General features: G+C 43.4%; 1 protein-coding gene across 1 annotated transcript; it reads right to left on the bottom strand.

The window, feature by feature from the left end:
* Positions 1-3,647: 3,647 nt before the first annotated feature.
* ANOS1 (anosmin 1) lies at positions 3,648-184,442 on the bottom strand (the record flags this gene model as incomplete). The annotated part of the gene is made up of 14 exons (XM_082681202.1): positions 3,648-3,814; positions 4,946-5,087; positions 6,163-6,383; positions 7,125-7,296; positions 8,549-8,643; positions 19,620-19,766; positions 28,817-28,961; positions 32,068-32,273; positions 44,308-44,437; positions 46,838-47,022; positions 56,008-56,230; positions 80,103-80,165; positions 153,554-153,601; positions 184,350-184,442. 14 exons carry the CDS (start codon positions 184,440-184,442, stop codon positions 3,756-3,758), a joined length of 1,929 nt encoding a protein of 642 aa, XP_082537328.1. The 3' UTR covers positions 3,648-3,755.
* Positions 184,443-288,358: the final 103,916 nt, after the last annotated feature.

A 288,358-nucleotide genomic window follows, 5' to 3' on the forward strand; every position in this document is an offset into this window, starting at 1 on the left:
TAACTTGCTAAAATGTTCAGTAGAGGTAAGCAGCTCAGTCTGGCCATGCAAAACCGTAGATAAGAGTCGCCATCTTTATGCATTTATATTTTAAATGAATCTTAAAGTACATGCAACAGATGTTTAGCCTTTGTGTTCTGGTCACGAGTCAAAGTTTGCGTAACAAGATTGAGATATTTGCAATCGTAGGAATGAGTAAGCTTGAGGAACTCCACAGCACACGGTGTAAGAAAGGGCATTAAGTAGATAAGCCGTTATCACAAATGACACTGACCGATTCGTAGGACAAAATGAATATTTGTACTCACGTGATACAGACACAAGTCCGAATTCAGCCTTTTAATCGGATTTTTCAGTGTTGATAAAAGATACAATCAAGGGCTTTGTAGTCCAGTGTAATCACTTCCCAGCCGTTCCTACCCCTGCGAATTACTGGGTTCCTCATACAGGGCAAATTCTCATCTGTTCAGTAAACATTACGAAGCAGTGATTCTCAGCTGGGGGTGACCTTACCCCCCAGAGGGCGCGGGCCATGACTAGAGAGCTTGTGGCTGTCACCCCCTGGGGGAGGTGCTCGTGACAACTGCTGGGTGGAGACCTGCGTTGAGCGCCCAGGGGGTGGGCCCCTCGAACAGGGAAACGTGCAGCCCCAAATCTCAACAGCGCTGCGGTGGAGAAACCCTGCTCTATAGATGGGGTATAGGTTCTTTCAGCTTTCTAGGACATAGATCTGTTTTTCAACTTTGAATTTTGTTTAGTAAACATTTCAGAAAATTACCTGTCATAAATATATCATATTAAAACACTAGATGACGTGAAGGGCACACATTCGTTTATAAAAATTGCTCCATAGAGGCCACTTAGAATAAGGGGTAGCACAGATAAATCCATGACTGAGGACTGAATGTTCTAAGTAAAAAGAGCACGTGTAGCCTCGATATACATGGAATTAGCCACCTGTCTTTGATGACATCATGTTTGACGAGCTCAGTTTTTTAAAGAGTAAATACTATCAGTTAATATACTTTTTCTCACGTGAGAGAAATGCATCTAATTTCCATAAAACGTATCAGAGAGTCAGCCACTAAAACTGTGTTTTAAAATAAGAAACAGATCTTTTTAGCCCTTTATTAGGGCACTCAAATGTTAAAAATTCAAAAAGTAGTAATTATATTTTTGTTCATTTGACTATTATTGAAGATTACTGAAATTCGTAAAAGAAACTCAGGTTTCTCTCATTGCCTAATTAATAGAATTTTCTTCCAATAACACTAATAAAATTTAAATTATTGAATATTATAGCAGAATGAAATGCTCGTAAGAGCTGCTTCAGATTATTTTAAGGGAGGTGTAAGCTACAGAACCTTTATCTGAACTGAAAATATATTTGCTCAATGTCTCTTACCCAGACAAAAGAAACATAATTAAATTTTATAAAATTAAGCTTATTTAATAATTTAATAATATCGTGTATCTATGTATATACGCCTGCATTTTAAACTATACAACAGTACAGAAACTTGCTGGCACGAATACTTGGTGGATTTCTTCATGACAAATTAAGGTAAAAGATAACCTTGTAGCCAATCACGTGAAGTTTTCATTTTTGAAGTTTTAAGAATTTGAAATTCAGAGGCTGGGAATGGCACTAGAATAGCTCATAGTTTCGGAGAAGGTCTCTGTGTGTGCTCAAGCTCAAGGGCGTTTGAAAGGAAGGCTGTTCCTGTTCTCTCCATTCAAAATTTGGAACTCTTGGAACCAGGTGACTTCAGGACAGCCTGTGGTAAAGTCCATCCCAGGCCACGTTAGGAGCTGCAGAAAAACAGCCGGAAGCGCCGTGAACTTCCGTTCTGAGATTTCCCACGGAGCCGCGTGTCCAAAGTTGCAGAATACTGTCTGCCTTATCGACTTTTAAACAATTTTAATGCACGGGAAGCAGTTTTCAGTATCCTCTTTCAGGGATCCATGCCTACAGACTGTGTTCCCTAAGGCTAGGCATCGATTTGGTAACAGAGTCTGTCTGCGTTCTGCATGGCTTCCGCTCTTAGAGTGGGAAGCCTCACAAAAGCCAACACGTTCTCTCTCCTCTTCACCCCACCAGGAGCAGTCAGGGCGCCCGCAGGCTCTCAGGAAACGTAACAAAACGACCAGTTCCAAGTCCCACCGTGAAAACCCAAGGAAAGTGTACTGAAAATTTCCTTGTTTTACTTGTGTAGGTCATGAAACGAGGAGGCCTAGCCTTTAAAATGTTCAATTTTTTAAGTTGCTCTTTTCTCATAGTGTCAATACTGACGGGGAAAATAGATGACCCTAATGATCTGTAGGAGAACTGTGTCTTTATCCACCATTGCTGAGCTGGAAAAACAGTTTCTTCAGAGATGCGTCCTCAAGGTGTACGTGTGTGTACGTGTGAGTCTATGAGTGTGTGTATGTGTGCTTGCGCCTATGTGTATATGTATACACACGGAAGCACACAGACGCACATACATACGTGCCTGTTTCAAAACGTACATATGGGTATTCCCTCGAGGAAAAAACTATATTAAACTAAACATTTCTGGTTTAAGGCTGCCGCGACATACCCTGCATACTGTATACTGACAACGTGTTTGACTTGCATTCATGCTCTGAGGGCTTAGCGTGGAACCTGGGAAATTTTTCAAATAAGGTATAATAATACATCTGTAGGAGTAAAGGAAGGTTAGTCAAAGGCAAGTAGCTGTCCTTCTCCACCAACCAAAGCCCTTCCGCCTTTTCTACATTACGGACAGTATTCTACCACGTCAAGAGCTTGCTTTCGTTAAGAAAAGGCAAATCTCAGTGAAGATTTGAAAATATTCAATCGTTGGGATTCCTTCATTTCAAGCAAGAGGTTTTGCAAAGTCTTAGGTACATGAAAGCTGCAAAGCAAAGCACGTCAGCAGCCGTTTCCCACATTAAGGAAAAGCATAAATAGCGTATCAGGGAAATCTCTCACAGTACAGGATGAAATGTTAAAAAGCATCCCCAGAAAAGACTTTTAGTTTCTCCAAGGCAGACTCTGGATAGCAGCGTAAGGCACTGACTCCTTTCTGCTGTGGATGTCTTCCCTAAACCCTCATTGACAGGCTGCGCTCTTCTTTGCCTTTGTAGGAAATGAAGCTTAGGTGCTGGAAGTGGGAACATTTTAAGTCTAAATTAATTGGCATATTTCAGGTCACAAGTTTTCAGCTAAAAAATCACGTGATAAAAAATCATCTTAAGAAGTATTTGAATAAATAGGGCCAAAAAACCGTATAGTCTTCAGTCGATTTTGCAAACCAAACCAATAATTTAATTTTAAAATGTTTATTGAGTACCGTGACGCTTACTATGTGTACGCTTAGCATGCTTATTACGTGTATAAACTGTGTATTTGTTACGCCGGTGTCTCTTGAGAATTTGCCGCTCTAAATTCAGGGAAGTCTCAGGTCTGCAGTAATTCACTTGAGATCATAGCTAAACCATGTATGGAAACAGATTTTGCAGTGAAACAGGCCTGGCCTTCGTGTTCTCTCCATTCTCACAGGAAACTGTGTCCACGTCCACCGTCTCACCACTTGTCCCTGGTGTCCAGGCGCGTCCGAGACAGACAGAAGCGTTTAGTGCAGTAAAGTTAGATGGGGTGGGAGGTCCTATGGGAAAGGCCTGGTGCCCCCCGTAAGCGGGCGCGGCCGGTCCTCGAAGCTCTGCGAGCTTACACGCTCGCTCGGGGTTCAGACATCTCCGGGAACAGGTCAGTATCTTTCTGGAGGAGGCCTGTAATGGTGTGAGTGACGGTGTTTCAGGTGGGGTCCTAGGGAGACAGAACAGACACATCAGTCGGTCGTGGTGCTTTCCCCGGCTGGCTGAACGGACAGTAGGAACGCGCTGACTGCGGTGAACGCCTTGGCCCCGGGCCCGCGCTCCCTCCCGTCCAGGTCCCTCCTCTCCCGGCTCTGAACGTGCAGAGAGACAGACATTCACTCTCCCTCTCTTCTCTCTGCCTTCCCCCCGCGCTTTGGTTCCCTCCCTAACGCCAAAAAATCACCAGAGAAAGAAGACAAGCCCCTTTCTTTAGGCTCACAATTATATAAGGCAGAATCCTTCGCCCTTCCTCAAGAAAGTTGAAAACTTAACCCCTGCTCTCACTACACAGAATGTCAGTGGAGGCACATGGGGGCCACATTCACCCTCATAAGCGTAAGGGGCCATCGAGCTCTTCCACGTGATGGTTTTTTCCTTTAAATTCAAAGTGCAGAAAGCTATTGGGGGGCAAATTTGATCCATCATTTTTTAAAAAAACAAGTAAAACTAGAACGACTTCTCAGTTTTCTTAACACATAAACTTAAAAAGCCATGTCAAAGGTTTAAGCTAGAAAAGCAAGGTGCGTAATTTAAAAACCAACAAGAGGCTCACTGTTTTGAAACAATACATGACAATTATTTTTAACGTAGCAGTAAGTCAAGTAGATTGATTTGGGTCATGTTATGAAAAAAATTCATGTAATAGATTATAGTAACAATATACGTAATAAGAAAAGCTCCGTATTGCTATTTTGTCATATTTGAACATCTTAGTTTAAAAAACAAAAATTCAGATTGATATGAGATGATAGATTTTTTTCCCTCCCATGTGTATCTTGGTTAAAAGACAAGGAGAAAGCATGCATCATGTAGGGAAAAAAATGGAAGTATGGAAAAGGAAGTAACAGAAAGGAAGGCAGGGAGGGAGGGGGGAGGAAGGAGGGAGCAGGGCCAGGAAACGTGTAAGGTGGGCTGCGGGCAGCAGGCGTGGCCGCCAGGAAAAGCACATACAAAGGCCTGGAAGAAGTTCAGGTTCAGAGAATTCCCTATCCGTAGGAATCTGCAGTGATCTGTTGATTTTCGTTTTTTCAGCAAGACTTTCTCTGTGTCCCCAAAGCTGGCGGGGGCCCCCGGCACTCACTGTGCACAGCCGAGGGTGGGAGGTCGGGGGTCCGGAAGGTCCTGATGGTGGCGGGTCCCTCCCCGCCCGCGGTCAGCACCTGCACCTCCAGACGGTAGAGGGTGGCCGGCCGCAGACCTGGCACCGTGAGCACGGAGCGATCCTGAGGGGGGACAGGAGAGGACGCGCCCGTTAGGCACCTCTTGACCACAAAGCCACACGACGGACTCTCATTCTCTGCCCATTTCCTCCCGCCCGCACGCCCGCGATCACCGTGTAAACGCAGGTGCAGTTGCTTTGACACCCCAGCGTGGTCGGTCGAACGTCTGTCCCTGTTTGCTAGAGTCCTGCCCTGCCGGGCAGCCTCGGCAGTGAGAGCCCAGCTCTTGGCAGCCGGGGCCAGTCTCAGGGCTCACCCCTGGGACCGCATTTTGTATTCCTCAGCCCAAGACTTTCCCATGGTTTGAAGTTTGCATCTGCACATCTTGTGGTGTGAATTCTTCATAATCCACATTTCCGTAAGCGAGCCAACTGTGTTCCTTAAGATGCAGTATCTATCTATCTATCTGTCAATGCCCATAGCCAACAGTGTTTATTTTTATGCCAACACATTTTTCTCAAAACTCAATAAAACCTAATATATACACACATAGAAAAATTACTTTCCAATTCCATGGAATTTTTCCTTCCAGGATTTCAGGGTTTTTTTGTTTGCTTTTTCTTTTTCTTTTTGGAGCAGGAGTTGGATATTCTAAGGGCATTTTTAGAGCTGGTAGAAGCCTGTACATGGGTTTTTTTTTCAAGCCAAGGAATTAGTGGCCTGGAAGACAGGCCAACTCATTACGGGCTCTGGCCAGATTTGAAGTGGGGAAACGGAGAGAAAGAAGAAGGTTCTCTTGGCCATTTTTCCCCAAATTTAACCCTTCAAATAGGGCTTGTCCACTTGGGCCAGAAGGACACAGGCTTCACAAAGGAGAATAAAGTGGTTACACCGCGGGCATCCCGTGTCGACAGGAGACGTGGGTTGAAGAGGGGCTCCAGTAATCACAGTTCATCTAGACGACTGTTCACGGCAACAGTTGTGTGGTGTCTTTCAGTACCTGCGAAATAATACGCTCGGGAGAAGACAACGCACACACGCAGCTCAACAACTGGCCCCAGCGTGATGGGACGTGGGCGCCGACAGTGAGTAACCCCCCTGCGGGGCGGGTACCGGCCCGGGAGGGAGGGGCACTCACCGCCGGGAGGATCTGGGACTGCAGGATGAGGCTGTTGGGAAGGCCGTTCTGCCTGCTCTCGGTCGTGACCTCGGCCCACGTCACATGGAAGCCAGTCACGGGCCGCTGGACGGTGGCCTTGCTCAGCTGCCAGGAGAAGCGCCCCGTGACGTTCGTGTCCTGGACCACAAAGGAGGCCGACAGGTTCTCGGGTTTGGCTTGCACTTTGGAATGAACGTGACCTGGAGCAGCGGGAAGAGGAAGGCCGGGTCAAGGGAGGGAGAGCGCGAGAGGGGCCCTAGGCGGCAGGTACGTCCCGTGGGGTTCGGCCGGCCGCCTCGGGAGCGCGGGGTCAGAGAGTCGCCCCGGCGAGCTGTGCAGAGGCAGCCTCAGCCCTGCACCTTCGTGCCATGTGCTTCTGCTCCCTTGGGCACTACGTGGAGAGTCCTGCTTTGGGGGTGGAAGACAGAGGAAGAATGTTGGGATCTGGCGGGACCTGGCCACTTAGAGAACAGGAGAGACTGCAGTGAGACGGGTGAATATTCAAGGTACTACAAGAGTCGTCGGAAGTTACTAGAAGGCGCCCAGGGGTCTGCGTCTGAGAATAGCTGCCCCCGTTTTAGGAGAGGCTTGGGAAGGTAAAGACGGGGCGTTCAGAAAGCGTGTCGAGGTGACGCCCACGGCAGAGGGCCGGGATAAAAGTGAAATCATTTACATAAAGTGCGCCAAAGCAGAAGCAGTACACAGACCCTCGGCTTCACTTCTAAAGGGCTGACACGCCAGCAAAGGCTGTCCGCCAGAGCTGCTGCAATGAGGATGTAATGCGTGCCTTCACACGTATGTCACCTCCCAACTGGGCCGGCACGCTGCCGTTTAGAAAGGGGGTACTTCGGGTTTGTAGGCTCTTGTGAAATGCGGTCTGGAAATGTGTACAGAGTTGCCGACATCACAGCCGCAACCTTGGACGTTCGCGTGAACCGTACCTGCGTCGCGGGGGCAGCTGACGTGCTTGTGGCTTTTGCCCTTCAGAGCGGAGCACGGTGGGGTCGTAAAGAAAACGGTTTCTGCTTTCAGGCGGCCCTTTGGCCGTGTGGGTTGGACGGTCACCTTGTATTTGCAGGAAAATGCCAGATCTTGAAGAATCATGTAATTTTCCTAGAGAGAGAGAGAGAATACGCTAACGGTAAATCTCAGGAGGGTACGAAATGGGCAGGAGAGGAAATCCTGCCTCCACCAAGGCTGTCTTCCTATATATGGGACGTGTGCACCACGGCTTCCATAAAAAGTGCAAAGGAGACAGGGGCCCTGCTTTCATTTATTACAACTGTGAGAGGCTCCCATGGGGTGGGACACAGCCTCCAGAACCCGACAGGACGGCAGCGCTTCCACGTCAAAGCAGCCGGCTTGCAGCCCTCACGAGCAGCCTTGGGGAGCTGGCAGCAGCGGGGCGAGGTGGGAGGCCGCGCGGTGGGTAACGCTGTAGACAGACACCTAAGTTGTCAATACAAAAAAAGCCAACTCGGGCTTCTCTGAGACATAGGCGTGCTTTAGCTGCGAGTGTTTCCTTACGGAAAGGAAGACATTCTCGAGCTGTGTATTGCCTCCCCTGCTGGGAGGGCTGTGATTGCCGCCGGCCGGAACTTTGCGATGAAACAGGATTACGAAAACCAGACTCAGCTGCGGGCGGAGAGGCTGAGGGTATAACCTTACGCTAACGGGAGAGCTGACACTGACGGGCCTAACGAGCTTGTGCGAGGATTCTTCGCCTTTGGGTGTTGGGTGTGCGTGCCCATTCTAGGGTGTGCGTGCCCTTTGGGTGTTGGGTGTGCGTGCCCATTCTAGGGTATAGTTGTCAGGGCTTCGTGTACATGTACGAGAGCTGCAGCAGGAGCATCTCTGGGACCCTTAAAGGCAGAACATCACAGGATGGGCCGTATCCTTCATTACCTGGACGAGTTGGTGGAAGTTAGGGGTGCAGCAAAGGAGATGCTGAATGATAGTGTCGTATAGAAATTCCCTGGGGGAAATGAGGCCTTTTAGGTCATTGTGCCGAGTCAAAATCCAGAAAACAATTCAGAGCTTTCGTGCCATTAAGATGAGACGCCCAGAGGCTGGCAGCGTTTCCCCTGTGTCCTGGGAGCTCCCCGCAAGCTGTGTCCTGAATGTCTGCATCTCAGGGCCCGCCCTGTGCTGACCGATGACGTGTGAGGTGGTGAAGGGCCGAGAGATGAGTGAACAGGTGACCCTGTGTCTCCCGCTCCCACCTGGTCATGGGTCCCTTAGGGAGCCCCGTGAGGATGAGTTACCCACTGGACACACGGCCTGCACCTCTCTCTGTCCAGCTTTGTCCCCCGATCAGGTGAGTCTAGAAGCCGTTCAGAATCCGGCATTTCGGCCACCTCCTCACCTGGGTCACGCCCGAGGATGCCTCCGCCCCGGTGGATTCGTTGTGGGCACAGACTTCCGGAAACCACTGCACATGATACCGAGTGACTCCGGGATCTGTAAGGTCAACACCAATCAGCAAAAGAGAACAGTCTGCAAGTCACAGTGCACGCAGCCCCAAGTCCTGAAAGCACGACAGACCAGGAAGGAAGGACAGAGTCCTGCAGGTGATCCAGAATTGCGTACACCAGCCAGAGGAGGTGGGTCTCCCAAAATTCTGACTAGAGTCAGGGGGAAAAAGTAATAAGCCATCAAAGGAAAAGGGAATTGCAATACGAGAACCACACAGAAAAAAATAATTAGAAAAGTCATAGCAAAACGACTCCACAGAGGTCTTGAGAATAACCTCGCCACGGTGTCCACAGTCATAAATCCCCCAACGAAGGGTAGTACTCAGCAGCCGTTCTCCTATTTCCTAGGCTCTAAGAGAGACTCGTCTCAAGTCTCTGAATCCTACATTTTTCTGACGAGGCTGATGGAGAGGCTGTCAAGCCCAGGCAGGAACAAAAGCCTTTCCCTCAACTTGAAGACCTGGCCCTTCAGAGGTGCTCCATCTCGAGCCTTGCTGTGACAGGGCCCCCTCATCAGAGGATACAGGGTGAACAGCCTCCCGGTGCCTTAACAGTAAGTGCATCCTTGCAGTGAGTGTGTGCGATCGCTACGGAAACGAGGCCTGCTCTCAAAGCCAGCCCAGCATACGGGCTCCTTAATCGTTTCCACTTCCAGCTGGAGCAGCGCGTTTTCTGCACGTGTCTTTACTTTGGCCGACCGAGTGGAAAAAAAGACACCGTGATGAGAAGCCGGTCACTGAGTGTGGGAAAGGAGGTCCGGGCCATCCTGGGCTTAATAATCACCCCAGTGTGTCCCCGGGTGTGAAAGGCACCGCTTCCCTGGGTGATTAGCATCTCGTCCGAATGCTCACGCCAAGTGTTTGATGGAGGTTTTTCGAGGGGAAAACTCTTGGATGAAATCGGGTGGTTCTGGTGGGAACTTGCTCTGAGCACTTTGGAACGAGAAAAGAACTTTCAATCTGAGAAAATAAACAGCAAGTGGGCACCAATGGTGTTTAGCTAAAAGGGGAACCCTCTGACTAGAGGTTTTTAACTCTTTACATGGCAGACATCAGGGGCTTTTTTTTAAGAAAAGAATTGCACGTTATACATTAAGGCTGAAGTCAGTCATTGAGTGAATTCAAATCCTTTCTTTCAACAAGTGGTGCTGCTCTAGGCATCGCAGTGAAATAACATCCCAGGAGCAGCTGCTCTCATGCCTCTTAACTCCTAAGGGGGCTGGACAAGTAATAAAGTACATGAGTCAGGTCTCAGGTCGGAGGGAGATGAGCCTACAGCTGAACACGGAGGGCGAGAGAGGTACGGCGTCCCGACAGAGGGTTGCGACTGTCACTGAAACGCTGGCGCAGCTCACAGAGGAGCTGACCTCGCAGGGGAACCTGGAAGGAGGTTGGCACTGGGCCTGCTCGGTGTGGATAACGGGGCAGGGCACCGTCCCACACAACTGTCTGCCACAACGAAAGCTTCTGTATGTGGTGACCCCTCGTCACCACAGTGCTGCTGCAGCTGAGGAATCAAATTCTTAAGTCACTGAAATCAATTTAAAATTCAGCGGCTCCACGGGGCTCGTGGCTCCCACATCGGACGGAGTAGCAAGTTCCAAAGTCGGGCACACGGCAGGGCTGACATTCCCTGGTCCGGAGCAGCCGGGGCTGGACTCCAGTTTGCTGCACTCCAGTGCTAGGACATGTGATTGATACCCGTGGCTCCAGGTCTCCTAAGAACCCCACACACATCTGACAGCATAACTGTGTTTCCATAAGAGGACGCGCCGAGCGACACGTCGGAGCCCTCAGCTCTCAGCTCCGCCCTGCCCGAGTCCACGCCTACTCTGGATCTGCCACCTCCGTGAAGAATTTCACCCAAGCCCAAGGCTTTCCAAGACAGCTCTGCGTTTCTACCTCCACCTGAGCTGTTCCCTGGAGGAGCTGGTGTTCCCAGCTTCCTGTCCCATGTAGATGCTTTTCAAACTCAGCGCTTCTAAAACCACACCCTTGATCCCTGCCCTCAATTGCCCTTGCGTTCAGCTTGCCTCTTATTTAATCACGCCTTTTTGTTTTCTGTATCTGTGACATCTTGCAGCCTTGCAGACCCTGCCGGGACCGCCCTCGCAGGGTGGCCGCTGCCCCGTGCAGACCAGCTGACCCAGAGCCCCTCCCCAGCACCTCCTCTGTGGGGCCCTCACACTCTGGGCCACCACCCTCGTCACCCCAGGGCCAGGTAGGTGGGGACAGCGCCTGAGCCAGAGCCAATCCTGACTAGCCAATCCTGAGACCATCTTGCCTTTCCTACTCGCCAGAGGAAAGGCTTCTGAGCACAGTTTCCTGCTTCCTGACTGACCCTGGTGCCTCCCCACGTGGCCCAAGTGGTGGGAGGGTCCACCTCCTGGGAGCCGTGAGTAACAAACTACCTTCTCAGTGGCCGTTGTCTCTGTTGCCTTCACCAGACCCGAATAAAACCCACTCCTTTAAGACATGATTAAAATGAACAGGCTGTCTTTTAAGCAGTCCTTCATGGCACTTTTTCAGACACATACACAGCAGTCCACACTCTTCCAAGCTTAATCAAAAACTGGCATGCGTTTCTCATGCAGGTCTACACAATCGGTTCTCGTTATTCACACAAGTGAGGGTTTAGAAAATCACTGTGAATGCAGAATTAGCAAAGCCGGGATGGCTGTTTCTTGGAGAAATACAGTGTTAGTTTCCCCATGAGCTTCTGGTCACCACATTTTTGCCAGCCAGTCAATACATAATCTTATTTTATGTGTGTTTTTCTTTTTTAAAAACTTATTTAATAAAGTCATAATTAACTGTAATATTTCTTTACTTAAAAAACTCTAGTTGAAATTATTTTCATGATCCTGGGTAGCAGGACAGTAAACTTCTTTTGCTTTCAGCCTCACAATAACGCCTCCACTGTACTTTTTTTTTAATCCATCACCATCTCAAAAACGACAAATTTAGACACCTCTTTTACCTTTTCGGAACTTCATCACACACTACCAAGGTGACTAGCACCTCCCAGGCAGCCTCATGCATCAATCAGCAAAGGCAGCACTCCACCACTATGCTCGGGGCCACTTTAACCAGGACAAATCTCCAACAAAAAGCAAGGAAATGCAACACAACAGACCAGAAACCCACGGCGCTAGACAGACGGGGCAGAGGATGTGTCGCCAGCGTGAGAGTGGAAACGAGAGGGCGGCGTCCCCTCAGCTTCAGGTGGGAACGTGTACGTGGGACGACTCAAGCCCACAGCCACTCCCTGCACGAGCACCCCCACAAAGGACCACACAAGCGCCCCCCGGGACTGGTTAGGGGTTACAAATAAACCTTAGTGACCACACGAGTCTTCAAATACACACTCTGTGAGCATCCACTGTGTCTCCTTTCATTTTAAAATCAGTAGCATAAGGTAGCGTTTTTTTTTTCTTTCGGTACGCGGGCCTCTCACTGCTGTGGCCTCTCCCGTTGCGGAGCACAGGCTCCGGACGCGCAGGCGCAGCGGCCATGGCTCACGGGCCCAGCCGCTCCGCGGCACGTGGGATCTTCCCGGACCGGGGCACGAACCCGCGTCCCCTGCCTCGGCAGGTGGACTCTCAACCACTGCGCCACCACGGAAGCCCCCTCCCTCTTCCTAAACCCCTTGCCCGCCTCGGCTTCTGTCTCAAATCTCCCCGTGTTCTCCAGCTCCTCTGGGCACTCACTTGCACCGTCCTCTGCTGCATCGCCCCTCTTTGTGCTGAAACTGGAGTTCCTTCACGCCGGTCCTGGTCCCGCTTCTCTCTAGGGGATCCCACCCTTATTTAAGGACTTATTCTGAAAGTCTCTGTCATTCTGGTCCAAGTGCTACGTTACAACTGTACGGTGTTTTACCTACAATAGTTGCTTCCAGACACCTGCTTGCAGTGACTTTGCTTAGTTGTAAACAATACTGTTAGCTTGTTTCCATATACATATTCTGGTGAATTACTAGTAAATAAGCAAGCCAGGGAGAAAAGTGCTTCTGACTAATCCTTATTTTGAATAAGTGCTTCTGACTAATCCTTATTTTGAATAAACAGACTAAAAAAATAATAGAAAAGATCAAAGAAACTAAAAAGCTGGTTCTTTGAAAAGATAAACAAAGTTGATAAACCTTTAGCCAGACTCATCAAGAAGAAAAAGGGAGAAGGCTCAAATCAATAAAATTAGAAATGAAAAAGGAGACGTTATAACCAACACCAGAGAAATAGAATCCTAAGAGACTACTACAAGCAACTGTATGCCAATAAAACAGACAACCTAGAAGAAATGGACACTCTTAGAGAGGTACAATCTCCCGAGACTGAACCAGGAAGAAATAGGAAATATGAACAGACCAATTACCAGTACTGAAATTGAAACTGTGATTAAAAAACTCCCAACGACCAGAGTCCAGGACCAGATGGCTTCACAGGCAAATTCTGTCAAACATTTAGAGAAGAGTTAATACCTGTGCTTCTGAAACCGTTCCAAAAAACTGCAGAGGAAGGAGCACATCCGAATTAATTCTGTGAGGCCACCATCACCCTGATACCAAAACCGGCCAAAGATACCACAAAAAAAGAAAATTATAGGCCAGTGCCTTTGATGAACATAGATGCAAAAATCCTCAACAAAATACTAGCGAACCAAATCCAACAGTATATTAAATGGATCATACACCATGATCAAGTGGGATTTACCCAGGGATGCAAGGATTTTTCAATATCCTCAAATCAATCAGTGTGATATACCATATTAACAAACTGAAGAGTAAAAACCATATGATCATCTCAATAGATGCAGAAAAAGCTTTTGATAAAATTCAACATCAATTTCTGATGAAAACTCTCCAGAAAGTGGGCATAGAGGGAACCTACCTCAACATAATGAAGACCATATATGACAAAACCACAGCTAACATCATACTCAACGGTGAAAAGCTGAAAGCATTTCCTCCAAGGTCAGGAACAGGACAAGGATGGCCACTCTTGCCACTTTTATTCAACATAGTTTTGGAAGTCCTAGCAACGACAATCAGAGAAGAAAGGGAATCCAGATTGGAAAGGAAGATGTAAAACTGTCACTGCTTGCATATGACATGATACCATACATAAAAAAAGCCCTTAAGATACTACCAGAATACTACTAGAGCTCATCGGTGAGTTCAGTAAAGTTGCAGGATACAAACAATATACAGAAATCTGTTGCATTTCTACACACTACAACAAACTATCAGAAAGAGAAATTAAGGAAACAATCCCATTTACCACTGCATCAAAAAGAATAAAATACCATTCATACTCTGGTTTCTCTTCAGATCATATAAATCTTTTGCCTTTTACTAAAGATTTCTTGGAGAGGGGGAAAGAAAAATAAGAATAAGATACCTAGGAATAAACCTACCTGAAGAGGCAAAAGACCTGTACTCCAAAAGCTATAGGATGCTGACGAAAGAAACTGAAGCTGACAGAGATGGACAGTTATATCATATTGTTGGACTGGAATAATCAATATTGTTATAATAACCATACTACCCAAGGCAATCTACAGATTCAATGCAATCCCTATCAAATTACCAATGGAATTTTTCAAAGAACTAGACCAAAACATTTTAAAATGTCTGTGAAACACAAAAGACCTCAAAATAGCCACAACAATCTTGAGAAAGAAGAACAGAGCTGGAGAAATCACAGCTCCCTGACTTCAGATTATACTACAAAGCTACAGTAAATACTAAGGTACTGGCAGAAAAACAGAAATATAGATCAATGGAACAGGATAGAAAGTCCAGAAATAAACCCACACGCTTATGGTCAATTAATCTATGACAAAGGAGGCAAGAATATACACTGGAGAAAAGACAGCCTCTTCAATAAGTGGTGCTGGGAAAACTGAGCGGCTACATGTAAAAGAAGGAAATTAGAACATTCTCTAACACGATACACAAAAATAAACTCAAAATGGCTTAAAGACTAAAATATAAGTCATGACACCATAAAACTCCTAGGATAGAGTATTGGCAAAATATTCCCTTACATAAATCGTACAAACGTTTTCTTACGTCAGTCTCCCAAGGCAATAGAAATAAAAGCAAAAATAAACAAATGGGACCTATTCAAAATTACAAGCTTTTGCACAGAAAGGAAACCATAAACAAAATAAAAAGATACCCTATGCAATGGGAGAAAATATTTGCAAATGATGCAATCAACAAGGGTTTAATTTCCAAAATATACAAACAGCTCGTAGAGTTTAATAACAAGAAAACAATCCAATCCAAAAATGGGCAGAAGACCTAAATAGACATTTCTCCAAAGAAGACATACAGATGGTCAATAGGCACATGAAAAGATGCTCATTATCGCTAATTATTAGAGAAACGCAAATCAAAACTACAGTGACGTACCACCTCACACCAGTCAGAATGGCGATCATTAAAAAGTCTACAAATAATAAATGCTGGAGAGGATGTGGAGAAAAGTGAATCCTCCTACACTGTTGGTGGGAATGTAAACTGGTGCAGCCACTATGGAGAACAGTATGGCGTTTCCTCAAAAAACTAAAAATAGCACTACCATATGATCCAGCAATCCCAGTCCTGGGCATATATCCAGACAAAACTATAATTTAAAAAGATACATGCACCCCTGTGTTCGTAGCAGCACTACTTACACTAGCCAAGACATGACAGCAACCTAAGTGTCCATCAACAGATGAATGGATAAAGAAGATGTGGTACAAATAAACAATGGAATATTACTCAGCCATAAAAAAGAATGAAGTAATGCCATTTGCAGCAACATGGATGGACCTAGAGATTGTCATACTAAGTGAAGTAGGTCAGACAGAGAAAGACAAATATCATGATGTCACTTATATGTGAATGTAAAAAAAATTATAAAAATAAAATTACTTACAAAAAGAAACAGACTCCCAGACTTAGAAAAGAAACTTATGATTACCAGAGGGCAAAGGGGGTGGGGGAGGGATAAATTAGGAGTTTGGGATTAGCAGATACAAATGACTGTATATAAAGTAGATAAACAACAACGGCCTACTGTACAGCACAGGGAACTATATTCAATATATTCTAATAACCTATAATGGAAAAGGATGTGAAAAAGAATAGACATACATATATGTAATACTGAATCACTTTGCTGTATACGTGAAACTAACACAACATTGTAAATCAACTAATACTTCAATAAAAAGTTCTTTTTTTGGGGGGAAAAAAGAGGGAAAGAAAAATGAAAGGACATTGATGCCCTACACTAGCTGCTTACAACAATAACCAAATCTGGGTAAAAGGTAGAGAAAGATGAAACAGTATAACTCCTAGGAGATAAGGAGAGTATCTTTGTGACCCTGGCATAAGCAAAGATTTCTTAAACAAAGAGCGGTAAGCCTCAAGGAAACAAAATGATGAACTGATAATCTCTAAAAGTAAGAACTATTAAGAATGTGAAAAAAATAAAAGTAGAAAATACTAAGATGAAACCAGCAGATGACTCATATACTCCACCTATAAAGGACTCTTGCAGGACAGGCTGGCTAAACAGTTGAAAAGTGCTTTGAAAAACAGGAGCTCCATTGCCAGTAAACTTATGAAAAGGTGTTCAACGCCTGGATGACCAGAAGAATGCAAATTCAAACGGCACTGAGCCATCACGTCACACGTACCGGAAAGGCTCAACTGAGAAAGACAGAACATGCCTCATGGGGGAAAGCATGTGGGGCAGTGGGGACCATCTTACCCTCCTGGTGGGAATGTGCACTGGTCCAGCCACTTCGGAAATTCTCAGCATCTTCTAAAGGTCATCATCCTCTATGACCTAAGAATCCCACCCTCTGTGGGGGAATAGGTACACATGTGCATCAACAGACATGTATTCATAGGCTCTTCACAGCAGGGCCATTCTGAATAGCCCATCCCTGGAACAAACCAAATCTCCATCAACTGCTGAAAAGATCTGGACAAACCAAATCTCCATCAACTGCTGTACCAGGGACGACTATGCAGTGATATAAATGGATGAATCACGGCTTCCTGCAACAGGATGGACGGGTTTCCCACATGCAGTGTTCACTGTGAGAAGACTGATGCAAACTGTATGATTCCATCTGTATACATTCAAATACACGTAAAACAAATCTTCAATTTTAGAAGTCAGGAAATGGTGGTTACTATTCTGTGCTTAAGCTGTTTGCACCTCCCGTGTGTGTACATTCTCATTTCCTTACATGAGATGTGTACATTTCCAGTATTATATTAATATGTTGTTTTATTAATATGTCACATGGACATACAATTCTAATTTGAAATTGATAAATACAGTCATCCTTTGGTACCCACTGGAGAGTGGGGATTGGATCCACACCCTGGATACCAAATTCCAGGCTGCTCGAGTCCCACAGTTAGCCCTTCGTATCTGGGGGTTCTGCACGCTTGGATTCAACCAACTGCCAATCTTAAACATTGCACAAAATCCACATTTGGTTGAATTCACAGATACAGAACCCACTGATGTGGAGGGCTTGACTGTACAATAGATCAAATAAATTTTATAATTTAATACTAACTTAAAACTATCATTAAATGTCATAATATGACTATATTAACATATAATTTTAATTTAATAATATTCAATAAATAAAATTTAAATTAACATATGATAGTAATAAAACATTAACATGATTGGTAATGTTATTTTAGCTAGAGAATGAATTTCAGCAGCTTGGAAGAAAATTCTGGAACAAGAAGAGCTCCAACACCAATATCCCCAATGGCTCGTGAGCCGATACCCTAAGTGAAATAGCACTTCAGAAAAATAAGAAGAATTTTAAAAACAATTCTTGAAACAATCTATTGCTTTTTGCTTAAAATAGAGTTTATGTCTTAAAATGCACAGAAGTGATAAATATAAAAATGTATGTCAAGTAACTCTAAAAATACTAAGAGTACAGAAAACAAGGAAACAAAAGGAATTTATCCCAAAGATAAAGAGAAAAAAGAATCTATTCTAAGGGTGACTGTTCATTGCAGTATTGACTATAAGATGGAAATTCTGAAGGCAGCTAAATGTGTGACGATAGTGGAATCATTATGGCATAATATCTATCAAGGCAGCCATTTAAAAATGTTATTAAAAATACCAACAATATAGAATGCAAATTAGTATTTTATGAAAATGTGCTTTACAAACACACACATATACATATAAAACAACTGAGTGAGAAACAGGTATAGGAGACTGCTGAAAGAAAATCCAGTAAAATGCTATTTCTATGAAATGATACTGAGAAGAGAATCGGCTCTTTTATTCTATTTTCCAAATTATTTGCATTATAGGTCTTCTAATTTAGAACAAGAATTTACAGTGCAAAATAATGACTGCCTCAAGTGTTTGGGACACAAGATCAACCTTCTTAGGAAAGACATGAAGACAGGTTAATATCCCTGAAATGATCAAATGTAAGCAGCAGATTTCAGTATGGGATACAGATTCCTGGGAATCAGAGGCAACCCATTCAGACTTCAGAAGAGCAAGGCATTTAATAATAATTTTTTAAAAAGAATGTGTTTTGTTCAGCTACCGTTTCCTTAATATCAATAGTGTAGCTCGACGGTGACGTTTGCACAAGCACCCTTACATCACAGCGCTCTTCAATGCAAACAACAAATATAAAACTCTTAGAGGAAAACATAGGCAGAACACTCTCTGACATAAATCCCAGCAAAATCATTTTGATCCACCTCCTAGATTAATGAAAATAAAAACAAAAATAAACAAATGGGACCTAATGAAACTTAAAAGCTTTTGCACAGTAAAGGAAACCATAAACAAAATGAAAAGACAACCTACGGAATGGAAGAAAATATTTGCAAACAATGTGACTGACAAGGCATTAATCTCTAAAATATACAGACAATTCACACAGCTCAATATCATGAAAACAAACAACCCAGTGAAAAAAATGGGCAGAAAACCTAAATAGACAGTTCTCCAAAGACATACAGATGGCCAAGAGGCACATGAAAAGATGCTCAACATTGCTAATTATCAGAGAAATGCAAATCAAAACTACAATGAGGTATCACCGCACCCCAGTCAGAATGGCCATCATCAAAAAGTCTACAAACAATACATGCTGGAGAGGATGTGGAGAAAAGGGAACCCTCTTGCACTGCTGGTGGGAATGTAAATTGATACAGCCACTATGGAGAACAGTGTGGAGGTTCCTTAAAAAACTAAAAATAGAACTACCATACGACCCAGCAATCCCACTCCTGGGCATATACCCTGAGAAAACCATAATTCAAAAAGAGTCATGTACCACAATGTTCACTGCAGCTCTATTTACAATAGCCAGGACATGGAAGCAACCTAACTGTCCACCAACAGATGAATGGCTATAGAAGATGTGGTACATATATACAATGGAATATTACTCAGTGATAAAAAAGAATGAAATAATGCCATTTGCAGCAACGTGAATGGACCTGGAGATGATCATACTAAGTGAAGTCAGACAGAGAAAGACAAATATCATATGACGTCACTTATGTGCAGAATCTTAAAAAAAATGACACAAATGAACTTATTTACAAGGCAAAAACAGACTCACAGACTCAGAAAACAAACTTATGGTTACCAAAGGGGAAGGGTGGCCGGGAGGGATACATTGGGAGATTGGGATTGACATATACACACTACTGTATATAAAATCGATAACTAATAAGGACCTACTGTGTAGCACAGGGAACTCTGCTCAGTATTCTGTAATAACCTAAATGGGAAAAGAATTTGAAAAAGAATACTCGAGTGTATGTGTAAAACTGAATCACTTTGCTGTACACCTGAAACTAACAGAACACTGTTAATCAACTCGACTCCAATAGAAACTAAAACTTAGCAAGAACAACAACAAGTAAACAGAAGCATCTGCCCACCTTCGGTCTTCTTCCAGTACACCTTCACTTGCAGCTGGCTGTCTTGATAGAACGGAGCTCCGATTTCCAGGAGGCGAGTGGGCCGTCGTCGTTGGAACGGAGGCTGTATTTGCATCACACTTTTCCTAGTTTTCCCAAGTTGTGCTTCTACAACAAAGCACAACATTCTGATTTACTTGTTAAAAATAAGTCTGTAACCTGATAGTAATCCCAGTGTATTTCATTTCACTCTGCTAGTCATCCATATTTATTGCCTGATTTCTAAAGTAAGATGTAATGTGACTACACGTTCCTTCCAGCTCAAGTTGACGACACCTCCCCCTTCATCACACGCGCGAATGCATACCTAAAAGGAGACTGTGTACATTACACGGGATCCCCCGAACTTAAATTGGGAATCAACATACATTCACCAGCCCGGAAAGATGCTCTGATGTCAGTAACAGGTGGAAGTAGTATTTCTCACAATAGCTAGACTTTTGTGCGGTTATGAAGTAAATGAAGTCGTATTAAAATACCATTTCATGAAAACAGTATAGGTAGCTTTTCAGAGAAGTACCAGCATGTCATGTTCCTCCATCTTTAGAGAGCCAGGTGAGAATTTATACGGCTTAGCAGGACGTATACCAAAAATCCCTGCCCTCAGATCTCTCCTTTACCAGTTCACTGATTTTAGAAGTTGTACGTTTAGAAATGCCGTCCTTGGAGGCAAGACTTTTCTGCTTTCAGAATTCCAAGCAGCCCTTTGAGAGAGAACAGCTTAAGCTGTATTGATTATAAAGCAGTCAGAAATGTGTTATCAAAACTTTTCCAGTAGAGCTGTGAGGTCTGCATTCTTGAGAAGGTGGGAGGAAGAGGGAGAGATGAGGATGAATGCAGAGAAATGCTGACCTGCAGTGAATCAGGAGAAGGAAAGGAAAACTGAGGACCCAGAAGAAAAAGTACATCGACTGTGTACTTCTCCTTACCGGGGTGTGCCTGTCAAACCATCCATGCAATGGATCTGACTCAAAGGAATGGGATAGTTACATTAGTTGGTAGTTACATTTTAGTTTAAATAATTCAAATGAATGTTTGGATAACTCTGACATTTATTAGGTTAAGGATTCTGCACCCAATAGCACTGTGTGTATGAGGGGTTCCCCATACCACCGATTCTCAGACCCCAGCGGGGTGTCCTACAGTTCAACTCAGTTGTGACAGTTTCTACCTGCAGACAGCATCAGATCCCACAGGGTAAGGGCTCAGTGCTGCAAGACTGCGCCCCCCGCCCGCTTCAGATGCGAGTCACGAGTCCAGGTTGGCAGCAGTGCTTCTGATGACCTGCTGTAGATGGGGGGGTTCCAGAGACCCCTTCCTCAGATTCAAATAACTTGCAAGAGCAATTCACAGAACTCAGAGAAAAATTTTACTTGATAGATTACCCGTTTATAATAAAAGGATATAACTCAGCAACCTAAGTGTCCATCGACAGAGGAATGGATAAAGATGCAGTACATATATACAGTGGAATACTACTCAGCCATCAAAAAGAATGAAATAATGCCATTTACAGCCACATGGATGCCCCTAGAGATGATCATACTGAGTGAAGTAAGTCAGACGGAGAAAGATAAATATCATATGGTATCACTTAGATGTGGCATCTAAAATACGACAGAAATGAACTTATCTACAAAACAGAAACATACTCACAGACATAGAGAACAAACTTATGGTTACCACAGGGGAAAGGGGGGAAGCAGAAGGATAAATTAGGAGTTTGAGATTAAAATATACACACTACTCTATATAGAAGAGATAACCGACAAGCACCTGGTGTATAGCAGAGGGAAATATACTCAATATTTTGTAATAACCTATAATGGAAAATAATCTGAACAAGAATAGGTGCATGTGTATAACTGAATCACTGTGCTGTATACCTGAAACTAACACAACACTGTAAATCAACTATACTTCAATTTAAAAAAAGAAACAACACAAAACCACAGACAACAGTAACAAAAAAGACTGTTCTAGGGATGAGGATCTATAACGTAGAAAAACTTGTATAGAAATGTTCACATCAGTATTGCTTGTCATGTAAGCCCATATTTAGCTCACGTAAACAAGAACATCTGTCTTCAAAGTTTATCATGCCTAAGCATAAAATTTGATTTGGATATATGAAAAGTGAGTGGGAAAAGAAGGATCTAAGTCAGGAAGAGGCAGATGGAAGCGATGCACACGGCAGGGTGTGGGGAAAGGGGGCGGAGCTTCCACGTCTGAGGGTCTAAGGGAGCCCCTCCCCCAGCATGCGTTCACCACCACGGAAGCTCTCTGAACCCCGTCTTTCTGAATTTTTACAGAGGCGTCATCACACAGGCGTGCTGATTAAATTACTAGCCGCTGATGGCAAACCTCCGTCCTCAGCTCGCAGGTGGAGGTGGGCGTTCTGGGGGCCAGGAATGTGCCGAGACCGGATAGCAAGAGGCGCTGCTTCCCAGCCTGCAGACGCCAGCGCAGCGAGCCTGGAGCCCAGAGGAGGGCCTGGGACGCGGAGCCCTCAGAAGGCTCCGCCCCCAAACGCATCCCTTTCTTGACACCACCCGGCGGTTAAAGAATCCTGCTGCTTACACCTAAAGCATGTTTCTTTTAAAGAATTAAAGGCTTCAGATTTTCACAAGCCCGTTTATGCTTCTAATTCCTTGAAGAACCTGTGATGGGAAGAAGTCGCCAGCAGACTACCAAGACAGTTTAGAAAACCGTGTTTAATCTCTCTGTAAATTGTCTTCCTGCTGTCTTTTATATGCCATGGAAACATTCATTTCTCATTACAGACGTAAGGACGTGTGAATATATATATATATATATATATATACACACACACACACACACACATATGTATATATCTCAAGACTGAATCTTTCCTGCTTTATTGAATATTTCCAGCACAGACACGCATGGACATGCCCCATCCCCCATGTAGGGACAGACGTGACAGTTCAGTCCTGGGAGGACGTCCTTGACTCGGAGTGTGTCCTCCACTTTCAGCAGGAAACAAAAATGGAATAAAATTCATTCCTTCACATTCTGAAGAGGTATGAGGTCTGATTTATTTATACTCTTTAATACTCCTGAAAGTTAAAAGAATTGAGTGACTATGCTATTTCTCCAGATGTCAAAACTCTGATTACCTTTTCAGATTGAGAGATTCAGAGTATTTTCTCTCCACTCCATTTTTATTTTGGAGAGCTGGAAGCATATTCCAGTTGCATGAGGCAACTATAAAAAACATTTGGAATCTGTCAACCCTGGAAATACTCCTCCTACCTCCAAAAAAGCAAGTTACATTTCCATTAAAGATAGTATTATGTCTTTCCTCCTTCAAGGGACCCTTTTATAAAACTATGAACATTCAGGCTTTGCTTGCATCGAAATATTTATCATTAATACACCTGGCACCCCGCAGACCTGGAAAAATATAATTCAAAAAATAATTTATATGCTGACATTTACTACACTCATTCCTATAAAATATAATTTCCCTTGTTTATACTATAAAGTTGTAGTTATTCCTTACTTCTAGTTGCTTCATGATGAAATATAGTGTTCTTGTAAAAGTCATATACTAGTGTTTACGAGATGATAGATCAACATTGGGTTATAAAGAACATCCTGACACGTATTCAGCTATATCCTGCCTCATCCTTTGTAAAACAGTCTCTTCTGTCGGCTACGCTGACACCCAAATAACATGTATCATGACAGGTACTTTGCACTATCACTTCTTATTTTATTTTTCTGAATCCGCAGGACAGGCATCAGTTAATCCTAGCATAAAGTGGCCTTTGGTAGGTTAACTGTCACGTCTCTTTATTGGTCAGGTAAAACGTTACCTCATTGTACAAGATGATTAGAAAGTGACCGTAACACTCGGCACCAGCGTCTTGCGGGAACAGGAGTTGGTTGCATGCGCAGGTAAGAGCGGGAACAACTGACTGGTTTGCTTTCACAGGAGTTCCTGAAGCAGTGCTACAGGCCACGCCTAGGCTTCTGGAGCACTTGGGCTCTGACGGCTGCCGTGGGCACACAGGCGGACAGTCCCTTTTCTCTGACCTAGATGAGACCTTAGTTGAGCGGATGTACTTTCCAAGGGATAGGTCTAGACCCCACAGACTGGAATCTGTCGTGTGCAAAAGGAAGGACGCTTCCACCGGAGATTCCAGAGGACAGGGGAAGACACTCAGGGGTGAAGGACAGATGTGTTTGTATCTGGGGGGATCTGAGTGGCTCACTGAGAGGGAAGAATTCAGTCTATGTGATGCCTAATGGCTTAAAGTGAGAGAGAAGGGTTTGTAATCATACCCGAGAGGAAGGGAGAGGGAGCTAATTAAAGAGGATCTCACCAGGTGTGTGTGGGGAGATGCCCCAGGAAGAAGGAGAAAGCCCTAGATGTGCTCTGGAGACCCAGAGTCTGTAACAGTTGTGTCTGTGGGCTGGACCATGAAGAGATTCTCGATGACATGACTTCAACAATGGCAAGCCAAGGCTGGGTTTTCCTCTCCTTGTTCTTGGTTGTGGGCAGAAACACATATTAAATTATGGGAGTTTGCAATCCCATACCAGTCTCCAATGGGGAAGGAATGTTGTTTACTGGAAAAGCCAGGAGACTAAAAGGCAAACTTATTTTACACAGTAGAGGAAATCCCCACCACCAATAGAAAAAAAAAAATGGGTCTTAGGAGAAGCAGAGGTTTAAAGGGTTTTGGTTTGAGAAGACATTTGGGGAGGAAAACATGGGAAAGCAATAAAGGATGAGATCTGTGGAGACTTGCAAAGAGAAGACGTAGGTGACAGTCTTGAGAGTGGAACTCAGGAGAGTAACCTGTGATATGGTTAATATTTTCTAAAGAATATTTTGCCAGCTGTCTACAAAATGGATATTTAAGAACGAGTGGAGACAAATATTAATTAGGAGATTACTTTATAAGAAAGGTGACAATGGGCTGAACAAGGGCAAGACTTGGACAGATCCCACACAGAATCTGAAATTAGAGTCAAAAGGACTTCCTAATGAACTGGATTTCTGAAGAGAAAGCAAAGTGAAGCCTGGCGAATGACCTCTGTGGACGGCTTGAACAGAAGGGGGAACGGTGGGAACTTCGGGGGCAGGAGAGCCTGGAGAGGAACGGGTGTGAGAGGGAAGTGAAGAGCTTGGTTTGCGGGTGTTGCATTCGAAGTACCTGTTGGCCATCCCAGGGGAGGTGCTGAGCACATACCTCTGCTTTCAGGGAGCATCAGCTGGGAGACACAGGGTGGCCTTCGCACGTGGACGGTTATGACACCCACGGGAGTCACTGACGTCTCCCAGGGAGGGAACTGACCCCCCCTCCACTCCCCACCCCCAAGCTGATTCTCTGCACAAATGATGCTCTCTTCCAACTCTGCGCTTGTGTGGGGTGACACGCTGTGTCCCACGGAGCACCCATCCTTCAGGACCCAGGAGGAGCGCTGTGCTCTTGGTTCCCACCGCCATGTCTGTCCGTCTGCACCATGCTTCCCTGCAGCTCTGTGTGCAACAGACTGGTCTCTGTGTAATCATGTTGACATGTTTCTCTCCCAAATTCAACAGTAGGCGCTTTGAAGGCAGAGATGGAAATGTGTCCGGTGCTGCAGTAATGTGTGTATGAGTGTGTCTGCACATGTATATGTACGCATGTGCGTATATACAGAACATATATACACATATAAATACATGGTACACATACACTATATAACGTACAGTCTATGCAGTATATATCCTACAGTGTACGTATCTTTATACTATAATACAGTGTACAGTGATATAAGGTAGTAATTATCCCCATCATTAGACACAGTTTGCTGAATGAACGGAGGACTGCATTAAAGAAATCAATGAATGGTGCAAATGTAAGTTGCAGCCACTATGGAAAACAGTATGGAGGTTCCTCGGGAAACTAAAACTAGAGTTGCCATGTTATCCAGCAATCCCACTCCTGGGCATATATCCGGACAGAACTGTAATTCAAAAAGATACCTGCACCCCTATATTCACAGCAGCGCTATTTACAATAGATAAGACATGGAAGCAACCTAAGTGTCCATCAACAGATGAATGGATAAAGAAGATGTGGTGCATATATACAATGGCATACTACTCAGCCATAAAAATGAATGAAATAATGCCATTTGCAGCAACATGGAGGGACCTAGAGATTATCATACTAAGTGAAGTCAGAAAGAGAAATACCAAGTGATATCACCTGTATGCAGAATCTAAAATATGACTCACATGAACCTATCTAGGAAACAAAAACAGACTCGCAGACATAGAGAATAGACTTGCGGTGGCCAAGGGGGAGCAGAGGTGGGGGAGGGGTGGATTGGGAGTTTGGGATTAGCAGATGCAACCTATTATATATAGGATGGATAGAAAACAAGGTCCTACCCTATAGTACAGGGAACTATATTCAATATCCTGTGATAAACCATAATGGGAAAGGACATGAAAAAATAGATATGTATAACTGAGTCACTCTGCTGTGCACCAGAAATGAAACACAATATTGTAAACCAACTATACTTCAGTAGAATTAAAAAAGAAAGAAAAGAAAAGAAAAAGAAATTGAGAGGCATCTTCCCCCAACCCTCCCACCTCCCACCACCATTGAATTATAATCTCTGGGCATGGTGCCCTACCACTACCATTTTTACAGACAACTCTCTAGTTGACCATAATGTGCAGCCAGGCTAAAGAAAAAATGACTTGGAGCAACTAAGCTATTGAGACCCTACACGTGTGGTATACATTGTCCAACGAACATAAGGATTTTCTGGCCCTGTTTCGTCACACCTATAACACTAGTATTGACTTACGCCTCATTCTTCCTCTCAGCTGGAAGCTGTCTCTAACGCATGACATCTTGCCTTTAACATGCCACGTGCTCCATAAGTGCTGTCACAGATATTACTAAATCTGACTCTAAAATTACTCTTGAAACTGATTCATAATCATATAACGGACATATTGGGCCTCTTTACAAAGTGTAAGATTGGACCTCCCTAAGAACAGTCAGGCTGAAATTAGGCACACAAATTAATGCTGTTAAAACTGAATTGTGTAACGCTGGTTTTAACCAACAAGGACCTACTGTATAGTGCAGGGAACTCTGCTCAGTAGTCTGTAATAACCTAAATGGGAAAAGAATTTGAAAAAGAATAGATACGGGTATATATATATATATAACTAAATCACTTTGCTGTACACCTGAAACTAACACAACATTGTTAATCAACTATACTCCAATATAAAATAAAAATTTTAAAGATCAAAAAAAGGGCTTCCCTGGTGGCGCAGTGGTTGAGAGTCCACCTCCCAATGCAGGGGACACGGGTTCGTGCCCCGGTCCGGGAAGATCCCACATGCCACGGAGCGGCTGGGCCCGTGAGCCATGGCCGCTGAGCCTGCACGTCCGGAGCCTGTGCTCTGCAACGGGAGAGGCCACGACAGTGAGAGGCCCGCGTACCGCAAAAAAAAAAAAAAAAAAGATCCAAAAAAGATACACGCGCCCCTATGTTCATAGCAGCACAGTCACAGCACAGCACAGCCAAGACATGGAAACAACCTAAATGCCCATCGACGGAGGAATGGATAAAAAGAAGACGTGGTACATATGTACAATGGAATGCTACTCAGCCATCAAAAAGAATGAAATCATGCCGTTTGCAGCAACATGGATGGACCTAGAGAGGATCATACTAAGCGAAGTCAGTCAGAAAGAGAAAGACAAATATCTTATGATATCACTTACATGTGGAACCTAAAATATGACACAGATGAACCTATCTATGAAACAGAAACAGACTCACGGACATAGAGAACACAGTTGTGGTTGCCAAGGGGGAGGGCATTGGGGGAGGGATGGAGTGGGAGTCTGGGGTTAGTAGATGCAAACTATTACATAGAGAATGGATAAACAACAAGGTCCTCCTGCAGAGCACAGGGCACTATATTCAATCTCCTGGGATAAACCATAATGGAAAAGAATATATATATATATATGTGTGTGTGTGTGTATATGTGTGTGTGCATAACTGAGTCACTTTGCTGTACAGCAGAAATTAACACTAAATCAACTCTGCTTCAATAAAATATATTGATAAAAAAATCAGTGAAGTTACTAAACACATAGAAATGTTTCCATGAGAATTTTTATGTAAAAGTTGTACTGTATGCAAACTTATACATAGAAACAGTAGACTTTTCAAATCCATTTCATCTCCAAGAGGACTACTTCTCAAATAGGTAGGAAGCTCTGTTTCTAGAACTATTTTGAAAGCATCATTTCAAATGGACCTGCTCGTTTGGATCCTATTGTTTCCCAGGTGGTAGAAGATAATTATGGGCAATCCCTGCGTCTGACAGTGCAGAGCCAGCCTTGCCTTTCCTAAATTCAACAAGCTTGTCACACCTTCCGTGTCTGACCAGGCCCCGTCCCGGGATGAAAGGCAGATCCCACGGGACCCTGCGAGCCTGGGGAAGCAGGACCCGCGGAGACCCCTGGCGGCCTCTCTTGGGCTCGCCTTCTATCTGCCCGTCCCCAGATCCCTGGCCAGGAGCTTCCCCACAGCTCTTCTCACCAGTCCCCACCTCTGAGCAAAGCCGGAAACTCCACGTAAGGCATTTTCCAGCTCAGAGGTGAGTGTCTCATAAGACTCTCCCCTTGCTTTGCTCAGTTCATGGCAAACGGACTAGTTTAGAACCACTGGCAACAAGGAAGCGGGTATGGGAATGATTTAGTCACTGCCCCCAGTGGAGAAGTAGGTAGCCTTTTGCAGTAATTGTGACCACTGTGTAAAACCAGGAGAAAAGAAAAAAGGGCATGTCGCATTTTTAGGAGGGAAGCAACAGTTTCTAACAGTTAACTGTGCGGACCCTCCTTAAAAACAAGTACGCATACGCACAAGGACCCCAAATCATGGAAGTATAAACATTTGTTCGAGTGAGACACCCTTTCTTCTTAAACTTCCATTATAACGCCAAAATACTGCACATAAAACTTAGGATAAAAATCCTAAGAAAAACTCAAAGGTAAAATTTGTACACATCCTAGTTCAAAGGACATATTTACATGTATGAAGACTCTCCATGTAAAGACTGCAAATAGGAAAAAGGAACTCGAAGCACTTACTGCTGTGGACGGCGTGTGCGGACGTGAACTGGAGGGAGACCTTGGCGCTCTTGAGGCGCGTCTGGCCCCAGTAGGTGACAGCCTGCAGCTCTACTGTGTAGTCGCAGTCGGGCTGCAGTGGCTCCAGGGTCACAGAATTCTGAGACTGCAGGTGGAGGGAACACACACAGATTCTGTTACAAGCCGCCCTGCCTCTGAGCTTCCCTGCACAGCTGCTGTGTCCTTGTGAAGCACACCAGCTCCTCTCTGATGTCTGCCCGGACTATCTGAGATCACAGATCGTTCTACATCTTTAGCATATGAAAATCCGCTTTTACCGTGGATCAAAATCAATGTCATACAAAAAGCACAAACACGTTGTTTTTGAAATTGTATTCCTAATCCCATTATTGGATGCTTTCCGGTAGCAGGAAAATGAATAATTCTGTCCCCTCACTCCTTACTAGATACCACCTTACAGAGAGAAGAAAGCTATAAAGATGAAGAATTCGCATTCCCTGTATTTCTCTGATTTTATCCTAAATCTTCTATGAGTAAATTTCCACCAAAAGTTGTAAGGAAAAATCAACCTGACAAAATGCTTAAAGCACTTTTTTATGGCTTGCAGGTATAATAACAAAGCCCCTACAAGTGCTTGGAATTAAGAGAAATAAGGTTGTTGTCTTAGAATTCAAACATTCATCAAAATATAGTACCTGTGATATCACATGGCCCTACATGGTCTAACTGGTGGTATTAACATCTATGAAGGGAAGAATGTGTCCATCACTAATGCGGCACCAGACGTCAGGCAGTCAGTAAGTAGCACGTGCCTTCCCACAGAGAGTAGGCCAGTTGCATGCGTGCATCGGGCTACAGGAAGGTATCGTCATCTGAAATTGTCAAATACGGAATCACATAGGCCCGTCCCTTGTTTAAATACCTCAATGACCTGTCGGAATTCTCCGCGCCATTTTGGGTCACGTGAGATCTCTTTTCAGGGAGAGAACACGATTTCCATGGGCGTTTCAGAACCGTGAGCACAACGCTCCCTGTAAATTCATAGTTTGGCACCTTTACATGATTCAGGCTTTTGAGGGGTCAGTTATCAGAGCTCGGCCACCTTCCAGCAGGGCGGCTCTGGACGGCTGAAAGGACTGCGCTTCCAGAAGTGGGGGCCGAGAGGCAGGCTCTGGGCCGTGGTCCCTGTTCCCAGGTGAGGCTGGGCCGCCTCTCAGCCACACCCACCGTGGTACTAACCGTGCCTCGTCGTGCCCTTTCTGCCTTTTACCTACAGGATGTCTATGAACTACCAACTCCCAATTCTTTTTAGTTAGGGTTTCTTGTTATGTTCTGTGTCACTCTTCCTAAACTATTATCTTCAAACAAGGAAAACAGAATTCACTTTTGAAAGAGCATTTCCTTGAAAATCCCCACTCCTCTTAGTTTTCACGGATATTAGGATGGACTCTTAGGAAATGAAAAGACATTGATCCCCAAGAAGAAAATTTCACAATTTCTCATGTTTTTCAACATGTTTCCAGTTCCTGATCGTAATTCTCAGTTGGTCAAATTTTAATACTGAGAACTTTAATGAGTCCCAAGCTTGCCTCTTGTGGATCCAGAAAAACACGTCACTCGTAAGATAGTGACCTATGACTAAGGCTCTCTAGGCCTGTTCACAATTATAATTAAATTCACAGTTCATTTTTTTTTTTTTTTTTGCAGTGTGCGGGCTTTTCACTGTTGTGCCCTCTCCCGTTGCAGAGCACAGGCTCCGGACGCGCAGGCTCAGCGGCCATGGCTCACGGGCCCAGCCGTTCCGCGGCATGTGGGATCTTCCCGGACCGGGGCACGAACCCGCGTCCCCTGCATCGGCAGGCGGACTCTCAACCACTGCGCCACCAGGGAAGCCCCGCAGTTCATTTTTTATTTATCTAATTGACATATACTGAAAGTAAATTGCAAACTTCCCTACTAATCCTTGATGCTGTTTGGTTATTAAGGGCATGTCAGGGGCAGGGGGCTGTCGGCATTTCATCACATCACTTTTTGCTTTCCATCCCTGTGACTGCACAACTTTATCTCTTTCAGCACTTTCTGTGAGATAACACACATTACCAATGGTCACTTGTTGCAAAGTCCTACAAAATAAAAGCTGGAACTGTCAGAATGTTCCTTGAAAATAAAACCAAAACAGTATCACAGCTCAATATCGGTGATATGGACCTGTGGAGACATGTTTTATAATTCTCAATGGCACAGATACTGGAATCTTCAGTGCAAAAAAAAAAAAAAAAAAAAGTCTTGGTGTCCTTCTAAAGCACTTTCAAACATTTATTTATTTACGGAATTCAACCTTATGAATTAGGGGAAAAGGTGTTAAGTTTTATAACAATGAGATAAAGGAATGTATACTAAAAGGACACCACTCATTTTTATGCATTAAGCATTTCATATGATGCAAAATGTTCAGTGTTATAGAGATCTCATTGCATAAAACAGTTCAGTGAAGATTTTATTTCTTGGCATGTGGAAAATAAGCCATTCCAAGTTCTTTTAATCAATAAGAAAAGCATATTGTCAGACATGCATTTTCTAAACTGTCTGCTGTCGCACTGATTAGATTATAGATGGGTGCCCCTTACGATACACAACAGATAAAGCCCGTGAACATTTACTCTTCAGTTTACAAGGGTCTCTTTAGAAAAAAAGAGACCTAAATGTCGAGGACATTTTGAATTGTCTCGTTTTCAATGGCTAGACAGGTTAAGATGGAGCCTTTTTTTTTTTTTTTTGCGGTACACAGGCCTCTCACTGTCATGGCCTCTCCCACTGCAGAGCATAGGCTCCGGACGCGCAGGCTCAGCGGCCACGGCTCACGGGCCCAGCCGCTCCGTGGCATGTGGGATCTTCCCGGACTGGGGCACGAACCCGCGTCCCCTGCACCGGCAGGCGGACTCTCAACCACTGCGCCACCAGGGAAGCCCAAGATGGAGACATTTTTGTTCCTCTGATTTCCGGTGTGGTACCAGCCATTTGGATCTGAGTAAGTCAACAGACTGAACTCAACTGTTGTCACCTAAAGTGTGCACGGCTGAACGGCTGGCCTGGTCCTCTGTTTTCTGAACTTCCTCGTTCAAAGGGGAGGGATGGGAACCTGTCCCTCATCCGTCCCTCTTGTGGCTCAGCAGAGGCCACTCTCAGACCAGGTGCCTGAGTTCAAACACCACTGCGAGGAGATGGGCCTCTTCCCCCTGGTTCTCACTCACCCCACCCGTGGTCTTTCTCCTCTTCTTCTTCGTTGGCACAAGTGACTTGCCGCTGACCGTCCAGCTCCAGAAAACTTTGTAGTGATGCACTGGGATGTCTGGTTCCTCGGGGAGATCCCAAACGATCGTCACAGTCACGCTTCCGTCACTGTTGATGGTGGAGTTTGCAAGCCGGAGGTTGGCTGGGGCCGGTGGTGCAGATGGATCTGAAATCCCAGGAGAAAGACACAAGGGCCCAGGATGACCACAAAAGCGCATCGCCTCTGTACATGTAATGACTACAGGGTCGATGCAGGAAGACTGCCCTTGATGTGGAGAATAGCTGAAGATAAGCACTAAGGAAGATCCCCTTCTTAAGCCTCAAACTGAAAAACAACCTATAGAACAGTAAGAGCAATGTGTTTGGGCCATATTTGTAATCTAGGCATTTCCATACCACTACAACACAGCCAAATTTTCACTGTACCGAAATGGATAAAGTTCTGTAAAACATGGTCAAATTCCATGTAGGTTGGTTGGCATTAAATAGGTCAGCAAGGTTGAAATGCCTTTGAAAATTCTGAAAAGAAAAGGCAGAAATCTAGGACCAGCTCATTCGAATAACTGTTTTCACCCGAGCGGTCCTGGAGCTTTAGATCCTTCAATCAAAAGTTAAGGGTGACGTGAAAACATCAGCAAAAACAAACCATTCATTTTTTCGCCACATTACAAAGTGGATGACAGACGGGTAACATTTCTATAGTTTCACCACTTCTAGTTTGTCGCATAAGCCAAAACCGTCTCAGCTGTCAGGAGAGAGATTAGGTTCTGGAATGATTTCTCTACAAACCTCCATTTGAAATCTATATACGAAGATGACTAAGTACGTGTAAAGCTGAGGGTCTTTCCTTCATTTTTTTGCCACAAATGGAGCCAGCCGCTCACCACAAATGATTTACAGATGGTTTTGTTTTAAGACGCCTGCCCGGAAAAATGCTGTCAATAATTCTAATTCTAATACCATCTGCATCAGAGGGGCAAAGAAGCGCTATCTAACTCCATATAAACAAAGAAGACTGGCGGAAAATAGCCATGGTTTTACCCTTGGGATGGTTTGTGTTTCAGGGATGATGGAAGCATGAATTATTTTTTAAAACTCTGTTGCTCTTCTGTAAGATAGATAAGTTTTGGAGGTGTGGTGGGCTGTGTCATTTTTTAAAGCTTTGTAGTTGCTTTCCTAGGCTAATGGCTCATCCAATGCACATTACCTGACATGCCTGACCAAAGTGGTTCTCAAATGGTCACCGTGAGGAACCCTCTGGGAGCGCCCAAGACTTATACTGAGGTATGCTGATTCAGCGAGTGCAGGTGTGGCCCATGGATATATCCACGTTCAATATATGTTCATGTTTTATGTAAAATACACACTTGTATGTAACGCACACACGCGACTCTGAAGTAGATCAGAAGCTGGACAGTCCTGCACCTGGTGGCGGCCAGGCAAAGGTGTAAACAGCCCCTGGCTCCCGCGAGGAGGGAAGTGCTGGGTCCTGTTATCACGGGCTCAGGAAGCACGGCCCTCCTCGCTCTGCTGGTTCTGCGGAGCGCCTGGGAGCCCCACTCTGGTCATCCCCACGGAGGCGCGACACGCCTCACTGCTTTCACCCTGCATCGTGGTCTCCGCCTGCCTCCGCTCCCCACTGGCTGTCCCTCTGGTCCCTTGACCCTCCTCAGCCTCCCCCCTCCTGGCCTCCCCATCCCACCGCCGCTAAGCGGGGGAGCATCTGGCCTCTGAACTCGGGGGCCTCTTGGCATCTGTACCCAATCTCTAGAGATCTCACCAGTCACAGCTTTAAAACCCCTGAACTTCAAGTACTCAAGGGTCTTTGCATCAGCTACACCTGGAGGTCTCAGAGGCGGCTTGAAAGGAATGTGCCCAAGACCGAAGTCCCCGTCCCTCCCAGCCCCTGCTGCCCCCCACAGACGCCCCATCTCAGGAAACACAAATTCCTCCTTCCCGCTGCTCCCGCGCCAAACCTCGAGGTCGTATGCCTCTTCTGCTTTCATTCCTTGGGCTAGCAGTACCTTCAGAAATCTATCTGGACTCTTACTGTTTCCACCAGCATAACACCGTGTGCCAAGCCTTTGTCTTTGCTCCCTGATGACGGCAAAGGCCTCCGAGCCTTTCTCAGTGCGGCAGCTGGTGGTTTTTACGACACAAGCTGAGGCTCTTCAGCTTGGAAGCTCTCGATGGCCTCCAGTCTCACTTAGAGTCAACATGCTGGCAGCCTCCCCAAAGTCCTGTGCATTCTCACCACACATAACCTCCCAAACCTCCTTTCCTGTCCCCACCTGAGCCTGCTGCTCTGACCACACTGGTTCCCATCTGATTACATGGAGATGAAAACCAAGAGCTACTGAAGCTTTTCCACCGGTTTAGCCTAAACGCCTCCCTCCCTCCCTGCCCCCGCCACCGAGAGTCTGTACCTACTGTAGGTTGACCAGATGTCACCCTACTCAAAACAGTTACATGTGCTTTCCTCCGCGCACCAGCAGAGTTTCACCGTGATTTTCTCCTACTTTGGTATTCTCCAAGGCCCTTAAGATCAACCTCTGCGGCATGAGTCAGTCCTTAACCTATGACAGGTTACTGCAGACCTTTCTTACAGAAAGCTGGCTGGCAAGCTCAGCATGACTTCAGAGCAAGAGAAAAATTACAACGTGTAAAGGTGATTACAGCCATTCACGTTTTCAGTGATGCACCTGGATGTCTATATGCTGGAAATAAGTAGTTATGTGAATCTTCCAGAGAGTCTAGGTTCGCAGGACAAGCTCAAAGTCACCTCCTTTTCTAAAGAAATTCCAGGTTTAAGGAAGGCAACTGGTATTCAGTATTTCATCATTTCCCTCATCTACTTCATTCATGATATCATTTCTTACTGCCCTGGAAAAATTCCTCATACCTTAGATGTGATCATAATTCAGAAAAACATCATGTAGTTTATGAAACATGATAAAATATGAAACAATGTAATTTATGACAATGGCATTAGGAAGCAGTACTTTCAGATAAATGAATTAGTAATACTTGCTTCACATTTTCTTAAAAGTAGAGGCCCATTTGAGTACTCACAATACCCAGGTGGCGTACTTCCATTACCAACGTGAGACACCCCCAATCTCTTTCTCCCCCCAAATAACTACTTTTTAAAATTTTAAAGTCAAAGGGGAATAGCAGAGGTTATCGCCCCAATTATCCTCTGTAAACGAGCTACTCATTTATCTGTCTAGTCACTGAAGACTTCAGATGAGAGAGTCTGTCCTGTTTGTCTCATCTGAAGGATTTCATTCAGTCCCAACAAATTCCCAGATTGCTGTCATTCACTGCCTTGTGAAATGGTTCCCTGCAGTGTGAAATCAAGTATATTCACTTTGTTGAAATATACAAAATCTTTTCTTTCAGTTTACATAATGTTTTAATTCTGTTAAAACATTGAAATGCAGTTGGAAGCTTGTGGAAAAAATTATATGCATATAGAAACTCCACATTATGATAAAGCTCTAAGGGATTTTATAATTTATTTATGAACTTTAAAAAAAAAAAAAACTGGTAAGGATCTTAAGGGTTGGATAGGTAGAGTGACCTGCCCGAGGTCATTCACATAACTGGTGGCAGAGCCAGGTGTGAGAATGACAATGAGGGGAGAAAGAGGGGTTTCAGGCCACATCTCTACATCTGTTATCAACATCAACATCATCATCATCATCACGATGGGCCACTGTCTCTACAGAAAGTCAACATGTGAAGCCCTTTGCTGGGGAAAGTGCCCATTACAGTCTGGCACAGGGATTGAAAGCCTTTTTCTGTAAAGGGGCAGACAGTGAATATCAAGGCTTTGCAGACCAGACAGTCTCTGTTGCAACTAATCCACTCTGCTGTCGTGGCTTGAAAGGAGCTGCAGATAATATGGAAACAAATGAGCACGGCTCTGTGCTAGTGAAACGCTATCTGTAGAAACAGGCGGCAGGCCAAATATGGACCACAGGCCATGGACTGTCAACCCCGGAGCTAGAGTCTTTCCAAAGCAATGACACCATTTAGTCTCTTGGAACTGGACATAAGCACAGCTTATTTTATATGCATATGGTTGTGCTTTGTTTTTTTAATGTTGGCCTTTTGTTCCCATTTTGCAGATGAGGAAACTGAGGATCAGAGAGTTTAATTCACTAGTTCAAGAGTGTAGGGGGAGAAGGTCAGAGGCACATCACAAGACCAGAGCTCCCCTGACCCCTCCCTCTGAAGCTTAAGTGAGAGCATTTCTCTCCCATCTCACTTCTCTTTCTGCTTCATCCACTCCCTCTTTGCAACCTTCCCAATTATCTGCAGAAACACAACTCACAAAGCAGGCAGCAAGTACACTTTCAAAGATAAATGTAATAGGAAGCCCGTATTAGCTCCTTTTACAGTTTGCATGATTTCCAGGGCAAAGGTATCTTCGATGTTTAGCAGGAATAACCAACTTCAGCCTTGGAGAAAAAATAGTTCCTTTTATTAACGATCCTATGTAGTGCTTTTGGCAAAGGAAGATGGAAGCTTTGGGTTTCAGCGGATAGATTTACGGTTGCATCTCTGACCCTTTTGTGACAAAGTAACACGCACGGTAGAACAGCTTTACGCCCTACGATGGGTAAAGCGCCAAATGAAATCACTTGTCACCCCTGCAGAAAGGCAGGCTATTATCACACTGATGTGAACTCTCATGGGAAAGGAGCCCTTCCTGCCGTCCCAGGAGAAAGCCCATCACTTATTGTGAGGCAGGCGCGCCTCCACGTGTCCAGACGATCCTGTTGGTTAAACACGGAGACCCAGCCGCGCGTTAGTGCAACAGCAGAGTGGGGTGCAAACGGCAGTAAAGAGAGAGACCTTTAGATGGTCGTACTCAGTGAAGGAAGTCAGACAGAGGAAGGCAAGCATCATAGGATACCACTTGCACGTGGAATCGAAAATGTGGCACAAATGAGTCCATCGACAAAACAGAGACAGACTCACAGACAGAAAACAAACTTACGGGTACCAAAGGGGAAAGGCGGGGAGGGGTCAATCAGGAGTTTGGGACTGGCAGATACACATACTATATATAAAATAAACAGCAGGACCTACTGTGCAGCACGCGGAGCTAAACTCAGTATCTTGTAATGACCTACAAGAGACAATAATCTGAAAACATATATACTTATAACTGAATCACTTTGCTCTACCCCTGAAACTAACACAATATTGTAAATCCACTCTACTTCCGTAAAAAAAGAGAGACCTTTATAAATACACAATCATGAAGAAATGTACATATACAGAGACACAGAGAGAGGAACGAGATATGCTTTAAGAGCATGAATGTTAATTTTATTACTTATTTGAGTTCCTCAAACGATGTCCAGGGAACAGACTTCCCATTTGAAATGCATCAGAGCACTGCCTCTTAGGTGTGGGGTGGTGATCAAGGGCAGTTAGAGTTTTAAAGCAATGATATAACCAGTCACACGTTCTCCAGCTAATTCGTAGGTTAGTTCTGATATTTAAACTGGTTTTTCTTTCCAGACACAGCGGCTGGAATAATTTTACTTCCCTCATTAACAAAAAAAAAGAAAAAGAAAAGAAAGACAGAAAGACAGGAAAGAAAGGAAGGAAGAAAGAAAGAGAAGGGAAGGGAAGGAGGAAGGGAAGGGAAGGGAAGGGAAGGGAAGGGAAGGGAAGGGAAGGGAAGGGAAAGGAAGGGAAAGGAAGGGAAGGGGGGAGGGGAGGGGAGGGGAGGGGAGGGGAGGGAAAGGGAAAGGGGAAGGGAAGAGAAGGGAAGGGAAGGGAAGGAGAAGAAAGAAATCCCCCTGCAGTATCTAGACACACAACAACTTAGGGGAGCTGCAGAAGCTGCACGGCAGGCAAATTTCCAGCTATTACATAGTTTCAGGACATGTGCTCAGCACAGTGTCGTCCAGTGGAAATGGCACACAGAGCAGCTGCATAGAAAGTCATGGGTCCCCGTGGAGCGACAGGGACCTTTATGACCACAGTGGAGTCTGTTCCCGCTTTCCTAACACTCCGTAATGTATGCGTGGAATAACATCCCGTGTGATGCTCGTATGCTGTGAAAACAACGTCTGCTTTTCTTCTGCTTTTTAATGTATCCTGTACACATGGGGAAATAAGGGGGGAAAGATGGATGGAAAACTCTGAACTTGGAAGGAAGTGAATATAATAACTGTATTATGTACATTAGAAGACGTATTAGGTTAATGACAACGGAAGGTGGATTTTTTAATTTGTCTTTATAAGATCTCCTAAAAGCACATTAATTCAGTGTTAAATGGATACGGACTAACCTCAAACATCCAGACCAACGTCTGCGTGCTTTTGGCAACACGCAAGAAAATGAAGCTGGGCTTTGCTTAACATAATGCACAAAACCGTCCGTCTTCCTGCTTCCACTGCTGATGTCGACACACAGAAGTCTCTGTAGCCCTTTATTTCCCCAATTCAGTCAACTTGTAAGCAGTCACTTGCAACAGGAAGTGATACTAGTAACGTATATTTCCAATACCAAGCATGCAGTATGTGCACATTTTTTGCCCTGTCCATAAATATCAACATGATCGAGAGAATGTTCAAGACCAGTGTATACCAAAGTACGTTATCTGCTGGCAAGAGCGTCACTCTAAATTGATGCCCGCCACTTTGGGGCGCTCTGTGGGTCAGCATCAGGGGCTGCTTCGTCAAAGAAGCAGACGACAGTGTGAAACAGATCTGATGTTGGGAAGGGCGATGGCAGATTCGGGAGGGAAGAAAGCAAGCCTGGAAAGGCCTGTCTGTCTCCACTTACTATTACATCTGTCCCACATTCGGGAACACGGGGGCTCCTTTCATGATCTCGCCAAATTGCGTCCATCAAACTATTCATATCTTTGTTTTAAACCATAATTCAAAACACATTAGACACGTCTGTAACGGGAATCTTGTAGATATTGAGTAAACCAAGAGGTAGACAGCAGACGCTCTCGGGGTGCCACCCGTCCCCTGTCCTGTGCTATTTCAGGGCACGTCCGCTCAGCTTGTAAACGACCACACCTCTGTCTGCACCCAGAGCAGGCTCTGTGCGTGTGCAGGACACAGACGCCCAGAAGCAGCCCGCCTGCAACGCCCCAGTTCCCCAGAGGGCGAAGGGCTGCCCACAGTGGCAACTAGCGTGAGAACGCGCCTTTGTGTTCCGCCTTCCCTTCCCAGTCACCTTCCCCTCTCACCCCCGCCCCTGCCCACCCGGTGTCCTGGATCCTTGCCTCTGTAAACTGCTTCCATGTGGAGCCTTAACTTGCATGGGCGTCTGGGGATCACGTCCCTGGCAGGTCATCTCCCGCATCAGGAGTCCCACGTGCAAACACCCCTGTGATTCCACACATATCTACACCTGTCTCCCATTGCTTCCTAGGGTTCACTCCCCACGCCACGGGATGGAAAAGTTTCCAAGACCCTAGGGTCTGGCAGGCTTGGTGCCCAGAAAAGCGAGCGCTTCATCCTAGGAGTAGCCTAGGAAGGCAATTCACCATGTGGAAGGGTTACCATTTCCATTTTCTCCATTAAGAGACAAAAAGTAGAAAGGGACATTATACATTAGTCTATTAAATTATCTGTAATTTTAGTTTTTAAGGTTGTAGCCAACTTTCCTTCTCAAGTACCAGGGAGAAAGACAGTATAGAGCATTTAAATAAGTAAATACAGAAAAATCACCTCAACCTTGGGGAGGGGCGTTGGCAGGGGTTAGCAATAAAAATATCCAGAAATGGTATTCACCTGGAAAGAAAAAGCCTGAAACTGACTTACCAATCTATGAACAACTCAGAATTTTCTTATAGAAAATAGGTATTCTAAGGGGTTAGGATTAAGTTATAGGGAGATATAAGAGTTAAAGGGAGGGCTTCCCTGGTGGCGCAGTGGTTGAGAGTCCGCCTGCCGATGCAGGGGACACGGGTTCATGACCCGGTCCGGGAAGGTCCCACATGCCGCAGAGCGGCTGGGCCCGTGAGCCATGGCCGCTGCGCCTGCGCGTCCGGAGCCTGTGCTCCGCAACGGGAGAGGCCACAGTGGTGAGAGGCCCGCGTACCACCAAAAAAAAAAAAAAAAAAAAAAGAGTTAAAGGGAAATTAACTGAGTAACCAATCTATTCGGGCAAACCACAGACTAGTAATTTTGTATTTGAAAGTAACCCTAAAGAAGAGAAAGACAGGAATTTTGGCTTTTCTGTGAGAATCAGGATGAATACCAGGCAGCAGGCCTAACTAAACTAAATGACGCCCACTTTACCAAGTTTTTTTATCGCCCTATTTAATTTTGCTTTTATTTTCAGAGGTGTTCGTGGAAGATGGAAAAGATCCTTGCCCCTTCCCTTGAGCCAGCCTTAAATGATCAAGTCTGGTCCCATATGCAAGTTCAAATGCACTAGCAAATGGCCTACCCTTTGCACAGACAACTATTTTGGAAGCACTATTTCTTTCTTAAAGTAATTTTAAACCACTAGAAGACGTACAACTGGTACAGTGCCAGCTGGTTCTGGAGCAGGGCGGGCATAAGTGGGCTTTTAATTAAATGAAAATGCACCGCTTTTGGAAGCGCTGCAGTGACCGTTAAAATGTGGTGCTATTTGCTTTTACAAACCACACCGCACATGCATCCTTCCATACGTGTCAAGGCAAGGCGCATTCCGGACTTCAGTCCCTGTGCTCTGCAAACCAAACGCGTGTGTGCGCTGGTCATCACAGATCCTCTGGTGGTCTCCGGGAAGCTGCATCACAGAACGGGGCTGGGGGCGAGGGGATGACAGGCCTGCCTGACGGCTGAAGACATTGCCAGAACGGTCCACCTCGTCTCTCCCCATCTTACTCCACTGCATTTACAAATATACAGAAGTGCTTGCTGGGGGAAGAAAATGTAACAGTCTTACTGAACTCGAATTTATATCCCATGCAGTTCACTCAAGCGTGCAGGCAGTGATTTTAGTGTTTCCGACGGGTGTGACCAGCACTGCCCAGTTTAGAAGGATTCCTCTACCCCGTTAGGATCCTCCGTGCCCTGTCGGGAAAATTTTAAGGTAGAAACAAAGTTATTTTTGTGTCTTCAGCTGCTCCTTTGATTACTCGTGTTTCCATCACGTCCAGGGTCCTTCACCGGGGTACGTCCACCCCTCAGAAAAGCCCCGTGTGCAGGAAAGGCCCTAAAACACAGCAGTCGTACTGGCTGGGCAACGATTACTCTTCTGGAAATATGTGCCTCCCCAAAGGAAGAAAAGAGTCTTCCCCTGAAACACCCTCTTGTCTCAGTCATCTCTGTTTTAGTCACACCAATCGCCCAGCAGTTCCTGACCAAAGACCCTGGAGTCATTTCCTACAGGCCACGGGTAAGTCCCCAAAGCCTGTCAGAGTCACCTTTCCACATGAGCTCCCCGGACAGCTGACTTCTGCCTCTGTCCACGTTACTGTCGCCTTTCATTACTGCTGCTGCGTCACTGGTTTGCTGTGCTTTTTAGATCCACATATAAACGGCAACGTAGAGCGCTCGTCTTCCTCTGTCGGGCTCTCCTCACTCAGCGCAGTGCGCTCTGAGCGGGAACACTGCACTGGCGCCCCGTGCCGTGACCCTGGACACCCAGCGCGCCCAGCCCCTCCTTCCTTCCAGTCTGCACCCTTCTCTGCTCCACCCTCAGGCTCCACCCCCTGGAACCGGAAGGCTCTTCCTTCGGACGGTGCAAGGCCAGCCCTTCACTCCTTTATACAGCATCTCTTCTGTGGCCGCCCTCCCTGAAATAGGAAAAAACAAAAGCACCCCCTTCCCCACAGCTCCCGTGTCTGTTCTTTATTTTTCGCACTGTCAGTTATCACTCTCTACCCTAGTATATGAGAGTGTTTTATGTATTAATCTTGTTTACTGTTTCCTCTCACCCCCAATGAGAGTGAATCCGTGTGTGTGTGTGTGTGTGTGTTTTCCACAACGGCAGACATTTTTGTCTTTTACTTGTTACCTCAGTGCCTAGCACAGTGCCTGACACAGAGCAGGTGCTCAACAGACATGTGTTGAATAAAAAAAGGGAATGAAACGTGAGTGATAAAACAAGACCCCAAAACACTTTATTTCTACCCTAAAATTCTCCCAGTAAGCCAGGGAGGCTCCTGGAGGATTCTAAAACTGTATAAAGGACACTTGCACGACTTTATGGTAAATACTAAAAATCACTGGCTAACACACTTAAGATGAGTGAATTTTATGGTATGTAAATTATATTTCAATAAGGCTGTTAAAAATTATTTTCCCAGTAAGACACAGTTCTACGCTTCGTGAGAACTGACTAAGGTGAGGGAAGACAGGGTACCACCTTGTAAACGGTGATGTATCCTTAGCCACATCCTGGAGAAAATGCTTTCAACTGTTTCGTGGGTCTATTATATTCCCATCATTCTGTGGCGCATCTTCAGTGGAAACAGTAGAATCTTCCATAAATTCTAGGCATAATAGTTTTGGTTTCAGAAGTACAAGAACTGAAGTCTGGAATGCTGAATGTTGGGCATATTTGTAAAACCAAGAAATAGAACAATTTAATGGTGACTGCAAGGTTTCCCCCAAATGGTGCACTTCCCTTCAACAAAAGCCTGTTTAAATGTGAGGGATGCTGCTCTAATTCTAGACATACACGGTCCTCAGACATGTAGGAAGGGCTGGGACAGCACGGCCTTGTTCCTTCCCCAGAATGGTTGGCAGCCACCGGGCCGGCCCCGGGGACTGTCACAGGGCCTCTGCCCAGACCCCGTCTGACTCTGAAAGGGATTCCACCTCTGTCTGCAGAGGCTGGGAGCTGCTCTGCCTCATGTCTGGACATGCAGCCACGATCTGAGAGCGCCAGACCCCAATCCTGCCGGCAAGGGAGGAGATGGGAACGCACTGTGACCGCAGCACGCCTGGACCGCATTTGAACTGCCAAGGTCAACGTGAACGCTTCTCGAGCCCTGTACCGAGCCCTGCCCCTAACCCACTGTTAATTATTTATTCCCACGGCCTCTCTCAGTCCTCGGACCACTTGGACGCAGTCCTCAGACAAGGAAGGTCTGACGTCTGTATTTCTTACTTCATTTTTGGACCTGCTCAGTGTATCTGCCTCGGGGTTGGCGGGGGGGTGTGCGCTGCACCTTTTTTTTCTTAAAAGGACTTTTTAAAAGAGAGACTTAAAAATCTACAACGTACGCCGTAACAGAATTCAAATACTAAGTTGATCTGCTTGCAAGGTTCCCACTTGAGACCTATGATTGTGCAGAGAAAGGTGTGGCAATACTATCTGGTGAGAAACGGACAGACTAACGGAAGCATACATTTTACCCAAAAAGGAACGGAAACTGCAATTTATAGCAGCCGGTTCAAACCTTCCCGTTTTGAAAGACATGACTGATGTTACCAGTCTCACATTCTTCATTAATATCATAATGTATTCTTAAAATAAACTTAAACGAGCTCCCTAAGAGGATAACTGCTGGTTAGTAAGGGAATCAGTGGACGAACCTCTATCCATGAAACTGGCCCTCGCTATTAGCCAGGCAGATGTATCATTAATTCAGAGCGCACACAGCCATCTCAACACAACTGGAGAAATAAACACGGAGCTATTATTAATACCCAGTCAAATGATGTCCTCCCACTATCACAGACTAAACTAACCACACATGTAATATAGTTAGTATTCATCGGATCCCACAGAGGTTTTAAAATAGCACTGAAGTAGGAACTGAACAAAATGATAGCCATGATAAAGTGACTCGGGAGGGATTTAAATTCTGCCTCTTATGAAACGAAAGAGATTAATTCACACTCAGTATAGCAACGGTTTCAAGAAACCTGCATAGTCTGATGTAGCAGAAAGTAAACCTTTCTCTCCAAAAATTAATTGAATGGTGCTTGACTCAGAATATATTGAGAGAGCCAACGGAAGTTGATCATGGAAAACCATGACTTCAGAGTTGAGAAAACCCCATCACATTATCTTCTGCAGTCTCTCAGAGGTAAAAGCCCAGGGATGGTCCTAATCACAAATTCGCCGGCACCTTCAGACCCATCTGGTCCCGTTTGCTAAGCACAGCACAGCCACCTGTTGGCCAACCACACGTAAGAACCTGGAGATGAGGTGGATGCGCCCCCATGGCGAGTTGGACATAGAGGGACAGGCAAGCGATACTGACCTTTGGAGGAGCGGAAGTGTTTGCTGGGGGCGGTGAAGCCTCGGGTCCCGTGCACGTTCACGGCTGCCACGCGGAACTGGTACCACCTGCTGGGCCGTATGTCGGTCAGTTGGACCCGCTCATCCGTGGTCTGAGGGGAAAGTCACAGAGCACAGAGATCCCCTTTATCCTGACGTGCCCGTCAGGTCTGTTTTAGAAACACACGCACTTATCAGCCCATGCAACACAGCCTCGCCGTGCCCTGCCCTCCTGGATGAGAGCAACCCGTCCTGCTCCGGTAGGGGAGGGGCTGTCGGGGACCAAGGAATTCCTAGGGAAGGTTCCAACTGCTTGATTCCATTCATAGGTATTTCACCTCGAAGAGTCAAAGCTCTCTGGAAGTCAAAATCTCGTGACAAATGCTTGGGCTGTTTTAAAATCTGGTGACTAAATACAGCATTGGAGAGATTTCATCAATAAATTATACTTACGAATGAATAAATACATGAAGGAATCATTACAGTATAGAGAAAATGAAATCGACTTTAGTTTATAGAAGGGAAATGCCTCCTACTTGCTCGCCAAATATAATTTTGGAAGTATGGACGTGAACCCACACGCTTAAATTCTGGAAGTACATTGCAACCCAAGACTTTTTTGTTTAATTTGAGTAAATCATGTAAGATCTGCAAAGAGTCGTGTTCCTGAAGGGTGAGGGATGTTTCGTCCAAGAAAAGGTCCAGAGAAGAAAACTGGACAATGGGACAGCTCCACAGGTCTTGCTGTCCCTACAGCTACGTCCCAAGATATCAAACAACTTGAGCATCTTCCCACTGCCCTCCCCTTCATCAAACTCAGGGCAATAGGCCTGCTTCCAGCAACGTCCTAGGGTAGACGTGAAACCTTGGCCTTGACTCCGAGGGATAGACGCCCGAGTTCTACGCCTCACGTGTGCCAAGTGCTGAGCTCAGCTTGGCGCTCGGTGGATAAAACTGGAAAACAGAACTGAACTGAAACCCTCCTAAAGCTGAGTTTATAATAACTTACTGAAAAGGATCGTCATGTGTATTTTCACATTCAAAAGAAGCTAAGCATTTCCGAGATCAAAGGAAGAAGATGACTTCAAGTGTGGCTTTCTACCTCGTTTGGCAGAATTTGAGATAACATTTTCACTGACTTGTTTGTCTAGTTTTAGCTTTCAATTTAAGGAACTAAAGCCAGCATGCTAGCCACAGCATTCAGCAGACAGAGAAAGGAAGCATTACATGTGGTATTAACTAGTGAAAATAGTAATAATAACAGAAATGATAGTGCAAGGTCTTTCCTCTCTCCGAATAAGAGGATATGAAAGAGAAGGGCTTATCATCAGTTACTTTCATAAATCTTCAAATTTATAATTTGGAAATATTTGGAAATTGCATAATTTGGAAAAGTTACAAATGATACTGTAGCAATTGTTTAAGGGAGAATGCTGTGTAAACCAAATATAATTTCAGGCTGTATTCTGAACATCTTTATGTTTTGTTAAAACACAATTTTTTAACAAAATAGGTGTGGAATAGACTTGCTAAATTTATCTGACCATTTTTCTTCCCCCCTAATTTAAGATGTTTCTCTTAACATCACATTTCTCATTGATTTGGGTGGTATTTAAATTATTTTAGTGTCTATCCTTTCTGAGATGCTACTGTTGCGAAAGGGACCAAATTCTTCTCCTAAACACCTGAATGCTGACATTTCTTTTATATTTACTGAAAAAAAATCATGGGAATCTTGTCCTTGGAGGAAAAAATGACCTGATCAACTTCAGGACAGAATTTCCCCCTATAGACCTACATGTAGAGAAGGCATTTCAGTTGCTGAAAAGCATGAAGCAGTTGTGTATTGAGAATTTATTCTTTCCTCCATCCGTGGAGTCTGCCTGCAGCTGGTAGTCCATTTAACAGCTCTTAAAAAGAAAGAAAATATTTTGCTTTTCACATCCACAAGACAGAGGAGGTAAAGCACTGGGAAGATAAACTCCATCCAGGTGGCCTCCCAGTTGGTAAGCTGACCAAGAAGAAGAAAGCACTTAGGGGAGATTGATGAGCTGCTGGCCGCTTTCCACTAAGTAGTTGTGTGATATGAATCTTCCTCCCGCCACGAGAGTCCCATGCGGAATAAAGGCTTAAATGTAGGAGAAATAGAGGAGAAGGCGTTGAGATGATCAAATAGCACATTGGCGAGTCCTACGGGTGTTGCATTTCCCTCACTCTAGTCGGTTTTAAGTTTATCTCAAGGAAGCGTACTTCTCGGAATAAATGTGAACACTCATTAGAAAACCGTCTCCCTTCCACGTGCGCTGTGAACACATGAAGCCAAGTTTCTCGTGGTACCCGGTTACGCCTACAGAGCCCATCCCGTCTTCCGCCCACACGCAGGGCACGTCCACCTTGCGTTACGTGATTTCGGCGCTCGGGTGGTTTTGACCGCGGCACAGCAAGCTCAGTTTCTCTCTGTAGGCGAAGGAGACACCGCCTCAAGGGGAAAACAATGACTATGAAGCACTAACCTGGGCTACCGTCTGCCAACGCGTGGCGTCGTCTTCACTAGGATGGATTCCATAATTCCATCTTCTCTGTACCACGTAGATCACAGGCTCAATTGAAATGTTGAATTTTGAGGACCACTTAATCTCCAGCTGCCCGGACTGCAGTTCTGTGAATCGTAACTCCTTCCTGGGCTTCAGGGGGACACCTGAAACAGAACCGCGCCAGTTAAAACAGCCCGTGTGTGACTCGGAGTGCGGTGAAAGTTGAGAAAGAAAATCTACGGAAGAGACAAATCTCATCTCGTGACAACGGATCCTCTATTTCCTTTCTTAAAAGCAGCTCCTCCCTATCAGGGGTTCACATTTGAAATCTCCTGACACGAAGTTCAGTTTCGCTCTCCCAGTTTTTTAGAGGGTCTAAACGGAGTCCTGATTCTGAAAAAGATCACCTCTAGAGCAATGCCTTTATGCGTGTTCTTCCAAGTAAATCCTGTTACCAAGCTGCACCACTGGAGGCTAACCCGGAATCCACACGGGGCGACAGTCAGGAGGAGGCTTGAGCCCTCTTTCCCACGTAACACGCTCCGTCTCTGCCGACAGATCCCAGGGTCCTTAAAGCACGGTTCTCAAGTTTGCTCTCCTCTCTATCTGAGCGAGTTTTCCTCTTAAGGAAAACATCATAAAGCCCAATCGTCTCACGTGGTCCAATCTTACAAGAATGGTTTCCGAAGCATGAGTCTTGTGGATTCCCCAACTGACTGCTGGACCTCTGCCCTACTGACTTACCGTCTAAAATTGGAAAAAGGTGAATGGATAATGTTTGGTTTGGGCATGAGTGAGTGCCTGGCTTCAGAAGTCCCTCGCAGGTGCCTCACTGGGAAGTAGTTCATCATTTTGATCCCTTTTTCCCCCTACAGTGCATGCAAGTTGCCTGGTAACTGAAAGATTTAAGAACCACGGTTCGAAATAGCAGACGTCATGGAAAGGGAGTTTTAAAACCAATTTATAATACTAACAGGACATATGAAACTAACTGAATTAGGTCGAGTCTATGGCATCACGATGTTCAATGGCATCCAAACCCAGAACACCAGCTGCATTAAAATCATTCTCTGCTGAGAACGAGTATTTGCCTAAAGCACTGACAGCTGAGCATTGGAAATGGTTAGCTCAGAACGCTGCATTCATTTTTCCGTTTCTTGAGTTTAAACTGAGAAAACTAGAAAATGCGCAAATACAAAACATAAGCTCTGATGCATGATAGTGATGCGGCTGAATTCAACTCATTTCATTCTGATCTTGATCCAAGACAAATCTTGTGCTGGGAACTTTTAAAGGCATTGAACACTGAGGTGGACAGAGGTGGATAATTTTAAAATGGCATATGTATATCTGCTCAAAAGCTCACTGACTCTTAAAAACTATTTTCTAGGGCTTCCCTGGTGGTGCAGAGGTTAAGAATCCGCCTGCCAATGCAGGGGACATGGGTTCGAGCCCTGGTCCGGGAAGATCCCACATGCCACAGAGCAACTAAGCCCGTGCGCCACAACTACTGAGCCTGCGCTCTAGAGCCCGCGAGCCACAACTACTGAGCCCACGAGCCACAACTACTGAAGCCTGCGCGCCTAGAGCCCGTGCTCCACAACAAGAGAAGCCAGTGCAATGAGAAGCTTGCGCACCGCAACGAAGAGTAGCCCCCGCTCACCGCAACTAGAGAAAGCCCGCGTGCAGCGACGAAGACCCAATTCAACCAAAAATAAATAAAATAAAAATAAAATAAATAAAATTTTAAAAAAACCAAAAAACTATTTTCTAAACAACCACAGTCACCGCCCCTATTGCATTCTCCATGTTGATGTGCCGGCGGGTTGTATCTGTACGTTGCCCTTCACTTTACCATAAAGTTGTCTCATGTGATCCTTGCTGTGACCTCATCAACTGGGTGAAGGGTGAAGTAGCTATATTCTGAGCCCCAGGGAATTGAGTCTGAGGAAGATTAAATAAATCGCCTGGAGCCATGACCCATCTCCGGTTTCTCCCTGAATTTTCTGCCACATTTTGGATTAGGAAAAGCCACTTAGAAAGGTAGAGAAACAAAGGCGTTTCCGTAGCTCTGCAAGTCCCCTGGACATTCTGATTCTAACGTCCTTGACGTTCCTGGTTGCTGTGGGACTCTTCCGTCCTAGTCTTTGCTCCTGCTGTGCCCCCGCAAGAGCCTTTTTCAAGCTCATCTCAGAAACTTCCCGGTGCATAACGTTACACTGACGCTTCCATGCCCAGAATGCTTCTGCAGAGCGAGTGATTCTCACATCTACCCCCAGTCCCTCTCTGGGCTGCAGGACCTCATCCACCTGCATAAGTCCCCTCTCAAATGCCTGTCCCCAGATACGCCCCTCCTCCTGAGACGTAGGTCTTCCTGACATCTCTAGGCTGTTGGACATCGAAGGGTTCCCAGAACCTTCTGTCTTGTGCTTGCACCTACCAACATCCTCTGGTTTTACTGCAGAGTATAACTTCAGGAACCCCTCAGTCATCCTGTCTCCATGGTGACCACCTGTTTTAGGCACTTTCCTCTCCTGTCTGGACCGTCGCCATAGCCTCTAACCCATCTCCCTGCAAGCCAATCTCTTTTCTCTAATTCCCTCTTCACCGTATTTGTGGTTATTTTCTTCAAGTGGAGGAGAGAGGCTCTCCTTCTCCTTCTCAGAATGTTCAAGCGCATCTGTTTGCTACAGAAGGGAGGGAAACGTCTCTGCATCTCACTCGAGGCATCCACCTTCACCACCACCTACCAGTTATCTTTCAGTTGATCTCGTGGTACATTTTACGTGTCTGTCGCACACCTGCCTTTACACCCACAAACACACTGCCAGGCACTCCCTACTACCACGGCCTGTTCATGGTGTCTTCTTCACTCTGAAATCTCTTTCCTTCTATTTTCGGACCACAGACCCTGGAATACTTCCAGGCTCAGTCCAAATGCCATCCTTCGGAGCCACTTTCCCTAAGGCTCCCAATTGGAAAGAAAGGCTCCATTCTTCTGCTAGCTCTTCAGCATTTAACCTGTCACTGTCGAAATGCAGTTAACTGCCTCCCTCCACAGCCAGCTTGTGTAATGATGTCTGCCTTCGCCACAAAGCTAAAACCCCAGAGGTCAAGAACCACATCTCCTCAATTTCCACGTCACCATGTCCTCGTAGAGGGCGCTCTGCAAGAGCGAATGGCCCGGAACTGTTCGTTGAAGAAACAGCCCAACCCGCTCTTATTCTTCTCTCAAGAATACACCTGGGGACGTAAGAGGACTCGGAACATCTACACACGTCTCTGGGACAATGGTAAACCCCTCTCTGCTTGAGAGTCACGGAGGGGAAGGAGAAGACTTATCGCAGGCGTTCGGTGCCACCTTCTCTGGCGTGTGTATCCTTTCAAGGAGCTCACATCTCCTCTTCTGTCAAGGTCCTATGGCTCAAACATTCCTTTACTTACTATTTAAAGAGACGATGGCTGGCTAGTTCCTGAACCTCACAGAGCACTTTCTCTGAGAGCACTTTCTTGGCTCTCCATGTATAATCCTCTAGCGTAAACGCAGCTACAGTAAATCCTCGAGTCGCTGAAGCACCCTGAACTCGTCGGCAGCAGAGCTGCCGCTGCTGAGTTGCATCTGCACCCCCGTGCTCTGAGGCTTCAGTCTTGAATATCATTCAACTACCAGGAGCCTTCATGGCGCACGATGACTGTCAGGGCACTGTCAGTTCAAATTCCTTCATCTGAGAATCTCTTTAATTATGATGTGCAATGGTCTTGCAATTTGCATTTTAAGAAACGGTCCATCTGGTTTGCATTAGGGTCAGCTGGCTCCCCTGATTGGGAGTCACTGCATAATTGTGTGCAGATGGGGCTCAGGCCTGGACCCTCAGCCCTCACGTCAGTCCTTTCATAGTCCTTGCGAGCTCACCCAGCATCCCGGCTGCATAACCAGATGCAGAGGATGGATCTGTCCTCAGTGTGGTTTTTATTATGTAAATGACTAGGATCTTTCTTTTTTAGTATTTTTGAACGTATTAGTCATCTGAAATCTAAACTATTCTGTTAAAAACTTCAAAAATGCTATCATATAACATCCCACAATATATGACAATACCGGTGCATTTTTTTTTCTTTAAAACATAAGTATTTTGGTGAAATCAAAGGAACAGAAACCCAGTGCTTCAAAAAATGTTGAAACTATGCTGACAGAAAACTCAATAAAGACAGACCATCAGCAGTTGCAAATCATCACAAGATCTGACTGTTCATATAAATATACCTGTCACAAGTCTAGGTACGAAAATGCAGCAAGATATTGTGTTCCGGGCTTTCCTGGTGGCACGGTGATTAAGAATCCGACTGCCAATGCAAGGGACACGGGTGCAAGCCCTGGTCCGGGAACATCCCACATGCCGCGGAGCAGCTAAGCCCGTGAGCCGCGACTACTGAAGTCCAAGCACCACAACCACTGAAGCCCGCATGCCTAGAGCCTGTGCTCCGCAACGAGAAGCCACCGCAATGAGAAGCCCATGCACTGCAACGAAGAGTAGCCCCCACTCGCCACAACTAGAGAAAGCCCACGCACAGCAACAAAGGCCCAACGCAGCCAAAAATAAATTAAATTAAATTAAATTAAAATTAAAAAGATATTGTGGGGCTGCTTTCCTGGGGGCGCAGTGGTTAAGAATCCACCTGCCAATGCAGGGGACATGGGTTCGAGCCCTGGTCTAGGAAGATCCCACATGCCGCGGAGCAACTAAGCCCGTGCGCCACAACTACTGAGTCTGTGCTCCAGAGCCTGTGAGCCACAACTACTGAGCCCGCTTGCCACAACTACTGAAGCCCGCACGCACTGGAGCCCGTGCTCCGCAACAAGAAGCCTGTGCACCGCAACGAAGACTAGCCCCTGCTCGCCACAACTAGAGAAAGCCCGCGCACAGCAATAAAGACCCAACGCAGCCAAAAATAAATAAAATAAATTTTTTTAAAAAAAGATATTGTGTTCCAGGGATAATATCTCTCCTAAGGACAACTGTACTCAAGGAATTTGTGCTTACATCACATTAAGGCACTCAGTCACTATATTCAAAGTGTGAAAAGTTAATTTGTGAAAAGCGGCCCATCTCCAAAATCCTGAGGTTGATGTATTTCAAATACTAAGAGATTCATGGAAATAGTAAGTCAACTCCATCATCACATCAGATCTTTCTGGGAAGAAACAAACTGATATAGGATTAATTCCTGGTTAGCACCTGGTAAAGAAAAATGACTGCTGTCTCACGGCCACCTGCCTAACTGAAGGCCACAAACTACTCTGAATGTTTACATTTGGAAAAGAAGTTCAGCTCTTCTCTTTCCCTCCCCAAACCAAATGTCCCAGTTGGGAGTGAGGAGAGGCAGTAAGATACTAAAGCATCACCTCTAGACAGAGGACAGTCCAACTAGGCTGTAAACCAGACCTAAAATAGGGGAGGATCAAAGGAAAACCAGTGCCCCAACGAACCGGAGCTTGTGTTTCACCCATAGAAGACCAGCTTGGGAATTTCCCACAGTCTCACGAAGGTGTGCGTGTCAGAGACTAGCACCTTCGGGCCTGGTTTACCCACGGTAACACGGTCAAGTCTTCCAGGGGGCTGCTTCTAATAGTTTTACTTGAAGGGTGAAGGAAAAGCTCTCTTTTGTTTTCCTTTGTTTCAAACCCTAACACCAGTCTGTAAAGTTAACTCAGGCATCAGGCAAGGACACTTCTCACAGCATAATCCAAATTAGATGCGCAAATGTAACACGGGACATTCTATTATCATTTTTTCAAAACACACAGTGTTTTGAAAAACTCAAGTTTCCAGCATATATAAAGCCTCCTAAGGTACGAAATCAGCCTACACCCCATCTTCCTTTCTACAAAAGTGGACCAGACAGAAAGGATATATGTGTTTCCATGTATTTAAAAAATTTTTCATTAACTCAATAAGCGATAAAAGGAAAAACAGGACAGCGGATGGCACATAGCAATTTATGGCAAAAGTTAAGAAAGTGATTGGTCCACTTCAGTGAGTGTGTGCGTATGACCACCTTGACGAGGAACTGCTGGGCCGGGTGGAGGTTGGTGTCCTTTGATTTTGCACCCCGGTGCTCACCCAGTACAGGTCGTAAGCAATGTCAGGCACTGCCCATAACTCCTAACACATAGTCAGTAATTACTAACTGAGCTGAAATGTGTCAGTACTTGGAGATCCAGGTGACATCAGTCCCTTTTAAACTCAAAATGGGGAAGACATTAAGAAAATGCCCTCTGGGATTTCCTATGAGAGGACACTTCAACAAGTAAATAATGAATGAATGAAACGGACGTGAGGAACTTACAGGTTTGCCCAACAGAATTTGGTTCTTCACGAGGTATACTTTGTATCTAATTTAAATATTACAACTCCACAAACTAGTTGGAAATAAAGTTCAAAGAAAAAAAGCTCCATGTTATTTATGAGCCTAAAAACTACTGACAAATCACTGGTTGTATTAGATTTAATCTATTTGATCTTGATCTGTCTTTTACTTGAGCTATAATATAATAATACAGGGGTGCCCAAAGAGGGCTTGAAGTTTAGGGTCCTATTACAGTAGCTGGAGAGAGTCAAAATAAAAATGACAGGTGAGCTGGCCCAGGTGGGAACAGGCATTAGATGCATCGCTGCTGCCAACCCCTGGATCCCCTCGGAGGCGGCGTGCGACCTCAGCCTCAGCACTTGTGAACTGACAGCGGGACTGGTCCAGCTCAACCAGCGGTGGAGCTCCCTCTTCCTAAGGAAAACGCCTGCACAGACCTGGCACGAGCAGAGACAGGCAGGCAAGCTCGTTTCCTACCGGCTGTTTTGGGGCAGTAAGGGTGCACTTATGAAGGTGAGAAGGACAGTGACAGCTGGGCCTCCAAAGGTTGTCAGGCTGATTTGCATGCATGTCGATGGCCGGATACATGTTTTTCTCCTCACAAAGCCAAGCGCTGGGCCAGGAAGGACCCTTTCTCAGAGAGGCTGGGACCACCAGCACCAGAAGCCTCTTTTTTTCTTTTTTGCGGTACGCGGGCCTCTCACTGTTGTGGCCTCTCCCGTTGCGGAGCACAGGCTCCGGACGCGCAGGCTCAGCGGCCATGGCTCATGGGCCCAGCCACTCCGCGGCATGTGGGATCTTCCCGGTCGCATCCCCTGCATCGGCAGGCGGACTCTCAACCACTGCGCCACCAGGGAAGCCCAGAACCCTCTTTTGATGACTGTCAGATGCTCCCAGGACATGGAAGCCAGCCTTCATTCAGAGAGCAAGGAAAAAATCTCTATGTAGTGTGTGTGTATATATATATATATATATTTTTTTTTCAAAATAATACTATTTTATCCTTGTGCTCATTATGCAAAAGTCACTGTCAGGTCAACAGAGTCTTTTTATTCTATATGCGGTTAGCCCTCCATGAATTGCCTCTGTCCACAAACACCCAGGTCAAGTCTTACTTGTAGTAGAAAGGCGACTTCGGCACTTGAGAAAAGCCCACCGTATTACGTTTAAATTGCAGCTATCTTTTAATCATTAATCATTTATGCTGGCCCTTTATAGACTATTTCCCTTATTCTCGGTGAACCAGGCATACTTGAAATTCACACTGACTCTTCACTGCTTTCACGTGAAAAGCACATTTTAATTTATATTGAGTCCTTCAACCGCCTCACTTTTAAAACAAAAAGGGTTTTACAAATGGGTTTTCAACAATCACTCTAAAAGCATCCTATTTTTATGGTAAATGCTGATAAATAGCAAATGTTCTATAATAACAGAACAGGTTTCATAATAGTAGACTTTTAAAAAATTAAATGGTGTTAGATTGGGCAGAAGTGATTTTATGTAGTTTATAACAAAAGGCATGGAAACAATAAAACTTTAAATCCATTAAGGAAACGTCAGTCTGTTAAGAAAGGGAAAGCAGCAATTATTTTGAATCTGAGACAGTATTTGTGCCAGGTTTCCAAGGATCTTAGGGGAAAAAAAAATGGAAAACTGCATGGATTCCACAGATTTCAGATAAGAGTATTTCCGAGTGGCAGCTGGAGGAAGATGGCGCAGGTATGTGTCTTCTGGGAGACCTGAATTGTGATAAGCCTAAGAACGGACTTCTGAAAATAGTCAACAAGCCCATAATGCAGAACCGGCATTGCAACAACATACACTTGATGCGTGAGAGGGAAAGTGCGAGAGAGCAAGAGAGATCTCTTTCTACTTATAATGAATAATGCCTAGTGACCGATTCTCTTTTTCTCTTCAAATGAGACCCAAAAAAGTAACGAACTGTTATGTCTCCCATAGTATGCTTTCTGGCATGCCAAACTATACATGATACAACAGCATGGGTTTAACATACAAGAACCTTGTCACACTCACAGAAAGAGGCATGTAACAGCAGAAAGGAGTTAAGTCTCTAGCAGCTGCCTGTGGATGTAAACCGTTACATCGGCTAAATTGTTTGGTAACTTGCATCCCTATCTTTTGGAAGAGGGCAATTCCTCCATCTGGGAACTGAAGATACCAATCAAAATATTGAAAGTTCCCTGCAAGCACACTTCTGTTCTTGGATCGTGCCAACAGAAACCCACAACACTCATGCGTCTATTATGCGTTTTTCAGCTGGGCCCCATCGCCAGCCTGTTTTCCAAGGATGTGAATACGGTTACTCCAAGGTAGCGAGCGGAGCTCCGTTCATTTACTCATGTTGGAGAAAAACACACAAAAAGTTCCTGAGTTGATGGTGGCCTTCCTACATGTTAACTTCTAAACGAACTCATATGATATAGCTATTATTTTGTAATAACTTTAAATGGAGTGTAATCTATAAAAATACGGAGCCACGATATTGTACACCTGAAACTAATACTGTAAGTCAACCATACTTCAATAAAAAAATACGAAGAATTCCCATGAAGGATTTACTCCACCCCAACAGGAGTTCACTGGGGCTGATTTCTATGGTCCAGTAAGTACTTTCAGATGTTTGTATGTGGCACAAGGTACACTTTCTTACAGTTCTCGCTTTCCTTCCAAGTCACATCTTTGACATCCTTCCTCACACGCACACAACCCCCCCGTGACCCTGGAGGTCCCCTCGCCTACTCCGCTCTGCTCCTTACCTTTGTACAGAGTCTTGGGCACCTGGCAGGTGTGTCCACATCCATTGGAACAACACTTCTTAACCCCAGAGCATTCACTGTCCACTTCACAGCTTTCGACACAGGCGGCGGCAAAGCCACTGGCCTTCTCGGGAGCTGGGCAATCCCCCTGCTTTACCGACAGGATGTACTTGAGGAACTCACAGCTGGTCAGGCATTCATAGTTCTTCTTGGGGAACAGAGGCTGGGAGAGAATAGAAAAAAAAATTCTCCCATTAAAGACACATGGAGTCTGATTTCCAAGGCGTCAGAAAGGCAGGTCAAAATTCTTACTCCATCAAAGTCTCCCCTGAATTGTTCACAAAGTAAATGTACTTGCTTTCTTTCCCCCTAAAGAAGTGATCTTTTATGCTAATTTTTTAAAGGACTACGACCCATGACTTAGAACTTTATTTTACATGCAACAGATACACGTCAATTACACATACGCGCATTCACAGATTATTGTTACATTCTAAGTTCTGATATTGTAAATTTAATGTACATCGAGACATCAATACTCTGACAATTAAATACCAGGGAAAAATTTCACACTCTTAATTACCAAAGGTGGAAAACTAGAAACACTAGCTAGGAAAAGTATCATTTCAAGGTTTGAATTAGAATTGTAGAAGAGAATAAAATTGATTGTTAATAATCATATATAGGGCTTCCCTGGTGGTGCAGTGGTTAGGAATCCGCCTGTCAGTGCGGGGGACATGGGTTCGAGCCCTGGTCCGGGAAGATCCCACATGCCGCGGAGCACCTAAACCTCTGCACCACTACTGAGCCTGCGCTCTAGAGCCCACAAGCCACAACTGCTGAAGCCCACGTGCCACAACTACTAAAGCCCGTGCGCCTAGAGCCCGTGCTCCACAACAAGAGAAGCCACGGCAACAAAAAGCCTGCACACCGCGACGAAGACCCAACACAGCCAAAAAAAATTAATTCATTTTTTTTAAAAAAACAAAGTTAAAAAGAATTTTTTTTAATTAATGATACATAAAATTTGAAAATAACATGAATTGACTGGATCAAAACTGTGTCTCAATTCAAGAACTTTCCAGGTAAAACAGAAGAAAGGTCATGCTTTCAATACTGAAGTACCACAAGTCTGTAGCTAGTTAATTTAAATTAAAAAAAAAACTTTATAAACATTTAAAGCATCATCAGTTCTTAAGGCTCTTCTGTCTTATGCACTTTCACAGCTCATTTTTCTGTTAGCTACTAGATGTTTTACTTCATTAGTTTTTTTTTTTTTTTTTAAGGATACTGAGTTGGTATGGTGTGGGTTTTTTTAATATAAATTTATTTATTTTATTTATTTTTGGCTGTTCATTGCTGCGTGTGGGCTTTCTCTAGTTGTGGGAGAGTGGGGGCTACTCTTCGTTGCAGTGCGTGGGCTTCTCGTTGCAGTGGCTTCTCTCGTTGTGGAGCACGGGCTGTAGGCACGTGGACTTCCATAGTTGTAGCACATGGGCTCAGTAGTTGTGGCTCACGGGCTTAGTTGCTCCATGGCATGTGGGATCTTCCCAGACCAGGGCTCGAACAAGTGTCCCCTGCATTGGCAGGCGGATTCTCAACCACTGCGCCATCGAGGAAGCCCTTCATTGGTTTTTGAAGTTCTCAATTCAGGTCCAAATCTAAGTTAGGAATCAAAGAAGCATGTGAAAGGATCTGGAACAATTATAGAGCTTTGGCCAGCTTTCCTCTTTCAACAAAATGTATACATTACATGCACTGACGAAAATAGTTAAGTTACTAAAGTCATTGGCCTCTGCCACACCGGCTGAGATTTGCAAGTAGACATAATTTTATTAAATCTGGCAAGCGTTTACTGCTTGCTAAGTTAGCAATCACAGGGACTTAGTTTGCACTATGTATATCAAATCAACTCACGGCAAACATCTTCACACGTGAAAACAGAGTATAACTTGGGAGTCAGATAACGAAGTAAGGGCTGTCTGTTCATATGACTCTAATCATCTTCATGCCAACTGCCACGCCCTTGAACTGGGAGGGACAGGAAAGCAGGAGCTGCTATCTCCTCCCCTTACTGATTTACTCACCGAGCTAATTACTCACCGGACCAGAATTAAAAACAAATAAAAAAAAAAAACACTGGTGGAGACAGATCTGCAGCATTTGTTCCCACTGAGCGTAAAAGAAGAATGATCACAATTAGCACAATCCTTTGGATCTTCCAGTTGACGTAGGGTTGTTCTGTACAATTCTTTTCCTTTTTGCTATGGATTCAAAACTGTGATTTTTGTTGTTGTGGGGGGGTGGGTATTTTGAGGTCCATGGAAACAAATCAGGAATCAAAGGAAGTTCCTCTCTGCACTGGAGCTTTCTAGACGGGTCCCCGAGCTTGCAGTGTTCCAGATGCCATAATGAATATTCTATTAGATTGTGTACACGGAGAACTAGGCAGGGCTGTACCGAGTTAGCTCCCAACAGCTACTCAGCAGGACTGGACCCACGGAGGCATCTTTCCTTTTCCCACCGCCACACATTTCCTGTGTAACATTTCCAAGTTCTTCTGTTATTCTGATCATAACGTTACAAGAGCCAAAGACAGAGAGGCGGCTTTGCTTCTCCGACAGCGTGACCATCCACAGGTCTCCAATATGCCCCCACCAGGCCCAGCACTGAAATCTGCAGGGAGGGAACTGGGCCCCCTTGGAATTTATAAGAAAGAAATAGTCTTCAGTCCTTGAACTTAAATGAGGATCATCTGACAAATACGTGAATTGGTACAGTAATCTCACAGAGGCGTTCTACTTCACTCTTCTATTTGTTCAGCTCTACTGAAGGCAAATTTTGATGTTCTCTATCAATTACCTTAGATAATCCTCTTGGATTAGGTTGAAAAATATTAATGGTCTGAATATAAATTAAAGAACATATGGTATCTGTACACAAGGTCTCTCCCCATGTCTTTAATCATTGCTTAATGAGAATTTACCACTGAATGGAATAAGGACAAAAATGCTCATAGGTGATAGAAAACGATGTGTGAACATTAGGACTCTAGATATAAAGAAATGTGTAAATTGGTCCCCTGATCACCAGTTGGAAATCCTGAGAGCAAAAGATCATTTGGGTGCAGGAAAAGAAACTTCTGACCTTTAAGCGTGTCATATTTCTTGTGCCATTACAACTTAATCACTCGTAGACTCGTCAGGAGGGATGTGAACATTTTAGCAAAGGTGCGGGTTACCCAAATCACAAGGAGTGTCATGCCCCTCAACTTCACAGAAATGAAAACACGCATGGCAACAACAGATGCACCTACTGAATGCTGCATTTCTTGTTTATACAACTGCATCCAGTCTGTTAAGGCAAATTATGAATTGTAAAACTATGTAACTACAATTCCTTTATAAAACTACTCATATGAATAATCTCACACAAATAACCATTTCGCCAGGTCACTGGCTCAAGTTTAAAATTTGGAGAAAACGTAGTTACTATGCTGATTAATTTTTGTTTTTTGTTTTTTTCTGCCCTGTCCATATACAAAAATAAGAGCGGAATAGTCTTCAAAGAGCATGTATTTTTCTAGAGTAGTTAGGGCCTCAAGGGTGTCATTATGCATCCAAAGACGGGCTCAAAAAAGCAAAGAGGTGAAGGAAAATGCCCTTGGGTGCACTGCATTAAGGGGAAACTCCCCCATATTTTAATTAACATTCTACACAATACTAATAAATTCTTATAAATCTCTGCTACATCCCATCTCTTACCCCAAAACTCAAATGTGTTTTCAGTGCCTCACCTAGGCAACACACTACGCTCACCTTTCTTGTGGCAAATCAAAATGAAATACTAACCATAGTAACTAACTGTTCTTGGATGCTTTTAAAAGATACTCTTATCTTCATTTTGTTTGGTGTAAACTGCAAGGTACTTCACAATAAAATACTTTGTGCGGCAATCATGGGATGATGAACACAAACACATCAAATTCAGTAACATATACTAATACGTTAGAAATCCTATCAATAGGAAGCCTCAGGTATGGAGAAAACTCTGCATTTGGTGTCTGGTTCAATTCACCAGAACTGCACATGTGCCCAATCTCAGTACAGAGCCTTGGCAAAGAGCCAGGACCTGGGGGCTCTCTCCTGGCTCCAGCCAACACACAGGCATGCAGCCTTCAGTGTGGACCCCTGAAATGAGCTCTCCACCATCATCACCACCATCCCCGCCACCCTCACCAGTGACGACCCGAGGAACCAGCCGTGGTAGGTCATCGCTAACAGCTGCTGACGGTCTCCCACCCCGTCACCTCTACCAGCTGCTTCCCTAGCTCACCCCACGTACTCCTCCCCAGGCCCTACAGCCAGGATTACTTCCATTTCACAAATGAGCAGACAGAAGCTCAGGGAGGTCGTAATTTATCCAAAACCACAAACAAGTAAGAGTGTGGGCCAATGTTTATCTAAGGGCTGCCCTGTATCTCAGGGTAGAATTAGAAGACGGCTAAGCCAATGGCTCTCAACTTGCTTCCCTACTAGGATAACCTGGGGACTTCCAGCACTCCGGAAATATCCAGGACTAGAGCAGAGGGGAAAAATGCACGCGGGTGCACAAACACACACACTTATATACCTGTATATATGTAAATCATATATATATATAAATCAAAAGGGCAGTTATACTCCACAAATACTGATAAGAATGGGCAACGCTGAGATATAGCTTGCACTACTGAACTCCGAGGATAAAGATATAATTTTTCAGGCATTCAGGTAGAAAAGGCAAGTTCATTATGATGGAGAAAATAAGGTTTCTCCCAGGTTAATTTGTCTCTATAAAATTTAATGTGTGACGGCAATACAGCAATGGCTATATAATACTAAAGAATATATATATATAAAATCAGCTAAGTTGTTATTCAAATAAACATGTGACAGAAATATTCTCAAAGACATAAAGACTCAGAGAATAAAACACTCATGAGCCTTTCTTGCAAAACTATGCAATGGTAAAATTCAGCTGTTCCACAAGTTCACAGAAATAAAGAGTAGATGGGCTAGCACAGCATCCCCTGAAAAAAATATAAAGTGTATACTTATATATTATGTGAGAAAAAAAGTGTGTGCAAACCCATTTGGACATCAGGTATAACAGTAGGCAGAGGCTGTCGTGAATAATCTCAAAGAAAATGGTATCTTTTAAAAGACATTGAGACATGATCTAATTTAGAAAGCCAAAAATAAAGAAATTAGCATAAAAGAATTACTAATCATTTTGTCATCCACATAAATATAAAACTAAAATTGAAAAAAGTAGGAGTTACAATTTAAAAAGATATAATAAAAATGTGTATATATATACATTTATAAGAATTTATATAAAAATATATATAAAAATGATATAATAAAATTAAAAGAATATGTCTTAAAAAACCGGTAGGTTAGAAGGAATGGAGCAAGAAATCCTGAACTTAATTTTAGGATATCCGTATTCAGGGCTATGATGTACTGCATGCAGCAAAACGAGCAGAAGGGAAAGGCCTATGGGGAGAAGTCCAGAGGAAACCAGGCGCAAACTTTCCCAGTGGAGTCACACAGGATGCCTTAAATTCCTCCAGCCATGAGTTGTAACAACACGTGTGAAATGCTGTCAACCAGAGAAGTCCAGGGGAGACATGAAGCCCAGAGCTTTTATGGGGGGCTGGTCACATAGGCACCTCCTGCGTAGCATGTACCAAAACCCAGACTCCCAGAAGGAAACAGGTGTCAACAGTTTAGGAACAGTGCTATGGGTCTGTACTTTTCTTTTTGTGTGACATCCTTGTCTGGTTTTGGTATCAGGGTGATGGTGGCCTTGCAGAATGAGTTTGGGAGTGTTCCTCCCACTGCTATATTTTGGAAGAGTTTGAGAAGGATGGGTGTTAGCTCTTCTCTAAATGTTTGATGGAATCTGCCTGTGAAGCCATCTGGTCCTGGGCTTTTGTTTGTTGGAAGATTTTTAATCACAGTTTCCATTTCAGTGCTTGTGATTCACCTGTTTATATTTTCTATTTCTTCCTGGTTCAGTCTCGGGAGGTTGTGCTTTTCTAAGAATTTGTCCATTTCTTCCAGGTTGTCCATTTTATTGGCATAGAGCTGCCTGTAGTAATCTGTCATGATCCTTTGTATTTCTGCAGCATCAGTTGTTCCTTCTCCTTCTTCATTTCTAATTCTACTGATTTAAGTCTTCTCCCTTTTTTTCTTGACACAGACCAATATCACTGATGAACCCAGATGCAAAAATCCTCAACAAAATACTAGTAAACAGAATCCAAGAACACATTAAAAGGATCATACACATACACATACACATAATCAAGTGGGGTTTATCCCAGGAATGCAAGGCTTCTTCAATATATGCAAATCAACCAATGTGATAAACCATATGAACAAATTGAAGGAGAAAAACCATATGATCATCTCAATAGATGCAAAGAAAGCTTTTGACAGAATTCAACACCCATTTATGATAAAAACCCTGCAGAAAGTAGGCATAGAGGGAACTTTCCTCAACATAATAAAGGCCATATATGACAAACCGACAGCCAACATCATCCTCAATGGTGAAAAACTGAAACCATTTCCACTAAAATCAGGAACAAGACAAGGTCGCCCACTCTCACCACTCTTATTCAACATAGTTTTGGAAGTTTTAGCCACAGCAATCAGAGAAGAAAAGGAAATAAAAGGAATCCAAATCAGAAAAGAAGAAGTAAAACTGTCACCGTTTGCAGATGACATGATGCTATACACAGGGAATCCTAAAGATGCCACCAGAAAACTACTAGAGCAATCGATGAATTTGGTAAAGGAGCAGGATACAAAATTAATGCACAGAAATCTCTGGCATTACTATACACTAATGATGAAAAATCTGAAAGAGAAATTAAGGAAACACTCCCATTTACCACTACAAAAAAAAAGAATAAAATACCTAGGAATAAACCTACCTACGGAGACAAAAGACCTGTATGCAGAAAACTATAAGACACTGATGAAAGAAATTAAACATGATACAAACAGATGGAGAGATATACCATGTTCTTGGATCAGACGAATCAACATTGTGAAAATGGCTATACTACCCAATGCAATCTACAGATTCAATGCAATCCCTAGCAAATGGCACTTTTCACAGAACTAGAACAAAAAATTTCACAATTTGTATGGAAACACAAAAGACCTCGAATAGCCAAAGGAATCTTGAGAAAGAAAAACAGAGCTGGAGGAATCAGGCTCCCGGACTTCAGACTATACTACAAAGCTACAGTAATCAAGACAGTATAGTACTGGCACAAAAACAGAAGTATACATCAATGCAACAGGATAGAAAGCCAAGAGATAAACCCACACACTTATGGTCACCTTATCTTTGATAAAGGAGGCAAGAATATACAATGGACAAAAGACAGCCTCTTCAATAGGTGGTGCTGGGAAAACTGGACAGCTACATGTAAAAGAATGAAATTAGAACACTCCCTAACACCATACACAAAAATAAACTCAAAATGGATTAAAGACCTAAATGTAAGGCCAGACACTATACAACTCTTAGAGGAAAACATAGGCAGAACACTCTATGACATAAATCACAGCAAGATCCTTTTTGACCCACCTCCTAGAGTAATGGAAATAAAAACAAAAATAAACAAATGGGACCTAATGAAACTTCAAAGCTTTTGCACAGCAAAGGAAACCATAAACGAGACGAAAAGACAACCCTCAGAATGGGAGAAAATATTTGCAAATGAAGCAACTGACAAAGGATTAATCTCCAAAATATACAGGCAGCTCATGCAGCTCAATATCAAAAAAAAGAAAACAACCCAATCCAAAAATGGGCAGAAGACCTAAGTAAACATTTCTCCAAAGCAGATATACAGATTGACAACAAACACATGAAAGGATGCTCAACATCATTAAACATTAGAGAAATGCAAATCAAAACTACAATGAGGTATCACCTCACACCGGTCAGAATGGCCATCATCAAAAAATCTACAGACCAGAAATGCTGGAGAGGGTGTGGAGAAAAGGGAACCCTCTTGCACTGTTTGTGGGAATGTAAATTGATACAGCCACTATGGAGAACAGTATGGAGGTTCCTTAAAAAACTACAAATAGAACTACCATATGACCCAGCAATCCCACTACTGGGCATATACCCTGAGAAAACCATAATTCAGAAAGAGTCATGTACCAAAATGTTCATTGCAGCACTATTTACAATAGCCAGGACATGGAAGCAACCTAAGTGTCCATCGACAGATGAATGGATAAAGAAGATGTGGCACATATATACAATGGAATATTACTCAGCCATAAAAAGAAACGAAATTGAGGTATTTGTAGTGAGGTGGATGGACCTAGAGACTGTCATACAGAGTGAAATAAGTCAGAAAGAGAAAAACAAATACTGTATGCTAACACATATATATGGAATATAAAAAAAAAATTGTTCTGAAGAACCTAGGGGCAGGACAGGAATAAAGATGCAGACGTAGAGAATGGACTCGAGGATATGGGGAGGGGGAAGGGTAAGCTGTGACAAAGTGGCATGGACACATATACACTACCAAATATAAAATGGACAGCTAGTGGGAAGCAGCCGCATAGCACAGGGCGATCAGCTCGGTGCTTTGTGACCCCCTAGAGGGGTGGGAGAGGGAGGGTTGGGAGGGAGGGAGACACAAGAGGGAGGGGATATGGAGATATATATATATATGTATAGCTGATTCACTTTGTTATACAGCAGAAACTAACACACCATTGTAAAGCAACTATATTCCGATAAAGATGTTAAAAAATAAATAAATAAAATACAGGGAAGAGAAAACAATAGTTTAGAACAGTGAGCCCCCTCCTCTCAGTTAGGGATTGGTGGGAAAATCTCCCCCAGCCCAAGTTTCCAGAAGCCAGCCAAGGGCCAACCTTTTAGGCAGGAATTTCTAAGGACAGGTTTGCTATGATAACTCCTCTGCACAGGTAACCATGGCTATTTCCAGACGGTAGACTTTGGAGTAAAGGTTAAGTTTTAGTCTCCTGTGCAGCTTGTTATATCAATGTTTCAATGGGCATATATAATTTCTATAAAAAATAAAGACATTATACTGTTTAAAAAAACAACCCAAACTACCAGATGTATCTTTCAAGGAAGGCATCTAAATGCTAAGTATGCATGAAATAGGGAAAAAGCATCCTCAGTTCAAATGTTTCTAATTTATGCTTGGAAATGAAATGATAATTTGCTTGGAAACTCAGTTACACACCCTAATTTATTAAATGTGACTACAGTTAATTTGGTTCCCAGGCAAACTGTAGACCTTGGCCATGAATACTGTAAAATTAGGAGAAAATCAGAAACATGTATTCGAAAATAGTCACTTTCCTATGAGTACACGTCCCTTTTGCTAAATTAGAGTCATCTTTACATACGTTTATCTCGGCTTCCTCCTCCTTGGCTTTTCTATTTATTTTGAAGGCAAATGTGACACACGGTATGAGGTTATCAAAGGTCAAATTCTCCACTGGGAGCGTCACTCCAGAATCATGCTGGAAGATCTCTGGAAGATCGCCAGGCACAAAAATAATTCCAAAACTTCAAAATTTTCTAGAGAATCAGGGACAGTTAGGACACTTGGTAGACCACCATTTCCCTCTCTCCCCCTCGTCCTGCGTTTTGTTACTAGGAGCTACCAGGCATGTCTGTGAAGCCCCGCGAAGCCTTTATATACTGACTCAGAAGCCAAACTGGCATTCCAGGTACTAGGAAGCTACTGATGAACAGAAGAAGAGCAGGACAGTTACGCCGCACCATGCTTCCAGTTTATGTCTCTACTAACAAACAGGTGACATCGTTAAGCAGTTTCCTTTGTATTCAAACAGAGGTAGACACAGGAGGTAACGCAGGTACACACACGTGAGGTCAAAAGAGGATGAGACAAGGAGAAAGCTTTTAAGATAGGCCGTCAACACTTAGCATGAGTTGACTGGGTAAGCGTGGTGTGGAAGGGCAGAGGGCTATTCTAGAAGGCAAGAATGACAAACACGAGGGCAGAAGCAAATACAGGGTACTCCATTCACGGCACGGCAAATACATCAGTAAGGCAGGAGCTGCACGCTGTGGTGACAACATCAGTGCCGCAAGTCTTGGTTTCTCCAAATGTACAAGGGGAATAACGATAATACTTCCTGTGTACTATTACCCTAAGCGTTGACGTATATTGAACACTTGGCACAGGTTCTGCCACATAATCATGCTGAAATTAGTGCTAGCCCCGAAAAGAAGTATTACAGTTTTAAAACATCATTCTAGAAATTCTACAAAAATGAAAAAAAATGAGAAACACAAGAGGTTAATTACAGATTACCTAAAATACTCGTATGAAAAATTTGAGGAGGAATAAATTGTCAAGTTGTTAAATGTACATATTTACTCTGATTTTTTCTAACGTTTCCATCTCAGAGAATTTTGCAAATCCTGTCCCATCCAAGTTACAAGCAAAATCATACTTCAGAAAAGAGATACACTTTCACAGTCCTAGAAATTATAAAAGGTCTGTACCCGCAATTCCAACGTCATTGGGGGGGGGCATTCCCCGCACAAACACCAAGCAATTCTCAGACCCTCGCGGGGTGTTTACACAACTCAACTCAATCGTGACACTATCTTCCTGGAGACGGCATCAGACCCCACAGGTCGCGGGCTCAGTCCTACAGGACGACATCCCCTACTGCCTCTGCACAGGCCAGTTCCAAGTTCAGGCTGTCGCCTGTGCTTCTGACCAAAGGGCTACAGATTGGAGGTTCCGACAAGCCCCATTCAGGTTCAATTAGTTTGCCAGAGTGCCTCAGAGAAATCAGAGAAACATTTCACCTACTGTATTACCAGTTTCTTACAAAAGGACGTAAGGCGGGAACGGCCAAACGGAAGCCGTGCACAGGGCACGGTACGGGGAAAGGACACCAGATACTCTTCCCAAATCTCCGCATGTTCACCAACCAGGAAGCTCTCTGAACCCGGTCCTCCGGGGGTTTGATGGAGGCCTCATTACTCGGGCATGACTGATCAGCTCATGGGCCGCTGAGGACTGAAGTCAATCTCCGGCTCTTCCCCCCTTCCCTTAAGTCAGAGGGTGGGAGGAAAGTTCCAACCCCTAACTACAGGGTTGCTCCCCTGGCAACCAGCCCCCTGTGAGCAGGGGCTTTGCCAAGGTCACCTCATTAAAGTAACAAAAGACACCTGGTGAGAGCTCTCACCACTTAGGACATTCCCGAGGACCTCTGTGCCAAGAAGGGGTCGAAGACCAAATGCATATATTTCTTCTTATAAATCGCAGGACCCCAGAAATCTTCCTTGAAATTTCTCTTCCTTTGTTTATACACTACTATATGGATAGCACACTTTTAGACTGATGGTACCATCGCAAAGTGAACTAGAAATGAATGTGAATAGAATGTTATTTCCTCATTATAATGTACAAGGGAAAGTACAAATACCATAGGTTAGCAAAAGGGTTCTCGGCAGAAGTGACTTTTGCCCCACAGAGAGTATGATAAGGCAAGGCCTGGAGACATCTTTTGGTCCTTACAACTGGGAGGGGAGTGCTCCTGGCATCTAGTGAGTGGGCAGAGCTCAGGAATGCCGCTACAGACCCCACAGTGCACAGGACAGCCTCATGGCAAAGAAGTATTGAACCAAAAATGTCAAGGGTGTCGGACTTCAAAGACTCTGGATGAGAGCAATATACTGATTCATTAGCCAGAAAAGCACAAATGTGAAAGGGAGATAAGCTTCCATCGCTCTCTGGAGAAGTCCAGAATCCTCTGTAGGAGACAGACATTGAAACAACAAAACCACGATGTCATAAGCACTGTCACAGACATGTACAAACCCCGCGAGAACAACGGGTAGCGCATATTCAAAACACGTCTCGACAGTGTCCAGCAGTGTGTCATATGACAGGGACAAGGAGAAGGCAGTCACGGCTCTGCTGCCACTCTGCCCGCCTTTCAGGAGCGCTAAAACGTAAATAACCGTATCAGTTACTAAACACAGGAGAGACACGAGCTCACGTGAAGTTGTCAAAGGAGGCGCTCAGAAGATGTGACAGCTGTCTTAAATGAAGAAAGGCAGGAGTGCAGAGGACCGTCTGAATGTCAGTGTCTTTTCAGCCATAAAGAACCAACTGTGCAAAACCAGAGTCGTCAGGGCACAGGCTGGAGAGCCTCAATTCATTTGGTTTATTTGCCCAAAACCCTCTACGTATGCCTGTTGAGGAACGCGGGGACTGACCTTCTGGAAACAACCATAAAACTGGACAGAATACATGGAACAGCAGACAACGGCCGACAGCTAGCACGGCGCTGTACGCCCTGAGAGAGCACACAAATGAGGTGAGCCCGGAGACGGCCGACGATGCATGGCTGCGGGTAGGTTCAAGTCCACAGCGCGAGGAGGGGTGACCCAAAGGTCGTCCTGCAGCTTTTCTGAGTCGAGGAGAAAGAGATCAAAGTTTGAGGAGGCTGAAACGAGTAGGTCTTGTGGGCAGAAAACCAGGAAGGATGGAACTAGGCAAAGAGAAACCCAGAGAGCTGTGAGGGACCCCTCAAGTTTTGGGCTGAATACTGCTTTCTTTTAACATTCTTTTTTTTTTTTTTTCATTTTCTTTTCCATTATGGTTTATCCCAGGACGCTGAACAGAGTTCCTTGTGCTCTACAGTAGGACCTTGTTGTTTATCCATCCTACATGTAAGAGCTCACATCTGCTAACCCCAAACTCCCACTCCACCCCTCTCCCAACCCCCTCCCCCTTGGCAGCCACAAGTCTGTTCTCCATGCCCATTAAGTCTGTTTCTTGAACATGCATGAGGTGAAAGCACACGAGACCGTGGAAGGAACAGACAGAAAGCACTAGAGCAAGCAATTCCTGGAGTTCTAAGCAGGCTACTACCTCACATTCTAACCGTCAGAGCAGAAAGGATACACAATACACAGGGCATCGGATAGAGTCCTCAGAAAAATATCACTATAGTAATGGGGACAAATTAGCCCTAGACTAAAGTCTGCTCTGAATCTGCCCTCAGAAAGTTTAAACGCAAGTCTCTACAAAAGCAAACTGATCTCGAGTAACTACATGCCAAAACGATCGAATGCTTTTTACAAAATACAGCAAAATTCAGAACACGAAAATCTGACATCCAATCAGATATCATCAGGCATGCTGGACTTCCCTGGTGGCTCCGTGGTTAAGAATCCGCCTGCCAAGGCAGGGGACATGGATTCGAGCCTTGGTCCGGGAAGATCCCACATGCCGTGGAGCAACTAAGCCCATGCACCACAACCACTGAAACCGCGTGCCACAATTACTGAAGCCCACATGGCGAGAGCCCGTGGTCCGCAATAAGAGAAGTCACGGCAACGAGAAGCCCGCGCACAGCAACGAAGAGTAGCCCCTGCTCGCCGCAACTACAGAAAGCTTGTGCGCAGCAATGAAGACCCAAGGCAGCCAAAAATTAATTATTTTTTAAAAAGTACTTAAAAAAAAATCATCAGGCATGCAGAGAAGCAGGAAACTATGACGCACAACCAAAAGGGAAATAGAGAATCTAAAGAAACAGAGCCAGAAACAACACAGGTGATGTAATTAGCAGGAAAGGACAGTTATCGATGGAAGGTCATTATAAATATGCCCAGGAATGTAGAAGGAAACATGGACACAGAGAAGAGAGGAACAGAAGATGCAGGAGACACCTGCACGGAACTTCCAGAAGTAAAAATGAAGGGACAGAAACATGACGAGAGGATTGAAAAAGTGTCAGACACTGTAGAAGAAAAGACCACTTGATGGGAACCTGAAGACACAATGACAGAAACGATCAAAATGAAGCAGACATTGGGGGAAAAATGCGCAAAAAACATGATCAGAGACTGACTGACCCAGGAGACCATATAAAGTCTGTCATGCATATTTAGGGCCCCAGAAGACAGGACACAGAGGATGGGGCAGAAAAAAAATTGGCCCATGTGTTTAAAATTTGATTAAAATTATAAGCCCACAATTAGAAGAAACTTAGTGACCCCCAACAGAAGACACATAAAGGCCACCCCATCAAGGTAGCCATAATCATATTAAAACTGGACACAGAAAGAAACACTTAAAAGCAGACAGAGATATAAACAGATTATTTATCAACAGCTGGAAAAAAAAGAATGTCGGAGATTTTTCAGAAAATATACAAGACCAAAGAAAATGAAAAGATTTTTAAACAACTCATTTTTTAAAAATTGCTAACTGGAAATTCTGTACCCAGTGAAATACCTTCCGTCTGGGGACAGAGACAAACCGACAATTATAATTCTGCGTTTTGAATGATAAAAGTGTGAGGGTTTGATTTCTTTATTTATGTATGTATGTATGTATGGCTGCGTTGGGTCTTTGTTGCTGTGCGCAGGCTTTCTCTAGTTGCAGCGAGCGGGGGCTACTCTCCGTTGCGGTGCGTGGGCTTCTCACTGCCATGGCTTCTCTTGTTGCGGAGCATGGGCTCTAGGCACGTGGACTCAGTAGTTGTGGCACATGGACTCAGTAGCTGTGGCTCGTGGGCTTAGTTGCTCCACGGCATGTGGGATCTGCCTAAGCACTGCACCACCAGGGAAGCCCTTCCACTTTTAAAAAACCATTTTCATCTGTTTATTTTCAATCATTATCAGCCATTGCACATTTTCTCTCTATAGAATAGCACAGAAGAAATCACAAGACTTCATCAGTAGGCACCTCAAAGTGAAAGCTTATAGGGAACCCCAGTATCAAAGAAGGGGAATCCACACACTTACTAGTCCTTCACCCAGCAGCATCTGCACTGCTGGGGAAACGGAGACTCTCGTGCCGAGAGCCCATGCCTGTTAAGACAGAATCTGCACTTCAGCAAGATTCCAGGTGATGTGTGTGAAGGACCAAGCCTGGGAAGCGCTGCTCTGGCCCCGGGGAGCTGCAGCTGGCATCTGCAGAAGCTGAGTCTCTCCATCGCTGCACTGAAACTTGATTCAAGCCTAGTTTCTGACTCCAGAAATCTGGGCTTTTCCCCCAACGAATCTCTCACTTTACACTCCCGATGACGGTCATTTCCCCTCGGCTTATAAACGTATTCAAAGTCTTCTCAAGGTAAAGACACAAAAACCATTTCCCCAAAATCAAAGCCCCTGACCCAGCCACTTGTCTCTCCTCTTTCCCACCCAGGTGGTCTTAGGAAGGAACTTCAACTTGTGGACAGAGTTGTGTGCATCTGTTGTACATTTCCTCCTGTACATTTACTATTCGAGTGGGACCTTTTAAGGCTGTCTTCTACTGACCCGTCGTAGAATTCCAAAGTGGCGACCTGGCCCTCCGCCATCATAATAAAAAGAGCTACTATTTATCCAATGTCTGTTATGTTCAGACACTGTTTAAGTGCTTTACATGCATCTTTGATTTTTTTACTTAAATTAGATGCTTTTGTAATTTCTATGATATTCCCCTAACTCCTTGTGTAGCTACCTGGCTAGTCCCTCTTTTGAGACAGGATAGGTCTTTAAATCATTCAAAATAGCCTCCGGTCTCAGCCTCTTATAAATTTTCAAAACTCATCAATTCTCCTCAATAGAGTCTCATGGTATACTCCCCAGCAACACATAAAAATTCAATGAAAATTGAGCCTCACTGTTTAAAAAAATGAGAAGAAAAAAAGGCTGCATTCCATGGAGAACACGTTCCATCCAATGAATAATTTACTGAACGACCATAAAACGTCATTCAATATTCTTGATATGCTCATTTTCCAGGACTGTGAAATTTGATTTAATGAGGACAGCTTCCTTTATAAGATGATGGTAAAGGGAATCTCATAACGATTATAAAAATCTTCAGCATTCCTTGAAACGTTTCGATCCCATTACTCCCACCCTCACTAAGTGGAAAAGAAAACTTGGACCAAATCTGCACCTTGACCAAGGACCACAACCCAGACTATATCATTAATACTTTTCTTTACTATAAAAATATAAAAGGTAAATGTTTATCATTTGTAAAAAATAAAAGTTTACTCATTACAGTGATAAAAGCTAACGCTTTCGGGAAAATGTGCTACGTGCTGGTCACCCCAGGCTCCATCACTCTCAGCAAACCAGCCCATTTCACGGAGAAAAGTGAAGCATTGAGAGGGACACTTCCACGAATCCCCTTTCACACCCGCCTATACACCGGAAGCCGGCCCGTGTGTTCTCATTTGCTACCTCGTCCTGCGACACGGAGGCACGGTCCTTTACTGCCACGTCAAACCTTCCTCACATGGTGCAGTGGACGCCACTGCTGTTTCAGGTCACGTGCTTCTGCTGGTCTCCTCTCTCCTCCAGCATCACACACCCTCTCTCTTCAGGACAGTTCCCATCTGCTTAGACTACGGGATGATTTCTTCACCCCAAACGTGATGTAATGTGGGGTTACCCTGCTCAGCCCTTCACCCACAACCTTCCACAGCGATCCGTGCTCTCTGAAATGTTCTCATACCCCCTCCTCTCTCCGTCTCTCCCTACCACTCCTCTGGAACACATCAATCAGGCTTTCTCTGCAGCCACCCGCTAACTCTGCTCCTGTTAAGGTCGACCGTGACCTGTGCATCACGGTATCCAGTGACCAATTTTCAGACCTCCACCGTCCTGCAACTGATCACCTCTTCCTTCTTGAGAAGCTGTTGCCATGTGTCCTTTAGAACTCCACCCTCGCGTGGACCTTCTCCCATCTTAACAGCCCCCGCTTAGTCCACCAGCAGGACTGATTTAGGACATAACCCATGAAGCTCTTGTCCCTCTACCACTTCATCCAGCTTCATGACTTTAAATACCATCTATCCACCATGACATTTGTATGTCCAGCCTGACCTCTCAACTCCAGACTCATGTATCTATGTACCCATGACACATCTCGAGAGGAGGTCTAATTTACGTCTCAGACACAGCATGCTCGACACCAAGCCTCTGGTCATCCTTTCTCCACCCCCTCCCCCGCCCACAAAACCTGTGCCTCTCACACACCCCACTTGTCAGTATCCGCTCAAGGTCATGCCAGCTCCCTCCCCCAGCTGTTCATGACAAAGACCCCGCCATCACCATCAACGCTTCATTCCCCCGATTCGTCTCATGCAACGTGTCATCAGATTCTGTCGGCTCTGCCTTCAGAATATGTGCTGCCCACTTCTGCCCACCTCCACCACTGCCACCCTGGACTAACCCACCAACATCTCTCTTCTGCTCAAGCACTCATCCTGTACAAGTAAGAAGAACCTGTGCTTCTTACCCACCAGTCATACACCTCAAGAGCCATCCTGGTGCCGCCCCCCTCAAATATGAACAACTCCCCTAAAGGGAGGACTCAGGAGCCGTACTATAACTTTCTCAGGGAAGATATTCCAACAGAGCAAACCTTTTTAATAAAAATTGAGTCCCTCTTGTACACTGGACCTTAATTTAATGGACTCTGAACGATTCACTAGTTGACTCTTCAAAAGACTAGAGGTGACTGTATCATGAACCCCATGGTGTGGCACCCAAAGCCAGCTTTATTCTACTACGTTCTGGTATATCCCCACCCCCCAGGAAAGAAAAGACATGACTACGTTCAAAAAACAGCACCAAGGTCCATCTCCACTTGTCCCTTGACAAGGATACTGTCGTCAGGTCAGCTGTCGTTCTGGGACACTGAAGCAAAAGATGGTATTAAATTCTACGTGCTTGTCCTTCCCCCGGCATGCGAACATCGGGGCAGGTTACATCCTTTTCCTGTGTAGCTCTCATCAGCTTCTTTCAGTAGCTTTAACTCTTGCAGAGACATTCCCAGACAGGTGACGGCTCTGCCTGAGTTCCTGAAGCGATGCGTTCACTTAATACCCGAGATTTGAAGACGTGACACTGGGTTGTGGAGCGGCGGAGGCAGGACAAGTTTTGACAGCAAGAAGAGCAGTGTGATACATCTGACGCCTTCGTTTCGAGGTGTCTTTCCAGTCACGTTGGAACATCCCACGGCCAAAGAGACCCTGTAGTAAGTACTAAGGAGCCGTGTTCTTCCTTCAATTCCTTGAAGTACCTTTAACTAACTATGATTCTGCCTCATCAAAGCTTCCTTCTCATTTGAGAGTAAGCCTGTTCACACACAAATGGTTGGACCAACAATTTTACAAAAGAGATAGGCTCATTCATGGAGCAGGGGTAGACAGAGGTGTATGGGATGGAGGACAGTGGGAAAGAAACGTTAACTAGAAGGCACACCCGCTCGATTTTAGATCTTACTCCTCTGCCTCTGAACCATGTCGTCTTGGGCCAATAAAACATTTTCTCCTTGTGTGCTGATTTCACTGCCCATAAAGTTCGCCTAGTAAAATTCAGACCTAACTTCTAAGAATTGCTATGAAATCAAATGGAGTCATATGGGAAAATATTTTGAAAAGCAAAAAGCACAAAGAAATGGATCAATAATGCCATCTGTGGCAGAGTGAAAACCTCTTTTTTATTCCTAATTTCACCCTGACCAGGACTGGATCGATGAGAATCCAGGCTGATCGAATGACAAGCTCAGTATCAACAATGGATGCTTCCCTCACTGACTGACCCCTGACGCACGTGAGGTCTCAGCTTTCCATGACCCTTAGTGCACATTTCATACGGCCAAGGTTGACATCTCAGCTGACATCCTACTAGGGTGGGGATATTATGAAGTCAAACACATCAGAATTAAAGATGGGAGGTGTTTCATCAGCAAGAAGGCCATTCCTAAACGAAGATGTATCAGGTGTCATCAAAACTAAGACAACAGGGGCCTTCTCTGATGGCACAGTGGTTAAGAATCCGCCTGCCAGTGCAGGGGACACAGGTTCGAGCCCTGGTCCGGGAAGATCCCACCTGTCGCGGAGCAACTAAGCCCGTGCGCCACAACTACTGAGCCTGTGCTCTAGAGCTCGTGAGCCACAACTACTGAGCCTACGTTCTAGAGCCTGTGAGCCACAATTACTGAAGCCCGCGCGCCTAGAGCCTGTGCTCCACAACAAGAGAAGCCACCGCAATGAGAAGCCCGCGCACCGCAACAAACAGTAGCCCCCGCTCGCTGCAACTAGAGAAAGCCCACGCACAGCAACGAAGACCCAACACAGACAAAAATAAATAAATAAATTTATCTTTTAAAAAAAGAACGAAACTAAGACAACAACAGCTGTAACACACGTGACTATTTTATATACCGTTAACAAGGAGAAAGGACATGTTCGTTTATAATTCAAGATTACATCAGTTGTAAGAAAAACACATTTAAACATGGGAAAACATGCATTTTATGACTAGTACGAAAAACTGTAATAGTTTATCATGTTTCTTAAGGTTTTATAAAAGTAAGAGGAAGGGGCTAATGGCTAGTTAATAAACTAAAGCAATGAAGCGCAATCTATCTATGTCTCTATCACGGAAAATAACACGTTTCGTAAAAGGCCACATGAGAAATCATCCCTTGTGAATCAGAGAAATCATCCCTTATGATTCAGATCTAGGCTTGAGAGACACCCATAACCTTGGGCTGTCATTTATCCCAAACATTAAAAGGTGAACAGAGTGTCCTGATACTCTGTGTACCAGAACTGCCTCTTTTTTCTGTAAGCTACATCAGGATCCCAAAGGGTTCTTGAGACAAGATGTTTATCTTAATTTGCCCCCAAAGATTCATACTGGAGACTTTCCCAATGAATGCTGATGGTGACTTTTGTCAGAATTCATACGTTATCCAAAGGCAGAAAACATATTCTGGAGTGAACCCCTATGACGAGTTAATAAATGTGAAAAATTAAAAGAAAAAGATTCCTGTTCTAATATACTTAACTATGTCATTAAAAAAAATAACACTGTTAACTCTGCCATCAGCCTGAAAAAGTAGCAAAAGTAGAACTGTATAGATAGTCATATGAGAAGTTAAAGAGATCAATACATGAGGAGGCCATGAATGGATTCTAGGTATGTTATGATTAACATGCCCCTGAAAATCTTTTCCACATAGCAGAACTTCATGACTAAAATTACCTAGAAAATACTTTCTGTCTAGAAATTGGTGCTGGTAATACAGACTAAGGAATCGTGACAGTCTGAATGGTTAGGTAGGTTGTGTGATATCATTATGACTGTGGTTCTTCTTAGAGCAGGAGTTGGAACACGCTTTCTTTAAAGGGCCAGACTTCCTGTAAAGTTTCCACTTTGTGGACCATATGATATATCACAACTACCCAACTCTGCTGTTGTAACACAAAAGCAGCCGTACATGATATATAAAAAAAAAACTGGTTTGGCCAAGTTCCAATAAAACTTTACTTACAAAAACAAGAGGCAGACCAGGTTTGCTGTGTGGGGTGTTGTTTGCAAGCTCATGCCTTAGAAGATAAAGCTCAGACCATCTTGCAAATATACACATGGGGCCAAAGATATCTAACAGTCTAGTTGTTTCTGTTGGAGCAGAATAAAACCTGGAGTCCTTCTGGGTCTGAACTCTTACCAAGGGAAAGCTTAGGTTCCTGACAATGTGAAACTTGTATGCATTCTTAATACATAATGTGGTAACCAGGGGCATGGACGGGTCTGTCTCAATGAATGACTAGCCTGAAAAATACTGAAACAGGGATGAGTCCTTTCAGGATTCAGTCTGTTTAAGCATAATAATCAGACATTTACTGCAAAATAAAACAGAAGCAAAAAAACGCAGAGCGAGATAAGAACACTCGAAGCAGCTAAAATTGCATATTAAGGCTTTGAGTTATTGGACCAGCAGGCTGAGGTCTCTCCACAAAGTCCCTCACATTAACTGGCCTCTGTTTTCCCCACCTTTCAAGTTCCAATTAACCTTTCTGCCAACAGCAGATCACAATTTGTACACACGAGTCCCATTTTAATAAACCGATGTGGTTCAGATGTCCTCACGGTTATTTCAGAGAGAACGGCAATTACAGAAGCCCACTATCACATCTGGAATTTCAGGGAGAAACGTTTCAATTATATCTCCCTTCTCAGGGGTCAGATGTAAAACTATCAACACAGAGTCAGTGATATTAAGGGATAATGTGTTTACCAAGCGAACAGCAGGGCACATCTTGTTCCTCTAGATCCTACAGCAGCATATATATGTACAGCTTGTGTGCAGAACAGAATACAAAATAAAGTAGGAGTGCACTTTATAGAATGCAGGAGACACAGGGATGGCCTTATTGCCCTTGCCTTTGCACAGATTCATCAGTTTTGTTTATTGCTTGTTTGTTTCCATTTCTGATCAAACTTCTCTGTTCTATGTCTCAAGGGACCTGAATCCCTCCACAGCCTAGAATGAGCCCCACCGAGTCATGACCTGCGCTGGTGTAATCACCTCCGTGTGTATGTGTGTCTGCTTCTAACCAATAGAATATGGCCAAGGTGAAGAACTGTCACTCCTGAGATTACGTTGTGTTATATAAAATTCCGTCTCAGCAGACTGGAAATCAGGATTCTGGCCTTAAAGAAGTACATAGCTGTTCTGTGACCTGCCAATGAAGGGGGCCACATGGGGAGGGACCACAGGCAACTTCTAGGAGCTAAGAGCGTACTCCAGCCAAGAGTCATCAAGGAAACAGGACCGCAGTCCTACAACTGCAAGGAAGTGAATTCTGCTGACAATTGCAATGAGCTTACAAGCAGATTCTCCTACAGTCGAGCCCCCAGATGAGAATGCAGCCCGGCTAACACCTTGATTACAGACTTGACAGATGCTGGGCAGAGAATGCAGTTAAGCTGTGCCCAAACTCCTGACCTAAAGAAACTGTGCTGTGTTCAGCCACTAAGTTTGGGGGTCATTTTTTATGCAGGAAGAGGTAAGTAATATAAAGAAACATTCATGTGAATGGCAGGTAAGCATGTTTCCTGGGAAAGTTTGGATTGGATCCCTAAAGAAGCGTGAAGATGTTCTGGAAAACCTGAAGTGTAATAGGTCAGCTCCCTTGAGGGAGGGCAGAAGCCATGATTTATGCTCCTCTGCGTCATCTCCAACGTCCAGAAAAGGGCAAGATACAAAAAGACATAGGAGAGCTCTTCTATCTGATTTGACACTAAGTCATTAGCTTAGCTGTGCGTGTCAGTAGCAGAGCAATTGGCTATGTAACTTCAAATACCTGCCAGTCCTACGTATTATCGCATTTTGAAGTTCACGACTACAAAGTGCTTCCAAAGACTTCCCTTATGGTAAAATCCTCAGCCCCCAGGTACTTCTGGCAACAGATGTCATTATGTAAGAGTCTGCAAATCACCCATATTCCAGCCAGTCACAAAATGCTGAGTAGAATCTTTTGGAGCAAATTAAAACTGAGATTAGGAAGATCACGTATTGATTACGTTAGCAGTTGAGAAACACTTCCATTCTAGCTTTCCAAAACAACACTAAACACTTTTCTAAAATAACCCTGTAACACAGTGAGCCCCTGTAACCGTCCAAGGGGAATCCAGCCACAGCAGCACATGGACATGGGGAGAGGGGTCAGAGATGGAGCTGAGAGGCAGTCTTGCCACCTGCAGTGGGTGAGCCATGTGACTTGATAATTTCCAGCTTCCCAGGCTTCCACGCTTCCACACACAGCTCTGTGGACTTACAGTGTGCCCTGCTTATCTCCATGCTTGTCGGGAAGGTCAGACGGTATCAGGACTGAGGATGTATTTCACACACCTTAAAAATGATGGAGCTGGGGCTTCCTTGGTGGCTCAGTGGTTAAGAATCTGCCTGCCAATGCAGGGGACACAGGTTCGATCCCTGGTCCAGGAGGATCCCACATGCTGTGGAGCAACTAAGCCTGTGCGCCACAACTACTGAGCCCACGAGCCACAACTACTGAGCCCATGTGCCACAACTACTGAAGCCCACGCACCTAGAGCCCGTGCTTCACCACAAGAGGAGCCACGGCAGTGAGAAGCCCACACACCGCAACGAAGAGCAGCCCCCGCTCGCCGCAACTAGAGAAAGCCCGCGCACAGCAACAAAGACCCAACATGGCCAAAAATAAATTAATTAATTAAAAACAAACAAAAAAACTGATGGCGCTGTTATGACCCCAGGCCCACAGGCATGTTTGCAGAATGGAATCTGTGTGCCCTCCAAGGTGAAACGCAGGCAACAGGACCCCCTTGGCAACTCCCGCACGGGGGTGGGACCAGACCACTGTGTCTGTTTGGAGAAGCTCGGTAGTGCCCTACCAGCCCCCCATTCCACTCACAGAAGCCCTGCAGCGTCGTTTCCCTCTGATGCCGCACGGGCATGTCTGCTGGCGTTCCCTCGCCACCACCCTCCACGGTGTGGCTTTGGTCCCCAGAGTGGACTCTTCCAACTCTTGTGCTCACGGCCCTTGCGGGCTTTCCGACCACTCTTACTCTGAGCGGCCACCGTGCCGTCAGCCTGGCTGCTTCACGGCAGGTCCCTGGGTCCCTGGTTTGCCCTGGAAGAGACAGTGCAGCAAAGCAGCCCTCCCCCTCTTCAGCACAACTGATGATTTTAGACAGTGGTGGTCTGGGACAGCAACGCTCTATCATCTACCCGAGAGCACGGGGAAAGTACGGTGCCTTCCATACGGGAAAACGTGGGCAAGCCTCAGCCCAGAGTATGGGCTGCCCAGAGGGTGAACAGCCAGGGGAAAATCTCTGAGAAACCCCACCACTAATAAAAGGGCGGCTTCCTCCAAAAGCATGAGAATCATCATGCCGAGAATCGCCCACAGAAGAGCCATAATGTGAGGTGGGAGGAGGGCAACGGCTGGAACCCTTCTTCACTGGTGATTAACTAATAATGGAAGCAGCGGGTGGCTAGGTTTTAAGAAGTCTCGAGAATTTTTTTAATGTGAATTTACACACACATGCACACACACACACACCTGAAGGAAAGTGAACTTCCCCAGCCCCAGAACATGATGCCCTCCCATGCCAAGGACCCACTGGCACGTGGTCAGCCTGCAATTGCGTCCCGAGTGTCCGTGGCTGTGTACGGGGCCTCTTACCTCACAGAAGCTCTGGCACTGCTGCTTCCGCAGGTCCCAGGACACCTTGCAGGGCTCCAGGCACTAGGAGAGATGAACAGTGAAAACCAATCAGTAAACACGGGAAAAAAACAAAGCCCAAAAGGAAAGAACCCGCCTGTGCACACTCCTGACTTCTCAGGGCCTACTTTTCCTAGTGACTTTAGGAAATCCAATTAATCAGCAGCTCATCGTAACTGTGTGTATCCTAGGAATCCGAGACAAGAGCATCATGACCGAGCAGGGACAGAAAGACATACGTTTCCACACAATCGAAAAAGGAAAGCTGCAGAGTCTGGAGGCGACATGCAGGAGAAGCAGGTGTATTCCCTGTCAGGCACAGCAGTTTGGATATTTAGTTTTATTCAGTAAAAAATAGTTTCTAAAGGTGGTTGTTACAGATGAATTTTTTCCTCATCAACCTTAACGATAACTTGCTTTTAAATTGACAACATAGGGTTTTTTTGAATATTCTTCTGTAAGTGACTGAAGTATTGCATTAAATATATGTATATGCATATATATATATATATATATCACACCCATTATTGTTAACTTATGTGTTTATCTCAGTGAATCCAGCGGCATTCACATTTACCCAGTTTAATTACTCTATTAAAATGTATGGAGTAGCCTGAATATGAGACTCTCCCATAAGAGCTTCAGAATACAGTTTGAATACATATATGTAATTTACATATAGGATTTAATAAATCAAAGGTAATAGCCAGGATCCACTGTTCAGTAACAACTGTAATAATAAATAATATATTATTGAATGAACAAAGTATATATACGTGTAAATGTAGGTTTTATATACATACTACTATATATAACGTATAATTATAACACTTAAGATATAGTACTATATATACTATCTATATAATATATTGTAATAAATAAGAGATAACAGCCAGGCCTCATGATTGAAATTAAAATCTTACATTCATATGAATGGATATTTGATTCTCCAAATTATATTTTAATGCAAATTTTAATTAGTACAAATTAATCATCTCGTAGAGTTAAATGACAGTTATCTAAATACTGGCATACCCTGGTTCCCATAAGCTCATGATTATTCTATGTATCTGACTTTCATTATTGATAAATTTTCCAGTTGATATCAAAATTCTCAGTTAAATTTCAGACATATATAATGTAGAATTCAGAACATACACCTGTATTATATTTTCACTTTACTTTCTAGCAACATCCCTGTTGTAAAATAAAGATACAGTTTAAAGATGAACTGGAAGACTCTATGGTGAAATTTACTTTGCAAATGTCCACTGCTATTTTTTTCAAACAAGAATGCATATATGAAAACAAACTACTGACTGTATCAACTGTCAGTCTGTCACAGCACTGCTCTCAAAGTGTGATAAATGACCAGTAATATGAGCATCACCTTGGAGTTCATGGGAAAGGCACTAGGTGTACAGAGTCTAGCAAGTTCTCCTGAAAATCTTGGTGCTTACGCTAAACTTTAAAAAGAACTGCCTTACTGTGGTAAACATTTCCCAATATATGTGTGTATCAAACCATCAGACTGTACACTTTAAACTTACACAACGTTACATATGTCACTTATATCTCAATAAAGCTGGGGGAGAAAAAGAACTGCTGTGGAATTTGATGAAAACAGGGTCTGTAATGGCTCTTTCTTGGTTCATGTGAGTATCATTTAAGAATCAGTCTACTGCTTGTGAGAATATTCTAGATTTTATATGCTTTAATGTTGCATATGAACAATTCATTTTTAGTTATTTTAATTAAAAAAACTTGAGCTCGTCAATGATGCTTTTCCAAGACTTATATAAGCTTGTCCCAAGTCTATTAGTGTTCACCTCTTCCAAGCATGTTCTAAAACAAATGTACAATTTTTCACCAATATAACGATACTAAAAGAATACCATTTTTCTAATAGCAATGGAATAGTTTAAAACTTGTCTACCTTACATAGTTCATGAGCTCCCTAAAGAGTGAGTTTTGTTTCCTAAAGGTACATCCAATGCCTTACCCCACAGAGTTACCCTTATTTGTTGCAAGACATTGGCTCCCAGCCTAAAAACTTTACTGGTCATTTAATAAATACGCTTAGACCTAACTCCTTCTCAAGACTACTTGAAATGAATTAAGTGGCACTCTTTAAAATACTTTGCAATTTTTTCATTTGAAGAAGTGGCCTACAACGGAGCAGGACCGCACCACAAGACCTGGGGAGTTTTCACGGACAGAGGCTCAGCTACTTACAAGTTAAGTATCTGTCATTTCACTCGGGAAACATCCAACAAGCATTTATTCCATATAAAAACTGTTCAGTGCCATGTGGCTAAAAATGTCTCAGAATAATTATGTGATTCTTGCTTTCTGTCGTTGCTGAAAATGTAAACTATGAAAGCAAGATATTACATGTATACAGTTGCATTTTCATAACTAGAGACACGCATGAGTGCATTAAAAAAGTCAGTCCTCTGTGATGTCCATGATTCCAAATAACCATATTCCTGACAACTTGTGGAATAAATGCCTTATAAAAACTAGATACCATTTACAAAAGTGGGCATATTTCTGAAATGCTAACAGCAGCAATACGTAATGCACTTGTCTTCTTGTTAATCCAGAATCGCCATCTGTCAAGTCTAGCATTGGTATATACAATTCATTTAAAGTTCTATTTTAATTGCACGCTTGCCTCATTTCTAGTCACCACTAATCAGTAGCAGCTGAAGATACATCTCAAAATGCTACTAATGACAGCCAACATTTTCTTTTAGTAATCCTCGGTGAAAACTACCTGACAAGAACAGCCTAGATGTAAACATTTATGTAAATGTCGGCACGATAAATTTTCCAAAGCTTTATTTCTTTACGGTGCTACTGGCCAGGTAAAATGATTTCAACAAAAGCCAAAGAGGAAAAAAATGACAGCCATTTCTCTCACACTTTGAACAGGAAGAAAACACTTTCTATTTCTCCAAGTAATAATAATAATAAAGTACTGCCAAAAAAAGGTAGTCGTAAAACTCGCTTCCATGTGTGAAGGGAGTAGAAGAGAAGTAATACTACAAGCAACAACTGCAACTCTAAGGGCCGTGATCACACACTGCGTCAAACTACAAAAACAAACAGACAAAAACAGTAATCAAAGTTAGTATTTTAGCAAGTGCTTTAGCCTTTCAAGTTTTAGGCTGATCAACTGTTTGAAATCATTTCCTCCTAGGCTACTGCTTCAAGCCCAATGAAGAAAAACTTCACACTTCAGAGAAACTTAAAAAAAAAAAAAAAAAAAAGGTTGAGCTATCAATTTTTTTTTACTTAATCTAGAAAGATACATTCACAATATCACTTGCTCAGATGATAATTGTATATTAAATTTATATTTTTTAAATGTTCAGTAATAGAGATTGGTTCAAGATGGTGGAGTAAAAGGACAAGTACTCCCTCCCTCTTGCAAGAGCAACAGAAACACAACTAACTGCTGAATAATCATCGACAGGAAGACACTAGAACTCACCAAAAAAGATACCCCACATCCAAACACAAAGGAGAAGCTGCAGTGAAACAGTAGAAGGGGCGCAATCACAATAAAATCAAATCCCGTAACCGCTGGGTGGGTGATTCACAGACTGGAGAATAATTATACCACAGAAGTCCACCACCAGAGTGAAGTTCTAAGCTACATGTCAGGCTTCCCAACCTGGGGGTCAGGAAATGGGAGGAGGACTTCCCAGAGAATCAGACTTTGAAGGCTACTGGGATCTGACTGCAGGACTTTAAAGGTCTGGGGGAAACGGAGACACTCTTGCAGGTCACACACAAAGTAGTGTGCACATCGGGACCCAGGGGAAGGAGCAGTGACCCCACAGGAGACTGAACCAGACCTACCTGCTAGTGTTGCAGTGTCTGTTGCAGAGGCAGGGGGTGGCTGTGTCTCATCATGAGGACAAGGACACTGGCAGCAGAAGTTCTGGGAAGTACTCCTTGGTGTGAGCCCTCCTAGAGTCCTCCATTAGCCCCACCAAAGAGCCCAGGTAGGCTCCAGTGTTGCGTCACCTCAGGCCAAACCCAGCCCCACCCATCAGCAGACAAGCGGATTAAAGTGTTACTGAGTTCTGCCCACCAGAGCAACAGCCAGCTCTACCCACCATTAGGGACTGGCTCTACCCACCACCAGTCCCTCCCATCCGGAAACTTCCACAAGCCTCTTAGGTAGCCTCATCCACCAGAGGGCAGACAGCAGAAGCAAGAAGAACTACAATCCTGCAGCCTGTGGAACGAAAACCACATCCACAGAAGGATAGACAAGCTGAAAAGGCAGAGGGCGGCTCTGTACCAGATGAAGGAACAAGATAAAACCCCAGAAAAACAACTAAATGAAGTGGAGATAGGCAACCTTCCAGAAAAAGAATTCAGAATAATGACAGTGAAGATGATCCAGGACCTCGGAAAAACAATGGAGGCAAAGATCAAGACGATGCAAGAAATGTTTCACAAAGACCTAGAAGAATTAAAGAACAAACACCTAGAAGAATTAAAGAACAAACACCTAAAAGAATTAAAGAACAAACAAACAGAGATGAACAATACAATAACTGAAATGAAAAACACACTAGAAGGAATCAATAGCAGAATAACTTAGGCAGAAGAACGGATAAGTGACCTGGAAGACAGGATGGTGAAATTCACTGCCATGGAACAGAATAAAGAAAAAAGAATGGAAAGAAATGAAGAGAGGCTAAAAGACCTCTGGGACAACATTAAACACACCAACATTCACATTAAAGGGGTCCCAGAAGGAGAAGAGAGAGAGAAAGGACCCGAGAAAATATTTGAAGAGATTATAATCAAAAACCTCCCTAACATGGGAAATGAAATAGCCACCCAAGTCCAGGAAGTGCAGAGAGTCCCAGGCAGGATAAACCCAAGGAGAAACATGCCGAGACACATAGTAATCAAATTGGCAGAAATTAAAGACAAAGAAAAATTATTAAAAGCAACAAGGGAAAAACGACAAATAACATACAAGGGCACTCCCCTAAGGTTAACAGCTGATTTCTCAGCAGAAACTCTACAAGCCAGAAAGGAGTGGCATGATATATTTAAAGTGATGAAAGGAAAGAACCTACAACCAAGATTACTCTACCAGGCAAGGATCTCATTCAGATTCAATGGAGAAATCAAGAACTCTACACACAAGGAAAAGCTAAGAGAATTCAGCACCACCAAACAAGCTCTACAACAAATGCTACAGAAACTCCTCTAAGTAGGAAACACAAGACAAGAAAAGGACCTACAAAAACAAGCCCAAAACAATTAACAAAATGGTAATAGGAGGATACATATGGACAATTACCTTAAATGTGAATGGTTTAAATGCTCCAACCAAAAGACACAGGCTCACTGAATGGATACAAAAACAAGACCCATATATATGCTGTCTACAAGAGACCCACTTCAGACCTAGGGACACATACAGACTGAAAGTGAGGGGACGGAAAAAGATATTCCATGCAAATGGAAATCAAAAGAAACCTGGAGTAGCAATACTCACATCAGATAAAATAAACTTTAAAATAAAGAATGTTATAAGAGACAAGAAAGGATACTACATAATGATCAAGGGATCAATCCAAGAAGAAGATATAACAATTACAAATATATATGCACCCAACATAGCAGCACCTCAATACATAAGGCAAATGCTAACAGCTATAAAAGAGGAAACTGACAGGAACACAATAATAGTGGAGGACTTTAACACCTCACTTGTTAAATGGACAGGTCATACAGACAGAAAATTCATAAGGAGACACAAGCTTTAAATGACACAATAGACGAGATAGATTTAATTGATATTTATAGGACATTCCATCCAAAAACAGCAGATTACACTTTTGTGTCAAGTGAACACGGAACATTCTCCAGGATAGATCACATCTTTGGTCACTAATCAAGCCTTGGTAAATTTAAGAAAACTGAAATTGTATCAAGCATCTTTTCCTACCACAATGCTGTGAGATTAGAAATAAATTACATGGGAAAGAATGTAAAAAACACAAACACAAACACATGGAGGCTAAACAATACATTACTAAATAACCAAGAGATCAATGAAGAAATCAAAGAGGAAATCAAAAAATACCTAGAGACAAATGACAATGAAAACGCAACGATCCAAAACCTATGGGATGCAGCAAAAGCAATTCTAAGAGGGAAGTTTATAGCAATACAATCCTACCTCAAAAAACAACAAAACTCTCAAACAATCTAACTTTACCCCTAAGGGAGCTACAGGAAGAAGAACAAACAAAACCCAAAGTTAACAGAAGGGAAGGAATCATAAAGTTCAGAGCAGAAGTAAATGAAATAGAAACAAAGAAAACAATAGCAAAGGTCAATAAAACTAAAAGCTGGTTCTTTGAGAAGATAAACCTTTAGCCAGACTCATCAAAAAAAGAGGGAGAGGACTCAAATAAAATTAGAAGTGAAAAAGGAGAAGTTACAACAGACACCGCGGAAATACAAAGCATCACAGTAGACTAACAAAAGCAACTCTGCCAATAAAATGGACAACCTGGAAAAAATGGACAAATTTTTAGAAATGTATAACCTTTGAAGACTGTACCAGGAAGAAAAAGAAAACATGAACAGACAAATCACAAGTAAAGAAACTGAAACTGTGATTAAAAATCTTCCAACAAACAAAAGTCCAGGACCAGATGCCTTCACAGGTGAATTCTATCAAACATTTAGAGAAGACCTAACACTTCTCAAACTCTTCCAAAAATTTGCAGAGGAAGGAACACTCCCATACTCATTCTATGAGACCACCATCACCCTAATACCAAAACCAGACAAAGAAACCACAAAAAAAGAAAATTACAGACTAATATCACTGATGAATATAGATGCAAAAATCCTCAACAAAATACTACCAAACAGAATCCAGCAACACATTAAAAGGATCATACACCATGATCAAGTGGGATTTATCCCAGGGATGCAAGGATTCTTCAGTATATGCAAATCAATCAATGTGATACACCATATTAACAAATTGAAGAATAAAAACCATATGATCATCTCAATAGATGCAGAAAAAGCTTTTCACAAAATTCAACACCCATTTATGATAAAAACTCTCCAGAAAGTGGGCATAGAGGGAACCTACCTCAACATAATACAGGCCTATATATGACAAACCCACAGCAAACATCATTCTCAATGGTGAAAAACTGAAAGCATTTCCTCTAAGATCAGGAACAAGACAAGGATGTCTACTCTCACCACTCTTACTCAACATAGTTTTGGAAGGCCTAGCCACGGCAATCAGAGAAGAAAAAGAAATAAAAGGAATACAAATAAGAAAATAAGAAGTAAAACGGCCACTGTTTGCAGATGACATGATACTATACATAGAGAATCCTAAAGATGCCACCAGAAAACTATTAGAGCTAATCTATGAATTTGGTAAAGCTGCAGGATACAAAATTAATGCACAGTAATCTCTTGCATTCCTGTACACTAACAGCAAAAGATAAGAAAGAGAAATTAAGGAAACAATCCCATTCACCATTGCAAAAAAAGAATAAAATACCTAGGAATAAACCTACCTAAGGAGGTAAAAGACCTGTACTCAGAAAACTTTAAGACACTGATGAAAGAAATCAAAGGTGACACAAACAGATGGAGAGATATACCATGTTTTCGGATTGGAAGAATCAATGTCGTGAAAATGACTATACTACCGAAAGCAATCTAGAGATTCAGGGCAATCCCTATAAAATTACCAGTGGCGTTTTTTACAGAACTAGAACAAAAAATCTTAAAATCTGTATGGAGACACAGAAGACCCGAATAACCAAAGCAATCTTGAGGGAAAATAATGGAGCTGGAGGAAGCAGACTCCCTGACTTCAGAATATACTACAAAGCTACAGTAATCAAGAGAGTATGGTACTGGCACAAAAACAGAAATATAGATCAATGGAACAGGATAGAAAGCCCAGAGATAAACCCATGCACTTACAGTCAACTAATCTATGACAAAGGAGGCAAGGCTACACAATGGAGAAAAGGCAGCCTCTTCAATAAGCGGTGCTGGGAAAACTGGACAGTTAACATGTAAAAGAAAGAAATTAGAACACTCCCTAACACCATACACAAAAATAAACTCACAATGGACTAAAGACCTAAATGTAAGACCGGACACTATAAAACTCTTAGAGGAAAACACAGGAAGAACACTCTTTGACATAACTCACAGCAAGATCTTTTTTGACCCACCTCCTAAAGTAATGGAAATAAAAACAGTGGGACCTAATGAAATTTCAAAGCTTTTGCACAGCAAAGGAAACTATAAACAAGACGAAAAGTCAACCCTCAGAATGGGAGAAAATATTTGCAAACAAATCAACGGAGAAAGGATTAATCTCCAAAATATATATAAACAACTCATGCAGCTCAATATTAAAAAAACAAACAACCCAATCCAAAAATGGGTAGAAGACCTAAATAGACATTTCTCCAAAGAAGACATACAGATGGCCAAGAAACACATGAAAAGCTGCTCAACATCACTAATTATTAGAGAAACGCAAATCAAAAGTACAATCAGGAATCACCTCACACCGGTTAGAATGGGCATCATCAGAAAAGCTACGAACAACAAATGCTGGAGTGGGTGTGGAGAAAAGGGAACCCTCTTGCACTGTTGGTGGGAATGTAAATTGATACAGCCACTGTGGAGAACAGTATGGAGGTTCCTTAAACAACTAAAATAGAATTACCATATAACCCAGCAATCCCACTACTGGGTATATACCCAGAGAAAACCATAATTCAAAAAGACACATGCGCCCCAATGTTCATTGCAGCACTATTTACAATAGCCAGGTCGTGGAAGCAACCTAAATGCCCATCAACAGACGAATGGATAAAGAAGATGTGGTACATATACACAATGGAATATTACTCAGCCATAAAAAGGAACGAAATTGGGTCATTTGTAGAGACGTGGTTGGACCTAGAGACTGTCATACAGAGTGAAGTAAGTCAGAAAGAGAAAAACAAATACCGTATATTAACGCATATATGTGGAACCTAGAAAAATGGTACAGATGAACTGGTTTGCAAGGCAGAAATAGAGACACAGATGTAGAGAACAAATGTATGGACACCAAGGGGGGAAAGTGGTGGGGGTTGGTGCTGGTGGTGGGATCCATTGGGAGATTGGGATTGACATGTATACACTAATACATATAAAATAGATAACTAATAAGAACCAGCTGTATAAGAAAAATAAATTCAAAAAAAATTCAAAATAAATTCAAAAAAAATAAATACAAAAAAAATCAAAATAAATCTGATTAAAAAATGTCCAGACCTATATGCTGAAAACCCAAAATACTTCTAGGTGAACTTAAAAAAGAAATAAAGTGAGAGATATGTTGTGTTTAAAATAAATAAATAAAAAATAAAATGTACCGTAATATAAAACATGTTCCTACAGCATTCCACTCGTGGCATAGTGAGTGATGAGACTTTGTGACATTTACTATGTTGACTACAATATTCTTATCATTCGTTTGCAGCTCAATAAACACCTGCTGAATAAATTTATTGATAAATTGAAATGTTTTCCTAACCAGTACTTAGGACTGGGATACCCAAGTACTTCCAGAGACGAAGCAAATAATGAGGAAGAGTGAAGGGGGTAAATTTTGGATAACTGGGATGACCAAAAGAATGGGAAACTGGAGAGGTCAGCCAATATCCAGGGAACAACTGCTCTTTACTGCCTTCTGGTTGTCTTCCAGAATTGCCCGACACTCAAACTTTACAGAGAAGCCAATGATGCAGAATTTATATAAACCCTTCCAACTTTTAAATATATTGTACAACACTGTACAGGTTTTTTTTTATTGTAAGTAATTTATATCATGATATACTAGAGGGAATCCCCTGGTGGTCCTGTGGTTAGGACTCCACGCCTCCACTGCAGGGAGCCCAGGCTTGATCCTGTAAGCCGCGTGGCGTGGCTAAAAAAAAAAAGACAGTAGGTAAATTTTTTAAATTGCTCTACGTAAGTGGTTCCGAAATGGGAGTGATTTTGTATTCCCAGGGGACATCTGGCAATGTGTGGAATCATTTTGTTGTGATTAAGGGGAGAGGTACTGGCTTCTTGGGGGTGAGGCCAGGGCTGCTGCTTAAACATCCTCCAGAGAGCACTCACATGATAAAAAGTGATCTGACTCCAGATGTTAACAGTGCCAAGGTTGAGAATTTTTGAACAACATGCAAAGGAACCACAGTAACAGAGCTGGTCCTGAGAAACAACTTCCCCAGGATGGAGGAGTAAATGCTACTCAGGACGATGACCTGCAATCATGGAACAATGCTATAGATTTTGGCCACATTCATCCTTCTAAAACACGGTTTTGAAGATGTGAGGTCACTGATACAATTAGTCAATAATTATCGAATTTAACCTAAAGTACATGGTTTTATATTCGAAACGTCTGGTCAACCAGCAAATCCTGTCCAACCAGCTCCTTCAACCTCCTGTGAATTGCTTCCAGCGAAGCTGGTTGCTTTTCTGTTCCCCCAAAACAAGATCCTTTCTAATTCCACTCCGTTATGATATGTCTTCCTTACAGACAAGCTATTCCGTCCTTCTCCACTCAGATCAGTAGCTGCTTGAAACCATCTATTTTTGGCCATTGCTGTCCCCACAGCGCACACTGATTTGCCCTCTCTGCAACCATGTAGCATTTAGAGTTCCCCCCAAGAATTCTCACATTTTTGACTGATTTGTGGAGCCTATGACTTGTATTAAAGTTACACTACCTCCAGATCCTCCTGAGGAGGGAATATGTCTGCTAACCCTTTTATAATCCCTCACAAGGCATATGGAACTGAGCCTGCAAACAAGAGAACAGATTATAAAAAACAAGCCATGTGCACCATGGAATGGAAAGCCTTGGTTTCAGCCCTAACTTGGCCATGTGTCTAAATCTACAAGTGAGAAAATCACATTAACTATCTAGCCTCAGCTCGATCATTCAAATATGAGAACGCAGTCATTCATGTTAACTTATTAGACTATTACTGAATGTGAGAGAATCTTTACAGATTTATGGAGCACGTTTAAAATGATTTGTTCCCTGAAGCCTCATAACAACAAAACTACGGAAGTGTGTAAAATTAGGTACTATTATTCTCACATTTTAGAGAGAGGAAATTGCAGTTTAGAGAGGCTGAGGAAACAAAGCAAGCGACTGTCGGGGAGGCTATGGGAATCGGAATTTGGAGCCATGCGTTGGCACACTCCAAGGAATGTTATTTCCATTATAAAGCACTGCCCCATTTACGCCACATGCTACAAGAGCTTACAGAGATGAGATATGTGGCAGGGATTTGGAAACTGAAGAGCGGTTTGCAAATCTATGAGATTACTAAATTACTATGACCCCAAGGAGGATTCAGCTCCAGAAGGCCCTAGGTGCTACAAATGCCAAGGTATTTATGTATCCCACAGACAAAGAGATCGCGCTCTTCCGAGCCAAAGTACCGACAAAGAGGAAAATTATTGATATTGCTTTGGTGAACTACCATCTGGACAGTTCATCACAAAGTTCCACACCTTACACGTAACCCAAAACTTTCACGCCAAAGTACAGAAAAGGAAATTATATTACCTAAGTGGCGATCGTAAAAAATTCCGAGGCAAAGAGGTTTCCTATAAAATTCAAATGTTCACACATGCCCAATCCTCACGGAAACAGAACCCGTAATTACATTATGCTAAGTAGACAGAAGCCACGTTAAAACACAGCAGCCAGCGTGCCAGACTTTCCAACCTGTTCAAATGAACTTCTGCTAAATCAATGAGTGTGGATTCGTTCCTATGTGCTAAGCACTCGTCGACTCACCAAGGTGGGGGAAATCTGGTCGAAATTTGTTCCGCCTTGAGGCTGTCTATAATCTCCATGGGAGAAAAGCAGGCAAATAAATCAGTCGACAGCAACAAAGTATAAAATAAGTGACAGAAGAATAAAGTCCTATAAGAAAGCGAAGAAGTGGTATGTTGTTCCACATGGGATAACCGGAGAGGGTCTCACAGAACTGAGGGCTCATGGATTAGCTTAGAAGAATGAAGAGGACCTGATCAATGGTAAATAGACTTGGGGCCTGGACAATGTCGTAGATATGCGGAGTGTGAGAGCTAAACAAGAAGACGCAATAAAACACAAGGCTGGGAAGATGGCCCTTGGAATTCAATGAGAGCCACTGACAGTCTTAGAAAGGAGTTGCTCGCCCCATCTGTGCTTAAAATGACTTGAGTGTTAGAATAGGAGATGGATCACGGAGGCAAAACACGCAGCAAATGAAACCAGAGCAAAAGCTTTTACAATTTCTTCCAAACCTTCTCTCCAGCACTTCTAGCGCCAATACGCCATTTGGATGGAAGAGGACATTGGGTGAAAGGAACAGAAAAATCAACAACCTATGAAAGGCAATGTGGGAGAAGTGAGAATGGGAAAGGCACCCAACTTTCTAAGCCCAATCGGAAAGGAGCCGACTGTGTCAGTATGACGGAGGGTGCAGGCGAAACAAACACGGGGCAAGAGGAGGAATTAAGCGTTTAACATGATGAGTTTGAGCTGTCAAGTGGATATACAGGGAAGGATGCCCACCAAGCTATTGGAATTATGGACACACAGTTCTGGAGAAAGGGTGAAGCTAATCACGAGCATTTACGGGTTTCTTTTCTCTTTCTTTCTACATCATTCATTCCTTTCTTTCATAAACATGTGCTGAACTCCATCACCACAGCGTCATGCTAAGTGATGGGTCTGTTAAACTTATGAATTACACACACACACACACACACCTGCCTTCAAGTTCTTCACAGTCTAGAAAGGTAAACAAGGCATGTTCACTTTTAAGCGGAAGTCCAAGATACATGTCAAGAGGAAGCAGAGAAAATATGAACCTGGCATGTGAAGCATTTGGGGAGCTGGGATGTATGAGAGCTAGGATGGCAACACTGAGGCAATCTCACAGTTCAGCAAAATGTTTTTGTGTGACCTATCTTGCCCCCTCTTCTGTATTTGTGCCCGGGGAGACTGAAAAAGAAGGGAATGGAACATATTGGTAGGCAGAAAAAAAGGATCAGGTGGAGGGGGTCTGACTGAAGACGTAGGAGAAATGGGAAATAATCAATAGATCCAGGTCCCAGAGGATGTGCCGGGGTTACAACATGGAAACACAGAATTTTAGAAAGGCAAGCATCTTTGATGGCATCTAACCCTACATCTTCCAGATTTGGGAACTAAAACATCTTTACAGGAGCAATGGCTGGGTAGCAGGATTCAAGTCCAGGGCTCCATTTGTGATTGGACACAGACCATTCAATTCACTGTTGAGCTTAGAGGATGTAAGAATCTGGAGGCAGAGACACACAGCAATGGTCATGAGAAGCACATTCTGTCCATAGTTTTCCAGTGTGGTGAGAAAGTGCTGATGGCTAGATGTGTGTGCCCTTCTAGGGGCAATTCTGGTGACTGAACTTGAGAGGTCCTGAGTTGATAGACAACACAGGTGAGGGACACAGAAACTGACGATTCCAGCCAGGTCTGAGGTTTCTGATAGATGAAAGAGTAACATTTGCCCAAGAGGATTCTTGCAGAATAAAAACTTTAATGACCACATTTTTAAATGCCTGTATGTAGTAGGTACTCAGTGAATGAGATTCCCTTCCATTTCTAGAAGACCAATAAGGAGAATTAATTTTAGTTCTTTCATATTTCCCTGATATCTACCTTTGTTTCTTTTAATTAAAGAAGGAAATAAATCTTCTTTTAATTCTAGTCTCTCAAGCATGTTCCAATAATTGTTTCAAAAGTGCCAATTTTTTGCCCAAATTCCAACAGCTATGGATGGGTGGGGTGGCATGTTCTTGCGTATGTGGCCGGAAGGTGGAATCAGAAGGAAAATTCTGAGACTAGAGCACCGTATGTTTTATAGGACATATGGTATGCTCTCACACAAAAAAATTTTCTGTTGACTAAAAAAAGGTTAAATAGTGATTTATATATATTTTTTGCATGACGTGGGCCTCTCACTGTTGCGGCCTCTCCCGTTGCGGAGCACAGGCTCCGGAAGTGCAGGCCCAGCGGCCATGGCTCACGGGCCCAGCCGCTCCACGGCTTGCGGGATCCTCCTGGACCGGGGCACGAACCCGCGTCCCCTGCATCGGCAGGCGGACCCCCAACCACTGCGCCACCAGGGAACCCCAGTGATTTATATTTAATTTTTGTCTAGATGGTTGCCTGGACGTAAAGAATAAATTTGGGGTTCCGCAAAAAAAAAAAAAAAAATCCACTTTTCATTTCATACAGGTATACACTCATAGCATATAATAATGCCAGCAACAGAAGTTTCCAAAGACCTCTTCTGTTTTCTGAATTAATGGCAGCAAGTTTCTCTAGGAAACTGTAGATCTGTTTTTTAGATGGAAGTGGTTTTTCCCCCAATATATTTCCTGAAATATGTGCAAATATGTGTCAAAAAGTGTACCGTGTCTTGCCAAAATAATGAAATCTTTTGGCAGTCAGCCCACGGAAGTACAGCTGAACGATAAGCAGAGCCTACACCCGAGAGGAATCGGCGTGCCAGCCCAGCACAGGGATGTCACACCTCAGACATCTCACATCACAAGTCGACTTTCTCTGAAACACTCAAAGGGTATTTACTCTCCTGCCACGATGCTTATCAAGGAATCTGGGCCTCATTTTTATCACAACTACTGTTCACAATAAAGGGAATTCTAACATCAAGAGCTCTTTTAATTTCAGCGAAAGTATGTAGAAACAAACAAACAAAGAACAATTAAAATGGAAAAAAGAAACGAATCGAGGTAGTAGTTATCAGAAAATCATCCTGTCACTGTCATTCTTTCTCATACCGTTATGCCCATCATTCAGTCTCTTGAAATAGATCCGTCAGGGGATTCTGTTTCATTAAAGACCAAACAGACTTTCTTAGCAACCAGATTTTCCACCTGATCATCTGCTATGGCATTTTGGCATAGTACTGAAGTTCCAAATAATAGCCCACGGTTACTTCTCAAATGAAAAAGATACTATGTATACCTATATACATGCCTGTAACTTATATAATATTGTGCATCAAATATAGTTCCATTAAAACTTTTTGTAATAAAAAGCTTTTAAAAATGAAGGTAAAAAATATTAATAATGAAGAGAAAGTGACAACTTTACCGTGGAGAAACCTGGAGATAATACCTTAACTAAGTGATGAAGGATACATCTCCAGGAACAGCGAAACCCGCCTGGTGTGCCCCTGATGTGATACACTAGTAAGAACAAAGCACCACCATCACGGAGGCAGTGTCCTGCCCAAAGGGCACAACCTGAATTGAACCGTGAGGACGTATCGGACAAATCCAGAATGAGGCACCTTGTACGAAGCAACAAGCCTCTAGTCTTAAAAAATACCAACATCGGGAACTTGTTGGCGAGACGACGGAATAGAAGGACGCGAGCTCACCCCTTCTTAGGAAAACACCAAAATCAGAAAAACAAAAACAAACAAACAAAACCACTGGAACCTACCAAAAAAGACCTACATCCAAAGACAGAGAAGCCACGACGACACGATTCCTTTCTAAGAACTGGTCTCTCATCTTCGTATCTGTGTGGTCAGTATTGGCAGGACTTCAAATTTACCCACATTAAAATGCATATTATTAGTTTCAAAAACAAAAAAAATACCCATATCATGAGAGGCAAAGAAGGGCTGAGGACTGCTTCCAGATGAAAGGAGAGTAAAGACATGTGACAATTAAACGCAAAGCATGCTGATGGGCTAGATGCTGAATCTGAGAAAACAACGCCAGACAGGACAGTATTCACACAATTAGTGAAATTGAAAATTCAGACCAAAGGTGAGACCTTAAGATTACATCAATGTGAAATTCTCTGAATTTGATTATTCCACGGCAGTTATGCAAGAGATGCACGCTGAAACATTTAGGCGTAAAGAGTCATGATGTCTGCAACTTACTTTTAAACGGTTGGGAAAAAAAATAACAATGGTAAATGCACACCTACACCTATATCGATCCATCTAGAGAGAGAGAACGTGATAAAGCAAATAAAACTTAACTGGTCAATCTAGATTGGGGTCAGAAACTAGAAACCAGGGACCAAATCTGACCCACCATCTGTTTTTGTAAATAAAATTTATTGGAACACAGACACACCCATTCATTTATGTATTGTCACTGGTTGCTTTTGTGCTACAATAGCCGAGGTGAATAGTTGCAACAGTTTGTATGGCCAAGAAAGGCAAAAATATTTATGTCTTTGTCAGAATGTTTGCTGTACCCTGATCTAGATGAAAGATATATGGAAGTTCTCTGTCCTATTCTCGTAACTTTTCTGAAGTGTTCTAAATGAAGTTAAAAATGAATAGATCAAAACAACAAGGTCCTACTGTACAGCACAGGGAACTATATTCAATATCCTGAGATAAACCACAATGGAAAAGTATATAAAAAAGAATGTATATATGTGTATAACTGAGTCACTTTGCTGTAGAGCAGAAATTAACACAACGTTGTAAATCAACTATACTTCAAATTTTAAAAAGTGAACACATCAAGTAATCTTAAAATTACTCAAAATCACAAATTTTCTTCAGCAGGCATCACTGAAATCTATTATGGACATAGACCTATGGGCAAAAGGTGATTTTAAAATTAGTAAAGCAGTTATAAACAAGTTGTGGGAAGAAATGGAGACTTGGAGACAAAGGCTTGAGACCCAAAACCTCATAGTGACTGAGGGGCACGTCTTCCCACAGAACGGTTAACAAAAACCGACTAGGCTCTGCAAAGTTGTATCTAACAGGTTCTATAAACAGGTGGTTTAAGGACAGCCTCAGGAACCCTGATGGCGCTGAGACTGGAGCAGCCCCGTCATCCTGGAGTCCCAAGGTAATTCCACGGGGGGGGGGGGGGGGGTGCGACGACCCCAATCATCCCAACCCCTTGTCTCGGTTTCTGATTATAAACACAGGAAATGAGTTCACTCAGCCCTGCGGTCCAATTTGCCTCTGAAAATGTCCCTCCCTCCTTTGTACTAAAGGAACCATTCTTACAACATCAAAGCAAAACGTTTCTCACAATGCAAGTAGGAAATGAGTATAACCTACTTATTTTGCCGTTGCAAACCATTCAATGAGACGTCCTGCATAATTATCAGCTTCCAGTAGTGTTTGCACATGCTGCCTAAATTCATACCTAAATTCTAAAATCAGCAGAATCGGCCCACCCCTATTACACATCTAACGAGGAAAAACCGACCCTGGTGTTTGGCCAAGGCAGGGATGTAACAGAAGGGTGTGTTCCATTTCCTCATCCTAACTTGAACATTTCCCTAAAGACACTTGAGAATGGGCCCTCAGTGGGATATGGACTGCAGAAGCAGACAGCCCAACCAAATGAGGTACACGACAAGACAGCCTTTCCTCTGGGAAAATTAAAAACGTATATTTCATCAGGGCGCTCAGCAAATCAACAATGGCTGGAGAATATTATCTCTACGTCATTTCAAAGCCAGATATCTCCCTCTCTCTCTCTCACGCATGCACGCACACGCACGTGCGCGCGCGCACACACACACACACACCCCGTTTTTTATTATAGTTTGATTACAGGCATCTGTGTCCTTTGCAAGCTATCAAATCAACGACTCATCTTTCTCCAATATTGACCCCCAGGTAATCAGAATAAGTTGGGAAGCCTGTCTCCACCATAAGTCAGACTTCAGAGACTGAATTAAGAACCGTCTTGCGCTTTCATTCGGTCAGATGCTGCACAGCTCAAGAGGAGTCCCTGGTCAGAGCGTCCTGCGGGTTTAACCAGCCAGGTCCCGCTCCCTCGTGAAAGCCAGAATGTAATCTGCACGGCATGCTTCTGCCAGCATGAGGCCCGGGTTAAGGAACCGCTCCCGACATGCCACACAGTGAATGGAGATTACGAACTCCCTGCCTTCATGCTACATTGAAAAGCTTAGGCAAGTCTAGCGTTGATCCTCATCTCTGTATATATTTTCTTCTACACATCTTCTTAACAATACACAATTCCTAAGAAATCATGTAATCGGTGGTGTCAGAGAACCGTGTCAATCGTATCCCCAAGCTGGGTGGCCTGCTGTCCTTTTGCCCTGAGCTACCGGCCTTATGAAATCTCGCCTACGTCACAGGAGTAATTGAGTTTTCAATTTGGCCCCATATTAAAGCTCACGGAGGTACTTTTGAACTTGTTTATAATACGTGCTCTGGGTTAATAAGATTATTTGTATCAGCAATATATAAGAATGGCTTAGGCAGATGTACACCGTGGCTAATTATTTCCAAGAAGTCGAGTCTATTTGTCTGAGAGGTGAGTGATTGTAGCAGCTACTCAGCAAGGACCCAGGGATGAAGCAAGTCCTTTACAGTTAGACAAATCATCAGGAGTGTCAACGCTAATCCTTTTCAGATAGAAGCAGCTTGTTAAACTGACAGCTTAATATGTATCTGTGTGGTTCGGCTGTCTGACACGTCAAGCTCCAGGAAGGCACGGCGTGCTCCTGAAAGGATGGGGGGGGGGGCGCTGAATCTCATAAGGACTTTCATGCTTCCTGTCTCCTGAGCCAGATCAAATCAGCCCGGCTTTGTTGACAGTAAAGGGCCTCTAGCACATTAGGGCATCCCTGAACAAACCCATTCAAGTGGGCCTTATGCGGTAGGTCTGCTCAAAATTAACAAGTGAGTCGTAATATTCGTAACTTTCCGGAAGCTGAAAACACTGGGAGGAGGATATACGTTAGTTATGGGTGGGAGACCCTATTTCTATAGACCCTGTTTGCCCTTTAAACCAAACTCGGAACTTGCACAGTCTCACGTGGATATTTAATTTTGTTCTCCCTTTAAAGAGTGACCTTGAGGTTCTTGTGTCCAGTGGAATCCATTATAAAGTAGCAATTAAACCTACTGGTGAGCCCAGTCAAAACCAGCAGCAAGAGCAAACTTAGTAACTCTGGACCAGAATGAAGATTTGTTTAATGATTCAGATTTCGCACAAGGTCTAGAATAGACTTCTTTACACTGTGGGCAACGCAGATGTGGGTTTCTTTGCTAATTTCCCCGTGTACCTCTTTTGACCTGAAACACACAATGAAGGACCCAACCAAAGAAGTCCCCTCTTGCTGTTTTGCATGTCCCAACTCAGCTAATTCAACCCCGTTCGATGAACTCTATGCTGACGCTCTCGACCACCTTACCCGCGCATTCATCAGTGGCTCTGCTGGACCAAAAAGGGCAGAAAAAGAAGGCATTTGCAGCATCCTGACCAGGGCTACCCAACGTAAGACCACAGTGGGAATGCTCTATGTATGCATGGTCCAATATGGGGGCCATCAGCCACAGGAGGCAATTGAAAGCCTGAAATGTGGCCAGTGTAAATGAAAAAGTAAACACTTAATTTTAAATCATTTAAATTTGCAGAGCCATATGTGGCTAGTGGCAACCACCCTGGAGAGTGTTAAAAGAAAGTACAAGGGCGCACATTCAATACCCACTATACATACTCCTTCTAGTGGGAAAGCAAATAAAAACTACATTTCCCAGATGACTGTATCACTAAGATTCAGAATGCAATTTGGCCATGGTAATGAATGCTCCAGGGCAAACTTTGAAGGCGAAAGCGAAGCAGAAGGTATTTTCTTGCTCGTCCCCTCTTCACTCGTTCAGAACACTGTGGATGTGTGCAGGTTTTCTTCTGTCTGAAGAGACTTCCCTGGGGGAGACTCCTAGCCCTGAGGTCACTGTCCTAGAGAGACCTCAGCACGAGCAAGGGGGTCGGCTCTGTACCGTTCTGGAGTCACCTCTGGAGGGTTAGTGCAGAGCCCGTTCCCTCAACACTTCCAAATCATTTTAGAAGCATTTAGTTCCCTGTATTCAATTCCTTCTAGTTTATGTACCTAGAGTGGTTTGTTTTCTTCACTGACACTGGCTGACGCAAGCAACTAGGAAGACAGATGTGCATTCACATCTAACCCCTATGCCACCAAAAACGCAAAGAATGTACCCATGGCTTCTCCCATTGTCTACTGTGTCACCCACGTTAGTTTATAAACTCTGCCTTCACTTTGTTACCTCCCTACCCCCTGCAAACGTATCTGCTGAGCCACATCTGCGGGTCCGACACCCTGAGAGACACGGGAAGTTCGTGGGCACATAAGACAGACGGTCTGCCTGCTTCAATCTTAAGTGGGATGGAGGGCAAAATTAATCAAGCCGGTGCAACACGTGGGATCAATACCATGGAAGAGGGATGGAGGGAAGCACAGGCGGGGACAACCTAACCCTAGCACAGAGCTGACCAGAGCTCTCTGCAGGAAGGGATGTCTAGGCTGTAAAAAGAATAATGAGTAGGAAGAATGCATAGCAAAAGCCAGTGGGATCTTCTTGTCAAATTTGACCTTCAGAAGCATGAAACTAAAACTGTAAATTTCAGCGATGGAGATCCACTCCAACAGTTTCTGCCGGGTTGTGAGATGGGAAACATACATGATTTATAGCACCCAGGCTACTCAGAGTAAACTTTAGCTGCTGGGCAAATGGAAGCTGAGATCTCAGCAGTTCTTAGAGTAATTGCTGAATGTGTTTCCAAAAGCATAGCAGAAATGATGTCAAAGTGTAGGACAGAGGAAAGAAAATGACTCTTATTAAAGAAATTTATGTTCTCTTTATCAGAGACAAATGATCTAGCTTCCGTTTCTCCAAATATCCAGCACCGTTTATAGAACCAATTCTTCAATTACCTAATAAATACAGCATGGAGAGAGCTGCCTTATGAAATGGTAAAATTCCTAAGTAAGATTCCATGCACTTGAAAACAGCGTATATTAGGACACTCCTATATTACAACAGACACGTGGTATTTATGACATAGCTGGTATACTAAGACGGCTTTCTTCCATTTTAGGGGAGCTTAAAAATAGTCTCACCCACACAGGAGATTGTTTTGGAAATTTTAGATAAGGTGTACAAACGCCATAAATCTGAGTTGGCATCTCAGTATAACTGAGGGCCACTAAATTTGGTAGGTTAACTGGCCAAGGACACGCAAGAGGAAAAGTAAAGGGTATTTCTTCCACAGGTTCTATTATTTTCTGCCCAGTTCATTCGGTGTGTTGTGCACTTGTTACTTCCTGAGAGGGACCTAAAGCACCTTGAATCTGCAGAGTAGAGTAGAAGTGCAGTGAGCCAAGACACTGCTAACTGGTGGTGATGCAGCCACGTCACGGACGGCCAGCCGCTCCGCTTTACTCCTTGCGGCACCTAACGCACCTTTACACCGAGGAATGCTTTTCTCCCACTTCTTTAACACGCTCGCAACGTCTCTATGTGTTGATACAAAACATTAGAAACGTGTACCCCGTTATTAACTTGAAGTAGGAAATGCGACTGACTCGTACACAGACTTCATTGCAAAGAGCGTTCCAGCGCCTGCAGGAAATAAGAGTTTGCTAAACACTTTGCGAGACTCCAGGCTTGTCCGATAAGGTAGGTCCTTCCCATAAAGTGAGGAGTTTCTCCCTCTTCTAGCTTTCAGTTTTTGGACACGAAGCTGCCCTTGCTGTTTGTTAAGGAGGAGAAGCCAGGGGCCTTCCTGTGCAGAGAAGACTCCAGTCTTCCTCTCCAGCCCTCTCCCGCCCCCCCCCCCCCCCCCCCCGCCGAGAGTGACCCAGTGACAACAAAATGCTCTTGGGCCGGGTGGATGGCTCCTCAGGAGTCTCACAGACCACCTAGCAATCAAAGAAGGGGGGGCAGAGGCCGCCTTTGTGCGGGGGTATTTTGTCCATCCTCCCCCCCCTCCCTCCCGGACACCCTCACCACTGCCCCGCATGGCTAGGCAACCAGAGGCAAGGGCTTTTCACTCCGAATTTCACGGCCTGATAAAATGCAGGGGCTGTTTCCCGGGGGACCTGAAAGCCCTCCTTTGTGCGCCGTGGAGGGTCAGGTTAAGTCCCGCGTTTTGGCATCAGGCATCCGTTTGTCTTCAGCGAGGTCTCCTAATGGGAGGAGGGGGGAGGGAGGGGGGAAGGGAACCCGCTGCAGAAAGGGGGTTTCGTCTTCGCAGGGGCAAATCCCCGCCTGCCACTCGACAGAAATCAGGCACATGTAAATCGGCCGCCCACCGCACTGAGAGCCCTACCGAATCAATGCGATTAAGCCGTGAGACACGGAGCCTTCTCTGTCTTGCAGACTCGGCTCTCACGTGTTGCTCTAAAGAGGAAAAAAAAGCAAAGCATAGCCTTTTGCTCACACTTTTTTAATTAGCAAAAAAAGAACCTGCAAAAAATAGTACTGGAAATATTGAAGATCTGTTTCTTGGGCTATTTTTTCTTCTGCTTGCAGTAACATCATACGTAGGACTTTGAAATTAATTCTTCTCCATTCAGGAACCCTGTTGGACTGTTAAGAGATATTTGCTCTTCGAGGCTAAGAAAGAGCTCATTCTATCTAAAGAACAGCCTCTATGAGAAGCGCTTTACAGGACACGATTCATATCGATTATTTCTATAAGTTACAGCTACAATTTCCACTCCGGAAAGAAACCAATGGGTAGAGATGGCCCCATCACTGACCATGACCCAAGTCAGTAGTTAAAAAACAGAGTTTTCTAATGTCGTTATAATCAACAGAGCAATGCTTTCTCACTGTAACAGGACTATACTTCCTTCTCCGATGTTCTTTAAGACTATACTTCAATAGCTCAGCTTATATGAAGAAAAATAAACATTTTTAAAGTATGAGGAAACTATCGGAAATAAGTGGGTTAGTCAGACATATGGAAGGCCCAAAGAGTAAGGCATTTTACAGGGGCGAAAGCAATAAAATCTATTTTATGACTCTGAAGAGTCATAAACATAACCAGGCACAGACACACACACACAGAGCAAAGAAATAAAAGCGACACATTGTCAACTATCTAATTCATCGTTGCTAAACGAGAGAATACTCAGTAATCAGATGTGTGCAAAGAGAAAAAGAGAGGCTTCAGGACAGTGGTCAGTGAAATAAACTAGTGATCCTTATATGTAACTTCTCATTAAACTATTATTTCTTGTGATCCTTTTTCCCCACTGTCACTTAGGCAGATGCAATTATTCCCACCAATCTTCTTAAAAGAAAGACAGTATCACTGGAAAATCAATCCATCTCCTTAACAACTCTCATCCTTCTTTGATCCATTAGAATATTATAAAGAGAAAGTACAAGACCTGAAAATCAGAGGACTGAAAAGCAAATAACACACACAGGCATACACACACCAATACACATGCTATTTTATTGGAAATCATCATGGATTTCTTAAAGCCCACAAGATATCACCTCAAATACCAAGTGTAGACCCCAGTTACGCCCGTGTGCTCGAGGGAATGTCACTCGGAGGGAATGTGGGTGTGTGCACGCACCCTCCTTGTCTTTTCTCAACAGTACTAAGCAAATTTCCCCACAAGCTGATTTAAGGTTAGTGTTTAGAGTTCCAGAAAGGCATCCACTCTGGTTTTGTTTTGTGTTGTTATTGTTTTAATGTCAGGCGTGAGTTTTATTATGTCAGGAACTTACAGTGGGGACAAACAATGAAAAGAGTTTATCTTAATATTGAAACAGACAACTCTAGAATAAAGTTAATCCAAAAATTTCAGGATAAAATATGTCCAATAGGTTTAATAATTCCATCCGTGCCACCCCAAATTTGTACACAAATGTTCCTAACAGCACTCCTCCTGACAGTCCAAAAGTGGAAACAACCCTAATGTACATTAACTGATGAATGAATAAACAAAATGAAAATGTACAATGGAATATTATGTGGCAATGAAAAGGAATGAACCACTGATGTGATACATGCTACAGCATAAATGAACCTTAAAAACATGATACTTGGTGAGAGAAGCCAGATAGAGAAAACTAGGTAGCATACGATTCCATTTATATGAAATGACCAGAAGGACCCAATCTACACAGGGACAGAAAATAGATGAGTGGTTCTCTGGGACTGGGGAAATGAGAGGGAAATGTGAGTGACTGCTAATGCCTACGGTGTTTGCTGAGGATGGTGTTGAACATATCCTGTAATGGTGCTGACGGCTGCACAACTCTGTGAGTACACGAAAAACCAATGCGTTATTTAAATAGGTAAATTGTATGGCGTGTGAATTATATCTCAATAATGTTACTATTTTTTAGAATTATGTTTATAAATCCACCGATATATAATTTTATTGAACGGTAATTGAAAATGAAAGTCATGTGGGTTAAAAATTTAGTGATCTCTGTCCCATTTTGAATAGATTCATGTTGTCCGACGCATCCATCCCATTCAGTGGGCGGAGCACACAGATCAGAGTGTGAGCTTGGCCCCCTCCCCAGCACCTCACCACGACTGGGATTCGGTCTGAAGGAGCACCCAGGAAGATGTGTCCACAGGGGCTCCAGGCGATGCTCACGCAGGCTGAACTGGAGGACCACCATCCAAATGGCAGCAATTACTTCAAATCACTCTGAGACCGGAAGAAGACCTGGCCACATTGAAGAACAGGACTCTTCCTGAAGAACTTTAAATGTTTCTACTTGCATGTTAATTTTGGAATAATTATTTTCCACACAACATATTTAACCACCCACACACAATAAATCTAGAAGATGCTAGAAAACAATGACATTATCTTAAGTTTTATAGGGCAGTCAAAACACTTTTTTTCTATGTGTCTGTCATCTGGGGAAAAAAAAGACCTCTTGAAAATGAAATGACCTCTTGAAAAATAAATTCTAGACATACCAGTGCAAGAACTGGCACTCCTTTATGGATTCCTGACATTGCATACGTTATCCAGCAAAGGTCTTTATAATAAAAAAAACTAGGAGGTGTGTTTGCAACTTGTAATCATTGGACTCTCTTCTAATCAATGTAGCAAAATGACGTATCATCCTGAGATACTGGCGACTACAATTCTAAGCTAAAATCCCTCCACTGCACTCACGAATCGGGCCCTCCCATCCTCAGTTATATTAGTGTTCTGTTCTGCTTCTTTTGAAGATCTAGGGTGAAAGGAATGGCTGATGTGGTGTGCCTTTTGGCCTCAACACGGTATTGGATGGGCTTCCCATATGTAATTTTGAAGTGACATGCTTTTACCATAAAAGCACCCAATTTCAAATGCACGCTCCTCAACATGCAATTCAAGGCTCCTTGGGGGAGAAGTGCAATGAGGCAGAGGTACCCTGGCGCTGTGTGCAACCTCCCATCGACGGAGGGAGGTCAACGTGTCCAGCTATCCAGCAGGAGAAGAAACGTCCACGCCCGCCAGACCCAGAAGGGTGACCCAAAGGGCTCTCTGCAGACGCTGGCAAAGCACGAACTGACTGAGATTTCCACCTGCTGGCCTCCCCGAAGGAAGACTTCTTGTGCGGACCCTCAGATTCTACGTTCAATAACCCTGCCGACCTAATGCAGCGGTAGACGTAGACCAGTGCACTTTGTGTTTCTACTATTGCTTCCTCTTATTACAGCTCTCCACTCACCTTTAATGTGCTATCGTTACGCTCTTTTGTTGTTTTCAAGTTATTTTGGAATTCATCCTATCTTTCTCTCCTCAGAGAAGAAACATGAACTCAAACATTGCCTGGAAGTTGGGTCTACCTGACGTAGTTTCGTATGTCTTTTCTTCTTACACAAAAAGATCTGGGGAGGGAGGGTGGCTATATAGAGATTCCCTCTGATTCTGGAAAAAGCCTGTTTTAAAATTCCCCATAATTTACTTTTTCAAAAGAGGCAAGAATATCCTTAGCTGTATCTAGGCATTTAGCCTTATGGGAGTCTTTACCTGGGGGAGCAGAGCCGTAGCATGAAGTATGTCTATCATAGACTCTACTCTTCAAAATGGTAACAAAGAGCAAAGGAAAAGCTGCACAGTTCAAGAACAAGAGTAATAAATGCGGGACCATCAAGGAAGACGTGTTCAGGCAGGTGAAGTTCGAATTCTGTGGGCCTAATGATTTTGGAAACTGCCACCAGGATACTGAAGGGCTTTAAGAATGGCTACAATGAAATGACATCATATGTCTCCGCACGAACATAAATGTACAACATAACACCCATCTTGCATCCTTACTTGCCTATGATAACAGCTTTATATCTGTTGTAGATTGCAAATATTAGTAAAGGCTATCCCTCCTCACCGCCCCCCCCACCACAAAAAGGGAAAGTCGTGAAGACAGAATCCTATTTTAAGAGAATACGTCAAGCGGCATTTGGCGGCTACTAATGAAACCGAGGTTGAGGGCTTGACCCCCAAGTGGCACAATTTGTCACATGCAAAGCAAACTCTCTTCTACCTTCTGAGCAGGCGTCTGCTAAGTAATGTACTGTTCACCTTGTGGAAACAGGCAGGGCTTCTCATCCTTAGCACGCTGGACACTTGGGACCTTATATCCTTGCCGGGGACCGCTGAGCCATGTGCATTGTAGGATGTTAGCAACATCCTTGACCTCTACCCACTAAAGGCCGGCAGCACCTCCAGCCCCACGTAGGAAAACCCAAAATACTCAAAATACTGCCGAGTCTCCAACAGAGAACCAATGGGATGCGGTAAGAGCATATGAATAAATAAGAGCCATCAGCACCAAGGGGAAAACCATTCAGAGCACGCCCTACTGATTGTGAACAGGAACGCTCACCTCCACAACAGGGCTTTCTCAGCAATATAATCCAGATCGTTAAAGCCAGTGGGTTAGAATAGAAGTAATTCACTGTAACAACTCAAAGGGTGAAAGAAAAGAACAAGGAAAATGAAGAACAATTATAACTAACACTTGAAAATAACTTTAGAGTTTAAAAGTATTTCCGCAGATCAACATTGTTTTGAATAATATTTCTGGGGTACTTTGGACTATTTATGTAAAGAAGTCAAGTCTGTTAGCTTTTCAGTGAACAGAATGTTTCTAGCTAGAGGCTCTTTTAGAGATACTTTCCCTCTTAGCTGTAAGCAGTAAGCAAAGAGAGTTACTATGTTCAACCCTGAGAACAGACCTAAGATTTCCAGGAAGATGAGGGACAGAGAGAAAAAGTGAATCGTTACATTATTGAAACTCCCTCATTATACTCTCTTCAGCCAAACCAGCACCTTAAACTCACACATTTTAGTTGTACCTCATTTAGTCTCTCTGCTCTGTTCCACTCAGCCGCCTACTTGAGGCCAACAAACATCAGCAAAACCTCCCATTTCCACTAAGCATTCAAGACCTGGCGAAGTTCATTAAACTGTAATCATGTTATAAACTGTTAGATGAGCCAATTAAAATCATGCTTCTCTTGGGCTTCCCCGGTGGCACAGTAGTTGAGAGTCCGCCTGCCGATGCAGGGGACGCGGGTTCGTGCCCCGGTCCGGGAAGATCCCACATGCCGCGGAGCGGCTGGGCCCGTGAGCCATGGCCGCTGGGCCTGCGCGTCCGGAGCCTGTGCTCCGCAACGGGAGAGGCCGCAACAGTGAGAGGCCCGAGTACCGCAAAAAATAATAATAATAATAATAATAATAATGCTTCTCGCGTTAATCTTCATAGTGTAAAATAATTTATATGTTTCTTATGAAGTGGACCAATACGATATATTAAAACCGAATAATTATATAAAGATAATTTCATTGCAAAGGGAACAAATTTAATGAGGTCAAGTAAATGCTAAAAGAAAGCACCAATAAGCATTCACACTCAGCTACTATTGGCCATAATTCTGGAGCCTAAAAGAAGCAAAGTGATTCAAAAGGGGGCCCATGTTTTCTCATGTTGTTATACCTAATCCAGGTTGAAGAACAACAATTCTTTAACACGTTAACTTTATATCCTTTATACTTTCAGTATATATTGTCACTTCATAAAATTAAAGAACCATAGAAATTTGTGACTCATATTAAGCAACAATACTGTATTTAAAATGCTCCTAGGAATCTCTAAGAGAACCAGTTACTAAACTGTCAGTTTTAACACACATGCTTATTTACTTATTAATTTACTTTCCAGATGTGTTACTAAATAGCCAATGTTAACACATACGCTCATTTAATTAAATTTTTAAAAATTAATAGCCTGTTTTAATATATACTTATAGGCATATGGACATATGGTATTCTAAAGGACGCTACACAGAACCAGGTGCACTCTAGATGTTTAATGAATAAACACTGAACCCATGACTGAACATTGCCTTAAATCTCCTTTCTTTAATATAAAGAACCAAGCAGGGAATGGCAGTGTGCCAAGCCAGCAATTCCTTTCTCACCAGACCGTCCATTAAAGTGGTTCCAATAGAGAAAGGTTTAAGGATGTGAAAAATCCACTAGAAAAACGCTACACTGCTCTAGCCTAGGTCTCTCCCAGGAATGACACCTGAATTCCCTGAGTACCCCAGGTATCTATAAAGGGGTTCATCCTTAACTCCAAGACACCTCATGAAATGCAAAATCAAAACGATCCCAACATCTCTGATGGTAAGAGGTATACAGGGATGGAATTGTGGAGACCAGACGTGAGATGGAGAAAACAAAATATAAGACTCCACAAATCCTGAGACTGATCCAGAAGCGGCTAAAGGGAGTGCCACTCTTCTGCTGAGAACGTTATGGCCCAGGGAGTTGACATATGTGACTAACATCGTCTCAGGACAAAACCACGACTTGAAGACCCATCTCCTCACCTCCCCGCCAGCCCCCCATCATGCCCCCGGCACTCACTCACCCAGTGGTCACAGCATCTTCCTGAGCCACGGAGAACGGCTACCACCACATCCTTCACTATATTTTCTGCCATAGCCCCATCACCATCTTTTCTTATGCTCACGAGGATGAGATTTTTGTCTCTGTCCTCAGGGATACTCTGCATGGGCAGGAGGTACACTCCACGAATGAAGACAGCAATCAAATTCCAGCGCCCCCAATCTCCACAGGACCAAGTCCTATAATTTAAAATTTCTCACGAACAGGAACTGTCATCTCACGTTTCACCAGCACCAAGTGGAGCTCCCGCAAGTACCAGCTACTTCCGAGGTACACCTTCCGGGGGCAGCAGGTGGCCGAGCCCTCCCTGCCTGGGTGCTGAAGTGAATTTCACAGGATGTTCCCCAAGTTGAAAGCTCATGGTTCCTCACTCCATATGAGCCCCCTCCAAGGCGCTGGAAGAAGTCTTTGCTATGTGTCCACATATAAAATCTGCAAAATTAACATATCTTCATTCGTTTTTCTTAACTATGTAAGCTTCCATTCCACACACCTCCACTGTGTGATGGGGACATGCTTCATTTTTGGCAAAGGGTTGGCTGGTATTAGTTTCATCTGCTGCCTGTGATAGCTGCCTGGGGGACCTGCCACCATGCCCTTGTGGGGACTGCAATGTTTTCCAGAGTTCTCCAGGGTCTCTCCTGAGTGTGAAATTGTTGCCTCAGAATATGCCTATGACCCTGTCTGCTGATGCACTTTCCATCTGCCCTTTGCGAGAACATCCCCAAGGGTTCCTGGACCATCAGGAAAAGGCATGTGGGAATCAGAGTGTCAAGTCAGTGCTACTTGTAAAAAGAGAAGAGCACTGTTACAATTCAGAGAGAACCAGAAGATGGGGTAAACAGAACGACTGTGGGAATTACCAAAAAGGAGACAGCCAACAAGAGAGGATGGAAGATACCCTCCTATGAGATACAGTCTGAAAAAGAGGTGCAGGCTGATGATGAAGACTGTCACCCTCACAGGAGGCTGTCCTTTTAACCACACTGCCGAATCCAAGTAACAGGAGAGGTGTAGACGGGGGGGGGGCGGGGGGGGGCGGGGGGGGGACATCCAATCTGTAGTCACAGAGGGAGGACTGAGTGGAAACTATGTGAAAAGGAGTCAAGGCTTAACAGAACTAGTTTATCAATGAGAGACATTTCAAAGCCTTAAAAGGAAAATTACTAATGACCATTGCTAATTAACCATTCCACAGATTCTCATGCAAATGTCCTCTGGGTGGCTTTGATCCACACTGACACCTGAAAGAAAGCACACAGCGTCTCCAGACTGGACAGATGATTGGGAAGAAATGGCCTGGCCGGGACACAGAGCCCTGTGCCGCATACCCTGGAAACACCGGGGCTGCTGGCTCGGGGCAGCCAGGCACGCAGGTCCCTCCCAGTCTACCGGAGGGACTCAGAGATGCTCCAAGGTGGCCCGCCACCTCTCAAACCACAAAACACGCGGCCTGCTCAAAAGCAGGTGGCCTTCTCATGCCCTCTGTCTTCAAGCCAATGCAAATCGCCTCCCAGAGCCCTCCAATACTACCCTTTGCGTGAAAAGGAGCACAGAATACGTTAAGGCCTTGAACAACAGGGGAGAAAATGTTAAATAAAATTAGCCAGAGATTAGCAAAGTCACGGAACTGTAGGGGGAAGAGAAGATGACTCGGGAGGGATTAAAGAGAAAACCTTCCTCAGAACGATATTCTCATCTAATAGGTGACCAAGTGTCATCACTTTTATGTGATTTAGAACAGGAGTGTCTGAGGGACGGGCCTCTGACTTGTGGAATACTAAAGCGGGTGCACTAGAAACGATTTAAAATGATGTTAAATCAAGAAACAATTTCCCCAATTGAGATTTCTGCACTGGCTTCCACAAGGTCACACGATAAAACACTTCAGAGTGGAAAACGGCACATACAAAACGCGACAGATTGCTGCCACGTTTTTACCTATGTGAAATCAACTCCTGTCAAACCAGTAGTTTAGCTGAAATTGCATTTACGGTCCTAAAGCTCCCATCGTAATTAGTGAGCAAAGGGATCAGAGGTCCTGGGTCAGGTTGAAACTTCCCCGGGGGACACTTCAGACAGCAGCCACAGAGAATGCGGAGGTCACCAGCAACGACTAGGGGTACATTGAGGCCTTGGGTTTTGTTCTTAGAAATAATTTTAAATGATATACATATTCATAAAAATAGAAAAATGACCTAAATTGGAAGCTAATGAGAAGAAATGAGGTCATGAAGTGGAATCAATAATCTGATACCAAATGACACCCTCCAAAGGCCTTAACACTCACTGAACAGAGGCCACAAATACTGGGCTCAGCTTTCGATGACCCAACAGGGAAAGGAGACCTTGACCAGTCCACATATGCATGGTTCACATATGGTTCACATATGTAGAAGGCAGAAGTAAGGAAGTAGGCTGCGGGAACAATTACTGCCGATACAAATACTAAGAAGGTTCTGCTGAGGTTCAGGAATAGCGCCTTCTGGTAACAGAACATATGCCAGAACATATGCCACTAGGAGCGACGCTGGGGGTGTCCTAGAGCCCTTGCTCACAGCCTGTGTCACCGCAGGGTAGCATCTCTCCAGAGCAAAGTCAGGATCCTCCATTCCACAGGGTCCGGCCAACTGTGTGAGCACAGCCAGTCCTCTGTCCGAGTGAACGAAGCCCGTCTTCATTCCATTTAACTCATATCACTCACCCTAACATTTGCTGCTTTCATGCTCACTTTTGTCACGTGCTCACCTCTTCACTGGACGTGTTCTGGGTTTGGTGATTTTGAGGAACAGAGAAGAAGCAAAGCTCGTCGTATAGCTGTGCCTGAACAAGCCTGTGTGAACCCACCATCCCTCGGCTGGGCTGCTCTCCCGGGTGGAAAGGAAGTGCCCAGAGGGTGAATGCGTGGTGTCCACCCCAGCAGGGGAAGTCGCCCCTCCATCCCTGGAGTCGTCCTGGACATCTCGTTCTCTCATCTCCCAACTGCAATCCATCCACCATCTCAGGTCTTGGCGGCTCCACCTTCACAATCCTTCCCCAACACCTACGTTCTCTCTCACTTCCTCCAGATGTGCAGATACGAAAGGCCTTTAGCAGGAACCTTCTGCACAATAAACACACCTTCCCCAAACTCCACCTTCCGCTAATCTGCCTTCAGTTTTCTCCCTTGCTCTCCTTGCCAACCACGGTATTTAGATTTGCTTCTTGTGTTTCTTGTTTCTCTTCTGCACTAGAAGGTCCCCCATGAGGACGTGGAACGTGTCCACCCTTTCATTCTAGAATCACTAGAGTCCCTCACAGTCTTTGGCACTCAATAAACATTCCATGTACGAGTGAAGAATAAACCAGACTGACACGCAGCTCCAGATACGAAGCAACGTCTTTGTTTTCCAGCTGAACTGCAGTGAGTAGCAAGCATGGTGCCAGGCGCTGAGGATTCAGTGGTGACGAAAACAGACATGGCTGTAGCTTCCAGGGAACTTCTCAGCTAAACCCCTTGGCACTGGCCCTGAGTGGGATGAAATTAATGGCTCTGCATTTCAGCTTCAGCCTCAGACACTGTCCCTGCTCTAACTTCCAAGGCCAAGCCGTCCAGCCCCAGAGCTGACACCTCTTTTGCCAGCCATGCCCCCTTGAAACTGGACCTGGTGTTTTCTCCCCATCGGTCTGCATCAGGAGGGCAGAGTCTATCGGTACAGGACGTCAGTATTAGCATTTGGATATTTACGAAGAGCATTCAATAAAATTGAATACAAACCCCCTGCCCCCCCAAAAAAGAAACCTGTGCTCTGCTAGTAGGAAATATAACACCATAAAAGAAACAATAAACTGTGGTCTTGGTGAAGGTCTGTCTCTACTCCATCTGCCCAAGAGCAACAAAATATATTTCTGGTCTTTTGCTAAAAATTCACCGTGCTGTGGCCTAAAAAAAAAAGTCTGGGGCTTCCCTGGTGGCACAGTGGTTAAGAGTCCACCTGCCAATGCAGGGGACACGGTTCGAGCCCGGTCCGGGAAGATCCCACATGCCGCGAAGCAACTAGGCCCATGTGCCACAACTACTGAGCCTGCGTTCTAGAGCCCGCGAGCTACAACTACTGAGCCCACGTGCCACAACTACTGAGGCTGTGCTCTAGAGCCCACGAGCCACAACTACTGAGCCCACATGCCATGAACACTGAACCCGGCACGCCTAGAGCCCGTGCTCAGCAACGAGAAGCCACTGCAATGAGGAACCCGCGCACCACAACCAAGAGTGGCCCCTGCTCGCCCCAGCCAGAGAAAGCCCTGCTCAGCAGTGAAGACCCAACGCGGTGAAAAATTAATTAATTAATTAATTTTAAAAAGTCCATGTTCAGCAAACAAGATTTTACATTCCTTGATTCTTGCTTTTTATATCCATTTAATTCATCCAATATAGGAACTGTAGCAGATTTTTAAGAACTGAACATGAAAAGCCTTTAACTTATGTCCAACAGCAAAACTTAGCCTAGGGCCTGCTCTGGGATCTCTGTCCCATGACTACAGTGCTCACTACATGGTGCTGACATGATCTACCTCTCTGTTTACCTCCCTAGAATCGTCGATAAGCTCCTTAAATCAGGGGCTGTGTGTGTCATCCAGGGTTTGGCCAGCTAAGGCCAAACCAGCCTGACTCCTGTTTCTGTACAGCCCACAATCTAACCATGATTTTTAAATTTTTAAATGGTGGAAACAAATCAAAAGAAGAATAAGAGTTTCATAGTATGTGACAATTACATGAAAATCAAATGTCAATGTCCAAAACCAAGGTCTGGTTGGCACACACGCCCATTCACTGATCTACTTGTCCACAGCTGCTTCCAGGCAGGCAGGTTGAGCAGCTGGAACAGGGCACTCAGCCCCACAAAGTCCCACATCCTTGTGATCTGGCCCTTTAAAGAAAACTTGCCAAGGCCTGTTCTATCAATAGTTTATCAGTCCCCCCCACAATACAGCAGGGCCCCGGAACACAGAGGGGCCTCTGCAAACCTGTATCAAATTCTAATCAGCAGAATTCTGACCTTTGGAAAGAATCTGAGACCTCAAAATTGTTTTCTTTTATCTCGTAAAGTACCTTAAATAGCATCAGCAGGTACTCTGGCGGGTACAAAGCAAGCTTATCGCTTGTAGGAAGCTCCCCAGCCAGGATGAAGGAGAGAAGGTGGTTTTAGCCGAGGCGGCAGCTCAGTCCAGCAACACCAGCGGAGTCAGAACTGGAAAGCAGGCCCTTCGCTCCCCAGAATCTGAGACCCAAGGCTCCTGCCTTAGGTTCCCCCAGCTTCACGCTGAGGGAGCGGCGTGGTAAGGAAGGTGGCCTCCCTCAGAGAGGTGCGGCCTTGGTCCTCTAGCTCCTGGAAGGTGACCCGCCCTCTAAGCCCCTGGAATTTCCTGAGTGGTGGGAGTCCCATTCTTATTCATGGAGAGTTTAACTGATGAGATGACTGACTGGTGGCAGGCCGCCTGGTACACGCCCAACCTCCGGGGAGGTCAGCGGGGCACCTGGAGATGGAGGTACGTGGGCAGTGACTCAATCAACCATGCCCACTGCTGAAGCCCTGAGAAAACACTCTGGGCACCGAAGCGCAGGTGAGCTTCAGGCTTGGCCATGTTCGGTGCGTACGTAGTGCCACACGGGGACGCCGGGAGGGAAAAGCTGTTTGGAACCCTCCCAGACGCTGCCCTGTGCGTCTCTTCCTCTGACTGGTTCACAATTGCATCCTCTCCCTGGAATAAACATGAACCATCGAATTCTGCACGTTTTCAGTGAATTTTCCAACCTAAGGGTGGTCTGCGGAAGCTTTGAACTTATAGTCGGTGTCAGACGAGCAGGACATACGTGACAGTCAGGAGGACTGTGTCTGTCACCTCCCGGTCTGGAGAAGTCCTGGTCAGCGCACTCCTGGGGGGGGCGGGGAGGGCAGGGGAGTGAGGCAGGCGAGGGCGGGACCCAGAATGCACTCACACAGAGCTTCTGCTCCGAGCACCTGGGGCTCCGCGGCCCTGGGGACCACTGCGGGCTGTTCTCCCACCCCAGTGACAGGGAAGCCCAGGTACTTATCGTCCACCACCTCCCGGCGTCAGGGCTTGGGGGCTGCTCTCAGGGCGGCAACTCCCAGCCCTCCTGGCCGTCCCTCAGGTGGCTGAGGCCAGGGTCCCCCCTGTGTCCAGGCTCCCAGGCAGAGTGACATACACATGCACAAGCAGCCGTGGGTGTGAGGGGATCAGCCAGCGCCACAGAGGGGACACAGGAGACCCCATCTGCATCTGGCTTGGTCGGCTCTATTTCCTCCAGTGAGCCTGGTCCACCTGGCTTTCTTTTTTTTTGTTTGTTTGTTTTTTTCAGTACGGGGCCTCTCACTGCTGTGGCCTCTCCCGTTGCGGAGCACAGGCTCTGGATGCGCAGGCTCAGTGGCCATGGCTCACGGGCCCAGCCGCTCTGCGGCACGTGACATCTTCCCGGACTGGGGCACGAACCTGTGTCCCCTGCATCGGCAGGCGGACTCTCAACCACTGCACCACTCAGGGAAGCCCCCACCTGGCTTTCTTGTAGCGGCCGTTCACCTCCCAGGAACACAGACACGCCCGCCACCTCCCACCCTCCCAGTTGGCCGGCTCATCCTCCGGAGTCAGCTCAGCTCCAGTGTCGTCCCAGGGCCTGGGGGCCTTGTCTTATTTGCCCTATCCACTCACAGCACTTCTCAAGTTCTGTTACCATTTCCTCTTTATCGTCTGTTTTCCCCCCATAAGATCTGACTTGTCCGCTTTATCCCCAGAGACTAAGATATTTAGTCATTGTTCAATGGATATCTGCTGATATTATGAATGAAGGAATTTGTTCTGGGAATAATGGTATGAACTGATTTAAAACTTGGTCTCAGGAGCACTGCCATTTTAGAAGGGATCCCAAGAAACTCTAGTGGAAGAACTGCAGGCAGGATGCAATCTCCTGGAAGGAGGGCAGTTTGGAAAATATCTTCACAGGCCCTCAGCTTACACGCCCTGGATGTCCACCTCTTCTGCTCCTGATTTGCAGGTAAAAGGCACGCACCAGAACACCGTGGAAAACAAGGAGGTGTGTCTACCTTAACCCACAGCGTGTCACAGTCTTGTTGCACATACGCACTGTGCTTCACACTTCGGATGCATGGACACGCTAGAGGAGATGGGGAGCCCTGTCCACAGTAGGGCCTCACTGTACATTTAGCAAAACAGAAAGCACTTCAACGGCCCAGACAGGGACGCATGCCGGGGCAGACCAGGAAGGTGAACAGCAGGCAGAGGAGACAAGAGGAATCCAGCAGTACCTACTAAAGGCAGCTCTCAATAATACGCTAAAGGTTGCAGCAAGAGACGGATCAACCAGGTAGGAAAGTGTAAGGATCTAGGTAGATGTATCGTTTGCTAGGGCTCTCATGATACAGTACCAGAGACCGGGGGCTTAACCACAGAAATTCACTGCCTCACAGTTCCAGAGGCTGGAAGTTTGACATCAAGGTGTCACCAGGGTGGGATTCTCCTGAGGCCTCTCTCCCGGGCGTGCAGACGGCCGTCTTCTCCCTGTGTCCTCAGGTGGTCGTCCCTCTCTGTGTCTGTGCCCTGATCACCTCTTCCCATAAGGTCACCAGTCCTACTGGACTAGGACCCACCCTAATGACCTCACTCTACCTCAGTTCCCTCTCTAAAGGCTCCATCTCCAAATACTCACATTCTGAGGTTCTGGGGCTCAGGGCTTCAACATATAAAGCGGGAGAGAGGAGACACGGTTCAGCCCAGAATGGTAGACTTGCGGGAATTCTACTGCTTGTTTGATTTTTATAAAGTATTGGCTCTGACCACAATTCAAAAAGCTGATGCTAACCAGGAGTGCCTGCTGCCACAGTAAAAATAATAAAGACCGCCGCTCCCGGGCTCCCGGTGTGGCCAGCGGTCCCGACGGTGTGGGACTGTCCCATCGCACACACGACTGGCATTCATCACCATTAGCAGTTCTCCTCCCAGAGCTCGAGAGGCAGCACGTCCACGCCTCAGCTGGCCCTTCTGCAGTGCTCAGGCTCTGGTTTTCTTTCACAAGGTAAATAAAAATTCACGAGTCCACACCGAGAACACAAACACAAATACGAAAAGTAAATTCTTCCTTAAAACAGGATGCAAATTAATAAACGCAGGAGGAAAGAGGAACCCGGTGGTTCCCAGAGCTGTCCCAGACAGAGGCTGTGCTTGAGACGTGAGCTAGTCCCAGCCCCAGGCGCCAGAATCACCAGCAAAAAGGTTCCACTGGTACCAAAGGGCTTCCTAGTCCTAGAAAAAACTACAGGAAGCAAATGCTCAGATGTGAGTCGTGGAACCAGGGGCGACGTTTGTTCCTCCCCATTCGCATTCTCTACGTGTTTTTGAAGGGGTGTATGTTGCCTTCAACATGGAAGCAGCATTTTTATACTAGGCACTCACTAAGACAACTGTTGAAGTCTAAAATATCAAATTTTTTCCTTCTTAAAACTACTCGATAAGGATGTAGATGCTTCAGGTGCTGACATGTTGGGGATCCAGATGATGTAAACATTTAAAAAAATTCTCCTCTTGGATAAGTGACTATTGAGAAATAAAGCGGTCACTTAATTTGACCTTCAAAATATTACAGCAGGTAACTGTGGCAGTATTTACCATGCTCACTCTGGCGAAGTGAACAACTTTTTTTTTTTTTTTGCGGTATGCGGGCCTCTCACTGCTGTGGCCTCTCCCGTTGCGGAGCACAGGCTCCGGACGCGCAGGCTCAGTGGCCATGGCTCACTGGCCCAGCCGCTCCGCGGCATGTGGGATCCTCCCGGACCGGGGCACGAGCCCGTGTCCCCTGCATCGGCAGGCGGACTCCCAACCACTGTGCCACCAGGGAAGCCCGTGAACAACTTTTGATGATATTCTTTGAAATTAAAAATACTGACATTTCTTCAGTCTAACTCATAAACACTCCACAAAGAAAAGAAAAGAAAAAGAAGAGGGAAGGGAAGGGAAGGGGTCTCATATCTCCAGCTTATTGTGTAATCTCTGTCACACATGCACCAGTATGAAGAATCTCCTCGTTCACACTTCACAAATTTGAAAGATTAACATGCTGATACAGGGAATCGAAGGAAACAGGAAACAGTGCTCAGTGTTCACTACTAGCAATTCAGGGATTCCCAAAGCAGTAACAGGTTATCTTTTCCTATATCATAGGTGTTGTAACAAGAAATTAAATAATGTTGCTACTGTGAGCTGAAGGGAAATTTACACACACACACACACACACAAAATGGAGTCAGAAAATGTGCAAAATTGTGATGTTTTCAAGTGTTAACTTTTAACGTGTTGACGCATTATTATAGCTGGTTACAGAGGAACTTAATTTAGAATTCAGGAGTGCATGGGCTGGTGTCTATGACACGGTGAGAACCTCGAGAGGAAGTGCGCTACATCCTGCAGTGGCCGAGAAGTAAAAACGGACAAACTGGTTTTGTACTAAATGAAACGGTGGCATCTCTCCAAAACGTGGAGATTTACATCGCTTGTGATAAGTGCCCTTTAATTCCATATTTCCTCCCAGCCTCCAGACTTCTTGATAACTGGAAAATTCGACTCTCCTTATGAGCCCTGGGATGAGGGCCAGGGATGCCCAAGAGCTGACAGCATCACCCACGCCAGCAATCCACCCTCCTGCTACCCACCCCGAACAAGCACATCAAGTGCCCACGGCGGAACCACCTGGGAGAAAATACATCCCGCTCCAGGCCAATCAGACTCGTGAAGAGAACGGAAACCCCAGCCATCACCCACAGCCTTGGGCTGAATAGTACAGAACTGTATGGGAATTATAAACTCTGTCCATTTTCTTTCACCCAGCCCTACCCCATCGGACGCTCAGAGTTGCTGACACTTTTCCTCAAAATTCTAAGACATATCTAAGAAAATTCAAGTCTAAAATGAAGAGAAAAATGAGTTTACATTTGCTTTTTATAAGAGATTCAAGCCTTCCTGATATTGCACAAATGAAATTCTTCCCTAATTTCATGCAAGTTTTAGAACTTAATCTTAGAGGTCAAACCCAGGAGAGCATCTCATGAAAACCCTTCAGTTCTCAAGCAGAAGATCCGAGTTCCAGAGAATAAACACTACCGTGGGACCTGGCTTACCCAGCAGGCAGGGGACCCAGGGGATCATGGGTCACTATCATTGTCCACTTAACTCCACTGTGAAGTTTATCTGATATCACACATCAGCAGGGAGATGGAGGGTTTCTTTTGGGGAGGGGGGAGCAATTTAAGGAATTTAGTTGCCAAAGACCAGAAAGGACCACTCTCTTTCAGGTAGGCTCTCCCCCAAATCCCGCCTGGGTCAGGAGGGCGAGACTGCAGCTGTGCAGAAGCAGCAGCGGGTGGAAGCTCAGAGCATGGACTGTGGAGCCAGGTGTCCCGGGTTCGAAACCTGTCTCCTCCAGATGCTCCACGTGTAGAATCAGGGAAGGAAGAGAAGCTACTTCACGGGCCTGCAATGGGTTCCGCGTGAGTTAATACCTGCAAAGTGCTTCCAACTGCCTGGAGCACATAAGGTCCATTCAATTACAACAGCAGCTATGAAAACCTCTATGTCCACAGCAGCAGGGTCAGTATTACAGTATAAACCAAAGTGCGTGGAGCCAGTTTCCAAAACAACGCTGACCCAGGAAAGCCAGGTCAACTTTGTGGGAGCCGTAACCTTCCCCTGTCCTACCCATAACGCAATGGCTGGAATCAACAACTATGGTCCGAAAGCTTTGGGTTGAGTAGGAGGGTCTCAGCATCAAAGGTGTAACAGCAAATCCTTTCCTTGTGGCCGCAATGAAAACTAACAGAAAAGCGAAGTGAGAGTAAAACTCCAAAGCCTCTTAAGAAGACAGTTAAAGGTCGGTGGTCCCGGGAGAGGAGGGAGGGAGGGAGGGAGGCATGAACAGGTGGAGCACAGGGGACTTTCAGGGCAGTGAGACTACTCCGCATGACACTGTACTTGTGCATACATGGCATTACATGTTTGTCAAAACCCACAGAATGCACACCATTAATGAAACGGAGCAGGACCCTATGGTCCTTCCCCCCAATGTCCTCCCCCTGCCTTCTTCCTGTGAAAAAACTTTAGCCAAAGAATAAGTTTAAGGAGAGAAGTAAGAAAACGCAGAAGCAAAGGAAAACAGTCAAAGGAGACCAAGTAACAATAGTTTAGTCATTAGGCAAAGTCAAGGACCTTTAGTTCCTCCTCAGGGGCTAGAGATCATATTCTGAGCCGTATCTTGTGAGCTGTCTTGTAAATACTGAAACCCCCAGCAGGTGGAAGAAGTGAACTCCATGATGACCAGACTGTAGCCACGACATATAAGCTGCCACAATTCCGAGAACTGGCCTAAGGAAATGGGAACAAACCGACCTTGGAACTGAAGACTAACTGTACCTAAAACAGTCAAGATGGGCTTCCCTGGTGGCGCAGTGGTTGAGAGTCCGCCTGCCGATGCAGGGGACACAGGTTCATGCCCCAGTCCGGGAAGATCCCACATGCCACAGAGCGGCTAGGCCCGTGAGCCATGGCCACTGAGCCTGCGCGTCCGGAGCCTGTGCTCCGCAAAGGGAGAGGCCATAACAGTGAGAGGCCCGCGTGCCGCCAAAAAATAAAATAAAATATAAAACAGTCAAGATGACGCTGGTCAGACCACCAATGACCAATTTCAAGATGACGGTCAGAGCTGACTGTGCTGTTTCTACATGCAGTCCCTTCCCTCCGCCTATAAAAGCTCTTGCCCACTGACTGTCAGTTTTGGCGGGGTGGGGAGAGTCAGCCTTTGGACAGGCGTCCACCCTCCCACCCCGGTTGCCAGCCTCCAAAATAAAGTAAGCTTTCCTTTCCACCAACCTGGCCTCTTTATTGGCTTTTGAGGGGTGAGCAGCCGGACCCCACTCTTGGTTACATTAAGTGTGAACCCTGGAACTTCCGTGGTGGTGCAGGGGGTGAGACTCTGGGCTCCCGATGCAGGGGGCCTGGGCTCGATCCCTGCGTAGGGAACTAGATCCCGCACGCCACAACTAGGAGTCCACATGCCGCAACTAAGAGCCTGCGAGCCGCAACTAAAGATCCCGCGTGCCACAACTAAGACCCGGCGCAGCCAAAATAAATAAATAAATAAATATTTTTTAAAAAAGTGAACCCTAATGTAACGTATGGACTTTAGTTAATAATAATATATCAATACTGGCTCATCGATTGTGACAAAGGTACCACACTAAAGCAAGATGCTAATGGTAGGGAAAACCATGCAGAGGGAAAGGAATATATGGGAACTCCATGTATTTTCCACTCAATTTTTGGGTGGAAGTGCTAAAAAAAAAACCCAATGGAAGTCTATTCATTAAAAAGTCCACGATCTCTTAATGTTCTCAGACATAAGGCAAACATGCAAACATTCCATCAAAGACGATATCTCTAGTAAAAAATCTATCACACAAGTACCAAAACTCTGTTGAAATTAATGCCACTCCAAGTAGGTGGATGGACTGAGTTGACATGTTAGATTAAAAAAAAAACCTAATTTAGAACTCTACGTAGAAATTTAAGAAAAAACACAAGAAACTATTGTTTGGATTATTTTACCAGCACCTATAAATGGTAAAAATGCTAGCTTGCACATATCATTAAGTATCTTTCATCAACATGCACGTGACATGAAGGTAGTATGTCAAATAGGAAATCAATGAAAGAAGAGAGTAAACACCTGCCATTTTTTGTGGATTCAGAAATGCCCTCTAAAATAGGTATTGCAACTATGTCATTACTTCCATTAAAAGTAGGATATTCACCCTGTCTGTACATTGTGGAGTGACGCTGCCTGTGAAATGGATCCGCTTCAGCAGTGGTCCACCGGCCACCCGCATTCGGGCTTATCACTTCCTTCTCCCCGTGCGTTTATAAAGCATGTATCAGCACAGCACCCGTGACGAGCCAGAAAACTTACACAAACCCAGATTTCCCTATGTGGTTGAAACTACGTGAACCTGCAAGGTAAAACTTAACTTTCATTATTCTCATTTTGGGGAAGAAAAAGGCAAGGAGGTGAAGGTGCCGGGTGTGGCCACACAGCAGGTGCGAGAGGAGGGGGACGTAGACTTCACGCTGGCCCGGCCTCTGGTCCCGCCCATTGATGAACCACCCTAACTGTCCGCCAAGGTTGAGTCCCCACCCATCCTCACCAACATACTGGGCTTATTAAATTACCACGGAGGGAAGCAGTGACAAACACTCCCCACGGGCACAGGGAGTGGAATTACCCAAGGGGCTCTCCTAGGAAGCTGTAAACGTCACACAACCACTGACAACTCAACTTCACGTCTCTCGTCCCCACTGCTCCTGAGCCAGAGACCTGAGAGACGTCCGTCTAAGAGCTGCCTTTCCTTATCTCACAGGCTCCAATGTATCATGTTCGAAAGGAAGTTTCAACACGGCCCTCCCCTCCCCAAGAGGAAGAGCCCAGCCCCTCCTCCAGTCTCTGCCATCTCAGTAACTGGCCCACGCTTCTCCCCAGTTTCCCAAGAAACCCAGGCATCTCTCTCCCTCAGACGTCATATCCAAGCCTGGCCAATTCTGAGTGGAAGCTCCCCACATCCATCCTCTTCACCCTGCCTGCACCACAGTCTCTCTTTTCTGCCTGAATCAGTTCATGTGCTTAGAACAGGTCCCCAACTCCCTGTCTCTGTCTTAAGAACTTCCCCAAATATACCTTGTATCTCATCACACACACCCCCCCAAGTTATGACTCCTCATTGGCTTCTATCTTTGAACTTTCAGACAGGATATAAAGTACTTGATCCTCCAAAGCCCTGTAGAGCGCAGGCCCCGACCTTCTTCTCCAGGACTCCTGTGGCCATGTAACAGTTTCTTAAACTCCCCCAAAGACAGTGAGTTCTTTCCTGCCCCAGTGCCTTGGTACGTGCCATTGACTCTGCCTGCTCTTCAAAATTTCCAAGAAATTTCATCATCAGAGAACTTTTTCAATATGTCCCGTCTCCTATCTTTCTTATCTTAGTACCCTATTTTTTCCAAAACCCTTGATAAAATGTCTATCCGTTTCTGAAATGGCTGCTTTCCTCACTTCCTTCTTTGCTAATAATACCGATTTTACTCCATAAAGGCAGAGTCTGTACCTATATGCGGAGCACCCTGCAGGGAAAAGGCTTATTAGCACACTATTAGGTGCTAAAATGAGTGTTTTTTAAATGAATGGATGAACGAATACATGAATGAATAAGCACGCTATGATGTGCCAAAAGGACTGTTTTTTTAAGCGGATGGATGAATGAATACATGAATGAATGAATACATGAATGAATTATTTTAAAGTAAACATGAGAAATACGTTAGGTATCAGAATTCATTCATTCATTTAGTAACTATTTACCGTCCTCCCCCTCATTCTGTCGTAGGAAGGGGAAAAGCCCTTTGCATAGTATTTAATATTTGTCATTCATTACATGATATCAAGGTACCTGTCGTGGAGGACAGAACCTCACTTCCAGAAGAGAGACGTTAAATACTAGCTTCTTACTAATATTTCCATTTTTCATCGGAGGTATTTATAAAAGGTCAAATCATTCACTTTAGGGAAAGATGTTTTCGTCTCTATGAAGGGAAATGGCTTAGTTTAAATATTTAACATTCAAATATATTTTTTTCCAGAAAAGGGGGTCAAGGCATGTACAAATCAGATAAGACGATGTTTGTAGAAAGGTGCAAATTACATTTCCCTTCTGTTGTTACCGGAGGGTACAGTGCTCCATTACTCTTCTGAATAGCAATTTTCTGCTGGCTTCGAAAGAGAAAAAAAGAACATGTTTGTGAAGCCTCTGTGCTGAGCCAGGATGTAACCTGATCAAATGCCCAGACGCATCGGTAGTCACGCGTGTTCCTCTGACTTAGGAAATGCCTCGGCATGCTTATAAAAACCCACCTTCTCTCAAATAAAGCACCAGTTATACATGCTTTATATGACGGTGGCACATATTATATGCATCTATACTATGTGTGTACAGAAGACCATTCAAAAAATCCAATGATCGAAACCCGTTTTCTGGACTGGATCAAAAAAATCACTTCCCCAGAGAAATCAGACCACACACACACACACACACACACACACACACACACACACACAGCCCTGTGTGTACCACACGGCTCCCCTGACATTAAAGAGAATTAAAACTTGGACCCACCCCGTCATGCCAATGAGCGTTTAGAAACCTACTTTTACAGCAGGAAAGCGTCAGGTTCTCAGTGGTGGCTGCGTGAGCACTGCCTGAGGGCATCAGTGTACATGGAATCGATCTGCTGCTCAGGCCCTAACCTGTGCATATAAACTCCAAATCTATGAGCCCAGGTCCCATGAACGGCCTGTTTAGGCTTGGCCGGAAGCAGTGGGAACGACCCACGCCAGAGCGTTCCCCGTCAAGTGACGGGGGTCAGTTTATAATCTCCGCCAGGGCCGGGGGTGCCCTTGCTCCCAGCATGTGAGTCACTCGTTGCTACCCAGCTTTGCTGCAGCTAAGCAGCCGGGATCACTGGGCACAGGGGCTGATCTCTTGTCCCCTGGATGAGAATTCAGAGCCAGACACCCTCGCCCTTAACTGGCCCGTGACAGGGCTAACCAATCTGTTAATTCATCAGCTTGGGGTCTTCCTCTTGAACCCCAGTCATATCCTGATTGTAACAGGAAAACTCATCGCCCAGAGGGTGGCTGATCTCACAGAGCAGGAGAGCATGATGGACCTCAACAGGATGAGGCTTCCTCCAGGAAGCGAAAAACAAGAGGGAAAGGACATTTTCTTAATTGTTCCAGGGACATAAAAACAAATAAAATCATAGAACCGACAAAGAAGTTAGAACTTTATCTCGGTAGCACGTAACTAAATAAATATTACTTAAAATGGAGTATCGATGCAGTATTCAACTTTATTATGCACATTACGGAATAAGACAGCGATTTTTTTTTACACCGAAATCATGTTACTTTAGATGTCCTTTAACATAAAAATATGAAGGTGATGTAACATGATTTTCAGGTAAAACCCATATTTAAAAATTGTTACTGTGCCACCCACATCCGTTCACCTTTCGGCATTAGTATGGTAAACGCTACTTAATGCTTCGTGCACGACTGACTACCTACCGCTGATCTAATGTATTTTTAAAACTGGCGAGTCACACTGCATCTGGCTCTTTTCTCTGTTCATCGATGCCCCCAGGAATGACTTTTTTTTGTTCTTTTTCGGAAACTGACAAGAGATTTCACAGGACATGACGGTGATTCAGAAACGTTCGGAACCATGGAACTTGGCAGTCGTACGCGTTTCTGCTCACCATTACTACCATCTCCATGGAAAAGGAAAGTCTCTGTCTGACAGAGCTGGGGAGTTTTTCCAAACGCTCTCAAAAACAGAACCCTGCAGCCTGCAGACACATCAGCCCTCTGGATCCAGGATGGCATAGGCAGTGACGTCACCTTAAAGGTGGGCCTGAGGGTCTCCCCTACGGCACACACATCAACTCCTACCTCCAGACGGTCTAACTCCATGTCCGTGTTCTGCGAGTGTCAAGAAATGGACAGTGAACTCTGTTCTGCCTTGAAACGTCAGGTAAAGTTAACTCATGTTTTTGAAATGATTGTGTTGGGTCCTTTCCCCAAATCACCACAGAGACGATGCTTAATTCAGTGTCCAGGTTGGGTGCAGTCAACATTTAAGTGAGATTGAAGGGCCAAAGGTGCACATGCTTGGAGAACGCGACCAGCAAGGGCAAAGGGCAAGTGGAGTAGACTGTGATGACCTTGACGCTGCAGGCAGGCCGGCCTCAGCAAGGGGCCACCCCCACCACCCAAAGCTCTGCACTGCAAGGGTGCTTATTGTCTCTCTCTGCCCAAGGTGTCAACCAGCCTGTCACCGCGTTCCAAATGCCAACAGTAGAGGAAATTTCACAAGCTCCCGAGAAGGGCCACAGAAACCAAATGTAAGGACCTTTTGGCTTATTTCTTGACTTCCCACCAAGAAACTCATGGTCTGGATTTATTTATTTTTTTAACGTGGGAAGACTCTACAAAGCCCCTTCACTTTTATGTGATAGAAAAGGGAGGAGCAGAATCCACGTGCGTATCTGTTGCAAAAGCACAGAAAGCATTTCCTCAAGGTCTCGGCTAATTTCGGTTTCAAAAATACTACTCTTGTTTATTCTTTTCAGAAATGAAAAAAATGCCCACTTTGTCTGTTTGGTTGTTTGTGTTAACATTTCTGTGATCCCCTTAAGTCAGAGTTATAAAATCAACAAGCCTCACAAAGAAAGTAACACATGTTACTAATTGAGGGATGGGATTGCTTTACCTACTTTCTAAGGTCTTAAAGATACAGATGACTCAAATGACCAGCATAAAACTCTAGGCCTGAGGAGTTCCTAATAAAATGCATGTGCCTCGTCCATGTGAAATGCGTAATTCACACACAGAAATCCCTGAATTGCCTCTAAAACGTGGGTGATCCCAGGAGCAACAGAGGAATCCCAAACAGATTTTCTCAGGCAAACTGTGGTATCTGTGCATTTGACCTCCCGTCTTGGCCGTCTCTGCCCCGTCTCCGTGCAATCAGCTCTGGGTAACATGATAGCAAGCTCCCACTTCCTCAGCCCCTTTCTGATCGCAGAGTTATTCTTGCCAAATACGATCTGAAAGGCGTATGTGGGCCATGGAAGGAAGTCTAGACATTGAGTCTTCCACGCATGGACTACCACACATCCTATACAAGAAAGGAATGTCTCAAGACCCCAAAGCTGTGAATTCAGCACCTCAACTAGCACACATTTCCTTTCAGAAGTTGGCACCCCTGAACTGGCACAAAACTTAACAGAGAGAATCTCCCAAGTATGTTGTAACATAATGTATTCCATATTTTCCTAGGCATCGTTTTTGGGCCAAAACATGTGGTAACACATAGATACGTAAACTGATCATAGGCTGGCCTCAACCTTCAGAGCAGAGGAGCAGGATCTCAAAGGATCTCCTCAAAGAAAAGCAAGGTAACCACGCCACCAGAAATCCTGTCCTCTCTGGCGGTATTCAGAGAGAGTCCACCCAGATGCCAGGCAAAGTCTCGAGAAATTAATGACAACAGCAGTCTCTATCTGAACGTGGAGCTGAAAACAGCCATGGATGGGTCTTAACGTTTGGGAGAACGCAATCATCAAGATATCCAAATGTAAGAAGCCCATGTCTTGGGTCTCTAAAATTAAGCATATCTACGTCAACAATTTTGTCTAGAAATGGTTAAGAGGAGTTTCCCCTTGGGTGTCCTGGTTTATATTTCTTGCTGTTTTGACTGATTTGTTTTTCATTTAACTCAAATGGCAAACCAGCCGAAGTTAGGAATTGGGTTCCCTTATGTATGGTTTGATATCATATACTTCGATTTCCTCTCCAAAATCGCTCATTTTGTTGAAATAGCATAACTATAACTGTTTTTCCTTTGGAAAGAAACTAAGACAACTAAGGCACGTGCATATGTTATCTTTATTTGCATAAACTAATCTGGGGAAAATCTTTCCAAATATGAAAAATAAAATGACTCGATACTTTTTGTAAAATGTTGTGTCATTCGTCCATAAGTTCCACTGAACTTAGGCGGTGGGGGGTGGGGTATGTCTTCTCTTCTTAAATTGAGATGTTCCAGTAAAAATGTATTTATGAAAACATGGTCTATAAATTTAGGAAGATCCATAACTGTCTCATAAATGTTCAGTGAGGGGGAAAGAACGACATTTTCTTTATAACTTTCTTTCCCTTCCAAGACTGACCATGGAAAATTGAGATGCAAAAATGATTGGGGGTTTTGAGAGCTGGCCTATTTCTAAACATTATAACATTGACTAGTGCAGTCTTTAAAAACTTTCTCAAAGGACACATCAGTGACAAAGTGGAAAGGGCACCGGCTCCCAAACCAGAAGACCTGCGCTCCACCCCTGTGACGTGGGCATGACCAACCCAGTTTTCTGTTTAAAATATATTAGTTATGGCATTAGTATGAAGACAGTCAAATAAATCGCTCTCTCATTTTTATAAATCTGTAAAATGGAAAGCTTATCTGTTTTAGACTTCTGCAAAAATTAAATGAGGCAGTTGATGGTAACGTAATGGTCAGTCACGGATTTCTACACAAGAGGACGAGTACTAACGTTACTAATAGGGTGACTTCAATGAGAGTCGTAATCTCCAACACTTAAGACAGAGACTGGAAAAGGAACACAGAAACTGCACTACCTTGTCCAGAGAAATCTATTTTATAAGTATATTACTTCCCTGCCCTGTCTCTTCCTCACCTCAGTTTTATTCACATCTTCCCTCTCACCTTAGATGGTGCTGCCCAGTAGGACCGTCCGCAGCGAGGGCTGCAAATGTTCTGTACCTGGGCTGCCCCACACTGCAGCCTCTAGCGGTAAGTGGACACCAAGCCCTTGCAGTGTGGCTAATGTGGAGTTTCTCTACCTGAGCGCCACTGACATTTGGGGTCAAACACTTCTCTGTGGTGGGATCTGTCCTGGGCACTGTAGGATGTCTAGAGCAGCAACCCTGGGCTCCACCCGCCAGACGCCAGCAGCACCTCCTCCTGCTAGCTGTGACAATCGAGGATGTCCCCAGACACTGCCAAATGTCCCCTGGGGGCAGCACAGTTATCTCTGGTTGAGAACCATGGGGCTCCTGGAATTGAATTTTTAATTGCACTCAATTTAAATTAATTTAAATAGCAAATGTGTCAAGCAGCTACTATTTTGGATAGCACTGTCTTAAAACTCCTGAAATTAGTATAAAAAGCTGGACTGGGCTTCCCTGGTGGCACCGTGGTTAAGAATCCGCCTGCCAGTGCAGGGGACACGGGTTCGAGCCCTGGTCCGGGAAGATCCCACATGCCGCAGAGCAACTAAACCCGTGCGCTGCAATTACTGAGCCCACGAGCCACAACTACTGAGTCCACGTGCCACAACTACTGAAGCCCACACGCCTAGAGCCCGAGCTCCGCAACAAGAGAAGCCACCGCAATGAGAAGCCCACGCACCGCAACGAAGAGTAGCCCCCGCTCGCTGCAACTAGAGAAAGCCCGCACGCAGCAACGAAGACCCAACACAGCCAAAAATAAATAAATAAATAAAATTTATTTTTAGAAAAAAGCTAGACTGACAGTCAACAAATATGATGGGACATTCAGATTTTTTTTTCCTGAAAGGGCTAAGGATTAAAACAATGTCAGCTTTCACTTTATTTGCATAATAATTATTTATTTGCTGTCTTCACCTCAGAGCAGTGACAGCAATCCTAACCCAGCAATGTGTAAAAAGGTACAAAAGCAATAGGGAAAGGAGATTTTTAAAAAACCACCACAAGTTTTTTTTTTTTTTTTTAATCCATACCTGCCACCCAGGGAGGGAATAATGAGATGAACAGAGATCCATCAGCAGCAGGGGCTGAAACCAAAGAGGGATTTAACAGCCGTGACCACCCCAAGCTGTGCCTGCTGGCCCTCCGTCCCCTCTCTGCGAACACCTCCACCACGCGGGACCAGGTGCGACTGCTCTGGGGCAGCAGGAGTGACCTGACCCGGCGAGCTGTCCCTCAGTCCGCTGCGGTCACATCATTTCCGTCACTGGACCCTGGGCTGACGCCGGGGCCTTTCAAGTGGGGTTACACAGTTTCATAGGATACGTGGGAAGTTCAGTGACGAAGGAGGAGGGAAGACAGTCCCCCAGGGACATGAGATAACTGTGTCAGGTGAGAGAATCCATAAACAACCACGGGCCCCAGAATGAGTCCAAGTTCAAAGGGAGGGGCGCATGAAGCAATCCGCCTCTCTGGAATGTCAAAGGCAACTGAACGGCAAGAGCCGGAGGCTGAAACGTCTCGCTTCCCAGTTCCACATCCCAAGAAATATACGGGTACTTCTGGAAAGAAACAATATTCAGTGTGGTGAAATACACTAACGTTTTATATTTCCTCCCAAATACTTGGCGGGGGAATCTACTCAACGTTTCTGATGCCAGGAACAGTTAAAGTACAAAGAAAGAACATGGGCTGTAGAGACAAACAGTCCTGCCACGTAGCCCACAACTGGCCAATGTCGGGAACCTTGGACAACTCGTTATTCCAAGCAAAGCCCAGCTTTCTGAACTGTAAAGCGAGAAAAATAATAGCCCCTTCCTGGGGTCACTGCAAAAACTGAAAAGAGCAACTTTCAGAATGTGCCAACCCGTACATTTCACCCATTTCACGTGCTCTAACTTTCAATTTCCCTTTACCGAGGGTATTTTGGTGCTAGTGGTGCTAGAAGATACAGAAAAGAAGAAAGACTGCCCTGCCCAGCAAGGAGCTCACGGAGCCCCAGAGGCTGTCAGCACCGTCTCTCCGCTCCAGGGACGCCCATCTAAGGAGACAGGCACATAAACACGGCAGTAGATGAAAGAGGTCCACAGTGGGAACACACCACTTACTGTGGGAGCAACCCGGATGCCACAGCTCATATAATCTGGAGAGGAAATGCCCCCTAAGTGAACAGCTACCAAAAGAGAGCAAAATAAACAACGTTCTCTAATTGTAAAACAAAAGGGGTCAAGCATCTGTTAGTTTCAAGAACTCTTCCAAAGGACAAACAGTTCAAAACCATTGATTCATGAGTACTTATTCAACTCAAGAGTCCTAGAGATTAAACGATGACCCACCCTGTCCCACCAACCTTTGTTTCGACAATGTAGCATTAAAAATAACAGTAATGGTCAAGGAAGTCACAACTTGGCTTTAAGAGCAGTGCATGATGTAAGTGAAAGGAGCCAGACACGAAATGACAAACACTGCACGATTCCACTAACATGAGGCTCTTACAGGAGCCATGTTCACAAAGGCAGAAAGTGGGAGGGTGGGTGCCGGGAGCTGGGGAGGGAGAAACGGGGAGTCAGGTGTTTAGTGAGTACAAATTTTGGGTTTGGGATGATGGAAAAGTTCTCGAGATGTGGACAGTACTGATGGTGGCCCAACAATGGGAATGTGCTTAACGCCACTTAAAAGTGATTACCATGGTAACATTTTAATCTTATGTGTATCTTCTCCCAATAAAAAAAAATATGAACAGCCTGGTTATGCAGTACTCCTAGCTATGAGGCAGACACATGCACGCGCACGCACGCACACACACACACACCCCCTGCACCTATGGGCCCCCTGGCATTGAGATGGGAGAGAACGTCAGAGAAACCTCTTGGCTACCCCTCACAGCAAACTCCACTCACAGGAAACAAACAGTCCAGAAAGTCTGCCCTGTGGCACGCATCTCTACTGTGGCTGAACTGCAGAATCAGTGCTAAGGAGAAAATATTAACTGACACTCCTCGCTGCGGGTACGATGCTTAAAGTGCCCCTGTCTCCTGCCGGGTGCCCACGTCCCGTGGTGTAACATGACCCATTTGTCTTGCAGCCACATCAAAGAAGCTTTTCTGGTTGACGACCAAGCAGACTGCTGCCAAGGAGAAAAACACTTTAACGATTCGTAGTTTAGGCACATATCCCTTTTTTTACATAATGACAATAAAAGTTCCTGGGACTCAACTTGTCTGGATTAAGTTTAGTTTGTGGTGAAATAAAATAAATTCATGCCTTGGGAAACATTTCCATTAGGAGAAGAAAGGAAGGAAGAAAGGAAGGGAGGGAGGGAGGGAGGGAGGGAGGGAGGGAGGAAAACGGAAGGGAAGGGAAGGGAAGGAAAAGGAAACCCAGTTACACATAGTAAAATGGAAAGTTCACTCAACTACATGTCATAACCTTTGCAACGAAAGAGCACTGTTATTCTGGACATGACGCCACCCCTGAAGGGCTGCAGTATTTCCAGTTAATTGGTTAGACCCTTGCTACTCAAAGTGTGGTCCATGGACCACCAGCAGCACCAGCAGCACCTGAGAGCTTGCTGGAAATGCAGACCCCTGTGCCCCACCGGACCCGCTGAATCTGAATCTACCTGTGAACAACATCTCCAAGTGATGCGCGCTCAAGCTTGAGGAATCTGGTCTATGTAAGCAGGCCCCCAAACGGGGTCTTGACACACTGGTGCACTGCACTATGTTGTGTGACATGGCACTAGTAATTTGTGGTCTGTAATAGCAAAAACAGTTAAAAACGTCAAATAAATACATGTGGGCAAATCCATGATTTTTCATCTAAAATGAGAATCTTAGCTGTTTGCGTCTCTATAAGTTCCTTGACTGGGAACCAGAGTGGGGAGAAGAGAAAAGACACAGCGAAAGCCGGACCCGAAGGTCTGCACCCCGGGATCACAAAGCACTATTAAGACAACAAGATGTTACGCAGAATAACACGTAAAATAATTCAAAATTTCAGCTGATAGAAGAATTATTTGTAGCAGAGTATTATGCATATAGTGCATATTAAATAAACACTGCCTGAAATCTCACACATTAAAGAAATCACACCATTTCAACCAGGTGAGTCGCATGAACCAGTCCCGTCTCACAGGAGTTTCATGCCCATGTTAGGGCAAGAGAACACTGCTTCCAACACAGCTAAATAAACAATGGCTTAGGTGTGATATTTTAGTAGGAGTGAGTTTAATTATCTCCAGTTACTGTCATTATTTGCAGACCTGCAACAATGTTTAACGATTAAAACCAATAATTCATCATTCTGAGCGATCTTCCCAGTAAGGCAGATTGTACGCTGATCCCAAATGTTTTCTGCCCCACCTAGAAGTGGAGGGTCCATGGCTACATACACTTCTCTGTCCGTGGGTGCTGTGTCTTGTTTGGCCAATGGGCTGTGAGGAGTGCCAAGTACCACATCGGAGCAGAACTTTTAAGAGCCATCCCGAGATTCTGCCATTTTTCTTTACCCCCTGCCTCAAAACTAGCATACGTGTCAAGTTTAGCCAAGAGACCAAGCTGGGGAACCTAAGAGGGTAGGGGAAAGTGTTTTCCCTCTACACTAGTCTAGGAAACCCGCAATTATAGAGCAGGCAATGAAAATCAGTATTCACACAAACTAGTAACATGTGAGGAGGAATATTAATTGATGCATATTCAAGAAAATACAGCTGAATCTATTGTTTGAGAGACCGTCCTGCCTCTCAAAACGCTGATTTCCGTTTTTATTCTCTTTTCCTTATGGCCACGCTATCAAAAGGAGGAGGCACTATAACATGAAATAAATCTCTCTTTCCTCAACTCACATGCAGTCAGGCTCCTGCCGTCCAGGCTCTCCTACCCTCTCCTTCAAAGTCACCAAGGCCACTGGGGTACATTCCACTGTCCTCACACCCTATTAGCCACAAGACACGGAGAAGGCTATTCACTACACCGTATCCTGCACAACCAAGAAAGTTAATATTTTCCCTTCTCTTTTCAGAAAGATGCTTGGAAAAGCAAATGGTATTAATTTCTGTGAAGACTTTTGCAGACTGTAAATTTTAACCAAGCGAGAAGATATTAACAACAGGACTGAAGACCAAGCCAAAGTTGCTGTCAACACATTTCGGAAGAATCTAGAGTAATAAAAATGTCAAATTACCACTAATGTACATTTAGGACGTGAAAGAATTATACTGATCAGAAGGTAATTCTGAGAACAGAAAACTGAAAAATTCTGATCAGATGACGAAATGTATATCCAACCCACACCCGATCCCCTCGTCCTACTTATCCCTCCACAAGCTGGACCAGGCACACAGATATAATGTAATTAAAGCTGGACCAATATAAAGCGAGCGAAGAAGGATAAACTAACTATAATAAAGAGGCGTGAGGAGAACGAGGTTCCCAGCCTCGAGAATCTTGGGTTCCACGCGCTAACACACAGAAGCAAAAACCTCCAAGACAATGAACGTGAACGCAGCATCGTGTCAGCGCACGGGAGGGACTGAGTCATCGGTCCCGGAGCTGAGGAACTATAAAGGTCAGGAAAGGCTGCACAAAAGAAAGGAATTAAATCTGGCCATTGGAGGAAAAGGAGAATTTCACACCAAAAACATCAGAAACGGGCACATCCGGTTTTCAGGTCCACGTGTAAGGAACATGGAAGTTGCCACTCCATCTTCACAACAAAGAAAAAGCTGAAAAATCAACAACTGCTCTTGGACCCATAAGGCAAGGGAAGACAGAACAAACCAGTGCTCCGAAGACTGGAGAGCGGATACAGATATCCGCTACACAGATACACAGGCGGATACAGGCAGTCACAGCTCCCCAGAGCAGAGATCCACAGGTGGAAGCCACCGTGGGAACCAGTGCTGGGGTAGGGAACCTCAAATCTAACTGACCAACTGCTGGAGGCCCCAGGTGACAAGTCTGAGGGTTACAACTCCACAGGGACTCCAAAAGGAACCCTTTGGAAATATGCTGGAGCAGTGTGTTCTTCCCAAGAGGGCCAGCTTCAGGGAAACGAGTTCACCAGACCTTAACTGGCCAGGGTATTATCAGAGCCTGCCTGACCTGGGGACAAGGGACACCCAATGCCAGCTGGCTTCAGCCATTCCGTCCCACCTAAGGGAGGAGAAAAAACTTCAGAAACACGTGTGAAGGTCACAGTCCAGAGGCACAGGCTCACGAAAAGACTGACATCTAATGGTAAGACTAAGGATGCTTCCCCTCCCCCACACACCTCACCACCACGTAACTAAAGGCCTATTTAACAGCCGTTCCTTTTACCTGGTAGATCACATCCAGCTTTCAAGAGATAATTACAAGCCATATCAAAGGGCAAAAAACACAATTTGAAGAGAAAAAGCGAGCATCAGAAGCAGACATGGCAGGGATGTTAGAAATATCAGACCAGAAATTTAAAACAACTATGACTAATATGCTAAGGACGCTGATGGATAAGGGAGACAGTATGCCAGGACAGATGGGCAACGTAAGCAGAGAGGTGGAAATCCTAAGAAACAACCAAAAAGAACTGCTAGCTATTAAAAACTGTAACAGAAATGAAGAACGCCTTTGATGGAATTAGGAGTAGATAAGTGCACAGCTCAGGAAAAAAAACATCAGACACCAAATTTCAGACCCACAGGCTCAATAAACAAGGAAATAAATGCCAAAAACCTGCACCTCAGCATATCGCTTTCAAATTACAGAAAATCAAAGATAAAAAAAAAGAAAGCCTGAAAAAAGCCAAAGGAGAAAAATATACTTTACCTATAGAGGAGCAGAGGATTGCATCCAACTTTTCCTCAGAAACCATGCAAGCAAGGAGAGTGGACAGAAATATTTAAAATGTTGAGATGAAAAAAAAAACCACCAACTAGAATTCTTTAACCTGTAAAATTATCCTTCAAAAGTGAAAGAGATATAAAGACTCTCTGACAAACCAAAACTGAGAAAATTTTTTGCCAGTACACCTGCCTTGCATGAAATGTTAAGTTCTTTAGAGAAAAAAATAACATCAGACACTCAGATTTACCTAAAGCAAGAAAGAATATTAAAGAAGGAATAAGTGAAGATAAAATTTAAAATTTTATTTATCTTATTCTTAATTGATAACAGTTTGTTCAAAATAATAATAGCATCAAGTTATTCACTTGGGTGTGCTTATATATACATTATGCACTATAAATATATATTTATATGTGAATTTTTATTTTATAATGTATACATCTATTATATAACATATAAAATATATATGTATATAAAATGTATATATTTATACCTAAATATATTTATATATTATATAAATATATTTATATAATTGTAGATATATATATTTCTGTATACTTATATATAAGTAAAATGAATGACAGTAAAGATAGTGGGGCCAAGAGAAAGGCATTAGGATTAGTTTGTTATTGTGAAGTACTCACACAACCAGTGAAGAAGTATGGTACTATTTGAGAGTGGACTTGGATTCGTTGTAAATGTATACTGTAAACTCTAACACAACTACTAAATAAAGTAGAAAAAAAAAGTATAACTAATATGCTAAAAAAGGAGACAAACTAGAATCATAAAATGCTTTAGCCAGACTCATCAAGAAAACAAGGGAGAGGGCCCAAATCAATAAAATCAGAAATGAAAAAAGAAGTTACAACTGACACCTCAAAAACACAAGGGATCACCAGACTATTATGAGCAACTCTATGCCAATAAAATGGATAAGCTAGAAGAAATGGACAAAATTCTTAGAAAGGTACAATCTCCCAAGACTAAACCAGGAAGAAATAGAAAATATGAACAGACCAATTACCAGTACTGAAATTCAATCAGTAATTTAAAAACTCGCAACAAAAAAAAGTCCAGGACCACATGCCTTCATAGGCAAATTCTACCAAACATTTAGAAAAGAGGTAACAACAGTACTTCTCAAAGAATTCCAAAAAATTGCAGAGGAAGGAATGTTTCCGAACTCACTTTACGAGGCCACTATCACTCTGATACCACAACCAGAAAAAGATACCACAAAAAGAAAACTACAGGCCAATATCACTGATGAGCATAGATGCAAAATTCCTCAACAAAATACTTGTAAATTGAATCCAACAATACATTAAAAGGATCATACACCTTGATCAAGTGGGATTTATCCCAAGGATGCAAGGATTTTTCAATATCCACAAATAAATCAATTTGATACACTACATTAACCAATTGAAGAATAAAAACCATATGATTATCTCAATAGATGCAGAAAAAGCATTTGATAAAATTCCCCATTCATTTATGATAAAAACTCTCCAGAAAGTGGGCATAGAGGGAACACACCTCAACATAATAAAGGCCATATATGACAAACCCACAGTTAACATCATACTCAATACTGAAAAACTGAAAGAATTCCTCTAAGATCAGGAACAAGACAAGGATGCCCACTCTCAGCACTTTTATTCAACATAGATTTGAAAGTCTTAGTCACAGCAATCAGAGAAGAAAAAGAAATAAAAGGAATCCAAACTGGAAAGAAAGAAATAAAACTGTCACAGTTTGCAGATGACATGATACTTTACATAGAAAATCCTAAAGACGCCACCAGAAAACTACTAGAGCTCATCAATGAATTTGGTAAAGCTGCAGGATACAAAATTAATATACAGAAATCTGTTGCATTTCTGAACATTAACAATGAACTATCAGAAAGAGAAATTAAGGAAACAATCCCACTTACCATTGCATCAAAAAGAATAAAGTACCTAGGAATAACCCTACCTAAGGAGGCAAAAGACCTATACTCCAAAAACTATAATTGACACAAACAAATGGAAAGATACACCATGTTCTTGGATTGGAAGAACCAATATTATTTAAATGACCATACTACCCAAGGCAATCTACAGATTCAGTGCAATTCCTATCAAATTACCAATGGCATTTTTCACAGAACGAGAACAAAATATTTGAAAATTTGTGTGAAAACATAAAAGACCCCGAAGAGCCAAAATAATCTTGAGAAAGAAGAACTAAGCTGGAGGAATCACACTCCCTGACTTCAGAATATACTACAAAGCTACAGTCATCAAAACAGTATGGTACTGGCACAAAAACAGACGCATAGATCAATGGAACAGGATAGACAGCTCAGAAATAAACCCACGCATTTGTGGTCAATTAATCTATGACAAAGGAGGCAAGAACATACAACAGAGAAAAGACAGTCTCTTCGATAAGTGGTGCTGGGAAAACTGGACAGCTACATGTAAAAGAATGAAATTAGAATGTTCTCTAACACCATATACAAAAATAAACTCAAAATGGATTAAAGGCCTAAATGTAAGATTGGATATTATAAAACTCCTAGAGGAAAACATAGGCAGAACACTCTGACATAAATCGCAGCAATATTTTTTTGGATTCTTCTCCTAGAGTAATGGAAGCAAAAGCAAAAATAAACAAGTGAGACCTAATGAAACTTAAAAGCTTTTGCCCAGCAAAGGAAACTATAAACAAAATGAAAAGACAACCCACAGAATGGGAGAAAATATTTGCAAACAATGTGACAGACAAGGGCTTAATTTCCAAAATATACAAACAGCTTACACAGCTCAATAAAAATAAAAAAATTAAAAAAAACCCAATCAAAAAATGGGCAGAAGACTTAAATAGACATTTCTCCAAAGAAGACATACACATGGTCAACAGGCACATGAAAAGATGCTCAACATCCCTGATTATTAAAGAAATGCAAATCAAAACCACAATTAGGTACCACCTCACACTGGTCAGAATGGCTATCATCAAAAAATCTACAAACACCAAATGCTGGAGAGGGCGTGGGGAAAAAGGAACCCTCCTACACTGTTGGTGGGAATGTAAATTGATACAGCCACTATGGAGAACAGTATGGAAGTCCCTCAAAAAACTAAAAACAGAATTACCATAGGACCCAGCAATCCCACTCCTGGGCATACACCTGGAAAAAAACATAATTCGAAAAGATACATGCACCCCAATGTTCATTTCAGCACTATTCACAATAGCCAGGACATGGAAGCAACCTAAGTGCCCACTGACAGATAAATGGATAAAGAAGATGTGGTATATATACACAGTGGAATATCAGTCATAAAAGAATAACGAAATAATGCTTTGCAGCAACATGGATGGACCTAGAGATTATCATACTAAGTGAAGTCAGAGTATACAAATATCAAGATACCACTTAACTGTAGAATCTAAAAAAAATAATACAAATTTACAAAACTGAAATAAACTCATAGACATAGAAAACAAACTTATGGTTACCAAAGGGGAAGGGGTGGGAAGGATAAATTAGGAGTTTGGGATTAAGAGATACATGCTAGTACATGTAAAACGGGTAAACAACAAGGACCTAAGTATAGCACAGGGAGCTATATTCAATATCTTGTAATAACCCACAACAGGAAAAATCTGAAAAAGAATATCTCTATCTATCTACAAAACTGAACGACTTTGCTATACACCTGAATCACTGTAAATCATCTAGACTTCAATTTTAAAAAAACACAAAAAGTAGGAACAAAGAACAGCAACAAACAAAATAGTATCAAATGATAGATATTAACCCAACTAAATCAATAATCACTTTGAATGTCAATAGTCTAAATGTACCAATTAAAAGACATTGATTGTCAGAATGAATCAAAAAACCAGACCCAACTATATGTTGTCTATAAGAAGTGTGCCTTAAATATACAGTCACATATAGATTAAACGTATGCTAATACTAATCATAAGAAAGCATGAGTAGCTATATTAATTTCAGACAGAGCAGACTTCAAAGCAAAGAAAATTATCAGGGATAAAAAAAGAACATTACATAATGATAAAGGGATCAATTCTCCAAGAAGACGTAACGGTTCTTAACAAACCCCATGAGACAAGCCCAAACAGAACCACAAGGAGAAATAGGTGCAATCACTATCATAGCTGGAGACTTCAACACCCCTCTCTCAGCAATGTACAGATCCAGCAGGCAGAAAATCAGTGAAGATATGGTTGAACTCAACAGTACCAACAGTCAACTGTGTATCATTGACATCTATAGACTACTTCATCCAACAACAGCAGAATACACATTTTTCTCAAGCTCACATGGAATACTCATGAAGACAGGCCACATTCTGGGCCATAAAATACACTATAACAAATTTAAAAGAAGAGATGTCATACAATGTCTGCTCCCAGATCACAATGGAATGAAAACTAGAAATTAATAACAGAAAGATCACTGGAAAACCCCCAAACATATGGAGATTAAACAACACATTTCTAAATAACACATGGGTCAAAGAAGAAATCTCAAAAGTAATTCAAAATTATTTTCAACTAAATGAACATAAAAACACAACTTTTCAAAATCTGTGGCATGTAGGGGAATCAGTACTTAAAGAAAAACATATAGCATTGACTGTTATATTAGAAAAGAAAGATCTGAAATCAATACTCTAAGTTTCTGATTTACAAAACTAGAAAAGAAGGAACAAATTAAATCCAAAGTGAGGAGAAGAAAAAAGAATTAGAACAGAAATAAATGAAATTAAAAACAGGAAATCCATAAAGAAAATCAACAAAACCAAAAGCTGTTTCTTTAAAAAGATCAATAAAATCATTAAGCCTCCAGTCAGGCTAACAAAGAAAAAGAGAGAGGACACAAATTATTAATATCAGAAATGAAAGAGGGGACATCACTATGGATCACATGGAAATTTAGAGTATAATAAAGGAATACTACGAACAACTCTATGCCCCAAAATTCAATAACCTAGACGAAATCGACTAATTCCTTAAAAGATACAACATGCCAAAACTCACACATTAAGCAATGATCTGAATATGCTTGTATCTATGTTAAGACATTGAAGCAATAATTAATAACCTTCAAAAACAGAAAGCACCAGGCCCACACAGGATCACTGGTGAATTCTACCAAACATTTAAGGAAGGAATTATACTAATTCTCTACAGTCTCTTTCAGAGGATAGCAGCAGAGGGATTAATTCCTCACTCATTCTATGAGGCCAACGTGACCCTAATACCCACACCAAGACAAAGACATTACAAGAAAGCTGTAGAAAATTATCTCTCATGAACACAGATGCAGAAATCCTCAAGAAAATATTAGCAAACCAAATCCAAAACTGTATAAAAAGAATTCACAACATTTGACCAACAGGGATTTATCCCAGCATTGAATGCAATGCTGGTTCAACATTCAAACATCAATTAATGTAATCCATAACGATAAGACACTAAAAGAGAAAAATCACATGATTATATTAATAGATGCAGGAAAACCATTTAACAAAATCTGACGCTCATTCATGATAAAGACTTTCAGTAAATTAGGAATAGAGGGAAACTTTCTCAACTTGATACAGACTATCTACAAAAGTACCTACAGCTATCATCAGACTTAATGGTGAGAAACTTGCAGCTACCCTGGACCAGCAACGCCAGAATCCACTGGAAGTCTCTTAGAAACACAGAATCTCAAACCCCAACCCAGACCTACTGAATCAGAGTCTTTGGAGGTGGGACCCAGGAATCTGTACTCGAGTAAGCTCACCAGGAGACGCTTACGCATGCTAATGTTTGAGAAGCATTGCTCTAAGAAGTTGGGAGGCATAAAATAGTAGAAAGACAGAGAAAATAGAGGCCATGAGACAAGTATATTTCAAGGACAATACATGTGTGAGTTACAGCAGAGAGGAGGGCAAATTAGCTTGAGGCATGAAACTGGAGAACTTGGCGGAAGGATGGGTATAAAGGTAAAGGAGAGGCTGGCACTAAGGAGAATTGTGAGTTTTTAGGTTGAGTGGTTGAGTGAATATCCATGTTTTTAATTACTATAGAGAATCCAGGGTGAGGGACAGGTTTGGAGAAGGCAAAGAGGCAACTTGGTCCAGGTCACAGAGCTTGTAAGTCACACCCTCAGCCCTGGAGCCCAAAGACCAGACTCTCCACGTGATGCTCACCACCTCTCATGCAAAGGGCAGAAGAAATGTGTCTCAATGAGGACACAGCAACTTAAAGGGTTTTTAAAGGACCGTAAATCAGAAATGATCAGTATGGAGCTGAATCCACATCTCAGGATAGGAATAATGGCAGTGGTCTGTGCACGTATAGACGGAGGAATATCGGGAAGAATGAGGCAGGTAAAGAAGGGACATTTCATTGGCCAAAAATGAAGTTCTCATTCTGCCTTCCAAAAGAGAGCAAATGCCACTGTCCCATTTCCATTCGATTTCAGTGATTCAGAAAGACAGCCTTCACCTCTACACATTAAGTGTCTTAAGGCTTGCTTTATGTTACTATAAATGCATTGTTGATACTATCTTAGGTCCAAGGAGAATGCAGGCGACCTAGCTTTGCGTTCGTCCTGAGCAAGACACAACCTCTCAGCAGAATGACAGCTACTGTGATGACACGGGGGACTGCAGCACGGTGGCTCACAGAGGCCTGCAGATGTGACTCTCCCAACCTAGGTTATTTTTTTCCTCCCCAATATTGTCCCCTGACTGAGCAGAAAATGATTTAGAAGTCATCTAGAAAAGCCTCCGAGCGTTTGTAATTCAACGTTCCATCAGAGTTCACTTCTCCTTATAATATTCTCCATTACCAGTTGGAAAACAAAAGTTCTAAGGAGTTTCATTGTCTTTTTGTCTCCAAACGACAAAGAAACGAAATAAACACACACAGGATGCAAACAACAAAGGCGGAGGATGGCTGCAGAAAGGAGCCGCATTCCAGAGTTTTAAAACACAGCACATCAACATGTTTGCTGCAAATTTGCCCTAGGTCCTGAAATTAGGCTTCCTGGTGATCGGAACACTTTGCGATGCAACTTCATGCAATACTTTGGGGATGGCCAAGATTTACAGTTGATTAGCCCGCATAGTTCAGTTCCTTTCTCAAAAGCTTCTAGGAAGGGATTATTTCTGCGCCCAAAGAGCCCCAGAGAATAGGGAGGGCGGCTCGCGGCCATAATGTGAATTCCCCGGACTCGGTACACTGTGCTCACTGAAGCAGATAAAGCAAAGTTAAAGAAGCATTTAGTTCTTCAGAATGCCAGCCTTAATAAGTATCTTTTTGTGGCAGGATTTAGGAGGAGGGGAGGGTTTACCCTTAGTGCAGGCATTATTTCCTCATACAAAAAGGGAAAATGTGCATACAGTTGGATGTAAAAAGCCAAAAACGCACATGCCCCCCTCGCTCCCCCAGGAAAAGATGCGGAACACACACTCCCAAACGCCAGCGCACGAATCTTCACAGCTTAATAGTCCCGAAGCCATTATGCAGCTTCTCTTGGGAAAGGCGGCTCATTCATCTGCAACCGCCCAAGTTCAACCTTGCAGCTGTGAGAACCCAGAGGCGCCCAGCCCTCCAGAGCCCCACCTTCATCAGCAGATGGACTCCAAAAGAGCTGCATCCCGTCCGGAGGAAGAGCGGGCAGCTCCCCGGCCCCTCTCCACAAAGCTGCCACCAAGGCACGTGAGAAACGTCTACGAAAGGCTGAACCGGCCACATCTGCAGGCGGCCGAACACCCGGTGACCTCCGCTTGCACAGCGCAAGGCCCGTCCTGGCCCAGGCAGCTTCCACGGTTCTCATTCCCCATGCGGAATCTGACGCAGCATCCGTCACTTGTAATTACTTAAAACGCCCAGTGTTTAATAAGGCAATGCCACGTGATCCCAGTTTTCTGACCACCAGCACACGTCTCCCCTTCAGCTCTGCCTTACCGCGACCCGTCTTCCAACACGAATATACATCAACATCCATGTGAACTGAGCTACTGGCGTAAGGAAAAGCACATGGAGATGCACAGGCTGTAGCCCGAGTGGGATTTCTGCTGTAGCTCAAGAAGGTGAAATGCCCAGTTCATCCACTTCTATTACTCTATGCCTAAAATTTTCAAGAGGAACTCGCATAACCTAAGGCAGATTGGGAAGGTTCTTCCTAGACATCAACATTTGCTACTCTAATAGATACTATAATAGAGAGAAAGAAGGAAAGAAGGAAAGAAAAGAGGAAGGGAGGGAGGGAGGGAGGGCCATCTTTACAAAGTGCACACTTTAAGTCGCTGCCTCCCCCATGCGAATGGAAAATGAACTCACCCACATTGGTAGCTCTGCTCTGAAAAGACCCAGTTGAGAGAAGTTCTTTCTTTATTGTGTGGTTTTAAAGACTATTCTTTGACCTCTGCTATTTATGACTTAAGATCTGTGAAGACAGGGCCAAACCCCTTTGGCTCGAAAGGCGCTCACAAACAAAAGCTTTTCACCTTTGTTCCACTTACCTCATTCCCCCTCAGAACACGTCCATACGCACCCCCCGGTTTCACAACTTAAACTGCATTTCCTTCTCTCTTTTGCCCAGGCACAGCCATTACCTAACTGACAAGTGGCCACCTTCGCTCCTTTCCAAGGCATGAAGCCCTAGTTGTCAGCACCGGCTGAAAGAGCTCTGCTAGGAATATAGATGTCTTGTCATCTCACCTCAGTGAACCATGAAACTGTGGATAAAATGGTTCAGGAAACTAAACAACGTACCAGGCAAGTGTCAGCCACGATGGGGCATTTCTCTAGTTATTTGTTATTTCAGGGATGTATGGATTTATCTATTGCCTTTCTCACTCCTAAAAGGATTCAAGATAATTTACAGAGATCCACAGGATACAGCTAGAAAACAAATCTTACGTGTGTGATAAAAACAAGATAAAGGAGAAGAAAAACTGGAGTCAGGATAAAGCTAGTTCCCACATACACGGGATAAATTTCAGTAACCTTGTTAAAGGAGGTGATTTTATTTACCATTCAGCTTTCTAACAGTCAGTTCTAAGGGGAAAACACAGTGTCCACAGGCTAAAATATCTACCAGTTTCTAAGGGACGCATAATCAGTACTGATAAAGTGGACACGATGAATGCTTTCCCAAGTTTTCTCCTAAAGATGGCATGGAATGACAGACCGCTGTCCTTGGCGAGTTCCTCAGAGTGGCCTCGGTGACTGGGTTTGTGAGACAGTTCCTGAGAATATTACACGGGCTGCATTGCAGCAACATGGGATTCAGTAAATGGCATTTGTCAAAGGACCATTTTGAGATTGTGAAAGGACATAGTCAGTCCTGTCACGGAAGCATGGATTGTACAGCATCTGGAAACTATATATCTATCAGGCATGTATAAATACTGTTTCTCTCTGGTGCCTTTTGGTACTGCAAGGATACCAAAGGTTTGATATTCTAGTTCTTGGCAAGTACCAGGAGAGCAGCGGCCTGTTGCTACGTCACTGTCATTTCACAGCCAGCAGAACTGCTGTTAGCTCTGACATCCACAGCAAAAATGACAGGTCCTAATGAGGATGACTGTTTGAATAAAAACGTCATCCTAACTCTGCCTAGACACTCATCAAAGAAGATGAAGGGAGTACTTGATAAAGATCCTCCTTAGGAAAAACTTTCTCTTCCAACCCAGAAGAAAACAAAAGGTACAAACTCAATGGTCGATCCCATACACAGCTATGGTAATTTTAGGCTGAAAAAGAGTTTAGAACAAACGCCCAGCTTAGCCATTAAACATACACACACACACACACACACACACACACACACACACACACTTCATATAACCAAGCAGCACCCTATGGGAACTTCCCAGGACAGACCATCCCCCCATGTCCTCTGCATTCCTCTCGTTTGTAGAAAAACTTTAGCCTCCTAGGCTTTCCCTGAGTTCCAAAAAACAAATTTAATCTGAGAAGTGAAAAATGCAGAAACAAAGGAAAACAGTCAGGCAAGACAAAATAATAGTTTAGCCATTAAACAAAAGCAAGGACGTTTGTTTCCTTCTCAAGGGCTATAGATAATATTCTGAGCCATGTCCTTGGGCTGTTTTGGAGATACTGAAACCCCCACCAGGTGGAAGAAGTTAACTTCATGTTGATCACAAGCACGTAGACCCCAGACCAGCTGGAACCAGAAGGTTGATGAGGTTGACTCCCAAAATACCACCAGGTTACCTCACCACCAACCAATCAAAATTATGTCCACAAGCTGATCGTACACCTGCAGCCCTTCTCCTCACCGAGCCATTAAAAACGTTTCCCTGAAAGCCATCAGGGAGTTTGGGTCTTTTGAGCACGAGCCGCCCATACTCCTTTCTTGGCCTTGCAATCAACACTACACTTCCCTTCCCCACAACCCAGCGTCAGTAGATTGGGTTTACTGCACGGGCAATCAGACCCAAGTCTGGTTCAGTAACAACATCACCCAAAGAACATCATACTTTGAGCAATGAATCTTACAGAAAGTCCTATGACCCCAAAGATTAGAAAACAAATATACTAAGGTAATTGAATGTGATTATTTATAGGATGAAGGAAGTTCCTCCACATCAAATAGATCAAAAGAGAGAAATCTTCAGAAAGGAAAATTAATTTTTCAAATAATTAGCCTATATTCCTTCTTTAGGCAAATTAGACACAAGAGCATCTCCTAGTAAAGAGAGTGTCAGCTAGTAAAAACAGAGTTGAAATTAATACCTAGATTTATTTCCCTATAACAACTGCTCTTTTACAAACATTGAGCAATAGTGTTTCCAAGACAGACCATGTACCAACACATATTAGGCTTCTAAGAGGAACTCCTGTGTATGATTAGGTAGAACAACTTGACCCCCATGTCAAGGACTACCTACAGGATGGGGTTACAATCATGAACACAGAAAAGCAAATGCTGACCCTCTACCCCTAAATTCAAGTGAGAGTTTTCACCTCAGGGGAGACTACTTCTTGGAGAAGGCAGGGCAACTCAGCACAATGACGTATTCAGTGCCCACAAATCCTGCCCTCCCCAGCTTACTGAGGTCCAAGTCTATCTTCTTTCTGAAACATAACCATGCCCATCCTTCAATCGACACTGGTCCTCTTTGCCAGTTGCCAGCTCAAACCCAGCATCTTCAAGCAATCGGAGCTCATCCCGGCTCCTCTGTGTGCCTTCTGATGAATACATTACAACTTCAAAACGTTTGTCAGACTATTATCACCATGTGAGGGATCCTGACGTATATGTGTTTCATATGTTCAAAATGCATTCCCTTTCTAAAGCCAGCTTTCAGGGAACCCCTCCTCAGTCATGAACCAAATAAGAGATTTCGTTTGCATCTTCTTTCATCAGATGGAAGGAGAAACTGATAGGAAGAGCTGAGGAAGGGGTGAGGATAGAGACTTAGATAGAGGTCCTTTTCCCCTCCACATGTCTTTGCTTTGAAGTTTACAGCAGGTGGAAGTCTTTCACATCCATAAAAACCGATATGGAAAATCAGAAACACGCTGGGCTATTAACATGTCACATGTTGGATTTAAATCCAAATAAGAACCTGTTCTTTTCCTTAAATATTGATGGTGCTATGAGCCTGGCCAAGTTTTGCAAGTTACTGCAGCACACAGGCTAGTTTCCAGGCTAAAAAACACCCTGGAATGTTCCAGCTACTGATGGCTAATGATCGCCCCAAAGCACACTAATATGTTTGATAAAAGTTCCCAGCATGGGGGCAGAAAACACTTACCATAAGAATGACGGTGTGAGGGAAAGCAAGTCAGTGACACCAGCTCAGGCTGCCTTCCATGCTGAAGGCTCCAATTAGGGCTGTGAGCTTGCATTCCAGGAGGCGGTGACAGATGGCAAATCTCCCATTGTTAAAACCATCAACTCACCGATCCACCTGCCTGAGCCCTAGCAGGGACGCTGCTGGGAGCCTTCGCTGATTCTCAGAAACCTCAGCACTCAGCACTCCAGAAAGGAAGTTCTGAAACTAGGGACTCATTTAGCTCCCCCATTTGTACGTTCTTTTTGTTTTTATCTGTTGTTCCACATTCTCTCACTTTGTTCTCTCTTTTTTTCTCCATTTCTGCCTTCACCTCAGAGATGATACCGACTTGAATGTTCCCCTACAGTGACACTGGATGGAGTACTTGAGAATGTAGTTACACATGGACCCCTAACTCAAGGCTGCTGAGGATGTGACTTTCCAGCTGCATGGAGACCCGGAAATCCAAGAGCTCAGGTGTCCCGGAGGAGAGACTTCATCTCTTGGTTAGCACAGAAGCACATCATGGTCTTTGGGGTACTTAAAATTATGCCATTTACTGGCATGATGTTATAGGATAGTCTAACAAATGTGCCTTTGACAATTTTTATTCACCATGCTAGTACAATAATGCATGTACAGACTGGTATTTCAAAAGAACAGTAGCCAAACTTTCACACGCTCACCATTTCTTTTCATACGCATTCCATACACATTTTCATTCCACTGGTTTAAGGAAAGAGAATATTTCTCTCTTCCTAGATTATCACATCCCATTTACTTAGAAATAACATCATGATCATTACTTATGGACATAATAACATTGGTATCCAAAATAAAGGGAATTAATTTTAACACGGGAGAAGTCTTCTACTCCTCCAGTGGCACAATCCTACAACTTCTCTTGACAATCAATGTCAATGGTGGCTTTGCCTATGGAATAACTGGTACCTCCCAAAAGATATCAATATGTTGGACAAGAGACGCTCAGTATACGTCAACTTTGTCCTTGAAGTCGATTACACAAAGTCAGGGAAAACTGTATGAATGTCAGTAAGTATTACAATAGGCTTTAAATGTTTGAAAGGATATAAAACAACTGAACTTTCAAACTGTTGTACACTAGAATATTACAAAAAACTAACTGTTCAACTTTGGTTCTTTGCGTGTTTGGACATAGCGCATTTCCATGGGTGCCTGAGTTTTCATTTTCCTCCTTAAGATGTATTTTCCTGGGGCTCTATGGATTTAAAGTCATTACCACATAAATCACAGAAGGCATCTAACACAACCCAAAAACCTTCAACAGTCACATTCAGTTATGTTTCTGGGGTTTGACCTTTATCCGATAAGTTTCAGAGATGTCAAATGAAACTGCCCAGATGTTCATACAAGCAAAACCAATCTTCCTCACCTCGAAACCTGGCTCTGAATAAACCTGCAAAATCACTAAGAATCTGGAGTTAGAGCCCTTATAAGAACCGAACTCCCACTGAGATCAAAGCAACACACCACCGCACCAAGATTGAGCCCTAAATTACTGCTTTTCAACTCAAATCCTCACAACCAAATGGGAAACAAAAGTCGGGTGAGTGAGTTATAACACCCAAAAGGAGAAGGATGAGCATGCCTGCTCCCAGACAGGGGTGCGTGTCAACAAGAACATCATTCTTGGATGCAATGCTTAGAAAGGTAACTGAGCAGCATAAGGTCAAAGGATGCTTATTTTATAAAGTAAATGCATGACTCGCATGCAAATATAAAATGAACAAGTGTCCACGATTTAACTCATGAAATACTGCAAGAACCAGGAGTATGTTACCGGTTCAAAGGAGAAATCCAAGAAATATAAATATATTCACACAAAAACAAATGCTAGAATGGATATACAACTAGATGCAAAATGGTCTATTGATGCGGGAAGCATCAACGCACTACACTGCACACAACCATTTGCATTTCCGTGGACAAGAATCACCTGCATTATTACCAGCTTTCTACGTTTACAGAGTAACAAAATAGCTCAAAGACGATGAGCAACGCAGATAGCCTGCAAGGGTGCAAGAGGGGACATCCAGCCATATTTTGCCCATCTTGAAGCGCTCCACAATTTTTACTGGCTCTAATAATTGCGTTTTAACACTGAATTTTCAAAAATTAATTGTGATTTGATGTTTTCTTACTGTTGTTTACCATTCATTCATTCAACGAATCCTCTCAAGCTGACCAAAAATGTTCCACACAGGAGGCTAGAAACTGTCCATTTTTTAGTTTGAATACACCAAGATATGTCTTTGTACTGAGAGACAAATGCAACTGTACTGTTTTGTTTTTGACTGATTTTGTATATGTGAATGCAACGGCAAACTCTGGCAAATGGGCAAGTCCAGCCGGGCACTTGTTTGTGTACAGCCAGCAGGCAAAGAATGGTTCTTACATTTTTTAATGGTTGGGAAAGATAATAAAATTTCATGACATGAACATTACATGAAATTCAGATTCCAGTGTCCACACATAAAGCTTTATTGGAACACAGCCACTGTCCTTTGTTTAGGGACTATCTATCACTGATTTCAGGCTACAGTGGCCACATGAGTAGTTGCCACAGAGACTTTATGGGCTACAAAGATGGAAATATTTACTATCTGGCCTTTAACAGAAATTGTATATGACGTGGACTTCCCTGGTGGTGCAGTGGTTAAGAATCCGCCTGCCAATGCAGGGGACATGGGTTTGAGCCCTGGTCCGGAAGATCCCACGTGCCGCGGAGCAACTAAGTCCATGCGCCACAACTACTGAGCCTGTGCTCTAGAGCCCGCGAGCCACAACTACTGAGCCTGCGTGCCTAGAGCCCGTGCTCCACAACAAGAGAAGCCACCACAATGAGAAGCCCGCGCACCGCAATGAAGAGTAGCCCCCGCTCGCCGCAACTAGAGAAAGCCCGTGCACAGCAACGAAGACCCAACGCAGCCAAAAATAAATAAATAAATAAAAATAAAGAAATTGTATATGATGAGCATTAGAATTCCTAACATATAATGAGCCCCTGAAAAGGTGCTTGGCGCATACCACATGCTCGGTAAATTATATGTTTATTTTCCTTCATATAATAAAGTAAAACTGCTGAGAATAGGAGTGTGTTCTTCAATTCCTTTATAACTCGCAAAATGCACAGATCAGGGTTCTTCAACCTCCCTCGGCACCACTGAGCTTGGAGCTTCTTCACTGTGAGGGCGTCCTGTAGTTTGTCAGCATTCCTGACCTCCACCCACTAGATGCCAGTAGTGACGACCAAAAACGTCTCCCGCCATTGCCAAATGTCCCCTTGGGAGCAGAATCGCTCCAGCTTGAGAACCACTGGCCTCAAACCATGCAGGACAGTAAGTCACTGCTCTACATCATCTAGGAGCTAAATGATGCCAAAGACCCCTGACTTCATAGTACTGGCTTCATTATAGGAGGAAGATTTTCCTAATTAATAATAAATAATCATGCTAAGTTACATGGATACAAAATGGATTATAACCTTTTTCCTGAAGGTAATACAGTAATGACGTACTTTGGGGGAGGAAGAAAATGTACTGTATGGACTTCATTCATGGATTCATTCACAAATATTTGGTGAGCAACTACTCTGTGCCAAACTCCATTCTAGGCTTGAAAATACCACAATGAACAAAGACAACTCAGTCGATGCCCCTCGGAGCTTACTTTCTGGTGAAGGAGACAGACTCTCAGAGATAAAGGAACAACTGTATAATGTCGTGCGGGTATAATAAGGCCGAGGAAGTGTGTAAATGGGTGGGAGGTGACCTGGGAGGGCAAGGCTGAGAAGGTGGCATTTGTGCTGAGACGTGAATGGGGTGCGGTGAGCTGGGTGACTGCGGAAGGAGCCTTCTGGTGGAGGGAAAAGCAGGCTTGATGGGGGTAAAGCAGAGGAGAAAGTTGGAGAGAGAGCACAGGCAGACAAGACAGGGCCGATGTTTTAGACTGAGTGAGGTAGGAAGATATTAAAAGGTGTGAGGCAGACAGCAGCAAGATTCAGCTGATATGTTTAAAGGGTCTTTCCAGCAGCTACGTGGGTCGAGTAGAAGCTGGGAGACCCAAGAGGATGCTCCTGGATGGGTCCAGGCAAGAGATGATGGCAGATTGGACAAGGCAGGCAGTTAGATGGGAAGAAGAACTCACCTTCTGGAGGGATCCTGAAGGTGATGGGCTTTGCAAACACAACGAGAACTAATTAGAAAGTGTGTACTTTCTATAAAATATTATGTAAACTTTATCTTTTAATATATATTCAGAAAGTTATATCATCAGCATTATTTCTTGATTTGATGAGGTGTTTTTACTCTTCTGTCCGAATATTTGCTCAAAACGTTTTTTCAAGTTGTTGCTCTCTATACAACACAGCCTAGGAGATGGCATTCCAAACTTTAGTTTACCTCTACTGATTTGCTGAGTGATTCCAGGACATTATGCAATACGTATGTGCCTGAATTTCCCCATGTGTAAAATGGAGTTACCACTGCTCACCCTTCACCTCATTAAGCTGAAAAGCAAAGGAAAAGCCTACACAATGCTTCATGAATCTCAGAAGAAGTGCAAACTGTAATTATCTGCAAATGTATCCCATGGTGATAATATCCAAAAGACATAAACTTTGATTAACATGTAAGATTCATCCCCAAGTATTCGGACTAAAGACAACCCTTAAATTTATGTTGGCTTTGTAATATATTTCAAAGTTTCTGTTGAAGTTATCTATGACTTACTGATTCATTTCTGCTTTCAGGCAAAAGGAATTGATTTCTTTTCTTGTCAAGTTCAGTCTCTCAGGTCAGCCTTGATCATTCAATTACAAAACATGGTTTAACAATCTGTATTCCCTAGGGCTGCAATGTTCTTTAATTGGGATATTTTAAAAGCAGTTTAAATGAACGTGTCCCATTCAAATTTCAAGTGTAAAAAAAAATTAATTTCTTGATGGCATAAGGAGAAAAGAGGTGCTTGTGAGAAATAATACTGATACAACAAATTATCATTCAAGTAATACCCAACTAACAAAACTGGACAAAAATACTACTTATGAAATTTAGTCAGCCTCATAGCCATACATTCATACACACACACACACACATATATATCCTCTCCTGCAGTGATGACATAAACAAATTACCCAAAACATCAATTGAAGAACAATGAATATAATAGATAACCAGAAAATATCTTATCAGAGCAAATATGTATGATATTATATAAAAAGAGTTAAAGGATCATAAACCAGACATTTCATTTCTGCCCAGGATCCAGAGAGTCAGAACTAAGCAAAGTTTGTTTTCACCAAATAATTTCACATTCACATAAATAATTCTGTTCTGTTTTTAATAACGCTCATGCGGAGTAAATGACACAACGCATGCATGAATGTCAGAATGTATCATTACAGTGAAGTTTTTAGGTTTAGGAACATTATTCTACAACCGTTTACTTTGAGATAATTTGTTTGAAAGACCTTTCAAACTAGTAATGTGCTTCATAAATATGCTGTTTCATATTATTGTGCATTTGCTCAGATGAAATTTTGGCTGTAAAATCAAGGAATGCTTCAATTTTCGGTCTAATAGTCGTAACCATGAAAGAAATCTCATCAAACGCTATTACAATCCCAAAGTGCTGCAGTACTGATAGCAAGTTTCAACTTTATTCACTTATATAATCTGAATAAAACCGACTTTGAGACTGGAGCTGAAGCATATACGTACATATATACTCTCTCTATAAACATATAAATATATTTAAAGATGGTGATGTTTGGGGACTGAGGTGAGAAATCTATGCTATGAAACCTATGAATGAGTATAATGGTAACTTGAGAGCATGTGTGTGCAACAAGAAGTACTCAAAGATAGAAAAGAGACTGCTTCAAGAATCCGATTAGCGAATGAGCAATTCCCACACACAAACACAATAAACGCATACAAGACAACTTAGGTGTAAGGAGAATGCATGAAATCTTCTCGTGTAATCAGAAGATGTTTTCTCCTTAAAAATACTTTTGATTGAAATAATTAGAGAATAAAGAGAGAAATAAGGTAGTATCAGTAATGTCGATATATGTATCTTGATTGCAGTGGTGGCTACACTAACTAAGTCCACACATGTGATAAAATCTCACAGAACTATATACATACGTTGTACCGAGGCGATTTTCTGCTTGTGATATTGTTCTACATATACGTAAAGGGTAACCGCTGGTGGGAAATGAGTGAAGAGTACATGTGATCTCTCTGTACTAGCTTGGCAACGTCCTGTGACTCTAACAGTTGTTACAAAATGAAACGTTCTTTAAAATACTGATACAGTTGTAGGGAACGTACCTTAGAACACTGCTTGTGATTCTGGCACCAAACCAGGGAACCGTTGTTCTGCAAAAAGAAAAAGAAATATTGACTCATTAAATAATTTTCTATTTGAAATCTACATACACCTGTGTGTATTAATATGATTTTAAAATACTTGCATTAATGAAAGACCAATTTTGCCACCCTGATATATGTCCCTCTTCCTAAAACAGGATATCATTTTTTGCCCTTGACTTTATGATACAAATACATATAAAATAATGAAGATTTCAAGGTGTTTCAAAAGGAAAAGTGTCTGAGCCGTCTCTCGGGTGTGCTGAGCAACAGAATACAGACCAACAGGAAAATGACCGCTAGACGGTTCTTCTATAGTAAGTAGCTGTGGTAAATTTACAAGTTGGCATCCTGGAGGCTTTCAATTTTAACCAATTCAGTAATAAGTGTTTGAGCCTGGACGTCAAATCCCATGGGAAAACCCTCCTCTTTCCCTTTCACTGGGATGTGTGACTCTGGACAAGGGAATTACTATGTCTGTCCCTCAGTCTGTATCTGTCTGTAAAGCATAAGGACAATATCTCCTGCGTGAGGTCAGTGGGATAACTAAGTGAGACACAATCTACTTCGCACAGCTTGACAGTTACTCAACATGTACCAAATACTAGGACTAGGATTTATTTGTTTATTAAAATTTATTTTATTGAACTATAGTTGATTTACAATGTGTTAATTTCTGCTGTCCAGCAAAGTGATTCAGTTATATAAATATATACATTCTTTTTCATATTCTTTTCCAGTATGGTTTATCACAGGATATTGAATATAGTTCCCTGTGCTCTACAGTAAGACCTTGTTGTTTATCCATTCTCTATATACAATAGTTTGCATCTCCTAACCCCAAACTCCCAATCCTTCCCGTCCCCAACACCCCTCCCCCTTGGCAACGACAAGTGTGTTCGCTATGTCAGTGAGTCTGTTTCTGTCTTGTAGATAAGTTCATTTGTGTCACATTTTAGATTCTACATATAAGTGATATCCTGTGGTATTTGCCTTTGACTTACTTCACTTAGTATGACAATCTCTAGGTCCACCCACGTTGCTGCAAATGGCATTGTTTCCTTCTTTTTTATGGCCGAGTAGTATTCCATTGTATACATGTACCACATCTTCCTTATCCATTCATCTGTTGATGGACACTTAGGTTGCTTCCATGTCTTGGCTATTGTAAATAGTGCTGCTATGAAGATAGGGGTGCGTGTATCTTTTTGACTATAGCTTTGCAGGACTATGATTTATTCCCTAGTATTTGAATTCCTGCTTGAAACTTGTCATTCCACATGACTAAAATTTTGGTGATGGTTGGACCGTGATATTTACATCAGATTGTTCTAGGCTGGCGTGGTTGTAACAGATAACAGAAACAGTCATCCAAAAATTAAGATGCTGTGGCCTCCTGTTCTTTGAAGTTCAAGGTTGGGTATGAGATAAAGTAGTCCATTTCCTGTATATGAATGCCTAAGCTTTTAAGAACATCGGTATGAATAGAATAGTATCACCTTTGTTTGCAGTTAAAAGAACACTGAACCAATAATATATCTTTTGAAAAATACTCTTATTACACGTTTATTGATATATAATTCACAAACACAAAAGTTACTTATATAACGCAATGGTTTTCAGAAGAAAGGTTGTGCGACCATCACCACTAATTTCTGAACTTTCTCATCACCCCTGACAGAAAGCAGTACCCATTAGCAGTCCTTCCACCCAGGTCCTGGCCACCACGAACGTACTTTCTTTCTCTATAAATTTACCTACTCTGGACACTTGTTATAAACGGAATCATACAATATGTAGTCTTCTGTGTCCGACTTCTTTCATTTCATCATGTTTTACATTGTGTTAAATGATATACTATTTTTGCTTCATCCACATTGCCATATAGGTCAATACTTCATTCTTTTTCGTTGTCACATTCCATTGTATGGGTATTTGCTCTTCCATTCACAGTAATGTATCTTAATAATACAGGATTCCCCAAACCACTGGGTAGATCTCAACTGTTTAGGATTAGAAATTTTCCTCTCCTATCTAAAACTCACTCAGCTGTAGATCTCAGTCCCACAGTAAGGCTTTAGCTATGAAATCTCTGCACCATACGGCCCTAACTTTCCCCTTTACAGTCTTAACTCCCCCAAATTGCTGAATCTCTGCAATTTTAGATAATGCGGTATCAACCTACTCATCCCCTTATTAAGGTCCACACATCTTCAGGGGGCCCTCATCTCTCTCTACATATCAATGTTCATCAGTCCGACAAACAAGGGCTGAAGCTGGAGCAGTATATGAACAGCCTGGGCTGAGGTTAAGTATGATCTTTGGCAGGGTTGACATCAGAGAAATAATTAGATTGGGCAGAGGCCAAAGCCGGACCAACAGTGGACATGGTTTAATTACTGGAAATGACGTGTGAGTAAAAAGGGTGCAAGAAAGAGGGCATTATGGGCAAATTGGTGTTTCAGAAAAGGAGCCCTTGGCCTGGTGACAAACTCAAAGTTCACAGTGGGGGTTAGGCAGACTGAGCTGTCGGTCATAAACAGGGTGACAACTGCAACAAAAAGCAGGGGCCAAACGTTGAGGAGTATATTTTCACAGGAAAGCTGACAACAGGGTCCAGGGCAGCTTTGGAGAACGTCACCCTCATTGTCTTTTCCCGGAAGGCTCTTTGGTCCATGCGGGGTTGGGTCCCGCTGGGACTTCTGAGGACCACGTCTGTCAGAGAACATCCTGGCCCCAACTTGAGTGCTCTGTGCTCATAGCCCAGAGATGGGAACCAGTGGGGTTCCTTCTAAAGAGACTCAGGGCTGAAGTGAATGGACGCCAATCTAAGAGACTAGGTCAGGGCCAGATCCTGACAAGCTCCTGCACCAGGTCTGAGGACCTTCTGCCTCCTCGTGTCAGGTCAGAGGGTCCGGCCCCTTGCTCTGGGAACCTTGACCTCGGACCAGCTTCCACCTCCTTCCCCTCCAGGTCTGCCTTTTCCTGGACAGATGGGCAGGACCTCTGGATGCCTGCCTCTGCTGCATGTGCCGCACAGCTCTTGAGAGATGTATCACACCCTCTCCTGCTGTAGCATCTGTTTTCTTTGATCTAAGCCTTAGCTCCTCAACTAGAGTGTGTGGTCCAGCAGACCGGCCTTCCTGTTTGCTCTCTGCTTCAAAGTTTCACAGTAGCAACTGGACCAGCTCCTGATTCTCACAGAGGTGGCTTCCATCAAAGGCCATGCAAAGGTGACTGGGCCTGCAAAAGCAGGCGTGGTAACTGCTGCTTGCCCCCCATTAGTGGCTGACAAAATGTTACCCGTGGGGTAATATGCCACTGACCTGATTATTACCTATAACTATTACCATGATGACATGACTGGCCACATCTATATAGCAGGCACTCGCTCTGGTGTTGGACATATTCAGCCCCACATAACCATCCCGTATACGACACAAGTTTCATTTACCCATTTTCTACTTAAGAAACTGGGAGTCAAAGACGGCAACTAAAATACGGACATCCTGAAGCCAGTGGTTAAACTCAACCGTGAGTACCCCAGTGAGGAAAGCTGAGTGAGACACAGGGTGAGATTTACAGTGGGCTGTGAAGGAATCTCCAGGTTTATAATCTCGGAAGGAGAGCAGAATTGGTCCAGACAGTCCTGAACGCCGTAAGTTCAGGGAACAACAGATTGGATGGATGGGCTGGAACAGACAATAGGAGAGGAGGTTGGCTGAGTAGGTAGAAAGCAGATTACAGTGGATTTTGACTTACTGGAAATAAAATATTTTATTTAGTAAATGTCAGGGGGTTTAAAAAAGAAAATAGAGGATCCGATCTGTGAGACGCTCTGTTCATGGCACACCTTGGTTAGAATCCTTTTGCTCCCTTTGTAGAGGAAATGGTCCAACCTCAACAATAAAAGAATCCGGCAAAGACTGTCTTCAGCCGCCCAGCAAATGCAAACTCTGCGCCCCCTCCCATGCTGAAACACAGTGTTCCCTGTCCTATTGGCTCGAATACCCCAATAGCCACAAAGCCCATCTGCTGTCTACATTTTATTGGGAGTTAATATCAACGCATCTCCTCGACCAAAGCATTTTCATTTTAAGCACAATTTCCCATTAATCATCAAATGAAAAGCTGTCATTAGAAAGAAATATTCGGGGCAACAGCGAGCAGGCATGGAAGATTATTGTGATTATAATCATTTCTTTTTTCATTACTGAAGATAGTATGTCACAGTTTGCTTGGGAAGATTAAAAAGGTAATCCATGCAAAGTATTTAGCAAAATATTTGGCACAGAGTTAGATATAAAAAAAAATTTTTTTTTAAAGGCCATTGTGATTATGGACGTTACTTCCTTTGTTTGCCGTTATGTTTGTTCTGAGGAGTGCAGGAGTAATCCTGGACTTACAGTCTCCCAGCTCCTGTGTGTAACACTCATCCTAGGCTAACCGGTTCCATCTTATTAGTGAGGCTTGGGGGGTGCGAGGGGGGCGGGGGGAATTATCATGGATTTTTCCCTGGGTGGTAGCAATTTGCCAATGTTTGCCAATGTGATGAGACGGCAATTGCTCTAACTGCCTTTAATTGGCCATTTGTATTTCCTTTACGGTGAACTGTCTGTGCGTTTTACCATTTCTATTTTGGATGGTTTACCCTTTTCTTAGCAACTGCAGCAGCTATTAGTACCAATTAGACTTAATAATAACTTGTCTGTAATAGGTGTTGTAAAATGCTTCCAGTGCATCACCTGTCTTTTGAATTTATTCATGGAGTTTTCTCTCTGCAGAAATTTTCTACACACACACACATTTCCACCGTATTTCCTTTTTGGGTTTTGGGTTTCCTATTGTTCTTAAAACAATCCCCCCCCCCATGTCAAGGTACTGCAGCTGCCCTATGCCTTTGCCTTTACCAATCACCATCGGCCATACATACAATTTATCCCTACAAAGAACTTCTACGAACCCTGCCTAATGGCATCAAGGATGTCTATAAGCCCCTGAGTAACTCCAGCCACTGTGTTTGGGCCAGGTGTGCACGTACACTGCACCATCCACCTACGCTGCTTACCTGCTCTTACCTCTCTTTGAGCAGGAAAGCAATGGAAAAAGACAAGAATCCGGTACATTTCAACATCCCGCCTGGGGGAAGTTTTTAGTTGCATTACAATAGCCTTCACCACTAAAGCCAATTGACAACAACAATAAAAAAGTCTCGCTCTGGCTAAAAGCCAGCAAAATAAAGAGACAAAGTACATTAGGCATGAAAGACATTTGCCTCTAGAATCATCATTGTAACCTCCAGGTAGGATCAGACAGCCGGGACTTTTGTAATTATCTCAAGATTATATCCTGTATTTTATTGGTTTAACTAGATCAAACATGAATGCCACTCAATCCAACTTTCAAAGAGTCTATATAAAGTTCAATCAACTGCACCCAGACACTATTTCAATGATATTTTCAAAGTCCCTCCATTTCTAGCCTTTTGATTTTTTCCTTTAAGAAAAATAATTCTTCAAAAGCTTCAAGTAAACACTTCACTCAAAGACGGCCCTCAAGGGAAGGATAAAGAGAGATGAAAACTAGTTATCTAGATACAACCATCTGCAAAGAAAACAGAGAATTAGGACAGATCCCACTTGTTTTTTTAGCATAAGCGGGGAACGGTGTGGAAGAGCCCCAAGGCCTGAGCAGTGGGCAGTTTCGGAAACTCAGCCCTGAGTGACTGCCCAACAGCAGGACAGAACATTTGAGTTGAAACCGTTCCAGAAAACCCACAATAGACCTAAACTTTACAAATCAACCCTATGAAACCACAAGTAACTAGCTGTGACTCCATCGATGATTTTCATTTCATGTTAAATGTAAAGTTTCTAAAATGAAGGCATAGATTAAAATTTAGCAGCTCATTTTCATCCAGAATATTTTCCTATTACTTTGGAATTAAGAAATAAAATAGTTGATTTCGTTTGTTGTTATAAGGATATTCCTTTCTATCGTCGATACACTCACAAAGTTTCTCACGCATTCCACAGCAGCTAACAGAGGGGTCCAGGACACTTAAATTGACACTCAGCATTTCCATGGCTCAAAATATTTTTTAAAATGAATCTTTGCTAGTGGTCATCACAACGATACATTCATTCAAAATATTTCTCAGGAAACTTAAATGCATATTGCTAAGCAAAAGAAGTCAGTCTGAAAAGGCTACAGTATTGTATGATTCCAACTCTATGCCATTCTGGAAAAGGCAAAACTATGGAGACAGTGAACGGATCAGTGGTTGTCAGAGGCTGAGGGGAGGGAGGGATGAACAGACAGAGCACAGAGGAGTTTTAGGGCACTGAACCCACTCTGTATGATACTGTAATGGTGGATACATTATACATTTGTCCAAACCCATAAAATGTACAAGAGCGAACCCTGATGTAAACTACGGACTTGGGGTGATGATGACATGTGGATGAAGGGTCGTCAAGGTAGCAAATGTACCACTGTGGGGGAGGGTGATAACAGGAGAGGCTGTGCACGTATAGGGCCAGAGGGTATATAGGAACTCTTTGTATTTTCTGCTCAATTTTGCTGTGAACCTAAAACAAAGTCTACTTAAAAGGTAAAAAAAGCTCTGTGTTTACATCTGTTGTTTAGAGGAGGAGTTCTTTCACATGTTATGGACCATCCTCAGTAAATAAACAGCCTTTTCATTAACCAGTCCCCCTAAAAAATTTCCCTCTGAATTCTACCAATCTCTCAGAGTGAACTGAATTCTACAGGAAAACAGTATCTGACCGTACAAATACACCTCTCCCGACACCCAGCCCTCCCCTCTGGCCCCCACCACTGGAATGCAGGGCCCCGCCAGGTTCTTTGCTTCACTTCCTCACACCTGGCAAGCTTGTCCAGGAACGAGAACCTCTGTAAGTGCTGTCCTCCCACCCAGAACTTGTCTCCTCCCCAAGTCGACTCCCATGCACCCTTCAGGTCACTGCAAGTGCCACTTCTTTCAGGAAGCCTTCCCTGACTACAACAGCTCCCCTGTTGCACATGCTCTGCGCCTCCCTGTACTTCTCTGCCGACGCATTCTACACAGTTGCCAAGTATAAACATATTCGTGTTCTCTTTCCTTAGTGATCATCACGACCACTCCCCACCTCGGCCCCGCCCATGACCTCCTTAAAGACAGAATGTGTCTATATCTCCCCCTCACCACTGGCTCCCTCATGATCTTAATGAATATTGACTGAATAAATACATGAATGGAATAGGGAGTCATACAAGTAAATTTAAACTTAATCATTAGATCATGAGGAACTGAAAAGAAGGAAATAAATAGATGGAGCTGAACAAATTTTTCATCTTCTCTGGGTGGAGCTTTTAGGAAATGGCCTCATTATTTTGTTTCCTGTAGAGTGTCCAAGAGATTGGGCCTGAGAATATGAAAATCTGAACAAAAACTTGTATTCAGAAGCAAGTACAAATTACTTAAGAAACAGTCATGCTAATTATCTTTTTATAGATGTAAATAAAGTCATCTAAAGAAAAATTTATAGAACAGCAAGGGCTCGACGATGCCATATGGGAAAACATTACTTTCATTAACACTTTACTATGAATTTTAATAAGGAATATGCTTACAAATTCTGTCTGTGGGAGAACACTAAATGAGGACGCAACTTTTACTACTTACTGTCTCTGACAGAATGCTGGGACCCACCACAGAATCGGAGATGCTAGCTTCTGTTAGCACACCTCAAGCAGTAGTCTTCCAACTGTAATCGCCTCCAAGAGGATGTGCTAGGTCTGAATTCATTCTTGCCACAGCTATGATTTGGGGTATGTATTCACTGAACCATGTTTGGTCATAAAATTTATATTTTCAGGAGAAAATTCTGGTAAATTGTGCATTCTCCACAAAATCACATAAAGCCCTGGAAGATTTCAAGACTGAATAAATGACTTGTGCCAAGAGAAATCCAACCTTAGGTAGGTTTAGAGGGAGCATGAAATGTAATAACTAAAATTTAGTAAATGACTCGTATTACAAAGAAAGGGAAGCACGAGCAATAGAGTACCTATATAAATTAAACAACTCCAGCACTGTTCCTGGGAAACCGAGAAAACAAAGAAACGTCGGTATAAACGTCATTCTCTTCCCAGCTCCTCCTTCACAGCAGGGACAAGAAACGGTGTCGATGAAGATGAATGCAGATGATAAAGGCAGGCGTATGCTCAGACATCGCTCTCAAGTGTTTACTTCGCTGGTAAATTGTGTGGATTCTCCCAATTCCAGGAACCTCTCCCCAGGCGCCATACCTGCTTGTCTGGAAAGTAAACGCCTATGGAATAAAGGGCCCAGGCTGGCAGGGCAGAGGTACAAGGGTTCAGCAGGTAGGAATGACCATCTGCTTCGAAGTGCTGGAAGGGTTATCTCCAAGGTGGGTGGCTTGTGTCGGCCACACCCACTTCTGTTTCCAACCCTTACTTTGAAGGGTCCCTGACTTTAGTGTTGATCATTTGTTTGGGTCTCAGTGATGGTGAGAAAGACAAGACCGGGAAGAAGAGAAGGAGCCGTAGGGAAGGAAGTGGATGAAAGAGGCAAGAAAGATAGAAAAGGTCCCGAAAGTCTGGGTTAAGTGGCATATTAAGTCCTTGGGCGTAAACACGAGATGCTAAAACCTCTCTAAAATTTAATATAAAAGCACATTTTGCTTTTGTCACCAAGAGGCGAAGGCAAATCTTCTGCATTCTTTAAGATGATTATAACCCAGCCACACTAAAGCCATTGGCATGAGGACTGCCTCTCAGCGGCCCCTTTGGTGGGCGCCTGAATGAAGAGGTGGTACTTTCCGACACTAGGAGGCTAGGCTCAGTTATGTAGCTTCAGCTCGGTCTCCATGGCAACCACCGGGCCGGCCCGTCCAACTTTGGATATGCAGTCCCCACTAAAATCTGAGTATCCCAGCTACACCTGCAGTCCACAGGAGTTAGAGACAAAGCACAGAAAGAAAGTCTGGTGGACACGAGGAGGCAATGAGCTCTGGAAACATGATTAATGACCAGGATGCACTTGTTTGGACCTAGAACATCCCCTTTCAACAACCTCAGGAAAAGTCCTGAGATAACACACCATGAAGACATAAAATCTGATTGTTTCTGAAGTCGGGGTGCTTCTTACCCCAACTGCGATGAATGTGCACCATCATTGCTGGCCAGGTGGCAGTCATGACATAGAGGTCAACACTTTACACATGTGAACTTGGTGGTCACAGTTGTGCACGCTATCACCATTTACACTGAGTTGTGTACCTTGTTGGTTCTATACATGTTGGGTTTAATTACTACTTAAAGTGTGACTTGAAAGATCAGAAAGAGAAATTAAAGAAACAATCCCATTTACCATCGCATCAAAAAGAATAAAACACCTAGGAATAAACCTACCTAAGGAGGCAAAAGACCTGTACTCAGAAAACTATAAGATACTGATGAAACAAAGCTGACACAAACAGATGAAGAGATATACCATGTTCTTGGATTGGAAGAATCAATACTGTCAAAAGGACTATACTACACAAAGCAATCTACAGATTCAATGCAATACCTATTGAATTACCAAAGGCATTTTTCACAGAATTAGAACAAAAAATTGTACAATTTGTATGGAAACACAAAAGGCCCTGAATAGCCATAGAAATCTTGAGAAAGAAAAACAGAGCTGGAGGAATCAGGCTCTCTCACTTCAGACTATACTACAAAGCTACAGTGATCAACACAGTATGGTACTGGCACAAAAACAGAAATATAGATCAATGGAACAGGATAGAAAGCCCAGAGATAAACCCATGCACATATGGTCACTTTATTTTTGATAAAGGAGGCAAGAATATACAATGGAGAAAAGACAGCCTCTTCAATAAGTGGTGCTGGGAAAACTGGACAGCTACATGAAAAAGAATGAAATTAGAACATTCTCTAACACCATACACAAAAATAAACTCAAAATGGATTAAAGACCTAAATGTAAGACCAGATACTATAAAACTCTTAGAGGAAAACATAGGTACAACACTCCTGACATAAATTGCATCAAGATCTGTTTTGATCCTCCTCCTAGAGTAATGGAAATAAAAACAAAAATAAACAAATGGTACCTCATTAAACTTAAAAGCTTTGCACAGCAAAGAACCATAAACAAAATCAAAAGACAACCTCCAGAATGGGAGAAAATATTTGCAAATGAAGCAACTGACAAGGGACTAATCTCCAAAATACACAAACAGCTCATGCAGCTCAATAGCAGTAAAACAAATAACCCAATCCAAAAATGGGCAGAAGACCTAAATAGACATTTCTCCAAAGAAGACATACAGATGGCTAAAAAGCACGTGAAAATATGCTCATTGTCACAAGTTATTAGAGAAATGCAAATCAAAACTACAGTGAGGTATCACCTCATACCAGTCATCAAAAAATCTACAAATAGTAAATGCTGGAGAGGGTGTGGAGAAAAGGGAACCCTTCTACACTGTTGGCGGGAATGTAAATTGGTGCAGCCACTAAGGAGAAGAGTATGAAGGTTCCTTAAAAACCTAAAAATAGAGCTACCATAAGATCCAGCAATCCCACTCCTGGGCATATATCCGGAGAAAACCATAATTTGAAAAGATGCATGCACCCCAATGTTCACTGCAGCACTATTTACAATAGCCAAGACATGGAAGCAACCTAAACGTCCATCGACAGATGAATGGATAAAGAAGGTGTGGTACATGTGTACAATGGAATATTACTCAGCCATAACAAAGAACTAAATAATGCCATCTGCAGTGACATGGATGGACCGAGAGATTGTCATACTGAGTGAAGTCCGACAGAGAAAGACAAATTACCATATGATATCGCTTATACATGGAATCTAAAATAATGGTACAAATGAACTTATTTACAAAACAGAAATAGAGTCACAGATGTAGAAAACAAACTTACGGTTACCAAGGTGGAAAGAAGGGGAGAGGGATAAATTGGGAGATTAGGATTGACATATACACACAGCTATATGTAAAATAGGTAACTACTAAGAACCTACCGTATAACACAGGGAACTCTATTCAATACTCTGTAATGATCTATATGGGAAAAGAATCTAAAAAAGAGTGGATATATGCATATGTATAACTGATTCACTTTGCTGCACAGCAGAAACTAACACAACACTGTAAATCAACTATGCTCCAATAAAAATTAATTTTAAAAAATGTGATTAAAATAATTAGACTAAGATTTGACATTGAAAGGAAAAATTATTCTGTGCTCAGAAATGCAAAGACTAAAGAGGTGCAGCAAATACTCATTGGTGGAAAGACTGAACCTGCACATTTTCATATTTTCTTGTAACTAATAACTAATACTTTATAGGATTTAAGGAAGGAGTATGTCACAGGTAGATGAACCGGTGCTACACGTTCTTCCTAATATAGGAACGAAAGGATTCACAACCTCATGCAAAAATGCAAATGAAGGCGGAAGAAACCTCCACATCTCCTGGACCAGATGAAAGCTGTTAACAAAGCAACAAGGTATTAGTGAGACCCAATGATGCTTCATAAATGACCATCATTAAACCATCTGTCATTATTCACAATCATTTTTTTAAAATCTTCGGGTTATGTAAAAATGGATGTTCTGCCCATGGCTTCTTAGATCCCGTGAAATCTTGTATACAGATGTATGTCAGCTCTCCACAAATCCCTTTCTCCTCCATACTGACATATCTTCATAGTTACTCTTCTGGGGACTATTCCCCCTTTCCCTAATCTGCAGCCAGGAAATAAGTAGTGAGCGATTTATTAAACTGGTAACTATTTTCTAGAGAGTCGGCCGGTGATGATAAGGAGCAGGGGATGGTCAGCGGATGTAGGAAGGTCTGCCCATACCACAAACACCGAAGGTAAACCCGACGTCAGCTCCTACGATGTCTACATGCGATGTGAGTACAGAATTTGTCCTGACGGGAAGTTGGGAGGAAGGGGCTTCCTGTGCCCTTCGTTCTTCCCAATGAGACCAGAACTGAGGAAACTTCCCACAAGAAGTGAGTGTAATGGGGGAGGGAATTTAAGGAGGAAGTGAAAAGCGCACTAGTTGCTGAAGGAAGACAGGAGTTGAAGTTGACCCGAGGCACACTCGGAGGATGGATGGACAGTTCAGACGTTTACCTGCGGCTGAGACGGTGGATTTACAGTCACACCGCTCCCTACAGGTGTGTGATCTTCCTGGCAGTACCCAACACTGAGCTGACATCCAAGCAGGCAGCTACTAGAGCCTGGCAGATTTAGAGTTAGAATTATATAGCTAGAGAGTAGCCAAAGGGCAAGAAAATGAAACTACTGGGGGGAAAAAAAAAAGATTAAAATGATGCATCACGGGTCCTAGACAGGACTCAGCAGGAAGTTACAGGAAGGGTCAATGTAACAGTACTTTCAAACTTGCCTGGTTCAAGAATCACCTGGGAAATGTGTTAAACACAAAGGTTCTCAGGGACTGACTCGGCAGACCTAGACGCGACCCTGGAACCTGTAGCTTAACAGATGCCCCGAACGTTCCTTACAATGTGGCACATGTAGTAAACACTAGGCCAATAGGCTATCTCAACTTTGAGGGATTCCGGAATGAAGGTCTTGTGCTGAACAAGACAGAGCGCTTGTGCAAAGGAAATGAAAGCACTAAAATGGTAGGTGCTTGTGCTCAGCATGGAAAAGTGGAGTTTAAAAAGCGTAAGACAGAAGCGTTCTGGTGGGTGAGAGCGCCAAGGTGTGCCAATGGTTGGAACTGTGGGAGAATTCTGTTCTACAAAATAAGAGTAATTGTCTGTGGGAAATACTGCCATGGACCACCCAGATGGCCCCACATCCCAACCACGTGACTGAAGTGAACACGTTCCTGGCTCCTGAGAGTGTTGAGAGCTGGCAGCTCACGGCTAAACGTCCTCTCTCCCCGCCCAGAAGTGGCACTTGGTTGAAGAGAGCCGACCCGAGGCCACATTCCTTCAGGGAGAAGCCCGTATCCAATGCCTGGTTGATGCTGGGGAACAAAGGCCCAACCTCGTCCCATTCAGGGTAACCTTCAAGGCACCCTAAGCTCCAGGGCGTGTGACGGGACCCGCGGTGGCTGCAGTTGCTCCGGCCCGCAGCCCGCCTCCACCTCCCGCTCCAGGCTCCGTCCACTTCCCCTGCAGGGCTGATCCTAAGAACACCACCCAGGAAGGTTCTGAGCTCAGATCTCAAAATCCCAGAATATGCTGCACGCATAACACCACCCGAGGAAAGCATGCATCTTGCCGTAGACATCGAGTGTGAGGGAATGCGCTTTCTCCAACGGAAGGGCTTCTGGGAGAAGCTAAGTCTCGACAAAGGCAAGCAGATATGAGGCGTATTTCTCGAAAACGATGAGGGGGGTGAAGAAAGGAACCCCATGGTGGGAAGGTGTTAAGAGCAGCACGGAAGTGTAGTCCCTCCAGTGCAGCAGAGGAAAGTGGGTTTATAGGAAAAGGCTGGTAGGGGGGTCAGCATTACAGCCCAAGGACACATCTGTTCATTTCAAGTCCCAACAAGATGCTCCTCGATCCACCAGGCTAGCTTAGGAGCCACCACAATTCCACTGCAGGTTAATACATCTTTCCTGAAACTAAGAGAATTGTGGTCTCTTGAGCACGTTCACCGAAGAACATATTGTTTTTCCAATACGTTTCCACTTGTTATAGGCAGCTGTGTTAATCTGCCCTTTTGAAAGCAACTTTCGTGTGAGGCTGTGTACCAAACAACTGAAAGGAACAGTGGAAATATTGTTTAAAAGACACATCAAAGTTCCTGTGAAGAGTTCAAACCATTATCAAAGGAGAAAAAATGCAAGAGCAATGTGGAACAGCAATTTAAAAACGTAACTTTACGCAACTCTTCATTACATCTCTTACTATCATTCTCTGGAAAGACAGGGATGAGGTACATATTTACAACTCACTAAAGTATACTTAGGCAACGTTAAATGACTAGGAATATTTAGGAGTCTTCTTAGGCCTTTTCTTTCCTTAATTGTTGTTGCTCTTGTTGCTGTTGTGTTTTTATCGTGGGATGTTTTAGACGTGAACAAAACAGAAAATTAGGAGAAATATTAACAGAATCTAAAGGGATGTAGTCAGCTACTAAAACAATGACTTCACAAGATCTCTGAGCTACAGAGGGATTCAATCTTGTCCTACCTGGGAAGGGTAGTATACAAAAGCCGCTCTTATTCATAAGCAATTGAAAACCAATTTATTATAGCAAAACTTATTGAGGGCTCTCCACCGTTCATCACATGAGCCACGTGGGACCCCAGAGCTCTCTGAGACTTCCTTCAACATTACTGACAGTCACGTTCTGTGCAAAGCATTTGCATCAGCGGGCATTTCTGTCAATCCCTCTCTGTGAAAGTATAAGATCTATTCGACTAGGACCAAGCCTGCTGTCTACGTACAACCAGGACGAGGAAAGGGACCCAAAACATGACTGCAAATAGGCACTCAAAATGTTTGTGAACTGTAGAATTCTGACTCAGACGCTACCCTATAATTACAAAACAGAGAAGACCTTTGAGGGTCATTTAATCCATCTTCTTGCTGAAAACAAGACACATGTAAGTCGTTAATGACATGCCACTGTCTTACAATACAAGGAACTTTCCAAAGGAAGGAGGTTACAGTGTCCCAGTAACACGTTACCCTGTCTCATCGACTCTTCCGTCCCTGAATTCCTATCTAAACCTCTCAAAACCATTACAGAGCAAAGGGGTAAGAAGTATTAACTTTTAGACCTTCTGCCTGCCAATATTTTATCCTCTAATTAACTTAACACCACTAATAACTCCAAAACATTTACAACACCTACAAAGAAAGGCCCAAACCACATGAGAAAGACGCAACACAGGGTCCATTCAGTCTGAGTCCTGAGAGGGAAGGCCACAGAGATGTTTCTCAACCCCACGAAACTCAACGGCGGGACCAAGACAATGATGCAGACAGCCTGCATCTTGGAAGTGAACGTGAAATGGGGAACTTTTTGAGAAATGCCCACCAGTGTCTGAGGAGAAGGGAAAGTGCAGAATGGGTGGGGAGGGAGGATGTAAGTGTCCAGTGATGGCACTAAACCTCGGAATGACCATGCCTAGGACTGTCTCGCCACTTGGGTCACTCACTATCACAGATTTGAGTAACACATGAAAGCCATCAGCAATACTGGCAACGCCAGGATCTGAGGAAAATTCTAGATCATGAGAATTGGGAGAGTTAAGGGAGATTCAAGACCGATGCCCTCTCTTTAGAGACGCAGATAGTGGAGTCCAGGAAGTCTAAAAATATGTAACACATTGTTGATTCAAATCAAACTATTTTAATACAACGCACACCTCATGTGGAGTCAGAAGACCCTACTGAGCATCCCAGGTCACTTCTCCATCGTAAACTGTGAGCTCTCGGAAAAATTAGTTTCTTCTTTACTAAAATGCGAAGAAGAGTGTTTTTAGAAAGATCGTCGCAGAGACGTTTATGAAGACCCCTGGGATCATTTAAAGTCAAGACTACTGTCTAGCTGGCAAGATGCAAATCCATTGACAGGAGCGCTTTTCGCACAAGGAGCGACGCTTAATAACTTAGAAGAAGTTCACAGAGAGTTCTGGAGTCCTGCCTGGCTCATGTGATTGATTAACCGTGGAGAAGCAGAATTCTAAGAGCGTTCAATAAGTTTTGATTTAATGATAAAGAAAACGACTTTCAACTGTTTAGGAATAAGGTCAGTCGTGAACTTCTATATCATTTGGTTGCTTGGAATCTTCGCAAACGCACGAGGTCCACGCAAAGCATAGATCAGACCAGCACTTCAATGCAGAGCTGCACTAAATTAAAGTCATAACTCATAACCCCATTTGGGGGAACATTAAAAATCTAATAACAACAAATACTATTTCTTTGGGGGTCCTGGACCCAATTCCAACATGTGTGTTGCAGGGGGGAGGGTGGTTTCTCCCACTGAGCAATTCTTGCACATCAACAGGGTGATTCAATTCGGACACTATCTACCCTGACACAGCGCCAGATGCCACGGGATAAGGGCTCAGTCCCACTAGACTGCCCCCCGCCTTCAGATGCCAACAGCAAGCCCAGGCTATCACCTGAGCTTCTGACCAACAAACTACAGACTGGCGGTTCCAACAATCCCTCCTTGGCTTTAAACGCCAGTTGCAAGTCCAAGTTGTTACCTGTACTTGGGACCAACTGGCTATAAATAGTGGTTCCCATGACCCCTTCTTGGGTTTCATCTGCTAGAGTGGCCCACAGAATCCACAGGAACATTTTACTGCCTAGATGACTCGTTTATTATAAAAGGATATAACTCAGGAACAGCCGGATGGAAATGAAGCACAGGGCACGGCACGGGGAAGGGGCACGGAGCTTCCGTGCTCTCTCCAACCTCAACCCCCTCCCAGCACCTCCACGTGGGCACCGACCCAAACCTCTCTGAACCCCATCCTTTTGAGTTCTTACAGAAGGCTTATTATTATTACATAGGTGTGATTAAATCCTGGGCCACTGGTGACTGATCCAACCTCCAGCCCACCTCCCCTCCCAGGATGTCTGAAGGGGGCGGCAACCAACCCCCTTCTTCAGATTACCCAGGAGCTTTTCAAAAGTCACCCCGTTCTCGTTAACGTAACAAAAGATACCTTCATCGCTCTTATTACAGGAAATTGCAAGGATTTTAAGAGTTGTGAGTCAGGAACCAATGGGTGAAGACCAAATACATAATATGAGAAATACTCTGGTCACCTGAACAACCAAATACATCTTCTTATAAATCACAGTATCACGCTATTCCTAACAGCATTTAAAACTCAAAATGAAACCCAGTGACAAGAAGCTTCCTAGTGCTGCTGTAATAAAACGCCACACACTAGACGGTTTAAACAACAGAAACACATTCTCTCACCCTCTGGAGGCTGGAGGTCTGAGATCAAAGTGTCAGCAGAGCCAAACCCTCTCCGAAGGCCCTAGGGGAGAATCTGGTCCATGCCCTTCTCTTAACTCTTAGCCGTTCCTTGCTTTATGGTCAAACTGAGTCCCCCTAAAACCGAGTTCCCCTGCCGGGTATAAAATTAACCTCTCTATCCAAAACTTTATTCCGTATCTTGTCCTGTCCCTGTTCCCATCAGGGCCGAGGAGTAGCAAAGAAAAGGGGGGACTGAAACTGAGCAGGACCCTGCAGGGTCCCCCCTGGCACAAAAGCCCCTCCGTGTACCCTGTTTCTTGTTTACAGAAAAAGGCTTTAGTTTTCTAGGCCTTCCCTAGGTTCTAAAGAGCAGACTTAAGTAGTTACTAATTAGGGAAGTGAGGGAATGCAGAAACATAGGAAAAGCAGTTAAGCAAAAAAAGTAATGATAGCTTAAACAATAGTTCAGCATAAAACAGAGTCCGAGTTGCTCCCCAAGGAACATACATAACCATCTGACACACATCTTTGAGCTGTTCTTCAGAAACTAAGGCTCCCACCCGGGTGGAAGATAGTGATTACATACAGAGCACAAGACCCAGTCTGGTTGGAACCACCACCAACCAATCAGAAGAAAGTCATGTACCCTGCAACCCTCACCCCAAATGATGCCTTTAAACCCCCCCTCCGAAAGCCACCAGGGAGCGCGGGTCCTTTAAGCGTTAGCTGCCCGTTCTCCTTGCAAATCCAATCGTCACACAGTTTTCTACCTGTGTCCTCACATCTATGCGTGTCTGTGTCCAAATTTGCCCTTTTTATAAGGACACCAGGCATATCGAATTAGGGGCTAATCCTACTCAAGTATGACCTCATCTTAACCAATTCTATCTCCAACAACTCTATTTCCACGTAAGCTCATTTTCTGAGGTACTGGGGGTGAGGACATCAGCATATGGATTTGGGGGGTGGGGGACACAGTTCATCCCATAACAGTGACTAAAACTAAATCAAAGCCATGGAAGGAATGCTATGTTGTTTCAACCAAACCCCAACCTCCACCCCAACTGAGAATCTGCCTTAATATTTTCATGCAGTTTTTTCACTTGCTTCAAAAAATCACTGTCGGGGTTTATTCCCTCACTTTGACCTCCCTGCCACCTCCCAGCATCGGTCAGAGCGCAGTGTCTCTGTACGTCCCATCTTCTCTCCATCTCGCCGCCAACGATGACCGGTCCCTCGTGTTTTACATAAAGTACTTAAGGCATACGCTTGCATTATAAGGAGACAACTATTAACCATAGAGTAGACTCTTTAGGATCAAGCAGTCCAGTCTGGGGTGAAAACAGCCCTCTTAAAGAAGCAACCACACAGTCACAAGGAGATGATGTGGGCATGCCCCGCATCTGCCCTCCCCCAAGGGGAACCAGTCCGTTCTATGGTGCTCTTTCTACCCTGTCCAGACCCCCCAACGTCATGTTCTCGAATTCATTTCATAACAAACCTTGCCTGCGAATGACTTTTGCTCTCTAAGGTCTTTGTTAAGGCGTCTTCCCCCTATACCTAGATCTCCTGAACACATATGGTCAGAGGAAGCAGTGATGGGTTTCTTCCCCCATCAACAGATTGGAGCCGTGACCCATGTTTCCAAAGAGATGACGGCCAGCGGAGACTCCAACCCTCTCCCTAGACAAGTGACTGTTTTGAAACTGTGCCCTCAGTGACATTCCTGCTGAGGAAGCCACCACCGACTCCTACTTAATCAGCTAAATCTTAATAAATGTTATGTAACTTGGAACGAAGGAGGAAGGTTGGTCAGAAGAGGAATGTTGCGGTCAGGGGGCAGAGAACGTAAAGTTTCCATGCTAGAACGTGGCACAACTTACCAAGCAGAAAAGGACCCTAGAGAGAAGCCCCAGAGCATAAATAACCCTACATCAGTGGTTCTCAAAGTGGGGTCCCAGGACCAGCAGTGTCCGCCTCAGCTGGAAGCTTGTCAGACATGCACATCTCGAGTCTGACCCGAGACCCACAGAATCAAAAGCTCTGAGAGTGGGGTGCAGTGAGCTGTGTTTTAACAAGGCTACCCACTGATTCTGAGGCTTGCTGAAGCTAGAGAACCTGGCTGCAGAGGGAGGAGGACTGTTGGTCGTACTTTGCTACACAGGACTTCATGGAATCCCACTCCAAGTGTTGCTTCCTTCTCTCTCTCCACGTTACCACGTAGAGTCCTGAGTACTTCATCCAGCTCTTCAGGTATCTCATAGCATCCTGGGTACTGAGACATACAATCCTCTTTATCAAGTAATAAATTGATCTTTGGATGTCTGTGTCTGTGTGTGTGTGTGTGTGTGTGTCTGTGTGTGCGTGTGTGCGTGTGTGTGTGTGCGCGCGCGCCTGAGTTTCCACCAACTCCAAGTCCGTTTCTGCTTCTGAGCCTGAGGGCCGACACTACCTCGGGGAGCACGAATCACCCAGAGCAATGATCCCCAGCAGGTCCAGGCCACGCTGGCCTCCACTGTGTCTCAGCCTCACCTCAGTCTCTGGGTATCTTCATAAAATAAACAACTCGAGGAAGTTGCTATGCACTGACTGGGACGACGGTGAGGAGGAAAATCACAGCAGTCTTTAAAGACACTCTCAAGTCCCCTATTATTTTTCAAAATAGATGCTTGGCAGCTGTGAAACTTGACAGGGGTGATCCTGCTTCATAATAAGCAGTTCCCGAGAGACTCATTACGGCCTGGTTTCTGGTGTGTTGACCAGCAGAGGCTAAGGATTAATTTTAAATTATCGAGCTAATTACTCAGAAGCATTAATAGTAACCAGAGACAATGTGTTGCCAGATAACATGAACTGGATTCTATTGCTATTATCACTACAATCATTTAAAAAATGTTACTTGAAAAAACACACAATGCCCCATAAATGAAAACTATTTGCATTCCTACACAAGAGCTTAGTAACGCGTTTTGGAACACACTCGACAAATCCTAGAAGGACTTATTTTAATACTAAAGCAAAGTCTACCACCTTGATAAACACATATTGGCTGCAAGGCTCAGGATGTAGTTTAGTTGACTTTCATTTGTAGTGGAGAAAACATAAGCAGGAAAAAAGAATTACTAGAGATACATGGTTTTCCCATTCTAATCGCCTTTACTAAGTCAGATTTTTGTCACATGGTTTTCTTGTGATATATGCTTCTTCACTGTGCTAATTTACACTATTCACTAGACAGTACAGAATAATTAATCAAACTAATACAGAACACCTCATAGTACATTATCCCCTGACTTATATGATATTCTAGCCCATTCATCATGATTCTGGGTTATTTTAATATGAACTTCAAAAAAAATAGCATGTTTTAATGAGAGATCACTTGAGAAAACATGATGAATTAAATGGGATACAAGAGAAAGCTCGATAACCCCAAGGAAAGACCTCGCTTTGCAAAAATAAAAACAGTCAATTTCAAGAAAAATATGTTATCTGCAGAATTATAAGCACCCAGCATCTGGGAAGCCAGCTATGTTTTCCTAATAGAATAGATGACCTAGAATTCAACGGCCTTTTCTACTTACACAATACCTATCCTGGATTTCAAATTTCAATTTAAAAATCTACTTAAGCTATTCCCATGCATCATACGGGAAGAGAAAATCTTTAAGTGACAAGAGCATATAAGAGATCTGAATTTCATTCACTACCTAGAACTAAGAACTTTCGAAGAAACTTCAAAGGGTTTTTTAAATTAAAAACTTAAATTTTAAAACATTTATTTTAAAAAAGTTTTAATTTTTTAGAGCAGTTTAAGTTCATAGCAAAACTAAAAGGCACAGAGATTCTCATCCACCCCCTGTTCCCCCATACACATAGCCTCCCCCATTATCAACATCCCAATCAGTGGCACATTTGTTACAATTGATGAAGCTACACTGAAACATCATTATCACCCAGAATCTATAGTTTACATTAGAGTTCACCCTTGGCTGTATATTCTATGGGTCTGGACAAATGCATAATGACATATCCATAACTATAGTATCATACCTTGTGCCATCCCTCATTCTGGCCTCTGGATGAAGTAGCCTCAGGCAGAGGCCTCAGGGCCAGTCTAGCAGGACATTAGAGTGGAGAACAGCCACCCAGGGATGCAGGGTTCCCAGTCATGTGCTGTGAAGATGTCTTTCTTTCTGATCCTCCGCTGCCCTGTGGGCAGTGTGTTCCCCTGCACCTGTCTCAGGCCCCCCAGCAGGTGATGGGCTCTCTGAAGCTGGTGGTCTCACCCCCAGTCATGTCCCCCTGGGTCCTCCCCACTCCATCCTCTGGCTGCCTGGCTCAGTGGCCATGAGCTGATCGCCCTCACTGGCCTCCTGCAGGTGAGCCAGGGGAAACCAAGACCCAGGTCCCCGGAGGGCTCCCATGCCCCCTGCTGGCCCCCCAGACCCTGCCTCTGACCACCCAGGTGCCAGTGGTGGCCAGAGCTGTTCTCACTGGGTGGACCCATCTCTCCCACGGGCCCCAGACCACCAAGGTCCATAGCCCCCCTGGGGGCAGAGTGGGCCCCCTACTTCCCCAGGCAGGTTCTGTTGACAAGAAAACAATGTTGGTTCCCCAACAACCAAAAAAAATCCTCTGTGCCCCACCTATTCATTCCTACCCAGCCCCCAGCCCCAATCCCTGGCAACCACTGATCTTTTCACTGTCTCCATAGTTTTGCTTTTCAGAATGACATACGGTTGGAATCATACAGTGTGCAGCCTCTTCAGATGGGCCTCTTTCACACAGTGGTATGCATTTCAGGTTCCTCCGTGTCTTTTCACGGCTCGATAGCTCATTTCTGTTTAGTGCTGAGCAGTATTCCATAATCCGGAGGTACCTCCGTTTATTCAGCCATTCACTTACTGAGCGACATCTTGGCTGCTTCCAAGTTCTGGCCATGATGGATGAAGCTGCTCTACACACCTAAGTGCGAGTTTCATCGTGTACGTAAGTTTTCATCTCATCTGAAGAAACACCATGGGGTAAGGGTGCGTTTCGTTTTGTAAGAAACTGCTCACCTCCCGAAGTGAGTGTCCCATTTTGCACTCCCAGCAGCAAGGAAGGAGAGTTCCCATGGCTGCCCGTCCTCGGCATCATCTGCTGCTGTCAGTGTCGTGGATTATGGCCATTCTAATGGGTATGTGGTGCTATCTCGTTGTTTTAATTTGCATTTCCCTGATGACATGTGATGCGGGGCATCTTTTCATGTGCTTATTTGCCATCTATATATTTTCTTTGGTGTGGTATCAGTTGAGGCCTTTGGCCCACTTTAAAATCAGGTTGTTTAAATTCCCTTTCATTGCTCTTAGACCAGCCTGTGAAGGATCGAGGGGTGCACGCTACTCAATTTTCTGTCCCAGCATCTTCAGCACAGCACTCACTCTGTGCCTCGCTCACCTGAACCACAGCAGCCAATACTTCTGGAGACCTAAGTACACGTGAGGTTCTGCTCCGAGTGAACTGTGTGGCATATCATAGCATGATCCAGGGAAGCCGTGTTACCATCGCCACCACTTTCTAGGCGAGGCACTTAAAGAGCACGTAAGCGGTCTGCAAGAACGCTCAGAGACACAAGTTTCTTAAAAGGAAAAGACAGTTTACTTGCAAAGAAGTTCCGAGGGAATCAGACTTTCGGACCAGCTCACCGAGTTTTAAAAACATAACAGGTATTTAAAGGAAAAGATGCAATGTGACCAACTTTACACATTAGACTGGGCATGGCTGGAAAACCCCGATTTTCTTAGAGGCTATCACATCCCCAAATGCCATGACATGTCTTCAGAATCATCACTGCTAAAGACAGAGATACTGTTGTTTCCATTCAGGAGAATGTTTGCTATAGAATGGAAGACAAGCATTTTTTTCGAAATAAGTGCCTTATTCTTTCCTAGATTCTCAAATGGAGACATAAACGAGCACCTTTCCAAACTCCCACGTTATAAGTGAAAAAGAACACTGTTACTGCAATCAATTTATTGACTCATGTATCTGAGTTTATTCTTTCAAAGAGGGCAACTGAATCTGTAATAAAAGAGTCATACATACACGTATACATTTAGATGTGGATACACATATCTGAATACAGATATTGAACTAGAGACACATCAACCGAGACAGACGTAAAGTAAAAAGAGAGAGAACTAGACCAGTGGCTTTCAACAAGGGTGATTTTGTCCTATGGCACATATTGTAATGTCTGGAGATATTTTTTGTGTCATGACTGGGGGTAGGAGGGATGCTACTGGTATCTAGTGGGTAAAGACCAGGGATGCTGCTAAACATCCCACAATGCACAGCACAGACCCCAGAACAAAGGATAATCTGGCCCCAAAGGTCAGTGGTGCCAAGGCTGAGAAACCATGAACTAGACACTCTTGAATCATACATACAGACATATATATGGAAGAAAACGTTTTGGCCCTAACTTCATACGGCTGTTCAAAAAAGAAGAAACTTCCTCCTTTTTTGTCAAAATTGTGGAGTAATAAATGGGACTAGAGTATGACAATCTTGCCCAATAAAAAACAGGTTTAAAGTATTATAAAAGTCCATGGCCCCTGTATGACAGAAACATCAAAATACAAATGGATGTCCATGGCCCCTGTATGACAGAAACATCAAAATACAAATGGATGTCTGTTCTCATGGAGTCTCACCTCTAAATAGGTTTTTCTCTGATGATACTTAACAAGTGAATATATCCTGTCCAGAAGCGTTTTTTTTATTTCTTTGCAGCTGTGAGGACATTATCTCATAATTCCGGATACAAAAATGTGGAAACAACAAAAGATGTTCCGTACTTTCTTTCAGATTCTGGCCCAATGGGAAAATAACTTCCCAGATGTAGGCCATTTCTGGAATGAGCAGCAAATGGGTTTGGCTGTGCTGCTTTCAAAATGGTACAGCCAAGTGTCAAAATAAAGGAAGGAGAGGGAGAGAGGAGGGGGTGACAGAAAGGGAGAGAAAGTGCATTTCTAGTCAAAGATGCGCCAGGGATATTTGCCAAACCTCTACCGAGGGCCTACCTATGTCTAAAAGAGGAAGAAAGGAACTGGGGTACATATTTTAGGTTTTAAAGGCAAAGTTCTAGTTCTGAATGGCTATAACAGCCCAAAACGTGAACGAGCAAATGAGAAGCCAAGAAACTCTTCAACCAATGACTCTCTTTAATCGTGGACAGCATCTTGGGTGATTTCTCTGCACTTCCTTGCCACAGAAGAATGCAAAGGAATCGCAGTTACCAAAATGTTTTAACGGCGGCCGGTCTCCTACTTTCTGCTCACCGTTCCTGAAAGTAGTAACTTCTGCATAAGCTTGGCATCCTTATCGCTAACACGCTTCCACTCCAGACAGCAAGCTCCAAGGTATGCTGTGTTGCAGCTCGTAACTTTACCTATATTTGAATCATCCATATGGCACAATTGCTGGGCAAGAATGGGCCACCCTGATGCCTCGGGGGTCTTCTGATCCTTGTTTCACACGAGGTTTCTCCTCCATGGTGAGCCAAACCCTCTTTGTGGGGGAATGGCCATCAAGGGAAGGACAGACATCAGTAAGCAGGGGCAAAAATAACTAGCCTGCCATGATGGACAGGCATGGAAATCTGAGTATCTCAACAGAATTGTTTGTACAGAGATTGCTCAGGGAGCAGTGTCATATTTTCAAATGCTTTGATGATGATGGTGATGGTGGTGATGCTGATAATGATGATAATCATGATGATGACGATGATGATGATGATGGTGATAGTGGTGATGATGATGGTGATGGTGATGATGATAATGGTGATGGTGATGATGATAATGGTGATGGTGATGATGGTGATGATGATGATGGTGGTGGTGGTGGTGGTGATGATGGTGATGACAATGATGGTGGTGATGATGGTGATGATGACGGTGAAGATAATGGTGATGGTGATGGTGGGGATGATGGTGGTGGGGATGATGGTGATGATGGTGGTGATGATGATAATGGTGATGATGATGATAATGGTGATGATGATGGTGATGGTGGTGGTGATGATGGTTGATAATGATGATGGTGATGATGGTGGTGGTGGTGGTGGTGGTGGTGGTGATGATGATGGTGATGGTGGTGGTGATGATGATGGTGATGGTAGTGATGGTAATGATGATGATAATGGTGATGATGGTGGTGGTGGTGGTGATGATTCCCTCATGATTGGAAATGGTCTTGGTATTTGCATTCTGAACGGGTCTGCTCATCCGTTGGAAAGCAAACTAATGATCCTGAGATGCCAGGATCCTTGCCATATTTGGGTTGCTATAACAGCACTTGGAAACCTGTCCAGCGGCTGGGGTGACATAGCACTACAAGACATGCATCCTCTTCAAAATCTCTCTCACTATTGCAAGGCTTTGTCAATTTTGTTTCCAGTCCACAAAGTATAACAAACAGTATAAATTTCAAAAGAGTGCTACTCATTCCAGTAGTGTAGGCATTTAAAGACAGGAATAGAGGCATTTATTTAAGTCTAGAAAGTGCTGTCTCTCTCAATTACGCATTATCAGAGAATTAAACAAGAGTTGATCAACGTACATCAGATGAACCATTTATATGAACTCAACTGAGACACAGTGAGTAACAGGTAAAATCACCTTTAACCTGAAAGCGTTATATTTGTTTTCATTTAGAATTTCTCAACTGTTTCAGTCTTTCTTTCAGAGAAGCTGTCAGTAATCTCCCAAGAATGTGATCCACCTGGTTTGTCCTCAGACAAGACCATCATTTGCATTGGAGGGAGACAGGAAGAACAAAGACACTGTGATGCGTTTCACACATAAGAATTATTAATGCGTTAGAATATTAAAGTGGGTTTAAAAAGGTGTAAACTACAAACAGAATGTGGAGAAAAGAGCTCTAAGTCGCTTAAGTGAATGAATTCCCATCATTTTTCTTGTCCCCAGCACCCGCAGGATTAACGACATTTTCGTAAGGTGATGGATTACTGTGCAAAATTAATGTTTCTTGTTTCATTAAAAGGACGCTCTGTTTTGTGTTTTCACTTACAGACTTATAAAATTGTCACTTCTTTGGATATAACCAGAAATTAGCTATGAAATTTAAAAAGTCATCCATGATAATTAGATACTGAATTGAGGGGAAACATCCATTTTTGTTCTCTGAAGGTTATTTGAGATCCTATGCACGCCAGTAAGAACCCGCACTTCCCTAAAATGAAGATGGCGGTCACCAGACATTACTCGACTGTTTTCAGTGGTGACGGCATATCTGCCTTATCTTTCAAAGTAGGAAGGTAATATGAAATACAAAATTATATATTTTGAGGTCACTCTAACAGAATGTTATTTTCTCAAGTTGGCAGGGTATTAATCACTTGGAGACTGAAAAGCTTATTAAATGACGAACGTTATAATTTAAAACAAAAGGATAAATAGTATGTGAATTAAGAGCTTTTCTTCCCTCTTGAAGAGCCATTGTTTCACAGATTCCCCTGAGGATAGATTTTTGCACTCTGGGGGATTAAAGAACCCCAATTCATCACCATTTTCTTCTCATGTGCAGCCTTGAGAATTTTCTAAATTCTTTTCTCAGAATTCCTTATTGTCCAACTTTTATATCTTACAGAGATGATGGAAAGAATGATAAAATGTAAACACACACACACACACACACACACACACTCTCCCAAAACCAAAACAAAAGCAAGCAAACTTATAAGACACACTGAGTTCTTAAAAGTAGCAGTCACATACCTACAAGCCATGAACACCACTTGCAAATATTCCAAATGTGTCCCTCCACTGTACAAAGCAGCAATGGTAGCCAAGAATGAAGGTCAAGGGTGAAGCCCTGAGACCTCTGTCATTCCCAGACAACAAACTCACCCTCCATGGCATCAAGGAGCTCAGCTGTTCGTGAAACATTCCCGCAAGGATCACAATACTACTCTGCTATGTTGCTAGACGAGTGGGATTTTGGGTGGACCTAAACAAAATCTACTTATAAGGGAAAAAAAATCTTCATCTAAGAAATTATGATAATGTGTTAAACAATTCTCTATAAAGATTTAAAAGATGATTCATGATTATAACACTCTCTTCACTTTAACAACTCTTTGCAACTATTTGTGTAAATGTCTGCCTCTCTCTCTCTCTCTCTCTCTGAAAATAATTCTTTTGTGGGCAGGAAGCACGTGTCACTTATGCTGGGTCCCCAGCATCTAAGCTACCTGAAAATCAACTGTGTGTGACAGATCCCTATTGGTTGGAGGAAGGACTGGGATAGACAGATGCACAGTGGATGTCGTTGATGGACTGGTATTTTTAATGGTTTTTTTCTATCACACCAGCAACCTTTCAATCGTCCACAACTGTGCCACTTCATGGTGCAGTGGTACCTCCAAGAGGCAAGGAGAGACTGAGAAATGGAGGTCCGTTTCCCCCCAAAACTCCATGATTGTCGATGATATTACAGCTGATATTTTCACCCTGTCTTCTCTCACTGTCAACATGCTGAGAAGCAGATCATTTAGTATAAATATTTGGGAACATGACAATTAGGGCTTGAGTTTCTGCTACGAAGACTTGGTTATCTCACTTCCCAATAGCTCACAACCTTCAGTTGTCTTATCTGTAAACATAAAATAACACTCCTGACCTCAAAGAGTTGCTGTGAAGGTCAAATAGGTATTTTATGTGAAACTACTCTCTCAGCACCAAGATAGAAAAAAATGCGATGAATGCTCAATACCTTCTAACCTGTGGCTCAGTGATTCAGGAGTTTCTTACTTAGGATCCAGCCCCACCACTCGGAACTGCGGTCCTTCCGTAAGCCAAAGCATGACGGCAGCGAGATGGGAGAGGCAGCCCCCTTCTCTCCTTTTTATGCTCATCGGGGGCTCTTTCTTAGGGGTGCTGGTGAGGATCTCCACAGAGATCAACTCAGTAACGTGAGGGCAGCTGGTAGCGTGGCCTGATGTCCAACCAGATCAGCAAGAAGCAGGAAGACACCTCTAAGTGGGATGACCTGCTCTCAACCCGTCCTGCAGAACAGAGCACTCGAGCTTTGTCCCAGCTCTTACCAACAAGTTCCCATGGCCTGGCTGCTGGCTGGGCGGGCTGACGCTGCATCCCGTCCATTAGGGGCCACCGAGAGCCCCCAAGAGACAGACCAAACTCCTGCAAGACTCTGCATTTACTCACGTTGGCTGCTCTACGGTTGGAAGAGCCCAGCTTTCGAGGCTCAGCTCAAGTGTCCTCTCCCCTAGCGCACGTCCCCTACAGCAACAGGCCTGAGATCTCACACAGGTAACTCCCCGAGCCCTCCCTGTGGACGGCAGTGGTCTGTTTACAGGGCTTAGCCCCTCCCAGACTACAAACCCCTCAGGAGTAGGGATTCTGCCAGCTCATCTCTGAAACTGCAGCAATCCATCGATGTTAGCTGAAATAAGCAGAAGCGATTAAAGGGACGGTTTTTGCGGGTTTGTTTTTTAAGGGAGAAACAGACCCAGCATCTACCGTCTGAGATTTACACTAAAATGAGCCATAAACACTGCTTCCATCAATCTTTCCTTACTTATCGGCTATCAGGGGTAACCACTTTTATCCAACCTTCTCCATCACCATCAGGGAAAATGCCTCCGCTCGCTATCTTGAAACCATGTGCATAATCTTTTAAAGATATGGAGGGGACTCTAGGTCCTGGGGGACGTGGCAGCCTGGTCACTTGCTGAGTAAACGCAAAGGTGGTTAATATCTGAACTAACTGGTCCTCTCTGTCTTCCTCTTAGACCTGCCAGGGGTACTGAGGTTAATGACGTCCCCTCACCCCACCTACTGTCCACCTACCAGACAACTGTTGCAAGCTGGCTTTAACAGCACCGTCCTCCCTTGAGATCTGTGGGGGATTGGTTCCAGGACCCCTGTGGATACCAAATCCGCGGATGCTCAAGTCCGTTATGTAATACGGACAGCTGGTCCGTATTATAATAAGCGTATAGCCGGTCCTCTGTATCCACGGGTTCCTCACTGGCAGATTCAACCAACTGCGGATAGGCAGAACCAGAGCACACGGAGCGCCGACTATATACATTTTTTCACAGAGGCAATGAAGGCGCATGAGGTGCTTATGTCTTAGGATCAAGATTTGAGACTCTTTACTGAAATCATCAGGAGAGATAAACTAAATTCAAATAACAGAAAACGTACCGACTCAACGTGCTTCCTCGTCTAGAAGGATTCTTTTTTTAATTTGTATAAACTCTTTTTTTTTTTAAAGGGAATGGTGGATTACAAAACAGAAACAGACTCACAGACTTAGAAAACAAACTTATGGTTACCAAAGGGGAAAGGAGGGGGAGGGATAAATTAGGAGTTGGGGATTAACATGTACACACTACCATACAGTATATGAAATACATCATCACCAAGGACCTGCTGTATAGCACAGGGAACTCTACTCAGTGTTCTGTAATAACCTATATGGAAAAAGAATCGGAAAAAGAATGGATATATGTATAACTGATTCACTTTGCTGTACGCCTGAAACTACACAACACTGTATATCAACTATACTCCAGTGTAAAATAAAAATTAAAACAATAAATAATAAGAAGCCCAGCAAAGGGGGTAGTGGGGAAAGTCTGAGCTGAGAGTTGTGAACGCTGGGTTATACCTTTACTTCTACTATCTATCATGTGTATGTGCTTGAATGAATCATTCCTATAAGCATCGAGCTACATAATCTGCAAAACAAAAGGGTTGAATTCGATGACATATCTGAAGGTAGGTGTCTGAGGTTGGGCTTCCTGGAAGCTGAGGCTGAAAGGGGGCTTTCTGTGAATGTGATGTATCAGGGGGGAAGCTCTCAGTGGAAGGGGAGGGAAGGATGCAGGAGGACCTGAGTAGGGATGTAGTCTCGGCTAGAGACCTGATAAGCCTGGCCCTGTGCAATGCTTTGGAGCATAAATTGTACCAGAGTTGATCCCAGCAGAGGGATGGCCTCCTGTATCCCCCAGCGGTGAGCCAATGGCCATGACCTGCCCTCATCAGGGAAGGAGGGTACGCTGCCCTGCTGGCAAGATGGTGCCCAGGGGCTAAAGGTTAGTCTCTCAGGGGGAGCAGCTGTAACCTATTAGCTGCCGAGCCAGGGGCTGGCGGGGTGAGAGACAGAAAGTCACCAGCAGCGTCTCCCGAGAAGGAATAGGTGTCTATGACCCATTTCCAATATTCAGAGACTCCGAAACAAATTACACGTTCTCCTAAGATAGGTGGTACAAAAATAACTAAAATGTCAAGAATGTCAGCTTTATCAGTCTACTGTGGTAATGTGGGCGACCTCACGCTGATCTGAAGTTTGAAGGAGTTATGGATATCTTTGATTAATGTGAAGAGGAAAAACTAGGTCATACTTAATAAAGGCCATATGTTGATAGACAACATACTTTCAAAATATGGAGTGCAGGGTGAGTGGAAATGTTGAAAGGTGGCTGGCTTCAGCACTCGAAAGGACTTGGAGCTCAGACACTGCACCAACAGTATGAGTTATGGGGTAATTTGACAAAGCATTCCAACAGGGCGTTTGCTATTTTCACCAGTACTGTTGCGCATATAAAAAATGCCTCTCAATAATACAGATACGCTTCACTGTTTATTGTCCCAAGCCCAACTCTCAAAACCGTGTAAGAGTCAGATTTCCGGAAGGCAACAGCAACTCACACGTAGGAACTTCTCCATTTCTGCGCGAATACAATCAATGCCCACTGACACTTTGATACGTTTCTGTACGTAGCCTGCAAGTTTTATGCCCATTTGCCGTAACATACCCAGGTAGGATATACAGTGAAATCTGATGAATCTGTTGCATAAAAACGTTAAAAAATTATAAGTTAGGAGGATATTAGGGTGGGAATGCTTAAACCAACAACATTAACTTTTAAATGTAGGTCTCTAAACATACATGCATGTATGTATTTTATTAATGTAATATATTGAAATATATATAAATATATACTATACTCAATACATAAACATATAGATATATAAATATATTTCTCCGCTAATAGTACAGTGCACAAAGAAATAAGTCGGCATTTTCTAACGTGTTTTCTCCATGTTCTGTAATAGTCACAATAAGATACACTTGTGAATCACGGTTCAAGGAGAAATGCTGTATTAAAAACATGAAAATTTGCCATGAATAACCTAATGTTTCGTTTGGGTCAAATTCAGAAATTCTTAGAAACACAGCCAGAGATCCAGTGACCCAGACCAGGAAATACAAAGGTCAAACTTGAGGATGGCCTCTCTTCCCAGAGACTTTCTAGCGTATAACTTCAACCTCACGGCAGGCCAAACGGACACACCACAGCTGAGTATATCCACCAAAGAATCGCTCCTCCAAAAATCTGCGAGCCTGGGGCAGAGTCGTGGCTGCTGAAGGTTTCTGATGCGCTAATTGTTTGTTTACTTTCTCTGAGAGGAGAGGCTAGTCCTCTAAGCAGAAGGAGCTAATCGCCAGCTTAGTTCTCTCTTTTGCCAAAACAAACAGCTTCCAATTACTGCTAGAAAAAAGCCTCTGATCTCTAATCAGCTACCTAAACGAGTCTATCAGCAGTAGTTTGGAGAGTGAATAATGTCCCATTAAGCTGGAATCTCTTAACGCTAATAAAATTCTAGAGCCCTAGGACCAAGGCTGCCAGCAACCTGCTACTTATCTTCCAACAAGATTCCACCCACTTTTCCCCTCCGGTCCCAAAATCTGGCAAAGAAATAGACGCACTCTTCCTATCTTATTACACGTGGGCTACTCTTTTTCCTCAAGCCCAATTCTACTGAGCCTCCTTTGAGAAGACTCAGGCAGAGAAAGAGCAGGTTGCAGGTCTGCTAATATTTAGTGGAAGGACTCTATCTGCAAGGCTCTGAGACTCAGATCCATCACTGCCATGATGAGCAGAACCTAGCGAGACAGGCAGGGTCTCCGCCCTGAATGTCCCAACAAGCACAGAAGAGGAGGCCACTCTCAACTTAAATGAGAGTCACCCAAAAAGAGACAGCTAATTTCAGGCACATTTTCACTGTTTTCCCTCTTCTTTAATCTTCTAGGGAGGTTGAGAAAACAAGTGCACGGCAGGTTATTCCCAAGTGAGCACGTCAGCATTGTACCCTTGAACACGATGGACAGACTATGAAGAACCACCAGGACAAGTGGGCTTAACCTACCCTCTTCCAAGGGTTAAAAAACCCAAACCGGGGCCAGCTTCAGGGACAAATGACCAGTGCACGTGGCCCTCGCTCAGAAGGGGCCCTGCACCTGAGGGTTAATGTGCCGAGATCGCCATGTTGAAATCCTCAAAGATCTTATCTTCGAGTTTGCGTTTCGTGTGTGCAGTCTGAGGGGATATGGGAGCATGTTCTAGAGCCTCCGGCATGCATGATGCCGCCTCTCCCCACCCCTCTCCTCCCCAGGGAAGATTCTCGGCTGCCCACTCCCTGGCCCACTGGCACCCCAACCCTCCCAGCCTCCCCCACCTCACCCCCAAATCACTGTCACCCTCTCTCCTCTGCAGGGGCCTGAGCGTGGGCACGAGGAGGGTCAGGGTGGCGCGTGCATGCGTTGATGTGTCCCAGAATTTAGTGGTGGCTGTCCCCGGCCCAGGCTGGGACCATCATACTGTGTTTGGTGGATGGCCAGCCACAGCCCAAGACTCCACGGGAACAAGCCTATTGCCCGTCCCTAATGCAGGTAGCTAATTGCATCTGGCAAGCAGATCTAAGCACACCTGGGGGCTGACCATCTGCTATGGGTTGAGCGTAGGAGGGGGAGAGCCCTGGTTTAGTTTCCTGAAGATCCGGCTAGAACAAAGTGCAGCGCGCTGGTCCAGCAGCTGGTAGAACAGGGCACTGGGCAAGGGCCGTGCCTGAGCAAGCGTATGCGCTCGCCAGACCCCGGGTGCCCTTGACGGTCTACACATGTCCTGCAAGATCCCCTTGTGGGGCACCCGTTGGGCACACCCTACACAGGGCACTTTGGGGGTCCTCGTGTCCTCCTTCCCACCTTCCTGAGTCTGGTCCCCACTTTTTCCTCCAGGGATGAACCAGGACATCAAAACTGTGTACTGCTGGTGATTTTCCACATATAAGTGAAATGCTCTGATGTTTGCGTGTAACACTGGCAGTGCACAAGAGAAAGATGAACAGTGAGACCCACGCGAATGACTTCACGTTTAAATTATGCTTTACCGAGAACAGCACTGGATAGCAAATTCCAAAAGAGAAGGGTCACAGAAGAAAGAACAAGTTTTATATTTTAGTTCCTTCGACAACACTTCTTGCTCTCTGAATAATGGACGACATGTTTCCATTTGGCGCTGCGGCCTGAGAAATAGGCAGCCAGTTCTGAAGTCAGTTAAACCACTAACCAATAAAATCCTAAAAATAAGAACAAATCCCAAACCGGTAGCTGTCCTTGCTGGGAACCCAGGTCCCCCGTCTATTAGCGTCTCAGCATCTCGGGTCCTCATCAGCTCTTAGGAGGACACCAACGGTACCTTCTTTGTATGACGGTTGTGGGGATGAAATGAGACAGACTTGTAAGACCCCCAGAACGGTGACCCCTTTATTACCATCGCATTCATTATCCCCAACAGGTTTTATGATCTCCACCTTGCTGGGCAGGTGTCCTAGCGGACACACGAGAGGCTGGAAGTTCAGGAAGGTGATCTTCCCCAAGCTACGTATCTGTCAAGTGGCTAAGCCTGACGCAGAGCGCCATCTGCCCGGCTCCAGAGCCCACCTCCCTGCTCCTTACCCCACAGCTCTGACCTCAGCTGCATTCACTGAGGAAAGGACGCCCTTCCCAACCGCCTCCGTTGCCAGGCTTTTAGCCACGTGCACGCACGACACGTGTGAACTTGAAATGGCAACGTGCCAAATGCCCTGCGCACGGCATCGTGGAGCCGGGTACTGACAACCTGTGAGGTGCTACCTGTTACTGCTTTTCACAAATGAGAGGCAGCCCTCACTGGTGAAATCAATGATTCAGTTCAGAATCCATCTCCTTTGCAGTATGAAATCCTAAGCTCCTTCAGGTCGGGGACCGTGGGCAGATCATTCAGGATACAGATACTCCAGTATCCCCATCACCACACCCACTTCCAAGCATCAGTATTGAGTCCCCCGTGCCATCAGGCAAGGCTGACAGCCACATGATTGACAAGTGAAGCCGATCTAGCCCCACCCACGTGGAGGCACGCGTGCGCTCCATCCACCTCCAGCCTCGAGTTGCAAGGCTGGGAGGCACTGGCGAGTGTGCAGAATCGGGGCGGAGACGTTTGGACCCCAGCCTTCTCTGCAGGCCTGCTACCCCAGGTCACTGGCCCTGGCAGCTCCTTTAAAGGAGGCCGGGAACTGTGCAGGAGAAGTTGGGAACCCGCACCTGCTCCAGAAACAGCCTTCTGCTCTGGTTTATTTGCACAGGTGGGTGGGGTGACCCTGATAGAAGGGGCTCTTCCGAACCCTTCCACCAGCCCAGCCTCTCCCGCCCATTAATAAATCCCACGTGCAGCGTAATGAGTTGCCCCCAGGCTGATCCCTCCGCATCCTTCCAATTATTTAAAAAGGGGGAGGGGCAGGGAAGCTTGAAGCTTTATAAGGAGTGTGTGCTTCTGTCTTCTCAAATCTTAAGAACGCTTAATCCCTGCAATTTAGATAAATCAGATAGGCATTACCAGGTTAGGGTTAAACCTCCAAGAATGGCTTTGCAATTGATTGCAAAAACAGCAGTTATTAAGTCCTGAGTAATTTGCGGCTTATTTCACCCAGCTAATTAAAATGTAATCAGGATTGTCTGGCAATGTGTATTCTGTCAGCAGTTTTTCTTCCGAAGAGAAATCATGCCAAGAGACCACAAGAAAAGCCTTTCACGGGAATTGGCTCGATCTAAACTGCTTCTTTAGCCGCTGAAACTGTAAAACAAATAAATTACAGCAACTGACAATTCAATTTAAAAAAAGAAAGAAGAAAGAAAGGAAGGAAAGAAGAAAAAGAAAAGATACTCTTTCTCCCTGGGAACAGGCTGCCGTTTCGTTTTGTTTTCTGTTGTCGTTTACACAAGAGTGTGGCGTCTCCTCGGGAGAGTGGCTGCGAGCGCAGGGCCGGCGGTTTGGAAACCAGGGGGCTGGGGAGGGGCCCTCTCCAGGATGTCCGCGTAATTTCAGCGCACGACACCACACTCCCTTTTCCCTTTCCCTGAAGACCCACGAGGACAGCAGAGCGCGCCGAGTTCTCTGACACCCACCGGATGTCGCTTCTTTGAGAACACAGAGAAGCACGCACTCAGGCGCATGCAAACTTCGCCAGCTGGTTCACTCTCTGAAGATCCCAACTTTTAGTTCTCCTTGTGCCACTCGGCGCGACGTTTCATGAGTTCTCACGCCAGAATGAACATCGCTTCAGACTTCGGAGATTCGTCCCCAACTCCACGGTCATTACGATGGCCTCCTGTCGCAGCTCAGTCCTCAGGGCCTCTGGGAAGGCCCATGCATCCCGCCCGAGTGGAAGAGACGCCCAGTTTATTTCTCAAGGGCAGAGGGCTCGGCTTAGAACCCCACCCAGGAGCCCCGGTCTCCTTCTGGCCTCCGCAGTTTTCCCTGCGGCGAGAAGCTGGGACTTTGGAGCAGGTGAGCAACTAAGGATAGAGACGAAAAGGCGAGGGCGAGAACCAGGGCAGACAAGAGGAATTCGGTTATCTGCGTGAATGGTTTCAGAGTGCGCGCACTCGGGTCAGCTGGGGAAGGCAGCTGTGGGACGCGCCTCGGTCGGGGCCGGGAGCGGTTCCCGTGCGCCCACCCTCGGCCAGTGTCCCTGAGCAAGTCCCGCGGGGATCCTCCCCTCTGTGGCGCCCTCCATCACCCCCGCCCCGCCCGAGGATCCCGGCCATCCACAGCACCAAGCGTGCCGTTCTCTGAACCTTCTACACACCCAACACCCACACTCCCACAAGCTCTCCTACCCTCAAGCCGACAGAACCTACGAGGGCTGGGGGAGATACTGACCCCCGGGAGCCCGCTCAGAGCATCCAAACACGGCGCCTCCAAGTCCCGTATCCCCTGCATCCCTTCCCTTACTCTCCACGCCATTCGTTGGCGAGACCTGGAAGTTCTGGGGCTCCGAACTGGGGCGCGCACAGCTACCATCACCACCGCCTCCCCGGGCCCCAACACAAACGCGCTGGAACGCACGACTTGGCCCAAGTGCCCCGCCCGGGGCTCGAAGGGTGGGCCGCGAGCTCTCGGCCCGCCGAGAGCGAAAGCAAAGCTCGAAAGAGACAAAAGTGTCCTCCCGCGGGCACCTGCGGGGCCGGGGCTCGTCGCGCGGGTCCCCGGGCGCAGCGGTGCGCGCCTCCCGGCCTCGCTCGCTGTGCCCGCCGCGCCCGCCGCGCCGAGGGCCCGGAGCGCCCCGGAGTTTGCGGGACTCGCCACCAGCCCGCAGTCCCGCGCGGAAGTCCCGGGCAACTAACAAACCCACACTCCCACCCTTGGAAGCCACACAACTGCTCTCCCTTCCCAGAGAAACCGCCTATCGTTTCCCCCTCGGAAGAAGGGAGTTAGGTAAAGATGCCGCAGGCTTCTTTTTCTTTTCGGGAGCAGGGACGGGGCTGGAAAAGAGGGTTCGCGCACCCAGACTGTAAAATCCACGCGGAGGGAAAGACGGATCTGCCGGCTGAGCTGGGCGAGAAGTTTGGGCGGCGAGGCTGGGAGGCGCGCGCCCCGTGCGCACCCGCCGCGGCCCGCAGCGCCGGGGAGGACCCGGGCGGGCGGCGGTTCATACCTGGAAGTGCTGGATGAAGGCGGAGATGCGCGTGATCTGCAGGCTGAGGCACCTGGAGGCGCAGCGGGCGCGCTGGACGCTCCCGGCCGACAGCGACTCGTCCAGCCGCCGGGCGGTCGTCGCGCCGGAGCCGGCCGCCAGGCATCCCCCGGAGGCCGCCAGCCAGAGGCAGAGGGTCAGGGGCGCCCCGGGCACCATAGCTGCGGGTCGGGGGCGCGGGCGCCGGGCGCTGGCCGAGGCTCCCAGCTCCGCGCCGGGGCCGCACTGCCGGGAACCTCGCGGCCGCCGCAACTCCGCTGGAAAGTTCAATCATTCAACTCCGGCCCCGCGCCCTCCCTGCCAAGGCCCTCCCCGCTCTGCCTCCAGGGGTGGGGTGAGGGTGACAGGCGGCCGCGCCATTGGCTGGAAGGGAAGTGAGTGACGGGGGGCGGGCGGAGGGCCGTGGGCAGGTCTGAGGGGCAGCGAGCCGGGCGCTCTAGCGCAGGGGGATGCCGGCCGAGCGCCGCCGTGCGCCCCTCTCCAGGTGGTCCGCTCCCACGCAGGTTCCCCCACGGTCCGCTTGCGCTCCTTCCAGCCCCCCTCCCCCACGCCATCCAGTGAACGTCAGGTGCGAGCAAGCCCGGGCCTGGATGTGAGGCGCTGTCTCGGGCAGCAGGGCCTCGACACCCATAAGGGCATGGGAACAGACTAAGGAAGGACGGAGCGCCCCTAAGCTGTGGGCTTTCTCCCCGGTTCCTACCCCGGGCTAAGCTCCGCTCATGCTTTCGCTTATCTGAATTTCCCTTTTCCCGAGGAGTGGGAAAGAGCTAAGTGACAGGACTGTGGTGGGTGTAATAAGGCGAGACAGAGGCCAGGCAGGGACGTTTGACTGACACGTCCCTCATCCTCCCTCCCTCGTTCCTTCTTTCTTTCCTTCATTCCCTTCCTCTCTTCCTCCCTTCCTTCCTACTTCCCTCTCTTTTTCCTCCCTCCATTCAGACCTTCCTCCAATCCTTTCCTTCCCTCCTTCCTGTTGTCCCGTGGAAACCGATCTGAGCTGGCAGCTCATAGACCACCTCCCAGTTTCCTCAGGTGTGTGTTGTTCTCGTAAGCACTACCCGCCCCCTGGTTTCCTCAGGTGTGTGTTGTTCTAGTAAGCACTACCCGCCCAGCCTGAGTGACTTATTCAAGACAAACCTTTCCTACACTCTTCTCCTTGTCTTTGGCCCAAGTCTTTTGATTTGGCCTTTTCAGCAGCAAAATTGCTGCCCCGTCCCCTCTTGTACTCTCTTCCAATGCTCTTTCACCACACGCGTTCTCCATCCCCAGCTAGGGCCCCACCAGAGGAAGAGACGCAGCAGCATCTATGCTACACCACCCCTAACAAAGCTCTGTACTGCCCTGAGCTCCACTGGGAAGTGACTGTGCTCCAGCCCCCTGCCGGTAGGAGAGCCTACAGAGGGCTGGGATGTGAGGAAGGCTGTGCTCCAAACTTGGGGATACTTATGTAACGCAACAGAGTCCAAAAGACTCACGCACACTCGTTCGGATGCGGGGCAACTGACGGATACTCCCGTGAACTGGCACTGCCACGTTCTCGTACAGAATTGCACTCGCACATTCCAAGACGCGGTATCTCCCTAAATGCACCACTAAGCGTAGCTAGAGCGTCTAGATGCACACAACCTGCTCAAAGATACCGCGCAAAGCTGGGGTCTTCTTCCCACAGAGCCCGTGGCTTTTCCCAACCTCCAATCCTGTCCCCCTAAAATTCTGCAGATTTTCCACTCTGAGATTTTGAGATCTTCCTGTTCAACGGTAACAACAACCATCTGCAGTTATCCTATTATACCCATGTTTCCTTTACATCAGCTTACATGTATATTTCTTCATAGAGTTTACATCAGCAAGGCCAATAAAATTAATTGCTTAGCGTGTTTCCCAATGAGTTGTAAAAACCAGCGTTGTTTTGTTCAAAAGGTTCTGTAGGCAGAGCTGGCCTGGCGGGTGTGTGACCTTGGAAGGATCCATACCTTGTTTAATGCTCTTGTGTCACAACGCTGATGTTAATTTTCAACACCATCGCCCGAATTTGCATCTCGCCCTAGGTCCCACGAATTACATAGCCGGCGGCACCGGTAGCTTTTAGCGTGAGGATGCTGCACGTGAGCCGGAAACATAAAAAATGTAGACATGGGCTCACGTGAACTCATAAGTTTGTTTCAAAGATGCTCAGAACTGTGGATGGAAATCTTTTTAAAGAATGTTAAACATACTCAGTATTGACTAAGAGCAAAGAAGCTAACCGTGGTGACCCCAAGCAGGAAGGCGCACTGAGCCTCAGGTCAACCAACGGAGGAGAGACAGCTAAACACAGGGACTGTCTTCTGAATGTTATCGCTTTCATTCAGGAATGACTAAAAACACTTCCAAGAGCTGCAGTGCCTCCTTCCCACAGGGTCTGAGTTTTGAAGTTAAGCAAATACCTGGTCTTGATGAAGGTAAGGGTATTATGATGCCTATATTTTCTGATGGTATCTTTCATTTATAACTCTGCACGTTATATCATGAAATTTATATTCTAGAAGGTGAAATCACAGGGACAAGCGTGCTGGGCTTTTACAGCAGCTTCTCAATGTCCAAAGGGATCGCTGCATTTTTTTAAAAAGCGACGTGTGTTCTGCTTATAGGGGTTACATAACATTCATTTCCATGAATAAATGCATTTTATGATAAACCACAAAAGAACATCTAGTGAGCTGCACAAAAAGCTTAGGATTAAACGTACAGGCCTGCTGTATTATGCATATGTTAAAATAATACTTGCGGTTATATTGCTTTCTTCTTTTAGAATTATCACAGACATCTTCTGTGATTATGCTGGCTTTTTTTCATGTTATTTATTTTAATTGCAGTTTAAAGTAACTTTGAAAAGGGAAGCATTTTGGTAAAGTCAGAAGAACAGTCAAAATCTACTCTTGCATTCTGCTCACATATGCGCAACTATTATGCAGCTCACCCCTTGAACTGGCACAGAGACTCCCTAACTTTTGACATGACTGGGTAAGCCATACCCTACGTTCCTGAAGACCAACCACATGAGAGGGGAACCAGAAGTACGTAGGGAAGGAATGACAGGTAAATGGGTGGGTGGGACTCGTCCAGGTGCCTTAGTAAGAAAGTTAGTATGTCTTTCCTCAAAGCCACGTTGGACCTCACAGTCTGAATTTGGAGAGGAAATGAACCTCATATTGACTTCAGTGGGACTTAAACAGACAAAACACCCATCTATTAAAGAGAGTAGAAAAGGGCCTTAATTGACTCTTGTCTCTACATATATGAACACAGTTGGACCAGGACGTGTGGTCCATCTCAGTCAGGTTACAGAAGAAACACAAAACCAGGCCCCCATTCCCAGTTTCCAAAAATTTAGCTATGCTCTTCCTTGCAATTGATTTAGATTATCAGTTTCTTCTCCTTTTTATACTTTTTTCTTTTTTCTTTCTTAAGCAGAGAATAAGAGGCCCCTGAGAGGTTTGTTAAAGGTGCGCTCCAAGACTCCACGTGCAGAGATTCTAAGTAAGCACATCTGAGGGGAGGCAGCCCTGGAATCTCAGCTTCGAAACAACACCTCCTGATCCCAGAGCACGTGAGCCACGGACAGGTTTGAGAGAGAACTGATTTAGAGAACATGTGCCCCATTTAAAATGAGTGGAAGCTTTGATTTCAGTAGCATCTATGACTTCATTTTGTTTAAAGTACCTTTTTTAGGTGTGTGTGTTGATATAGATTGCACACACCTATCTACTTCTTAATAATCATATTGATATATTTTTTCCAAAACGTTTAGCCAAGACACTCTTAGACTCATTTTTGGGGGCCGGCGGCTTGTCTCTTTAAAGGCTTTTCAGCTGCATTCGATAAGGATAAACTGTGAAGGAAGCAAACACAATCTTTCTCTGACATTCCCCTCTTGGAAAAGCAAATTGAGAGCTTACTCTAAAACTGGAGAAGGCCAATACTTCAGTTCGATGGCATTTATGAGTTTTAAACCTAGTGTGGTCCGTGGTCACTGGTTATGGGTTATAGGGGACAGTGACATGAGGGCAGGGAACTCGCATATGGTGCCCAGTTTCCTTTTACTTGCTTTCACTGGATGATGCAATAACATGCATCTTCTCTCAGAAACTGCAGTTAACATCCAGAGAAATTAAAATTAATTTTTAAAAATTAACATTTTGAGAAAAACCAAGAAGCGAGCCATGCTAGAGCCTTGGCCTGTACTCACCTCTACACCTGCCTGCGGAGTTGTCAGAATTTGGTAGCCGGACTCTTCCAGATCTCTTCCTCAACTTGGCTTTCCCCCTCCTCCAGACTTAACTCTCGTCGGCTCAGCTTTGAACTGCATGATCCAGGGAACATAGAGAGAGCTCTTAAAAAAAGGAAAAAAAACAAAGTGAAATGGGGAGCTCGGATGCAGTTAAGAACTGCATGTCTAAATATCAGATTTGCATCCTTTGTAATATGATTTCAGGTAAGGATGGGGTGAACCTCTATGGCGCTGTACCAATCTGTTCCCTGATGGCAAATGTAATCACTTACAAATGAAAATTATAGCTTTTTGCATTGGGTCACTGAATATACACTCAGCTTTTTGGAGAAGGACGTGCATATCCATTTGCAATTATCTGCTTGCTTTTTTCGTCTTGCAATGTAAATATCCTATTTGGAGATCATTTTAGTTTACAAGACGTTTCTCTTCAGCAACATTATAAAAATTCAGTTGCAGTATACACAGGTTTAAAGGTATTATTTTTAATTACCTCGATGTTTACTAAGATATTACTAAGAAGTATCAGAAATGTGTTTGGATTACTTTTGTGTGCTGAAGAATATTTTAATGAAAAATTTAAACTTTTTTCTGCAAAATATACAAAGAATTGTCAAATATCACAATTTCAAGCTACTACCACGCTTCAAGAATTTGTCTCCTTGCCCTTTTTCCCTTCCCTCCCCCAAAGTCACCATCAATCCATCAATTAGTGTTAAATTTGTTTGGTACCTGTTCTGCAGTCATGCTAAGAGCCTGTTCTAGATTAAGTCATCACTAAAGTTTTATTCTGTCCCTGCAATAATTACTAAAACTTAAATACTAAAAAAATGTATAGGAGCGTGTGCACGTTTATGTTTCAGGGACCAATTGTATGGTGACGGTGATGTTCAACTGTAAATGCATTACCCTCTCAGCCCCAGGAAATTTTAACTGTAGCTTATTTGAGGGCTTTTGTTGATTTTAGTGTCTTATTGAGCATAACAGCTGCTGCCCATGCAAGGAACACTGGGTTTTTAAAACCCAGTGGTTTCAAAGAATGCTCAATGTCAGTAGAATTGAACACTTGTCCCAAAGACCAGGCAATTAACTAATTTTACACAAATTTTAATGTTAGCAACACTACAGTGAGCAACCAGAAAGAGTGAGGGTTCTCACATTTGATTTTATATATAAGCTGTAGATACTGAAAAACATATAAATAGCTGGAAAAGAAATACTACGTAACGGCCAAATGGTGGACACTAAAATATAAAAAGTAACTTGTGTATTTCAGGTTCTTGACATGACCAAAATATTACCACTTTGCCCCCAAACATACATTTTGAGAAGCATAAGCAAGTTACAAGAAATGTAAATTATATAATTTTATCCCAAATCTTAAATGAGATAACTTTAACTAAAAACCTCATTTCTCACTGCTGAAGGGCCTGCTTTTCATGGCAAATGAATGATAAATGGTGCAGTAAAATTCATATTTAAAATTTTGTAAAAATGAGACTTTTTTTTGCTTTTTAAAATGAAGCTCAAATAATCATACTTTTATTCTGAGTTTCATTCCTAAACATGAAAAGAAGCCTACACAGGTGCTCCTCAGAAAACTGAAGCTCTATTCTGTGGAGAGGCTGAAGTGGGGTTGTTCTTCTTTGATGTTGTTCAGCCCATGGAAATTTCCACTGAGCCAAGTAAATACCATAGATTCAGAGAACTTTCTGAAAAGGAAAAAGGCAACTTTTAGCAGGAAACAGCGCCACATGCTGGTCATCTACATAAAACATGACGGCAGTCGACAGAATCCTCTGTTTGATAACCTCATTTGAGGACGTCAACTTTAAGGCATCAATCTGACTGGGATAATCATGCAACGTTCTCAGTGAATAGCAACTAGACTAATTCCACGGTGGACTTCAACACAGGAAAGCTTTCCTCCTTAACTACAGTCACGCTGAACTAAACTAGGGAAACGAGCACAGCTGTCTTCAAGTGAATTTTTTTCCCAGCTTTGAAGCACTTCTCAAGCTATTCACTACAGAACTCAATGACAAAGGCAGCCTGTGCGTGAATTCTATTTGAAGTAGCTCCTTTTCCACACACCTTTGCAGCTCACGCATTGCTTGCTTGTTAAGATTTCCTAGAATATGAGACTTAGGTGAATAAAACTCAACACCAGGGGAAACTAAAGCAAATAAAGTTGACAGCCTTTATCTTCAGTGTTAGCAGAACAGAAAGAAGACCCAGAAACTGCCTTTCATCGCTCACTGGCCACCTTACACAAGATGGACCAAGAGTCAAGAGATGAAGATAAACATATTGAAGAATTTGAGGGAAGCACTGTGACACCCTGGGACCGAGGGAAATAGATTGATGAATGTAACTAAGGTCGGAATTAATGTTCTTCTCTTCTGGATCTGCAGGGGCTAAAAAAAAAAGTGTCCCCTAGCACCAAAACAAAACAAAACACAAAAACGTTTCGGTTTACTTCCAGGATGTTCTACAGTGGCTAACAGGAACCAGCTGGACGATATTCTGCCCTTGATTGCCTTTGGGTGCTTCCAGGAATCCGAAATCAAAGGTCGTTCCCTTCCCTCCTCTCTCCGTACAGTTGCTTCTCCTGCCCACCCCTCTTCACAGGCTCACACTCCCTCTCACACAAAAGGTTGACTTCGAGCTCCAGACGAGGAATGCCGAGCCTACTTTGCTCTGTGTGCTCCGTTTTCTTAGCAATCTGTGCTTCTCTGGGACACAGAGGGACAAGAACTGGATATCAAAGATGGTACACGGGGTTCCCCTAGTGTTTAAGCGGGATTCCTAGTGGGAACATTTTTCTTACAGTCCTGGATGTTGCATCATGTAGAGAAGGTCCTTGGTGACCATGCAACAACTTCTCAGCTCAAAAAGAACTTTCAATGCGTTTCTTTTTCTTCTCGTGCAAATAATTAGTAGCTACCCTTTTGGATGATCACAGACCACAGTCATCCCGGAGAAATTTATGTTCGACATAATGATACTCATACTGTTCATATGTGAGGACCGTGCTAGGGCAAGTGTTCAGTTGAGAGAACATAGCGGCAGACGTGTTCCTGGGTCACTGATACATAGTAAGAGGAGTTGAGAGGAGTCTGGGATCACTGAGATCTGGCTGACTCTGTCACATTAGCAGGATCTCACTAAGTGAATTACTGCCTCCTGGCATTACGAACAATGAAAGAAATGAAAGTGATCTAAGCCTCTTCCTGTTTTCAGAGAATTAGGTGCACATGTTCAATGTTAATCAATGTTAATTTAATACCAAAGACTTTTAACCCTAGATAGAGATTTTTCCCTCCCTGCCAAATAATTAACTGAAATTATAGCTGTAACTGTAAAAATTATACAGTTATGACTTCATACTTGCCTCTTCAGATGCTAAGGGACTGTGAGAAATGATGTAGTTTGAAGACTAGAAGAGGTGAAAAATACCAGTTCGGAATCAACCTGGTGTTAAAATCTCAACAGGGGCAACGAGGGATGTGCTACCTAGGCAAATTCCTTCCCTTCCCTGCGTTCGCCTATCTTCCCATTGCAAAACAGATATCGCAACAGAAACCACCTCCCAGGATTATTCTGAATACTTCGGAAAGACCTTCAGTTAATAATAAGTGCCCAAACTAGGCAAGGTACATATAGCATTCACAGTATTAACCAATGGATTTATAACGTACGTTTTGTTTTTGTTTTTAACTACTCCTTTAGTATAAATTTTATACCAGGGTTTCCAACCTCAGCGCTATTGACATTTGGGGATAATTTGCCGCGGGGAGCTTCCTCTACCATGGGAAGCTGATCTGGCTTCCACCCACTAGATGTCAGTAGCATCCACACCCCATCCCCACACAATCGTATCTAACAAAATTGTCTCCCGACAGCACCGTGCGTCCCCTCCGTGACTCCCAGCGGAGAACCACTGTGTTAGAGCAATACATCTTCAGTTTGGAGGAGTCAGTTCCCACTAATGGAAAGGTAAAGATGATTTTCAAATGACTTCTGAAAGGAACATGAGCTTCTGAATATGAAAACGAAGTCCACTTTCTAAAAGGATTTCTCAAAACAGCTTATTTGACAATATATAAATGATGACAGACTAAAGAGAAAAGCAAATACCCAGGTACAACGACCATCTGCCTCTCCAGAGTGACCAAGACGAGTGGTCAAACCTCCGATGTTATCCAAAAGGAACTCGCACAGCAGAGGTGAACACCAGAGCCGTTTTTCTACACCTGCTCAAACACTCTACCTGATCTTAAACACACCTCTTTAGGTGCCTGCTGCATAAAACTTGATCGTTGGGGAGTTAAATGATACATTTTTTCCTCAGTTAACTCTACTTTTTCGTCATCTTTATGGAGGTAAATCTACTAAAAACAGAATTAACTTATATAAAATACAATTTGTACATTTTAAATGAGCAATTTGATTGTTAAGACGTAATTTGAATTAAAAAAGGATGCAGTTGTGTGACCACCAATATGACTGTGATATAGAATATTCCCAGCACCACGAATAGTTCTCTTAGGCCCTGTTGTATCCATTTCCTGCCCTCACTCCCAGTCTCTGGCAACCAGTGATCTGATTTCTGTCCTTCCATTTTTCTCTTTTCCAGAACGTCATATAAACGACAGTATGAAGTGTTGTTTCTTTCTTTTTTTCACGGAGCATGTTTCTGAATTCAACATGTTTGATGCAGGAAGTTTATTCCTGTAACTATGTGAGGTTCTGAAAGTATGAGGTGGGGATTCAGGAACCACATAAGAATTATCTGAAATTATTGAGACCTGAAACAAATGGAAATTCATCAGGCCACACCCTTCTCTCTGCTTCCCAGCATGCAATTTGGCTGATTTAATGCAGCAACCCTGGTTACAGCTGCCTGCAGGAGGCGGCAAAGGGCTGGGATGCAGCACCAACATTTGCCCCCAGAGTCAGAGATGTGGAACGGCGGCCGGAAGCTCAGTCCCAGGCGAGAGAGCTTCCAGCTCAAAGCTTCAGCTAAACCTGAATTAGGCCCGGGAAGTAAGGAAGTCCTCAAACCATCATCTGACATGAAAGAACAAATCAGAGGTTAGACCAAAGGTAAATCCAGGATTATAGAGAAGCATTTCTTAAATAAAACACACAATGCATTCACTTTTTTAAAAAAAGATATATTCAGTTATATTAAAAATTAAGACATCGTGTTCATCAAAAACATCTTAAAGAAAGAAAAGAGACTCATTACAAAGTGGAAGAAAAATATTTTCACCACTGACAAAATATTAGAGTGAAGACCAGGGAGTGAATTCCTACAAATCAATAAAAATAGCATAAACAGACCAAAAGAAAACTAAGCAACAGTTATGAACAAGCACAGGCAGACGAGGAAACACGTTTCTAAAAGGCAGATGAAGGGATGTTTGGCATCACTGATGATCAGGAAAAAAATAAAATAAGACCAGAGCACATGTGACTTTACACCCTTTCTCTCAGCTACAACTGAAAGTCTGTCCATGCTACCTCTCAGAGAGTACGGGGCTCCACAGAAGCTTTTATTCATTGCTGGTGGGGCTGTAAATTGATGCAATGAGTCGGGAAAAGGGCCAGACATCACCTGTAAACAACCAAACCACTCACACAGCTGCTGATCCCTCAATTACACTCCTGGGCAACCCAAGAGAAGCTGTTGCATGTGTATTGCAAAAACCACAGGCAAGCAAGTTTTATAATAGCACAGCTCAAATCAGCAAGACCTTGAAACCAACAAAATGTCTATCAGTGGAAGAGCAGATGCATACACATTAGGAAGTCGTATACAGCTATCAAAATAAATTAATTACTGAGATGTACATGTTAAAGATCAACCTTAAAAACTGAAAACAACTTGGCAGCGAAAGGAACTGCCAAGAGATTAGTGTGGCAAGATATCCTTTTCATAAAGTTAAAGATGAGTAGAATAAAATAATTAGTAAGCATACATATGCAATAAATCTACATTAAAAAGGAAGAAAAAGGGATAGTTGACCTAGATTGCAGGGTTATAGTGAAGAAAGCAAGAGGGTTGGTTGATTGTAAAAGACCTGGCTTGTGTTGTTGGTAATGGGATTTTCTCGTGTCCATTACACTCTTAACAATATCTAATTAAACAGCTAGTTGAATACGTAAAAGGTACCATATCTGGAAAATGGTGAAAACGTCTGGACCACGAATTATAATTCATCCAACTCCATGTTCCTGAAATTTAATTTACAAATATAATGGGGGAACTTCCCTGGTGGCGCAGTGGTTGAGAATCTGCCTGCCGATGCAGGGGACACAGGTCCGAGCTCTGATCCGGGAAGATCCCACATGCCGCAGAGCAACTAAGCCCATGTGCCACAGCTACTGAGCCTGTGCTCTAGAGCTCGCAAGCCACAACTACTGAGCCCACGTGCCACAACTACTGAAGCCTGCGTGCCTAGAGCCTGTGCTCCACAGCAAGAGAAGCCACTACAGTGAGAAGCCCGCGCACCGCAACGAAGAGTAGCCCCCCGCTTGCACACACAGTAATGAAAATCCAATGCAGCCATAAATAAAAAAAAAAAAAAATATATATATATATATATATAAATATATATAATGAAGTAAAATTCACAGTACCAGATACTACATGTTTATTTAAGCAGCAATTCAGGGCCCAGGTCTTCTAGAGCAATATTAAATGTATTCTTGTTGAAAGAATGAGTCAAAAAACAATTCTTTTTTTTTCTGAGTACAAAGCCAGAGAAGAAAAAGTCTTAGTAGTCGAAAGTTATTCTTGGGAAAAATAAGGAACAAAAAGGTAGCGTTCAAATGACTGAAGAACGTTGACCTTGAGAATGCAATAGCTCCAGACTTTGTAGAACTGTTTCGTGTCCCTAGGAAGACAATATGTGACTGTGAGAAAAATGAGAAGGTAAAAAGTGCAAGACAGGGAACTGACTCACTGGGAGACTATGAGAACTGCAGGGCTTAAACAACCACCGCCCATGGCATGGTCTCCTGTGCACCTCCTGCCTGCCCACTGATAGGGGACGCCTTGTTTCTCACCTCTTCACTCTCCTAACAGAAAACTTTAAGGCTCATCATCATACAGATGATATTTAAAACCACGGGTTGAATGAGGTCACATGGGGACCAAGTATGGATATATGTAAAAGGGAAGAGCTACAAGGATTAAAGACCATCACGAGCCAGGAAAATACTTCCTACTATAATAAAGCCTTCCCTAGACTCATGGATTGGTGATGTCTGGAAAACCCAGACCTGTCATCTGGGGAAGGTCTCAAGTAATGTAATATTAGGAAAAGATATGTTCCGAATTGTATCTATATCAGATATAACCTAACCTAACCTAAATCCTTCTATCAGCCATTTGAGGGTTTTCTGTTACTATGATATTACTGAATTGTTTTTTCCATGTTTGTTAGACTTATCTTTTGGATTACTTGAGTGAGTTTTAGGAAAGACTCTCTTCAAACATGATCTTTTTCATGTTAGTGGGAAACCATTTATTAATATGATAAAGGAACTGTGATGGTTAATTTCACGTGTCGATTTGACTAGGCTAAGCGATGCCCAGATGGCTGGCAAAATGTTATTTCTGGGTGTGTCTGAGAGGGTCTCTTTGGAAGATATTAGCGTATGAATCAGTAGACTGAATAAAGGTGGCCCTCACCAATGCAGGTGGCCACCATCCAATACACTGAGGGCCTGATCAGAACAAAAGGGCAGGGGAAGGGCATTTTCTCTCTCTCTGCTTCTTCTGCTTCTGCTCACACACAGTCACATTCCTGGTTCTTGGGCTTTCAGATTCAAACCAGGACCTACGCCATCTGTCCCAGAATTCTCAGGTCTTGGTACTGAGACCTAATTGCACCACTGAGCTTCCTGGTTTTCCAGATAGCAGATGACAGATGGTGGGACTTCTTGGACTCCATAACCACATGAGCCAATTCCTATAATAAATCTCTATCTCTTCTATCTATCTATCTACTTACCTATCTATCTGCCTAGCTAGCTATCTCTATCTATCTAGCATATTTGTCTATCTATCTACAATATCATCTAGTTATCTGCTATCCATGTATCTAATCTATTTATCTATCGTCTGTTTGTCTATCTATTTATCTACCTACCTACCTATCTTCTATCGGTTCTGTTTCTCTGGAGAATCCTAATACATGAAAGTCTGCTTCTATTTCTAACCTCATAAGTAACTCTGGAAAAGTCTTGGGCATTGAAGAGAAAGGAAAACAAAAACACAACACTTGCACACTAGCATAAACTTAGTTAAAAGGAAAGTATATAAACTAATAATCCAACCCAAAACTAAAATGTTTAAATCCAAACCACAATTATTCTAAAAGTTATTTTAAAGTTATCAATCCATAGGTATTTTATGTTCCAGTTTTTATTTATAGAGAAATTATAATGGTCTTATATTTGGACTTGCAGCCTAGCACACTAATAGCATAAAATACTTTATAACTTTTATTATTATTACCATTATTTTGCATCTCCAATAAGTCACTGAAATGTTCACTAAAAAAAAAAAGGACTTAGAAGTTAAGCATTGCTACCAACATGTCAAGACAAAGAAGTAAATATTTTTATCCTATTCCAGATCTATCTTTACAAGACAGGAAACATTTTTAATGCACATTTTCCATATCTAAGTGAAAGAAAATCCTTTTACAAAACATAAGCAAGCACGTAGGAAGCCATGGAGTAATGGTAGCTATTATATTCTCATTTAAGCTGGAGAGTTGTATCATTTTATTTGTAGATATTTTAAACACAGATAAGGTAAATCAACTCTGGTGGTTTTAATTTTCTGTGTTGCATCATTTAAATCCGTGTCGCTCAATGCTTGTGACCACGAGTGATTTAAAAATGCAGATGCCCAACTCAAGGGCCCAACTCAAGACATCTTCATTTAATGGTCTGGGGTGGCTTAGGTATCAGTAATTTTTAAAGCATTTAGGTGATTTTGATGTCACCAGAGTTGAGAATCAACGAGAATTTCTGTCCCTGAATTCAAATGATAGATTTGAGAAAAATTATGAGAATTGGATGAAAATGGTAGGAAACTCATGATTTCTCAACATCAGCACCATTAACATTTTGAACAGGATCCTTCTTTGTTGCGAGGTCTGTCCTGTGCACTGTAGGACGGTGAGTGGCATCTCTGGCCTCCACCCACTGGATGCCGGTAGCACCCTCTCCCCAGTGTGACAACCGAAGATGTCTCCAGACGCTGCCACGTGCCCCTGGGGGACAATCTTTGCTACCTTTCCTAGGTTGAGAACCACCAATGTGACTAATTCCTACATCGAGGATATCCAAGCAGTACTTCTAGGAAAAACGAAACAAATAAACAAATGTGTCCTTCAATTAAAACAAAAATATATAACCATGCCAAAAAAAAAACCAAAGGAGACACAATATTTCAAAATGAAGTTCTGCGTGTTTTGAATTAGAAGTGAACCATATAAAAGCTTTCCGTTTCTTGTATTGTTTCATTTCTGGATTCCCTCCCCTACCCCGCCTTCACTCCACTCCCTCTTCAAGTTGCCTCAGTGGAACTTCTTGTGAAGATAAAAGCCTCTCCCCCTCTCTCTCCCTCTCCGTAACTACTGGAAGGTTGTAACTAGCTCCCCCTTCCACAGCCTCACTTCAGCTAAGGGCTCCACAGCTCCACCCCCACAGGCTGCACCTGACTGGCCTCTTCCCCTGAATCGGCGACCAGAAGTAGCCCCCGGGAGGGAAGACCATGCATTCACCTGCTCTCCCTCTCCTTTCCTCCGCCTGGCAGGAGAGGGGTACAGTTAAATCAGTTTCTGTTTCTCATTTGCTCTCCTCCCTCCGCCTCATGATTTTCACATGATTTTCTATTTTACTTGTCCAGCAACAAGTTAAAGAATATCCATTCATTCAGTGACTCTCTGAGCCTCTCACTATGTGTCAAGCACTGTTCCAGACACTGTGTCGCAATCACAGACAAAATAAAGTCTCCACCCTCTGGAGGTTACTTATTCATAGGTGGAGATGTTTACGTCACTCTAGACAATGATATTCAGTCCTACAGTTTGCATTTCCTTATTGCATGAGCTTCTCTTTCCAACAAATAGTCAACCAATGAACTTTGCTAGTTCCAAAGAATGCTAAGAATGAGGTTTTTTTTAAATGTTGAACTTGCCTACCCAGCTACTTGACACTGTGTTGAGTAAGTTCAAAAGCAATGACCGCTTTGACAGCAAGCAGGGGAGGGCACCTTGAGGAGCCCGGATGGGGGGGCTGCAGGGCCAAGGTCACCCATCACCAGGTAGCACTGGGGACCACCTGGGTGGTGTAGCTTTACTGCAGAGAAGGGGCCCTGCTTGGAGCCACGGGGTTGAATCACAGCTGTCAAGTCTGGAGTGTCTAAGTGGCAACCCCCTGAGGATCAGTAAAATAAAACAGGGTTCATCACGTCGACTGCTGCTCAGAGCCGTGAGAATGGCCTTGCGTGCTGTCCACCTCTGGACCTGCCTCGCTGGTGCTGAGGGTGGACAGCCGCTGCAGCCCGCTGGACACTGCTGCGTTTCATCTCAGCCAAGCCTTGGTGAACCAGACCCCGGCACTTAGGGGAAACTCTGGGAACCAAGGGCTTTGCTTCAGGTGATGAGAGTGGGGGCGAGAGGTTCCCGCCAAGGGGTAGCAGCCCCTGTGGGAGGCCGAGGTGCCTCCCCGAATGCCCCGTTCACACTGGGCAAGCGAGGCGGCTTGCTGGGCCCTTGCCACGTCCTTAGTCACTGAGTCAGAGGTGACCCACCCTGAAACGGGGCTATCAGGTGGGAGACTCACAAAACCTCTGAGCATCCCGTGTTCAGCGCTGACAGGAGCCCAGCAGCACGCTGACAGCCGCTCCTCAAAGGGGAGAGCTGGCGACTTCTCCCACCGTTAGTGTCATCTGCTGGGCACGGAGAACCAGCGTGTGTAGCACCAATAGTTCACAAAACCCAGCAGAAGTGAACGATGGCCATGACAATGTTCAGGTGAAGATGACCATCTCCCACCTGCCGTCTGGCCACCGGTGACCGTGAGACGCTGTGATTGTGCTGGGAGCCCCACCTCAATTTCAGAGAGGTTAATACGTGTAAAAATAGATGTTCTTGAGTCTGTGAACTAGGGGGCAGAGTCCTGCTCATAGCTTGGTTGTGAGGCTGAAATGCACTAATCTTTATTCCGTGCACACAAGCATGGGACGTCATAGGACACACTCAGTGTCATTCTCATTTAAGCCATGCACTGGTTTCTTCTCTGGGCCAGCTGAATTTGTCTGCACCCTGGTACCTTCCACGAAGACAGAAGAGAATATAAGAAAGGAACCCACATTTGTCCTATGATGTTAAAATCCTTTATAGGATGAAAAATGGAATGAATATCTCTGTAAAATAAAGCTATAAAAATGAGTTACGAGGGTAATTCTCTTCAAAAACCTTACCCCGATGCCGTGATTTCTAATATGGTACTCGAACACACCTCAACTCTACTTGTAGTCAGTAGGACTACAACTGCCACCCTGGTTACGACTCGGCTGCGTTTTCTCTCTCTATTCTAAATGCGTGTGGCCATTATTTATTTCCAATCTCACAAGATTTCTAGAAGGTAGTTTAAAAGCAATTATGGAACCATCATCCCAGACTTTGCAATTACATTGACTGACTGTATTGATTTTTATTTTTCATGGTAAATGACTAGTCTAGTAACAGTGAAATTTAAGTGAAAAAGAAATTGTTGGTTCAAAATAATGTAATGAAACTTGGGACATAAAGATGCTGGTAGATGATTATTAGCTGGGTTTCCAAGCCTAGCACGAACATTAAGTTGATCTACGAGGAATGAATAAAAGAAAATGTGTGGCGCTTTTTATGATGCTATTATAATGTCGATGCTTATAGCTGGATTTATATCTACTTATGAAGCACTGGTAAATGGCTTAAAACATTTTGAGTTTTGTGAGTGTCACCTATCTCACTACATTAAAAATGTCTGCCCTTATAGAGCTATTCACTATTTCTGTCACTGTATATTGGTAGGACATTTTAACAAAAATTTAGAAAATGTGGTTTTCCTGCTCTACATCTTGTATTCCCTAAGAATAACCAATTAGTTGAATATCTCTTCTAAATATATACTTAGAGTTTATTGCTTTATTTGAATAATATTCATAAATAGTCAAATTAAGAGGTCACTGGAACTTTATGAAAATATTAGAAAACAGTAAAGTATTAATTGGAGGTTTCACAAATCTTAGCATTTTCTAGTGGGTTCAGCGCCTTCTATTTGACTTGATATGTGTTAAGAAAGAAATCCTACCCAAAGTAATCTACAGATTCAATGCAATCCCTATCAAATTATCAATAGCATTTTTCACAGAATTAGAACAAAAAAATTTATAATTTGTATGGAAACACAAAAAACCCCAAATAGCCAAAGCAATCTTGAGAAAGAAAATCAGAGCTGGAGGTATCAGGCTCAGACTATACTACAAAGCTACAGTCATCAAAACAGTATGGTACTGGCACAAAAACAGAAATATAGATCAATGGAACAGGATAGGAAGTCCAGAGATAAACCCATGCACCTATGGTCACCTAATCTATGACAAAGGAGGCAAGAATATACAATGGAGAAAAGACAGTCTCTTTAATAAGTGATGCTTGGAAAACTGGACAGCTACATGTAAAAGAATGAAATTAGAACATTCTCTAACATCATACACAAAAATAAACTCAAAATGGATTAAAGACCTAAATGTAAGACTGGATACTATTAAACTCCTAGAGGAAAGCATAGGCAGGACACTCTCTGACATAAATCGCGTCAAGATCTTTTTTGATCCACCTCCTAGAGTAATGAAAATAAAAACAAAAATAAACAAATGGGACCTCATTAAACGCTTTTGTACAGCAAAGGAAAGCATAAACAAAATGAAAAGACAACCAACAGAATGGGAGAAAATACCTGCAAACAAAGCAGCCAACAAGGGATTAATCTCCAAAATATACAAACAGTTCATGCAGCTCAATATCCAAAAAACAACCCAATCAAAAAATAGGCAGAAGATCTAAATAGACATTTCTCCAAAGCATACAGACAGCCCAAAAGCACGTGAAAAGATGCTCAATATCCCTAATTATTAGAGAAATGCAAATCAAAACTACAGTTAGGTACCACCTCACACTGATCAGAATGGCTATCGTCAAAAAATCTACAAAAAATAAATGCTGGAGAGGGTGTGGAGAAAAGGGAACCCTCCTGCACTGTTGGTGGGAATGTAAATTGGTACAGCCACTATGGAGAACGGTATGGAGATTCCTTAAAAAACTAAAAATAGAGCTACCATATGACCCAGCAATCCCACTCCTGGGCATATATCTGGAGAAAACCATAATTCAGAAAGATACATGTACTATGATGTTCATTGCAGCACTATTTACAATAACCAGGACATGGAAGCAACCTAAATGTCCATCGACAGAGGAATGGATAAAGAAGATGTGGTACATATATACAATGGAATGTTACTCAGCCATAAAAAAGAATGAAATAATACCATTTACAGTGACATGGATGGACCTAGAGATTGTCATACTGAGTGAAGTAAGTCAGACAAAGACAAATATATGATATCACTTATATGTGGCATCTAAAAAAATGGTACAAATGAACCTATTTACAAAACAGAAATAGAGTCACAGATGTAGAAAACAAACTTATGGTTACCAAGCGAGAAGTGGGGGAAGGATAAACTGGGAGATTGGGATTGACATATACACACTACTATATATAAAATAGATAACTGATAAGGACCTATTGTATAGCACAGGGAACTCTACTCAGTACTCTGTAATGACCTATATGGGAATATAATCTAAAAAAGGGTGGATATATGTATGTGTATAACATTCACTTTGCTGTATAACTGATTCACTTTGCTGTGCAGAAACTAACAAAACATTGTAAATCAACTATACTCCATTAAAAATTAATTAAAACAATAAGAAAGAAATTCTAAGTTGTTTCAATGTCTGGTACTTTGGTACTTTAGCGTTATCGTTTAATATTAACTAGGCTGCAAAGGAAATATTATTTGAGTATTCAGATGAGGAAATGAAGGTTCACAGAAGTTAAGCCCAATCCCAGTGGGTAAGTGTGGAACTGTTATCCAAACCCAGGTCCAGGTACTCCAAATTCCATGCGTTTTGCATTAGACCATCCCTCCAGACACCGAAACTGCAGAAAAGGATTTAGTAGAAGGAAGAAAGTAATTGGGAGGCAGAATAAATGCACCCATGGCTTCATCTGTAATAACCTGAAGTTAAAGGCTAGCATTAAAATCTTACACAGAAGTGAAAGATTTGTACGTAAACACCAAGAAGAATGATATTATTTCAGTGAACTGCTCAAAAGACTCATTGTAGTTCAGAGATTAAGTGAACCTACAGGTCAGAAGTTGGGGATGGTGGTGGCGGGTACTGAACGGCTCAAAATGTACAGAAGCATGGGTCCTTGGACACACGGACGGCCAGAGTACATGGCCACAATCTCTTACACGGAGCAGAGGTCAGGGAATTTTACGGGTGGTCCAAGATTCTAAAACAAGCCCAGCTAGTTAGAGCCCAGGAGCCAAATACTGCTTGCCTTCTGTTTCTATAAATAAAGTTTTATTGGAACAAAAAATGAGCCACTTCCACTCATTTGCATACCATCTATGGCCGCTTTCACACTACACGGACCGAGGTGAGTAGTTGTAACAGAAACCTTATGATGTACCAAGCTTAGAAGATGGACTGCCTGACCTCTAAGGAAGAAGTCTGCCCACCCCTAGTATAAAGCAGAGACCAAGTGTTGGGCAAATGGCATTCTCAATGTGATGGAACCACGTGGCTTGCCTCCTGCCTGTGCACTCTCGCCCGAGTCTTGCCAACGATATCGTGTTACACAGCCCTGACACCTATTTCACATGTGACCTCTGTCAGCACCTCCTCTGACACTGCTCTTTTCTGTTCACTACTTCGATAGCTGTCGATAGCTTCACACCTGCCCTTCCCGCTACTGACCAATGTCAGCAGGCTGAGCCCTCAGAGCACAAAGTAGGGGATGTAGCTCTCCTCCTACACACACACCCATGGCTCCCCGTCACTTGTAGATGAAACCCAATCTCTTCCTGTCCTCCAGCCCTTCCTCGTTTGCCCGGGCTCCCTCTTGGGTCCTCTCCTTGTTCTGTCCACTCCAGCCCCAGTGTATATCTTGCTGTACTTCAAGCTTGTTCCTTCCTCAGAAGATGATCAAATGTTTCCCAGAGCCAAAGCCATTTTTACACCCAATCAGCCCTTCATCCTCCAGCATCCGTGCAAGTGTCACCACCGCATTCTTTGCCACAAGGAAAATAATTCCACACATACCAGCAGAAATACCCCTAGTCTGTATGAGAACTGCATTTTGAATGTCATTAAACAAGAAATGACAAATTTCCTCAAAATTCTCAATACATAAAAGATGGTACATAAGTTGATTTTTATTTCCCTATCATCACTTTAACCAAAAAAATTTGTAAAATGGCTTGTAATAAGCCAAGAAAAATATGTTTTTGTCAAGTTCTGATTTCTCCATCTCTAGTCACGTATATACTCTCAACCCCCAGTCACTCACTGGACCCGGATTCATTTTTCTTCCTAACGCTTATCTCTGCCTGAAATTGTATTCTGTATTTGAACATTTATTTATTTTATTGTTTCCTCTTTATCTCTAATTAGAATTGAATCTCCATGAAAGAACTTTTTTTTTTCCTATCAAATTTGCCACTCTTGACACACAACAAGAACTCAATATTTATAGAATATTGGGTGAGTTGTCCATGTTTACAGATAAAACATTACTTGGTAATACACAGATCCTGTTGTTATGTTGACATAATTTACATCCTTTGGACCAAATTGAAGGGATGATTCTACCGTACAGTTGCTCATACCTCTCCCCATGCTGTGTGATCTGGGGCCCCCTTCCCTTTCTGACGTCTTCTGAAACTGCCCTTTCCTCCCTCCCTCCCTCTCTGCCCCCTTCCTTCCCTCCTTCCTTCCTTCCTTCCTTCTTCCCTTGCTCCCTTCCTCCCTCCCTCTCTTTCTTTCGTTCTTTCTTTCTTTGTGATTCTGGAACATTTCTGGCCTGCTTTCTTTTGAGGTCTCTGTCCTTGCAGTGTCCTCTGCCTGAAATACACCGGGGGAAAGAAGTTCACATAAGCGACACTTGCCTCTGTCCAGTTTTTGCTCAGAGGCAAGTTTGTCAGGTCAGCACACCCTGCCCTTCACGTCTAAGGCTGGGAACTGCCTCCACCCCAGTCCTCTTGACCCCCTTCCTCTGCTGAACTTGTTTTCCCCTGTGACACTCACCACCCTTTTAAAGTCTAAACAATGCAGCAGAAAATTATCATTATGTAAACTATAATAACGTGCAATGTAATTACGAATGATATAAAATGCTTATTGTTTATCATGTCTCCCTAAAAGGTAAGCTTCAATAAGGCTCAAGTCTTTGTCAATTTGCTCCCGTTTCTTGTACCTGTCTGTGTGGGCTGCTATATAAACATACGCTAGCCTGGGAGTAAACAACAAGCATTTGTTTCTCACAGTCTGGAGACTAGAAGTCCAAGATCAAGTGCAGGCAGATTCAGTGTCTGGTGAGGGCCCACGTCTTGGTTCATGGCCAGCTGCGTTCTCAGTATAACTTCACATGGCGGAGGGGTGCGGGAGCTCTCTGGGTCTCTTTCACGAGGGAGCTAATCCATTCATGAGGGCTCCGCCCTATGACCTCATCACTCCCAAAGGCTCCACCTCCTAATGCCACCACATTGGGCAATAGCATTGCAACAGAGGCATTTGGCAGCGGGAGGGGACACAAACATTCTGTGTATTGCACTGTCGTCCCCTCCTGGTACTGGGGCTGGTCACGCCAGGCTGGTCCCCAGGCTCTCCAAGGAGCAGGCTTCCAGCTGGGATTGCCCAATGGGTGGTGCGTCTGGGCTGCTGTGTCTTTTAACAGATCCCAGCGCCTCCAGTTTCCAGCAGGCGGTGCTGGCCCTGGGTTTGGAAATCATTGCTTCCGTCCTGCATTCCATCCCGAGGGGGCTTACTGTTTTTGGAGGTTGTGCTCTGCTCTGCCTTCCCAGCCCAGGTTGGCTGTTTAGTTCTTCCATCCCCTGCCATCACCTTCATGAATTAAGTGCCCTCTGTTTTAAATACTCAGAGTAGTGTCCGATTTCCTGGTAGACCTTGAAATACACATTTATCTTCCTTGTGTTTAACGCCTTCTTGGAAGTCAGGTAGGAGAAAGTGAAGCAAGGCCAGTGATACACTCATGACTCACCACGGACTAAAACCAAGTGACTTAGCCTCTCAGTAGGTTTAGCAGATAAGCTCTGGTTTAATGTTTCCTCCACTACCACAGAGAGATGCTCTATAAATCACCATTGTAGACAAGAGCTATAATCCGATGTACAGTCGAATCACAGTCATATATGGCCAAGGCATTCATCACGAGGCCTTAATTACATGAAGAGACGCATTAAATTTATCTCCGCTGCGCTTTCCACATTACAGTATAAGATAGCACAAGAATTCCGACAACCCGTGAGCGTCTGAATGAAGAAAAATCTCTCCAGTCTGCAGCAGGAAATTGCTGAGGGCAAACGTTTGTACGGATGCATGGGAATCACGAGAGCAAGGCCTTTCTGGTGGCTCTCGGGGCACCTGGCAGGCCAAACCCCCAGTAACCACAGCTGTGGTCATTGCCTCCTCCTCAGTCTCTGGACATCTTGGAACAGGCCACAGTGATTGACTGGTATTCAGGACGGAGAGAGAAATACTGAGAACTCAGACCTGTATGGGGGAGGTCATCCCCATGGGCTTCCACGCACGGTTCAGGGCAATGACGTGTCATGGACAAATACTGAAACAGATGCAGGACGCAGAACAGGAGATTTGGTGGTGGGGGGAGGACAGAAGACAGAGGAATTATTTTACCCTGTCGTCCAGGGTGTTATCGCCAGGCCAAAAAGATACGGAAGATTCACTGAGTTCCGGTCCCAGTTTCGCCAGCACATGGCCCCGCACAATCTTAAACACCCCCGTAGCCAAGCCTGGCTCCAGACATTCCTTGGAGAGTTACTACTGCAAAGCTTCTGATAGATTCGAGGTGACCGGGCTGTGGACCGTGGAGGCACAGATGCCCCCCTGCCGACACTGAGCAATTCTCTGTAGGAAACGCCTCCACGGTGGTGTCCTGGCACCTCGTGTGTGCTCCACAGGCCGCCCGTGCAAAGGCTGACCACACCCCGACCCACGTCTTGGTGGAAGACCCTGCAATTCCTTTGGGAGCTGATGGAGTGAAGCCTGGGGAGGAGCTGCTATGAGGCACGTTCCCAGCCCTTCCCCCACCGAGGGTCACTGCTGTATGTCCCTAGTTCCAGCCACCCACAGCTCAAGGCCTCTGCCATCTGCGTGCTTGAGTTCTTTGCTGTCGTGCGAGACCAGAGTCCTGGGGAGCCAATGCCATGCTGACCTTGCTCCCTGCCTGCATCCATCCGGGCTCCTTGTGTCCCCACTGGCCACGTCCATGGAGGAGTGGCCAGCCCGACCGGCAGACAGCAGACAGCAGACGCTGCAGGCTGTGCTTAGCGATGGCAGGACCACATGGTGGTTTCATCTGGGCTTGCACCCTCTGTTAATGGACTCCGGTGCCCCATGCTGGGGTCCTGATGCTCCGTAGCACAGGCTGTCGTGGCTTGCCACAATTAGGTAGGATGTCCTCTCAGTGACACAGCCACAAGTACCTCGTGCTGTTTCTCGATGGTTTGCAAACTTTTCCCACGGGTCTGCAGGTCAGGATTCTCCTTGTGCAGCCCCAGAACTTGTATGCACCATTCACTAGGCAATTATGGGGTAAAACAGTGGATGCCGCGAGATCCTCCTATGGCCCCAAGTGTATGAGGTGACTCTACTAACTGTCCTCAATTATATCAAATTCAAAGATAGTTCCTAAGAGCAAAGAGTGAGTTCATGAAATCTAGAGACCAAGAATACATTGTATTTCGTCATAGAGTGCATAACGTACACATGTACTGAATAGAAACTTCTCCTCGACTCCAAGTATGTATAAAGCCCTCTGAACAGCCCCAGAAGCAGGAACAGCGTCAGGGAGAGTATTTGGATCGAGCTGCAGAGTATCTTACTTTTGCCACGTAAGCCCTTTTCTTACGATAGCTTTACAGTAAATAAATACAAGCGTTAGCTTTTTCAGCGGTCACTGACATGTGTTTTCAATCATGGCTCTTGTTAGTTTTGAATTCTATAAGAACTCAAATTCATTTTTAATTATAACATGGCTGTCCTCTGGCTAAGTACAACCCAGATGTGATATATTTGGAATAAGAAGCAGATTTCGCCACCATAGCCTAAATGTGCTCCTATCATAAACATATCTGATCCCGAATGTCTCGGGCGCTTCAGTGACTGACTGTAGCCGGGCTTTGCACGCCCTGCCAAAGCGAAGACAAGGAGCACAAGTACGGGTGCCACCCGGTGTCCCCACAGAACAAGGGGGACCCGCCTCCGTCTCCAGGGACATCTTCTCCAGTCACGCTATGTCAAGGAGGTTTAGTGCAAGCGCGGTCTGAATTTCCTGGTTCCTCTTTTCAGAATCACAAGTTCCGAAAGGAAGATAGAAAGAGAGAGAAAGAAAGCAAGAAAGGAAGGAAGGGAGAGAGGAAGGGAACGCATACTTTTATCCACTCCGTTAACGGCATGATAGTCAGAAAAGAATAGAAACTAAGATTTCCTGTAGAACCAAACGAGACTGTGAGTAAAATGGCGTTTTCACCTTTTGACTTTAGGATTTTCCGTTAAGCCACAGACGCACCAGGGCGTGTTTATGTGGAGTCAACAGTTAGGGGCTATTCAGATGGAGAGTGAGGGCCATGAGATCAATGTGAGATCTAAAGACGGTGCCTCATAGGGAGGGTGGGAGGGAGACGCAAGAGGCAGGGAATGTGGGGATATAGGTATACGTATAGCTGATTCACTTTGTTATACAGCAGAAACTAACACACCGTTGTAAAGCAATTATACTCCAATAAAGATGTTAAAAAATAAATAAGGACAGTGTCTCGTCAGTTCTTTGTACTCAGAACATGAGCGTAACAGTACCTCCAGTTGCTGCGCCTTCCTTGCCCTCAGGAAAGGCCTGCTTGTGTCTGTGAGCTGGGACACAGAAACGGAATCCCCAAGTTCAAGGGAGCCTTAAATAGCAACCAGTCCCCAATCCACAGAGACAGAAGAAGACTAGTGGCTGCCGATCGCTGGGACGAGGCGTGAAGGAGGATGAGCTGCTAGTGGCTGTGGGATTTCTTTCCGGGGTGTTGAAAATACTCTGGAATTAGACAGTGGTGGTGGTCGTACCCCTTTGCCGATACACAAAAAACCACCAAAATGTATGCTTCGCAATGGTGATGTTACGGTATGTAAACTACGTCTCAACTAAAACAAACAAATAACACTTAGCAGTATGCGAAGGTCTTTGTGCACGCACGCACAAGCACACACATGCACCCGCGCACACACAGGCACACACATACACGCGTGCCCACACACAGATACACGCGCACCCACACACACACACACACACACACTGCATGGGGCATACTTATACTTAAAAGGTCTTGTTATCCGAAATTCACATTTAATTGGGTTCCCTGCATTTTGGAGGCAGACTTTTCCTTTTAGAATTGTTTTTGGTTAACAACTGAGGGGAAAGTAGAGAGTTTCCATACGCATAGATCCCTCCCCGACACATGCACAGCTCCCTCTCTATCAAAATCCCACACCAGATGGCGCACTTGTTACCAGCAGTGAACCAACACCGACACATCATCATCATCCCCCGAAGTCCATAGTTTACACGAGGGTTCACTCTGGGTGTTGTGTTCTGTGGGTTTGGACGAGTGTACAGTGACGTGTACCCACCATTACAGTACCATATAAAGTAGTCTCACCGCCCTAAAAATCCACTGTGCTCTGCCTGTTCATTCCTCCCCACACTTAACCTCCGGCAACCACTGATCTTTTTACTGTCTCCATAGTTTTGCCTTTTTGAGAATGTTACAGAGTTGGAATCACGTAGTATATAACTTCCTCAGATTGCCTTCTTTCACGTAGCCATATACATTTTAGGTTCTTCCACGTCTTTTCACGGCACCATAGCTCACTTCTGGTCCTTGCTGAATAATGTTCCATTGTCTGGAGGGACCACAGTTTGCTTATCCATTGACCCACTGAAGGACATCTTGCTTGCTTCCAAGTTCTGGCTATTATGAGTAAAGCTGCTTACACATTTGCATGAAGGTTTTCAAGTGAACAGAACTTGGCAATTCATTTAGGTAAATCCCAAGGCGTACAACTACTGGATCGTATGGGAAGACTTCGTTTAGCTTTGCTACATCCGGCAACCCTCTGCTCAGGGAATTTGCACAGAACAAGGACGGATTTCAATGAGAAAAGGCAATAAGGGACATCTTATCTTTATTCACTCCCTCATTACCTCACTCGTGCGTTTCTATTTATTGAACAAAACTATGTACTGGACCCTGGGAATGCCAACAACACATGTCACGGAAGGAGCAAATACTGCAAAACACAGCAACGCAGTGTAACGAGGGCATTAGTAAAGGTTTCCAACATGCAAACTGTAGAACAAAGAAAAAAAGATGGAGAAGGTTCCCCCAGGTAGGCTGCAAGGGAGGCTCAGAAAATGTCCCCCAGAAAAAGAAAGTCTTCCCCTTGAACGATGCAGATAATCTGTGCTGGGGTATTGATGAGAGACAGGTGCAGGAAAGGATGACCTCGACAGAGGTGCAAAGGTAGGAACTAGCAGTGACATACATTTATTCAATAATATTTAATACTCTTCTAGTATGCTGGGCCTGCGGACACAGCTCTCACAAAACAGGCAGCCTCGACAAGTACCCACTACAGGAGAACAAGGAACACAGGATAGCGCAGCTCAGAAATGGGAGCCTTTCCCATGGTTGGGAAAAGAGGTGCCTTGAAAAAGTGCTCCCTTTTCCGGGGCATTTCTCCCCTTCCATTACTGGGGAATTCCCCCTCCTACCCTAAAAAGGAAACACCAGTACCCACTTCCCCGTCAGTTTCCCAAATACAAAGACTAACGTAAATGTGTATAAATAGTGGTTACCGTCTCTTAGAATTTCAAGACTTGGTTCGGGGATTTTTCCTCCCTAACTATCGACATCTCCTAAGTCCAGCGAACCTTCCGAAATTTACTTACTATTGTCCTCTGTGAGATTTTTGTATCTCGTGTCCAAGGTGCTTGTTAGACATTTCTTTATAGGCATTTCAAGATTTACAGGTGCATTTGATCAAATAGCTGGAAAGATGGAGATGTTTTTCATTGTATAATTTATTCCATATGCGCCCAACAGCCAAGCATTTGGCAAGAGACCAACAGAGATGATTCAGAAAGCCTGAATAGCTCAGGCAGGAAGTAAGTAGCTGACAGATAAAGGAAAATGGCAACTTTATGCTTTAATGGCAACATAAACTAGAAGGGACATTTGTCAGTTCAACAGGGATCGATTTTCTTCACTCTCGACCCCGAGAACAAATCTTCTCTTTCGAAAAGGTAGGAGCGTCCGGTCTGGTAATTTATTTGTTTATGTATAACTAGCCCATTTCGAGAATCTCTATAAGACATCTTTCTCTGGCACATATTTTATCTTGTTCCTGGGTGGAAGATAATAATAACCAAGGGACCTGTTGAATAAGGCACACTTGGAGGCCAGGTAAGGAGATGTGATTTAATGTGCATTAACAGACATCCGGGCAAGTGTTGGCTGAGCACTGAGACAGGGGAGCAGACGGCTGGGCGACCTTTGCTCCTTAAAGAGACGTGGACTATCTGAACTGTCGGATTTTGTCCCACTTGATATTTTCAAATGATGTAATTCAAAAGAGATTTAACTCGTTAACTAGTGAAAATCTAAAGACAGAGGGTTTCTGGTTAATTCATAGAAAATGGGAAGTCTGAATAAATTTCAAGACAACGTTTTAACTAGGTGAAGTTAATTCTAATATGTATGTAAACACAGAGAATGGAGAATTAACGTTTGTTCAACATCATCCAATTTACTCCTTCAATGATCAATCATTCATTCAGCAAATGTTTATCGAGCACCTCTATATGCCTGGGAGTATGCCAGGTTCCAGGAATAAAACTATGAATGCAATAAAACTTGTGGGTACCAGTTAAGTAACTAACAGTCATAATATGTGGTTTGAGAGCTATGGAACCACTACAGAGAGCAGAGTAAGGAAAATCACAATTTTGTTTGAGAACCAACAGATGATGCATTCTAGAAAAGGTGAAGTGTAAAGTGATTTTTGACCCAAGTCTTGAATGAATCAGCAGATGAAAGAAAGTGTGGTATAGGCAGAGAATAGACCAGTTACGATGATTAAACATCAAGTACATCCATCTTTACCAAATACTCACAATTCATTCCCAGGCAAAATATTGACACTCAGCTCTCTATCCTGTTTTCACATCTGTAAAATAGAGATACTAATAATACCTAATTTACAGGCTCTTAAAAGGATCAATTTGAGATAATAAGCCTGAACCGCTTAGCGCATGGCCATGAAAGACTGATCCTGTGGAACATTCCAGTTAGTTAGGTTACTGCCCCTTCCTCCACCACCAATGGTGGGTGAATGGTTTTCTGTTCTCTCTTCCTCTCCCCTAAGAAGGATGCAAGTAACTTCGTAAACAGCACAGAGCAGGAAATGAAAGTTCTGTTCTTGTTATTCACATGAAGCAATCCAACGCTATGTGCAATGGCTCCCTAGACTGTATTCTATGGCATACCTCGAGTTTTCTCTTCTAGAATTTCTTGTCGTTTTAGTATCGTTTTTTACATTGTCTTTTCTTGGCAAAAGGTTTCACGGGAGGCAGCACTGTGGCCTCGTCCCCTCCCTAAAATGTTCACTGATGCTGTGATTCAGATTTCTCTTGAAGTATTTCCAGTTCCCAAGTAGTTCACATTTTCTGGTATTTTGTCATTGATTTATCATTTTATGGGATTACAAGTAACAAAGGTGGACTATATACAATTGCTAGGTTTGGGCAATTTTTTTTTTTTTTTGCGGTACACGGGCCTCTCACTGCTGTGGCCTCTTCCACTGCGGAGCACAGGCTCCGGACGCACAGGCTCAGCGGCCATGGCTCACGGGCCTAGCCGCTCCGCGGCATGTGGGATCTTCCCGGACCGGGGCACGAACCCGCGTCCCCTGCATCGGCAGGCGGACTCCCAACCACTGCGCCACCAGGGAAGCCCGGTTTTGGCAATTTTTACTCCTGGCACCTGTGCATGACTTCACTTCTGGGTTCATTCCAGGTTCAAGGGAAGCTGCTGGACCTTTGAGCTGTAGAAAGAAGGTAAGGGCAAGTCCGTGTTCATCTGCTTCAGGGATGTGGGACACGCCCACTGCCCACTGGAGGCCCCTCTGGTGCACTGGCAGATTGAAAGCTGCTTCGCGTGCTTACTCATTCTCCTAGTCCCTGAGTCTCACAGATGGTGCCTACTTTGTAATAGCGCTTAAGTAAGTGAATAAATATTTATTCTTACTTTCCTGTAAAGGAGCATGACTAATTTTATAACATCTTAATCAAAACAGAAACCAAAAACAAAGGATCTTTTAAAAACTGTCATCATTTTTGGACATTTAATCTATTCCACTAGTCCTCTGATCACAGAGTGAAGGTATTCCAACTGCCCCCTGTTATCAGTGAAGTAGTTTGTTGCAATTTTAGCTTATCACATAGCACAGCACAAAGGTAAAATTATCTTAGGCATAAGTTGCAAGTAAAAAAATAAAGCACCAACACTGAAAAAATGTGAAAGTATGATTACATTCCTCCAAGTAGCGAAAAACACTGAGAAACTACCTCATGGTCCAACAAAACCATCAGACTTGAAAAGCCGGAAACTGGAAACGCAATATTAACTGTGGCATTGCTTAAACTAATTCCTCTTCTTGACCAATTGTTCTTAGCGCAGACACAAGCTACCAAAGCTAGCAAGGGTGAAACACCTAACAGCGCTTCAGTGGAGCTGTAAGGAGAGAGAAAGACATGAGCTTTACGTAGACATCATCAGACACATTTTCTACCTTTACTGGTGATGGAGTGGTAGGAGAAATTGAGGTTTTCCAAACGCCCTCAATATGTCTTTCCCCACACTATTTACGCATCTGTGAAAAAATCTGCAATACCTCAAAACTTTGGAAGCAGAGCGAGGATTGACATGAAGAAAGCGCTTTACTTTAACAGGATCACTAGCTGTACATGATTATGCATTATTAGGTGTGACTGGGGACTCTCGGACAAAGTAAACACCGATTGCTGAATTACCCGATTCTTCAAAAAACTGTCGTGGAATTAAGTAGTACTGACCTTGCTTCTCAGTTCTCATTTCTCTTTAAACTTCCGTTAGATCCTCTGTTGTAAAATTCTTTCAGAGAAACTTAAAATATTATTTTCTTTACCTTCAGATGGAAATTCATGATTTTTTTTTTCATTTTTTTTATTGAGATGTAACGTACCTACCATAAAATCCACCATTCTAAAGGGCACAATTCAGGGATTTTACTATATTCACAGGTTGTGTAGCCATCACTTCCCTTGAATTCCAGAATATCGTCATGACTCCAAAAAGGAAGCCCATGCCAGTTAGCCGTTACTCCCTATTTCCCCCTCCTCTCGACCCCTGGCAACCACAAATCTACTTTCTGTCTCTATGGATTTGCCAATTCTGGGTATATAATATAAACTGAGGGATGCAATAGGTGGCCTTTCACGGCTGCTTCTTTCACTTAGCATCTTGTTTTCTAGGGTCATTCATGTCGCAGTGTGAATCGGTGTTCCATTCCTTTTTATGGCTGAATACTATTCCATTGTAGTAGCCCACATCCTGCTTTTCTACTCATCAGTTGATGGGCACTTGGGTCGTTTCCACATTTTCTCTTGCATGAATATGCTGCTACAGACATTCACTTTCAAGTCTCTTGGGGAACATATGCTTTCAGTTCTCTTGGGTATCTATCTAGGAGTGAAATTTCTGAGTCACGTGGAAATTCTACGTTTAACTTTCTGAGAAACTGCCAGTGTTTTGCAGAGTGACGGCTCCACTTCACATTCCTGCCAGCAGCGTTTGAGGCGTCTCAACCTCCCACATCATCTCCAACACCTGTTACTCTGTTACACTTCGAAATTCAGCACTGAGGAGAAATGACGAATATTCCATAGATAGACAGGAGTGACTGTGAGAAAAATAACCTAATGTTTGATTTTCACATTATAAGGGGGAAGAAACTAAAGAGTGTGGCAATTCAGGAAGGGCAAATCTCCTTAATTAATCAGAAAAAAATATAACATTAATATTTGTTAGCAATAATTGGTTATTATATAACTACATTTCAATTCATCCTTTTAAAAGCATGATCAGAGGAAAATGAAACAAATTTTAAGACAAGCTTCAGAATGAAATCTTAATGGCATCATCTATAAAATGAAGTAATAGTAAAATCTGTATAAAAACATACCTGTTTCAAAATATAATGCAAAACATTCATGTTCAAAAACATCAATGGACCAAACATTAATGTTCAAAAACATAGGCCTTTTGTTCCATCAGCCCATGTTTGTGTGTCTAGAGTGACTGCACTGTATTTTAGCTTAGCTTACCAAGGTGTACGTCATCACCACTACATCACAGGCAGAAGAAGGAGTAAGAGGCAGGGAAGAGGGGGGACTGCGGGGAATGCAGGCAGTTCCCGCAGATGGAGTACAAGAGTCAATGAGACGCAGGATGGGGGATGGACCTGGAGGTCTGCGTACGCAGGGCCAGACATGAGGGACGTGATGATGGTGCAGAAGAGTCTCACACAGCAGACCTGAGAGGGCCCTCCGAGGAAATCCCACTTGCAAGGTCAGCCCTTGGCTGGCAGCTGGGAACGTGGAGCTCAGAAATGTTGTTGCCATTCCTGATAAGAATGTCTCACTGCTCTAAATTGTTTGTACAAACGATGTGGTTTATGATAAATACCTGCTCCCCTGACAATCTGGAATTTTGGTACAAGCTACGCAGGGGGTGCCTACGTGCCCAGCCCCAATTAAAACCCTGGGTGATGATTCTTTAATGAGCTTCCCTGGTAGAAGACATTTCACACATGTTGTCACAAATAAATAATGCACTCTCTCTCTCCCTCTCTCTCTCTCTCTCTCTCTCTCTCTCTCTCTCTCTCACACACACACACACACACCAAATAAGCAAACAAAAACTCAACCCCTTTCATTTATGAAGGACTGAGGCAGTTGCATCTTTAGAAGTGATGGAGAATCACTACTGAATTCTGAATTAATCAAAAGCTTAAAATACAGTTTAAATAGGTGAGAAAAAAGACATCTAGTCTACCTGATGACAAGGAAGAAGTTTTAAAACTACAGTATGGTCCAAAACCCTTGAACAATCAAAATACTTGTCCCTTACAGCATAGACAGTTTTTTTTTAATCTGAATTTCATTTCACATGTAAGGAATACTTCCAAAAACCCCAATCATAAAGAAAGTGGCAACTTCAGCAGCCAGCAGGTTAAAATTAAGAAATGTTTTTAACCTAGTCTATTGACCTTAGCATAAGCTGATTACCTTGATACTAGGAAACCAAAGCTCAGTGCATTGAGAGAATGACTTGTGAGAACAAAAATCACCACCTTATTATTCACTGACATTAAAAAATAATGTTCTCTTGTCTTCTCCATTACTCTTCCAAACTGGGGGATAATTTTTAGGCAGTAGGGATTACTCATTCCTTTGTTTGATTTAATTATACAGGAAAATTAATGTTATGTTGTCTTCTGGCCGAAGGGAAAAGATGACCTTCACCAAAACTGTAAATGTCAACTTCTCGCAAGACCAAAGCGTCCCTGAAAGCCTCTTAATTACTTTTGACATTAGCCTTCAGACCAGCAGTGACAATCTCTCTTATTTTAGGAAAAAAATTTTAAGAACTAAAATAAATCCATTTCCCACCCCACCCCCATTTTACCATATTATTAACATACTGAATTTTTTTGTTTAAAATCAGTTTTAAATATTTTCCCTCCTCTGTACATAGGTAGTGGCCCCACAAACGCTTTCTAAATGAAGAGAGAATATATTTTAAATTTTATTTTTTAAAAGATACATGATACCCATATTAACAAATTGAAGGAGAAAAACCATATGATCATCTCAATAGATGCAGTAAAAGCTTTGGACAAAATTCAACACCCATTTATGATAAAAAACCTCCAGAAAGTAGGTAGAGAGGAAACTTACCTCAACATAATAAAGGCCATATATGACAAACCCACAGCCAACATCATTCTCAGTGGTGAAAAAGTGAAACCATTTCCACTAAGATCAGGAACAAGACAAGGTTGCCCACTCTCAACCCTATCATTCAACATAGTTTTGGAAGTTTTAGCCACGGCAATCAGAGAAGAAAAAGAAATAAAAGGAATCCAAGAAAAGGAGAAGTAAAACTGTGACTGTTTGCAGATGCCATGATACTATACATAGAGAATCCTAAAGATGCTACCAGAAAACTATTAGAGCTACTCAGTGAATTTGGTAAAGTAGCAGGATACAAAATTAATGCACAGAAATCTCTGGCATCCCTATACACTAATGATGAAAAATCTGAAAGTGAAATAAAGAAAACACTCCCATTTACCATTGCAGCAAAACGAATAAAATATCTAGGAATAAACCTACCTACGGAGACAAAAGACCTGTATGCAGAAAACTGTAAGACGCTGATGAAAGAAATTAAAGATGATACAGATGGAGAGATATACCATGTTCTTGGATTGGAAGAATCAACATTGTGAAAATGACAGTACTACCCAAAGCAATCAACAGATTCAATGCAATCCCTATCAAACTACCAATGGCATTTTTCACGGAACTAGAATAAAAAACTGCACAATTTGTAATGGAAACACAAAACCCCGAATAGCCAAAGCAATCTTCAGAAAGAAAAACCGACCTGGAGGAATCAGGCTCCCTGACTTCAGACTATACTACAAAGCTACAGTAATCAAGACAGTATGGTACTGGCACAAAAACAGAAATATAGATCAATGGAACAGAATAAAAAGCCCAGAGATAAACCCACGCACATACGGTCACCTTATCTTTGACAAAGGAGGCAAGAATATACCATGGAGAAAAGACAGCCTCTTCAATAGGTGGTGCTGGGACAACTGGACAGCTACATGTAAAAGAATGAAATTAGAACACTCCCTAACACCATACACAAAAATAAACTCAAAATGGATTAAAGACCTAAATGTAAGGCCAGACACTATAAAACTCTTAGAGGAAAACATAGGCAGAACATTCTATGACATAAATCACGGCAACATCCTTTTTGACCCACCTCCTAGAAAAATGGAAATAAAACCAAAAATAAACAAATGGGGCCTAATGACACTTAAAAGCTTTTGCACAGCAAAGGAAACCATAAACAAGACGAAAAGACAACCCTCAGAATGGGAGAAAATATTTGCAAATGAAGCAACTGACAAAGGATTAATCTCCAAAATTTACAAGCAGCTCATGCAGCTCAATATCAAAAAAAACAAACAACCCAATCCAAAAATGGGCAGAAGACCTAAATAGACATTTCCCCAAAGAAGATATACAGATTGCCAACAAACACATGAAAGGATGCTCAACATCATTAAATATTAGAGAAATGCAACTCAAAATCGCAATGAGGTGTCACCTCACACTGGTCAGAATGGCCATCATCAAAAAATCTACAAACAATAAATGCTGGAGACGGTGTGGAGAAAAGGGAACCCTCTTGCACTGTTGGTGGGTATGTAAACTGATACAGCCACTATGGAGAACAGTACGGAGGTCCCTTAAAAAACTAAAAATAGAACCACCATATGACCCAGCAATCCCACTACTGGGCACATACCCTGAGAAAACCATAATTCAAAAAGAGTCATGTACCACAATGTTCATTGCAGCTCTATTTACAATAGCCGGGACATGGAAGCAACCTAAGTGTCCATCATCAGACGAATGGATAAAGAAGATGTGGCACATACATACAATGGAATATTACTCAGCCATAAAAAGAAATGAAATTGAGATATTTGTAGTGAGGTGGATGGACCTAGAGTCTGTCATACAGAGTGAAGTAAGTCAGAAAGAGAAAAACAAATACCGTATGCTAACACATATATGTGGAATCTAAAAAAAAAAAAAAATGGTTCTGAAGAACCTAGGGGCAAGAGATGGGAATAAAGACACAGACCTACTAGAGAATGGACTTGAGGGCATGGGGAGGGGGGAAGGGTAATCTGTGACAAAGTGAGAGAGTGGCATGGACATATATACACTACCAAACGTAACATAGATAGCTAGTGGGAAGCAGCCACATAGCACAGGGAGATCAGCTCGGTGCTCTGTGACCACCTAGAGGGGTGGGATAGGGAGGGTGGGAGGGAGGGAGACGCAAGAGGGAAGAGATATGGGGATATATGTATATGTATAGTTGATTCACTTTGTTATAAAGCATAAACTAACACAACATTGTAAAGCAATTATACTCCAATCAAGATGTTAAAAAAATTTTTTAAGGTACATGATAAAATAGGACCTATGTCTTTAGGGTCAGTCTTTCTCCTGAAGCTTCATGAGACCTCACCATTCTTGCTAAAGCCTGAATGTCTATAGACGGCCAATTCAACACTTGCTTATGCACTAAACCTTCAAAAACCATTCACAAACGTAGAAAATATAAACTCAGGAGACAACGGTAGCATGGAAAAAAAAAAACACTTTGGCCTAACACATGAAATCAAAATGCATACGAAAAATCTAAAACGCAAATGAACCCAAGATAGTGTTTTCTAATGTCCAACGGGATAAGCACAGGGGTTAGAAGTCAGTCTCGGTACCTGGCATCAGAGCTGCAATAGTTTTCAGTTTCCCACCACTGGATGTGATGTCCTGAGTGGCTCCCACAGTGATGTTGGTATCTTTTATTCCTGGCTGGCAAAAAGAAACGTGGATTGCAGCAAAAGCCCCCCAAAAGCCAGTGATCCATTTCCAGTGTTTCAGAGGTATGAAGAAGGCAAAAGACAAGACAACCCACTGGATGGCTACCGAGACTGTCATCAGAGGTCCTAGAGAGAGCCGGTTCGCGGCACAGAGCACAGGAAAAGAACAAGCTTAGGTTAGAGCGGGATGAGAAGATCACGGAAAGTGAACTCGTGGATGCTGGTAGCTTTTATCATCTTTGCAAGAACTATGGCTGTGAATGTATACAGAACACCCAGAATCAGAAAATCCATAGAGACAGAGAGCGGACTGGTGGTTGCTAGGGGTTGGCGGGGGGAGAGAGTGACTACTAATGATTACAGGGCTACGTTCCTTCCTTGGGGAGTGTTGAAAATGTTCTGGAACCTGACAGAGGCGATGGCTGCTAAACACTGTGCACGTACTAAATGCCATAGAATCGTACACTTTAAAACGGTTGAAGATTGGGATTGACATATACACACTACTATACATAAAACAGAGAACACACGGCACAGGGAACTCTACTCAATACTCTGTAATGGCCTATATGGGAAAAGGATCTGAAGAAGAGTGGATGACACGTACATGTATAACTGATGCACTTTGCTGTACGCCTGAAATTAATACAACATTGTAAATCAATTATACTCCAATAAAAAGTTTTTTAAAAGAGCTTAGATTTTAATACTGAAATGTCTAAAACAACCCGATAAAGATAAAATTTAAACGAATTAAAAAAAGCAGAAATAAATCATGCCAAGAAGAATAATTAAAAGGAGAACCTTCCACTTTAAAAAAAAAAAAAGGTTGAATGCCATTTTCAAATGGTTAAAATGGTTATTTTATGTTGTGTGTGTTTGACCACACACTAAAAATATGGCTATGAAAGGAAAGGATAATGAGACAGGTAGAGACAGGTGTGAGGTGATAGGAACACTTTTTCCCTAGGAAAGAGATAATTGTACATTTTTATAGGTTTCCACGAGTTGAAGCAAAGGGGCAAATAGAAACGTTGAAGCTGGAGAACCCGGGAGAGACAGAACTCAGAGGAGACGCTGAGGAGAGGGCTCTGCGCTCGAGCAGGAGATGACCTTGACAGGCAAGAAAGAGAAGAGGCTAAGGAAGCAGGTACTTTCAGGTAGCTCTGCCTTGATCTTTTTTTTTTTTTTTTTTCCCTCTAGAATAAAAGGGAAACTTGTTACCTGAGAATCCAGGGAAGCAAGAATAGGAAAGGATGCTTACATGAGCAGTAGAAATGTGGCATAACCATCTTGGATAAGATGTTGGAGGAAGCTGTGAGGGGAAAGTGGAAGCATCTCTAAGTGGTACCAAGGGCCTAGGTGGAACTGGAATCCACAGCAGTGCCCCATCGGCACCCACTGGGGTCCTCTGGTTGGTTACTTCCTTTTTTCCCAGCAGGGCATGGTTGTCTGATGCTGGATCAGAAAGAGCAGATGGTTGTCTCAGTCTAGGGTTGGGCTTGGCAAAATGGGGAGAACAGGAAGCCAATGTGAGATCTCGACTTTTTGGTGGGAGAACTATTGGGGAAATGCTTTGCGGGATCTTGTACGTCCTTTGGCTGGATTTTAGAGACCTGACATGTTACTTTTGACAAAATCTCTTCCAGTTTTATCAAGGCTTTAGGGGGAGAGGGTTTGCTGAGCTCCTCACCCAAACATTCTGGAAGTTTCTTCCCTCAGCCTAGGAGGTCTTGGCCACTTAATGCCACTGCACCCAACTGTTAGTAAACATCATTCAAAATAGGTTTCAGACCTATATCCCTTTAAGAAATGCTGAATGACCAATAATTAAGAATAGAACTACCAAATGACCCAGCTATCCCACTTCCGGGTATTTATGCAAAGAATATGAAAGCACTAACCCAAAAGACATATGCATCCCTACGTTCATATGACATTATCTACCAACAGCTGAGATATGGAAACAACCTAAATGCCCATCCATGGATGAATGGATAAGGAAGATGTGGTGTGTACGCACACACACACAATGGAATACTCCTCAGCCATAAAGAAAGATGAAATCTTGCCATTTGCAGCAACAGGGATGGACCTAGGTGGTACTCTGTTAAATGAAATAAGTCAGACAGAGAAAGACAAATACCATATAATTGTACTCACATGGGGAATATAAGATACTAATAAACAAACAAACAGAATAAATGAGCAAACCACATCAAACAGAAACAAGTATGTAGATACAAAGAACAGAGTGGTGTTTATCAGAAGGGAGGCGTGGGGGGAGAGTTAAATGGGTAAACGGGGTCAAGTGTATGGTGATGGATGGAAACTAAATTTGGGTGGTAAGCATGCCGTAGGGTACACAGAAGTAGAAATATAATGCTGTACACATGAAACATATAATGTTATATATCCATGTTTCCTCAGTAAAAACAAGTTTTAAAGGCAGAAATGCCTAGTGAAAAAAATTAGCAGAATTTTTTCCTGTTCGATTTCAGATTAATATGATAATGTCAAGCATAAACCCGTGAGAGGAGATCACGGCATCCAGCAGCAGCCACCTTTGCTTGACCTAAGAACTCAAGGATATGGTGGGCCACGGAGGAGTACCTCGAGTGCCTCAGACCACACCGAAATGTACAGGGCTGGGCGGTAAGCAGGTGGGTGTTTCACGGGATCCTGGATTGGCAGTCATGGGTCAGGAACACCCTGAGGACAGAGTTTCGTGTGTACTGGATATTTTCTGTGGCAAAAGTCCATAGCTTCCACCGGATTCTCCGAGGACACCATGATTCCCAAACACTGTTGATTGCCACTGCAGAGGGAAAGGACTGACTGGGAAACGGGCAGAGAGAATGAGCTGAGGTTAGATGGCAAGTGGCCTAGCTATCGTTTATAGGGCAAAATTCCCTCAGGTGCCAAAAGGAGGTTTTCCAAACATCTATTACACAACCTATCGGGACGTGAGGGCTGAAGGTGCAAAGGAAGATAATCCCAGTGAACACAATTTTCACAACTTGGAGGAAGAGGCAAGATGTACACAAGTGAAATTAACTAGACCTAAAATAATGACAGAGATGGGTAAGGTCATACCTCCAGCTCACTACAGGTTCAACGTGACACGCCCCTCTCATCATGTTGGCTCCTGGAAGGCCCGGAGGTGAGAGAGAAATGGACAAAGACAGGAGGCTACTTATCCGTGATGTGCTGTCTTCAACAAAACGTCCTCCTGGTCCTAAGCTAAATACCGTGGTTTAAGCAGTATGTCATCTTTATGAATCCAAGCCCAGAAGTGTGAACATCTTACTAATAAAATATACGATGATTCCATCTTGGTAGTTGCTGAAGTAGTTCTACTACTTCCTTCTCCCCTTAAGAGTGGGCTGTGTTGCCTTTCCCAGCAGGTTTTGATTTTCAAGGAGACATTCTTCACTAGATCTGGTCTCCTGAACTTTGTATAAGGTTAGAATCGCTGATCCTGGAGCCCTGTTAGTGATCACCCCTCTTAACCTGTCTGGCCTGTGCCAACGGATTACCCCTGCTGAGACTTCTGTCCAGAACCAGATGGTCTGTCTAGTTAACTAGGAGAGGCTGATCTCATTAGCTTTTAGGACATCAAAAGAGTGCTCAAGTGGAGTATTTGTCACCTTTTTTATGGTTTAAAAGACATCAAATACCATCTTCCTGGTTTCAATGGCCTTCCCTAAACAAGAACAATACTTTCATCTCTGTAGGTCTTCCGTGGCTGCCACAGCCCTCATCAAATGTGAAATTAAAAAAAGGAATAAATAATTACATCTATTTGATCTACCTGAAGGCTTCGGTTAAAATCAATCCGGATAATAAAGATGAAACTTACAAGGATTTCTATAATGTTTGACAAGACAATTACAAAGACAAGCAATGTAACAACAGTTCCTAAATCTTGCTTATGTATATTCCCTGGCTCAACTATCTGAGGGCTTAAATATGTGCATTTTATGCCATCAGTATAATTACCCCAACTGTTTAGCCTTTATATGAAAATAAAAGGAAAATCTTTGCTTACTTTATGGTTTTAGCCTCAAAGTGTGTACATAACATTGTGGCTGGATTTAATTTTACCTTTGTGCATAGAAATCTACAGACAATTGCAATGAAGGGATCATTTATTATCATAACCCAACCATTGACATCTTGTCTAGGTGAATCATGAATTTTGCCCACACTCGGTCCGGTCAATTTTCTCAGAGCTGAGGGATATTCAAGCAAAGACACACATGGGGCTCAACTAGACAGGGTCAGGGGGACATTTGCGTGGGGACTGGTCATGGAGGAAAATGCACAGGAGACTGAGATCTACTTTTATGATCTTCAGTGTCAGTAACAGAGAACAAAATGCTTCGAACAGCCTCACCACCCACTGCCTCAGAAAATCTCTAAAAGCAATGCTCTGATATTTATATGGGTTGCATCAGGAGTTGCAATCTTAGGGGCAAAATGAGAACTCCTTTCTCTGCATATGCTCCAGAGTTTCTGTAACTTCTCTCCTCTCAGAAACATCCCAAACCACCCGTCCTGCTTACTGTTCCCATCACACCTAGGACTACTCAGTATAAGGGGTCGATTGGTTAAAGAAAATGCAACTAGAAAGAGAATCAAAGAAAATGACCCTCAAAAGGGAACTTGGGACACCTTCAGGAATCCAACTATAACATTTTTAGGTAGATCAATACAAATCTTTGGAAACCTTCATATTAAAATGTAAATATTCTGCTATTACAGTAAAATCAATCGGGTGTAGAACAAATAGACCAGTTTTTAGTCTGCTTCTAACTAGCTGTGCAACTTTGGGCGAGATAATAAAGCATCTGGAGTTTCTGTGAAATGGAGGGGCCTGGACTGACTAATTTCACCTTGAAGTCCCATGAAGTAATGAGGTCATGGACTGCAGTCTTCTGGTCTTTATTAGGGAACCATATATTATTTTGCAGGATTCCTGTACTAGGTTAACGGATTTCTCTTTCCTCTACCACATAGTTTTTCAAACCATTGTCGTGACTTATCTCTACTTCTATTTTGTATTTGAATAAGACTCAATTCACCCAGATTTTTCAGAGAGCATTGCTAAACTCCGTAGATTAGGCTGGTGTGCGTCGTTTATAAAATATTTACAGCATCTAGTAGAGAGCTCTATATAATAAACGGCTTCTATTTAAATGATGATAGACTGTTTCACATTTTCAACTTGGCTTTTTCAGTAGATGTATTCTCAGCCTCATTGGATTTCCGATTTTACTTTAAAATAGCTCTAATCAGGGCTTCCCTGGTGGCACAGTGGTTAAGAATCCGCCTGCCTATGCAGGGGACACGGGTTCGAGCCCTGGTCCGGGAAGATTCCACATGCCGCGGAGCAACTAAGCCTGCGGACCACAACTACTGAAGCCTGCGCACGTAGAGCCCGTGCTCCACAACAAGAGAAGCCACTGCAATGAGAAGCCCGCACACCACGACGAAGAGTAGCCCCCGCTTGCCGCAACTAGAGAGAGCCCGCGCACAGCAACGAAGACCCAACGCAGCCAAAAATAAATAAGTAAATTTATTTTAAAAAAGCTCTAATCAAATATGCAATTTAACAATCTTACTCATAGATAATTTTTATCTATATTTTTCGTTTTGCTTTTTGTTGCATAACAATAATAGGGAAGGATCTCCAACAAAAACAATTTTCTAGATTAAAGTTGGAAGCCTCTGGTTTTATTTTTGAAAAGCCACAGTTAGTCTGAAATGCATTATTAAGTTGTCTGTAATGATATTTAAAAGCTGGAGGAGTTTAATTCCATAATAGCTGTTTCATTTTTAAATCTGACACATCTTCAGTTTATGTAACGTGTCTGAGATTGCACAGCTGTTTTTATTTATAGTCTAATGGGGGAATTTCACTTGTCAAAGATGCTATGACACATAAATGTCCTTGTGTGCATTGCATTCTGGAACACAGTCCACTTACAAGCCAAGAAAATGTCGAGGAATATGATTAAAATCCTTTTAGCTGCAAAGAGACTGAAATATTCTTCTCAAGTTCCTACTCTTCAAGGGCTATTACAAGAGAAGTCCACATGCAAAAGAAGCCACCAATTTACATAACATGCTTACTATTTTTAATTAAGAAAAGACAGTCAAAATCATCTTCAGACCTTAATACTGGCAACATTCATCAGTAGTAATAGGAGGGCGATGTACTGCGATGATGCAAAGACTCCGATAAACTGGAAGGCAGTGAGGAGGGTTTTTCAGGGGTTTCACTGAGGAGGGATGGGTTTGCATAGAAGAGAGACATCCAGCCATCTGCCTGCCTCTGTCTGATTTGGGTTACTTACCGGGCTTCTATCGAAATGCTGCCCAACACAAAGACAATACAGATTCTAGGGACCGGCACTGCCACTTGTTAATTGCCTGGCTCTCTTATAAAGTACACACTAGATTTATTTTCCTACATGCAGGTACATGATCTATCTTTGTTTCCAAGCAATGATGACTGAAAGGTACCAAGTGGAAGACCTTTGCCACTTCTTCTTCAATAAACGTCAGCTAGTTCCCTTCTCATCCTTCCCATTTAAGTAGGCCACAGGAACCCCAAGGTGACCTGGGTTTTCCTTCTCGTTGCCTCACAGTCGGCTTGCTGATGGTCAAGGGACACACCCAACTCAAGGTTATTTCAGGATCAACTGGGTCCATATGCCATGGAGCGATGGTCTTTTCAAGTAAGGCTATTTGAAGAGGTCATAAAATATTCATGTATTCTTATGTATTTCTTCTCTGTGCTTGCTTGTTTTAAAATGCAATTCTCCTCGTAAATATTTTGTTGCCAAAATTTATTGGAATAAACAAGGAGTGTTACCTGATTATACAACTTTTACATCTGTATCTGTGGGAGCTCTGCTGCAGTGTTTTCAGACTGATAGTAGTAGAACTAGTTTTGATAGTTTTTGATAGTAAAACCCCATGCAATATCCCATCAGTACTGGGAGGACTTTTAAAAAATGGATTGCCTTTGACAACATGAATAATGGGTTTCCTATTCACGTTATAAAACAAAAATTTATTACAAAGATAAGTCAGAAATGCCCGTGAGCAGAAAGTTCTATTCAGCTACTCATTTTCATAAGACCTGCAAAACATTTTTCTGTGCAACATATTCAGATATTTTGAATTCAGCAAGGGAGTCAGATGTTCTATTATTTAAAAATATGTGTTTATATGTGGAGACCACCTGAATTATTTCCTACCTTCTTCTTTAATTTTCACTTTACATTTAGTTTGCATGTGTTTCTGAGTTGTGTTTTTACAATAAAGGCTCCCTTTTCTATAGATTCGGTGTTCTCTTCTTATGAAATTACTCAAAATTACTTTTCTAATTCTTCAAAATGTAGACAATCAACACTGTTACTTTAAATTTAAGCTGAATTATTCATTTCTCCCCAACAGCATTACAGTTTTCCAGCAGTTGGGAAACTGAAACAAATGATGGGATTGCAAGCAACGGTGAGGCACCTGTCAGACAGGTACAGGGCTGACTAACAGACATCCCCTGAAAGCCCTTTCTGTCAGTTCACTGCGAAAAAGCAGACTGCTCACCCCACCTGATCCCAGATATACGTCTGTTTCTGATTCTTCAGCAGTGAAGTTGTTGGGTCAGAGACCAAGTCTTTCTATTAAAAATTTCTAGGCTCCAAAGTTCCTCTAATGCAAGCAATATCAACATTTTCTTTCTCTCTCTAATCTCAAATAAAAATAGCATTTTATTCAGCAGTTTTAAAATAGAAATTTTCAATCTCCAGTAGGAGATGGACTTGCCTGAATTTATTTGAAAATACCTTTTGGTCTATTTTCAAAACTTGCTTCATTTTCACTGACTGGAAATCATCTCAGTGAGTTAAGCCTTCATTTTAGTCATTACCAGGACTACCTAATGTAGGCTCTTTTGATCAAAACACACTACGACATTTTTGAAGAGACATTTTGAGTTCTGAAAAAGAAAGCTTCACCCATAATCTTTGAGAGTTAAAAAAGGTGGCAAAGTATGGATTGGTATAAGCCTAAACAGGTATTGGTGTAAGATCAAGTAAGTATTATCATTATTACAAAGCTTCTCATAAGGACTCACTGGAGCATTGTTTAAACTTTATCGTTCAAAGAAATTGAAATGATACAGATACAGATAAAGAAAACATGGAAGTCGAATCCTGAAACTAAGCTGTGAGAACCCAGTTTCACAAACGTGAAGCTGAAAAGAATGGAGAACACCCTCTGAACAGCTCGGAAACTCCCATGACAATACGTTTTGCGGGGCGCCAGCCAGAGCTCACTCGCTAGATCGTCCTTGGCTTCTGCAGGATGAATCCACATTTTCCAGATCCTGGATATTCTGATACCATGGTATGTCTTGCCCACATTTCTTAGGGAGCAAATGATGTGGAAACTTCCTTCAACAATCAGCCACAACACGCAATTCTCCCAATTATTCAGTGTTTTGTTCGGAATCAAAGGCCCTTTTTCTAATTCATTGGTAGCACTGGGATATAACTTTCGCACACTTGTACTTAATCCAGCACACGCTCATTCCCTTGGCGGGACGACAGGAGAAGCAGAGCTCTGCATGGCACACATGCCTCCAGCCCTTTGCCCACAAGGCCTTGTTAACTGTGAGCGAGCAGCAAAGGATGGGGGAAAACAATAGGAATATTTTAAAGCTGTGGTTTTCTGGATGAAAACATACCATACAGCCTAATTATTTCCTTACTCTGTGTGTATTAGCGTACATAACCCAAACTTCCGAGCTGTCAAAGCAAACCTCAGAGACGGGGAAGGTTGACAGGGAAAAAGCCAAACAACAAAACAGCGCGTTTTTCAAGGATGGGGACTTTCAGTTCAATTAGATTTCCTTGCTATCGAAATAATGGGGCTCAGGGACCCACAGAGCCAGAGGAGAAAGTATGTCAACGTAACGTAACAATGTCCAAAACGGAGTAGAAAATATGTCAACGTAACATAACAATGTCCAAAGTATTTCTCCTTTTTCTATCTGCTTTGCTTCAGCCATTCTGCTTGAATTTCTATCATTGGAATTTATGGTAAATATATTGAATGTCATGCGGTAAAAGTAACAACCTCTTTAGAGGATACCGAGTTTCACAGGCAACAAACACCAAATCACTTTTTAAAAACTCAGTGCCAACCAGTTCACTGAGGTCAGACACTCGCCATCATCCACCCTTGGTTTAAAACCCTTAAATCTTTGAAGGCTAGTGTCCTTGGGGTCTCTCCAGAATGACATGTGAGGGAGAAAATCAGAATCATCAGTAGGACAGGTCCAGACAATGGGGCATTGTATTGCCTGAAACAAGGACTGCATTAACTCTCCTGAGTATAAAGTAGAGAAAGAAGATATTTTTCAGAACTATTTAAATAAATGTCATTCTGTTTATCAAAACAGAGAAATCTGGCAGGCGTTTCGCACCATATGGGGCTTTTGAAAATATATGAGAAACATCTGATTATGTGTTTAGTTGAATATTATTAAAACTGTATGCAAACCCTTGGGAGAGCTTTTAGCCAAAGTTCCCTAAAATCACCCTCTGGAGCATCCTATATGACATATTATTGTGTGCATAAAATTATTCTGATATAAATAAAACAGAGCATCAGTGAAACCCACACCGTCCTCCATCACTGAGCTGATTCCATGTATAACTGTAATTATAAATATCCATAATCATTTATTTTGACTCGAAGGGTCATTTAGTAAAGCCAGAACCTATAATTTGTGACGGTAATAAGATCAGTATAATAGCGAGGGTCTCACGCTACTTAGGAAAGATAAATATACCCCACAAGCCGGAAGAGCAGGTAGCTGGCAGACTGAGTGTGGAAGGAGGGAGAATGAGCGATGGTCAGCTATTGCTCCTCTGAGGCATGTAAACACCATCAGAGCCTCTGTCACAACCTCACATCCACTACTTAAAAACCAAAGTTTGCTCTCAAGGAATGCAAGTTCAAAACCAGGTACCATCTAAGGCTGGGGAGGTCAAGAACACTCTTATTTCCTTTGTACTTGCAAGGTTAACTAGATGTTTACCAAAGGAATAGACTTAGATGTAAACGTCACGTCAAGTTGCTAAGAAGAGCCCATGCAAAATATTTCAGAGTCGGAGTTATGGAATGTAAGATTATGTTTATGAGTGGGACGTTACAGATGCTGCCATTAATGAACGAAAAATTAAATATATTCAAACCCAGTGCTCACTAACATCCATTTGAAACCTATAGTATCAGGTTCCGGTAAGGACAGCAACCAGGTGCTCTTCTCAGAGCAGGATTCCCCCTTGACGTGAAGTCCCCAACACACCCTTCGCGAGCAACAGGCAGCATGTGTCGACGCTACACGCGTTCACCCGTTCCTTTACTATCTCTATTTTCTAAAATACTTTCATGGTAAAATTTGAGGGTGTTTTCCCTTACTATTTCTTGGAGAGTGAGCGATAAGAAAACAGAGTAGAACACAGATTTAGGAAGGAGATAAAAAAAATCGGTGAGATACAGAATGGAGCTGTGCTGGCAGAAGCGTGCATGAAATCATTGTAGCTGCGACCCAGCAAGTTGTTTTTACTTTCTGGCAATTTCGGCGCACTCCCCAATCTCTCCTTTTTGCTTCCACTTGTACCTACCATCCAGAGACGATTCGCCACGTATTTATGAAGTGCCCGACTCCATGTTAATCTCCTACCTGTGGAACACGGGTTTTTCCCTTGTGTTTCCTAAGTGTGTATAACATTTAATCAATCTCGGTTACAGCATAATTTCTTTCCAACAAGGACTCAACGACTGTCTGCATCAATCTGTTTCTTCAATGGCTGGCATCAGGCACCACAATGGCATGCATTTGTAAAAGTGGACTTTTCAGGTCTTTATTTCAAGTCTATTTGCCATCGTTGGGGTAATTCCTTAGAGCTCTACCACCCTAGAAAACACACACACTATAAATTTAAATCATAAATAGAGTTACTAGATATGACCCAAGATGCCGTATTAAGTTTGAATTACATTTTCTTGGGACATCTAAAAAATGATCTGATGAATTTTATATGAAATTCAGCTTCAGGCATCTTGTATTTTTATTTGCTAAATGTGGCAAAGCTAGCCATAAATGCAAATTGTGCACGTCCATAAAACAGCATTAGAGGAGAGTGAATTAATATTTGTTTCCATTCATGAATAATATAAATAACATAAATAACAAAATACAAGCAGGTTACAAGTCAGTACTCCTATTGGTTGTAACAAGGAAGACTTGGATAGAAAATCCCTTGATCAAAGCAAACCTTTGATCAGCTGCAAAATGAAAGACTTGCTCACATGTGCCCGACATATGTTAATGTGCATGGCGAGAATAAAGAATGGTACGTATATTAGAGTCAGAAAGATACTCCGAAGACGTAACTGCAGCATCTGAAATCTCCTACAAAGAATTAACACAGCTTGGCACAGACCAAGCCAACACCAGCAAGTGGGACAACATGTCCTGTGTAGAAATCTGCAGTGTCTATCCCAACTACGCAACTCCATCACTGTAGCTCAGATGCAGCTACAGACAGTAGAGAAAGGAAGGCGTGTAACTGTGTCCCAATAAAACTTTATTTATAAAAACATGGGGCTGCGTGGATTTGACCCGCTGGCTCTAGTTTGCCATCCCCTGACCCAGGACAAACAAAGAGTTTGTTAGGAGCTCCTTACACCAGTGATAAGCTTTTTACTCAGAGGAAGAAACAGCAATTGCAAGAAGTATTCAATGCTGTCAATGCTCTAATACAATAACAAGGGATTTGGTTTGGTGATATTATAAAAACTCAAACTCGCCATTATAGTTAGGAAGAGGAGTTAGTTATCTTGTTCATGAAATCAACTACATCGTTAAATAAGGTCTAAATTTGGAGTTTTGGAAAAATTAAGAGGTCTACATACCCATGGTGGATTAACGATACATGTTCTCTCTCTCCTTTTCAAAGCTCACAATAATGGTATGTCAATCAATGTAGTGATTCATAATGACAGACAGAATGCGGGAGGAGACAGTAGCAGAGGAGATTTTTAAACATTTTGGAAACTGGGAAGTGAATGTAAGATGCTCATTGAGTAGGAAAGCAAGTAGAATTACAATCCGAGCTCTGCTCACACACTCTGTTTCCATTTGAGGAGACAGGCCAGGCCTGAGACATGCTGCAGAGGCTGGGCAGTGTGACACTGATGCCAGCTTTCCTTAACCAACCTCAATCTCACCTATCGCATTATCTTAGGCTGTCTTTCAAGAGACATCCTTTGCTACTAACAAAGCAAAAAGAACATTATTTTAAAATGCTGAATAAGAAAAGGTGTTTTTCCCATGTAGCTCAATGCAAACAATCCTTTTCAGAGTCTCAACACACAGTCCAGTGCAAGTGGTGTGTCATGAGTTAGAAAGAAAAACTTCTCTAAGCAGGTGAATCGCTGCAGGCTAGTAACCTTGATTTTATTAAATGCAACTGACGGGAGTCAGCCTCTACCCAACCTTCACATTACTTTGGATTTAAACCTTCAGAATAAAAAAATCCGATGCGCTTTCTTTGGGATTTGGTGTGTTATCCAATAACAATGGAAACCTACTTTACCAAAAAAAGCAATGCTGTATTTACTTAAATTACAGTCAATCCCACCTCATTTCATCATATAAAATGTTTAACATTTTATTTCTCATTAATAAGACATAAAACATACAGGCTCCTGGGATAATTAATTCTTAGTTTTTTTATCTTTTCTTTTTCATTAAACAAAGAGGAAAAGTAAGATCATGATGTCTCACAGAATTAATAGAGTTATGTCTGAATGTTTATAGATGATTCTTAATGATTCCCAAAAGCCTATCGACAGCACACATATTTACCAAAAGAATACCATGTCATTTATCACAACCCTTGCTTAATAAAAACTTGCAATTTTATACAACACATCACATTACATTTACTGCAAATTAAATAATGAGTAACAGGATATAGGTTTATTCTTGTTTATATAAACCTACAATAAAAATGGATAAATTCATTAGCTCTTTACTGCTTTTGATAATTAGTCTTACAAATGTCTACTGTAATTTATTCCCCGGTAGGTCTCAAGATGTTCTTTGAAACATAAATTAACTCATGCATTTCACTTGAACTATTTTGTCTGAATGTTTTTTTTTGTTTTGTTTTGTTTTGTTTTTTGCGGTACGTGGGCCTCTCACTGCTGTGGCCTCTCCCGTGGCGGAGCACAGGCTCCGGACGCGCAGGCTCAGCGGCCATGGCTCACGGGCCCAGCCGCTCCGCGGCACGTGGGATCTTCCCGGACCGGGGCACAAACCCGTGTCCCCTGCATTGGCAGGCGGACTCCCAACCACTGCGCCACCAGGGAAGCCCTTGTCTGAATGTTTTGACGGAAAGGAAGTCTGATATGGTTGATTACTTTGAAAAAGACACTGATTTGCTTATTAGTTTCATGGTAGAAATTTCTCATTTACTGAGAAAGGCTTATACATAGATCCAAGGTTTTGACAAAAGCGCATGTAGGGCACATCTTTATCAAAAAATGCAGTGTTGGGAAAGGTTTATTGTACTTCAACAATATTTAGATTGTTCTCAACTCTGTTCATTGGGTTAAAAGAGTACCTCTAAGGGAAAAAAATGTAAAATTAATCATCATTTTACAAGTCCTCATAACTATTTTTGGTTTAAGTATGAGAATTTGAGAAAAATTAACTTGGTGATGGGTAATAAATCCTTTGGAAGATCGTTATTTCCAAGTGTTTGTTTTCACAAAACTGAAGGATGACCCGATGGAAGAGCCAGCAGCTCCATTTTGGAGGGGAGGGGAAGTTTGCTCCCCAGGGGAGATCTGGCAGTGTCTGTAGGCATGTTTGGATGACACAGCTGAGCAGACGCCACTGACATCTAGTGGAAGAGGCCAGAGATGCTGCTAGAAATCCCGCAATGCATAGGACACTTCCTTAGCCTCCAAGTGATTACCCGATCCCAAATGTTAACTGTGTCCAAGTTGAGAAACCCTTATATACGGATTTCTAAATAAATTTAAAATGGGGAAAAAACCTCTACTTATCTCATTAAAAGATTCACTTAAAGAAATTTTATTTAATAATTATGAATGTGTATGCTTTAATTAAACAATGTCTGTTTATGTTGCTTTGATTAACTATGTAATAATAATAAATGTAATGATAACACAAACTAGAAAAATATTTTAAACTCTTCAGGCTTATGGTTACACGACATTTTTTAAAAGTAACGTTTAAAATAACTTATAGTATTGTTTCAGGTAAGTGTCTTAGTCTGTTCAGGCTTCTGTAACAAAATACCAGAAACTGGGTGTCTTAGAAAGAACAGAAATTTGTTTCCCACAGTTCTGGAGGCTGTAAGTCCAAGCTCGAAGCACCACAATGGTCAGGCGAGGGCCCTCTTCCTGGCTCATAGCTGAGTCCTCACATGGGAGGGGGCGGGCAGTGAGGGTGCTCTCTGGGGTCTCATCTATAAGGGCTCCACCCACATGACCTGATCACCCCCCCAAAGTTCTATCTCTAAATACCATCATATTGGAGGTTAACATTTCAACACATGAACTGTGGCAGGCTAGGGCACAAACATTCAGACCAAGCAGTAAGTAAAACAAGTTATCAATAAAAGTTTTTCGAGCATCATATAATATTACTTTAGGATAAAATTCTCTGCAGAAATCAGAATGGAAACTAAAATTCAAGGAAGAAAAGAAATGACGTAAAATTTCATCCTGTTAGGAAAGTGCTTTTTCAGGGTCTTTAATTGCTTATAATAGGTATCAACTTGCTGCAGTGATCAGATTACACTGAGCATGTTTAAAAGAGTGATCTTACAGTTCTGTGTTAAGCTGTCTATAGTGACAGTACGCTGGAAATTTTATTTTTTCTGTCTAGTTAAGACGATGATGTATAATTCTGGATGTAACCAAAGTGTGCTAAAAGTTGCGCAGGGTGGCAAGATCCTTTCAGAGAGTATTTAAGCGAGAATGTTTGAAGACCATGGCTGTACAGATGGCCAGTGCAATTCACAAAAAGCACAGGGGGCTCCAGACAGATGAGCAGGATAAACCCCTTCCCAGTCAAAGTCCTCATGCCTTTTCTACTCTTGTAGCCCAAAAGCATTTTGAACAGCAAATTTTCAAATCCAAATATACAGGTATATCTTGGAGATATTGCAGGTTTGGTTCCAGACCATCACAATAAAGCTAATATTGCAATAAAGCGAGTCAAACTAATTTTTTGGTTTCCCAGTGTATTATAAAAGTTATGTTTATGGGGCAGAGTCAAGATGGTGGTGTGGGGGGGCTTCCCTGGTGGCGCATGGTTGAGACTCCGCCTGCCGATGCAGGGGACACGGGTTCGTGCCCCGGTCTGGGAGGATCCCACATGCCGCGGAGCAGCTGAGCCCGTGAGCCATGGTCGCTGAGCCTGCGCGTCCGGAGCCTGTGCTCCGCAACGGGAGAGGCCACAACAGTGAGAGGCCCGCGTACCGCAAAAAAAAAAAAAAAAAAAAAAAGATGGTGATGTGGGAAGATGCCGAGTTAGCGTCTCCCCACAACTAGGGCGCCTGCTGGCCGCAGGTGGGGGAACCTGATGCCCAAGGAGACGGGAGGAACCCCCAAGTGACCGGTAGGACATGGTGGGGGGTACTGAGGGGGGAGGAGAAGTGGAGGCCAGGTAGGATCAGCGCCCCTGAGGCCAGGGAGAACAGGAAAGGCAGGCGGGAGGGGCCCTGCGGGAGGGGCCCTGCGGGAGGGGCAGGAGAGGAGCGGAGGGTGACTGCCCTGCCCACTTGGCTGGGGACCCTGCTGAGTTTCCAGGCCAGTCCCCTGCCCTCCAGGTCCCTCCATTCCCCCAGCCACATTGGTCCTGGGGGCATAGGAAGGAGGCCAAGGGGAGAACAGGAGAGGAAGGTGGGAGGGGCCCTCTGGGAAGAGAGGAGCGGAGGGCGTTTGCCCCACCCACTGGAGCCCAGGAAGCCTGCCAGGCTCCCAGGTGAGGTCCCCTGCCCTCTGAGACCGGGGGTGGAGGGCATGCCTGGGCCCCTTCTGTTCCTTGAGCCTAAGCCCCACCCCCAACAGTCCCCAGGGCCTTTTCCAGCCCTGTGGGTCCTGAGCATAGGCCCCACCCACTGCCCAAACCTCCTACTTGCTTAGGCCCCACCCTCCACAGCCAAGGCCTTCCCCCCACCCCTTTTTTTTTCTCTCTTTTCCCTCCTACTCTTTTATTTTTACTATTGTGGTACTGATGTACCTTCCGGTTGTTGATTCATCTATATTTTTATTTTCATATTCTTTCTAATGTATCTGTTAGTTTCCTAGTCTAATTTTATTTTTTACTTTGTTATTGCTTTCTCTCTCTCTCTCTCTCTCTCTTTTTTTTTGGCCACCCCACGCAGCTTGTGGGATCCTGGTTCATGAGCTGGGGGTCGGGCCGAAGCTCCTGCAGTGGGACCTCCGTGTCAGAACCACTGGACTAACAGAGAACCTCAGACCCCAGGGAATATTCATCAGAGGGAAGTCTCCCGGAGGTCCTCATCTCAGCATCAAGACCCAGCTCTACCCAACAGCCTACAAACTCCAGTGTTGGAAGCCTCAGGTCAAACAACCAATAAGACAGGAACACAATCCCACTCATAAAAAAAAAAAAAAAAGAGACAGCAAAAAAATATGTCACAGATGAAGGAACAAGGTAAAAACCTACGAGACCAAATAAATGAAGAGGAAATACACAATCTACCTGAAAAAGAATTCAGAGTAATGAGAGTAAAGATGATCCAGAATCTCAGAAACAGAATGGAGGCACAGACTGAGAAAATACAAGAAAGGTTTGACAAAGATCTAGAAGAACTAAAGAACAAACAAACACAGATGAACAACACAATAACTGAAATGAAAAATACACTAGAAAGAATCAATAACAGAAAGAGGCAGAAGAACGAATAAATGAGCTGGAAGACATAATGGTGGAAATAACTGTCGAGGGGCAGAATAAAGAAAAAAGAATGAAAAGAAATGAAGACAATCTCAGAGACCTCTGGGACAACACTAAATGCACTAAAATTCAAATTATAGGGGTCACAGAAGAAGAAGAGAAAAAGAAAGGGTCTGAAAAAATATTTGAAGAGATTATAGTTGAAAACTTCCCTAACATGGGAAATAGTCACCCAAGTCCAGGAAGCACAGAGAGTCACATACAGAATAAACCCTAGGAAAAACACACCAAGACACATATTAGTCAAACTATCAAAAATTAAATTCAAAGAAAAAAAATTAAAAGCAGCAAGGGAAAAACAAACAAATAACATACAAAGGAATCCTCATAAGGTTATCAGCTGAGTTTTCAGCAGAAACTCTGCAGGCCAGAAGGGAGTGGCAGAATATACTTAAAGTGATGAAAGAGAAAAACCTACAACCAAGATTACTCTACCCAGCAAGGATCTCATTCAGATTCAACAGAGAAATCAAAAGCTTTTCAGACAAGCAAAAGCTAAGAGAATTCAGCACCACCAAACCAGCTCTACAACAAATGCTAAAGAAACTTCTCTAGGCAGGAAACACAAGAGAAGAAAAAGACACACAAAAACAAACCCAAAACAATTAAGAAAATGGTAATAGGAACAAACATATTGATAATAACCTTCAATGTAAATGGATTAAATGCCCTAACCAAAAGACACAGACTGGCTGAATGGATACAAAAACAAGATCCCTATATATGCTGTCTACAAGAGACCCACTTCAGACCTAGGGACACATACAGACTGAAGGTGAGGGGATGGAAAAAGATATCCCATGCAAATGGAAATCAAAAGAAAGCTGGAGTAGCAATTCTCATATCAGACAAAATAGACTTTAAAATAAAGACTATTAAAAGAGACAAAGGACACTACATAATGATCAAAGGATCACACAAGGAAGAAGATATAACGATTATAAATGTTTATGCACCCAACATAGGAGCACCTCGATACATAAAGCAAATGCTATAACAACCATGAAAGGAGAACTCGACAGTAACACAATAATAGTAGGGGACTTTAACACCCCACTTACACCAATGGACAGATCACCCAAACAGAAAAGAAATAAGGAAACACAAACTTTAAATGGCACAATAGACCAGATAGATTTAATTGATATTTATAAAACATTCCACCCAGAAGAGGCAGAATACACTTTCTTCTCAAGTGCACATGGAACATTCTCCAGGATAGATCACAGCTTGGGTCACAAATCAAGTCTCGGAAAATTTAAGAAAACTGAAATCGTATCAAGCATCTTTTCTGACCCCAACACTATGAGATTGGAGATCAATTACAGGAAAAAAACTATAAAAAACACAAATACATGGAGGCTAAACAGTGTACTACTAAATAACCAAGAGATCACTGAAGAAATCAAAGAAGAAATTTAAAAAATACATAGAAACAAATGACAACAAAAACACGATGAGCCAAAATCTATGGGATGCAGCAAAAGCAGTTCTAAGAGAGAAGCTTAGAGCAATTCAACCTCACCTCAAGAAACAATAAAATCTCAAATAAACAATCTAACCCTATACTTAAAACAACTAGAGAAAGAAGAACAAAGAAAACCCAAAGTCAGAAGAAGGAAAGAAATCATAAAAACCAGAGCAGAAATAAATGAAATAGAAATGAAGAAAACAACAGCAAAGATCAATAAAACTAAAAGTGGTTCTTTGAGAAGATAAACAAAACTGATAAATCCTTAGCCAGACTCATCAAGAAAAATAGGAAGAGGACACAAATCAATAAAATTAGAAATGAAAAAGGGGAAATCACAACTGACATCGCAGAAATACAAAGGATTATAAGAGACTGCTACAAAAAACTATATGCCAATAAACTGGACAACCACGAAGAAATGGACAAATTCTTGGAAAGGTACAACTTTCCAAGACTGAACCAGGAAGTATTAGAAAATATATACAGACCTATCACAAGTAATGAAATTGAAACCATAACTACAAATCTTCCAACAAGCAGAAGTCCAGGACCAGATGGCTTCACGGGCAAATTCTATCAAACATTTAGAGAAGAGCTAACACTGATCCTTCTCAAACTCTTCCAAAAAATTGCAGAGGGAGAAACACTCACAAATTCATTCTACAAAGCCACCATCACCCTGATACCAAAACAGAGATGTCACAAAGAAAGAAAACTACAGGCCAATATCACTGATGAAAATAGATGCAAAAATCCTGAACAAAATACTAGCAAACAGAATCCAACAACACATTAAAAGGATCATACACCACGATCAAGTGGGACTTATCCCAGGGATGCAAGGATTCTTCATATATGCAACTTAATCAATGTGATACGCCACATTAAGGGATAAAACCATATGATCATCTCAATAGATGCAGAAAAAGCTTTCAACAAAATTCAACACCCGTTTATGACAAAAAAAAAAAAACTCTCCATAAAGTGGGCACAGAGGGAACCTACCTCAACATAATAAAGGCCATATCCAACATACCCACAGCAAACATCATTCTCAATGGTGAAAAACTGAAAGCATTTTCTCTAAGATCAGGAACAAGACAAGGATGTCCACTCTTGCCACTCTTATTCAATATAATTATGGAAGTCCTAGCCATGGCAATCAGACGAGAAAAAGAAATAAAAGAAATCAAATTAGAAAAGAAGCAGTAAAACTGTCACTGTTTGCAGATGGCATAATACTATAAATAGAAAATCCTAAAGATGCCACCAGAAAAGTACTACAGGGCTTCCCTGGTGGCGCAGTGGTTGAGAGTCCGCCGGCCGATGCAGGGGACATGGGTTCGTGCCCCGGTCCGGGAGGATTCCACATGCCGCGGAGCGGCTGGGCCCGTAAGCCATGGCCACTGAGCCTGCGCGTCCGGAGCCTGTGCTCCGCAACGGGAGAGGCCACAACAGTGAGAGGCCCGTGTACTGCAAAAAAACAAAACAAAAAACAAAAAAACAAAAAAAAAAAAAAGAAAAAAAAAGAAAAGTACTACAGCTAATCAATGAATTTGTTAAGGTTTCAGGATACAAAATTAATGCACAGAAATCTCTTGCATTCCTATATACTAACAACGAAAAATCAGAAAGAGAAGTTAAGGAAACAGCCCCATTTACCACTGCAACAAAAAGAAGTAAATACCTAGGAATAAACCTGCCTAAGGAGGCAAAAGACTTGTACTCAGAAAACTATAGAACACTGATGAAAGAAATCAGAGATGACATAAACAGATGGAGAGATATACCATGTTCTTAGATTGGAAGAGTCAATATTGTGAAAATGACTACATTACCCATGGCAATCTACAGATTCAATGCAATCCCTATCAAATTACCAATGGCATTTTTTACAGAACTAGAACAAAAAAATCTTAAAATCTGTATGGAGACACAAAAGACCCCAAATAGCCAAAGCAATCTTGAGAGAAACACGGAGTTGGGGGAATCACGCTCCGTGACTTCAAACTATACCACAAAGATACAGTAATCAAAACAGTAAGGTACTGGCACAAAAACAGAAATATAGATCAATGGTACAGAGATAAACGCACACACATATGGTCACCTAATTTATGATAAAGGAGGCAAGAACATACAATGGAGAAAAGACAGCCTCTTCAATAAGTGGTTCTGGGAAAACTGGACAGCTACATGTATGTAAAAGAATAAGATTATAACACAACCTAACACCATACACAAAAATAAACTCAGAATGGATTAAAGACCTAAATGTAAGACCAGATAATATAAAACTCTTAGAGGAAAACATAGGAAAAACGTTCTTTGATGTAAGCCACAGCAAGATCTTTTTTGACCCACCACCTAGAGTAATGGAAATAAAAACAAAAATACACAAATGGGACTTAATTAAACTTAAAAGCTTTTGCACAGCAAAGGAAACCATAAACAAGACAAAAAGACAACCCTCAGAATGGGAGAAAATATTTGCAAATGAAACAACAGACAAAGGATTAATCTCCAAAATAGACAAACAGCTCATGGAGCTCAATATCAAAAGAAAAACAATCCAATTAAAAAATGGGCAGAAGACCTAAATAGACATTTCACCAAGGAAGACATACAGATGGCCAAGAGGCACATGAAAAGATGCTCAACATCACTAACTATTAGAGAAATGCAAATGAAAACTACAATGAGGTATCACCTCACACTGGTCAGAATGGCCATTATCAAAAAACCTAGAAACCATAAATGCTGGAAAGGGTGTGGTGAAAAGGGAACCCTCCTGCACTGTTGGTGGGAATGTAAATTGATGCAACCGCTATGGAAAACAGTATGGAGGTTCCTTAAAAAACTAAAAATAAAACTACCATATGACCCAGCAATCTCACTACTGGGCACATACCCTGAGAAAACCATAATTCAAAAAGAGTCATGTACTACAATGTTCACTGCAGCTCTATTTACAATAGCCGGGACATGGAACCAACCTTAACGTCTACCAACAGATGAATGGATAAAAAAGATGTGGCACGTATATACAATGGAATATTACTCAGCCATAAAAAGAAACGAAATTGAGTTATTTGTAGTGAGATGGATGGACCTAGAGTTTGTCATACAGAGTGAAGTAAGGCAGAAAGAAAAACAAATACCATATGCTAACACATATACATGGAATCTAAAAAAAAAAACCAAAAATGGTACTGATGAACCTAGTTGCAAGGCAGGAATAAAGAGGTAGACATAGAGAACGGACTTGAGGATACGGGGAGGGGGAAGGGTGAGCTGTGACAAAGCGAGAGAGAGGCATGGACATATATACACTACCAAACGTAAGGTAGATAGCTAGTGGGAAGCAGCCGCATAGCACAGGGAGATCAGCTCGGTGCTTTGCGATGACCTAGCGGGGTGGGATGGGGAGGGTGGGAGGGAGGCTCCAGAGGGAGGGGATGTGGGGACATATGTATGCATATGGCTGATGCACTTTGGTGTTCAAGAGAAACTAACACAGTATTGTGAAACAATTATACTCCAATAAAGATCTATTTTTTAAAAAGTTATGTTTGCACTATATTGTAGTCTATCAAGTGTACAATAGCATTATGTTTAAAAAAACAAACAAAAAAACCCCGAGAAACAATGTACATACCTTCAAGTGCTTTATTGCTAAAAAGTGCTAACCATCAATTGACAACACAGGGTTGACCCAAATTTTCAATTTGTAAAATTCAGAGTAACTAGCAGTGCAATAAAGCAATGTAAACTGCAATAAAATGAGGTACGCCTGTACTAGTCATTCACCCCAACAGGTTTTAAATAATACAGGTAACTTTATCACTTAAATAAAGTTATTGAGATAACTAAGTAATATTTTGATGTAATGAGATCAAGGTAAAAAAACAAAAAGTCTGCCTTGTCAGACTTAAAGAGTGATTCTCCCGTACGAAGAGAAATGATCACGCAGGTGCTTTGTTGGATTTTAAATTTAAATATTCATTAAGTGAACTTAAATATATATTTATAATCCTCATCCTCTGATGAAGAAGAGCTTTCCCTACTTAGTGAAACCCGGGGGCTGGAAAGGTGGAGATTTATTTCCATTTTTCTCTAAGGCGGTTGAATAACATTTAACAAACGCGACACAAGATGGCAGTGATTTCATCCTTTAATTCCCATCCATACTCTAGAAAAAGAGGCGGTGTTCCTCCGGTGACAAAAGTGAGGTGGGGAGACTTTAAAATCAGTATTGCCATTAAGTACAGCTGTTTAAATCAGGGAATTCTCTTTATACTTTAGATATGTGACACATTTTCCCCCAGAGTTCACTTAAAAAGTATTTCACAATTACCAATCTTTTTTTTTTTTTAATTTATGAAGGCAACGCCGTATAGGTAGGTTACCTATATTAATACTGACAGAGAGTAAAAAGGAAAAATAAAGAAAAAAGTAGAAATCGAAATTGCCAAACTAGCACATGATATCAGCAAATTATCGCTTAATTTAAAGTTTGTTTTTCTTTAAGTAACAAACCATGTAACTTTACCCAAGTCTAATATAATTACACAGATGACTAATACATAGGCGACTATTTGTAGTCATTTGTATATTACATGAAAATTAGACACACACTTAAGAAAGGGTCACAGTGGTTTAATACATATTCCATAATGCTGTATATACTCTTTTGATGTCACAATTCACCTGAAAAAGTTTCTATCTGTAAAGCCAGGCAGACCTCACGGCCTGCTCCTTCCAAGTTGAACGAACTTTACAGCAATAAGAAAAAAATCTCTTGGTGCCTCATTCAACTACTTCCTCTCTAAAAAGAGGTATAGTTTCACCCACCTGGTTCTCAAGAGTGAAAGAGACAGTCAGTGGGAAATTGCTGAATGGAGCACACATCACATAGCAGGTGCTCATTAAAATCATCATAATAATCATTGATTAGTTATTGCTTGTCATTAGGATCCTCTCTAAAATGCACATGCAGTGTATGAATTCTTCAATAAAAAGGCCAACCCAGGGGAAATCAGGGACTTCTAGCTTCTGAGCCTCTTCTTTCTACACTTTGCTGTCCCAACAAATGCAATATCAAGCCAATTACGCCCTTTTTAGGACCAATTTGCACCCAGGATCTCTCCCCGTCAAGACTGGATTTTATACATTATTATTAACTATTTAATAAACGAGACTATTTCAGCACGTTTATGTTGGTGCTTTTTGTATCTCATTTACTCTGCGAAACAAACTTGCAAATTTTATCCCATCGTGCTCATTCGACAACACAAACACAGAGCAAGTGTTGTGACTTCGGTCACAGGGCAAATAAAGGGTGAATCCCCGAGATTTCGGCAAACCTCTATCTTTTGGCAATTCCCACAATACTGGCTAACCCTCCACGCTGCCCTTGGACATTTTTTTCTCCTCCTTAGCAGAAACACAGAGGCCAGCGGAGCAGACAAGTCTTGGAGAAGACTGCTGGGAGTTGGGGCTTATCGTTGGCAAGTGAGGCTTACTCTGGAACTCGGGCAAAGCCCAGCGCAGCCCAGCCGTCGCGGAGGAAGCGCCCCATCCATCGCCCGCTTCCACCCGTTGCCTCTTCTGGGCTTCTCCCCCGTACCCTGGCTCCAAACCTGCATCCCTTAACTCTGCTCAGAGCATATGCTGTTAGTTCTCTCGAGCGAAGCTCCTTAGACTGGGGACTCCCTATTTATTTGCAGCTCTGGCATGGAGCCTGCAGACACTGATCTCTCCTGGTCCTACTGATGATGATGATGATGATGACGACGACGACGATGATGATGATGATGATGATGATAGGTTAGGCGTTTCCTCCCTACAGGGTTCCTCCCAACTGCAGGCACTAGCTCTGGGGATCATGCATGTCCCACATTGCCCTGGTGATGGCGCTGTGTACATGTGAACCCCCAAACCAGCCTTTCCGGAAGGCACAGCCTGCTTCCCGAGCCTTTGAAACAAATGATATTTTCTATTACTGCAGAGCTCCCAGGAGCCGAATCCCAGCTGCTCTCACCTGAACGCCATCACAGACAAAAGGTCATATTTCATCCCAGTCATCAGACTTTCAAGGATCTGTAGTCAGTAAAACAAAGCAAAGCTGGCTGTTTCCAATACTGGAATCCCAGTACTTCCTCCCACAGGGTGCTGACGGCAGCTTCAAACAAAAAACTAGTCACTTCTCTCCCCGGCCGCCTTGCTCTGATTTTTGTGTGTGTGTGTGTGGATTCCTGCCCCAGATACGGATGTGGTGTCCTAGTTCACGTCTAGGTTTGGGGATGGACACATGCACATCTGTGACGTGCACGTGACCACACACAGCCATCCTGCGAGGTAGAACGACCCGGTTCCAAGAAGCTTGGTCTGCAGAGACCAGGGGCCTGGCCAGTCGCTTCCACTCGTGCAGTCGGGCACTTCCGCGCACGAGCTCACTGGCCGGGCGCAGGGCTCAGCACAAGCACGTGAGCACACGCGTGTGGACGGTATCCCACGCGGTGCCCACGGAAGCGCGGAGGCCGGGGCGCGTGGCGGGTCTCCTCCAGGCCTGCTCCGCCCGACACTGCCGTTTTCAGCCGCCTTGGCTTTCCTCACATTCTCTTTATTGACGTAAGCCGAAAGGGTTTTTAGAAATAAGCGTCAACTTGTACGCAACTAGAAAGCGAAAATATTTGGGGCTGACTGTAATGTCCTGACACCGTTTTATTTTATCTCTTTAACACTATACAGGTAACCTGGCATTTGGCTGCCTCTTTCACGTTGAATAATGGGAACACCGTCAAACACTGACCTGAAAGTTGTCAAAACGTTTGTGCAAAACTTGTCAAATATTAGATTACGTGACAGGGGTCTCTGTTTCCTTCACGAGTTTTTCCTTATGCCATTAAACTGCCATTTGGACTCAAAAGATTCAATTCAATTTCGCAGAAATATCTGTTTCCTGTCGACCTCACACTCAGCACCACAGAATTAACTTTCTGTTGATAGCACTCCTTGGAGAAAGATGCTATATGAGTATATTGGCCCTGTATTTCCAACAAGACCTCACACCCAGTCTCCGATATAAATAATGCTCTTTGTAAATAAATTATTTCCTGAGTTTGCCATTGTCTAGCCGGCAAATAAATCATTGGCGTGGCGTGTCCAGTGGAAATACTCATGGTCCAAATAGAAGGAAATCTCCCCAGCTTTGCATCTTTGCCAAAAGTTCTCCCTATAACACACACTTTGAGTGGCCTTCACCATATCCACAGATTCCCTGAGATTCCTTCTTATTTTGACTCCTTGATTCCCCAGATGATGACAAAATGGAGAAAAGATACCCTTATCATTCAGAAACACTATTAAAAGTAGAGATCATTTTATTATTATCTTTATTATCTTATTTTTTATTATAACAGAAATTCTCAAACCTAGTCCCAAATAGACAGAATGGAGTCATAAACCTCTAGGTATCCATTGCTCAATTTCACCATCAACATTCTTCTAAAGCGCTCTTTATTTTTCCTTTAATGGAGCTTTTTAAACCAAACCTCAGATGGAAAGACCCACTGTCCATATTTGTCCTGGACCATCCCATAGCACTGAAAGTCCCGTGTCTCAGGAATCCACCTGGTCCTAGGTAAACCAGAATGGTTGACTACCCTCTGAGTCAAAATATCATCATTTACCTAAAACTTCTTCACCCGATATCTCTAATCCGGGCTTTTAAAAACTCAACCACAATGCCACATCAAAGAAAATTAACAAGTATTCCTAAGTATCATTTAATACCAGCCATCATCATTTGTTTTTTGACTTTTTGCAGGAAGATAAAATTTCAGCAGTTAATCTGTTTGCGTCAGGCTTCTTATGATTGATACGTCACCTCAACTTCTTTCAGCTCCCCAGCACTCTCCTCCTATGTCACTTGTACCGCTCAGGACCTGAGTCCATATTCCTATAAGATGTCCCACAATCTAGAACGTTACACGTTGTGTTCTTGTGGTGATTTTTTACACGCTCCTTTATCACGTGTATTTTTACACAAAGTGCTGTTTATCTCCAGAGACTTGATTAGATTGAGGATTGATTTTTTTTGTCGGGGGGGGGGGTGGGAGGCAAGAATACTTCCCTGGTGGAGTTTATTGCATCCCAGCAGGAAGCACTGCTAATAAGGATAAGACTGACATGGGGTTCCGGAGGGGTCACCCTGATGGAACCATTTGAAAGCTCCCATCAACCTTTCACCTAAAGATTTTAGCAGCCACCGATGATCACTACCTTGATGTATGACATCATTAGGGGTAGCAAAGCGTGATGTTCTAATTCTATTATCCCTCCTTTGTCTATTAATGTGCTTCTCTACAAAGAATGGCTTTCCATCATAGACTATCTGAAGTAAAATCCAGATAATCTTGAAGTAAAATTACCTTGAATTAAAATCCTTGAAGTAAAATCCATTCAGAAAAGACAGAATATATGTGTGATATTTTCCTCCCATTTATGAAATTTCAGAATAAACAGTTGGAGTCCTAAAGATGATCAATAAGGCTTTTGGGGGAGAGTAGAATAGGGAGAGAAGTGGTATTTTGAATTCTCTGGAGCCTGTACTTTGATTCGTTTTCATAACTTCCTTAGCTGCTGAACACATGCAAATGTATCTGCTGCTCTACCATAATTTCCTGAACAGCTGTGCACCGGCAATTCTGCAAAAACCTGTAAACATACGGCACAGTACCTCCCTTCTGCTGTCTTCACCAGGAAACCTTCGCCCATTTCAGGGGCAATCATAAGATGACGACGGAAAGCACAAGGCAACATCGCTAGATCAGTAAAAGATGCCTGCATACTCCTGTCTCCCAGTTGTTCTCATTCCTGATCTGTGCACATCAACTTCTCAGGTGACCGATTCTCTGTCCACTGCATCTAGCCTAGCAATCACCTAGCCACACTAGGCTTCACAAGTGTCCTCCCCTCTGCGTCCTGTCTCTCTGCTCCTTTAAATCCCACTTCTCACAATCACCTAAGATCTGGCCCGCAGGAGAAGACCATGAACCAGTCTGCACGGAGACTAGCATCTCTGGCTGCTCAGTACCAACGGACTCTCTTTTCCTAACCCACTCTTCAACTCCGGAATTCAGATTTTCTAAGAAGTCAATCCTTGGGTCCAAAGATTTAATTGCACTTTTCCAAAATGTTTTGAATTATTTAGCCACAAAAAAGAAGGAAATTCTACCATTTGAGCCAACGTGGATGAATCTAGAGTTACGCTACGTGAAATAAGCCAGACAGAGAAGACAAATATGGCATCATCTCACTTATATGTGGAAGCTTAAAAAAAAAAAAAATCAAACTCCTAGAAACAGAAGGTTGGGGTTGGGGACACAGGGAAATGTTGGTCAAAGGGTCCAAACTTTCAGTTATAAGATGAATAAGATCTGAGGATCCAATGTATAAAATGGTGACTATAGTTAATAACCCTGTATTATATCACTGAAGTTTCCTAAAAGAGTAGAACTCAATTGTTCTCACAAAAAAAGAAAGGAAGGAAGGAAGGAAAGGAGGGAGGATAGGTGATGGATGTGTTTAATTTGATGGGGGAAATTCTTTCACAATGTGTGTGTGTGTGTATAAAATCACACTGTACACCTTTATTATTGTAGAATTTTGTCAATTATACCCCAGTAAAGCTGAAAAAAATGCCTTGAGTTTTCCTCTTTGGGGATTTTGTTCACACTTTTCAGAACTCCTAGAAGGCCTCCCCCACTTGGAATAATCCAGGGACTTGCAGTCCCTCCTTCCCTGAAAATCTGTCCAATTCACCTTCTTTGCTGTAACAGCCACCTATCTTTGAAACGCCTGTGATTATTATCATCAAATGCCTCATGAAAATGCTTCTACTGTTGTCCTGAACTCTTATTTCCTATAATGTTGTTTAACTCTTTGATGGACTTTAAGTAAGGTTTCCCTACTACATTGTACACAGGGCAAGGATGGTGTGCTGTTTTTAAAAATAATACCCAGCAGGCACAGCATGAATATTTGTATCGATAATAAAATGCTGGTAAATGTTTTATATGAGAATGGAGGCACAGGAGACAGTTCTAGAACATTCTACATATCACTAGTCTGATAAACATTTACACTGCCTATAGATCAGCATATTTCTTTTGAACGATTCTGGTATTTTCTAAACTTCCACTTTCATCTCTACTACAAGAAACTGATGCATTTCTGTGTCAACGATCTGGCTGTTGAATTTTAGGACACACACAGTATTCCAGTATGACCAAATTGCCAAAGAATTTTCATTAGACCACCAGCATGAGCTGAGGTGTGGAGAAACGGTGATTCATACATTCCACACACTGCTAAGACGAGACACAAACTGACATACCCTTGTATGGTCAGGGTGGAAATATATACCAAACCTTAAGACTGATAATACCCTTATTCCCAGCAATTCCACCTCTAGGAAGTAATTCTAAGAAAACAGAGATATATACCCACAAAGACGGATGCACATTGACCCACAACATTGGTATTTTAAAACAGTGAAAATTAGAAATGACCTATAAGTCCAAAAACTGGAAAATAAACCATGACAGACACGTAGCATAGAATAACTATTCAACCACTAAAAATATTTTGTAAAGGAATAGCTATAAAACAAAATTCACGATTGAGTAAAAATAAATGGTTTAAAAGTAGTCCGTGAAATGCACACATAAAAGGTTAGCTAGGACACCTTGACTCACTAAGAGTGGCTGTCTCTGGATGTGAGCATTATGCGTGATTTTTATTCTTTTCTTCGTGACCTTTTGAACTGCCCAAATTGTCTGCAATGAACCATACTATTTTAAAACCCAAACAGTGTTAGCCTGTAACATATCAATGTCTAAGCTACATGGCAGTTTCGTGATCGTTACCTTTATTTATTTTTAAAATTTTCTTAACATCTTTATTGGAGTGTAATTGCTTTACAATGGTGTGTTAGTTTCTGATTTATAACAAAGTGAATCAGTTATAAGTATCCACATATCCCCATATCTCCTCCCTCATGATTGTTATTTTTAAATACATATTGGGTTGGCCAAAAAGTTCGTTTGGGTTTTCCATAGCATCATATGGAAAAACCTGAACGAACTTTTTGGCCAACCCAAATATATAGCTGTGACCCAGAAATTATACTCAGTGTGTACATACACAACAGAATGCGTGTACACATCCACCGAAAACGCACACAAGGAAGGATACTTAGAGCATTTGCAGGTGATGAAACTTGTACAGACCTTGACAGAGGGAATGGTTGCACACTGTTGTGAATGTACAAATAATAAATAAATAAATAACTACTCAGAGCTGTGCCATTTGTAATAGAGAAAAAAAGGGAAATGTGTACCAACAGCAGAATGGATAAATAAACGGTGGTAAAGTTACAACAAGAGACTGCAAGACAGTAATAAGAATCAAGGGACTATTGCTCCATGGAGGTACATGGAAGAATCCCACACACTTAGCACTGAGTGAAAGAAGACAGGCACAAAGAGAACACACAGTATGATGTATGATGTAGGTGAAGTTCAAAACAGACAAAAGTTATTTACAATGTCAAGTCAATTGTACGGTTAGCTGTGGAGAGCGAGATGCTTAGTGACCAGGAGTGAGCATGAGAAAGGGTCTGTGTGGCTGGGAATATTCTGCTCGCTTATCTGAGTGGTGGCTGCCTACGTTCACAGTAGTGAAAATTCACCAAGCTGTAACCTTACAATATGTGCAGTATCAAAAATACCCTGTTGGGGCTTCCCTGGTGGTGCAGTGGTTGAGAATCTGCCTGTCAATGCAGGGGACACAGGTTCGAGCCCTGGTCTGGGAAGATCCCACATGCCGCGGAGCAACTGGGCCTGTGAGCCACAACTGCTGAGCCTGCGTGTCTGGAGCCTGTGCTCCGCAACAAGAGAGGCCACGACAGTGAGAGGCCCACGCACCGCAATGAAGAGTGGGCCCCGCTCGCCACAACTAGAGAAAGCCCTCGCCAGAAACGAAGACCCAACACAGCCAAAAATAAATAAATAAATAAATAAATAAATTTATATTGAAAAAAGCTATTAAAAAAAAATACCCTGTTGCTTTTATTTTTTTATCTGGTTCCCTGTAAATTCTCCGGCCCCTAATGACCTTCCCTGTTGCTAAATCCCTTCCTCAATTAATAAGTTAATTCTCTTCCATCAGCTATACATTTGCACTCTTTCTACAATTTCCAGTGTTAGACATTCATCCGTAATTCAACAACAGCATCACTGAATTCTAGTATATTCTGAACACAGTACTAGGTGATGGGAGGGCAGAGCCAGAAGGAAAACACATACTGAAGAAAGTCTTTAACGTCCATCTAGGTGTGGACCTTGCTCTAAAACATGCACACAAAATTTTTATATAATTGAAAGGGGTCAAAACCCCCCCGAAGATGCTTGTTCAGCCCAGACTAAGAGACTTGCTTTACAGACAATGCTTCAGAAGGGGGAGGTAAAACTTCTCTCATGTTTTTATTAGGTAATAACTTTGCTTTTCTAAAAATTAAATTTGCACCTTATAAAGTGGTTTTTTAAGTCAATTTATGTGGCTATCAAGTTGTATGATTTCCCCCGCAATTTGTATGACATTGTCAAACTTTTTGAAATTCAGTGTTTCTTCTGAAAGGGTGTCTGTCCTATGAAGTATCCCAAATCTCCTTAAGCATATGTGAAGAAGTTCTAAGAACCACATTTCACTGCACTTAGCACATGAATTGTAACTGCTCAAGATAAAACTGATATTGCAATTTAATTTCTCCAAAAATACTTTGGCATATATGTTTTTCATTGGAATAAGATAACATAATAATGATGCTTTTCCACAGCTAAATTAGATAGGCTATTAGAATTTTAAAGTCAGTTTCTAAATTCTTAATACCATGCAGTCAAATATTCTGCTACACAGAAAACAGTCCCTGGTGCTCACACCCTGGTAACCCATGAAGACTTCAAGAATAAAACTTACCATTAATGTGACAAAAGAACAAAACCGTGTGTTAATTTGCAGTGCTAATTAAACCATATAAGTTTATACCAATTTCCTTTTTAAAGAAATATAAGGAAACATGTCCTACGTAAATAAATAAAAAGACATTCTATTCTTATTGTTATTTAAAATTCCAAAAACCAAACCAAAGACATTACAGCGCTAGCATATGCATTTACTAATTACATATACAAAAATATCTATGACACACACACACAGACGTGTGTACCTATATCTCCCTTTTCAAGAAATCTGATGTGCTTCCTCAGACGGCTGACACACCAGCCATCCCTCGCCCTGTGAGAAACACCTTTATGATCTTATCTGAAGTCTACCATTTTCTAGATTTTACTAACTAAATGTTTTATTTTTTATTTTCTTACAGTTTTCTTGTGTCTTAGTATGGCCTTCATGTTACTGAAAACTTTGGAACTTTTTATTTGTTATATTTTCTTCTGCTGCATGGGTACCCCAAATTGCACCCTATCACACATCTTCTAGGCTCCCTAGCAAGAACCACATCTAATCTTATATTCTTTACAACAGCTGAGATCTTGTTTCTTTTTAGAATTAAATAAATTGCATGTCGTTTGATACAGCAATAATGTATCCATCTTCTAGAGGAAAAGGTGCCTTGACTGTCAGTAATTATCTAGGGCTTCTATAATTAATTCTGTAATAAAAATGTGAACTCTTTTTTGCTCTATTTCATGCAAGACCCCTTCTCCAGCCCATTAAAAAACCTCCCATTCATTCGTGGGACAATATTGCATTGGGCTAAGATTTTGGCAAAACTGTAAACAGTATTTTCTCAAAACACTCAAAAAGCAGGAATACAAACATTGGCTGTTCTTCTCACCATAATTAACCTGGGTTTCTGGGGGTGGTATAGATATAGAGGTATTCGAAAGGCAAAAAGATTCTGGAGTAAGAGAGAAACTTCTGTCAGCTTGCACCCCTCCCTCTGCCCCACACCATCAACCACAGGTTACATGATGTGGCCCTTTCTTTCTTTTTTTAAATTATTATTTATTTATTTATTTTTGGCTGTGTTGGGTCTTCGTTGCTATGCGCAGGTTTTCTCTAGTTGCAGCGAGCAGGGGCTACTCTTTGTTGCGGTGCACGGGCTTCTCACTGCGGTGGCTTCTCTTGTTGCGGAGCACAGGCTTCAGTGGTTGTGGCGAGCGGCCTCAGGAATTGTGGCTTGAGGGCTCTAGAGCTCAGACTCAGTAGCTGTGGTGCATGGGCTTAGCTGCATGTGGGATCTTCCCGGACCAGGGCTCAAACCCGTGTCCCCTGCACTGGCCGGCGATTCTTAACCACTGCACCACCAGGGAAGTCCCTGGTTGTGGTCCTTTCTATCTCCAACATGCTTATCCACACAACGTCTTTGTCCCCCAAAGAGTCCCCACACTCTACTACAGACACTAGTCCTGTCTTGTTTGAATGACATCTGCAGTCTCTAACGGGCTCACTAAATCTAGGCTCTCCCGTCATGTGATATAAGGGCTTCCTACTCAACAAAAAGGATGAAGCCCTAGGAAACTTTAAATCTGATCATATCCTACAGTTTTCTTCCATATTGAGCCATGCCCCTTTGCAAATCTTAGGCTTGGGCTATGTCAGACACCTCACGGATCCCCGGACAAGCCACGCACACTCAGGCGTCCACACCCTTGCTCTTCCTGGAAAGCCACGTCCTTCCTCTCCTCTCGTTGACAGACCTCTCTTCATCTTTCAAACGCATTCCTAACTGGGCATCACGGGCCTCCCTGATCCCCTGTCCAAAGGCAGAATTAATGCCTCCCTCCTCCCTATTTCTGTTGTCTGTCATTTATAAACAATAATCTTTTATAGTACAGATACGATACTAGTAGGAAGTTAGTTATCCCTCCACACCGGGAGTTCCTCGAGAATAGCATTCATTTGTTTGTTTTTGTGTCAGATACATAACAAGAACACGTTATTCACTCAACCAATCATCCCCTGATGAACATATGCAATCTTGTGCCCTGATGCAGGGCGTACCAGGGGTACACTGTGAACAAGACACAATCCTTGCTTTTAAAGAGCTTCTGGTCCAGTGATTTAGTGGTCCATAAACGTTTACTGAATCATTTGACTAACATTTATACCCTTTTTGCCCAATGGCATGCAGCTAGTCTGAATGATTACAGCCAGCCTAGTTCAACTCAATCTTCCTCTGAAACATAAGCAGGGTTAAAATTGCTTGGGCACATTTTATACCAGGCTTTGAAACGTGGAGGAGAGGTTGCTTAAGTCGGTGTGATGAGTGAAAAAGGAAAAGTGATCATCAGCGCCAATTCCCCCCTTTTCTCTTTATCCACCTACGGTCAGAGGTGAGGAGATCGCCACCGTCTACCCGTCTTCCCTTGGGTGCACGTGGATGACAGCTGGGCACCCTGTGATGCCCCGTCTTGAACAGTGATGGCACTGCAGACAGGTGCCGGTTTTGTGAAGTGTGACTCATCTCGTTCTTCTACTGAGACCCATGCACTCGAGCTTCTGACAGCACCTGCCCACCATGAGCAGCTGACACTAGGCTCTGCTCTCTACTGGTCTCTCAGAGGCTGGCACGCTCCAGCCAGCTCCCAGCACCTAAGTCCCATTACGTTGTAACCCCAGTACTATTCCCCAGGAAGAGCGCAGGAGAATTCCATCCAGGTTCCTTTCCGTCACTCCTATCTGTCTGATGTTGTCAAAGACAGGGGCCTTGGAAATCTCTTTTCTTCACGAAAGGGTCATGGTTTAATTGCTTCACAAGCCCTATTTGACCAGATTCTGATGACCCAAGTTTAGCCTTCCTTTATGAATGAACAAGTATCATTTTCATTGTCCGTGATGCTATTCTTCCCGAACCGGGTTGATTCCAACTGGTACTGCTAATAAGAGACATCATTGCCTCACTTACGGTCCTCCAGACAATGTTTCATTTTGGGAGAAGAGTTCCAGGTAGCATCAAATGCCCACAGAAATAAATTCTCTCCTCTCCCCTATACACCTCCCTTTAGGGTACAGATGCCTTTATGAAATTTTCAAGGCTTTTCTAAAAACCAGTCCATACTCTGAAAGCATAAGGAGTACAGACTCTACAAGGTAGTCATTTTTGAAGGTCTGTAAGATGTGTACACACTGTCCATCATAACTCACTTCTGTAATGTAAAGTTTCCCCTTTGGGGATTATATTGATATATCCCTATACTCACATCTTACTAATTTCCACAAAGAGTAACCCTGCACACACTATCAGAAGGCCGAGAAATACTTAGTAGGCTTTTTGGTCCTTAAAAGAAGAGGCTATTCTTTGGCAAAGGGTGAATAAACTCTCGTCTCTAGAGGCCTGAATTTAATTCACATTCAATCGCTCTGATTAACTACTAAACCCAGCAAATTCAGCTCCGCATTTGAGGCAACCCCCTGAGGCACTACTGGGAAGAAGGACAGAGGTTAGGGGAAGAAGAATGATATTTAAAGTCATAATTGAGATTTGACGCAATACCTAGTCACATTCAATCGCAATAATAAAAAGTTTTAAATCAGCCAAGGGTGCAAGAGGGTGAAAAGAGTTTTGGAATATTAGACCTTTTCCTATTCAAACTAACAGATAGGAGAATGTTGACAGCTGTCTACTCTACACAAAAGAATGGTTGTGATACGAGTCTGTTGATAAAAAGATGAAACTGACAGTGATGACAATAAGAAAAGAAATCTCAGAGTATTTCTGAGAACACAGAGAAATCAACCCCACGTTACTGCCTTGTTATATTAATCTCCTTGCTCCCCGGGGCAAGACAGCACAGCCAAATCTTCCCTTTGTAAATCTGCAATAAAAACACGTTGTCAGATAGGAGAAGAACACAGAAAATCCAGAACGGTATCATTAATATACAATGCAAATTGTCTAAAGAATGAGATCCTGAAAGCAGAGAGAGAGATTTGTTTCAGTGAGGCCCCCTCCTTTGTCATGAGATTACTGCCCTTAGCTTTGAATCTGACCTCAGAACTCTGTCTCAGGTAAAAACAGTCAGATTATTCCACCTTTAAATACTGGGAATGGATTACAGACTTCTACGAAGTGAGCATTAAAAAAAAAAAAAAATCTTATCTCCGCTTCTCTGTGAGATGCCGTCACACTATTTGTGAAGACAGGAGTGGCTGAAGATAACAGGGTGATGCCTGGCTCTCTGCTGTGCCAGATGAGGTTAAGGAGGTCTTCCGGCTGTACACTTGCTCCGCGATGGAGGACACTGCTCATTTATAGTTTAGGACACGATTTGCTGGGTGTCTTACTGTCCATAATTATGCTAGAATTTGGCAAAGAAATGGTTCTTCTACTAATGTATTTTTATACATGGAAGAATCTGATGTCTAAATCAGAGATGATTCATTCTACCATGTATACCTGTAACACACACACACACACACACACACACACACACACACACTAATTGACGGAGTCATTTCACCAGTCATTCTCTACTGGTAAAATAAACACAGTCCTTTAAGATGAGAAAAGATGTTATTTTCTCTCCTGGAAATGTTAGTGCTTTATGACACAGTGATTCAGTTATTTGTCCAAATGTCTATGGCGACAGAGAGGGAAACAAGACCCTAATTTTAGCATATCCTCAACCAAGGGCATTCAATAAAGTCAACCTTTACTTGCAAGAAATGAGTACCTGCCATAAATCACGTCAAGAAAGATCGCTGCTCTTCACAGAGAAGGAAAGTAGATTAGAGGTTATCAGGGGCTTGGAACAGCGGCTGTGGGCAGTTACTGCTTAATGGGTCAGAGTTTCCGTGTGGGGCGGTGGAAAAGTTTTAGAAGCGGTGGTGATGGGTTGCACAACTGTGTGAATACAATGAATGTCTTTGAATTGGACACTTAAAAATGGCTAAAATGGCCTATTTTATTTTACCACAATTAAAAAAAAAAAGAATGACTGTTGCTACACCTGGTCATAACCAAAGTGGACACCTACCCACGCGGGAAGAACAAGTGTTGAACGGTGGATGCATCTGATTCTAGAGGTTTCCTTTAATTTGACCAGTTTGTATGTAAATAGTTGACAACCAAAACTGGACAAAGGAAAATTCTCAGTCTGGAGCATGCCTGCTCTAGACACCAGAATAAAGTAAATTACTTTTCTTGCGGTGTTTCCACACGTCTGCCTTCCTACCTCACACCATGGACGTATCATTCCAGCAAACTGTTATATGGGGTATGTATGTCTTTATTTGTGGACTCTGAGTTGCAACGGATGCCCCCTCTCTCTGGTGTTGGGGGTAAAGCCTCATGCGCTAGATAGTAGTGCTAGGTCCTGGCACTACTGCCCTCTAGCCGTGTGATCCAGGGCAAGTATTTCCTTAGAAAATGCTCATGGAGAAAATGGAACCACTCATTCCAGTGTTCAGGGACATTCTGATCCTTCGAGCTTATGTACTTAAATCACTTGGCACAGGATAGCTACATACTTACTACTTTGCAGATAACATTCCAAGGCTTTAGAAAGGGTGGTGTCTCAAGAGGGCTAAGAAAAGCAAATGGGGTGGTTCTGACATCACCGTCCTAAGTTTTCCCCAGGAGGGAGAATAGGGAGGCTTCAGAAAGAAGACGACCATGGCTGAGGTTTCTCTATAATGAGCTCAGCTGGCCAAAGAAACTAGTCTAGAGCTCCTCCTTGCCTGCGGGGAGGTGGAATCTACATGACAAATCTTCATTTTTTTTCCCACTGCATTTTATATATTGAGGAATTATTTTCATGCAGTAAAACACAAACCTTAATTGTCTAGAGCTCCATCACTTTTACACTTGTAAATAACCATAAGCCCCCGCCCAGATCAAAACAAAGAACATTTTGATCCATCAGAAAGTTTCCTCCTGCCCCTCCCAGTTACTGCCCCATCCTCTCCACCCAGGGTTGGCCCTTGTTCTGACATCTATCACCCACTAGTCACTGCTGCCTCCTCTCCAACCCCCATGTACACGGGATCATACACTATGTAACCTTTGTGTCCGAATTCCTGCACTCCACAAAATGACTTTGAGATTCAGCCCTGTTGTTGAGTTTCTCTGAGGTTTGTTCTTATGCCTGAGTGGCTCTCCATTGTGTGAATATACCAGGTCTTTATAAGTTCTCTTGTTGAGGGACATTTGGGTCTTTTCCATTTTGAGGCTATTAGGAGTGAACTTCTGAACATCCTTCATAAGTCTGTTTTTTTCCCACTGAAGTTACATTTACTTTTTTCTTCTTAGTCATCAATTTTATACACACCAATGTATACATGTCAACCCCAATCGCCCAATTCATCACACCACCATCCCCACCCCCCCTCAGCTTTCCCCCCTTGGTGTCCATACGTTTATTCTCTACGTCTGTGTCTCAATTTCTGCCCTGAAAACCGGTTCATCTGTACCATTTTTCTAGGTTCCACATATATACGTTAATATACGATATTTGTTTTTCTCTTTCTGACTTACTTCACTCTGTATGACAGTCTCTAGATCCATTCATGTCTCAGCAAATGACCCAATTTCGTTCCTTTTTTATGGCTGAGTAATATTCCATTATATATATGTGCCACATCTTCTTTATCCATTCATCTGTCGATGGGCATTTAGGTTGCTTCCATGACCTGGCTATTGGAAATAGTGCTGCAATGAACATTGGGGTGCATGTGTCTTTTTGAATTGTGGTTTTCTCTGGGTATATGCCCAGTAGTGGGATGGCTGGATCATATGGTAATTCTATTTTTAGTTATTTAAGAACCTCCATACTGTTCTCCATAGTGGCTGTATCAGTTTACATTCCCACCAACAGTGCAAGAGGGTTCCTTTTTCTCCACACCCTCTCCAGCATTTGTTGTTTGTAGATTTTCTGATGATGCCCATTCTAACTGGTGTGAGGTGACACCTCATTGTAGTTTTGATTTGCATTTCTCTAATAATTAGTGTTGAGCAGCTTTTCATGTGCTTCTTGGGCACCTGTATGTCTTCCTTGGAGAAATGTCTATTTAGGTCTTCTGCCCATTTTTGCATTGGGTTGTTTGCTTTTTTAATATCGAGCTGCATGAGCTGTTTATATATTCTGGAGATTAATCCTTAGTCCGTTGATTCGTTTGCAAATATTTGCTCCCATTCTGAGGGTTCTCTTTTCATCTTGTTTATGGTTTCCTTTGCTGTGCAAAAGCTTTGAAGTTTCATTAGGTCCCATTTGTTTATTTTTGTTTTTATTTCCATTACTCTAGGAGGTGGATCAAACAAGATCTTGCTGTGACTTATGTCAAACAGTGTTCTTCCTGTGTTTTCCTCTAAGAGTTTATAGTGTCCAGTCTTACATTTAGGTCTGTAATCCATTTTGACTTTATTTTTGTGTATAGTGTTAGGGAGTGTTCTAATTTCATTCTTTTACATGTAGCTGTCCAGTTTTCCCAGCACCACTTATTGAAGAGATTGTCTTTTCTCCATTGCATATCCTTGCCTCCTTTGTCATAGATTAGTTGACCATAGGTGCGTGGGTTTACCTCCGGGCTTTCTCTCGTTCCATTGATCTATGTTTCTGTTTTTGTGCCAGTACCATATTGTCTTCATTACTTTAGCTTTCTGGTATAGTCTGAAGTAAGGGAGTCTGATTCCTCCAGCTCCGTTTTTTTCCCTCAAGACTGCTTTGGCAATTCAGGGTCTTTTGTGTCTCCATACGAATTTAAAGATTTTTTGTTCTAGTTCTGTAAAAAATGTCATTGGTAATCTGATAGGGATTGCATTGAATCTGTAGCTTGCTTTGGGTAATACAGTCATTTTCACAATATTGATTCTTCCAATCCAAGAACATATATCTCTCCATCTGTTGGTATCATCTTTAATTACTTTCAAAAGTGTCTTATAGTTTTCTGCATACAGGTCTTTTGTCTACCTAGGTAAGTTTATTCCTAGGTATTTTATTCTTTTTGTTGCAGTGGGAAATGGGAGTGTTTCCTTGATTTCTCTTTCAGATATTTCATCATTAGTGTATAGGAATGCAAGAGATTTCTGTGCATTAATTTTGTATCCTGCAACTTTACCAAATTCATTCATTAGCTCTAGTACTTTTCTGGTGCCACTTTTAGGATTCTCTATGTATAGTATCATGTCATCTGCAAACAGGGACAGTTTTACTTCTTCTTTTACAACTTGTATTCCTTTTATTTCTTTTTCTTCTCTGATTGCCGAGGCCAGGACTTCCAAAACTGTGTTGAATAATAGTGGTAAGAGTGGACATCCTTGTCTTGCTCCTAATCTTAGAGGAAATGCTTTCAGTTTTCCACCATTGAGAATGATGTTTGCTGTGCGTCTGTCGTATATGGCCTTTATTATGTTGAGGTAGGTTCCCTCTGTGCCCACTTTCTGGGGAGTTTTTATCATAAATGGGTGTTGAATTTTGTCAAAAGCTTTTTCTGCATCTATGGAGATGATCATATGGTTTTTATTCTTCAGTTTGTTAATATGGTGTATCACATTGATTTGCATACATTGAAGAATCCTCACATGCCTGGGATAAATCCCACTTGATCGTGGTGTATGATCCTTTTAATGTGTTGTTGGATTCTGTTTGCTAGTAGTTTGTTGAGGATTTTTGCATCTATATTCATCAGTGATATTGATCTGTAGTTTTCTTTTTTTGTAGTATGTTTGTCTGGTTTTGGTATCAGGGTGATGGTGGCCTCATAGAATGAGTTTGGGAGTGTTCCTTCCTCCACAATTTTTTGGAAGAGTCTGAGAAGGATGGGTGTTAGCTCTTCTCTAAATGTTTGATAGAATTCACCTGTGAAGCCATCCGGTCCTGGAATTTTGTTTGTTGGAAGATTTTTAATCACAGTTTCAATTTCATTACTTGTGATTGGTCTGTTCATATTTTCTGTTTCTTCCTTGTTCGGTCTTGGAAGGTTATACCTTTCTGAGAATTTGTCCATTTCTTCTAGACTGTCCATTTTATTGGCATAGAGTTGCTTGTAGTAGTCTCTTAGGATGCTTTGTATTTCTGCAGTGTCTGTTGTAACTTCTCCTTTTTCATTTCTAATTTTATTGAGTTGAGTCCTCTCCCTGTTTTTCTTGATAAGTCTGGCTAATGGTTTATCAATTTTGTTTACCTTATCAAAGAACCAGCTTTTAGTTTTACTGATCTTTGCTATTGTTTTCTTTGTTTCTATTTCATTTATTTCCACTCTGATCTTTATGATTTCTTTCCTTCTGCTAACGTTGGGCTTTGTTTGTTCTTCTTTCTCTAGTTCCTTTAGGTGTAAGGTTAGATCAGGTATTTGAGATTTTTCTTGTTTCTTGAGGTAGGCTTGTATAGCTATAAACTTCCCTCTTAGAACTGCTTTTGCTGCATCCCATAGATTTTGGCTTGTCGTGTTGTTATTGTCATTTGTCACTAAGTATTTTTTGATTTCCTCTTTGATTTCTTCAGTGATCTCTTGGTTATTTAGTAATGTACTGTTTAGCCTCCATATGTTTGTGTTTTTTACATTTTTTCCCCTGTAATTCATTTCCAATCTCATAGCACTGTGGTCAGAAAAGATGCTTGATATGATTTCAATTTTCTTAAATTTACTGAGGCTTGATTTGTGTCCCAAGATGTGATCTATCCTGGAGAATGTTTCGTGTGCACTTGAGAAGAAAGTGTAATCTGCTGTTTTTGGATGGAATGTCCTATAAATATCAAACAAATCTATCTGGTCTATTGTGTCACTTAAAGCTTGTGTTTCCTTATTAATTTTCTGTTTGGATGATCTGTCCATTGGTGTAAGTGAGGTGTTAAAGTCCCCCACTATTATTGTGTTACTGTCGATTTCCTCTTTTACAGCTGTTAGCAGTTGCCTTATGTATTGAGGTGCTCCTATGTTGGGTGCATATATATTTATAATTGTTATATCTTCTTCTTGGATTGATCCCTTGATCATTATGTGGTGTCCTTCCTTGTCTCTTATAATATTTTTTATTTTAAAGTCTATTTTGTCTGATATGAGAATTGCTACTCCAGCTTTCTTTTGATTTCCATTTGCATGGAATATCTTTTTCCATCCCTTCACTTTCAGTCTGTATGTGTCCCTAGGTCTGAAGTGGGTCTCTTGTAGACAGCATATATATGGGTCTTGTTTTTGTATCCATTCAACAAGCTTGTGTGTTTTGGTTGGAGTATTTAATCCATTCACGTTTAAGGTAATTATCGATATGTATGTTCCTATGACCATTTTCTTAATTGTTTTGGGTTTGTTTTTGTAGGTCCTTTTCTTCTCTTGTGTTTCCCACTTAAAGAAGTTCCTTTAGCATGTGTTGTAGAGCTGGTTTGGTGGTGCTGAATTCTCTTAGCTTTTGCTTGTCTGTAAATTTTGGTTTCTCCATCGAATCTGAATGAGATCCTTGCTGGGTAGAGTAATCTTGGTTGTAGGTTCTTCTCTTTCATCACTTTAAGTATATCATGCCACTCCCTTCTGGCTTGTAGAGTTTCTTTTGAGAAATCGGCTCGTCACCTTATGGGAGTTCCCTTGTATGTTATTTGTCATTTTTCTCTTGCTGCTTTCAATAATTTTTCTTTGTCTTTAATTTTTGCCAATTTGATTACTATGTGTCTCGGCGTGTTTCTCCTTGGGTTTATCCTGCATGGGACTCACTGTGCTTCCTGGACTTGTGTGGCTATTTCCGTTCCCATGTTAGGGAAGTTTTCAACTATAATCTCTCCAAATATTTTCTCAGGTCCTTTCTCTCTCTCTTCTCCTTCTGGGACCCCTATAATGCAAATGTTGTTGCGTTTAATGTTGTTCCAGAGGTTTCTTAGGCTGTCTTCGTTTCTTTTCATTCTTTTTTCTTTATTCTGTCTGCAGCAATGAATTCCACCATTCTGTCTTCCAGGTCACTTATCCGTTCTTCTGCCTCAGTTATTCTGCTATTGATTCCTTCTAGTGTAGATTTCATTTCAGTTACTGTATTGTTCTTCTCTGTTTGTTTGTTAATTCTTCTAGGTCTTTGTGAAATATTTCTCGCATCTTCTTGATCTTTGCCTCCATTCTTTTTCCGAGGTCCTGGATCATCTTCACTATCATTATTCTGAATTGTTTTCCTGGAAGGTTGCCTATCTCCACTTCATTTAGTTGTTTTTCTGGGGTTTTATCTTGTTCCTTCATCTGGTACATAGCCCTCTACATTTTCATCTTGTCTGTCCTTCTGTGGATGTGGTTTTTGTTCCACAGGCTGCAGGACTGTAGTTCCTTTTGCTTCTGCTGTTTGTCTTCTGGTGGATGAAACTTTCTAATAGGCTTGTGCTGGCTTCCTGATGGTTGGGACTCAGTCTGCTAGTGTTGGAAGGTCTCCTGCAGAGGCTGGGGGAAGCTGTGGTTCACCACGGGGGGAAGGACCCTCCATAATTCTTTTTGTAGACATGAACACTCATTTCTTTTTGCTATCTACCCACAAGTGGAATTTCTGTGTCACATGGAAATTCATTAACTTTATTAGAAACTAGAAGTTTTCCAAAGTGATTGTACCACAGTACATTCCCACCAGCAATGAATAAGGGTAGACCTAACCGACCATATATTAAAGTAAATGTACTTTTAATATTACAATAATGAAGTATGGAAAATAAAACATCATGGAACTGGCTCAGGAAATCCTTCTTTCTTTCCTTAAAAGTATCTGGAGTTCCTGTAAAGAACCACACACTGTTTTAGGTGTCAATGTTAAGTGGAGAATAAAAGAAAACAGAACAAAATCCCTGATATCAAAGGGCTTACATTCCATTGAGAGAGAAGAATGAAGAGGGAGAAAATAATAATACATTTTCAGGTATTGCTAAGTGTTAGGAAAATATGGCAGGCTATCAGGACAAAAATAACCACTAAGGGGGCAGAATACAAGCTATCTAGTGTGTAACAAGGAGGCTGTGTCACAGGAGGAGATACTGAACTGTACTATCCTCAACCCTCGTATCCTACGCAGACTTCGTCCTAGCAGCTGGGAGAAAGGGTATTAAATACTGCCAGTACCATGAACCTGAAGACACCAGCAATTTTCTTGCTCTTTGGGATGGAAAGCAGAGATTTCTGATGGGCCTGGTGGGGTTATACACCCAGTCCTGACCTGTGGCCTGTGTGCCGGGCTCCACTAACTGCCAAGTCTCAGCCATATGCCTCCTGCAGGGAAATGGTCCAGACAACGTGCGTTACAGCTCTTTCCATGTGGAGTGAGGGAGGATTCCAAAAGGAAGGAGGGATCCTATTATTAGAAGAAACTGGGCGAGGCAGAGAAGTTAATACACCTAGAGTGAACCTGGCAATCTGCAGGGGAAATAAAATCAAGAAATGGAAGAAAAAAATCAGGATATACAGTCAGGTGTTAGCAACAAAAGCAGATGCTTATTGAGGGAGATCTATTTAGAATGAGATGGATGGGGCTGGGTCACAGTCCACAATGACCAGACTGAGAATCAAGGAAGCAGTTAGTGGTGGGCGAAATATGACAGAGAGTAGAGAGCTCTCCACTTACTCTCTGCCCCACTCTCCCACACAGACCCTCCCCACGAGGCCATACTATAATATGAAAGAGAAACTTTGTGCATCAATGTTCTACCTCCTACAAAAAGAACAGTATCAAGCATGCAGCAGGTGCTCAACAAATACTTGTTGAATCATAAATAAATGAGAAGATGTGGTTTTATAAATTTTGTTAAAACAACGTGTTAAGAGCGCAAAGGTCCTGTGGTCATCTCTTAAGATTTGTAGATTAAGGAAGTTTTCTTTTCTCTGCTTGCTCCGTCTACTTAAACCTCAGAAAGAATTTCTGTTTCTAACCTAAATGGACTCTTCATCCTTTCTCACCTTCATGGTCAAGGAGAGTCCGTGACGCTTCCTTTGGGCATAACAAGCTGTGGGCAAGAATTTGCAAATGGATAGGAATTCGACTAGTTTACCAATTCCTAGTCTCAACGGAGACTGAATCACAACAAGAAATAAAACCTCAAGATGAGGCTAATGTATGTATAAGATTTATAAGAATATGCCTTTAGACACTTCTTTTCAACCTATAAATGGCAAAAACTTCAGTTGTTGTATGTGAATTTTTGAATAATTGCTTTGGACAGTATTTGGAGCGATTTGCCAAGTAAATGGTTCTGATTCCTTACGCATTTGCTGTATAGCCCAAGACGCAATGTATTATAGCTTTCTTAGGAAAATGAACATAGATTCACTACAATTAATGCCACTGGCAACGATTACAGCTAACTCCGTGAAAGCCATTACTGGTAACTTTACAGGTAATAATTCAATTAATTTGATCTATTATGTATAATGGTTTTACCTTACACGTCCAGAATAGAAAACGATCTTTTGACTTAAAATACGGCTCCATTATTCATGAAACATAGTACTGGAAAGGGGCGATCAATACACTTAATTGATTTGACAACCTTGTTTTGAGTAGAAGTGCCGAATGTTCTTTGACAGGAGGATATGAGAATGAGGTGATTACTTCCAGGATAGATTCAGCCTCGAGTTTTCTGATGCTTGTTCCTGCTTTTGTCATCGTAACAGATTCCAGGTCATTCATTTCGGATAAAAAGTTGCCATGCAGGAACGGTGACTTGTAAGCAGACTTTCTTTGTCGGGTTTTGCTTGCCTTGGAATCAGGCTCTCCTCGGCATTTCTCGCCTCATCTCCCTCCCTCGCTTTATTGAGGTGCAATGTCCCAGGTGTTTAAGGGGAGAAGAAGACATGACGGGGTTTGGGTTAGGCTTCTGACGATGGCTGCAAGTTTTAATACCTGGACAGGGAGAGAGCCGGCAGGTTTGTGAAACGGCAGCGAGCCTCCTGGGTGGGCGCGCAGGGCATGCACGCAAAGTGTAACACAGAGTCCTAACTCCTGTGGGGTGTGTGTGTGTGTGTGTGTGTCTGTGTGGAGCTCTGGTTACCTCTTCCTACAGGTGTCACCTCGCACTTCTTTATTCTATGTCTCCCTGAGAGCAAGGATGATGTCCCACTGATGCTGCATCTTCCACTCTAGCCCGGCATGCAATGGGCACACCATGGGCATTCTTAGACTGAATGAACGAAAGTGGAAACCACCCAGGAGGGGATAATGAAGGCTTGTTGTAGGACCTGGACTTGAATCCGATGCAGAGCGCACCCACAACTCTTCCTCTTTCCTACCTGCTTCTCTCTCACCTTCTGCAGCGGGATCTTCATCCCCTCCAGCCTACCAGCTACAGGACCTCCCCACTCACCTTCAGCAGATGACCTAAGGCCTGGCTTAGGAAAACCCAAGAGGCCGTCAGTTGCAATCACTTTATCTTCTTCTTTTTTTTTTTTTTTTTTCACTTTACCTTCTTGCCTCTAAATTTACCTGCAACTGACACTTCACTTTTATTCTCTTTATAAATATGCTTATTCCCGTGAAACCCTGGTCGCCCAACAGCCGCATCTTCAGCGTCCTGGCTCTGAACATCGGCTGCCCCCTCTCTCCTGAGCTCCTCGCCTCCCCTCTCCACTGGCTTCTCGTCATCAGCTTTTCAATGTGAGGATGTCTCTCCTACCTTAAAACAAACATTTCCCTGGAGACTCTTCTGCCAATTAAAAGCCACCTTCGCTTTCCCCTTCATCAAAAGGCTGTCTAGGGCCACTATTTTCTGTTTTCATTTCCCTGGGCCTCTCCACCCACCATAGGCAGGCTTCTGCGCCCACCACTAAACCCAAACTTTTTGTTGCTATGGTCAATGGAGGAAGTGTGGTCCTAATTACTCTTGACTTCTTAGGGGTGCTGTACCCAGCCCCTTCCTCCAGGCTCCAAGAAGCTGCCCTCTCCCCTTCTTCTTTAGGCTCATTTCACTGTCCATCCCTTAAACTCAAGCTTGGATTTCTATTGCAAGTGAAACTTGTATGGGGTCTAGAAATCTCTGCCTTTGAAACAGCTCCCAGGAGATTCTTTTATACTTTCAGACGCTCTGTTATAAGTACTTATATTCCTGAGACCTGTTCCATGTCTTCAATACACAATTTATAGCAGAAGTTGGTAAACTGCAGCCAAAGGACCGACTCAGGCCCACCACTCATTTTTGTAAATAAAGTTTTATTGGAACACAGCCACACCCACTGTTTGGCATATGGCCTATGGCTGCTTTTGAGCAGCTGCAGCAGAGCTGAAGAGCTGCAACAGAGACCCTATGGTGCACAAAACTTAAAATATTTACTCTCCGGCCTTTTATAGAAAAAGCATGCTAACCCCCAGTTTACGCCAGTCTCCCCAGCTGCCCTCTCAACATTAACAGCCTTTTCATGGGACCTGGTCTGCTACATTTCAGACTCATAAAGCCAACTACGTATTAGGAAGCTGCCCGTGAATATGCCACAGACCCTTGAAGCCCAACTGCGTTTCCCATTTTCTTCCTGATTTGCTCCTCCCTCCAGGATGCTACAGCTCAGGAACAAGCGCCACCATCCACCCTATCACCCAACGCGTGAGCACCATTTCCCCCCGTCCTTCACCTCTGTAAGCGTCAACCCTGTGCTCACTCAGCTCCACCACCTCAGGTCCCCAGCTTTGCGTGCAAGCTCATCGCTGAGGTTCGCGCACATGAAGGACTCTGGCTGATGTGCCCAGGCTTTGCACTAAACTAGGGATTTCCCTGTGGTCCACAGTCTGGGTGGGGGCAGTTCACCCCTGAGCTCTGCGTCTGCCCGAGGATGACTGAACCCGGCTTCCTGGGCCGCCTGGCCTCACTGCCCTGCAGCCCCCAGGCAGCGGGTGGCCCAGTCTGTGGCCCCTCGCTTCCCATGGGGCGTGCGGGGGGGGTGGTTTACACCTGGAGAAGCACCCAGAAGCACTAGCCTCCCCTTTGGGCCTCCTTTATATTCCTCCTTTTACTCTGAGCTGTGAGTATTTTTAACCCTGTACGTACGGCAGCTCTTCTGACACAGAGGTTATTCTATCAATTGTCAGTACCAGCCCTGTAGGATGATTCTCCATGGGTGTTTCTAGACTCAGGCTCTGATGGACCAAATAAAAATGTTTTGTTTTGTTAAAAAAAAAAAAAAAGGGTCTTTTGGGGAGAATACTGGGGGGACACACGGCAAAGCCACAGTGTCGTAGCCCATTCAGAATAATCACACTCGACACAGGTCTCATTACCCACATCTGTAGGACAGCAGTCAACACCAATGGCGAACCAAGAAGAGTAAAGGGCAGCGGGACCCAGGGCTTGAACCCAGTTTCCTGTAAGGAAAGGATGGTCCTGCCTGGGGAAGTGGGCAGGGAGCAAATCAGAGGAAACAACCATCCTGAGAAGTCAGGGCTTGAAAAGTGTTGAAAGGAAAGTGCATTTCTAACCGTCGACAGGGGGAAAGAACACACAGGACTGAGATGGTTTAAAGGCACAGAGATACACATCACGTATTCAGGTGCAATAAAGTGGGTGCCAGAATTGATCACCTTTCATCTGAAGAATTCAGGAGTCATAGTTCCCCAAAGCTGGGTATTTTTATCATTGCACCCCCGTTGGGTATGCAATTCTCTTACTGAATCAAAAGTCACGTTATCTACGGAAATACAATAGTCTCTGCTTAAAATTTCTTCACGTGGGAAAAAAGGCCTATTGCACTTTTTAAGCTGCATAATGTAAATACTATCATTTCTGGTCCCATAAAATCCCCCCCTTTTTTTTTTTTTTTTTTTTTGCGGTACGCGGGCCTCCCACTGCTGTGGCCTCTCCCGTTGCGGAGCACAGGCTCCGGACGCTCAGGCCCAGCAGCCATGGCTCACGGGCCCAGCCGCTCCGCGGCACGTGGGATCTTCCTGGACCGGGGCACGAACCTGTGTACCCTGCATCGGCAGGCGGACTCGCAACCACTGCGCCACCAGGGAAGCCCATAAAATCCCCTTTTACTGCCTCTCAAGATTGGGAAATTGTTGAGAGGCAGAATATTCTTACTTTCGGCCACTTATCCAATCTTACTTCAGCTGGAAATTACAGCTTGTCTTCTGAAATAGCCATTTTGCAGAACTGGAGACTCAGTATTCAATATTACTGAGCTTAAATGGTGAAATAGTGGGTTTAAACATGTCTAAACATAGATAAGTTTCCTATAAGTGTGGTAACCATTTATATGAAATCTTCTTAAGGAGGTGATATCTGACTCACTCATATTACTAATCTGCCCTGTGTAAGACAACGTATGCGGGCAACGTATTTGGGGTTATAAAAGTGCTTTCCTCTTTCTAGCGCACAGTCATGTAGCTAGGTACGAGGAAATTTACAAGCCGCGTTTCCCTATGGGTCAATTCCTGCCCTTATGGAACAGGCGTTGTATCTTCCATTTTCTGAGGTTCTTACGGAGTCATAGCATGGCCTTTAAATTCATTATGCCTCCCCATGCAGGGCCATCTGCAGCGCCAATACTGAAGGACAAACGAGACAGCTCATTCAAGGAGCGGTATTATCTACAAAATGGAAGTAATGGTACTCTTTCCAAAATAACGGCAGAGAGTATTAGATTTTAGAATAGTATGACACAGCACTGACCCCAAGAGGAGCTACATTTTTAGGCCAATTCTTTCCTGAAAAGGTAATAAAGGAGTGTTCAATTGTCTGGAAATACGGTCCCCTCTTCCCGAGAACATTATTATTTTCTTGCTACTCCACGAAATGAATGTTAGGAAGTAACCTGCCCAGGGGCTTTGCTGCCAGACACTTCCCCTGTAAACAGGAGGCAGACCTGTCAATGGCACCCCAGAAACACCAGAGGTAAGGTAACCCGAATTCCGCTCTTTTGTGTCATTGGCACGCATTCCCTCAGTATACAGAAAACGCTACAGAGACATACACGCAAGGTGTGTTCAGCGGCGTGCTTCAGAAAGGCTCAGCAGTGCTCTCTACCGTAGAACTGAAAGCCTCTCTCCAGCATCTCCTTGCGCTCACGCTGGCCCTGTCTCTGTTCTGCAGGGGCCTTCAGTCTGCCTTGGGGGGTCTAAGAAGACTTCCATTCACGCAGGACACAGTATGGTTTGTCACAGGCAGAATGATGGCCTCCAAAGGATTCCACGTCCTTCTAATCCTGGGAACCTAGGAATATGTTACGTTGCGTGGCAAAAGGGATCTTACAGATGTGTAAAGGACACTGACGGGGGAGGGCACCCTGGGTCATCCAGGTGGGCTCAAACGAATCACAGGAGCCTTCAAAGCAGAGCACCTCTCCCCGCTGGACTCAGAGAGCTGCAGCAGCAGAACTAAGTCAGAGAGATGAGGCATGAAAAGGACACAACCTGCCATTACTCGCCTGGGAGATGGAAGGGACCGTGAGGCAGGGAAAGAGAGGGGCCTCTAGGAGCTGGGAACCTGACAGCCAACAGGGAATGGGGACCTCGGACCTCAGCATGGAACTCAGTTCTGCCAACAGCTTGAAAGCGGACAGCCCCCAGACCCTTCAGTTAAGAGCTCGGTCCTGCCAGTAACACAACATTGTTAAGTCAACCATACTCCAATAAAAATTTAAAAAAAAAGAAGAGTTCAGCCCAGCCATGACTTTGATTTTAGTGAGCCCATGTCAAACTTCTCACCTACAGGACTGTAAGACAATAAATGTGTGTGGTCTGCTAAGTTTGTGATAAATGTTTATGGCAGCAGTAGGCCACAAATGCCGAACTCTCAACAGTGCTTACAAATTCCTTGTACTCCTTTATTTCTAAGACACCATCAGTTGTATATCATAGCAAAAGTCTAATACTGAAGATTTGCAGACAGAAGAAACCTGCTACGTGAAACTGAAGGTAAGATGTGTCTTGGTTTCTGAAACAAAAAATGTAGATGGGGAAAGAAGATAAAATATTTCCTTATCTTTGAGCTGAAGAAATACAGTATTTATTTGTTGGTGTTATTTAGGAAGTATCCAACTTTAAAGAATAACTTCAGGGACTTCCCTGGCAGTCCAGAGGCTGACTCCGCGCTTCCACTGCAGGGGGCGCGGGTTCCATCCCTGGTCGGGGAACTAAGATCCTGCGTGCCGCATGGCGCAGCCGTAAAAAAAAAGAAAAGAAAAAAAAAAAAAAAGAAAGGAAGGGAAAACCAGCTCTCCTGTTCCCCTTGAGGCATGTTTCAACACGCATTCACATGCGGGTCCCCAGAAATGTCTCCCCTTTGAAATGCAGATGTAATCAAGAAGGCGATGAACACTGGTCTCCTACCCTCTGTGTGCACGGCTGTTAAACGTTCAGGGTCCAGTTCGGTTTATGACTGCTCAGCTCACTCCATAGTAATTTCCTTACACACAGAAATAACGTGTGTGGCCTAAAACAGAGGTAACACATTCTAAAAAACTTCAAGTCTATTGAAAGTAATGACCTTTTTGGGATAAGAAGTAGTTCTCAAAATTAAAGTGTATAGTTATCTGAGACTGGCACAATAGCTTTTTTTGTTTTTGGTATAAATACACTGGTTATGGTTCTGGTGTAAAATGAAGTATATAATTTATCTACTCATTCTAGCAAGAGTTGCCAGGGACCACTTCTTTCTCAAAGCCAGATCTTCTTCAACTGGAGTTTGAAATATCAATTGTTACTATAAGCTGGTAAAGTTTTATTTTAGTTTGATTTTCTAAGAAATATAGAAACTTGGCTGAATTCTATACCCTCCACCGACATATGCCAAACATATACTAGGTCAAAATAAGCATAAGGTAAACAATTATTGCAACTTCTGAAGCCAGGAAACTCTTCTGAAGATAAACAAACAATTGCATTTTCTGAGACGATTAAGCAATACTGGTTGAGTTATTAAATTTCATCCTCCAAAGTCACATCTGATGACACAAAATCCATAAAGATTTCTGAGCTGGTCATCGCATGGATCCTGGCTTACAAGGTGTGTGCGTGTGTGTGTGTGTGTGTGTAATTGTTTAGTGCGTGTGCTTTACAGGAACCTGCATAAGTTGCATGGCGGAAAATGTGAGGAAAATGAAGGAAGGGCTTTACCTTCTATTGCAAGCAAAGCTTGAAGTGAGTCAGGTTTTAGATTATGCAATACGGTTTCAAGAACACATTCTGAAGGGCTCCTGTGAATAATGGGAGTTCAGATGGTGCTTCCATATATGCTTTTTTCCCCCCATAAATAAGAAAAACAAAGAGGAATAGGCTTTTCTGTCGGTTTCAGAAAGCAGTCCAATTTGAAGTCACCTCATTTATATTAAATAACCGAATGTGGGTCATTTAACAGAGTGTGGAGCAGTATAAATGACAGAGTTCTGGAAAATGTTTGCCCTCACCAATAATAGGTCTGGTCGTAGAGAATGGACTTGAGGACACAGGGAAGGGAAAGGGTAAGCCAGGACGAAGTGAGAGAGTGGCATGGACATATATACACTACCAAATGTGAAACAGATAGCTAGTGGGAAGCAGCCGCATAGCATAGCACAGGGAGATCAGCTCGGTGCTTTGTGACCACCCAGAGGGCTGGGATAGGGAGGGTGGGAGGGAGACGCAAGAGGGAGGAGATATGGGGATATATGTATGTGTATAGCTGATTCACTTTGTTATACAGCAGAAACTAACACACCATTGTAAGGCAAGTATACTCCAATAAAGATGTTAAAAAAAAACATATTTGATGACTGGAACAAAAATTGTAGCGCCGTCTGATTCCCAAGACAATAATATTTTTAAATAGGGAAGACAAAGAGACTTAAATAAGAGTGAGGTTTCCACACTTCACTTAAAGTGCTAAAACGCTATTACATTAGACTGTATAATTCGTAGATTGATAGATATATAGATAAGTAGATATAGCAGTACTCAGAACAAGCACTACCAAAAACATACAAAGAGATGCACTTAAAAGCACTAAATCCAGATGGAATCCTAAAATATGTTCAGAATCATGCAGGAAGGTAAGAAAAGAGAACCAGAGAAATGAGACTGGAGGAAACAAATAGAAAACAAATAATAAATGGCAACCTTAAATGTTAACATATCCATAATTATCGTAAATGTAATCGATCTAAATAGATCAGTAAAAAGTGGATTAAAAAATGTGACCCAACCATACGGTGCTTATAGGAAACCCACTTCCAATTCAATGACATATGGCTATTGAAAGTAAAAGAAAGAAAACAAGGAAGATTTCCCTCACCAATGGGCAGGCAGCACCCAGTTCATTTAACGTCCAAATGGAACAAAAAGGTGGAGGAAGGATGAATTCTCTCTCTGTGTTCTCGAGCTGGGACATCTATATTCTCCTGCTCCTGGACATTGGAGCTCCTGCCTCCAGGGCCTTTAGATTCAGATTTTGGGACTTACACCAGTGTCCCTCCCCAGTTCTTAGGCCTTTGGCCTTGGACTGGGAGCTACACCATGGCTTCCCCGGTTCTTAGGCCTTTGGATGTGGACAGAACTGTACTGCCAGCTTTCCTGGTTCTCAAGCTTGCATGTGGCATATCTCCAATTCTATAATTGTGTGAGCCAATTCCCATAATAATAAATCTCCTCTTATGTATCTCTATGTATCCTGTTAGTTCTGTTTCTCTGGAGAACCTTGACTAATTCCTTTTTAAGGATAAAGACAACTTTATCTCTAAACTACTGTGCCTAATACCTAGGAGATGCTCAACAGTTTTTTACGGAAGACAGCAAGAAGAAGAGAAGGGAAGAATGGTGACCGAATTTTGTATGAATGGGGACCCTGAACTTATGGGTCATTTGACGATGCTACCTTCCTGTGGTCTAGGCTAGAATCCAGGACTAGGGGTGTTGTGCCAGCTGGTTAATAGAGTAGATAGCTGGAGCTGAGAGGAAGTCCTGTGAGCTAATTTGCAATTCTGAAGTCCATGATGATCGGAGGTTCACTTGCAGATGAGAAGAGTACGCGTCTGACCCTGACAGTTCACCTAACATAAAGATGAAAATCCCCACCGGGAGAGTGAAGCCTCGGTCATTCACTGGGGCATGTGAGTGCGTGTTAGAGTTGAGAATGTGGACCTGGAATTTGCTGAAAGGAACAGTTAAAGGAGGAGAGGGTTCAGGAGCCAAAGGGCAAAATAAAGCATATCTGGGAAGGGATTCAGAGTGCCCAGAGGAACGCTGCTCTAGTTTCTGTTCAATCTCTGCTGTGAAAATTTTATCCTCTTTTTGATTCCTCTCTCTCTTTATTGTCTAGCTTGAAGAACTAGTCGCTGGAACCTTAGGTCTCATCTCCATGACGAACTCCTCTCCTTAAAAGTGCTTCTGTGTTGAATACAGTTACCTTTTTCTCTAATGGATAAAATCTTTCTTTTTCTTCAGGTGCTCATTTTATTAACGTCGCCTGCAATTTCTAATGTAGAATCCATCATTCTTTCCTGTATATATATATATTACAGGTTATATGAAATAGTATCAAAATTACCATATATTATATATCCAGCTGAATACTTATGTTTCCCCTGGTAGTCAATAAATTCTTTAGTCTCATAAAAAAAAATAATAATAATAGGTCTGGTTACTCAGGCATTCCCCAAAGAGTACCCAGTGGTTCATTTTCCAAATGCTCCAAGCTGTCTTTTTAGAGTCCCTTTTTCTGACTCTCCATTGTCCTTGCTCTGAAGGACCAGCATCTTTACAATATGTGCTCTTACCCCTCCCCTGTACCTTTAAGATGAAGACACCTGAACACCTGTGGGTGGGAAGGAGGAGAATTCCTAGGCCTTTCAGAGCCTCTGAGGAAGAGCCGCAGGTACTGGGTGCTGGCGGCAAAACTGGAAATAGGACGATGAAGGGGACCCATCCAGTACCAATGCCAGTGCTTATACCTCTTCTGGACATGCTCTCTGCCCACTTCAGGACACGACCCCGGGGACTGGATAGATACCCACGGCCACAGCTGGAGCTCCAACTCTAGACTCATCCCAACTGGCCCCAAAACCCTTCCTCTGGAGTTCCACTGCCTGTATCTTCACTGGGTTCAAACCCTGGCTCTGTCCATTGTTAAATGGGTGAATTCACCTCTTTTGAGTGCAAATTATTTTTCTTGTGTAAAATGTAAATAAGGAGAGTTGCCTTACAGGATTAGAAGGATTAAATTTGATGCTTAGGGGCTTCCCTGGTGGCACAGTGGTTGAGAGTCCGCCTGCCGATGCAGGGAACGCGGGTTCGTGCCCCGGTCCGGGAGGATCCCACATGCCGCGGAGCGGCTGGGCCCACGAGCCATGGCCGCTGAGTCTGCGTGTCCGGAGCCTGTGCTCCGCAACGGGAGAGGCCACAACAGTGAGAGGCCCGCGTACCTCAAAAAAAGAAAAAAAAAATTGACACTTAAGTAAAGTCTTTGGCATACAGGAAATCCTCAATGAGAATTAAAGTCCTTAGGTCTTATTAAAGATCTTAAAGGTATGTAAGATTGCACACCTTCCTCCATGAGTTTCTTTTAGGCCCTTTATCTTCACCAAAAGTAAGATATTGATTCTGAGTTGTAGTCGGGTCTCTCTTGCCATGAGTTAATGCCCATCCCCCCTTCTTCTACTACTAATTCTAATTCTGAATCTGCTTCTCAAACTCTCCTTCTTCAACCTTCTTCAATTCTCCCTTCTCCTGCCCCTGCTTTTCCTCTTCCTTATTCCTTACAGATATATACAGATTCCTCATCGACGATAAGAGAAAGTAAGCTACCTCCAGTCTTTCTGTGCTAAAAGCTCCCCTGAATGTAGGAAGATGCGCCTTGTTCATTGTGGGTGCTTGTGCATCCCTCATGCACAGCCGACAGCTGGGAGGTATCAAGTCTGGAGCTGAAGAAAGGCGGACGGACTCGAATCCTTGCTTTGCCAAAGTACCAGCTTCTCTGACCCTCATGAACATTTCTGAATGTCAGCCACCCCGTCTGTAACACTTTAACGGCAATGCCAATTTCACAGAGCTGTTGCAAAGTAAGAAGGGTATCATGTGAAAACTTGGCTGGCCTACCATATGACATTGATAGATAATGAATCATGGAAGAAATTACAATTATGTCACTGATATATGTCAAACACCTATCATACGCCAGGCAACTGGGGAAGTACTGGCCATATCAAGAAGGCCATCTTCCCTGGATGAGCCTCTGTGATTCTTATTAAGGAAATGTTTGTAGCGTAGTCGCAAAATTCTCTGGAAAATTCCTTTTCTACCAGACAGTAGATGAGACAATAGTCTTTGAATCTTAACCTAGAGACACCAAAGAATATCATTCTTTTCTCTTTTCTTCTGGGGACCCTGAAATAGATTTGTGCCATTAGGTCATTCTCATTATTGTCATCAGCCTATGGGGGCTTCCCTGGTGGCGCAGTGGTTGAGAGTCTGCCTGCCGATGCAGGGGACACGGGTTCGAGCCCTGGTCTGGGAGGGTCCCACATGCCACGGAGCAACTGGGCCTGTGGGCCACAACTACTGAGCCTGCGTGTCTGGAGGTTGTGCTCTGAAACAAGAGAGGTTGCGACAGTGAGAGGCCCGCACACTGAGATGAAAAGTGGACCCCGCTCGCCACAGCTGGAGAAAGCCCTCCCACAGAAACGAAGACCCAAGACAGCAAAATTAATTAATTAATTACAAAAAAAAAATCAGCCTATGTACACACTCACTTTTTTCCTAACACTTTTAGAACACACAAAGACTTTCTTACACTTTTAGAACACACAGATACCACCTGTGTCACTTTCTTCTTGCTTATGTTTTCTGAACAACTATTCTGGACAGCTTATTTTCTCCTGCCCCATTTCTGAATATTCACAACTGATGTCCTCACATTCCTCCTATTGCTCCTGGTGATCCGGATCTTGCCCTCAAGTGGAAAGTTCTCATGAGATGCCCTGCACTTCTCATTAAAAATATATATCTCATTTGCTGAATTATATTTATTAGAGAAAGCCCATCAGCACAAACATTTCAAAATCTGTGCTCACTCTATAGAATTAAGATAATTTCTTTTTTGCTTCATTCATCTGCTGATAACTCAAGCTCATCTATTGAAAAATATCGTTTTAATGAGTTCCCTATTAGCCTCATTTAAAGTATATTAACAATAATGATATGCAAAAGTCAATAGTCTTGGGTTTCCCTGGTGGCGCAGTGGTTGAGAGTCCGCCTGCCGATGCAGGGGACGCGGGTTCGTGCCCCGGTCCGGGAAGATCCCACGTGCCGCGGAGCGGCTGGCCCCGTGAGCCATGGCAGCTGCACCTGCGCGTCCGGAGCCTGTGCTCTTCAGCGGAAGAGGCCACAGCAGTGAGAGGCCCGCGTACCGCAAAAAAAACAAGTCAGTAGTCTTTATTACTCTAGCAAACTGAATTTCTCAAGCCATCTGACAGTTTAAAATGGCCACGGGGAAGAATCTGACTTTCAAGGAGAATTCATTCGAGCTTACTGTGGTGACTGATTATCAGCGTAAGAGCCGTGCGTCTGTCTACTACAGCAGAGGAGATAATTTAATTAGTCTGTTTTTGTAAATGTTCTGATTTTCATATATTAACTTGTGGCCCACAGCTGATAGAAAAGAAATTAACACTGACTCTTTTTGACTGTGGAATGAATTGGACTTTCCAGGCCAAGAAAATTAATTATAAATGCTCTCTATTTAAGATGGCAAGATTTTTTTAATGATAAATGATGTAACTGTTAGATGTCGAGTATACAAACAGTTATGCATTGACATTTCAGCTTATTAATTCCAACGTTCACCACTGTGTATAACATTCATCACATTTAATTGCTTGATGAACGGGAGAAAAAAACCAAATCATTGTTCTCACGGTTCTCCCTGTGATTTTTAGGCAGTAAATTTCTGAAGACACTGAATGCTAATGTACTAAATTTCTGATGACAGCCTCGCGTTTCATTCTGGGCCAAGACCAAAGCAAACAAAAAGAATCTGTGCAAAGTAGGTTAGGGCTACAGAAGCAGAGACTAACTTCTAGGGAATTATGAGTTTGGTGAAATTTGTCCAAGCATCCTGTCATCTGTGTTTTTCCTTCTCTCTTCGACCTGCTTTTTGGTGTGGGTGGCTGAGTACCCAGTGCCTGGAGGCTCCCTTGCAGGACCCCAGGAGGTTCTCCTTCCTAAGAGATGGCCTCCCTCACCAACCACTGCTCCTGTTCTTTGTAGCCGAAGACAACTGTATAGCTTCAAAAGACCCTCTTCCCTGCGACAATACATGCTAGTCATGACTGACGGAGTACACTTTTTTTTTTAATAAGTCAGTAATGCTTTCAAATACATTTGTATTTTATTCACCCCAATCTGTGATGGTCAGTTTTATGTGTCAATGGAGTAGGCTACAATTCCCAGTTATCCAGTCAAACACTAATCTACATGTTGCAATGACAGTATTTTGTAGATGTAATTAAAGTCCATAATCAGTTGACGTTAAGTGAGGGAGATTTTCCTGGGTTATCTGAGTTGACCCAGTAATGGAGGCAAGAGAACCAAAATCAGAAAGAGAAAGTGGGACTTCCCTGGTGGTCTAGTGGCTAAGACTCCACGTTCCCAATGCAGGGGGCCCAGGTTTGATCCCTGGTCAAGGAACTAGATCCCACATGCCACAACTAAGAGTCTACATGCCGCAACTTAAGATCCCACATGCCGCAACTAAGAGTTCACATGCTGCAACTTAAGATCCCACATGCCGCAACTTAAGATCCCACATGCTGCAACTAAGACCTGGGGCAGCAAAAATAAATAAATAAATAAACAAACAAATAAATAAACAGAGAAAGTGATGGCAGAAACAGAGTTTGAAGTGATGCACTTTGATGACAGAGGAAGATGCCAGGAGGCAGGGAATGCAGGTAGCCTCTAGAAGCTAGAAAAGGCTCTGCCCTAGAACCAAGGAACTAGCCCTGCTCACACCGCGGTTTTAGCCCAGTAAGGACCGTTTTGGACTTCTGATCCCCAGCACTGGAAGGTGATACATTTATTTGTTTTAAGCCACCAAGTTGGTGGTAATTTGTTGTAGCAGCCATAGGAGACTGATACACTACCTAATACATTTGCAAAGTTAGTGTGCAAATTTCATGTGAAAATGATTATTTATTCAATCTACACACTTTTAATGCATATATAGCTTCATGTGCTTCCTGCAATAAACTCTGTGGTACCTCTAGAGCCACAGTCCGTGGATTGATACGAGCTGTGATCAACCACAAAAGGCAAGGGTGGACCTGAAAACAATTCCCTTCAGTCCTGGCTACACTGTGTCCTATGAAGCCTTGGTACAGTCTCATAATCTTTCTCCAGGCAGCCACTTCTAAGTGAGCAAGGTGAAAGCTCTGGCCTACCCCATCAGAGACCTGTATCCTTTTGTCCTCTTATTTTCCATCTGTGATGGGCAGAAGTAAAATATGGACGCTAAGATTCCCACCCGCTGGTGTATGCATCCTCCATGACTATGGGCAGAACCAGTGAATAAGAAGGACATCCCTCCAATGAGCAGGTCCCTAATCAATGAACTTTGAGTTAATCTAAAGGGAGATCATCTGTGCTGGCCTGAGAAAAGTGACAAGCAGCAGCAGCAGATACGGTCCTAATCAAAGAAGAAAGCAAAAGCCATGCTGTGGAGTGCTCACAGGGACCACGTGGCAAGGAACTGCAGGCAGCTTCTTAAATCCGAAAGTGGCCCTGGCAGATGGCCAGCAAGCAGACCTCAAGCAACAGTCGCAAGGAAACCAATTCTGTCAACAGCCCTCCGAACTTAGAGGAGGCCCCTGCGCGAGGATGAAATGTAGCCCAGCCCACACTTTGATTGCTACCTGGTAAGACCAAAGCAGAGGACACACCTCAACTCTGCCTGGATTCATGACTCATGGACACTGGGAAATAGTCATTTGTGTTGCTGTAAGCCACTGAGTTTGTGGTCATTGGTTATGCAGCAAGAGAACGTAAGTCTACCACCTTGCAAAAAGCACTCCTCAGTTAGCTATCACTAAACAGGTAAAATTAAACCATGTTATTTATAGTTTATAACCTTGAGTAGGCTCTAGAGCAGGAGAAATGCTTTCTGAATGAAAACAAGGTGTGGTCTGAGCAGAACAAGAGGTTGGAAGAGTTACTTTTCTGCAGAATAAATGTCACTTCCACTGTCCCCACGTAAGCGGACACCTACGTGTTCACTTGGATGCTAGACCAGCCCAGGTAGCGAGGAGATACACTAAAGATGTTCCGGACCACTGCTGTCCACTCTGGCTTCCACATCCTGTCATTTCCCATGGCCCTGTGGTCTCTGTCCCTCACTGGACCTTGTGCACGATGACAGACTCACGGTATCACCTGTCCTTTGGGAAAGGTAGGTTCCATCGCCCCGAACAGATTTGAAAATCTCTAGAGACCTGGTCAAAAAGGCAGGACGTGGAACCATAAGAGCTGGTTTACATCCCGATACACCATTTAATGTCTTCACCTTGCACGGAAAGTAGTTTACTCCCTCTGCACCAGATGTAAGGGTAGTCATACAACATGAGGAGGTTTGTGAAGATCACGGTTCAGTTTATCTAAAAGTACGTTGCACGTGGCCTTTCAACCACCAAGTGTTCAATAAAAGTTTATTCCCTTGCTCTGGAAACATGGACCAAATATGATAATTTGTGACATGATGCAATTCATCTCTACCCTGAAAATGCCATTTTTCCACCATTCAGGTTTTCTGTCAGCCAAGAAGAGCGAGTCGTGCCTCTGTGAGCTGCCTGGGGTTTAACAGATTAGACATCCCACACCCCACGTGGGGTATGAGATCCCAGCAAAGAATGGCCTCTACAATTTCCCTCTAGAGAAAAGCACAGATTTCCTCGTAGCAGAGGCACTTTTTTTCACCTCATTAGCAAACCCCACAGACTATGACTTTTTGAGAGTGAGTGCCAAAGAATGAGAGGAATTTGGAGGCAGTAAAGGAGATTGCTCATTCAAACTGCAAACACAGAGAGTGGAATTTCCACTTCAGCTGGAAAATTCTCTCACGCCACACGCCTGAGAAGAGGCAAGCCTATGAAATGCTAATGAAGAGAAGCCCATTCACATGTAAATTTCTAGATATCTCTCCCCAAAATTAAGTTCTTACAAGTGATTTAAAGACCAACTGCCTTCTGGAGAAACCTGCCTTAATATACATTTTCCAGGAAATAACACCAGTCAGAAGCTTGTTGTAAGCGTAATGCCGCCTATTCAAGTTGCCTCTGGGAGAACTTTGAGAGCGGGAGTTCTTTCCCTTGACTGTTCCCATAACTAATGCACTGCTTCTCTCCAGCAGACAAAACTGTAGTGGGGCCTCTAGGTCACTAGGAATGGCGAAGACACAAAGGGTAGTTCTGCCTCATGCCCCGAATCATGACCGTATCACACATTGTCACAATGTTCGTTTCTTTGCCTCTCACTCCAGATAATACACCAGGTGGTAAATCCTAGGAATCATTTAACAGGTTTGGCAAAAATCCTCAAACCAAAATTGTTCTGAAAGGTAGATTTGAAGGAAAACGTGGAGCCAAGGAAGTACAGACCCAGTGCTTGGGGTAGAAGAAAGAGCGGTGAACGAAGCAGAGAGCGAGCTTTAGAGTTCTGTATTACTGTGTCTTGAGTGTGTAGCTGAAAAGCCTTCAGAGTGGATACGCAGGAAAACACGATTCCCAGGAAGCCAAAGTCTACGATGAGTGGGAGTTAAGAGAATGCCCAATTGCTTAAAATCAATTATGTCCACGCCTGGACAAACGATATTGTGGCTACTGGGAAGACATGAAGACAAGCGCACAGAAGTACCATCAAGTAGTTTGAGGATGAGAGAGAGTGGGTGAAATTCCAGACTTCAGGCAGACACCCCAGGGTTCATAAAGGGAATGATGGGTATATTCTACTACCTGTTTTTTAGCATCACACTAAGTCACACTAATTCCTGATTAGATTTTAAACAAATAATGCAAATGTCCTTGATTACTACGCTACTAGAAAGGAAGATCCTTGTAGAACTATCCGTCTATCCAACCATGCAAATGTCCTTGATTACTACGCTAGTAGAGAGGAAGATCCTTGTAGAACTATCCGTCTATCCAACCACGCAAATGTCCTTGATTACTATGCTACTAGAGAGGAAGATCCTTGTAGAACTATCCGTCTATCCAACCATCCATCCATTCATTCAGCAACTACTTATGCGGCTACCACCCAAGCCACTTACTATGATAGATACATGGTACGTAAGAGGACTCCAATGCAATCCTTGCTCTAAAGCAGCATTCTGGTTAGAATGTGCTACACCGACTGTGATAAGTAAGGGCTGTTACAGAAAAGCACACAGGTATTTATAAGATTCCAGGTGAGAACATAGTAGAGGGCTTCCATGAATATTAGAAGATCTTCTTTCCCTTTAGGATTCTCTAAAGGAACTAATTTCCAAACAGCAGTCAAAAACACACTGTCTTTAGTGGCCAAGCCAGTGTTCAATACTCCCTAGAGTTCATGCTTCTGTGGCCAAAGTTGGTTTGGAGAAATGGCCCAGGACTGATGCCCAAGTGTGGCATCCGCAGCCCTCTCTCCTGAGCTGAAGACAAGTCGGACCACTGGGCACAGCCAACCCGACCAGCTCCACCAAGCATGGTGGAGAGACTGAAAGACAGGGCTCGGGCAGCCCACCAACTGACTGGGGCGCTCCTCCGGGTGTCCAGGAG

This window comes from Grampus griseus (assembly GCF_964374135.1).
Source record: "Grampus griseus genome assembly, chromosome: X".
NCBI classification, from domain to species: Eukaryota; Metazoa; Chordata; class Mammalia; order Artiodactyla; family Delphinidae; genus Grampus; species Grampus griseus.